The sequence below is a fragment of the Dermacentor silvarum genome, chromosome 8, assembly GCF_013339745.2.
Source record: "Dermacentor silvarum isolate Dsil-2018 chromosome 8, BIME_Dsil_1.4, whole genome shotgun sequence".
NCBI lineage: Eukaryota > Metazoa > Arthropoda > Arachnida > Ixodida > Ixodidae > Dermacentor > Dermacentor silvarum.
In genome coordinates this window covers 91,088,950-91,305,489 of record NC_051161.1, presented here as the reverse complement: position 1 = coordinate 91,305,489, position 216,540 = coordinate 91,088,950, and the positions used below count along the sequence as shown (strand labels likewise).

Here is a 216,540-nt window from a genome sequence, read left to right as displayed (position 1 = left end):
GCCGCACTAGCCGCACTAGAGTGACCTAGAATAGGGGAGAGTGTCCAAAGCGCCGCGCGAATGCATGGGAGGAGCGAGGACCTTTTTGTGTGAACTCCCGCGCCGCGGCGCTGCTGCACCGGACCCGTGGGCTTTCTCCGCTGCGGAAGCCGCGCCAAGGCGGCGGGCGTCTGCTACGAGGCTGATATTTTGGTTGCTATTAGCCAACATCGCGATAATTTGCGATATATTAAGTACCACGTCACCGCAAGGTAATACCGCAGTGACTCACCGCACAGAGAACGCGTTTGCCGGCTGTGAATATGGATATTTTGTCTATTTCCTTCTAGCTCGCTTGGTCCGCGCTTACGCGGCTGTTTGAGTAACGCATTCCGCGCGCTTACTTCATTTAGTTATGCGTGCAATGAGCAACGTGAACGTGCTGCAGAAGAAAATAAGCTGGAGACCGCGATAATAACCAAGAGAACGTAGCAGATATGGCTAACTCATGCTAACGCTTTTAGACCCTATCGTTTCCTTTCTTTTATTTCATGCATTCGATTTGCTTTACAAGACTGCATACCGCGCTCTGTAGTTTCTTTATTAAGGCGAAATCCTTAACTGGCCTCTTGGGAAGCGGAATGTGTCTGTTGGCCGATGCCACGGTACCATGCAAAAATAACTACGGCACTGCACACAATGTACCCCGAACGGTTCCCAAGCCCGGACTGCCCCCTGTGTGGCGGTTATGCGGACTTCGAGCATGTCCTGTGGGGCTGCGCCTCTGCCGGTCCCCCTTTCACCCAAGAGGAAATGATGACGCTTATTAAGGCCCAAGATCAGACCTCCCAAATCCTGGCAGTCTAGAGGGCCCGCGAGAAGGCCGTCAGGTTTGACCTGATGGTCCCCGAGTGGGCCTAGCCAGGTGACGTCAGTTTACTCGCGTCTATCGTGGACCAAATAAAGTTCACTCACTCACTCACTCACTCACTCACTCACTCACTCACTCACTCACTCACTCACTCACTACAAACCGCGTAACTCTCGCGGCTCGTTCACTTGGTATATATATACCAAAGTATAGTGTGGAAAGGCACAAATGTGTGACTAAGATGACTGATGGGTCGTGGCATTAGTAACTTGACATACTTGCACTCACGTCACGATAACAATATGACGTGTGGTCATATGACGACGGCCAGAAATCCCTCTGGTGCTGTGGGTGTGACGATAAAAACGTGTTGAATGCCAATCTCGATCTCAACGTGTCGAACTTACCCATGTACGTATCACGAAGAACTGAGAGCACAGGTGATAATAGCATATGATAAATTCCGGCGTTTTTCATCCAGAAATCAGAATATGGCTGAGACGCCGTATTGGAGGACTCCGGTAATTTCGACCGCCTAGGGTTCTTTAACGGGCACCTATAATATCTATGTACACGGGTGTTTTATGCATTTCGCTTCCATCGAAATGTAAGCCGCCATGGCCGGGAATCGAACCCGCGTCCTCGAGCCTAGCAGTACAATCTACCAAAGCTACTAAGCTACCACGGCGTGTAGGTAAAGGGTACGCGAGAAATATACGCGGCAAAAAAAAACAAGACAAACCAAAATAAATGAAAAGCTAACAGTGCAACATTGTGTACGTATGCCTCATTTCATAATTACTAGCGAACGTCAGAAAACGAACGTGATGCATTACGGATGTGCAACTCGTTTTTCGCCTTCTTGTGTTGCAAGAGCGCAAACACTAAGTGAATTTTAACATGAAAGTAACTTTAGGAATACTTATTGCCGCTCGCTGGTTCGTGCACAGCAAATATACTTACTGATCAATAACTACGTACTTGTAGTTACGTAATGAAAGAGGCAACAAATCACCAGAACATAAACTTTTCAGTTCTTGCTGTTATTGAAGGTAACTATTTTAGGGATATTTAGAATCAATAGCGATATTTGTAATGCATCAAAGACAGTAATTTTCAAGACGACTTTTCACTTAATATAATGCGAGCACAAACATCGTCACGCGCCATGAATGATTGTTAGTTTACGTAAAAAATCACACGTTACGCATTAACTATGATATAATGAGAAGTTACATGTTCGTAATTTCAGAGAGGATTCACGGATTATTAAAACAAGGCTATTGCAGTAACAACTTTTACATAACAAATTAGTAAATGGCTAGGCCAGTAGTAGCTATCTATTCATTTCAATGTAGAAAAAAAATATTTGTTTAGCTATACTGGCTGGATCGAATGGCTTTTCTTTCGAATGTCTGAATTTGAAAAAAGCTTTGATCACGGTGAACCTTAAGGTACATCATGCGCGAAGTTTGTATTGAAGAGAGAGCGTACAGCAAGAATTGTTTGTGTACGCAATCTCTGAACCGAAACAAGCCAACAATATTGTGCCGTTAGGGCCGTCTTTGCTCTTTCTCTTGCTTTCCTTACACCTTGCCACTCTGTTCTGTTCATAATAAAATGTTGTCGTGGCTAAAAAAATATTCGAATAAATACATATGCATATAGCTGTAAACCAATACTGACCGTGAGCGAAAAGTGCGTAATGGTGAGTGAAGCGGTCACTGCATGCGCGTATTTCACTTGACTACGCGAGTAATTTGCTTTTTTAGTTACTCTTATTCTTGCAAGCATGGTGATATTGCCCGCGTACCGATGCGAATAACGTTTCTTTTTTTTACGTTCTTTCCTTGCGCGGGCTCATTTAGCGCGTTTCTACGCACTCACAGTTACCGTAATACCGTTCCCGAACTCTAACACCGGAGCTAGGCCGCGCTGATGAGTTTGATCCGTTAGTTTTTGCATTATCTTGCTGCCCAAGCAAGAAGAAACGCTTAAAGATGGGTAAGCTCCATGCAGCACCACACTGCGGAAGTTAAATAGAGTTTAAGTCATTTGCGTGGAAAATGAACGCAAAAAACTACAGCGCGAAGCAGACGACCCACACTTCCCGTGCGCTTCGCGAGCGCGAAAAGCCCACGGGTCCGGAGCAGCAGCGGCGCGGCGCGGCAGTTCACACAAAAAGGCCCTCGCCGGAGCCGGCGCTTTGGACACTCTCCCATATTCTAGGTCACTCTAGCCGCACGCTCATACTTGCTGTGTGTGCAGCGTTTCACTCGCCGCAGTTGCAGACTAAGCGATCGTAAAGGCTCAACGCATTTAAACATTAAAAAATAGTGTACTCATTCTATTTTCAAATAATAAAAAGAAGATTTTATTATGTGACTAGTTTCCACGTTGTTTTTATTTAGCGATGCAGGCTTGAATGCTTCGTGAGCAGGGGGCGACCTTCGGCGTCGCTGCGACGGAAATCGCGATGTCACAGACGCATGTGAAAGCTCTCAGCGAAAATCGCTCTGCGACGTGCGCGGCAGAAAGATTTTTTTCGCCCCAATCGCGCCATGTGAAATAGCCTTGTTGCGTATGGCGCGGCCGCGCGGTACCTTTCTTGATCGCGATCTGCGATGGGGACAGAGTGCGCAGAGTGCTGATAGCTTCGTGTGCGCTGTGTTTTCGCCGCTTAGTTCGCGTTGAAGCGGGAGGCAGCACGAAGGTCAATTCGCTCGCTGCTGCTGCTGCGCTTCTTCACTTCAGAGTTGTGACAGCGAGTCTCCGCGGTGATCGAGTGAGATGTGTTCATGTTTGCTTGTGCGCGCGTGACACCATGCTAGTTAATTTAGTTAGTGAGCAAATGTTTACACGTTTATACGGCCGGTAAAGCAACTATCCTTACTTCGCATAGCTGTCTATTAATTTGGTATAGTAATCGATGCTTCGCCTTTCGTGCGAGACTGCGACTTCTTATTTACGACCGTGTCTGTTTGCGTTAATATAAGAAGTACAGCAAATAAAAAAAAAAATTGTGGACATCCCACGCTCTGTGGCAATCGACGTTAAGCGAAGCATTTTGCAGGCAGTTGGCTATGCAGCAATGTTTGGGGTTCCGCAAAGCGTTACCAGGTTGACCAATGCGTTTGCGTCAATCCAGTATTTGTGTGTGACACGAGTACAGCGAACTACAATTAACACGAGTGCATGTGTGTTACGACAGCAGCAAGACGACGGTAACAACGATTGCATGATTTCTACGAACGATCGAATTGATGGAAACGAGCGGCATAGAGGTGCAAGATGACCAAAAAATGCAGAACCTAAATTATCACATTGACGGCACCACGTGGTATCACTTAGAGGACACAAACGGGTGACTTGATGGCGATACTGTAGCGCAACTATACTAGTGTCCTTTAATAGCCATTCGGACAAGTGGCGCCGAGCAGCTGCTCGTCTTGGCCGAGTCGTGATGACGCTGCCATAGCGGAATTCCATGCAGCGTTTTACTCGGACACTGTAAGCAGCAGGAAAGAGCGCGCCTCTATGCAGCCTGGTAAGGATGACAAGGGTCGTGAAAGTTCGGTACGAGCTAGGGGAGGAACGAGGAGGCGGCGCGTTAATTTCCGGCAGTCGGAAATAATCGCCTGTGGGAAACTTGCTTTTCTAACGCTTTTATAGAACGGATATGCAACCACCATCCGGTGTTCTGCTGCCGAGATGCCTGGATCTTCTTACGCGTGCCACCTGGCTCGAGCGCGGATGACACAGAAGAATCAGAGGCGAGAGTAGGATTACGAAGCTGGAATGATGCAACGACCATCACGGCATCGCGAACACAAGCATATAGAGCTCGAGCGCTGCAGCTTCAAGCTGAACAAGTGGCACCTACTGCGAGGCGGAGCTACTATAGTCGTTGCCGAGCGCGAGCATGTGCAGGCGAAAGCATGGCACCTCGAAAGAACGACACAGGATCACGGTTAGAAAAGACTGGAATTGTGTACTGTTGCGTATACGGCTGCCACAACAGCTACAGAAACGCCGCCATCATTATCATCAGCAGCAGCCGCCTATATTTATGTCCACTGCAGGACGAAGGCCTCGCCCTGCGCCCTCCATGCAATTACCCCTGTCTTGTGCTAGCTGATTCCAACTTGCACGTGCAAATTTCCTAAATCACCCCACCTAATTTTCTGCCGTCCTCTACTGTGCTTCCCTTCTCTTGATATCCATTTTGTAACTCTAATGGTCCACCGGTTATCCACCCTACGCATTACATATGGCCACCCAGCTGCATTTTTTTCTCTTAATGTCAATTAGAATATCGGCTATCCCCGTTTGCTCTCCGATCCACACCGCTCTCTTCCCGTCTCTTAACGTTAGGCCTAACATTTTTCGTTCCATCGCTCTTTGTGCGGTCTTTAACTTGTTCTCGAGCTTCTTTGTTAACCTCCAAGTTTCTGCACCGGTAGAATGCTATGATTGTACACTTTTATTTTTAACGACATTGGTAAGCCACCAGTCAGGATTTGGCGATGCCTGCCGTAGGAACTCCAAGCCAATTTTATTCTCCTGTAAATTTCCTTCTCATGATCAGGGTCCCTTACGAGCAATTGACCTAGATAAACGTACTCCTTTACCGACTCTAGAGGCTGACTAGCGATCCGGAATTCTTGTTCTCTTGCCAGGCTATTGAACATTGTTTGTCTTCTGCATACTATTCTTCAACCCCACTCTTACACTTTCTCGGTTCAAGTCCTCAACCATTTACTGTAATTCATCCCCGTTGTTGCTGAATAGGACGTCATCTTCAAACCGAAGGTTGCCGAGACATACGCCATTGATCCTCACTCCTAAGCCTTCCCAGTCTTAAGAGCTTGAATACTTTTTCTAAGCATGCAGTGAATAGCATTGGAGAGATTGTCTCCTTGCCTGACCCATTTCTTGATAGGTAACTTTCTACTTTTCTTGTGGAGAACCAATGTAGCTGTGGAATCTTTGTAGATATTTGACAAAATATTCACGTATGCGTCCTGTACTCCTTGATAACGTAATGCCCCTGTGACAACTGGTATCTGTACAGTGTACTGAATCAAATGCCTTTTCGTAATCTATGAAAGCCATACAGAGAGGTTTATTGTAGTCCGCCGGTAAGCTCCCAAAGATAAATTTTTATGGATTTCCTGGGAAGTCTTACGAGAAGGGGCGACGAGAGCGCATAGATCCGGATGCCGTGCGACGGGCGAGGTACACAAAGGCGCTGTTCAGTTTTTTGTTTTTTTTTTTTATTGGAAATTTGCTCATGGAGGTCATTAACTTAGTCTTTCTTAGCCCCGAAGCAGGCCTGTGGCAGCCTGTGAAGAACCCAACTAATACCAAACTGTGAAGGGCCGCGGCGTGTTTACATCATCCTTGGCATCCAGCTTTACATGTGCAGCTCGCTCCCACAATGTGCCTTATGCGTGAAGACAACTGAGTAATAAAAACCAAACGATGAGATAGAGCGAACGAAATAACGATGGCTTTGCTTACCTGAAGCCGTGCGTCACAGTCGACGCTTTTTATTTGCACATCATATCTGCCCACAACGTCGGAGGGGTCCGCTGCACTCATAATTTGTTTTCTAACGCCGTAAGCATGATTGCTGGCGTTAAAGATCACTGCTGCGGAGCAAATTACTGCTTCGTTTGAAATACTGCACCACGTTTTCAATTCTTCAAAATCCACAAAATAAAACGCACTGCTGGTTTCGCACGGCCACTGCTCCCGTAGGCCGGCGTTGCACGCGGCAGAAACAGGGAGAGCACCTGCAGCAAGTCGCGACGTGTTTACGCGCGCGGCGCCCCCCCCCCCCCCTTCCTTTCTCGCCATAGAGTTAACATAACCAACTCTAGAGGAAAAGCTCTCCATAGAGCCCATGTATTGAAATCGGGAATCACAAGGGCTCTGCCATGTTGCTACCCTATGCAGGCGCGCAGGCGCAGACGACGAGATGCGATTCAGACGAGGCGCTCAGTATGGTAGCGCCATCCAGGGGTTTATCCATAATTTCGATTTTTTTTTTTTAGGGGGGGGGGGGGCGGTGTTACCAGAAAGCAAGGAGGTGTGGATACGAAGCAGTGTTGTACGGAACGGCGTTGCTGGAACTAGTTCCTTTTAAGAGGAACGGAGGGGCGCCACTGTTCCGTTAAGGGAAGGTGGAACTGTAACGGTAACTCGTTAGGTTTACGAAGGAACGGCAGAGGGAACGGCGTTCCTTCTGTAAACGTTCGACGGCATTGAACATATGCACGCAGCACATCATGTAGGGCGGATGGGCGACCACGTGAGGCGCAAAGAACTACCGCTTGCCTGTCACGGGACTATGGTGCATTTTTTTTTTTTCGCAAGTTCTTCGTTATATATTTTTTCATGACTAGGTTTCAAGATTGTCACGGGACGCTCCCTCCTGTAGTTTTGCATGCTTTCCATGCCAGCATGTTCTAGCGCAGCAGCGCCACCATGCCACCTCTCGAGCCCTATAGTCATCGGCCCAAATTAGTAGATAACTTGGCCCACTGGGTTGGCATAAGTTCTTGTCATGGTAATTAATGTCATGTCGTGCATGCATACCATGAATTTCTTGTCATGCATGCCATGAAATTCATGAGAATCATGTCATGGCTTTACATGCAGACCATGGCATTTATGCCAATCATTTCACGACATACATAGCATTAATGTCATACATGCACGGCATGCATATCCATAACATATACAGTTAAAGAAATGCATGTCATTTAATACATTATTATCATTTTATTATTGACAGTCATGTCACGACATGCATGGCATGCTATTCATGTCGTGATTGCCATTCATGTCCGTTCCATTTTCAAAAAGTTAATATCAGGATATTCACGGCATGAATGAAATGACATGCATCACATGAATGACATGAGGTGATGGCGTCGTGGTCATTTCTTTAACTGGATATGTATTAGGATATGTGTGGTGAGACATGGCGTGCATGACAAGAATGACTTGGTCATGCATGTCTTGTCATCAATGTCATGTCATGCAATTAATGGCATTCATGTCATGGCACGCATGTCATTCATGTGATGACATACGTCATTCATGTGATGCATGCATGTCATTAATATCCAGATATATCTCCAGTTAAAGAAACGACCACGACAGCATTGTCATTAAACATTTGTCAAGACACAATGCCATGACATGCACTTGTATGTCTTGTCATTCATGTCATGACATGAAATCCGTGTCAATCATGCCATTCCATGTCATGAATGTCATCCAAGTCAGGTCATGCATACATTTCATTAATATCCTGACATACAGTATATTGAATTAAAGAAACGACCACAAAGGCATCGTCATTTATGTCATGGCATGCATGCCATGACAAATATGTCATATCATTCATGATATGTATGTATGCATGTCATGCTGCCCCATGCCTATTCTGATATGGATCCAGTTGAAGAAACGACCACGACGACATCGCAACGTAGGAGGCTAGTAGATAGACATTTACACTGAAAACACTTGAAGTTCACGAGGAATGCTTTGCATTAAAATAAAACCAATTCTTAATTTATCATGTTTCTGCTGCAGTGTAGTGGTCATCTGCAGCATTCGCGGATGTGCAAATGGTAACGTCGATTCTAGCACAAATGCTTCTGGTGTGGCTTCTGGGCGATGATGCAGTTGACAGCACTGTAGTGAAGAATATTATCGCTACTTGAAGAAGCAGAGTGCGTTTCTCATGCAGGGGAAGAAGACGATTCAGAAGCTTGAGGCTTGCACCATTTTTTGCCATTGTCGGTTCGCTTACTGCGATTGTGTCTGTTTATAAAGAGTGCCGATCCCAAACGCCCCATTGTAGCATGATTAATATATAAAATATATCCTGATAACAGTGCTTTGACCGATGCTAAAAGCATCTCCAACTGTCCGTCTGCGCAGCCTGCAACAGGAATTCAACGGCTTGAAAAGTGTGTAAAAAACGTTAAAGTCTCGTATTTGTTTGCGAGCACTACTAGCTTGAATTCCTCAGTAACTGCTCCTTATTATGACAGTGTATAGGCCCTTCATCAATATCACCTACTCCTGTCTTCATGCTTATTTGCACTATCCTACATGCTACATCAAAAGGAAAGCATATGAGAGAGGTAATTCAACCCTCTGTTGTAAGCTTGTTTCCACAAGAAGCTCACATACACATTTCCAAATGTGCTACAAAGCTGTGAACAAAGATTCATTAAAGCAAGTTAGTCTGGACAGCCATTATTGGAGTTTTGTGAAGCAAAAAATGTCCTTGGACACTACAGCCACAAAAAAAAGTGTCAAAAGTGCAAGAGCAGTGAAGCACTCACCGACAACAGCTGTTAGTAACCTTTACTCCAAGAAATATACCAATGAAGATAAATGGCTCAAAATGATAAACATCAGCATGTTTAATGCCATTCACAGTCACTGATACAGAGTCTCTGGCACCAGGCCACAGTCTTCAGCATCATACATGACATCTTGCTGCAAACAGCTTGTTTTAAAACATCACCTAAACCTAGCAGAGACTGAAGAGCTACTTCTTCTTTTTGATAAACTTGAGGTACCGCTGGCTGTCAAAGTTGTCCTCCAACTCTTCTTGGATGACAACAACCTCTGGAGGTTTCCGCTTGACAAGTACAAGCTGCTGCTCCTCTGGTGTCAACTCTTCAAACTTCAGCGGCAACTGCCCACAAGAGGAACACAGGCAATAGCAGCATTCAAATGGACAATGTTTGGGAAAGTTATCAGAGCTCACACGGTTCCTCACTGCTTGTACATACATGGCAATATGTATGAAGTACATGAACAGGTGAGGCATAAGCAAGTATAATCTGAAACATAATATACCTTAAAACACTGTTATAAGCAATGGCTTTTTGGGTTAGGACGAGAAATTGTAGCAACATAAAACCATACAAAAAGAAGGCAACAGGGCAGAACTTGTTACAAGTTAGCCAACCGACAATTTGTCACAAAGAAAACATTATATAATGTTTCATGGTTTCTTATATGTATCATACCTCAAGGTGCATGAACATAATACATAACCCATAACACTATAATAGTAAATACCTACAGTAACAGGTGACAAAGCCAGAAAATTTTTAATATCTTGCCATATGCCTCATGCCTTTCAGAGTATGAACAAGTACACATGCCATAATGCTATACTGCACAAAGAAAAAAGGCAAACTGCGCAGCCATTCATGCAGTGTGAATAATGCTTACCAGCTGCACACTAAATTTTTATTTGCAATGTCACAAGATATTATGCATTCAATGCTTTAGAGGTCTGCGACAATCTGAAACAGGGTACTCTAGAATGCAGGCAGGCAAGACTTCAAAATCAACTCAAATAAGTGAATAAATAAATAATACAGAATTATGGTCTGCCGCTGTCGATCAGCAGAGTGCGTTTTTCCTTCATTAACCCCTTTGTTTCCATACCATTGTGAAGTGCTAATATGAGCACAAGCATGCCTTATGAAAATTGACAATGACTGCCTGTGGTATGTATTGGGATTTAGTACCCTCCTGGAACATTCTACTGGCATCTTCCTAGAATGCTAATTCTGCATCAGGAACCATGTTCATTTGCAAAAAAAATATTGTTTCTGTGACATATGCTACCATCCTCAAAGATGCTACTGCCATCCATTAATGAAATAGAGATGTTAAAATTCATGAAATGGTGCAGCATCTTATGTTCAATCTGCAATCTCACCTAGTAACCTTATGATCAGGGTTCAGTGTTCTTGTTGTTTCTTTTCCAAAAGTTTTGCATACCTATTGTTATTAATTCCACCAAAAATTATTTAAATTTTTCTCATTGAATACGCTTCTTCAGATGAACTTTAACTTGCATTTATCGGAGCATTAATTTTCTTGCAATGAGTTTAGCGTTTTCATTTTTCAGTAAGTATCTCACTCACTAATTTTGTTGATGCTGAAATGTGCTGTTGACTGAAGTTTTATCCAATACACAATACAAATTTTTCTAAGAAGTACTGTAGCAAAGGCACAATGCAATACAGTGATATGACTATGCAAGAAATAATCAAGAGTGAGTGAGTGCATTCCATTTCGAACACAAATAGAATGAGACTTCATCTCTAACATTATGCGGGCTACAGAGCTACAACAAATACAGAAAAAAAAAGCAAGCTGAATAGGCAGATAAGACCCTGCGTTAGAATCGGAGAACTTCCCCTGTCAATTTACCGCGGTGGCCGCAGCATGAAAACTGAGAGGGCTCTGCCCAGGGCTTCCCTGACCCCTCTGCATACCCTCCTTTCCACTTTTTGTTCCTGTCGCGGCTGAAGGCAAAACAGACACAAATGAGACTACTTGGGTAGCAGGCTGACATGTGACTTTGCCAGGTTCCTTGCATCAGAGGCCTGCAGCTGCGTGCCGATTGCCATATTAGCTTTCTCACAAAATAAGGCACTCTGATAAATTTGCTTCCACTGATCCTTTTCGGTGAAAACTAAATCCTGGAAAGAAAATGCAGTGCACCACTTCCTTTATTTTATTTTATTTAAAGTTTAAACCGATAACTCTAAACCCTGCTTATGATCAAACTTTACAATCTAAAATAACAATAATTTATGAGATTGTACATCCCAATTGGTTGTTTTGATAGATATTACTACAACCCACCCACATTGCTAAATTCTCCAGGTGTCCTGGAGTAGAACATTCATTTACATTTTTCAGAAATGAGAGCAGTACGTGGCAAAAGCGAGCACTCCCACTGCTTATTCAAAGCTAGTGTTATCAATGATTTAGTTTTAGTTGAAACAAGCTAGGTTTTGTTATCATTATCATCAGCCTATATTAATGTCCACTGCAGGATGAAGGCCTCTCCCTGCGTAGGAGTCATGAGGGAGGTAGTGGCGAAATACTGCACCAGGGAGGCCAATTTCTGTTTTGGTGAGGGAGTGACTTTGTTGAAGCTTAGTGGGCCTTCCTAATTTGGTTGCACCTCGACTAGTATAGCCCCCCTAGCTCGCAGCGATTTTTTTTTTTCCGGTGTCAGGCGCCACTCCATGCCTGAAAATTTAGTGGACTAGAGGAGGATTCGAACTTACGACCTTCAGATTAGAGGCCGGGTGTTCCACCTCTGCTCCACGCGCCACCACTTTTTTGATATACTAAACTACAATCTTTGAATGAACACAGTCGAACCTCGTTATAAAGAAGTCTCATCAAACACAAGAATACCTTCATCATATTCAGTACATATTATAAGCATATATTTGTGAGATGCCATATCAAAGAGAAACATTTTATATTTGCTTTGTTGTAATGTTCGTTATATTAAGGTTCGATTGTAGTCTGCTTGTTTTCTGCTACTTCTGCACAACTTGCACCACTTATTCGGGACGGTTTTGAGAGCTTACCACTTCTTGGCCCTGTGTTCATTTGATCTCCCTGGTCACAGTGTCAAGAATGGAATATCTCACTGCTTTAAGAAGGTGGAATGTCACACAAAGATTGTGTAAATTTTCAACAGAAACAGAGTCTGAACGGTCTACACCAGTGGCTGCTCTTCAGTGGAAATGTGGTTTCACACACGAGCCAGCACAGGATACGGTGGGACATAGTGTGCTGTTGCCCTTCTGTTCACAACAGCCTGCTCACACGATCACCTATCAGACAGAGCCCAAAGATAATTGCAAGCAAAATGATTCTCTAAAGCAGAGTAAAGGCAGCAAGCAGCAGTTCACTGCATTAAATGTGGCATCAGCAGGACATGATGTTAAGCCAAATGGCAAGGATGTGTAGATTTACCTTGATAAGGCTGCGGGGCTCATGGTAGCGCACATTGATAGTTGAACCATCTGGCTGCACAAGCACTGTTGGGTAGTGCCGCACATAAGTTGCCCGCTTCACACGGCTCACAAATGCTGTGTTGCTGGCTTCACGGACACCAACACGGACAGGCATGATTGCTAATAATGTCCTGCACAGGTTCCACCCCCAAGAAAAGAATTTCAGTGCACCATTAAAAGTGAGGCATTGCTTAACTTCCTAAGTGTACACACAAGCAAATATGACACTATCGTCCTATATAAAAAGATACAAGTGCCCCATCCTATGTGATCATATATGGGAACATCAGCTCTTTATATAGACCCTTTTCATTGCGCTCCCATGGGTGCTGCCATGTTTGATCATGTGGTGACGATTCCATTGCTTGCATCAGCCGGCCTCTGCTGCGTGACAGTGCCCGACGCCAGTGCCAGCATTTGTCGCCGACAATGACTGTGAACGGCACGAAGCTTTGGCCAAAGCTTCACAAGACATGCAAATGTCACATACTCATCCTTCCAAGCTTATTTCACCTTGTACAAATGCTACAAGCACTGCTGTACGGTGCGTCTACTAGAATGCAGCTTGAATACTAGTTACACGCACTTTCAGCCGCTGTATTAAATCAGAATTACTGTCACTCATTGATCTTTTTCCTTAGTGCCAATGGCTTCTAAACTACAGGTTGTCATGTCTTGGGTTCAGTAACATAGTTTGGTACAATGTCATTACATTATTTATTTTCCAAGTAATCACCCATAAAGTGTCAAATGCGCTAGATTTCTTTATGCCGTGCTTAAAAATCCATATTTGGAAGTTCTGTAGCAGCTTACAGAGAAAACATATCATTCGTCACTCATTTACGTTGTGGCTCGTGACGAAACGTTCAGCTTCAAATATTCTTAGGCAACGTGGTATGTAAACTACTTATTGGTCAACATACTCTCCAATGAGTGCACTCTTATCTAATACATGGTTGTGAGTTCTAGCAAGTTTCAGTGAATGAGGCCAGATGTTAGCAGAAGAAACATGGAAGACAGAAAAATGTTATTTACAAGTGTGAGCCAGTGTCTACTAAATTTGCGATGTTATCAGGTCATCATATTTTTCTGATAACTATGCCACTGATAAAAAATAATAGCAAAATTAATCCACTAGACCAACACCTTGGTTGGAGTTAGATGACAGTTCAACATTTTATCCTGGAGTTACGGCACAAAGAAACCAGGACAAGAAAACCTGGGCGGACAGTAGCTACAGTCAAGCAGAGTTAGCAGAACACCATTAACAAGTGGTACACCTTTCTTAGAATACGTCTCCATTCTGAGCACAAGAAACTGCGAGCTGACCAGCTTTTAGTACAAAGATCCATGTGAGAATGGCAAAGTTGTCAATCAACTAATCAATTACGTGTACAACACATTTACATTTAGCGCATTTTACAAAATGTGGGCTTTAGTGTCTTAATACTACATACTGGGTTATGAGAGAGGTGGTCGCGACCATCTCGATCCCATGTACTTTATTTAACGTGCACCTAAATTTGAGTACACAAGCGTTTATTCATTTCATCCTTATTGTAATGCGCCCGCCCCGACCAGGAATTGAACCACCATGAAGGCAGGTTTCAAGGCCAAAATGACTAAGTGCGGTGCAAGCACCATCTGTTTGTACTGAGCTATCTCGCCGAAGAAAAGGGCCTATAGGAACCCCACATGCCAATATGGAATTATTGTATACGGGAGTCATGGGGCATATGTGCTTTTTCAACAGCATGACAGCAGAATTCAATAATCACGAAAAACACACTGTACTTTTGTGTGCCCTCTTCTGCTTATGAGCATGTTAATGCAAGTCATGGCTAGAAAAAAAGCTATACTAAAATTATAACAACATGCTGCAATTCCTGAGCCTGTGGTGAATATTATATGGGAAAGATAACTTCACCAGTTAACCAGCAAGGCTTCACACATCAGCCTGGCAAGAATTACCAGCACCACTTGTTGCACCAGTTAGCAAACCACATACTATTTCAGTTTACCTCCCTACCGTCGTCCCTCTCTCACTTTGCCAACACATGTAGCCAAGAAAGACACATGCCTAGTGCTGCTACTGCTTTCACTGCCACATGGTATGGTGGATTCCATAAATTAAAGTGCCAGATTATTATACACAATGGTAATTCATTCACTGATTCAGTAGGCATCATCCCATAAAGAAGGCATCACCAGCAACAAGGCTGCTGACTATTGTGCACACAAAAAGGTCTAGTACACAGTGGAAGAGCGTATGTTGGTCACATGTAAAATCGGCAAATTGTGTCGAAATTTAAGTTCCTGTGTCTTTGGTCAATCCAGTGAGGCCGGCTGAAGGCACTCAAACACATCCATTCTGAATTCTGTTAGTGAAAACACAGCATTGTCCTCTGCCCAGCTGCACAACTGCAGCCATTGTTCATTTCGATTGCATGAATAATGCTTCATGGCATAGAGAATTCATCTGTTGATTATTTGATGTCATTATGCACAAGAGAGATACATGGTACAATGCATGTGCTAGAGAGGACCTCATTCTGCTAGCCTGGCTCCCTTTTCCTATGATAACTAAGCGCTGTGAGAAAAAAAAAAAAGCATCACCACCAGAAATCAATGGTGCATGAACCAGGAATCAAGTTTTTTAAATAATTCATTGTTCGTACAGGTTTCAGAGATAAAAATTCAAGGTTATTCAAGGTCCTGTCAAAGCTTTTTTTCAAGGGTGCAGAGCGGCATCCCATGTAGCAATTTTTTACTATAACAATGTTTTCAAATCAATGCAGATAGCTTTATCGCACTAAAGATACAAAAACTATACTGTAAATGTCCAGCCTTGACCACTTCAAGTTCGTAACTAGGCGCAAAGAGAGCAGTGCAAACACGGGAGGGGAACCAGCACCAAGCGTCGCCCCACTGGGGTTTTTCCAGTTCAGCGCAAGTCATTGTGTGAAGCAGAATGCGTGTACACTCGTGCAGGCTTAAAATTTATATATATATATATACATATACATAGATTTATATTGCCGCATCTCTTCTATGTCGACGACAAAGGCAATGATGGGAGCTTTAGTAGACTTCGTCTTGTGCGTCGGCGTAGCGGAGATTAGAAGACGAAGATTACATCTCTACGCTTGACTACTAAAACAAGCGGTTTGTGTAATACGTGTCCTCGTCTCCTATTTTCATTGCACCGTATAAAGCAAGAGATTACATTGCTTCTACAATGGGAAGTTTGACGGATCCATGCTGATGTGTTATAGAAAGCAGTTAACATAATTGACCTTAGACTGTATTACTCAAGAAATTAAAGCGTAAAAAAATTACAGGAATTTCATTAAATGTACTTTACAATTTTAAGGGTTTCAAGGACCTGAGCAAACCCTGAAAATTACGGAGCTTGCATACCAACCAACTCATGGAACTTGAGAAACATTGTAGCGAGGGGCTCTGGCCTGATTTCGATCACCTATGTTCCTTTAACATGCACCCAGAGAAATACACTAGTGTTCTTGTGTCACTCTGACATCACTGGAATGTGGCTGCCTCATTAAACCTCTGACCTCATCTTCAGTGGCGGGAAAGACACCACAGCCACTGATGCACTGCGGCAGGTGAATTGCATGCATGTGCCAGCTGAGCACACCATAACGTGGTAAACTATTGCTGGTATCAAGTAGTCAAACGAACATTTATCAGTAAATGCAGAGCAATCTGGCGAGAGTTTGTACTAACCTCAGTGAGGCTGGAATGTACCACTGGAATGTACCACAACACGAAATCTCCCGGGTGCCCCTGTTCACCAAACTGTGGCAAGTGCTCTCTATTCCAGAATCTTTCTCAAGTAGAATAAGTCTCTGGAGATTTCGGGTTGTCCTTGCACTCTTTATCACGGGTCTCAGTGACACCTGAAAACCCTGCAAACTGTCCAATGTGTTCTGCACCAGCATCTACAGCTGAGTGTGTTGTGGCTTTGGCCAGGAATGAGATCTACACGTGAGAAAATTCCAAGAGCTAGCTACAAACTGATGAAACAAAAAAGACAGTGATATAGATTGGCCCATGGATAAGATATTTAAGCCACTGTCTCAATTATTACATGAAGAGGACCTCCACACTGTCATTTCAATAACCGTATGAACCATAGGGTAGGCTGTTCAAACTAGAGAAGAAAAAAATAATAATGATTTGATTGATTAATGGATTTTCTGGCGCAAGGGCCAGTTGTGGCCACAGAGCGCCAACAAAAAAATAATGGCCAATTCCAATGAAATTTCACATGAAGCACACAGGCTTTAACACCAGAAGGTCTGTTTTACATGCCATACAGCTTGAGAAACAAGAGTCAGCCTGGCAATTAACTCAATCCCACTTGTCTTCCAATCAGTGTAAAAGTGGTACAATTTTTCTAAATACAGGTAAAATGTCGCATATTCTTAATGGAATATGTTATGCAGTACTTAGGCAAGCGAAGCGAGACACCACTGCTTTCTGTTTGGTTGCTCTGGGCGGAACTTGGCGGCGCTCAACATTTCGTAGTGAATAAACACGTGCAACGTGCTAATTAAGACTACACGCGCCTCTGCTTTGACGTCATGCTCAAGCAGGGCTCCGTGCCCTTATCAGGGCCTAGCAGTGCTACTGTTGTCCTACAGAATAAAAGAGCCACTCCACATACTTAAAAAGAAGGAAACAAAAACGTAGCGGGCAACTAACACAAAAATCTCGCTATCTTTGCGAACAGCTATCGGCCCTTGCTCACTGATGCTGAACTGCTAAGACACTCGCTTGGCAACCTCAAAACGCGTGGTAGATACCGGATTAAGCGGCAGCATTTATGCCAGTGACGTTACCTAGCTACCAATGTTCAGATAAACGTGCATGCTAAAGAACGTGATCCGGAATGAAGATTCTGCATGCAACGTAAATATTCATGCGTTGACATTGGCGACTTGCTATGACGCTTGTGTGCCTGCGTAAGGCGACATGAACCTTCCTGGGGTAAGAACATCGCATTTGCTGTTTCGGCAGTGTAAAATATGGGTGATAAAAAGTAGGCCGCACGTAGTCATCTCAAACGGTAGCAGACACTCGGCAAAAGCAGTCTTCCGCCGCTACCTTACCGCAGCATGGTTCCCAATGCAGAGAACACGAATGCGGCGGAGATGCAATCTTTAGCAGTTCAAGGTCGGCAGTGTAGGCAGGTGCAAAGCAAACCATATACACGTGATCGCTCGTCCTTAGAAACTCGCTCACACCGTACCACGCACCGCACACATGCCGTACACAAACGAAAGCCGAAAACGCAGCCGGAAGTAGTGACCGTTGCATGTTCCGCTTGAGTTGATGATGATGGTGGTGGTGATGAAGCAGGCAGAACCAGAATCGAAACTGCGCTACCGTAATGCAACGACGGAACGCTGCGATCTCGGAGGTTATGCAGATAATCTCGGAGATACTTTGTACATGCAAAGTTTTATTTATTGCAACCATTTCTTCCTCCTTTCTCTTTCTGTCGATGCTACGTGCGATAGAAATGGGGACTTGACATAAGAGAATTTTTTTTTTCCTTCACGCTTGGAATTGAAAGAAATAAAAAAAAAAGTCGCAGTTTCACCCGAAAGGCGATCGCATCGATTGCGATAGCAAAATAGCATACAGCTATACGAAGTAAGGATAGTAGCTTTATCACTCGTAAACATTCGCTTACTAACTAAATTAACAATTGTGGTGTAGCGCGTGCACAGGCAAACAACACGTCTCACGCGCGATGTCCGAGCGAAACGACCTTCGTGCTGCCTCTGGCTTGAACGCGAAGTATGCGGGGAGAACAGTAATGTGGAAAGTTGGGCGAGTGTGGTGATTGATCATAAATTCATAATACCTTATTGGTGAAGCAGCGCACTGACAAGACAAAGCGGAGAGACACAAGAATACACGACAGTCAATACACACGCACGAAGCTATGAGCCCCCGGCGCACCCAGACTACAGCGTACTAGAACACTGTACCCAGACTGTACTCATCGCAGATCGCTTTCAAGATAGGGCCCGTGCGTCCACGCCATACGCAGCAGCAGCCGGAGTAGAACGGACTTCATAAGGAACATATCACGGCGACGGCGGAAATGCGCCTGGAGTGTTAAATACTATATATATATATATATATACGAAGAAAGCTTTTGGTTAATTAAACATATAATTTGCTGTACTCCTACCTCAGGGTTCATGAGAAAGACTACGGTGTCCATCTCGACACCAAACTGTCTTATCGGCCGAAGTCTTTGAACATCCTATATTGTCGCTTAGGTATTAGTGTCATGAGCATATCTGAGTCGATGATCCCAGTACTTGCAGCGGGGAGCATATATTGTCATTCAAAAGCTTGCACTTGCCCTTTCCTTAAACCTCTTAAAATCCCCACCCCTTTATGCGTATACATTCGTGCTGATACACACTTTTGAATGCAATTATCATTGGTGGGATTTCTTTCTATGTCTACAATAAATGAGTTGGTCCAGCAGAGGCAAAGCAGTGAAATCTTATCATGACGATGATGATCGAATTCTCTTTTGAAACGAGTCAGTGACATGTCACCACCACGGCCGCTGCATTGAAAAAAAAAAAAAAAAAAAGAAGGTGCGGCCTGCCGCGTCGGGCGCGCTGCTGTGGGAGCGAACGTGACGGCCGTAGTTGCATTGTCGGCCGCTCCCTAAAGTCCCTAAAAAAACTATTTTTTAGGGACTTTACAGTAGCCGAACGGCGCTAGCTGACGGGGTTGGAACGCGTCGGATTGCACGCGCGACGGTGTTCCAAGCGCGTTCCTGACGCATTTGCTATGCCGATGCTAGACAACAGCCCCCGGCGGATCACACCGTTTTCGATGCACGCGGCAGGCCGCACCTTTTTTTTTTTTTTTTTTTTTTAATCCAGCGGCCGTGTCACCACACTCCTAAATACAATTTATATTCATATGCAACTGTAAAGTGCATAAATATGTTTCAATTTCCAATTGTTACTGTCATAATGTTCACGATTATGCACCAAACTATGGACAAGTACCAACATTTAATCACTCTGACATCTTCTATCTTATGCACCCACCAATATTCAAAACGACTCGTAAGTTTACTAGGCCTAAATATTTACCCTCTCATTACTTTCTGTACATTCCATGCATGCCTTCATGGAAACTGACCACATTTTTGTATAGTTTGTTGCGGCTTTCTAACAAAATGTGTGTAATTGTCTCCCTTGTTTTTTTTTTTTTTATGCTACACACGGGCCATCTTAGGTGCTGTGTGCAAAGTTGTGTACATAAAAATAGTGCATAAAAAGCTAAATAACTAATCAAAATAATGATATTTAGAACCTGTGCTGCAAGTATGAATAATATATGGGTAAAGGGGTTTAGTAACGTGAGTTGGAAGGGATACAGCAGGGTGAATGCTCGTGTTTGCACCATGCCGTCATGCAACGTGTTCATTTTTTTTTTCATTTTCTTTTCACAATGTTTTACATCAGGCATACTTAATTTTCAAGTGGCTGGGTAGTGCTTTCCAAGTATGCTTGACATTGTCATATCTTACGCTCCTGTAAAGATTTCTTACATGGAGTCCATATTCTATATAAGCTTGAGAAAACTCACTGAAGATCGAACCAAAAATTCCTCATTCTTTCTGCCACTGTACACTCTTAATGAATCGAAGGATGCACGAAATGCAGCCAAACTGAATTTTCAATGACCAGGAATGATTGGCACCTGAAGGGGTTAGGCAGACCTCCTTGAATAACTTTGCGTTCTTAGAGCGTCGTTTCTTCAATAACTCAAGGGGCAGTGCCAAGGAAAGCACTACCCCTCGAGTTATTAAAAAAAAAATTCCTTGCTGATATTTCTCCCTATGTTATAGTTTTATATTTTTGTCTTATTTTCCATCTCTAACCACTGCTCACACTCCACCATTATGCCTTCTTTTTTTTTTTTGTCTCACTGTCCTTACTGTGGCCTGTATACCTACTACTATTCGGTTTTCTAGTTCATTGAAGGGTAGCAAACCGGACGTGTGTCTGGTTAACCTCCCTGCCATTCCTTTCTTTTATTTCTCTCTCTCTCTCTTCTAGTCCTTTTCCACCACTGAGAATCTACATTTTGTATATACAGTCGAACCCGTATGTATCAAATCTGAAGGAGATAAAAAAATTCCATATAAGGTAATTAAATATATAAAAAACAAATTTTATACAAAAAATTTCAAGATTTTACTGCTGTTTCGTTATACACAATAATTCGCTATATGTGGGTTCGATATATCCGGGTTCGACTGTATACAAAACACCTTTGCTCTCCACATGTTTCAGGCTTTTCTCACAAGATATTTTCCTTTGTGCTTTTCTATAACCTAGAATGATGCCTAACCCATGTCTCCTGGTAACAATTCATTTGTAATTTTTCCATGGACTCCTAGTGCTAATCTACCTACTGTTTTTCGGAGAGCAGAGAGAAAACAACTTTATTTGACCAGCTTTACAAAAGAGCGGGAGGGGGTCGATGACGCTCCTGCCCCCGTCACCAAGGAGACGGCCGAGATATCTTGTATCTCGGCGGCTCTCTCAGCCCTCAGCCCATTGGCGCACCGACGGGAGGGGGGGGGGGAAGGGGTTGTAACCCCCCCCCCTGAGACCGACTTTTGTTTAACCCATTTTCTTTCCTTGCGCATTTGAGTACTGCAACTAAGATGCAAGACGTGCAATCGTCTGCACACTCACAAAAAGTGCATTTTTTTTACAATTTCCAGTGAGGAAATCGAAATTAGTGCTGTTTAGATGGTATTGGCAAACTGTCAACCCCCTCACCCCCCCTAGCAGAGATCCTGGGCGCGCTACTGTCTCAGCCAGTCGGGTCTTTTTGGAAATATGGAAATATGCTTCAAGCTCCTACTGTATTTCTGGCCTTAAACACAGCACGGCATTTTTGAATGTGAGCCCTAGTAACGTTACCTCTTTCCACGGTCCTCTGACTACTTCCTACTTGCTATACCTCCATAATGCCATATGCTTCGTTAGCTGCATTTCCCCTGCCTCTTGCTTAAAGTGCATCTACGTGGGTACCCATGTACATTGTTCCCTCATTTATGTATTCTCCCAGATATTTTAGGTAATCGGTAATCCTGTATAGAGACACCCTGATCTGCATTACAATTAAAAACCACGAGACCCGATTTTGTACACGAAGTGTGTATCCCAGATCCCGCGTAGGGATAAAGCTTTCGCCACTCTGCTTATCAGTGTCGTAGCTGTCCGGTCTCGCTAATTTTGACTAGTTTTGTACACTCAACTATAGCCTCAAACCACACGAAACATGTCAGACCACACGCACGCTTGCCAGCGTGCGCTCGCGTGCGCTCGCTCCTGCATGCTCCTGGTTAGACGCCTTGGCAGACTTCGCTTTGTATTGAGCCTTTGATAGCGCTTCAAAACGCGCAGGTTGGATGTGGCTACTATCCGTCGGTCAAGCTGGTGCAGGCCAAAACAGTCCGCACGATGTAGCACGGCCAAACTGAAGCATATGGGCGCGAGCGCACACTCAAGCCCTGTAGTGCACAAAACAAATGCAGCGAATATGCACGACAGTTGCATGTAGCTGCAGTCTACTACGAAGCGTAGATACTGCGCCAACTGCGGCCACCACAGGGTGCCGCTTCGAGTCCTCTGGCTGAGCGCACTGCAGCTCACTGAGGACAACCCTGTTTGGGGCGTCGTAGGCGCCAAATCAGAAGTAGTGGAGTCATGGTGAGATTCTGCACGCCATGGTGACGTTCAGTAGGCAGAGCGTTGTGGGCAGACCCTGCTCCGCCGTAGCCTTCCCAGTCCAAGTCACTGAAGACGGAGCGGAAGCACCGCGTAGGGGACGCTTGATTGCCAATAATTCCGCTACTGCTGAACGAATTGAAGTACTTTTTGCGGCAATATTACAGTGTAGACCGCTTATAACGTAAGTCGCCGGAGTCGCGAATATCCGCACTATAAGCGGTACCGCACTATAGCCAAAGCAACAATTTTCAAGGCCCGCACATATGCAAAACATGTGCACAGAGCCGCCACGCATATGCGACAGTCGAGGAATGCGGCTAGAACGTTTGCATTCAATGTACAGTCGAATCTCGTTAATTCGAACCCAATCACGCGGCGGCGCCTCCGACCGGCATTGCTCCGGCACCGCCATAGAGTAAAAGCTTAGGAGAGACCCCTCAATGTCGCGCGCGAACGAAAAAAAAAAAAAAAAAACGCGGCGGAAATTTCACCCTTTCTCAAATGGCAAGGTCGCCGATTCTGCGTTGCGCCGGAACATGCGTGTACGTGCCGACGTCTCAGCCACGCTACCGTAGCCACGTGTAGAAAATGGCAGTGAACCCTTCTTTCTCCTTTATGCTTCCTTGCACGCTGCGGCCACGGCGCAGAGGGAAGCAGCGGCGCTGTCCCAGGCCGGCCATCGAAACTGCCCACGCCGGCAAACGCCCGCTTCCCGATAACGGCAGAAAACGAAACTTCGGCGAGCTGGCGCCGGGCCGGCTGGAGCGGCGGCGCGTGCACGGCGGCGGGCGCGCACGGTGACAGTCGAAAGTGAGGGAGCTGCGAGGGAGGGCGAGGGGAGCCACCGAAGCGGCGGAGTTGCCGAGGCGAAATCCGTTTCCCTGCCGCCCTCCTCCCTCACATTCCACGGTCTCCGCGTGCGCCCTTCGCCGCGATGTGCCGGCGCCGCCCGCTCCCTGAAGTTTCGTTTACTGCCGTTATCGTGAAGCGAGCGTTGGCAGTTTCGTGGCCCTCGCTCGCTATGCGCACCGCGAGATTTCACGACTTGCACTCAAGATTTCAGCCTCACTGGCTGTTCGTTCGCACCACGTGCCCTTTCCTCCACTTCGTCTCTCTTTCTTCCTCGAGCGCTCCTTGGGGCGCCCGTTTGAGGGAAGCGTTCGCCGTCTTCGCTGACTTCCGTACTCCCAGGCAGCCGCACTGTAACAGGTATTTCGTTTCCCGCAACTGCACTATAAGCGATACGTGTATACATGGAGTGCTATGGGAAAATTAACGGGAGTCTGAAAAGACCGCACTATAAGCGGTTACGTTATAAGTGGTCTATACTGTATTTCTGAAATAAGTCTACTTTAACTTCAAATGCATTTCTCGACTTTGATAAAAAGTGCTTCAGGGCCCCTTTAAAGGTGACCTGAATCACTTTTTGAACATAATAAAAGAATATCGCAGATCTGTTTGTTTTCTTTCTTTCTGGGGTTTTACGTGCCAAAACCAGTTCTGATTATGAGGCACGCCATAGTGGAGGGCTCCGGATTAATTTTGAACCACCTGGCGTGCACTACAACGCAAGAACAAGGGCGTTTTCTGTAGAAGAGGCTCCTGTGAACATGTGAGCCAACTATTAAACTGGGGATGCATTCTGGGATGATCACTTTCGGCGATACTATATCACGTGTGATGTAGTGCTCAACCAGCCAATCAGCTCATTCGGTTCTGCTCAACTAGCCAATAAGTGCATACTGAAAGTGATACTATTATGGAAAGTGTACAGTCCGAGAACACGTCCTTGTTGTAATGCAATTCATTAGAAGCTCTTCTCCATTTGTCCTTGAAAACAGTTTTGATGGCTCACCATTAGACTGTGTTGATAAATATAAATATCTTGGCATAATCCTCACCAATAATTTGTCTTGGTCTGAGCATATTGCTGTTGTTACTAACAGAGCATTACAAAGATCAGGTATCTGTGTAGCACATTAATATCAGTGCCTAAGGATACCAAGTAACTGCACTACAAGTCACTGATACGGCCCGTTCTTGAATATGTTGCTGCTGTTTGGTGCCTGTACAAGCAGTCTGATATTAACAAAATTGAATCATTACTGTATTTTCCGGTCTAAAGGTCGCACCTGTGTATAAGACGCACCTGTTCGTTCGGTAAGCGATTAAAAAAAATTATAGTGACGTGTCACTGCGTGAACGCGGGTCACGCGCAAGCGTATGTGTGCCATATATTTCCACTCCAGGCGCATTTCTGTCGTCCTGGTTGCCGCGATGCTCCGTGTAAAGTCCAAGGGTGATAACATCGTCCCCACGCGCCGTATGCTGTATGTGCGAGTGAAAGCGTCCGACGGTGAGCGGAATCGCGCACAAGGGAGAAAAGCGGGAAGGCAGCGCGGAAGGGAGGGGGGGGGGGGCTTGTACTCTGGTACGTAGCAACTGCGTAGTTTGCGCAGCGGCGAGCGCCGTATCTTGAAAGCGATCTGCAGATGCGACGAATTCGGGGTCGGCCGACTCGCGGCGCTTGCATTGCTGCTCCGTCCTTCTCGCACGGCGCTCGGGCACTCGATCACGAGAAGAACGTACCCGCGCGCACAGAACCCGTAGCAATTAAGTTAACCAGCGCACTTCGCGTGGCCATAACATCGAATCCAATTTTGACGGCAGTTTTTCCGAAAAAAAAAGAAAACGTACATAAGTCTCACTGTTTTATAAGACGCACCGACGAAAAATTCAGAAAAAAAAGCGCGTCTTATACACCGGAAAGTACGGTACAAAATAAAGCTGAAAGATTTATTTGCCACTGCTACGACCGTGTTTTTTCACCTTCCTCAACGTTGTCTTCACTAGGCCTCATGCCCCTGTTTCCTGGTGTGCTGTTGAATCATTAAAGTTCTTAGTTGGTCTTGTCGTCCGTCTAACACAAAATACGTGACACCTGCTAGGCCATCTCGGACAAGTGATTTCCATAAGCTTAATTTTATGTCTATCATTGTACATACTAATTAACTACTTAACGTACCCCTTGTGAGCCATTAATCATTGGAATTCTTAATCAGGTGACATGCGTTCATTGCCACTGGACCAGTTTTTAGACACGATCAACCATAATTAGTTGCCCATTTTATTGGTTTGTATTCAGTTTCAGTTCATTATTCATACAAGATACATAGTTGGTTGTTAGTAGTATACAGGCGAGGGTCCCTGTATACATTGATCATGTGAACAACATAATTCATGTTGTTAAATGTTATCAATTCATCCGTGTTCAACTCCTGCAATTTGTTTATATTGTGTTTTCTTCATGCATGTACATGTGTTCCACTCCTGCTATAGCCTCAAACAGGGCTGCAGTATATTGTAAATTAAAAAAAAATATTATTGCACTGCAGGCAGCAGGGAGCTCATAATCTCGTGTTAAAAGCAGTGGAAAATCACTTGCTCTCGCCTTCACAATGTTATCATCTCAAGCAGCGAAGCCCACCAACAGCTATTGGCTGATTTCGTGATCGCGATAACATTCTCAGTAATACCATTATGGCTACTTTTGAGGCAAATAAATGAAAAGAATATATATGGCTCTGATATCGAAAAGTCGGAAAAAGCATTTCAGCTTTGCACTGCTGGTCTGCACACGCCAGTTGCGCATAGCTGCGTGGCCTCCACGATAGCAGTGGCGTGCGGCCCAGAGTAGATGCTACAGCTACCACGTGGTGTCGTGACGAGCCTTTGTACCACCTACCCTGTGTAGCTTCCAGTGTGCCAGTGGAGACGGGAGATGAAGCTGCTCGTCAGTGCGATAACTACGTCTACCTCGACTTACACATTTGAAACATTTTTGCAGCATGAAATTTATGAGGCGACGTCTTTTTAATAGTGAGGCCATTCTACGATTACGTAGTTAGAAAAAAGTTTCAGGGCCCCTCTAAGCCTTGCAATGAAATATGAGCTATATTCTTTCTGTATATTTCCTTTATCAGTTCTGCAATGCCTTCATTCACACCCTCATCCCTCGGAGTATTCGCCAAAAGCTTTCTATTCACATTGTCGTAAGCACCACTTATATCGAAGAGAGCATATATAGTATAATGGTCTAGTGTCAGCCTTTACTATTTCTATACACTGTGGTAGCACAAACAGGTTATCATCTAATTGCCTTCCCTCTCTAAAGCCGCTCTGTAGTTCTAATATCCTCTTACATTCTACCCATGTCTCAAGCTCACACTTTATCTCCTGGATTGTAATCCTATATGCTATTGACATAATAGTAAAGGGTCCGTACGATCTAATGTTATCTTTATCTCCTTTGGCTTTGCAGATCAAATTCGTTCTGCTCTGGCACCAGCTATCTGGAATTTGTTTAGTAGTAGTTATGCTATGGTCCAGTGCCTTTAGCAAAGCTTCCTTTCTTTCTTTTCCCAGTTCGATTATTCTAATAGTAATTTCATCTAGTCCTTTCACTGTGTGCCAAGGGACCTTGTCCTTGGTATTTTGCCAATCTAGGTTGCACAAATCCCTAATTTTGTCAGTGTTCTTTTCTGGAAGTAAGTCCAGAGGCTCCGAATCTTGCTCATCTGTGCTGATGTATTTTCTATAGTTTCTTTTTTTCAGTGATAGAGTAATGGCACCATCTGGTGGCGGAGAATGATAGTATGCCGATGAGTTGCATCATGCACACACATGCACACACGAGAGAGAGAGAGAGATTTTACGGCCAGGTTTACCATGCAATCCACAGTAACATTCGCAGTGCCAGTGCCCCTCACCAGGCCCCATTGGAAATTTTGGCTATACACTGCAAGTTGGAAAGTGTCGTTCAGGGAGCGTGCTGCTCCAAGAAATTTTGAAAAAGGTTTATTATTACAGTGGAGGCAGAAGCAAATAATCATGTTGCGAGACGATCTAGTTATCCGATTACCCTCTCGGCCACTGCCTTGGCCTGCGTCTGCAAGCAATATTCCTTATATGCCTTCTAGTTTCCATATCGGAGCCGTTGTGATGTCTGCATCACAGCGCGCAGGCTTTCACCTTCATCCTTTTTCGTGTATGCTAAAGTGACTGACTTTTTTCGCTTCATTCTTGACCACAAATTCTTTGAACACCGCTGGTATAGCGATTGGTTTCCATTACGCTGAGAAAGATGCCGCCGAAGTGTGTGATGTAGAAACCACCTATCTGCATGCTGCAGGCGCTGTGTGTGACGCTGAGGTGACTACCTCATGATGTCTCTACTGGCGGTCAGAGTCGCTCCTATGATCAACATTTCTCTAGTTCTATCTAGGTGGTGCTGCGGACATGAACATCACTGCATGATCTATGCATTGTGCTTGTCCATTTGTAATCGCCAAACCTGATGAAGGGTCTGTTACTGTCCCCAGCGTGTGTCCTCTCACTCTTACTTTTCGAAAAAAAAACTTTTGCAATTTGCAGCATGGCACACAAGACCAAAAACAATTTAAAAAATACATAAAAAAAATCATGCAGCCCTGCATGATGCAATCAAGTGTAGCATTGTTTTGATGCTGAAGTGCAAACTAACCTAAAAAAAAAAAAACATACACCAACGAATGTCTACTACTTCGTGTTAGCTTGGCTTTTCATTGGTAGTGGCCGGAGATGACAGACGTGAGTAGCCTTCATGTATAGAATGTATAGCATGAGAAACAAAATATGCCGATGTTCATGTTCCCTTACAGTAGCAGCACCTCCAGATGTGCGCCCAAGAGATGGGGAACACAGTCGTGCTACACTAAGCTTGATGTGGCATGCAGTGGTGCTCTTGATTGATTACTGAAGTGGGGCGCAACTTATTCTTCATAGTCTGTGGCTGACATCCATTATGATTTCAGCAATAGCCAAGTAACCACTTTTACCAATAGAGGAGGCTTAATTGTTAAGAGGAAGCTTCAGCTTGGGACCAACACCAATGCCGCCTATTCAAATAGTACATGCAAAATGCTGAAACACTTTTAAGTAACTCCTAGACCAATTCGACTGAAATTTGTTGTATTTGAAAGCGAAAGTTAAATTCTAGTGACGGTTAAAAGCGGATTTTTTATTTAGGGCCTGGAATTTTAGAAATATTGTCCAAAATTGGCATGCTTAAAAAAAAGCATGAAGTTAACAAATGCATAACTCTGCTCCAAAAACAGATATCGCTGTTCTGTAAACTGCATCTGTTATAGCATCTAAAGTGGACAAATTAAATATATCAATTTACAGCTTATGTAAATGTGTTACAGAGTTTAAGAGTCTTTTTTCAAAAGTTTTAGTCATATAATAATGTTTTCATAGTGGTGTATGTCAATTTTGTCTGCTTTAGATGTACACCGGAGCCCGCATTCTCCGAAGAGTCTTCCTCCACCCGAGAAAGGCTACAAGGAAATATTATTAGGTACAGTTTACAGATTTGTGGTATCTATTTTCATTGCCGAGTTACAGAGATGTGAAAGCGATAGTTTCATTTCCTGAAATTTCTTATAATTTTCAACAATTTTTTAAAAAATTGACAGCCTAAATCAAAGTTCCGCTGCCAACAATCACTAGACTTTAACCTTTTCTTTCAAACGCAACAACCCTCAATAAATTTGGGGTAGTGATTGCCGAGAAAAACGATTTCTCGGTACCCATGTATTAGACAGGAGCCCCCAAGCTAAAGCTTCCTCTCAAGTTGGAAACGGAGACACAAAAGCGGAAAAGATTGATGGCAGAAACCATCTACAATGATTATCTAAGTTGATGTGAAGCATTTCTGAATACTATGAAGACGCAAATGTAATGTGTAAGATTGCTATTCATTTGTGCTATTTTCTTCTTTCTTTTCTTCTTCTGCGGCAGGTCGTGGTAGCTTGCGAGGCCCCATGTTGTACGATGCTGCGAGCTCTACTGCGCCACTACAGTGTAAAGCGAGCGACACGACGCTATGTCACCCTGACTGCATTCTTTCTGGTACGAGAAACTGGTACGAGAAATCGCGACGAGACGCTACAGAACGAGTGAACTGCTACCCGATGGAGCCTTTTCAGGAATGACGTTAGCACAATTTAAACGATGCTATGTCAGCGTGCCTGTACTTTTTATATGAAACCACGACGAGACACTATGTTACCCCGACTGCAGTTGCTACATCTTCGTTCGCTACACACAGCCCCGACACTAAGTACGCGTGCCTGAACATTTTACGAGAAACCGCTACAAGAGGCTACATCAATGCAACTGCACTTTTATCTCTTTTTACGTGCAACTCCTGCATATGATTCAAATTTATTCATACGTTCAAGGCCTGCACACGTTTCCTAATGGTTAAGGTGCTTGGCTGTTGAGCACGGGCTACCTAGGGAGGTTTGATGCGCGCCACTGCCAAATTGATGTATTTAGATTAAAATTTTTTTACACTGTTCTAGTAGAGGCCAGGGGCGTGATCTTGTACGCGTTCCAAAATGGAACGGAGGCGTTCCGTGACAACATCATGACAACATCCAACAAAAACATGCCTACAGTGGCTGCAACTATTGCATTTTAGATGTTTGCTGCGAATGGCACGAAGGTGAAAATGAACCATAGCACAGAAACTGCTGCTGTCGATTAACTGATAATAGTAGTAATAAAGTAACAATAATTATAGTAAAAATTACGAGGGGTCCCTTATGCTACAACTAAGACAACTTCAAGGCAAAAGCCCAAGCCCCGCTAACTCAATGGCAGGTCCTTATTTCAGCTAACTCGGACCGTGACTTGGCACTTTTTTTTTTTACTGAGTCATCGTCCCTCTGACCCCATATTTTTCAGTCATTTTGCAAGTCATCCTTTATTCACCAACTTGGACTGTGACTCGGCACTTTTTTTGCCGATTCATAATCACTCTGAAACCTCAATTTAGTCATTTCTGCAAGTCACCTTCCTATGATTCACCAAACTCAAACCGTGACTCAGCACTTTTTTTTATGAGTCACTCACTTAGACCCTGAAAGCTCATATTTTTGCAAGTCACTCCCCACTCCATAACCCCTTAATTCACACTTGATTCACCCTATCACTGCTTGGTTCACCTTCATTCACTCTATCATCTCGGTTTTACTTCCATCACACTCTATTACTCCAATTTCCATCACTCCCCGATTCACCTTCATAAACTCTCATTTACTCGTTATCTTAGTTCACTCTATCTCATCATTACCTTTCGTTTGACTCCTACCACCCAACTGAACCCCTTTAAATCACCATCGATTCACTCTTAATTCACCTCTCTGTATACCCAATTATCAATCCAGTTCACTTGCTTAATCATTCTTCCACCCTTAATCACAATTTTGTGTGCATTATCGCCTCTTTTCCTAAGAGGACCATTTCGTGCTGACGACACGGTTTTGAAACAGCCTTGAAACGGAGACCTCACCATGAGACATACCGGGTGCGCAAGGTATTTGAGAACACCATTCCTTATCGCCATAGACACCAGCAGGCTCATCATATCTATCTAGGCGTGCGGTTTCTTGTTGGTTGACCCCTTATCATTCAGACTGCACAGTTTCTTCAAAGATGGAAGCGTACAGGCTGGTGCAGGAAATAAAACGCCATTCAGTCCTCGTCGCCCTGGCTGCACACCACACTGACTTGGAAATTGCCACCTTTCTGAACATAGCGAAGTCGTTCATTTACAAGGTGTGGACAGAAATGATGTGTTGTGACGGTGACGTGGCATCTGTGGCGAAAAGGAAAAAGTAGAGTCAGTGGTCAGACGTTGTCAGAACCTCTGATTTTATCTAGCGGCTGCAACTTATCGTGAGTGATGACCCATGGAAGTCAATGTGGGCCATTGCAAAGGAGCTCCAAGTAGCAGAGTCGACTGTCAGGCTCGCTGTGCACGAGGACTTTGAGGTACCATTCCTATGTCTTGAGGAGGGGGCAATTCATGTCTGATAAAACTCGGGAGAATCATCTGCTCCGGTCCAAGCGCTTGCTAAGCAAGCTGAAGAGACTTGAGGCGCATGGAATGCTCCGATTTTTTTCAGATGAAAAAAACTTTGACCAAGGCCAAAATGTTAACCACAGTAACGACAGCTGGCTATGCGCAAGCGCTGATGAGGGGCCTACAGTGATGCACACAACATTTCCGGCGTCTGTGATGGTATTAGCCGTCAGCAACGAGGGTGACGTCATGGCACCACATTTTTTTGCAGAAGGACTCCGCGTTAATGCTGCGGCGTACGTGGAGGTGCTTGCCACCGTTCAAAAACCCTGGATAGAGTCCGTTTCATAAGGAAGACCTTATGTCTTTCAGCAAGATTCGGCTCCCCCCACACCGCCTGCATCACTCAGGAGTGGCTGGCTGACAACTTCTACGACCACGTAACTCCCAACATGTGGCCTCCAGTACTCGAGATTTAAATTCGCGCAACTGCTATCTCTCGGGCGTCGTTGAGAGAGAGAGAGAGGCTAACTAACAGCCATGTAAAACAAAACACTCGCTGAATACTGCCATTGCCGACTCAATGGCCAACATCTCTAAGGACCATCTGATCCGTGGATGCAGCGGTTTCCAAAGCCGAATTGTATCGGTTATGACTGCGGATGGCGGATTCATTGAGTAATTGTGGAAATAAACCTTAAGAGAAGTATTTCCCAAAGTTTTATGAAAATATGTCTATTTTTGCTGGAGGTATTCTCCTCCGCCTGAAGCCAAGATTGTGTTCTCAAATACCTCAAACAACCGGTATGGCTTTCGCCTTAAAATAATCAGTACTCTGCCAATTGTGCTAATGGAACAGAACTAAAGCTTGTGAAATCACAATTTATTGAGACAAATCCATGTACTATGCATCATTCCCATGGTATCTGAACAAGTGTTAAGGCTTCTGCATTTCAGAAACACAGAAGCCTTCAATGACCACGGCACGAGAATTCCCAGTAGTAATTTTTGTAGTTTACTCTATGGTGCTGGCAGGGCAGCTGCGGATGCACTCTTACTTGTTGAAACCCAGTTTATTCTATCAATTAAGAAAGAAAAGTCAGTAGGCACTCATGTTTCCTGTGGCCTGGTTAGTGTTTTCTTCACGTTATGTGCAGCACACATCTAAGATACAGCACTCGCAGCAAGCTTCATTAATCTCACAACTGAAACAAATCGCACAAAAATGTGAGTAGCCATTTTATTCATAGAGAGATGGCGCTAGTTTTTATACAGTCTACACAACATTTCACAGAAGCAAACGACAGTTCTGCATTTCAGAGTTCAACTATGAATGAAAGCGCCAAGGTTTCCAAAACACCAAAACACCCATGTTGAAAGAAAATGGAAGTATTCTAGATTTTCATAATGATACACTTCCAGGTAGGTATACGGAACCACTGCTAAGTTTGTTGCAATCACACCCCAACTGAAGTGCTGCAGTGCGTCCCTTAGGCCAGCAAGATGGAAGAGTGGTGGCCATTTTGACAGGAAGCGATACAGAGATGCACATTTTTCTCTTCAAATCTCTGTATGCAGTGCAACCAGCTAATCAATAAAAGATGATCGAACATTCTCGACACGACACGGAATTGCTTCCTACCAAGACACGAGACAGGAAATGCTGTTTCAATTGCCTCAAAAATGCAGCATGAAGCCAACTACCCCAAATTGTTATGTAAATAAAATAATCGAATAAGTTAAAAGCACTAACGAAGACAGGAAGACAAGAACACAAACAAGCGTTGTACACAAACAAGCGTTGTGTTTCTTGTCGTCCCGTCTGCGCTTTTAACTTATTAGACTATGGAATACCAACTAGCCCAAACTGCCACTCTTCCAATGTAAATAAAGCTGGAATATCATATTGGGAAAGACAATGTGCAATATGTATTAACATACATAGCTTACTCTGTGTACAAAAAGAAGAAAAACAGGCTAGGTCTTAGGTTCATGACCAACACCACCAGTGTTTGACGACAGATGTCATTTCACATTCCCTACACTAAAGGATTCGCGATAGTGGAACTCGCATAACAGCAATGATTTGAGACCTTTGGCCACAAACATATATATTAAGATCCAAATGCATCTGTTATAAAGACTACGAGAAATTCTCACTCGTTCAGCTAGAAAACTATGTGAACAACCTAATTAGTCGGCCAAGATAAAAGCCTTTTCAGCCGGGAAATCTAGTTGGCAGAAGAGAGATGTCGATTCACGAGGATATGATTATGAAAGCCAACTTGGCCATGCGGCTTGACACCATGATGTCAATACAGCCTTCAAACACTTTCAGCTTACTCATAAGAAAACACAACTGTAAACAGACATTACCTGTGCCACATTACAATGCATATAAAAAAGCGTTTATGAACAAGATGAGGTGCTTCACTACCGGAAAATGTACATATTTCTTTTCATCACAAGTGTGTCCCTATAGCTAGCTTGAAACTTTGCAAATGCCACGACAGAAGTTTAGTATTTACACAACGTCCATAGCAAAACTACAATAGTATACAGCATGAAAAACCATAGCCATTCAATTATTCCAAATGAACATCTGCTACACTGTATTTCATGCTTGGTAAGCAGCGCCACGGAAATTATCATTAATTGCACTCCGCAGTCTCGTGTTCTGAATAACTTCCCCATATTATAAATATAACATATTGCCACGTATGAGAAAAAGAAGTGACGCTGTTGCGTGCAGATCATGCGTTATTTGTATACGTTTTTGCTTCTAGTATGTGATGCACTTTATTTTGGTTGCGAATGCAGGCAGAGTGCTTTGGAAACCGCCAAGAGCATGGTAGTACACACATCACTCCGCTTGTTTCGTGGTGAATAGCTTGTGACATGCAATTTCGACTATGTAATAATTTCTCCATATACCACAACTAAAACTCATGAAGCATATTGTATGCCAAACTACGTAACACATTTCTACTGCTTGCTGTCATGACGGGTACACCATTTTTTGATCGCAAATGAAGGAGCGCGAAATGCAACTTCAGCCTCCAGTGTTGCCTGCATACCTGCCAAATTCGAAGAAACTAAATCCGGGAGATTTTTCAACCGGGGTGAGGGGGGGGTCAGTCGGTTACACAACCCACACCCCCCCAACGTCTATTTTTCCAAGTACTGACAGGAGAACTTCATTACAATTTTATTCACAGATATACAAATGACCACATGTACATCAAGGTCTCCCTGTTGCAAGCATTTCGTTGCTAATTTTGCCCTCAAAAATTCTTTAAAATCTAATTAATTTCTCAGGTCTTACGTCCCACAACCAACGTCTGATTAGGAGGCACGCCGTAGTGGGGAACTCCAGATTTCGAACAGCTGGGGTTCTTTAACATGCACCCAATAGATGGCACACGGGCATTGTTGCATTTCGCCCCAACTAAATGCGGCCGCAGCGGCAGAGATTTGATCTCGCATACTCGTGCTTAGCAAAGCCACTAAGCAACCACGGCGGGTGTTCAAAAATTCTTCAGAGAATGTTTGATTGTAAGAAATTCCATTTCTTTCACGTTTTGCGAGGACGAGATTCCTCGTTTTTTTCTTGAAGTTAAATTGCCGCTCGCACTCGGCATTGCACTGTGGTATCAACAAAATACCCAGCGTCACTTCGGCCGAGCACCCCATTAAAAATACTTGAAGATACTTTTTGCGCTAGCGCTCCTTGCTTTTAAAACCATGACTGACCGTAGGCCTACGCAATGCCAGAGTGGCTGACGCCAAGGAGAACGATGGAGAGTCGAGTGTTGCTAGTTGTGGAACATGGCATTCACTCGCTAGCTTAATGAGACAAGGGCCACTAGGGCACTCAACAACCATGTCAGCGTAAGGAGCGGCTCCGCGGTTAACGAAATAGCGCACATATAGGGTTTCCCTACTGGATTAGATTGGGCTGAATTATTTTTGCCAATGTGGCCTGACAAAGCGCTGGAAGCGCATAGAAACGGGACACAAGTGCCATTTCCGGAAGATTTTGCTGTCAACCGTACAACTGGGAGAAATAGTCCAAATCCGGGAGTCTCCCGGGTAATCCGGGAGACTTGGCAGGTATGTGCCTGCTATGCATGAAATCACATATCACACGATGACCATGATGGTTGTAATCTATCACACCAGCTGCCTTCAGAGCCTCTACCCTGACAAGCCCATTTGCGAGACTTGTATGGTAAGACTCGCAAGACTCGAACATGGTGTGGTAACTTCCCCAGGCACTAGATGATGTGAGGAACGTGCAAGCTCAAAATGCTGTTCAAGGGACACCCCCTGTCCTTCATAGTCTCTACTAAAGTGAAGCTTGCTCCGTGAACCCTCCTGGGCTTTCCTGACCTTGGCTGCTGGATGCTGCTGCTGTCTTACCAAAAAGCTCGCACTCAAAAGCTCAGAAAAAAAAAAGAAAGAAAAAAGAATGACATGCCCGAAGGTAGGATCTTACCTCAGTCCTCGGCACAAGCAGCAGCACGATGCTCTAACCATAGGCCACAATCGCATGTATACTTCTGTCAAGCCAATGCCAACTATAGCTTTTGGGGATGACTGCCACGTGTGTAACACCGCGCAGTATGGGTGCGCAAGAGCACAGGTGCGGGCACCAGCTCCCTTTAAGCCAAAGACGCAGGAACGAAATGGGCACATTTATAGCATTTGATTAACCGGTTTACATAGATTCCAAGATGTGCATTGGATCTGAAAAATTTTTTTAAACAGCGTTTGCCATTTTCCATGCCAGAGCTGACAAAAACACAGTAAACAAACGGCCACTTGCAGTTGGCGCATCAGCACAGAAAGCGATATGAGCACACCATACGAGAAAGTTGAAGTGCAGTGTGACAACAAACCATTAAGTGCAAGTGTCAACTTCACCAGTCAACAAGATGTTACAGCTCCTGGTCTGCCAAGAATTACACATGGAGAGCAAGAGTCTCACCAAATGGCATATCATTTTTATCCGACTTGCCATTTCACTGCCTTCAGGCAACACTGCAGAGTGAAACAACTAAACTTTACCGTGATATTAAGTGGGCTTCTTTTACGAAAACGAAGATGGCTAATCACTAATGGACAAACTTATTCTGGTAATAAAGCTTTAAAACGGTCTTTCACGAGCCACGAGCTTCACAGCGATGTACAAGCACTTTGAAACGACCAGTCGAACAAGCCTCCAGTTGGCGAGGTGCAACCATTGACTCTTTGCAGCTCTGTTGTGTATAAACTTATAATAAATGTTGTAGGAGCAAACTTACAAAGCACTGCCCTGTCTTACACAGGACATTTTGCAGCTTCATTAAAAATGTGTTGCAGGACCTCTTTAAAACAATGCTTCAAAAAGTACAGAGAAAAAAATCACCAGAAGCCAACGAATGTCGCTGTGGCTTCACAATCTGTTTGGTGGAGTTGAAACCTGTCACAAGACGTGAGACTGTCTTGGATCAGCTAATGCTGTTACTCTTTTGCCAATGTTTTCACATGGTTGCAACACAAGTCAAGCACATGTAAAAGGCACATGTAAAAGGCACATGGAAAGCGTATACTGGGTGTTTCATGCAACTTGAACCAAGTTTTCTAAAACACGCAGCACGTCTTAGGAAATTGTGACAAACGACCAGTGTTGCCATTTTATTTTGTCGCTATATTTAGTGACCTGTCTGTTTAGTCTTGTCGGAAAAATTGCTAACATTTTAGCGACTTCAAAGCTAAGAGAGCCGATTCGAAAATGGCCTTCTAAAGCCCACTATTATTCAAAAGCTGCATGTCAGCGGTCGAAAATGGCTGCCCAATGCATGGGCTTTGCGACTATCAATGAAGGAATTGTTGCCTTCACAGTGGGCTCACAAAATGCATGCTTTTTATTATATATATATTTTCATTCTTTACGAAACCGATCTAAAAAAATCTAAACGCTGGGTGTTCTGCACTTTCACTACATACGTTCAATTAGGGGACATTTGCAAGAGTAGCCGTAACTAAATTTACCTACCTATCCCAATTGCAATTTTAAGGCGAGATTCAGATAGCAGCAAGTGAACAATAAGACATTAACTGTCAAAAGGCAAAGACTGTTTCACGCGAGTCTGAACACATTGCTTCCTTTTCTTATGGCTTTTGGACTAATTAGTACTGGGAAGAGCTTTCAAATAGATCAAGGGGTAGTAGTGTAGTATTTGAACTGCATAAAGGTCACGTAATTTTCATTGCCGTGTTAACATTCGACCAAGTGTGTGCCGCAGAATTCAGCTTTCATTGCAGGAGTACCGAGAACTAGAAAATTTGCAGGGATAATGTGGGACCATCTGCTTTGCATGCTAGGAAGATCGGATTAATCGTGTTATTTTGAATTCTGCTGAATTTGCAAACTCACAACCTGAAGTTAAACGCTGAAATTCAGTTGTCATTAATTAATTAATTATGGGGTTTTTACGTGCTAAAGCCACGATCTGATGAGGCACGCCATAGTGGGGGACTCTGGAAATTTGGACCACCTGGGGTTCTTTAACGTGCACCCAAATCTAAGTAAACGGGTGTTTTCGCATTTCGCCCCCATCGAAATGCGGCCGCCGTGGCCGGGATTCGATCCCGCGTTCAGTTGTCATTGTCTGTTGCGTAAAACAGTAAAATAAATGCCCACTAAACAATGCTGGCCAATTCACTGTTTGTTCCTCACCTGCATAGACCCCATAGACAAACGCGAGATATTTAGGTAAATAATTTATGTCATGTTAGCTCATAATTTATTCTCCAAAATGCCTATGTTACCTAAGATTAACTCAGAAGTTGTAGCAACACTTTGTGGCAACCTTGCAGCATACTTTAGCAGAAATTTAGAGACTTTTCTTGTCTCACTTCAGCAACACACTTAAAAAATTAACGCAGAAACTCCTCTGGGAGTTGTCTAAGTATTCGTAAGCATTGTGCCACTTGCTCATCTCCACGCAGCCCGGTGTCATTATCAGTGTTACGACACTGGATCCGGCCAGTACAAACGACAATGCTGCGGCGACACGAACTGGTGCAGACAACGGTGCAAAGTGCATTGGTAACGCAAGCAAAGTGCTGCAGGTGGCGGCGCCAGGTGTGCTGATGACGTTCCGATCATCATAAGCCGTTATCGCTCTTTAGCGCCTATCTTGTACACCCGTGTCGAACCATTATGAACCGTGATCGAAGGACTCCAGTGGCCCCGATAAAACGTACTCTGGCATGGTTGTACTGAGCATATCTTGAAAGCGATCTGCAAAGTGGACAGAGTGTGCTGACTGCTGATAGCTCTGTACGCTGTGTTTTTGCCGCTTCACGCTGGTGAGACACGCAGGCCCATATCTTGAAAGCGACAATCTTACAGGAAGGACAGATGGACAGTTTTCTCGTTAGGCAAGCATAGAAATGCCTACGCATTCAAAATTATAGCAACACTGCAAATGGCCCATTGTTCTTGTCTCGAGTTACTCTATTTTTTAAAATGCACTTTATCAGATTAGGCTCATGATTGCCGTTAAGAACGAAGCATGTGTGCCCGTAATAAAAACATCAGATGAGCATCTCCACGTCTTCACATCGACAATGCCGACACAGCTGCCTGGCTTATGCTGTATGCCAAGGAATACGACTTGTTTTAAAAAAAGCTTTTTTTTGGCTAACACGCACGCTCCCCTTCACCTCCCTCTTCTCGTAACTGGGTTTGTTGTGTCCATCAGTCTGTCCATCCTTTTATTACAGTGCCCCCACAATGTCACCTCTCCATCCTCGGTTTCACTCTCACCATACAACAGAAAAAACTCTCTACTGCTGCCACTGAACTCGTGCCCCAGCGAAGATGTGAAATTCGGAGTTATGTTCCAAGTTACAAAGCACAGAGTGGTGGCATTTGTGTATGTATTTCGGAGGTCACGGAGGTCACAGCAGGTAAGACTGCAGGCAACGATGATGACAATGTGTGCATTGCAAAGAAGCTTTCTTGAGAATGTGGCGGTGCCCACTGTGAAAACTTGTCTGTCGCATTAGGTCAGTTCAGATCAGAAAGGAACGTTGAAGTCTGCAGATTTGCAATATATATATTTTTTAATCTCTGGTTCAAGTTACACAAAGCACTCAGTAGTGTTTATATGCATGTTGCACAACTGCTGCAAAAATACAATGTCACAAAAGCATCCCACAAGAAACGAACGGAAATGTTTTTATTTCGATACATCAGTGCTGCAACTATCAGCATGTGAAGGCGTCTGTACTATGGATACAACGTGATGACTAAACCAGCATTGCTTGCCTGCAAGCATGCCGCGTTGCAAACACAAAAAACTGACAGCGCAGCACAAACAGAAAAAGAAAAGTCAATGCAGAGACTTGTTCGTTCCGCAATAGTTCACGCCGTGCGGAGAATGAATACTTCAACAGAAGGACATAGTTTACTAATACAATGACTCCTGCGCAGACAGACCCAGTAATCAACCAACATGAGTAAAAACTTACTGTGTAATGGAACACTTATCAGTTAGCCTCTCACTGTCCATGCGACACACTAGAAAATGTGCTAGCTGCCTTTTAAGTGCCTTCGCAAGGATTTATATTGAATGAGAATCTGTGCACCACTTGTACCGAGGTCACGTCTCACAGTTCAAAGGAAACACAGATATGAAAAAGAAAACGAACAGCAAATTTTTTTTCCCCTACAGCCATGAGGCTCTAGGAAAGTAGTGAGCACCTCCTTAATTCTATGCATTAAGAGAAAACCTAAGAAACAGCCAACAATTGTGATAATCCTAAGAAATAAATAGATCGAGAGTACAATGGAAAAAGAACAAAAAAGGTTCCGTTCATCTTTGCCAATTTTCCAAAGGCTTTGTAAATATAGACATTTCGTTCAAGAACAACATTTCCCTCATTGCTTAGCAAAATAGACCTATGAACAGTACTTGGTAAAATAAAAACAACCTTAAACTTACGCTCATTTCCATTTCTTGCCACAGCCTGCATTCTGGCTGTGACAGCGTCCCGCTTTCCAACTCGCTCAGATTGTTCGCCATGCTTCATACCTAAACCAATCTATGCCATAATTGTCATCAATACATATCCCAGACCTACAACTTAAAATATATAATAGAACTGAGAAAAAAAAAATGCGTTTGCTGCCGTGTAGTTCAATATCTCTTTGCGACGCTTGAATACAGTTGGAAGGCCAATAAATCACCCTGTAAACAAAAGCGAGGGTAGGGGCAGCAGCTTCAACAGTGCCAACATGGCTCATGGCCACAATGCTTGCAACATCACACATGCAAATCATGTCTGGAAAATCAAACGTGACATCATACGGACCTGAGATTTCAGTCACCGTTACACATTAAGCAGTTCCATGGAATAATGCCAATGCTGTTTTACTGCTAACAAATAAAGAATTCTTGAGACAATATCTTGGCAATCTTGAAGCGATTAAGTCTCTCTTTTGAGTGCACTTTTCTTTAAAAGCATGAGGTGGGCATTGTGACATGTCCACGTGATGTATCAGGTATAATTATCCAAACTTGACAGACATGCGTGTTCACGCATGAGGCCCAGGCCACGTTTAAAACAAATTTTTGTTGAACACAAGCCCTGCCTTTTTATATACCGAGGATTAAGCATTGGTTTGAGTCGCAAAATGCTGACCATATATGCTGGGTGTTTCTATCAAACACCTCAATCCTCACACTGATCGTGTCATATCTTGTGATGGGTGCAACCTGGGCACGCAGTGCATAAGTGAAGTAACACGATCACCATCAAATTTCACTGCAGTCCAACAGAACTCCTTGCAAAAATGCTAAATCGGCTTCTTGTCCATAGCCTCACTGTTCAAAAGGATGGTAACAGAGGTTCTGGAAATGCAAGTAAGTACAAAGCGTACATCTCACATGTGCTCGCAAGTGCGCACTGCACGCAGAAATGTATGCATCCAGCAAAGATAACCGTTGCGTTAATCAATAACCGTCGTTTTAAAAAATGCACTTCCTGCCGATTCTCTGACTATAATGAGGAATTCCATGGGTTGATTTAGAGCAGGTCGTGTCAATTTAAACAGTCCATCATCTACTCCCATCCATGGGAGAGTAAAATGCTGCTCCAAGTTATTCAGTGCAATTAGCCATGAGGCACTGCAAGAAAGCTACTTCAGCTAACTTTTCGCAGTGAATTAACATAAGAGAGCACAGCTTGACTTGGCAAGCCCTGTGCCAGTTTTTGGCATTCACTTGCAAAATTTACAACAGGCCCACCGCACAAGATCCTGCCACAACCACAGACGTCTCACTGGTCAACTGCACTTCAGGCAACCACAACAAGGGTGGGGAATGTCGCAGAGGAGGTGCGGTCTTTTTCTTTTACTTGGATGTCTGTCGGCACTGTTCCCTGCAGCTCACTACCTCGGCCACTCGGCGAGCTGCGAGTTCTCCTACTGAGCATGTCGTAGCAGGTGTTTCAAGACCTGCTGCTCAGACGAAAGGCAACGATGCAGAAGTTAGAAAGTGGAGAAATTGTTTGCAGTATTTGTTGCCGGTGCTAATGCAGTTGCAATGCATTGGTCAACCAAAGTGCCTAATGGCCCAGACAATATTTTAGGTCTTACAAGCTGAATTTGTGCAAAAGGATATTGGCCAAAGTTTTTGCTCAACACAGGCAAGGGTCATCCTCAATTTCTCTGCTGCCACTTTAAACCCTGTAGGCCCGCTGCGTGCTTACTGTACAATTCACCAGCATAGGTTGCCTTACTACCATTGTCATGATTAAGTCTTACAGGATTAAGCAGTGCAGATTATACCCTCTACTGAGAACAAGTTCCTGTAGACAAGTAGAAAGGAAGGAAATTACGTGAACTTCTAAGCATTTCCTAATTATGTAACAACGGTCGTTGCCTCTCCTAAATTACACCTTGCTGAAGCCACCGTTGTAGCGACACATCTCATGCCCATTTCTTCTTTTGACATCTATTTCAAGAGAAGAACGTCCGCACAGTGCCGCGGATGGAAGCGCGACAGACGGGGCAGTCCGAGAGGGCGGAGGCGCAGGCGGGGCACGCCACCAGGTGGCCGCACGGCAGGAACACGACGCCTACCTCGGCATCGAGACACACCTTGCAGAGACGCTGGTCCTTGAGTCGCAGGTTCTCCAGAGCCAGCTCGGAAGGCTCCGACCCCTCTGTCCGGCCCTCCGGTGACGAGTTCTTCGCTCCTGAGATGAGAATTCACAAAATTTCAATCGTACAAAATCTAAAGCCTGCTTGAGGTGCATTCACGCCAACAACATCAAGCGCCCGTGTAAATTGATATCACAATAATACATCCTACTGACCTACTGGTACAACGCCCTCTGAGCAAATCTTAGGATAGAGTACCGTATAGTGCGGAATATAGGTCGAGGTTTTTTCCAAAAAATATTACTAAAAAGTCACCCCTCGACTTATATATCGGTCCTTGGCACAATCGCAATTGTCGTCTGGCAACATGTGGGAGCCGCGGACCTTTTGGCATCCGCATCGTTATCGCCTCCATCTTGACTGACACTGTTCGACCGACGCCATCTTCTCTTTTCGGTCTTTGATCTATGGTGCAGCTATCATTTCGCGACCACCTACAGAATGAGTACTGGTACTCAGCGTCAGTTCATCGCGGCGTTCAAAATGAAAGTAATTGAATATGCCGAAGCTAACGGAAACATGTCTGCGCAGCGGCACTTCGGTGTTTCCGAAAAAAGCGTACGATACTGGCGGACGCAAAAAGGCAAGTTATCTACGTGCAACACTCGGAAGACTTCACTTCGCGGGCGCCGCGCGGTGCACCCTGAACATGAAGATAAGGTGGCAGATTTCGTCCGCGCGCATCGCGCCAGATCCTTGCCAGTGACTTCGGAACTGATACGCATCAAAGCGATCGAGCTTGCCCGTGAATCGGGCCTAACGCGAGAGCAGTTCAAGGACTCCATCTACTGGATTCGCCGCTTCATGCGACGCAAAGGATTCGCACTTCGCCGGCGCACATCTATCTGTCAGAAGCTGCAGGAGGCATACAAGGACAAGCTGGTCGAATTCCAGCGCTATGTCATCCGTCTCCGGCAGCAGCATTGCTACATGCTTGGACAGATGGGCAACGCCGATGAAACGCCGGTGTGGTTCAACATGCCGTCGTCCACCACAGTGTGCGAACGTGGCGCGAAGGAAGTGAAACTTCTTTTGACGGGGAACGAACATTCGTGCTTCACAGTGATGCTTGCCTGCACTGCTGACGGCAGAAAGCTGCCTCCCTTTTTAATCTTCAAGAGGAAGACGTTACTGAAAGAGGCATTCCTGCGCGACGTTGTCGTTCGTGTGAACGAAAAGGGATATATGGACGAGGCCCTCATGGTCAACTGGATACAAACGGTGTGGAATCGGCGGCCCGGTGCACTCCTGCGGTGTCAGAGCATGCTCGTTTTGGATGCGTTTTGCGGGCACTTGACCGCAGGTGTGAAGCAGGCGCTCCACGACGGGAGGACGGAGCTCGCCGTCATTCCGGGAGGCATGACCTCAACGCTTCAGCCGCTCGACGTCGTGCTCAATAAGCCCTTTGAAGACCGGGTTAGTGAATTCTATAACCAGTGGATGGCCGGCGACAACCCAAAGACCCCAACCGGCTGGCTGCGCAGGCGATCCTCGCCACTGTGGCCACATGGGTGTTGCAGGCTTGGCGCTCGCTGCCCAACGATATGGTTGGTGAGGGCATTCAAAAAATGCTGCATCAGCAACTCTTTGGACGGCACCGAGGATGACATGTTGTGGGACGCAGCTAGTGACAAGCAGTCGTCTTCAGACGAGAGTGAAGACAGCTCCAACGAATGAGCAGTGACGGTACACGCTGACGGTACCATGAATAAAACGGAAGTTTTGTGCCTAATAATTTGCATGTCGACTTTTTTGCTTCAAGGTAAGGGAGTCGACCTATATTCCGCACTATACGGTAGTTTGGCCTTCGTTTGCTCCAGTAAAGCTGAATGCACATGACGAGAACGATCATCGGTTCAGTCTGCGGATGAGAACAAGGTGGCTCAGTGGCACCGAATCATGTCGCACAAAAGGAAGCCGCTGACGTGTTGCTTGCGGCACTATTTGCTGCAGCTCAGCCACGTCACGCTTGTCTGTAGACTGATCTGGCAATTCGTCCCGTCGTGCGAATATACAGCTTAGGGGGGACACGGGGATCAGACCGCAAAAATCGTGAGAAAAATCGATTTTAAAAAACCACGTGTTTCGGTATCTGCAACGCCTAATCCACGATGAATCAAAATGGTTTGTCTCAAAACGCACTAAAAGTGCCCGAAAAAAATTAATTTGTCAGTGCGCAGGGCGAGAAAACAGCTTTAAATCGCGCCACATCACCGCAATTCATGGAGACATATCTCGTATTTCCCACCACCGAGTGCCGCCATCTTGGTATCGTTCGAAAGCTCAAAGTTTCGCCGTTCTTAATTCGTCCGTCGTCGCCATCTTGTAACAAACGCTTTAACTCAAAAGAAGCGCGGGTCTGCGATAGGTAGTCACACGGGCCCTCCGATGAAAGCGGGCCTCCGATTGGCTGCCGTGCTGAAAGGCGTCTCTCCATTGGTTGCTGCTGTGGCAGGGGCAAGACGGCAACCACAGTTGTCTGCTTCGTAAACCCCGCCGGCGTCTTCACTTGACACGCAGAATTCGGATTACTGAGAGCTCCCAGGTTAGTGATGGATCGCCACTCGTTGGAGAAGAAATTTTGGACGAAGCACGCCTTCGGAATACGGAAGCGCAAGCCTCCTACGGCGATTAGCGGGAGAAGCAGAGGAGCACCCGACTGAACGTGCCGCGCTACCTTGCACCATGGATTAGTGCCGCGCTGTCTTGCACCGTGTGACTTCAGCAGCGAAACCGACAATCGCCCTGTCTCATCGGCACCGATAACACAGTAGACGGAAGACGCGCCAACGGAGGCTCCCCCGCCTCGGCGTACCGCCGCGCGAATCAGCCGAGATCATATCTCGGTCGACATAGCTCGCTGCGACTACGCAAAATGGCGCAAACGCAAAGAACGCAGCCCGAAGCACAGCAGCCACTCCGTCCGATGGGCGGCCGTTAAAGGAGGAAAAGCACAAAAGCAACAAAAGCGCCACGGCTTCGCTTCAAACTCTTCGCGCCCAGTCGCGGCCTCTGCGCTGTCCGGCGTCGCGTCCGCGCCTCTGTGCCAAAAGAGAAAGGGAGAAAGCGTGTGACTGTGCGCCGTTCTCTTTCGTGGCCGTCGGTGGGGCGGCGTTTATTCGTATCAACCAACGCGGGTCGAAAATCGATTCGTAACAACCGTACTCTAGCACGTTGCAAAGTAATGGGGCTCGGCCGGGACTACGGAAAAATTCGTATCATCTGAAAATTCGTATTAGCCGTGATCGTATTATCGAGATTCCACTGTATTCACAAGCAGGCGCTGGTAAATACAAATGATGCTGCCGTATATGAACAATGCTGACATGCCTGTGTTTCTTTTCTTGAGACTCACGAAAACAGACCGCCCCTCGTTGGCAATGGAACAAAAGATTACAGCAAGTTTCTGACTTGTTTGGTTTTTCTGACGAGCGCACAACCATAGAGTTCTTGTGTGTGCCCACATACACAGTTAGATTACGCTAAGGAGATGTGCACCGGTTGCTCTTCTGCAATTGAGTCGAGCAGAGAGTGCATCGATGCGGACTACTGGCCAAGTACCGAATCCGAATATATTCTAGTGTATCTACTGTTTCTATAAGTATTTATGCTAGCCCATCAGTATTCATGAATAAACAATGTATTTTTACCTACAGGAAATAATTTTTGGCACTTTACAGTCCCTAAAAAAATTGCGGCACTTTTTTTTAGCCCGGTCATTTAATATAATCATCTCCAATAACAAAAAAAATTTACCCTGGGTTGTCTCATTTGGTAAAAAAATTGAATTGGTTAATAAATTGAATGTTATTCCACCAAGTTAATTATCACAAGTTTTGAAAGCACTTTACTAGAATGATTTAGTGTTCTTCTATGGTGTTCTCCTCTCAGTGGCTGACTTGTTTACAGTAGTAAAGCTCTCAGTACAATAAGTAGTCATGAAATAGAAACAAAGAATGTCAAATGTGACATATTCCCACACCAAAATCATGTACGAATTCAAGCTTTGTAGATCAAGTGACTATGTTTGTACTGCAGTTTCCCGTCATCACTATAAGGTTTGGCAAGCCAGCAGAATTTTTGTGAGGGCAAGGATTGCTATATGCCATGATGCTGCGCCATCAGTGTTGTGTAGTTTATTATGGGTGACTGAGCTAGACATTACAAATATGGGCTCGACAAGCAGTCACTTGCCACTGCTTGTCGATGACCATGGCATCTACTCCTTACGGGGACACTTAACAGAAACACTCAAAAACTTGAAATTGATAAAAGTACTCTTTCAAAAATCTGTTTTCGTTAATTTCTCGGTCAGAGGTTGATTGCTAGAAGAGCAAAATAGGCCAAAACTACCCTTTTTTGAATTCTGCACCTAAACCTCAGCGTCACCGTGGCCAGAATCGAAATCATGACCCCTAGCTCAGCAGTGCAAAGCCACAGCCACTAAGCTACCGCGGTGGGTAGTACTGTAGTTCCAACACCTAATTCTAGTAAAATATACAATTTACCTACTCGAAGAAATAATCAAGTAAGTTGCTGCATCTCGGTGTATTAGGAAAATATCAGTGACTCACTGGAAACTACGCTTTCCAGCTGAGGGTTGGTAGCCAGCTTGGTGATCGTGAGGTCATTTGCAGCCGATGGCTGCGCAGTCTGGTCAGCAGACGCCCTGCACAATTCAATAAAGCTGTGTGAAACACACAACTCTAAACAAGCACAAAACTTCGTCTCATGTATTCTGTTAAGTGTACACTCATGAGCAAAAGTATACGGACAAGGGATAAAACTCATTTTCTCCTCCGTCTGTGAATGCAAATTGAAAGTGAAGACTGCAGTTCAAACTTGGCATTACGAATTTTCTAGTGCACTCGTCAGTTTCCGTTTATGCGTGTTAATTACGAAAAAATTCTACTTTTTTGGCGACATTGTGGTCCGTATACTTTAGCTCATGGGTGTACCTACAAAGGCAAGTGCATTTTATTGCCCACAGCAATAAACGTTGTTGAGTTGGCTCGCTTGTTGCCTTATTCGCCGGAACCCTACGTAGCTGCGATTATACGCGCTACGGGTTGGGGAAGACCCCACAGTACTAATCTACTATTGAAATCGATGCTTTGCCTTTCGGGAGAAACTGCGACATTTTTTCCTTCCGCTTTCTGCCTCAGCGATCATATAAGCCTTCTCCTCGAAATAGAGAAATTTACGCTTCTTTGTTGGCGACGCCATTTAGATCGGACACACATGCCACAGAAAATGGTAGAGATTGTGGTGATCTCATGCAGTCTTGCACAGGTACGTGATGACTACGCATGGCTATGGATTTCAGTGGCTTAAACCAGTACTTTGAATTTGATTTTTTTCACGAAAACCTCATTCAAGCGGACATACGATCGTCACAGCTTTGGAAGGGCCTTCTAATTCGATTACTCGGCAGTTCCAATTTCAATTCAGTCTCAGTTTCATTCTCGAAAAGTTCGTTAAAGCGGAAATACGGAATAAAACGCCTCTGTTATGAAGACATTTTTTTGTATTACTTTCTATGGGCAGCTGACGGGGAATCTGAAAATATTCTTTGAGGTGGAAATTTTGTAGCGACGTTCGCTGTAGGGGGATTCGACTGTAAAATAATTAAAGCTGTCAGACAGCCACAAAAGACAGACAAATAGCATCAACAGAAGAACAATGGGCTGCTGACAATTGCCACGATCACAAAGGACAACCGGTGCACAGCAAAAGCGGCTCAGCAACAGTGACACATTGGTGCCATCTATCTAATCTGATAAACTCTGGAAGCAAGGCGGTTTGCACCCACGCTCAAGTGGCTTTTTCGAGTGCATGAGCAAGCGCAGCTATTTTGTCTGCTCCACTCTCGTGATAACAATCCAGAGCACCATTGACGTCCCCGAGTGTTGCATGGATATGCTCATTTCCATAGCCTCATCTTCCCAACGTAGGTGCTCGACAGGCTGATATGACACGTGATAACTTACATGTGCTTCATACCCAAGTGACTTTTATGCTGATGCTAACTCCTTATTTCAGTGTGCATTACAGCACGTTGCATTCTTGCAAGACAAAAGTAAACTTCTGTTGATCTGTGGGATGTGAAACACACCTGCCCATCCATCTATAGCAATCACACTTCCGCTATCAGTGGTTGACAATTAAACAACAGACTTCTGCTAGTGCCTGAATGTTCTCGAAAAGGCAATGCTTTAACTGTGCCATGTGGTCCACAAATAATGCACATAATACATCATAATGATGGTGGGACAACACGACAGTGCACGTTTATACAGTATAGACCACTTATAACGTAACCGCTTATAGTGCAGGACCGGATATAGTGCGGTATTTTCAGACTCCCGTTAATTTTCCCATAGCACTCCATGTATACAAGTATTGTTTATAGTGCATTTGCGGGAAACAAAATACCGGTTACAGTGCGGCTGCCTGGGAGTACGGAAGTCAGCGGAGACGGCGAACACTCCCCTCAAACGGGCGCCCCAAGGAGTGCTTGAAGAAGAGAGAGACGAAGTGGAGGAGAAGGGCACGTGGTGCGCACGAACAGCCAGTGAGGCTGAAACCATAATCTTGAGTGCGAGTTGTGAAATATCACGGCGTGCATAGCGAGTGAGGGCCACACAAACTGCCAACGCCGGCCAACGCTCGCTTCATGATAACGGCAGTAAACGAAACTTCAGGGAGCGGGCGGGGCCGGCACGGCACGGCGAAGGGCGCACGCGGAGATCGTGAAATGTGAGGGAGGAGGGCGGCAGGGAAGCGGATTTCGCCTCCACAACTCCGCCGCTTCGGTGGCTTCCCTCGCCCTCCCTCGTGGCTCCCTCACTTTCGACTCTCACCGTGCACGCCCGCCGCCGTGCAAGATCCGCCGCTCCAGCCGGCCCAGCGCCAGCTCCCCGAAGTTTCGTTTTCTGCCGTTATCGGGAAGCGGGCGTTTGCCAGTGTGGGCAGTTTCGTTGGCCGGCCTGGGTACACTGGACAGCGTCGCTCCTTCCCTCGGCGCCGTAGCCGCAGCGTGCAACGTCAACACGTGACTAGAAAGTAGAGGAAGCATAAAGGAGAAAGAAGGGTTCACTGCCATTTTCTACGCGTGGCTACGGTAGTGTGGCTGAGACGTCGGCACGTACACGCATGTTCCGGCGCAACGCAGAATCGGCGACCTTGCCATTTGAGAGGGTGAAATTTCCGCCGTGTTTTTTCTTTTTTTGTTCGCGCGCGACTTTGAGGGGTCTCTGCTAAGCTTTTACTCTATGGCGGTGCCGGAGCAATACCGGTCGGAGGTGCCGCCGCATGATTTGGTTCGAATTAACGAGATTCGACTGTACATTGAATGCAAACGTTCTAGATGCATTCCTCGACTGTCGCATACGCGTGGCGGCTCGGTGCACATGTTTTGCATATGTGCGGGCCTTGAAAAATTGTTGCTTTGGTTATAGTGCGGTACCGCTTTTAGTGCGGATATTTGCGACTCCGGCAACTTACGTTATAAGCGGTCTACACTGTATCAGTATTAAGTTCCCTGTGTATGGACTACAGACAAAACCCTTGAAAGGATTCTGGGGTACTACCTCTAGAATAGGTCATTATGTATGTGTAAGAAACATTGATTAATTTCCTGCATTCCATTTTTGCCTGACAAATGGTGGCTATTATGATCTTAAAACAGACTGAATTCCAAAGGCAAAGCACATAACAAGTGCATACGAAGTCATTAGGTGACCGATGTCGACATCTAGCCCATCTCATCTTTCCAACAAACTGCACACACTTCTACAGATGTAGTGCTGTGCAAATATTCGAATAGTAGTTTCGAATATTACGCTATTCAATATTCTTCTTCTTTCTGGGGTTTTACGTGCCAAAACCAGTTCCGATTATGAGGCACGCCGTAGTGGAAGGGCTCTGGATTACTTTTGACCACCTGGGGTTCTTTAATGTGCACTACAACGCAAGCACACGGGCGTTTTTGCATTTCGCCTCCATCCAAATGCGGCCGCCGCGGCCGGGATTCGATCCCGCGATCTCGTGCTCAGCAGCGCAACGCCTTAGCTGACTAAGCCACCACGGCGGGTGTTCATTCAATATTCGCTTCGACAGCAGTTGTAATATTCATAGTTTTCGAAGTGTTGGCAAACGGTCACGAGTTTCTTTACTGTCTAATAATCAGATCCGCTGGCAGCCGTAGCCTCCACCACGGCAACGCTAGGCCTAGCTACTTCAACATTCGCTACCAAGTTTCTTGCTGTTCAGGTGCCGTGTTTTTCACCGAAACAGTTCGCTGCTGTTGGCGAACTGAAATGGCGCCAACTCCACCTTTGTGATCCTCGCCAATGGCTTCGTATCTCGGAAAGCACAGCACGTTATGTAATGCCATTTCCCGAAATTCAGCTTCGCCTCAATACAGCAATGTTACGCAGTGAAGCATACCAAGAATGGAAAGGGGCAATTGTCACGGGACATGGTATATATTCTGTAATAATACATGCGTGCACCTGCCGTCTCCCATCAGAGTATGAGCACCGAAACGCCTAATAAGTGTACTGGCAGGCCTTTAAAGCTATTTCAGACGTGCCTGTGGTGATTTGAGCCTTTGGGAGCAGTAGCGTTTTTGGACTGTCCAATTTTTCGGACATTTTCAGCAGCTCCTAGGCAGTCCGAAAAATCGGACGTTAACTGTATATCAATTGTCATTTTATCAACCTTGTTTAACAACGGGCAAAAGAAACTGAGCAACAAGCGGCTCCAGATATGCCGGCATCATCTCTGCCAATCTTGGCACCCTGGTTGCCAGCACTCTTTCTTTTCACCATCACTGTGTCCTAGTTAGAAAAACCAGTTCTGGACCTTAAAAATTTTCTCATTACCTTCATAATTGCTCAAAAACTTTTATTAGCAAGAAAACTCCCATAAACAGCCCCATTTCAAAACATTTAAACTACAATATTTCGAAAGAAAGCGATAAGATGAGTGAATGACACTAACATTCTCAAATGTATTCCAATAAATAAGTCATACTTAAAACAATTGTGGTCTCATTCTCACAAATTAGTTCACTTAATCATTGCACGTATCCAATAATTATCTTGCATGTCACTTTGCAACCAAGAAACGGCAACTATTCGATACATATTTGATTCGAAAATATTTGACCAACATCACTATTCGCTTTGAATTCGCTTCGAACTCAGAATTCACTATTCGCACAACCCTATACAGATGTATAATTTCACTAAGCTTTAGTTGAGTGGGTATACCACACTGCGAAAAATTACCCTTGGCACCTATCTACCCCAAATTTACCTTGGTAAGGCAAGCAGCTCGCCAAGAACTTGAAGAAGTTCGTCGCGGCTCGCGAAACCCCGGCCCTGGCTGCGCATGTGCTTCAGCAACGCAGCACGCAGTGTCTCTGCAGGGACCCCTTGTGACAGGTAGAACTGCACATCCTCCGACCGCATGAGTGCCGCCAGTTCAGTTGCCATTCCTTCATCGGCACCTCCAGACTGCCCTTGCGCGCTTGTTGATGCGCTAGCCGCAACCTGCCATTGGAAAAAGAGAGAAAAGTTTCAGGTAACAATACAAGCTCTACCAAGGGCAGGCCAACACAAATGGACTATAAGCAGGACTCAAACATTCAAGCTCCCCCAAGTAATTTCCCTGCTTGCAGAGCCATGTCATGACGATTCCTGAGCAAAGATGCCGGAAGGGAGGTGACTAATGAACTGTGACGATTGGAGCAATCACCCCAAGAAAAATGAGAAGAGCAGATGGAGCAGGTGGCCATACATAGACGGACAAGATTAAAGCATTGAATGATTGTGCTTCTGAAAAAATAGAAATATATATAAAATAATAATGACAAAAGAAGGATGATCCTTGGGAAGCTTGTGCATCGCCATGACAAGACAAAGTTTGACATGCAATAGGGACTGTGGACCAGGATCCAACACCCAATGCTACCCGTCTCCGGGACGGCAGGCGTAATGGTTGACATCAGCAGCCACCTCAAAGCCCCCGCCCGCTGAACTGTCACCAGATTGTCACCTCCAGTTCTGCATTGATGCCATGTTACATCTGCCGTTTATTGTGGTGCCATTGCTCGACGTCCTTGTTCTATGTTCTCTTCAACAGCATGAAACTAGGAGTATTTAAACTGATTGCTGTGGCAAACGATCACACTAATCCACGATTCGACCATATAGATGCTCATATCAGCTCGCTTATGCCTAGCTTTACGAATGTGGTAATTAAGTTTTGTGTTGCCTGCTGAATGTAAACTAACTTTCTTGAGTTTCATCTCACTGCACAGTGCACTCGCAAAAGCAACATCCTGTATTTCTTTACAATAAGAAATAGCAGCTCGCTAGAGTGTTTGAGGTAGCATCACCATCAAAATAGGCTGATGATGATGATGATGATGATGATGAGTAACTACAAAAGGTGTGCAGCCCAGAGCACACTCTTGCCTCAAACTTTGCTTCCAACCAACTTCTGATGCAGTTAACAATAAAAGCAGTTCTTACAATACCAATACAGCAGACTTACATTAATTGGACTCGGGTTAAACCGATCCCAGCCGACAGTCCCGGTCGGCACCTATGTATTACAAGAGTCCAAACCTCTGTTATTTCGATTCTGAAATTGGCCTTTACTACATAATTCAAACTTTTAACAGGTCAGCATGCACACGCCTGACCCTTATGGTGACCCGAATAGCGGCACGTTTAGTGGCAGTGTGTCTCAATGGAGCTTAGGAGACAGTGACTACAAGTCAGAAATCTCCCGTCGAAAACTCCCAACGGCCTACCTTAGGAAGCATAACGGTAGCTCACAATGTCCGATTACGGGTATTCACCACGTGGATATATATATATATATTTTTTATCGGGAACATTGGGCCAAAAATTGCCTGCACGGTGCTATCGAAGACGATATCAAAACCACCTTCGCAGCAAACGTATGTTGTACTGCATAACACTGATGTATTGCGGTGAAGCCAACTTCAGGAAACAGTCTGCCGCTATGCAACACACACTGGACCCTTGACCCATCTTTTTTTGCTAAAAAATTGGGTGTGCATTGTATTTCTACTTTGTTTAGCAGCTTTAATGTCATTTCTACGCTTGTTTTCTAATTTGGACACATAGAACGTGGGCGGGCATTTTATTCAGGGGCATATTAGAATTGGGAGGCTACTGCCAAATGAATCAGTGGTGCGTTTGAGTTTTTTTCTGTATCTTGTTTAATTTGACCCGCAGATTAATTCGATCAATTTCATTGGTCCCGTCAGGATCGAATTAACAGAAGTCGACTGTACACACGCTGTGCCCTCAAAAGTGCACCACTTGAGCTTTGCTGCACAACCTCATTCCTCTACCCCCTGGCTCCTGAACAACAAAAGCCACCAACAGCTCCAATATTGCAACTCCTTCAGAAGTGGCCAGTGCACACAGAAGTGCCCTTTCACCTAAGCAAATGACACCTGCAGATGCATTGCTACGACTGGCCTACACTCAGTCTCTTCAGCCAGCGCTTTGTAGAGAAGCAGAACAACTGAAGCAAAAGTTTCATGTCAACCATTAGGCCTTAATATGTGCTGAACACATGGTGGGCCAAGTGTTAAGCTTTAATTGCCTGTACACAGTTGCAGTTATGGCACAGTTAATGTATTGGCTACTAGCCCCAGTTCACTATTCTAAATGTAGGTCACATATATTCCCATGGCAGAGGCAGTGCAGGGCAAGCACAGGAAGAAAAGTCTGCGAGGCTACAGGCTTCACAAAACAGATGGGAAGACGAGAGACAGCTGACACAAGCACTAACTTCCAACTCTGTGTCATCTGTTTAGCACTGCCTGTAGCAACTAGCCCTACTACAGTGTTTGCTACAGGAAAAAGTGTGGTCGTCTCACTAACTTCCAACTCTCTGTCGTCTGTTTAGCACTGCCTGTAGCAACAAGCCCTACCACAGTGTTTGCTACAGGAAAAAGTGTGGTCGTCTCACCGCGCTGAGGTGCGACTGATGTCGCTGGAGGCAGTCCTCCACGTACGCCTCGCCCTTGGACAGCAGCACAAACTGGCAGCGGGGAAACCAGCGGGCGTGTTCCTCCCAGGGGTCGTCCGTCGCATCCCAATTGCAGAGGCCACCATCACAGTGGAAGCACTTGGTGTAGTCCTGAAGACCTGCGGGCAGAAGCAAGGCGAAAAGTCAGCCATCACTTCCAAGTCAAGCCAAGAATGTCACCCCAGAGTGGCCAGTAGAAGCAAGTGTAAGTTGTGGTCCGCTCACTGCTGGATGAAGGGTTCTCCCAGCAAACTCCACTAACTCCCATCTTGGCATCTGGTAATTCCGTCTTACGTAAGCATACCTGCTGATAGCGCAATAATGTACACAAGACTAAAGATGCACGTATACATATAGAATGCTGTGCATGCGCACCTCCTTTTGTGTTGTGTAGATTTCTGCGCTATCTACAAGCAAGTATGTTATGCCAACTTGCCCAATCTTCAACATTAGCAAGTTATGGCAGCAAACTTCCTCGTCTGATTATCTGTCATTCATCTCCACTCGTCTTCAATCATTACATTCAGTCTCTACCGCACCTGGACCCGCAGTGGTGGCTTAGTGGCTATGGTGTTGCGCTGCTAAGCACGAGGTCGTGGGATAAAATCCCAGCCTCGGCAGCCTCATTCCAATGGGCGCAAGATGCAAGAACGCCCACGTCCCCGTGCATCGGGGGCACGTTAAAGATCGCCTGGTGGTCAAAATTAACCCGGAGCCACCCACTGCATGCCTCAATTATATCGGGGCTTTGGCATGTAAAACCCCAGAATCTAATCTTGTTCTACCGCACCTGACCAAATTCCCTCTTCCTACTCTTGATACTATGAGTTTTTGGAGTTTGATTCTAGAACTTTCCAAGAAAGCCTACTGCACCAATGCAAGAGAATGTGCTGTGTCAAGAATACAGCACTAAAGTGCACAAATAGGAGGTTCATGATCCCCATTGAAATTGCTACAAAAAGGAACTTTAATGATCAATGTAACACCAGCATGACTATCAAATTGCAAACAATATCAGCAATCTATATTCTAGTGTACGAACCTGAATGCAAACTGTCCAGAGACTTGGAAAAATAAGTTTTATTTCATGCTTACCAATGTAAAAAAATCCAGCTGACACCAATTCCAGAGGCTGCTTGGGGCACGTGGCGGGCCACTTTTCGAAAGTCCGCAGCCGGGCATCGGGTGATGCTTGTGATGGATGCTTTGGCCCGACGTGTACAGACACGCCAAGGCCAGACAGCGCTGATGGAGGAGTATCTCCTTTCAACTGCACTCCCTGGGAACTACCAAGACAACCCCAGTGGTCTGTGAGCACATGTGAACTGTATGTGCCACATGCAAGCTTGCACGCTTACTTTCCCCTCACATAAATTATGCTAGACAGAATAAACAGCTGCGGGGCCAAATTTCATAACATTATTTTCATTTTTCATTCCTCTTGCTCTACATCAATGGCTGGCATGAAGCAAGTTTTTCGTTATCACCACTATCAGCTACTCACTGAGACGGGTGATAAGAAAAGGATAGAATTAAAGGGGAAAAAAACAAACAAAAATATGGCCCCTGCTCTTTATAGGCAGATTTAATAAGCTTCATAAGCAGACTATTTACTTGTTGGCCCGAGCTAATCTGGCCATGCTGACTTTAAAATGTAATAAATCTTGCTGTGGCTTTAGTAATAAATTGGCTGTTAGCCTTTAGCAATGCGAGTACGCTGCAGTTCGATACTAGCATTACAGTTAATTCACTCGACGTGTGGTGGCTGGCAACCACTCTTCATCGCTTGCCACATGGCAGCACGTGCCACAGAAGTTGCCAAGTGCAGCAGGAACAAGGGTTCATGTTCCTGTGGTGCTTGAGGGCAAAGTATGAAAACTGACTAAACATTTAGGAAATGTTGGGTGCATCAACCATATGCTACTGGAACAGTTGCCCCAGAAGGATCAGCGCTAGTGAGCAGCTGAGCTTGACCTGCTCATAAAGTCTGCCCCATAACTGACAAAAGAGGCTTGCAGTGTGATCCACACGCACCGATTCCCAATGAGCAGCTGCTCGCACTCAGGTGCGGAGCGTGCCCGTTGCCATGACATATGACCGCACTCGTCCTGGCCAGCCAGGTCTGGGTTCAGAAGGAATGGGCAACACGGGAAGTGGCGGACATGTTCTTGCAGGGGGTCGTCCCCTGGCTCCCAGTTGTGCACTGTGCCTTTGCAGAAGGCGCACCGCACCTGCAAGAAAAACAACAAAACTTGTGTACCATGTGTTTAGGAACTACAGTATGATGCTAACTGTGCGTCTTTGAGAAGGCAAATGGGCTTAACCCCAAAGCACATCGAACATACATAAGCTGCGACTTTATTGCAGTGTCAGCATGTTATGTTTTGCGTGAATGACACCTTGTCATGTTCAAGCAAAATGCATTCCATGTGGTTTCCTGCTTCAAGCAGCAACAGTACCCGACCCATTCTGGCTGTAATTTGTGTAATGGGCATGAATGCCTTGTAGCTATCATCTGTGGTGTGCCCATTATTGCTGTAACTTCAGCATAGGTATTCTGCACTGTAAGACAGCCACGCTGTTGCAGAGGCAAAATTGTAGCTGGAATGTATTGCACTCCTGCTTCAGTGCTCCCCCCCCCCCCCCATCCACAGAAAACAGTTTCCTCAACTAGAAGCTACACAAGCAGTGTGACATGCATTGTAGCGACATGTGGCATAAGAGCAGCAGTACGATCAGCAACACAGTCACTGGCAACATTCCTTTTTAAGGATGAAGTGACAAAGTCAAGCTATATAAAATAGTTGTCAGCATTAACAAAGCAAAATGCACATTCTATTAAGAGTTGGTTATTCAAGTGGACTTTTCTGCTGTGAAAAAATTTAATGGAACCATATAAGCACATGGCTGTTATGTAAAGCACATATCCGACTGCCAGAAACTAAACACAGCATCATGAAAATAAGCGTATACATTGAATGACATCACTCTCTGTCAATAATATTAAGCTACGACACTGAAGCAACACATTAATCAAGCAAACGAACACGCACCTTATCTTGTTCGTGAAGATAGTAAAAGCCCGCCTGAGCAAGCGTCCGTGCTGGCAGAAAGTCCAGCGGCCAGTCAGAGAAGGTATTGAACCGCTCTTCCTCCGACGCCTGAAGCCGGCGAAGCTGCAAGTCGTTTTCTACAGCAATCCTCGGAACAGTCTCACAAGCTCCGCTACGAACCAACGGCGCACTGCCAACGCGCGGAAACGGGGGCATCACACTGTCAACATGCATTGGTTGCTCTACACGCCTTGTACCACCAGACGAAGCACCAGCTGTGGAAGAAGCGGGGCTTGCTGCCACCGGAACACGCGGGCTTGGAAGGGAGCGTACAAACGCACAGTTCGGTCGCACCGTGCGGTGTCTATCCACTACTGAGTCTGCAATTTTCCAGTCTGAAACCTCGAGTCCACACTTGAAGCATTGTGTGAGATGCCTGGGAGAACTTATACACACAAAGCCACCCTGCAAAGAGAGAAAGAAATAAATGAATAAATAAAGGAGAGAGGAGATTTAGTACACTTAACCCCCTGATGTGCACAAGGGCCAAAATGAAGGCATCATGAGTGCATACTTATTCCAAATGAAGAGCCAAAATAAAGAAGCTCACTTTCATGGATCACCAATTACAAATAAACAGTATGTGTCCTTTTCTATTAAAGTCATCACGCCCACATTAGCAGCTACCTATGTGAAGTGGCAGTTAATGGCAAATACAAAAAAAAAAAAAAAAAAGTTTCGTGATTGCTTCCTTGCACAGTTTTTTTTCTGCGCCTCAAAAAATATAAGATTCAACCAGCCAATTCACACCTTATTAGGGGTGAGAACACATTCTGTTTCATGGATTAAAAGTGAAATCACATGTTTTGCTCACATGTTAAAGCAACTCTTGTGATCCATTGATTAAACCTGCAATCTAGTGTCAAAGAAATGCTCTTCACCCAAACAGCCAAGAGTAGCCGCTCTGAAGGCACAAGCAATATCCACCCCAAAGCCCGCCTCCACCCCAATTATACATTTGTGCCATTTTTTAACGTTCAAATAAGAAAAGCACTACTTTTCACTTTCAGAGACAGACATGCTCACCTGAGCCAGCTTCTTGGCAGATACCGGGGCATCTGGGGGCCACCCACGAAAAGTGGCAAGCCTGTCTTCTTCTCGGCTATAGTCAAGGGTGACGGCCATCTTGGGGAACTTGGCCACCACGGGCCCATCCGTAACCGTCGTCTGCTCAAGAGCCGAAAAGGCGGGCGGCCCCCGCTGCGCCAACTCTGTGCGCACCATCGTAGGCGCCTGCAGGCAGACAGACAATAGTGCACCTTGTAGCCACTGCCTTAGCCACCACACTGTACCAACAATGCTAACACACCTAAGTATAGGTGGCAGAGGTTTTTAACAAACACAGATCTTAAGACAGAATGAAAAAAGACAGACAGTTTTCCATGTCTCATTATATGATAATCGGCGCTTTTTTTTTATTCACTAGTGCTTTTTCAGTCAGTCTTTTCATTCATACCTTAACCAGTTCTTTGTTTCTCTCTTATAAGCAAAGTATCTCAAAGTGAAGTGTAATTATATTGTTTGTTTAGTTGCAAATTGCTCCTGACACCTTGTATATTTTTAAATTGCTTTTTATTATGTGTTCTGTTCATGCTATTGTAGATATTACAAGTGCTACTAATTGTATAATTGTTCATCTCAGCGATAAGTTGTATCATTTGTACACAATTCTTTCATCCTTCCGTCAGCTGACTACCGTTCCTTATGACATCTCTGCAAGCTTCTTTCAATCCACCTTAGCAGCCAAGTGAAACTTATCTTTTTGATAAGGCATGTGCACTTGCCCACCTTAAAATGTTCATTACTCAAGATGTTGACTGTCTATTAAACAAATATGCCGACTTTGTTGTGTAGGAACTCTGAACAGGCACACCTATTTTGTAGTTGCAACTAGAGCAGTCTGCACCACAGGCCCACAGAAATATTTATAAAATTCATTCATGCAGTATTCACATAGTGTCAGCTAAAATTCCTGTTGCTGTTACCCATTCAGGGTTCACACAGGTTTAAGAGACAAAAATTCAATGGTATTCAAGACTTTCAAGGCCCTGTCAAAGCTACTTCAATGGTGCAGAGCGGCATACCCCATGAAGCAATTTATTACTATTACAACATTTCCAAAACATAGAGATAGCTTTATCGCACTAGAGATACAAAAAATATATCACAAATGTCCAGCCTTGATGTTCCTAATTTCATCATCATCCTACATTTATGTCCATTGCAGGACGAAGGCCTCTCCCTAATTAAGCGTGAACAAAGCAGTGTCAACACGCGAGGGTAACCTGCACCAAGCGCTGGTGTCTTTCGCTTTCACCCACTGTGCGATTTTACAGTTCTGCACAAGTCGTCATGCGAAGTGGATTGTGTGCGCAACCGCACCTGCCTAAAATTTATGTGTGTGTATATATATATATATATATATATATATATATATATATATATATATATGATGAGAATGACCATGTGAAATAGTGGGGCGCTGAAATAGTGGCGCGATCACGTGGTTGTTTTGTACCTTCGCAGGCTTTCTTTAAAGGCAATTACAAGAAGTTCCATCAATGGTACTTAGTTGCAAACACTTCAGTTGTTCATTTTTAAAATATGATCTACAACTTTCTATTGGCACTTTCTTGGTGAAGCGAATATTTAAAAGTTAGGCAATTAGTTTATACTAATTAATGGACTTTGCAAAACGAAAAAAAAAAAAAAAATACCGCAGACTAAGACATGCGATCCTCAACACCACCGAGTTGGTTTGAGCCTCCTAGCACGCTCCGTCGTTTTTAAAACATTGGCTACTTTTAGCTGGGACACCCTGTATATATACGATATAAAACAATGGTATACCATTGTTTCGAGCATAGGATGTTTGCCAGCACTATGCTGATCCGCCATAGAAAGCAGTTAACTTATTAGTAGACTGTATTACTGAAAAAATTCAAGGGTTTCAAAGGACAAACAAAAAAAAAATATTCCAGGACTTTCAAGCACCTTGAAAACACTTTTCAATTTCAAGGGTTTCAAGGACATGTGTGAATCCTGCATTCGTTATGTGGAGTGGAACATGGTACTCTGCCTAGGTTCGCAAAATCAATCAAGCGGATCTGAAAAATCGGACAGAAATTGGTCGGCAACTGTACCTGTGTTCTTTAAAAACCAATTTCGCCCTAAACTGAACGCAAGTAAAAGAAATCGTAACTGGAGTCATTACAACGGTAAAGAAGCTCTAAAAATCTGGCAAATTACAAAAAATCGTAGAAGTTGACAGTTATAACCTCATAAAGTTCTGCCTCCTTTCCAACAAAGCAACATCTTGGTCATGACCGTAGCTGCCAAAATCATGGTCTACGAGTGAATATGAAATGTTTCTGGACAGCGAAGAGGACAAGAAAAGAATGCACTAGGACGGGACGAAGTGAGTAGACAGACAAGGCGCTGAAAAAAAAAAAAAAAGGACAAGACAGCGCCTTGTCTGCCTACTCACTTCGTCCCGTCCTAGCGCTGTTTGTTCCCGTCCTAATGATGTACCAACCAGTCCAGACCAGCATACTCCTAAAGAATGCACGTTTAAGCATGTTGGTCTTTTACATTGTTCCTGTCTATGTTTGTATGCTAAAAGGCTAAATGGACAAAGAAGGATTCAAGCGCCCCTACTAAGCATAGTTTTGCCACTTGATCACCTATTCTATCAGTGTGTTCAGCATCTAGCACATTTCTTGACCCCAGCAAACCTCACCTTTGGCCATCAGATAGGTGAATATAGGTTCTAATGCTGAATGAACAAGGGCCACTTTCCCCCCGCCTTGGCAAACCACAATTACCAAAACCAAAACTGCAGATGACTCGTGGGTGTTTCCTTCTCCTCTGGGGCTGCTAGTTAATCAGCTGCAACAATGGTAATGACTGACGCACGCTGGAAACTTCGACAACAGATTAGATTAGGATAACGCCTTCTTTGTGAACGTGACAAGAGACTTGTGCAACGGTGTCAGACGAGCCAACAACAGCAGTTGCGGTTGGCAAGTGAAACTGCCGGTTTGAGTCCAATTGGTTTGAGTCAATTGGTCAGGCATGTGTAGTTAACTTACAGCCGTACAATGAGTGACAAGCGGGAATTTCAGTTAAAACCAGACACATCAGGTGAAAAAGAAAAGAAAGAAAGAAAAACGGCCCCCTCAAGTTCAGTATAGAAGCCGGCTGTTATTATGGAGTACTCAAATGAAGCACAGGTCTCGAAGTGCACTTTAAAGCAGAAGTTCAAAATACAAGACAAAAAGACCAGACAAAAAAAAAAAAAAAAAAAAAACCACCAGATCACCAGTGAAGCAGGAGTCAGATCTTTACAACTACTGGGCAGTACTATCAAAGGGTGCAGTTGACTGACCTCCCATTAGCATGTAGCACAAGGTAAAAAATAACAATAATGTGATTCAATGTAAAGACCACAAGAGTCATTTTCAACCTATGAAACGCTCAGCACGTGTGTAGAGATATCGTGCTACAAATGTGAAGCTTTTTCACAGAGGTGAAATAGACATAGTATGTATGAATCAGAGAGCGGCAAGCAAGGCTTTCTCTCAGCGTTATATAACATATAACTAAAGCTGAAGAAACTCCTAATGAAGGATGTCTGTAGCCAAAGTTCGACAATTGCTTCAGCAATCACCTGGAATCCCAAATGGCAAGTGTCATTAGACAAGGCTCTCAATAGCTGGGGCAGCCCGGTAGCGTGTACTTTTTTTTTTCTCTCCTTCTCAGGGGCATTCCAACTGTCAAGACTTTTTATCAGGGCACAGTAATCATTAAGCTATCAATATCCAGTCATCAAAAAAAAGGTGCAAACAGCTGCACTGGCGTCGCTTCCAAATACGGTGATGTGGTACTACACGCAGCCCTGTGATGCCCCAACACAGTTATATATAAGCAGTTGCTTCACAGAATCCAAAGAGGATGAAAGACATAAAAAGATGACTCAAAGTGTTAGAATACAGGCCAAGCTGAATAGACAGCTGCGGCTGAAATCAGGGCACCGATGGCATGAATGTTAAGTGAACCCTAATAGAATGAAGGAACTGGAGGGATCGTTCAGAGTGGGCCAAGGAGAAGGGACAACAAGGGCTGAAATGGAAGTGCCAAAATGTATGTGTGGCTAAGAAAGAGTGAGTTGTACTAAAGACAAAATTCTGGAATGACTACACAGAATGGTGGGAGTATGAACTATATGGATTTCTTACCTACCTAAAGGGGGAAAGTGGCACTGAGGTGCTGTGACATGCAATTACAATGCCCGGTAATGGGGGAGAGGGGGCTTAGAATTGGCATCTTTCTTGAGGAGCCTGGAACACCTTGAAGGCACGTCTAGTGAAGCACCATCCTGCCGAATGCCACAAGCAAAAATGCAGTACTGTCCAGTAACAACTGATCACAGCTATAGGCTGCATCTACTACATCACACATTGAACGCACATAAAACCAGCCTGCATAGAATGGCGTTGGCCATAATGATCCAAGTCTCTCTATCTCCCCCAACTTTCTTAATGCTGTCAAAGGGCCGGACCACAAATTTTTTATGGCACCCGTAATTTTTAGTGCGACGAAACGCTTACTGTCCGAGTGTCTAATCATACAGTAGCAAAGTGAGAAACACAGTGGAACATTTTTTATCAGAATTTTCCAATCTGCATAGAGGATGTAGTTGCATTCAAGAAACATGCTGGAAACAGTGATTGGTGAGCGCGATAGCGATTACACGCCGGCACCGGTGGGAAGCGCACGACAAATATGGCTCTAGCAGCAAGAAAATAATATTTTGCTTATCAAGCCGATGTTCCTGTGGTTCATGTTTTATGAAGCATTGAATTATTTTTACAACAACAGATGGTGTCCGAATCGCACTAAATAATCTAGAAAGTCGTGCTTTTGCTGGCTGCATGCGCCAGGCATATTTTCTTTAGCCAAGACAAGCTAAGTTGTAGGATATGCCAGTAAAGCTATTATTGTAGTGCTGGCACCCATTTCCAGCACAATTTGTCGATGGCATTTTGTACCTCAGAGAAGCATTGAACTTTGGGTACTAGCATGCCACGATGCAATGACCCGCTCTGCTGCTCCACTCGTTAGTGTACACTTTTTTTCTTAGTAATACGCATAGAATACAGCGCAAAAGCCTAATAATATATGAACTGCAATTTCAAGCAATAAGTATGCTGTACTCAATAACAGCCGACTTGCATAATCTCAGACTAGGTACATCCAAAGTACCAAGACTTCACACCCAGGCTGCGCCACTTACTGGTTTGTTTAGATTTTCTTTACAATTTATAATTCCTACTTAAATCGCGAACAGCGTGCTGGATTTTATCGCTATAGATCACGGTTATTTCATTTCAATCAACGTCTCAACACATTCTGGCCAGTCGTCAGTCCCTTTAAGTGCACTGCCTCACCTAAACTGATTGCTTGAACTAGCCTCGGGAGCAAAAAGACAGAAGCTCCCCGGCTTGCACTTTGCTAGTCACCTTTTTGTTCAGTTTCTAATGTGTGGCATACAGGAAGAACAGCGCACATGTTATTGTAAGCTTTGCTCGCAGAAAATGCAACCTGAGCAGCTGCTCAAGAACTGTGGGCTTTTAGATAAGCACTGAGCGAAGAACGGCAATTTGTAAAATGTCACTCATCAACATATGAACGTCTCAAAAGTTAAATAATTTCACAAATGAAGTGTGAGAATGATCTGTCTACTCAAATGAAGTGAATGTCTAGCAAGTGAGACATGTCACTTGCTGGCACAAGCCTTTCTTCATCGCAAGCAAGCAATGAAAGCAGTCCACTCCAAGGGGATAAGTGGCTGCACTTTGTTGAGTGTGCAGCCGTCAAGGGCATTCATATCTTCATAGCAACTTACAGAAGAGATACCAGAGAACAGCCGATATGCAGGTAGCATGAGCAAGAACGTTTACAACATGCATGGACTCGATCAAGGAACAAATGCATGAATGAATGAAGCATGCAATAAAGATGCCATGGGGTACAGGAGAAACAATCCCAAAAGGAAGCAAAACAAGCTGACACCACTTTTTTTTTTTTTCTCTCTTATTCTGCTAGAAGTTACAAATGCATATTGCGGCTGGTAACTTGAACAATGAAATGTTCCAATGAAATTATAACTCACCACTGGTATATTCAAAATAAACTTTTTACACAATCTAAAATGAAAATGTAGAAACAAACTGCTATAAAGAAACCATGCAAGCTGAGAATTATCGCAATACCTGAATGCTGTCCGGGCTCCTAACAGATGCCTTTAAGCACTATCATATCCAGATGGCTGTTGTAACTGGGACGCCCCTCTGACGAGTGCACTCAGATAAACACATTCCCCGTCTGCTGGTCGCCACAACATATTTTGTGCTATGGTTGCTCGGCTCTTGCACTTCCCTTTGCAACAGCAACGTGGAAAGCAACATTATACCTTGGAGAAGGAATGGTAACTTCCCCTCATAGCTGCATTTTGCCAGCAGCCTGCAGGCTTTACTATCAATAACTACAGTTGTTATTCCTCACACTGGCAATGTTATATATTATAAGACTTATTCAATAGCTGTACATAACAAAAAATCAGAACAAATCTGCAATGCAAGCAGTAGTACTACACTGGTAAATGCACTTGCACGACTCGAAGACACCCATCGCATGTTCAGGTGAATTTAAAGATTTTGTACAAAATCCACAAGACCTTGCTTGATCAAGTAATGCATTGACAGCTACGCACTACCACGCAACTACCGAGTATTCCCTATTAAATACACGGCAGTTGCCGGTAAACAAGTGAATACAGTAAACTAGTAACTGCCACACTAGCTACCGTAAGTAGTATTTTCTTTTGTGACAAGTGAAATTACCCCCCCCCCCCCCCCGGCCCATTTTACAGCTGCACTCTCGAAATAAGGTACCTGCCATCAATTGCGAACAGTAGCGTAAAGTTGAGAAGCTTGTCATCGTGACCAGAAGTGTGGAGATAGCGCGGCCACAGGGAGAAAGGAAGTCCGCAAACGCTCCTGCTGGTGCAATGGTTTCTTATCAGCAGTGCCAACTGAGCCTATCGTTTCCAGTGGCCTACTGCCGCCTGAACGAATATGGTGATATTGGTACGAACTAGTGGAATAGATAGAGCATGATCTCGCATTAAATCACTCAATTTCCTCTGTGGCACCACTCATGTGCCTACCTAGCTGCAAAATTCTCAGAATGTTGAATGGCCCGATTTTAATTTTAAGTAGATGATTTTACACTGTCCATTACAAATATTTGTAGCAGGGCAGAATTCTGTTCACTATACAGGTGAAGAATATGAACTGACTGTCAATATATATTTTATTCACTGGACTAGAAATAAAGAGTACATGGATTTGCCAGCAGTCAACGTGACATCAAACGATTTTTTTATAAACACAGCGGAAATGTTTCGAAACACAAACATGTAAACAAACAAAAGACAAACAAGTCACGTGATCAGCTGCATAGTTCTGGTTTCACCTTTTGGTTTCGTTTCTGAAAACTGTTATTTTAGGGGGGCTGGAAATTTTAGCCACATTTACAGCGAAGCTGTATACCTCTACTAGCCAAGGAAATTTTTGTGTCGGCGTAAGCAAAAAACGCCAGGCTAAAAGTTGAATACAAACAGCATATCTCCTTTGAAATCAGGCACACAGCATACAGCTCCAGCACTCGTTTTCAAAAGAAAAACCACAAAACAAGCATCAAAACCACTAACAATGGAAACACCCTCCACGCGTTCCGGTAAAGATTAGGTTTGCAGCTGCCTCGAAAGGGGCTGAGGTGATTCAAAACCCTCGTGAAACCAGCATCTCTGGTTTCACTCTTTGTAGAGCCACATGTGTGAATTATTTCAAGTGACGCCAGAATGGGTAATCGTTCTGGGTGTCGTTTACAGCGTTCCTTCTCCCGCATGTGTTTCCCGGTAAAGATTATGGTTGCGTAAGCTACTCGGAGTGGAAAAGTACCCAACAGCATAGAAATCACGTAGTGACGTCACCACGATCCAGCAACTCAGTCGGTTCATTCCAGGCTACCATGGGTAGACCACGGAAAGTAAAGACGCCAGAACAGCAGCGTGAATATACAGTTGTGAAGTAATAAAGGGTGTGGTTAAATACATTACACTTGTCTCTAGTTTCACCCTTTGTAGAGCCACGTGTGTGAATTTAAGTGACGTCACAATGGGTAAGCGTTGCGGGTGTCATTTACAGCTTCGCTGTCCAACCACCTTCACAGCGTGGATTGGAGCCAGTTTATTCAGGTGCTCAAAAAAGAAACAATTTCTTTTCTCCCAGGATATTCCAGTTTTTGCACTCACACCGCCTGTTACAGAATATCATCACATTGAGATAGTTCTCTCGACACAAAGTCTCTTCTCTGATAAGCACAACAAGCCCCAAGTTCATGTCTCTGACACATGCAATGCACTCTTGTAATCTGTCCCTGATGGAGCCAAGGAAGAAGCCCGACTTGATACCGAGCCACAGTAGCGCACCCAGGATTTTTGCCAGGGGGGGGGGGTTGACAGTTTGCCAATACCATCTAAACACCACTAATTTCGATTTCTTCACGGGAAATTGTCAAAAAATGCGCTTTTTGCGAGTGTGCAGACGATTGCACGTCTTACATCTTAGTTGCAGTACTCAAATGCGCAAGGAAAGAAAAGGGCTTAAACAAAAGGGGGGGTTAAGGCGGCCTCAGGGGGGGGGGGGGGCTACAACCCCCCCCCCCCCCCCCCCGTCGGTGCGCCACTGCCGAGCCATACAATAAAGAATGAAGCGATCGGCAAGATGACTCGATGTGTGGGCCCATTTTGATGCAAAGATGGAGTCATTGACAAATGTTTCTTTGACATTTTTTAAATATTCGAATATTTAAGGTTTCTGGCTTTGCAATTATTTGTTTGATTTCTTGAATTGAATTCTGCAATGATTTTCCTTGTCTTTCAATTTTTCTCACCCTCGACTTTCCTGCTACCACTCGCTACAACATAATAAATACGTAATTACCCGAATCAAAAGAAAATCAGCAGAATATATGATGCCGATTTCGTTGCTCAAAAGGAAATCGCCAATCCTTAAGAGGAATCTTTAGCTTAGGCCCAACTCCAATGCCAATACAGGTAAAACAAAGAAATGCTTTTCCGAGATAACCTCTGGACAGATTTTGATTAAATTTGTTGCATTTGAGACAGAAAGTTAAATTAAAGTGATTGTAGGAAGCAGAATTTTGACTTTAGGGCCTGAATGTCTTCATAAATATTGCCGAAAATTGGTAAGTTAAAATAGAAGCACATTGTTAAATTCGTAGCTCTCCGCCAAGAACAGATACGATATTGCAGTTCTGTAAACTGCATCCGTTAAATCTTCCAAACGGGACATATTTCGTATATTAATTCACAGCTTACGTGGATTCATTACAACGTTCACTGGAGTTTTGCAAAAGTAACTAACAAATTAGTAATATATTTCACAGGGATGTGCAATATATGAATTTAGTCCACTTTAGATGTATTAATAAATGCAGTTTTAGAGATGTGATATCGTTTTTCATTCCTGAGTTAGAGCTGTAAACTTGGTAGTTAATCTTTTTTTAATTTTCAACAATATTTGTTAAAAAATTGATGGCCTAAATAAAAAATTAGTTTACAACAGTCACACGATTATAACGTTCCTTTTTTTTTTTAAATGTAACGAATGTCATGAAATTCAGTGCAGTGGTTTCCAAGAAAACCAATATCTCCTTTCCGAGGTATTTAGATATGAGGCCCCGAGCTAAAGCTTCTTAAACATTTCCAGAAAATTTTTCTTTGGTTGAGCTCACCTATAGAAATATGTCAAAAATTATGTCATCAGAAGCTGAAGCTGTCTCTCAGATTATAAAATTAGGTTGTCGCCTACTTTGATTGCTCTTCTATTCAAAAGTAATAAAATTCAAGTTCACAAAAGAAATACACAGGTGCAACTATGAAACAAATATCAGAATCAGAAATTCAAAGTTTGAGCATTGTGTGAAATGTAATGGGGCATGTTGCATAACATGACCTTCCTCTTTGAACATTTCCCCCATGGTGTCCAATATTCTTGACAAAACTTTAGCTGGGCATACTTCCCCACTCCACTCAGTGCTTTGTGCCTCGCTTCAATTGAAATTCCACTGGGAAATGACCGACAGGGATGACAGTACCATGGATTGAGATGGTTTCAGCTTTAAAAACACATCACCAGTCGCAAGCTCTTTTGAAGCAGTACACTTTCCTTCTTGGACTCCGGCCTCAAGAGGCACTGACAGAACACAATAAAGGATGCCTTGCGTTACATTGCTTGGCGTTCAGGGACCAATCTGAGTGGTTTTGCTGAAATGAAGGTTCTTAGTTGAAACTTGTGTTGCATACATGTGCCGAAACAGTTTCTTTGCCAGTGTCACTCAGCCATCTGCCTCTCACCCTACATCCTTTAACTGCATCGCAATTTTTACCCACAGGTCATTTGTAGGCGCACCTCATTGTAGCCATCGTCCACAGGAGAGTGATTACAGAGATGACGATTGAAGCAACTAATTATCATACAAGTTGAGGCTTCACCATCACTTCGAAAGTACTCGGCACGCTTTGTCATGTGGGAGATTTCATGAAGAATCAAGAGCGAACACACAGGCTCCACTGCGAGTTGACGCTTTCCGACCCACTCGAACAAAGTCGTTAGTTCTTAAAGCGGAGCTTTCATTGGCTCCTCCCCGAAGTTTGGCATTCGTCGTCGTTTCCTCGCCCCAAATATATTTGTGATATATAACTCGGGCCACTGGGTTTGTGCAGTTTCCCTGCAGGATATACTTGTGATATATATATATATATATATATATATACACAATACTTTGGCCGCTGGATATCTTCTGGGTGCTATCTTGCTCTACAAGGTACACCATAATGGCTGAGGGACACATTGATCGCTGAAACCTGCAGTGCGTCTCTTGTCGTAATGTGCCGTTTCGTCTTGCTGGCTCATGAAAGCTTCCTGTACATCCGATTCCCACAGCGAGTGGGTTCTGCATAACGTTTTCATCAAGACTCCTCTGCAGTAAACAAGCAGTCTGAACTGGTTGGATTTCTAAACTAGTTGAGGATTGCAGAAGATATCATAATATGTGGTTTCTTAAATAAAAATAAATGTTTCAACTGCCTGCCAACAAGTAGGCACTTCAGTAATAGAGCTTTTTGAAAGTCCTGCATATAATAATTCTTCTGCACCATCTACCAGTGTGGTGCATTGCCTTCCAGTATAATACAGCACCTTCCAATAACAATAAATTTGCCAACGTCAGCTGACACAAGAAAGGAGTAATCGTGAGATCGCTGGGAAATGCCTTTGTTGTAAACACAGGGACATAAAAGAGGCTGACAATGACGCTGAAATTTGCCAAACTTCCAGACCAACCGTAAGCAAAGACCCTGTCCTCCTTGGTGGCTCAGTCCCCATGTCCCATACGAAGTCTGCCCCGCTAATTTACACAACCGTTATATTGGTGACAGACGCCAAGTTGGTTCAGAGCCTGCCAAACTCTCTTATCAGTCAACAAGCACGAGACGGTTCATCTTTCCCAGCCGTAAACAGATGCAGACTAGGTGTTTTCGCTAAGGGAGGGCAGCCTGCCAACTCTACAGCCACAGACAATGGTTGCTGCAACCCTGCTCTTTGGACGTTCCACATACACAGCTCGCCATTACACGTGTGTCGGGCGAGATGCCATGGGGATGGTCAAGTGAAATGGCAGCATAGAAGGATCCACGGCATCACATATTTTTATTCATATACCAACACCAGTGAACCACCAGCCTTCGGATAGATTTCAAGTATTCACAGGTTGTATAGCTAGTCAGCTTTCTTTCTTTTTTTTTTAATATGCTAGTAAGCTGACTTTTCCATAACAGAAGCAGCTTACTGTCAAGACTGTGTGCAACATTCTATTCACTGTCTTTTCAGTAATGAAAGCAGCCTATGGTCAAAGCGCTCAGTGTGTGACATTCTATGCAAACTTTTTCCTTCTTCCGTTCACCAGAAATAAAACTGATGCCTGGCAGCTCTGCACCTAGCAAATTGGACATGCTTTTCTGCAGAAATTTCTCAAGACACAAATCTTGCAAAAACGGTGACCTCAGTATGACCACCTCAGTCTGGCCAAGACCACAAGTTTTCACAAAATGATTCTGGACATTTCATCTGAAAGCATCTAAAATGTGAAAAATACAGTGTAGAATGCTCAGAACATTGCACTGTATGCTAGTACATTTTTTTCAATGTGCCTGTTTGCCGTATTTTGTGTGTGGGTCACTCACAGTGCCTTGCTTTATGCATTCCACGAAGTTAGTAGGCAAAATTTTTTTCTTGTTAACTAAGCACATCTATACTATATTACTAAATGAAAAAAAAAAGTATTACCATCTGTAAGCCAAATGTCCCATGAAAGCGTTGCATTACACTGTGACATGCGAGCTGCCAGAATAACCTAACTACCTTATCTTTTTGATAAGTTGCCGACCTCACTTCGGGGCCATAAACCAGATATGAAAGCCCAATCTGTTGATGTAAACTAATGCACACCGAGATGGGTAGAGCATTTATCTAATAGTAAGCACTCTTCCACTGTCGCACCTTTGCAGAATCTTGAAATACGAGGCGTGTTCAAAAAGAAACCGAACTTTTGAAATAGAGCGCCAACCGGCAGAGGGAGCGTGCTGCGGCTACTGAGCGCATGTAGCGGCAGGTTTAGACAAAAAACTGCCATTTGCCGCGTTTCACTCTGACCGTTAGTTGGCGAGCTACAGCCGTTGAAGTGAGCACATGACCAAGCTGTTCTTTGGATTGGCGCCAAAGTGACAACGAAGGAATTGGGAAGAACAGCGGTTGTGTGTGTGAAGTTCTGCTACAAACTTGGAAAAACTTTCACAGAGACATTTCAGTTGCTTAACCAAGCATACGGGGAGGACTGTATGAGTCGCACGCAGTGCTATGATTGGTTCAAGCGTTTTGAAGACAGAAGAATGTCGGTCGGTGACGATCCCAAGCCTGGACGACCTTCAACATCCACAGATGATGACCACATAGAGAGAATTCGAACTGTGATTGGTGGAAATCGTCGTTTGACTGTTCAAGAAGTCACTGACAAAATGGGTATCAGCGTAGGATCATGTCCCGAAATTTTGAGCGACGAACTTGGGAAGCGCCGTGTCAGTGCAAAATTCGTGCCGTGTTTGTTGACTGATGAACAGAAGCAGACCCGTGTTGAAATCAGCCAGGAACTGCTCGCCGCTGCCAATGACGATGAAAACTTTCTTAAGAACATCATAACAGGCGATGAGACATGGGTTTATGGCTATGATGTTGAAACGAAAGTGCAGTCATATCGCAGTGGGTGGCCAAAGGTTTCCCTCGTCAAAAAAAAAAAAAAAAAACACGTATGAGTCAGGTCAAAAATGAAGGTGATGTTGGTTGTGTTTGACTGCAAAGGCATTGTCCATCAGGAATTTGTGCCACATTGTCAGATGGTAAACAAAGAAGTTTACCAGGGAATCCTAGCATGTTTCAAAGATTCTGTGCGCAGTAAGAGGCCTGAATTGTGGGAAAATCAGGCTTGAATGTTGCATCATGACAATGCCCCAGCTCGCGCGTCGCTCCTTGTGTGCAGCTACTTAGCGAACACCACACTCCTGTTGTGCCCCATCCACCATATTCTCTGGGCCTAGCCCCAGCAGACTTTTTTCTATTCCCTAAGCTGAAAACCACCTTGAAAGGACGTTGTTTCCAAACCCTAGAGGAGATCCAGGACAATACGAGAGAGACGTGCGCACCGTTCCAGAAAGTGCGCTCCAGGAGGCTTTCCAAAAATGGAAGAAAAGATTGGAAGAGTGCATCGCCAGTAGAGGGGACTACTTTGAAGGGGACAGCACTTAAAGTTTCGTTTCTTTTTGAACACACCTTGTATGAAGTACTTTTTCCCATGCACAGCAATTCCTTATTGACATGTGTACTTGCTTATCTTATTCGGGTGACCGCCCTTTCACGAGTTAACAAATGTTATCGCTCAGCGCAGGGTGCGCCTGCATGCATCGCAAGTTTCTCGAATGCTATCGATGGTTCTATCCGCTGTCGTCGCAGAAACTTGTGTAATCTGATTGTATGCGCAAAGTGAATTATGTAGTACTTTCTGGAAGAGACGTGGGCACCAGCGATTACTCTGGAACCTTCGATGACTCATGATGACCCACTGATCAGATTTTCGCCGATCACCGACTGTGTTCACCGCTACCATTGCGCTTTGAGTGTAGCCTGTTTTTCTGGGCTCAGGTTCGCCCAATAAAGAGTTCGTTTTGTCATTCATAGTTTTGCTAGTGTGTTCTTGAGTGTCACTGCCATGTGACACTATCATGTCATTTGCTTATAGTACAAATGTTTCATGACCTGCAAACATAGCAGCCTTTTACGTATGCTAAAAATTAACTACTTTTTGTGTAGACGTCAACTACTTTTGTGAATGATCTATGAATTTGCAAAAACAATATTGCTTCAGCAAACAATACAGAGTTATCTCAAGAAATTTAATGACAACAAATTTAACTAGCATGAACTAATGCTAAAAAAAATCAAGAAATAACAGTAATTAAGAAGTCGCGCGTCTGGCTTGCACAAGTAACTGTTGGCCCTATTGTGTGTTCCCCGAGATGCCATTTCTGCTGTTACTGCTAGTATGCAGATTTTCCCTGCACATGGGAGCCAGTCTAATAAAATGGTAATGGAAGAATAACCCTGATCTCTGTATACAATATATTAAAAGTTCATAATTCAGCATTATTCCCACGCCTTTTAATGCTTAAGGCTGATTCACACTAGGCCGACACGGCACCGATTTTGGTCTGCCGACTGTGGCAACAGCATTTTCCGTCCTGTAAACTGCTCGCATCATCAGTCGGCAGACCAAAATCGTTCTCGTGTTGGCGTAGTGTGAATCAGCCTTTACAGGTGCGCACACACAAAAGCTAAGAATTTTTCACAAGCATTAGACTTGCTTTACAGCAGCAACTGTTACTGTTAGTTTCTCCAGTCTTTCCAGCATCTCTTGCAGCACTCAACATCTTTATCACTATCATGCTTCCCAGGAGAAGCCATCAGAGAAAAACTTTTCCCCACACAAGATTTGATGCCTGGTCGATGATGAATGTGCTGCTATGAAGGACAAAGTGATATTGAAGTCACCACCGTCATTATCATCAGTTGTTTGGCCATCTATTGATGTTTTGGGTGGCACTCAAGAGCTTCCCCTTAGGAGTATCAACAATTCTTTTTCACTCTATTTTTAAGCAACGCACGTAACCTCCCCGACTGACAACTACGGCAGCTGTTTGCAGACTGCGACACTGCTATCGAGTTTGCCCCCAAAATGGCCGTGGTGGCTATTTCTAGCTCTTTTGTCTGACAGCAAAGTGTCTGACAAAGGGACGGAAAAACACCCTGGAACACTGTAGTCAAATAAAAACTCGGGAAACAACACTAAGTAGGTGCTGCCAAGAACAAGTCCTTCATGTAACACCAGTGCACTTGTGAGTGATTTGAATGTCCAGGTGCATCACTATCATGTGCATCAGGCAGGGTAAGGTTTTTATCAAGGCTCTGCCAGTCAATGCGCAATCCGTCAATTGCTCCGAATTCTACTTAATGTCAGTTTTTCTTTATCCCCTTATCTGCCTCAAAGGGCTAGCCCAGAATGTTTAGCAAATATAGATACAATAGGCCACATCTGATAAAGAAGTATGATGTTTCTTTTCTCACAAGTTTCTAAACGGGATAGTGAGATGAAATGTTTCTACTTTTCGTTTCTTTGTGCGGACTGATGTTGCAGCATAGCAGACGACCGGGCGAGTCAAAGCGAGTGCCTGAACATCGCAATGTTCAGCTCCCAAGTGACCACCTCCTGCTTTACGATGTCACGACACACTTCCTGGGAAACCAAACCAAAACTAGCTTGTGGAAAAGCTAACATAGCATATCTTAAGTAATTTTAGGTTGCTGCTCTGAGGTTTGCCAGTATTTCTTCTAAGGGTAGAAATTGGGCCATGTTGATAAGACATACTGCAAAATCAGCGACCCATCTGGTACCATCAGGCAATGATGCAACAAACGGCACAAAACTAGATATGTGGCCTTTACAGAAAGCATGGTATATCAAATCGCCCTCTCCTGTGGCAAAAAGAATGCAGAAACTTCACTGGAATTGTCTAGGTATGCGTAAGCCTACCCCCAAATTTCAAGCTAGCCTACCCCCAAATTTATATTAGCCCCCCCCCCCCCCCCCAAATTTAAGACCCCCAAATTTAAGTTGGCCCACCCTACTATAAGCTTCCCCACCTATTTTCTAAGGAGCCCTATGTAACCCTAAGAATATTTTCAAAAAATTTTTTTTGTTTAAATTGTTCCTTATCACTTAAAAGCTACCAATAATCTACATTTACACGATTATAACGATTAAATGTCATAACTTTTGCAAATTACACATTTATGTGCAGATACAAGGCATTACACTTTCTGCGTGCTTACGCATTAAACTACTATGAAGGGCAGACAGGTCGTTGCCTAAACGAAGGTCTCGGAGACCATAATATATGGTCGAGATGGTTGGCTAGCAAAGCAAGGCAGCATGTGTCCGTGTCGTTCGTTCTTTCAGAGTTGCGCTGTTCTGACAAGAAATAAAGACGCTTTAACTAATAGTTTAATCTGCAAAAACTGATAATCTCCGTTCTCCGTGCCGTGAGCATCAAATCCATATCTCTGTCAGAAAAAGAGTTATCCGTTTTAAAAGATCACTAGTTTGCGCATGGCTTCTAAGCCACTTGATTGTCACTTGTATATATATATATATATATATATATATATACTTGCGCCCTGTTTCAAATAAATCGTTTGTTGAAGTTAGCGCACGCGGTATACCCTCCACCTGTCCCCGTGTTTTGTGCTTCCCATGCAGTATTTCTTATAGGGCTTCAAAGTCTAGGACCTTCATTTTACACAAAAATTAAAAGTAGAGAATAACACATCAATAGTCCTCTAACAGCATTTAAAGCTGCAACATAGGCTCCTCACTGCCTCAAATGATGTCCAAGGCAGTAGCGACGTATTGGCAACTTTTCAACATCAACTTAAAAGTCCTGCATTCTTTCAGCTTGGCCATAAAGAACACATTGAAGACAATGCTGTGCTAAGTCATTGAAAGCATAACAAAGAAAGCACCACATGGGCTTTGTTGTGACCTCTAGGCATTAATGCAGAATAGCTTTACAGTGGAGACTTTCTTTTAAGTAAACTAAGCTCTAGAATTTCTACAAGTTTCCAGCAGTAGCCTTATGCTCCTTCTGCAAGGGAAAAGCATCCCGATGGATGCGTGTAAAAGCAGCTAGGGATGACTGCTCACCATCCAGACAGAGGGCTCTGCTTTTTCATTAGTCAGCATAGCTCAAACTTAGGCAAATGAAAATGGCCATCTCCTTTCACAAACCGATTGCATTTTGTTGCTTTTTCTTATCAGGTTTTTGCCACAAGTAGTTCACCAAAGAAAAAAAATTTACTTCCCCCTGCTCCACACATTCATCGTTTCACTGTTGCAGCAGAGCATGTGTACAGCTTAAAAAAAAAAGAAAAACTTACAGGAGGCTTAGCTAATTAATAGAAGGTCGCAAGCCCTGTGCAGCATCATAAATGACTCATGCATATAAGAATCAGCCCATGAAGATTTACCATATTTCGAAGTGCGAAGAGATGACGACAGGCTCATGCCAATGACTCAACATCACATTTACACCCCCCAGCAAGCATACGGAAACATACGAGGAATAGAGCTATGAATGCTTGAAATGTAACTGCTTAATATATCTCAATAAGGCACCTCTAATAACTTGTTTAAAAAATAAAAGCCTGCCCTCTTTTCTTTGCTCAAACATGATGCTGCCTATACGATCATAAAACCACAATGTTAGGCAACCTAATAAAATTCAAGAGTTTGAGATTCACATTTTACACTCAACAGATGCAGTTGTACGCCATCCGCAGCTCCGACACTACACATGCTTTTAGCAGGAAACTTCCACTCTAGTCTCCATGACGGAGAGCTGATTACAACTGAGATGCCGACAAGAGCAAACTATGCCTGCAAACAAGATGTCAGATTATCTAAGCCTGGTATCAAAGGAAAGCGGCACACTGCGTCTACAGCCTCTCACTGATATGTTATCGTATGTGTACACATCTGCACGACAGAACTTTTTTGCCGGAATGCTCCAATAATGATCATTGACAACCTGGTGCTATTTCCTGGTTAGAATCACAAGCACTATCACTGGCACAACCATTAAGGCGTAGGTAAGCAAAGAACCCATTTTTCATACTATCTCTCATGGCATAGGAAGCCATGCATTTCTCAGGCAAATAAATATGGAACTTACGGGAAATAAGCGTCGCTGCAAGAACAAGTCTATTCCAGACTTTCCTACCAACATCGTTATGAGCCAAGAGCTGCTATTTCCTTATGGCAGAAAAAAAAAAAAAAAGAATAGCAACCACTACACAAGGAAATGATGCAGGGGCAGTCATGAGTGAAATAGCAAGTTCTGTAGGAAATATTTTTAATGACTGGCTTGTGGTCTGTTTAGTCTATGAAATGCACAGACATACCGAATTGTTCTTTTAACTATGGACATGGAAATACCTTACTGCCGGTTTAGCACAATTATGAAACGTCACAGACCAGTCAGGTCGAAACAAGTTCGGAAGGTGAGCAACTTCGCGTACGAATATGTATACGTAAATTTGGCAACATACTTTTGTACTAATAGGGCGCCGCTATTTACAGGCAACCTGACAATAAATGGAGTGCTAATTAAATACACGCGGCAACGCTGCTTATCGGCTGTCAGAATAGAGGGAGCCCGCATTTCCAACCGGAAGTCCACAACTAATCTCCGAGACATGGTCTTATACCATGCTCCGTGATAAAGGCAGTGAGCATCAACGACCGACAGACATCCTGTATCCGCCCTGTCAAAACGGGTTCTGCTCCAGTCAGCGCCTCATTCACCGCGCCCTATTTATTCCACTGACTCCGCACTTCGGTAAGTTCCAAGCGGCACGCGGGCACCTGTGAACTTTCACTTCAGCATAGATCAAGCGGCACCATGTAAATACAAATTAAAACAAAAATAAAGCAGCTAGCTATGAAGTGCAAAGACTCGCAGCGCCCGCGTACAACACATCGGGAACATCCGTTTTCGAAGCCAGACAGCCCCTTCGGCCGTCTTTAACAAAATAATGAAACGAGGCCGTAGCCTAAACAATCGTCAAAAATTTCTTGCTTGAGCAGCTTGTGGGAACGCCCACTTAAGAGAGTATTCCACCGCTACTCACGGGGCTGCTTCGACATTTTGAATCGCCGAGAAAGGTCGACTCGCGGTGTCACTACTGTCGATAACTACACAGGAAAACGCGCCCAGCAGCTTCGGATTCAGCCTTCGGTCTGTATGTTGTTGTCGGTCTGTATGCTAGCGAGTGTATTCCGACTACAGAAAATTGTAACACCTACAGCAACGTCCAAAAAGAGGTCAGAACACATACACGCTGAACGCATGGAAATCAACCCGCTAATGCTTGCCTGTAGACCTAAACTATTAAAAACATGCGCTACAGATGTTTTATTTTTTAAAGGAAAATGATGCACTGCGCACCAGTAGTACAAAACTAGCGGAATACAGGCGCGGAATGGCCGCCAGAAAGCAGCCCCGTGAAACCCTTAAAACTTGCTTACCATTGAAAACATCAACAGCCTCGATGTGCGACAGTCGGGACGCCGAAAGAAGCAGTGAATGACTATCGGAGAATTTCATTCTACAACCGCGTCACTGATAATACACCACTGGCCGTAGGCTTATCCATCGTATCCGCCTTCTGCGTGACGTTAGCCGACCGTGTCCAAACCAGCCCGCGACGTTGGACTGCACCGACACCCAACTTGGCAAACGTAACGCAACCACTTTGGGACAAGGCGTACTCCTAGGCGTCTCTCTTGGTTTCACAACTGTGTGGGCTCTAGGAAAAACACTGCGCACACGTCCAACATGGCGTCCGCCTTAACGACGACGCAGCGCGTCGTTAAGCGCGTCCTTGCGCAACAAAAGGCCAACCGCGACCTTGGAAGCTAACAACTACGCAGACCACGCATTAGTAACCTCGCCGTTCATAAGCGTGCAACACAAGGTCAAGCCGTGGTCACGGAACACGCTGCAGAGCATATCGAAGGTTCGGCTCTTTTTGGTGTCATCGAGGACACACGGTAGTTGGCGCAGCCAGCAGCATGGGAAAGCCAGAGCAGCAAGCGCGCATATGTGACCGGCACCGCGACAGCCGCAACAAACAAACAAGAAGCAACATTGTCGGGACGGTTGTAAAGCTCACCTCAAGTATACCGCGCCTTCAGTTAAGTGGCAGCCTGACGATGGATTGATGGATTTCACGAGTAATACAGTAATTCGAATTCCTACACGGCCACCGCAGCCATTCCTGAAATGGGAGAGAAGGTAGGCGGGCGAAGGAAAAAGGGGCAAGAGCGCGGCCGTTTGAGAAGGCGCTTGCGTGGCTCGGCAGAAAGCGGAACGCCCGTTTCCTGCGGCCGTAGCGGCGCTGATAGCGTACGGGCATAGGACGCTATGGCTTTGGGAGGCTATGGTACGGGCGGTAGCAGACGCACGCGTCACATGATGCGTCTACAGAGCGCTTGCATACTACTTGAGCAACAAAGGGGGTTTATGCCGCTCAGTAGTTCGCGACTGTGAAGTTTCTTTGCACACACACTGGGCTGAAGAAGGACGAACTAGCAGCTAAAATAAACCACAGAGCGCAACGAGCCGCTCGTTCGGCACCTTTCCACAGTTTTCTCGTAGCGTCTGGTGTGACTTCCTTGAGTGGTTATTTGATCTAGTCGCGTAGACGCAAAAGACACCGCCACAACGCGAGATGTTGCACTTCACTACTCCTCTTGCTTGGAGGGTGTGCCTACCCAGCCCACAGTATTGGGTGCTGCCGGTACGTGCGCACAATGCAACTCACTGCTATGTCTGATCACTGGTCTGATGTGAATTTCTTTCGCTATGCCTGTAGTGTTTGTAGCTCCTAGTTTGTGCTACCCCTCGACGCTATTTTTTGCACAGCCTCTTTGCGTCTCTCATTTGCCTCCTCCCTCACAAAACGAAACAGTTTCGGCGAATTTGTCCTGTCTTGGCTTCATAATTGATTTAGTTTTGGATTTCGGAATCCAAATAGCCGGCGAGAGCCAACGCAGGCCGTTAGCCGTTACCAGAGCGGCTGATCGTGCATCGAAAGTGGAAGCCTCTGCTGTGGTGTAATGTAACGCGTAATGACGCTTCTGCGTTAGTTAAGGAGGTGGTGTAACGCGTACCGGCGGGACCCCCGAAATCGGATGCATAAGCAGCCGGACGAAAGCCGGCAACTAGCAGCGCGGGCCATCGACGACACGCGATCGCAACTCGCTGTCGGTGGCGCGACGGCGTTCCGTCACCGCCTCCTCGAAGATGCAGTGTCCGCTGGATCCGCGGCTAGCAGAAAGCGCTCTTCCAACGCTGTGACCCTGCCCTGGGATGCATGGCCGTGCCCAGAATGAACTGCAAACCGATCGTCACGTGTAAGCATCCACAAGTTCCGCGAGCGCGGACGTGCTCTTGTATCAAAGCTCGGCACCGCGGGCCGCGGTTGCCCCAAGACGGAAACCGGTTTCATAACGGTTCGCGGACTCATATGGTCAGCCGGTGGCAGCTGGAACACGCATGTCCGCTAAACTGGAGCGATAAAACGAGTGATATAGGCTGATATCAGCTGTTCCGTAAGCCACCGCGACGCGTACGACCGTCCTCTGATTCTTGTCTCCGTTACAACGTCGCGGTGATAGGCCGACCAGCTCGGCATGCGGAAATGCAGAGTTTGGGTCGCAGCTTGCCCCGCCGACCATCTCTCGTAGCAAGACAGTAAATGGAACCGTGCTAAGAATCATTCGCAAACCATTTTCTGCCATATAAGGAACACCTGTGTGTGTGTGTCGTTAACTCTGCAGGTCCTAGTTATCTGTGAACAGCATGCCTGCGAAGGGCCAAACTCCTAGCATACTTTTCCCACTTTCGGGAACATTCTCTTACTCAACCTTCAATTGATAGATCTGGGCCAAGACAGTCTCAATTCTATTTGCATGAGTAACCTTCCTTCCTTGCTGGCTTGTGTTGTGTAGGCAAGCTAGGTGACAAACACCATACAGGTACACAAGGACACAGTGCAGGTGTTTATTTCCTGCGGCTCGTAATGACCAGCGTTCTCAAGTCGACACATTTTCATTCATGAAATTAATATGCCATAATAGTGACTTCGATAAATGTAAGTGAATGTTGCATCATCTTTCAAGTAGTTAGCGAATAACACTGTGTGAGTTCACTAACTGCTCTTTATGTAATTGATGCACCATACAGAAAAGGCACCAAATGTATGAGCAAAGAAAAATGTAGTGATAGGCTTGAGTTCCTGGACCTGACACCATTCCCATCTCTTTCTTTGGTCCTGGATGGTGTCGTGACATCTCTTTAAAGCCAATTCAGCATCATAGACATGTGCAAGCTTCACCAATGCTTTAGATGCCCTTGCTTCATTGAAGACCACCAGTCATAAGTTTACGATGGACTCGGCCACAGTGTAATTCACCTAAATGAAAATAATTTTTTTCGTTAAATGATGCTTAAATACACTTGAACTTCTTGTCTTATTCTCGTTGGATTTAAAATTTTTTGGCTAGAATCATAGATTAAGGTGATTTTAATGTTAGGCAAGCTGAAGTGAAATGAAATCATGAAAGAACAAACTATGCCATATATTAGCGTTACCGCATTTTCTTTTTTTTGTGTGTAACGGTGTCATATTGATTCACAGAAGCTGCGTTTGGGACTGGCTCGAGCAAAGCAGCCATTTTCCAAAAATTTCAACACCACAGTTTGTTATGCATGAAAGATAATATGCTGGTCCTTATTGTCCTGTTTACATTTTGTTCCGACCTGCCTTTACATTTTCAAATTGCTCATATGAGACCTTAGTCAGCCAGTCTTGTTGGGATGCAAACATTTTGTGTTAATTTCGTGTGAGTATCATAAAAAAATTAACTGAAAGGAACTTTCTTGCTGCTGTGGTTAAAGATTCTGAAAGAGAGTGTAAACTTGAATTTATAACTCTGAGAAAGTGTACAGCCAACATACTACTCATGCGCATCATTTGGCTGCACAACTCTAATTTGATGCATGCTTGACAAGGAACATCGATCACTTGAACTGTCCAGGGTTTTCTGACTGATGGAATCTAATATCCTAAAGCTGCACTTGGCTCTGAGCTATGCCATAGCGGAAGGCTTCAGATAAATTTTGAATTACCAGTGGTTCATTAACGTGCCCCTAAATTTTAAGTGCAAGACCATTCTTGCATTTCACTTGTGTCAGAATGCAGCTGATAATCAGACCCGCCTATACCTCTTGCTCAGCAGCAAAACCATTACTACTGAGCTACCACTACAGGTCAGATGTCCTTTGAGGCTAAGTAGTCTCGGGTAAAGTTCATACGCAGTGTTAGAGGGACGTTTAAGTCGCATGCTAAATCAGGCTGCGCTGGTAGGTTACTCATTTTTGGTCCTGTGAATCCTCTGTGTTTTTTACCGAGCAAGAATAATAAAAATTGAGCCACGACAATGCAAGACGGCATGTAGGCAGCAGACTGCCATGTAATAGTTCCGTGGACATGGTTTGCTTAACCAGTGTGCGTTAACAGCTCTCCATGGGCTCAGGCCAACCTCAGTGCCCTTACCCAACCCAAACTAAGGCACAGGCTCTTCGTACCACTCAGCCCTCCCTTTGTCTGCGGCTTATGGCCAGGTCCAGACCAAGGTACCTTCATACAGGACAGGCTGGTCACATGCAGAAACCTGTTTTTGTTGCAATTGTTTGCGGCAAGCTGCAGCAGTTGTTCACTATGAGGGACACAGTGTATTTTACTGTGCTCAACCTGGAACATTAGAAACTGTGGTGCGAGAGTTAGTAGGCGCTGTCTGCCTGGCAGACAAAAGAGCTCGGCTTGGTGTATGTGCAGTGTCACTAACACTCTTCTCTGGGTACGCCATGCTCTCTTTACCATGTGCAAGCTATTTGTGTGTGTTATTCATAAAATTCTTTTTTTTTTTTGTGTAGTACCTCTAACATAACTGGAAGATTTTTGTTGCACCAAAATCATTCAGTGATATCATTCAGTGATTCAGTGACTCTTGCACCCTGTATTCAATAGTCTCATCTCAAATTTGTACTACAATTTTTCCTGGTAGAAAAAGAAAAGGCTCAGTTTTCAAGTTGAATTTTTCCAACTTTTTTTAATTCAGTTAAATTTCTACTTTATTAATCAACCGGTAATCAGGCAAAGCTTATTGCTGCAATGGAACTGCTTTTGGAATCTGATTGTGGCATCATGAACCATGTTTTACTCTTGTGCTTCTTTATTGGCATGCCAAACTTCTAGTTTTCATTAAAATGACCCATTTGCTTTCTCAAAAGTGCAAACAAACGATTTAGTTTGATTAGCATTTCTCTTGAGTGTCCATTTAATCGAATAACAGTGATTTAGGCGGAAAAGATGCAGGAGGTGACATTCAACTGACTGCCACATGCACAATGTGACGCATGTTAGCAAGGCAGCCACCCAGTTAGTGAAAGAACACTTGTGTGCAGCTCTCTGTGGCATCCAAACAAAACAGTGATTAACAGTGACCGTACAAGGAATGTCGACCACTGTTAAAACCGTTAAGTCTCCATCTTTCTTTGTACCTCTGTCTTGAGCATTCTGTTGAGGTCAGGTAAGAGCAAGTGAGGTGTAGGGGACAAAGTATACCAGGGACTCTCAGCATTTTTATGCAGCTGAAGGTCGTCTTATGCAAAGGAGTGTTGCGACTCTAACAAGGATAAACAAACTCATTGACATAGCTGTTATGCACAAGTACTCGTAGGATAACCAGAGATTCTCGATAATATCATTTCATCACAGTTTTCATATGTAATTACCTTAAATAATGTCATTGAGATGACTCACTTAATTCAGATTAAATTTACATGTGTCTGTCTGGAAGGCGTATGTAGCAGTGACTAGGTTAAGATTAACAACATTTTTTTTGTTAGTCACAACCATGTGAAGAAACCAGATTTTTGATATTCAATAGACTTTCTGTGAAGAAGTCAACAGAAAGCTGCAGCTCAAGAGGTCTTGTTTGCAAGGGAATAGAACTTTTTTTTTTTTTGTAGTTTTGGGTCTCTGGCTTGAACTTCTGTAGTTCATAACTCCCTTCCATTCTTTTTTTTCTTGGTTCATGATTGCATTCTAGGACACCCACTTGTTATTGTGGTGCCGATGTTATTTCCTGTTTTTCTCGAATTGCTCTTTTCTCATCCTGTTTGTCTGCCTGAACACAAAATGAGACAAAAGGGCATCTCGAAACAGCTGCTGTACAGTGCCGGCCTATGCATTGAGCGCAGTTGTTTTTTGCAGGTGTGCATTTGCAGCTCGTGTCCTCTGATTGCTTGAGGCCGGGAAGTCAATTACACTTCTCTAGAAAACAGTGTATGACAACTGTGGGGAGGTCGTTTGGAGAGCTATTTCAGTGAAAGTTGTCCGATTCAGCTTAACCTGCCGCGATGGCTCACTGGCTTTTTTTAACTTTCCACTGCCACTGGGTTATGAGGGAAACTGCAGTGTCCCTCATAACCCACTGTGCAGTATATTTATTTATTTATTTATTTATTTATTTATTTACCCAGTTATTGAATTTTTACGTGTACATTTGGAGGAGGCAGGAAAAAAAGCCTGCAAATAGCTTGACGGGCCCCTACCCCCCAGACAGCAAGTAACAGCCAAACTTCTGTAAACACAGTAAAAATCTGCATAAGTTATTGCCAATATAGTAACTAACTCAATGGAAAAGTGCAAAGAAAAAAGAAAATGTCCTTTGCACATATTGCGCATTTGACAAAGCAAACAGTGGTCATACATAACAATAATCCACCAACACATACAAATAGGTTAAAGAAAAATAGTGTGGTTGCTCACAGACCAAAGCAACCAAAAGAAAAGAAAAGAGATAAAAAAAATAACCTTGCACTCGGCCGCGCAACGCTTGAAACAGGGAAGCTGGGCGACCATAGCCCAGCATTTTCCGGAAGTGTGCGCGAACTTTTCATCTTCTTAATCATGATGATGATAATTTCTTTTCGCGCGTCTCGGATTTAGAGCCGTCGCTGCGCATTGCATAGCGCAGCTTGCAACACCGATACTGCGTTCCAGGAGACCCGCTCCGTGAATGCGTCTCTCTCTCTCTCGCTCTCATAGTGCGCAAACCCTCTTCACCTCGTAGAGCACGGGCGTATGAACGCGTCAGCTGTGGACGAAGACGACGAGGCTCGAACGCAATATATGGTTCGCATAAATGCATCTTCTGCAAGCGTGGCTGTATAGCCTAGTGGTTACGACGTTCGCTTTGACACCGGGGGTACGCGGGTTCGAATCCCACCTCGGCATGAAAGTTTATTTTATTTTCTTTCTTGGTAGTTTCTTGATACGCACCACAAATTACAGCTGGCTTAAACAGCTTCGCTGTTAAAATCTTTAAAACCGCTCTCTAGAAAGAGGTACGCAAAAGCAACTAACCAATTCATATATTAAAAATAGTCCTTTTTTAACCAGTTCATTTCAACCTGCCGCGGTGGCTTAGCAGCTATGGTGTTGCGTTGCTAAGCACAAGGTTGTGGGATCAAATGCCAGCTGCCAGTCGCATTTCGATGGTCGCAAGAACACTTGTGTCCGAAAACATCCGTGTCCCGTGCATTGGGGGCACGTTAAAGATCCCCTGGTGGTCAAAATTAAACCGGAGTACCCCACTATGGCGTGCCTCATAATCAAATCTTGGTTTTGGCACCTAAAACCCCTGAATTCATTCATTCAGTTCATTTCTATAAAAAAAAAAACGGAAATAAAAAACTTCTTTACAGTTTTATTGGCAAAAGAAAGGCTTGAACATTACTTGCTTCGGCAAACCTATTATGTTGTGAGCACACAGTAAAGACAAAAAGAAGAAAGGGATGTGTGTTAATGAAAAAACAGGATGTTGGGGGGGAGGGCTCCTGATGTGTCTGATTAAAAAAAGCAGGAACTGTAGAGCATATTACAATGCAGCAGATAGCAAAACAGTGAATAACATGTGTTTTCTGCAGGATAACATTGAGCGTATTGTTTCGTGTAATACAAAGCATCCGCTAATTCAGAAGGCACATTCCATGACTCCGACCTCACTGCGATGCCACAGACAGAAGCTTTTGCTGTGGGCGTTAGTACCTCACATTCCTATTAAACAGGTTTTAATTAGTGGAATTAATGACAGGAACCTGTGACCTGTGGAGCTGGGGTATGCCAACAGTAAGCGTTACAACTATTAGAATGGTATTAGTAGCACATAAGGTGACATCAGCCAGTCGTCGGCAACAAGTGGGCTGGTGAAACGCAGTTTGGATTCTTTTCACTTCTTTTCAGTTTTTATGGGTCCGAAGGAGAAACGTAACATAAAATGACATTTCAGCTTCTTAACAAAAAGATTTAAGGGGGACGACGCACCTGATTTCTTAACATGAGAAATGTATCATGCCTGCAATTACAGCAATCAGAAAGATGTAAAACCAGCAAAGTTCACCTTCACAGCATGGAAATTTATTTACATGCAATGTCAGTCGTCATCGCTTTCAAGCACTTCATGGTGTGGGCGATGATAGGTTATTTAATGCCTAGATTAACCGCACTGTTCGTTTGCCATGCGTGGGAGCGTGACTTTGTTGCCGTTAGCTTAGCATGCAAAATAACATTTAACTTTTGAATGAGCGTTTGTAATCATACTGAAAGCAGCTTGACGTTGTTGACTGCCTATGCGAAAACTTGTTCTGTCACCGTCTTGTGATCGAGGAGATGGCGCTGGCTCTGACAGGAGACTGTTTCCAATGCCAAAAACATGGTCTTGTATGTGATTGCACAATGTGGGAAATTTTATTGCCAGTTTCCTCTTGAAAATTGTGTGCATTAGAAACAGGTAAGTATGGGTAATAATTCACTGTGAGTTGCAGTTTGTGATTGAAAATGTTCCTAGGGGAGGCCAAAAATAGGCAATCTTGGTGGCAGGCAATGTGTATTCGACACATTCACTGTCTCCTGGCGCTGCCAAGACTGATGTTGCAGCCACGGGGTTCACGATTGGGGTCACTATTTGGGTATCATGCCCAAGTAGTGCTGACCAATCAAGTTCGGTGAGGGCCAGTTTCAGAATCAAAATAACAAAAGTTTTGGCCCATAGACATGTATGGGCTCCAGCTGCGATCCTTGGTGGGGATCAAATTAAATGAAAAATCTAATTATCCGGAGTTTCTATAATGAAAGCCATTGTATAAATGCTGTAGTAAATAGAATGTTTATGTTTCCTGTTCCCCAGCCTAAATGAACATGAATGGGACTTTGGGACTACTTGCAGGAGTGATGTAATGTGTGAGTGGTTTGCTATGGTAGCTTTCCCTTCATTGCCACAGCAAGTTGTGAGTGAGTGTAAAAACTTATTAACAATGCTCATATGCATTCAAGCAAACCACACTGTTGAGCTCATGCATCAAATACAGTGAAAGCAAATGTATTTGCTGTTCCAAGGAAATTACAGGCCAGCAGAGCAATGTTGGCATATAGTTACGAGGTCTCTCATATGCGGCGATCAAACAGGCTGTCAAAAACAGGCTTTATCTCACACTTTGCAGGCAAGGTTCTGTGGGGCCTCAGGCAAAGATTCTATAGTGCAACTCCTGGAGTAAAAAGCCTGGTGTATAAGATACTGCGACAACAAATTCTTGAATATGATAAGATAGTATATACTACTAATCCTCATAAATTGGACAGAGTTCAATGACTGCTTCCAGATTCATATCTAATAAGTATCAGTGCCTGCACTCTCCTACTGAACTCTGCAGTTGTGCAAACCTTCCCGCTTTAGAATTAAGGACTAAGTTTGACCATTAAAATTTTTTATTTCTGAAAGTTCATAACTATATTAAAATAAATTTATCTGATTTCCGTGTAATTTCACCAGCTCAATGCTTCAGACACAGGCACAGTTTATTCATGCAGTCCAAAGTTACACGGAATGATACGTTGAAATATAGCTTTTTCCAAGGGCGATTAAAGAATGAAATGAATAATCAGTTGTCATATTTTCCTCCGTCAGTGCTTTTACTGCTGGTTTAGAGACTCTTATCTTCTCTGATATGAATGCGTCTTAGCATGTATTTGTTTCTGATGCGCATAAAACAAGTGTATTTTGTCTTTATTCACCAAGTGTCACTTTTTATAGATGCTACTGCCATTGCTACTGCATTGTGGTTTTTTTGTTCAACATGTAGCAAGCTTTTGTATCTTTTTTTTGTATTCTTTTTCCACTCCGGTAAAGGCCCTTTTTTGGGCTGACAGTATAAATAAACAAACAAATGAAGTTGAGGCTCACCCTGGCAGCCACTTCATACCGGATCAGAGCACATGGTCAACATATATCCTTGTGATAAAGTTATCATGACCACAGTCTGCAAGAATGTGTGTGATGGTTTACTCACATGGACATTGTTTTCAGACGGCAGTTTTGCTGCACTGAGCTGACGCTTATTATCTAATCACGTTTGTTGGGATGTACTGTTTATTCACCCGGCATGCTTCCATTGTCCACCCCTGTGAGACACTGCTGTTGAGGGACACACCTCAACCTGATTGGCCATGAAAATTTCTCTGGTTAAATGTAGTTGACTGCTTGCAGTCATAAACTTTTATCCAATTTGAAGTCGTTCCAGTCAGAAACTGTCTTGTGGCCATTGGACATTGTGCACAAATATCTTTCACGTGTGTACAAGCATGCAAGAAATTATTTGATTTTGCATTACCTTTAGGGTTCCAATTTCCATTAGTGAAACTTCACCATATTGTTGTCACTCTTGAAGAATTTACCAATGCTGAGGCATCTCTTACCTAACCCCTCAAAACTATGAAAAGCCACAAGGCGCACTCCATCTTCATTGACTGCAAACAGCGCTTAGGTGTGACTGATATTGGGTTGGTGTTCTCGTTTGCATACCTACGGTCATGTGGGATTGTGCGCTTCTTTGCCTCATACGCAAAACATTTGACAGCCTCCGCGTTCTTGCACTGGTAGATGCTCATTTGTCTCATGCATCTCATCATCTTCACAACCACTGAGGCTTGCAGTGTGTGTGTTGGGACGAAAAACGTTTTTGAGTTTATTGGAATTGCCTCGTGCCATAGTGTATTAGAATGGTCCTTTGAATAATTTGTTGATATGTGCGATCTACGTGCTTTCATTTTACAATCATAACGTTAGTGTTAAATTTTTTAAAATTTATTGTTTGTTACTTCTAACACCTTGCATCGAAGTAATTCTGTAGAACCATTGTAGAGTACCATGTAAGATTTTTTCAGTTCATTTGTGATGTATAGCGTTTTGATTGCTTTCTTTAGTACTGAGAACTTGCAATTACATAGTCTTCAATTTCTTGATTGCATGGAAAATGATTCTGCATAACCAATGTATCTTTTGTACTTTTTGCTTTTGCTTGTGTTGACGGGGCTGTACGTGCCCACTTCTGGAGTATTACAATTTCTCCATTATACTCTCCGTCTTCCGCTTTTCCTTTATAACCTCCTTAGAACAATATTCCTTTAGGGCACTGCAATATGTCTGAAAGAAAACAAATATGGGGTGCTACTGCTTAGTCAAAATGGCGTTCAGTTGCCAAGACGGTCATTGCACAATTCCACAAAGTTCTTGTCACTTGGCTTAACTATGTGTAAAGACATTGACAAAATGTTTGTCACAATTTTACGAAGATGTCGCATGCTGTGCATGTTCTGCTTTAGCACAGCAGCAAACAATTTACTGTACACTGAAACCATGCCATTTGCAAAATCCCTTGAATTTTAATTTATTCTAATTTTGTAACCATGTCAACTAATGTGTATGTTTTTTAAGGCCCACTTCTTTCTGTAATGTCTTCGGGCCCTGAAATTAAATAAATGAAAAGAAGTGAACTTAAGATTGAAAAAAAAAATTATAAAGTGAATGACACAGAAAACTGCATAATTCACATTCTCTGGCATCAGTAATTACATACTAGCCAGCACAGCAGTTGTGCTCGTCATTCTATTTACCAGCACCATGCATGAGTAACCATTTTTTTCGTTTCGGTCTTGTGAACATTTCCTGTTGCGAGTTCTGTGTTTGTAGATCATTTGGTCCTTGTACCCACACTATGCTTTTTGTTATTGTTCTTAGCCATTGCGTAAGCAAACAGTGAGCACACCACAACCCTGCTGATTGTGCTGCTGATAGGATGCACATGCAAAGTATTCCAGGCAGGGTACATGGTCGCATTTTCCCCCCACATCTTCTGTCCTATATCTCGGTTCGTGTAGCTTTTGTGCTGGTTCTTCTGCGCGGGTCACTATGACTATGCAGAAAAGCTGCAGGAACCATTTGTGCAACCATTGCTCTTTGTCTGGTTTAAGCTTGTATTAAAAGCTGACTGGCAAAGAAATTTTGGCCCATGTAATAATCCTAGTTCTAGATAGCATAGATATAGAGCTGCCTGTGTGCAAAATTTTGTTTGAAATTTAAGTCACTGCATTGCAAAAAACTTGCAAAAAATCAAATTTTTGGTACTGAAACTGAAAAAAAAAAGTAGTTATTACTGCTTGTTTAAAATGACGGATAACCTGAAACATTAAGAAACAGCACGGCACCTCGGCAAAACCTCCGAGGTTAGCTGACACCCACGATGGGCTGTAGATCTTCAGAGGCTATGGACTGTAATTTGGCGTAACATCTACTCATGACCATGTTTCTGTATCGTCTGCTTAGATACTATTTATCGACTGTTAAGGAGAGAATTACACAATTATCAGCCCTGCTGCTTTGCCAGGATTGCCTCAGTAGTATATACTATTGTTCTAAAGGCAGCGCACTTGTTGAGACTTGGATGAATTCTAAATCTCTCAACCAGTATTTTTCCACAGGTCAATAAGTGCACTGCCTTTAAAACAACAATGGCTAACCAACTAGCAACTCACCAATACCCCCTCAGTGAGTGGGGGCGCTGGCTGACACTCCCAGGGTTAATTCTAGTTGTAAAAACATAAATACCCCAGAAAGTGGATGGGAGAACGGCTCCGCGGTAGCTCAATGGTAAGAGCATCGCACGCCTAATGCGAAGACGTGGGTTCGTTCCCCACCTGCGTTGTTTTTTCATCCATTTTTATTTCCATTAATTTATCATTTCTTTAATTCAATTAGTAAGTACAAGTAATTTCCCCTATGTTGTCCTTGGTGTCATTGTTTGTTGGCTCCTTATGATGTATATAAAATGAGTTATACGAAACCGTTAAAAATCGCACGGTGATTGATAGCATATTTCTGATCATCGAGCTGGATTGCTCAAAGAGGCAGACATTACTTGCACAAGAAATTAAAATGCACAGTTTATTAGCAAAATTTTACTATTCATCTTTCTAATTAATTGCTATAGGGCACATTTTGTAGTTATGAATTGAAGCCAGCAAGTTCCCAAGGCACATACACTCAAAACAAATTTTGAAACTAGCACCACTTTAGAGATAAGTTCCATCAAAATTGTTGTAAAATGCACTGTTGTTCCACTCAGTTTTTTCACAAAGTGGCTTTTATGCATTTCTAGACAAAAATTTCGGGAATACCAATGCACTCTTTGCAACGCACATAGCAACGTACACTTTCGAACGCATGCCTCAAAACTGGTGTCAACCTCAGAGTTTGTTCCACGTGAATATGCCTTGCGAGCTCACCAGCTGTAATCTTTAATTGCAATATTTGTTGTAAGGATAATTAGCTAAATTTAATTTCTGAATTTTTGCTAATTGGTCAATTAAGCATTTTGATCTTTATGCAAGTAATGTCTGCCTCTTCGAGCAATCCAGCTCAGTGATTCGCATTTTTGCTATCTGCCACAGGCAATTCTAAAGAAATCTGTATAACTTGTTTTAAAACACACATATATATGAAGTTGAGGTTTTGACGGAAGCCCGTCTGGTCGAGAGGCATCATGAAGAAGTGTAAAAAGAAGGACACCGACTACGGAAGAATATGAGGAGAAGACTGAGTGGTCGGTGTCCTTCTTTTTACCCTTCTTCACACATATATATATGTGCAAATTTAATGGCACTGCAAATGTTGGTAAGTTCCAAAGAATATAAAGCCTAGGTAAAGTTCTTTAATCCTGGCCTAGTATGATGACACTTTGAGTTAGTCACTGATTGCATTTTTTTGTTTGTATGTTCATTTTTATGGGCTGAGGCATTCACGCTGGTCTTTCCCTCCATGCTGTTCTCAGATGCAGGTGACAAGCAAGTGTTCAAAGCCCTTGAGCCCCTGCTTCTGGAAGGGTTGCCGCAGGAGCCTGTTGAGTGGACTCGGTACGTTATGCAGCATGTCTAGCAGCCTGGAAAACACAGAAAACTTGAAATTGTCCGGAAATTTTTCATTCAATTTAATTAACTTTACTGCATTTTCCAGCAACATGAGTGGGTGAGAAAAAAAGAAAAATTGTGCAGAAAGCATCGGTGATGATTGTCAGTGTCACCAGAGTGCGCGAGCAAATGAACAAACGGACAAACGAACATTTTCCTTGTAGAGTCCGACCAACCACGAAAACGTGCAAAAGAGGCAAAGAAAGCTATTCGCTTTGAATAGACGCTAAAGGTAATTGTGGAACCACCGTGGACTATTAGAATACCATTCCAGAAACCTCGAAGCACTTGTTTCATGCAAATAAAGGACTTTGATTAAGAGAAAATTTTGTTGAAAGGGTCCGCATGCCTCTAGTGAAATTCAAATCGCCCACCCGCAACTGGGGAGTCGTGACATTGAAGACGCCATCACCGCCCTATTCTGCCGTCGGTGAGTAAAACAGCCCCTGCCAGCGCTACAGTTTCTTGTGCAGAACACAAAAGCACGGCTAGAAACCGAGCCAAGACAGAGCCAACAATGCGAAAGAGAAAGGGAAAGCGCATGCCGAATCATAAACATTATTTTTGGTGCTTGTCGCAATGGGTCTTGTTCTCTGCTATTAGCAGTCTGTGTAAGTTTTGTGAGCCTGCAAACAAAAGCAGCACAGCACTACACGATAATGAAACTACTGAAACGCAAAAGTGCGGGTGGCGCAGAGTCGAGCGAAAACTAAACCTCTCAACCAGTTAACAAAGTTTTAGTTTTCAAATTGAACTAATTATCTTACGACACATACTGCAGTAAGAAATTGCAGCCGGTGAGCTCGCAAGGCATATTCACATTCAACAAACTTTGAGGTTGACACCAATTTTTAGGTATGCGTTCGAAAGTGTGCATTGCTATGTGCGTTGCAAAGAGTGCATTGGTATTTCAGAAATTTTTCTCCAGAAATGCATAAAGAGGCAATTTGTTAAAAAAACTGAGTGGAACAACAGTGCATTTTACTACAAGTTTGATGGCACTTATCTCTAAACTTGTGCTAGTTTCAAAATTTTTTTCATCTGTATCTGCCTTGAGAACTTACTGGCTATTTTTTCTAAGAATTGAATAGAAGTAGAGAAGTAGCATTTTCTTCCATCTTGTAATGCAATATCTTTTTATTCTGAGTGATTGAGTACTAGGGACAGAATTATGAGGAGGAGTCACTAGGTCATCGGGCCAGTACTTGAATGTCCTTGTGGAGTCTCAGATCGTGATCTGCATTTACCTCAATCTCTCGATTACTAAAGCTTTGTTCTTGATAATATTGACACCTTAGATGTTCTTGAGTATTAATCAATCACTTTAGCTTAACGCCTTTAGTGTCCCTTTAAAAGAAAGCTGCCTTATGGACAGCTTGACGGACTGTCCTTTTGTGTGCATGTTTAACTTTATTGCTTGGAAAACTTAATGTGCTTGGAAAAAATCTCACAGTTGTCAGTGGAACTGTCAAAAAATGAACCTTGTCAGTGAGAGCAACCAAGTGAAACTCACAATAAACAAAATTGTGTGCTAGCTTTTGCTCAAAGCTCTGTTACAGCCATAAAATTTTTCTAGCAAATTACATTTCTACGACAAATGTGCAGTGCTCTGACAGAAAGCTAGTCTGAAGGCACTGGCCGGGCTTGCATAGCCTTGTCTTTTTTCTTGTTCTTTCTTCATAGCTACTAATTCACAATTCATTTTTCTGTTGCAACTGAATGAAGAATACATCCTAATGTATGCCACTCATATAGTGCCCTGGAAGGTTCACTCAGATAGATAGGAGAGACTTATAAGTAATTTGCTAGACTGTCTAATTTTGTGTTTGCTTCTTCTCATCATAGAAAGCTACTAGTCATCATGGAAATCAGCTTATCGTCATAGAAATGGCCAAAGAGTGTTATTGATACATAATTCTTACCTAGAAGCCAGCATTGACATCCATACCTTAACACCATTGGAGCTTATCTGTCTTGCGAAAACTATCATTTAAAACACCATGGTACAGTGAAATTACGTGTATTCACAGTTTAACAAAGTGTAAATACTCCATTTAACGATGTAACCCATTGTTTTTTGTTTTTCTTTTCTGAAAGTGTTCTTTGCCACCGGGTCCGCCAACATGTAAAGGGGGCCAGCGACCACTCAAGCTGCCAACAAGCAGCTTTTACGTTGGCCCCCTTCCATTTGCTTGTAAATGGGGCCAAATAAAATGAAATGAAATGAAACGTCTAGTTCATTCGAAGGGCAACACCGTCCTATATTCACTAAAATCAAGTGGAATCATGGAAAAGCTTTATATTCAAAGTTAAAGTATACAGGGGCAACTGTCACACTTTCTAGTTTTGGCATCTAGCGACATCATTGTGGCTGGAACTCGCAGCATGCCATTGATGGCTTGAAGGAGTACTGAAACATATTTTTGAAGCTGTAAGAACTGCATTACTTGCTTCTTGCAGGTAAAAGGATGGTGGCAAAAGGATGGAACTTAGCAAGTGCAAAGGTTGAAAAACGGTCATAAGACATTTTAATCTGATACTAAAGTTGGTCTTGAAATGCTGGACTTGGCATCATTGACGTAATCGTGACATTATGGCACAAAGCAAGATTTTCTGACATCACGTAGCAGTGAGTGAGGCTTAGTATGATGACATTGTCTTGAAAAAAAGTTGTAAGCAACAATGCTGCGCATATTTTTTTCTGACTGCACTCATGTATTATCTGCAGTAATTGCAGCTATAGAGCAAGCCAATGTATCATTACATAATAGCAAAACTATTAGTAGCAAACCAAAACAAAGTAGCAATACCGAAACTGTATAAACAAGTATTATAGCAAATTATCCAGCGTGCTCTGATGCATGTGAGTATCTCTTGTAGGGTTTAGAGGATTTGGACTTTCATTTAATGCGAAAAAGAAGAGAGAGAAGTTGAAAATGTCATCTCATTATTCCTTTAAGGTAAAGGCTTTAGGTGTATAGAAAACCTTGGATAAAAGGAGTTGGCGTCGAAAACCAGAGGAAATACTTTTGTGACTGAGCTTGACGATGCAGGTCCTATGGGCGGGGCCCGAAGACGGTGCGGGTGGAGTGTCGCTTTGTTGAGTACGATGTGGCCCAGCTGTCTCGAGAGAAAGATGGCCGCCTGCTCGATCAGGCACACCTGCATGTGTACTGCACTGACTGCAACGTAAGCACAACTCTGAGCATCCAAATGTTGACACGTACATTGCTGTCCTAATGGTGGTTCAGTAGCATGGCGTAAAGGGACACTTTGGATTTACATGGCAGGCTCGAAAGTATCATGTGACAGGGTGCTGACCCCCGGCTGCAGACGCATATACACAGCCGGCAGATGGACGAAAAAAAGAGAGAGAGAGGAGCTAGGAGGAGAGGGGGTGATGTCACGGGAACTTGCCCTTGGGCCTCCCGATTTCAGAAGCTCTTTACTATCAGCGCTGATGACCGCAAGGAGCGGTACCAAGTGACGTGATGCGCATTCCTTGCTTTTGTCTGTCGCACAGATTGGCCTTAATGAGCTTATGATAATCTATAGAAACTGCCTGCCATAAAGGTAGAAAAATTCGCCAGTTTTAGGTAGAAAACTTGAAAGCAATACTTTATAATCAATAGAAGATTGCCGTTAAGCACAGTATGGCTCACTGTTAAACTGAAAAACCCTATTGGTATTTAGGACAACTTCGCCATTGTTTCAGCTTCAGAAGGAAAAAAGTAATTAGTAATTCTGTGTGACAGACTTTCTGTCTGGAAAAATATTTTTCCAGACCTTCGTATGTGCACTGAGTTTCTATCAGTGCTGGCATACTAATTTGGTAGAGTAGGTGTACATCTCAATTCATAGGTACCTAAGTTACTGATAGCTAGCAAGATTCTTGTCAGGTAATGGGATGAGCCTTCTGAGCATGTACATCAGTATATTTCCTGCACAGAATTTGAAAGCGTAAAAGTTATATTTTCTTATATTCAATTGGATATTGGGCTTTGTTTTTTTTTATTCAATTTGGTATTTGATTCGAAATCAACTATTTGGCATTTGCACACCCCTACTTATGAGTCTTGACCTGATTTAGGAACTTCCGTTTGGTATATCGCAAGATTGGAACATACAGTTAGGAGAGATGAAAACTGAATGCTGTACTAAAAGAGTACAAGTGTGAAAACTTGTTATGGCTTTTTATTTCTTTCTGTACCATACACAAACACTTATGCTCTTTGTGCAAGCTGCAAATACACAATAAATAACTTAATAATAGTACTCATTTCTTTGTGAGTTAGTTCCAATTCATGACTGTCAGAGTTATGCAAGTCATAGCAGTATGTCACATGATAGGTTTGGGATCATGATAGGTTTGCAAACACAATGGCAGGGACAAAAGTGGCCGATGATATGTGCATGAGTGTAAAGAATGTGTGCCTTGAGGCTTAGAGAACATTTAAAATTATGGTACTTAGACGTTTTTCAATTTCTCTTGATTGAGTGTTCCGCACTTTCCAGTTTTGGAACAAATGTGGCCTCAGTTTATGTGATCACTCCTATGTGAGCTTCTGGGAGCATGTAGTGTCATGCTGGGGAGCTTGTGGAGTAACTGAGACTAGTTAATGGAAGAAGACTGAAAAATAAAGAAAGGTTAGGAACATGATAAGTGAATTTATATATCCAACTGTCTGAACTAAACTTAAAATGAGAAACTTCTGTTTTTAAGCTGCTGCAGTGTTATATGCAGTTTAGAAAAACACGGGGCACGCACAAGCATGCACAATACTGTGTGTCCAGTCACTTTGCCCATGCTCTTTAGGGTGTCTGAATACTTTTAACCTGTCTTGCCAGCAAAGCAGAACCTCTCTGTACGTGTCCAAAGGTCAGCCATCCTCCTGTCCCCTTTTTCCAGGACCTGGAGGCATACCGGTCTCGGGTGCGCGATGAAATTATCGAGTGGATGTCTCAGCTCAAGGAGGCCGGCATCTATGACTGGATGCTGGTCGCCGTGGAGCCGACAGATGCGCGGCGTGCCAACAAGGCCAAGCTCCTATCACGCGCGACTGTCTTCGACCGCATGCGTGCGGACTTCCCCAGCAAGACGTTCGACCGGTTTGTAGACTTTCAACAGTTTGTTTGGCTGGGGCACATCCTGAACACTTTTAAACAGTGGTTTATGAGATGGGGCCATTTCAGGAGTGGTATCGTTTGCTGAAATGGAAGTTTGCTCTCCTTTAAGACCTGAACCTGAATCACCTAGGAATCTAGTGCAGACTTAATTATGCTATCTCAAAGCCCATCGCGCAGACAAGGAGGCAATGTTGTCAAGTGATTGCTTTTAGTGATTACTTTCAATTCCATATGACTTAACATCTGCTGCGTTTTCTCAAAGTTGGAGAAGGTCAGTCACAAATTCCGACCTCTTGGTGGTGTAGGGAGAAAATTGACCCACAGGAACTTGTTGTGGTGCACAACTGCAAGAACGCTTTAAGTAAATTGCAGGGGAGAGGCGAAAATGTTTCAGAACGGTCTGAAGGTCTGCTCCACTACGATGCATGCCCACGAGGCCATGTCTGTACAAGCACAGCTGTCCTGGCAGTCACACTTTTGAATCTTAGGGTCAGCGCATTGCAGCCCTGTTGCAACCTTCTAGCATAGTGCAATGAGTGATCTAACTGTAATCCACGTTTGAAGGAATGTTCACACCAGCAGCCTGTTTAGCAGGCATCACAATAGCTATAGTTCATCTTATCACCAGGGGTGGAAGTGCTGCGCCATTTGCGCCAGGCTGTGCCAAACCACTTTTCCTACGCCATCCTACTCCAAAATGCATTATTGCGCTGAAATTGCACCAAACGTTGCCTCCATGTCCGACATGCCCGATAATTCAGATGGCTTCGCAGCACCACCATATACCCCATAGTGTCAATGTATAAGACCATCTCAAATTTCGGACGAAAGAACCCTTCGCCGTCCGATTTTCCGGACTTTATGCTGTGACCGCAAATCCGAAACGACATTAATCAAAGCCACCACCGTCACTGCCATTTTGATTATCTCGCCGCCTCAAACAGGAGCTCTCGCACGCAGATCCACTGGCAGCCATAGCCACCCCCGCAGCAACGCTATAGGCCTAGCTGCTTCGACATTCGCTATTAAGCTTCTTGCCGTTTGGTGCTGTGTTTTTCATTGAAATAATTTGCCGCTGTCAGCAGTGGCACCGACTGCACCTTTGTTATCCTCGCGATTGGCTTCGAAGCTCAGAAAGCACAACGCGTTGCATAATGCCGGTTCTTCAAAGTCAGCTTCGCCTCAATACAGCAGTGTTACGCGGTGAAGCATACGCGAAGTATTGCGGTGAAGCATAACAAGAGTGGCAAGGGGGCAGTTGTCACTGGACAAAGTATGTACTTTTCCTCAATTACACACGCTTGCACCCGCCATCTCTTGTCACAGTACGAGCACGGATATGCCTCATAAGTGTACTGGCAAGTGTTGAAAGCTTTTTTGGACGTGCCTGTGGCGATTTGTGCCCTTAGCAGCAGTAAAAGGCACAGCATTCATTGTTTCGGACTGCCCGATTTTTCGGACAATTTCGCGGGCTCTAGGGAGTCTGAAAAATCGGACGTTGGCTGTATTGCTTTCCGCCTTTTTGTTGTGATGTTGTGTTGTGAGCTGTGATGTTTTAAATGTGGGTGCACTTTTGTGCCACAATGATCGTGGGACTCAGTAGCCAGCTGTGTTTGCTCATATCTTATGTTTGCATTTTAATTTATTGGCTACTTATATAGTGCCTTGTACCTGAAAGTACAATTTTCAACTTGCAATATTTGTGTAGGTAATCAGATGCGTTATATTTCACTCAGAGACATATTTGTCTTGTTTAGAGAATAAGTTTGCAGTGAGACTTGTTCTTTAGACTGACGCATAGCTGTCGTATAAAGTATGACAGACAAACCAGTGTGGACACAGTGCTAGTGTTGTGTGGCAGTGTTCTTTTTTTTTTCCCAGTTATTTGTTAATAAGGTACAAACTAGCTTTACATCCCATGAGATTTACTTAGGCTGTTTTTAGAGCTGCTTTTTACTTGTTTGTACTTGCTCAAGTGCAATTACTGGGTTTTGCTATGTATTTCATGCCTCTTATGCTTATATATAGATAGATTTTTATTGCTATTGTGTTGTGCTTTTGTCCTGATTGTTGGCAAGAAGAGCATAGAATGTTCCACAGAAATTTCACCTTGGCATGTAAAGTTTCCTCTCTTAGCGTTTGTATTCGTTGAAAGCAAAGGTTTGCTAACTTAAACGATCTTAAGATGGTGACCTGCTCCAAAACTCACGTTCTCTGCTACAAAACTACAAATTTGTTGCTCTGATGCTGCTCCAAAGCTGCTCCAAAATGGTCAGTTTGGTGCTCCCAGCCCTGCTCCAAAACATTGTAACCTGCTTCCACCCCTGTGTCATTGTAATATTGTTAATATATATTTTATTCTGAGTTATCAAAAGTTCATCCTTGTGTTATTTTCTTTGGTATGTTATATTTGTGTTAATATGGAATTTGTGTGTGCTAGTGCTTCTGCTCGGCCCTTGGCTGAAATCACCGTATGCGACATCAGGTTTTATTATAACAGTAATGGTGTACTTTCTTATCTTTAGAATTCGAGGAAGTTATCCTCACCTGATAGTCATTCAGTGTGCTACAGTAAAAGCTAATTCATTTAGATCTCACGGGACCAAAACCGATTGTCGAATTATTGAGGGTATCAAGAAAACAATAAACAAATGCTTACTATGTCAACACGCTTTATTTACTGAATGAATGAGCAAATCCTGTTTCTATTCTGCACAGAAGCAGTGGGGAAACTGCAATTCTTGTCATCTCGTGACTGATTGACTCTCACAGCGGCGAAGGCCTCGCGACTTTCTTTCGCAACGTGGCTGCACCTTCATCTGAGACACGCTTTTCCTTTCGCTCACATAACCTGGTTATCTTATTGCGATAGAAATTATATGGACACTCCAAGCAGATTTCTGCCGTCGTCGCCGTCGTCATGAGATTTCGTATAAAGTCCAACGGCGATGAAATCGTCGCCACGCGGCGTATGCTATATGTGCGAGTGAAAGCGTGCGAGGGACGCGCGCTTTCACAGGAAGTGAATGCACGGCGGAGATGAAACGCGACTTCTTCCGTCACGCGAAAGGCCGTGTGGGGATGGGAGGGAGGGAGGGGAGGCGACGTTTGGCTGCGGCACCAAATGCGTGTTTATATAAAAACGTTGTGAGACGAGAAGGTGGTAAAGACTTCCGACACTGCTCGACGAGTGTCTCGTTCTGATCTCGTTGAAAACCTCCAAGCTGCCGCCAGAGGTACCGACAACAGTCACCAACGCTGCGCGCGTTCGGTGCGAACGCGGGCAAAACCCTGACAGCTTCGACAACAGTTCTGCGCGTTGCTGGTGCTGCTACATCTCCAAGTTTATACAACTGATAAAACTACTGTCCTTACTCCGTATAGCTCTCTACTAATTTACTATTGCAATTGATGCTTCGCCTTTCAGGTGAAACTGTGACATTTTATTTTTTTTGCTAGTGAGCTGGTTGCCAACAGATCATCTGTACATTGCTATGTATCCAGTGCTCTTCATCCTCAACAGCTTTGCACCGACTCAAATAGAAACTGTTTGCCGCAATGGCTGCAGACGAAACCGTGGCCGTTATCGGCGGGGTCATGAACGGCGACCTTGCAGGTCTGAAGGCATGTGGCCGACGCATGCACCAAGTCAAAGCAAAACTATCGTTTGGTGCAACTGCGGACGAAACCGTGGTCGCTGTCAACGTGATAATGGATGGCGACTACACAGTTTTAAAGGCACGCCACCGACTTAAGTCCACTTAAAGGCATGCCGGGCCGAATTAGCAAGTTTTTACTGCATAATTTATCAGCTCACTATAATTCAATATTTATAAATGAGTTTCCAGTTAATTATATCAAGGAAATTAGGTTTGCTGAAATGTTTTCAAGCCAGTTAATTTAAACAAGTTATTCTCGTTAATTCAGAAGGTTTTGGCTTTTAAGGCAAAGCAGGCATGAAGGTAATTCATTTAGTAGTCAAAACATGGCAATGTTTGATATTGAGGATCCTGTGATATTCAGCCACCAACATGGTTGTTCTGTCCTCTCTGCCTTGAAACTCAGTGTTGGCAATTAGCCAGTTGGTCAGTCTTGCACAGATGTCCACAATTATTTCTGGAGCACTTGAGTGGTGTGCTGTGATGCAAACGAAACGGAACAATTATTTTGCATTGCTGCTCGGTTTGAGAGACCATACTAATGGGCATCAGCAATTACATGGAGATGGGAGCGACATAATATTCAGACATGTACCTTGAACTTCATGGCTCTGTGATTAATATGTTTCCTTTGCTGCAATGCAGTGATGAGCAATCTAGACAGAATTTCGGTCGTTTGTACAGCTGTTTGTGTAATAACCTGTAGCTCTCGTATGATAGCAGAACATAGTAAAAATTTCAGTTAATTCAAACAAAACTCTATGGTACTTGGAGTTTCAACCAAGACGTGTCTACTGCACTTTTAGTGGTGATTCACTGAACATGCCTTCTCGTTCCTTGTCAGCTTGTCCTCTTCACGCTGTAACCATTCAATGGACTGCACCTGGCTCCCTTGCAGGTGCGTGCAGGTGTGCACAGACTCAAGCGGGTCGGTTGGGGTGGCCACGCTGCTGGGGCGCCTGCGGCAGCTTTTGTTGCATGCCACGGGGCGCCACCTGGGCCGTTACGAGGAGCTGATACGGACTCAGCGGGAGAGGCGAACTGCACCCCACTGGTCTTTCCTGCACTTCTTTTTCCTGCAGGTATGCAACAAGGGGGACTAACAATTAGGGTACAGACTTGTTGGGACATGTTGCGATGGTTGGACATGATTTTGTAAATCGACACTTAAGAGTAGAAAGATTTTGAACTGCTGAAGTAGTATTTTAAAACAAGATCTTCATTAATTTGATAGAAAAAGGTTTATACTAGGGGTGTGCGAATATTAGATTTCTAATTGAATGGAGAGCGTGGGAATAACTCGATTTGTGAATTGAATATATAATATTCGATTTCTCGAATATTCGATTTTTTTCAATATCGGTACCTTCGGTGCATAACCTGGCTGTAGTTAGTGCCTTGACGTGCGCAGCATTCCCACAGCGCGCAACCTTTATTGGTACAAGGTTCGACCAGGTCGACTGGACTGATTGAAATGGTTAACGCTACACGAACAGAGGGAACAACAAAGGCAAGCGCGTGTGGAAAGCATGGAAGCATGTGTGAAAATTGGGCTGATTAGCCACCGGAAGGCAACACTGATCGCATCGAATATGTGAGTTCAGTGTATACGCATGCAGATTCACGCAGTTCGGAGCTTTCTACCCACATGTGAGCACACAGATGAACTTGGTATGTGTGCTCGCGGTAGTTGCCTACTGGTCGACCGCGGACCCGAACACTGCTGGAATGGCCATCAATCTGCCGTATATGTGATCTTGCAACCGATCACTGATGAGCCACTCCTAGGAGCATATTAGCGAAAAGCTTTCCACAACTGTTTGCAGCCTGTTATCACATCAGCTGGCAGCGAATTTTCATCATAGCCACACCACTGACCACACTGTGTAGCTCATTAGCCATCCTAATCGGAGCTGTGTCGTCGGGTGTCGGCGGCTAAAGTTGCGGTTTCATACCGAATGCCACAGATCTATTCACAGGGGTCGTATGACCGTTGCATGTTCACGGCCGCCATCTTTGCGAAATACTGTATGGTGGCCCCTTGCTCCGAACGCCGTTCATAGGTGCACAACAGTCTCTCTTCGTAGCTTCGAGTGACCCTTCACAAAACTAGTTTTGGATTTACATGTCAGGCTCGAAAGTATGTGACAGCGCGCTGACCCCCGGATGCAGACGTATTTGCACTGATGGACACAGACAAAAAGGGGGGGGGGGGGGTACTTCGCGTGAACTTGCCTAGGCTTCTTGATTTGGGAACTCTTTACCGTCGGCCTGTGTGGTGTCGATGACCACATGGAGTGGTGGCAAGTCACATGACGCTTATTCCCTGCTTTTGTCTGTTGTGCAAATGGGTCTTAATGAGCTGACGATAACCCATGGAAACCACCTGCCCTAAAGATGGAAAAACCTTCCTGTTTTCTGGCAGGAAACTGGAAAGCAAAGCTTTCTAAGCAATAGAAGATGGTCAATAATCACAGTATGGCCCACTATTAAACTGAAAACCTCATTGGTATTTAGGACAACATTATTTCTTCAGCTTCAGAGGGAGAAAAGTACTTGATTCTATTCGACAGACATTATATCCATAAAAAATATTTTCCACACTTTTGCATATGAACCGAGTTAATATGAATGGTGGCATACTACAGTCGAGCATAACAATATTCAAGTGATTTAGTGTGGAAGCTTGGGCGTGTTGAGGATTCATTGGAAAAAACACAGCGCAAAAAAGGCAGGGACACGAGAGAGCGACACACACACAGCGCTAACTGTTGCAAGTCAGCGTTGTGTGCGTGTCGCTCTCTCATGTCCCTGTCTTTTTTGCGCTGTGTTTTTTCCAATATTCAAGTGCTACGAAAATTCTATTGTTATAACCGATAATTGTTATAACCGGGTTGCATGAAAACAATCAAAATACTCTATTTATATGATTATAAGGCGCGTTTTCCCCCCAGAATTTTTAGCCTCGAAGTCACCCCTCGCCTTATACGCGAGCCTGTAAGTGTGGCTTCACGGCTGCGCGCGCCGTAGTGCCGTGAAGCCACACTGTAAGGAGAAATTTGCACTGCCGTGAAGCCACACGTAAATGCAAAATTCGCATGTAATTCGCACTCGGCGTGTTGAAGCTCCCTTTCCCCCTATTTCAAGGTCGCCATTTTGCATTTTGGTTGTGTTAGTAGTTCAGTATTTCAGGCGATCCCCACCGAGTCTCGATAATCCATCGGCTTCTCTGTGTCGCCTGATATTCTTGCGCATACTCAATTTTTTTTTTCTTGGGTACCCCCAATTGCACCCATGCCTTATAATCTTGACCACCTTACATATTCGAATAAATACGGTAGGGGCATGGCAGAGCTGCCCTTCCCCACCACCTTCCTCCATCCAGCTGCTGATTGTTGATTCGTTTAACTTTTTAACTCTGTTTCCTGCTCACTCTGATCGCGTGTAACAAGCCGTGGCTGTCGGCATTCAAGAATGGCACTGCTATAACAACTGCAAAGCGGGGTCACTGGCTCCAAGTGACATGCGAGCTCCGCCGAGGAATAGTTTTGGTGACCTTAAAAGGAGCCTTTTAAAATATGTGAGAAGGTTGCCGCGGCAGCCTCTCAGCTTGAGAAATCCAGAAGAAACGCTGAGGCGAGATCATCACAAGCATCTCACCACGTACTTCTCACTGGCTTGCACAAGAAAACTCCATGTCCGTGAGCTTTGCTTGCTTTACGCAAAGCTTGCCGACATACTTCTCTCGCGAAGGTTCCTTGCGAAAATGAAGCCCCGGAGTGACTGAATCATCTGCAGAGTGTCTTGCGAGAACAGTGTTGAGGCAGCCTGCCCTACCACGTCATCGCTGCTGTCATCGCCATCACTGTTGCCTTGTCGGTTAGAGGCACTTCGTTTCCAAATCTATAGCATTAGCAGTGCGCTTTCTTTTCATCGGCAACATCGCGCATTGCCGTTTATCAGCGGGCGGATCAGCCACCTTCCGTTTCGGTGGCGAGTCAAATGAGGCTGAGAAACCACCTGGCCCGGAACGACTTCGACGCAACCAACAAGGACGAGCACGAGCGCCTTCGCCCATCAGCAGAACTGCACAGAATAAAGGGCCAATGTCCAGTCTGCGCTATCAGCCTTATCAGCGCATCAAGTAATAGACAGCGCCAGAATATACACGGGACCAAACGACGAGTAACGAGACAGACACAGGGCGCACTAACCTGGTAAGGACGTGTTTTTGGGCTAGTTGGTTCTTCATCATCAAGTAATTACTTCTAGTCTATTACTTGATCTTGATCTTCTAGTCTATTACTTGATGATGAAGAACCAACTAGCCCAAAAACACGTCCTTATCAGCGCAGTTGGCGCGGTCCATTCGTGTTTCGGAGGGTGGCTCAGTGTAGAGCTATGGGCGCAGACCATTTTGGAAGGGTGGAAGGGCGATGGGAGAGAGGTGCGCGAGGCTGGCGATGCGGAGGAGGATGGAAAACAGCGCGCGGCAGCATGCAGGGGCTCGAATTTCTTTTTTTCTTTTCAAGGATATTGCATTCCATTCCCTTTCGGCACGGACACCCAGTAGCCAGACTTCATCATTATAACCGATAATGCGGCATGGGGGCATTGTAGTAAGCGGGTTTTTTTACCATAGAAAACATACAAAAGTATACTGTGCAGCCACTTCTCATTGCTATAACCATATAGTGTTAAAACCGGTATCGTTATAAGTGGGTTCGACTGTATACATCTCGATTCCTGGGTACCTAAGTTACTGATAGCTAGCAAGGTTCTTGTTACATAATGTGAGTAGCCTCCTGAGCACATGCAGCACTGTTTTTTTTGCACAAAATTTGTAAGCATAAATGTTTGTGTTAAGTTCTTTATGTTTAATATCCAATTCAATACTTGGCTTTCTTTCTTATTGATTTGATTAAATATTCGATTCGAAATCTACTATTCAGTATTTGCACACCTTTATTGCTAGGTTGGCTGTTGGTTTCTTTGGGATGCAATGTAGCCAGGTATGGCACTACTGTGCTAATCGCTCCAAAGTGCTATCTTTGTGACTTGTTGCGCCAAGCTGTGCCAGAACTGCAAAATCGTCTCACATTTCACCCATGCTGCTCCATAACACGAAGCATGGTGACTAAGGGTCATTGGTTGACTGCATCTAGCAATTATATATGAGGCAGAGGCAATTTTCATAGAGATGGTACCAATTCTGTCCTGCATTTACATTATTTTCTTTGTTATAAAAGCTTTGCTCTTGGTAGGTATCACAGCTTCGTGCAGCAATCTATCACTTTAGCTTGGCCTAGCATGTGCACTTAGTGTCTCATTAAAACAAACTAGTTTGTTTAATTTATTTTTCATAAGCAGGCAGCGGTCCGTTCTTTTTGAAGTTAATTTGAGTAGCTTTGCTTTTAAAAGAACTCTAAAGCGAATTTCAGTTTCACTTCATGTTTGAAGTGTTTGTTTACATTGATCTGCTATTTGATAGGAGCCTAAAGCGATGTGGTGAATATTTCAAAAGCCCTCTTGAGAGTACTCGCTTAGCAGCTGCTTTTATTTGCAACCTCTATTTCATATGGGTCATTTTTACAGACCTTCTTAAACCCTTTACAAGATGCAGACAAGTTGTGCTTGGGAAAGCAAGTTGTACTAGTGTATCAAGTCCTTTTGTTGAAGCACTGGCTCAAGGCTGAGGCTTCCCTTGTTCGCCCATTGTTAATCAATTCATTGTGCTGTACGTGTTGCCTAGGAGTCCTTGGCAATCTGAACTCGCCACTGTACTTTTCTCGTTTCGTTTGCACCAAACGACAAGCTTTCTTTTCAGTGTAGTTCTGCATATCCATGTTCGGCTGTCTGTTGAGGCTGGGATAAGGCTTGAGGGTAAGAAAATGTTCATGATATTGTCGCAGTAGCAGTTATTTATTTGTTGCAGTATGGAACAAATCGATCACACCAGGTATAAGCTTCTCATGTTGCTGTAGCGCCCCACTCGTCTACACCTCCTGTCCTGTGGTTCTTTTCTAGGAGGAGCTGGCGTTTGTGCTAGAGGCATTGGGACTGTATGATGAAGCCCTGGTGCAGTATGACGAGCTTGATGCCCTGTTTACCCAGGTGGTCATCAATTCGGCCAGTGGAGGTCAGTGCCTTTCTTTTTTATTCTTTAGCTCGTCTCTTGTGGCAATAGACAAATGCAGGCCAGCTTTGAATTATTGGTCGTGCAGACTAGCCAAACAGTAGGTGATGCAACTGAGGGCAATGGAAAAAAAAAGAATGAAAAAAGCATGGGTGTGATAAAGAATGAAAAGGTTGGAATGGCCACTGGTAAATCCCAGGCATGATGGAAAACCAATAACATTCTTTGATTAAAACACCAGGTGGAAGCTTATTACAGTAGAACCCCGCTGTTACGTTTTTCACTGGACCGTAAAAGAAAACCCGTAAGAGCCGGGAAACGCAAGAGCCGGGAAACGGGAAAAATTGAGAAATGGGAGTAGTGTTGAACTGCACACAATATTATTTTAATTCTTACATGTGAAAAAAAGTAGTTTCGCCCGACAGCCGAAATATCGATTGCAATAAGCTATACAAAGTAAGAATAGTTTTATCGTCCGTATAAACTTGTAAACATTCGCTTATTAACTAATTAACAAGCATGGTGTCAGCGCCCACAGGAAAACATGAACACATCACACTCGATGAGCGCTGTCAAACGCTGGCGTGAGGAATTTAAGCACTGCTGCAGAAGCGAGTGAAGTGACCTTCATGCTGTAGTCTATCGCTTCAATGCAAACTGAGCGCTGAGAACACACAGCACGCACAAAGCTACGAGCCGCCGATGCACCTACACTGCGTAGACCATGCCCCCACGCAGATCGCTTTCAAGACACGGCCCGCGCGACTGCGCCGCTGCGCAGTATGATGCCAGAGCATAACGCTGCCCGCTATCCCTCTCCCCTCGCTCTCTCACCGGTGCCTCGAGCGCAACGGGAGAAGGCACCCTTCCTCCCTGCTTTTCTTTCTCTCGCACACGAGACGCGCTCGTCGGCTTCCCTCACACGCTTTCACTCGCACGTACAGCATACGGCGTGTGGCGACAGCGTTATCGCTCTTGGACTTTATACGGAACATCTATGAGCCAAAACCAATTTTAGGGCCGCAACGCGTCATAGACACCATCTTTAGATAGCAAATGCGGATCTCAAGGGCCATACTTTTGCTGGCGGAGACCAAAAATATGTAATAAGTGTCGCCCCTGGCACTTTGAGCGGCCAATGCCATCGTCAAGCAACCAAGCCAAGCGACATGAAAAGTCAAAATGGGCGCTCGGGCCGGCGCGGTGTGGCAGTTCGCAACGTATGATGCGGGAACGGTCCCACAGTTGCGACGTAACAGCGTGGTTACCAATGCATTGGGTTCTATGGGAGCTGTGCCGGGACCGGCCGAAAACGGCGTAACAGCCGGGAAAACTCAGCACCCGGGAACGTAACAGCGGGGTTCTACTGTATTAGGCGCCCTTATGTTTTATGTGTTGTTGTGCTTCCCATGTGTTTGGATTCCTCATTGCCGCCCATGATGGAATAACTCATCTGATAAAATTAATTCTGTTGCACCAAAAGTAGCTTGTTGCAGAGCAACCAAGCCGGCAACCCGGAATTGGGGTGCAAATCCCACTGCCAATTGGGTCGTGCCCTCTCCCGTGCCGCAGAGATGCCCGAATGGCTGTGCCAGCTTGCGCAACTGGGCTGCGAGGCCTGGGGAGGGCTTCGGCTCGGCCTGGACCCTGCACACAGCCCTGAACGCCAGCTGCTGCTACGCAGTAAGGGTTCCTTGCTGCAGCTGCGCAACTACCTCTTCTCCCGGCAGTGTGCCCTACTCCGCCTGCAGGTACTGGTTGCCGCTGTGCCTTGTGTAGCTAGCACGCGCAGTCTGCCCAAACTCGTTGCCTCTTCTCATCATATTTCACCCCCAATTCCGAACCTCCTCACATGTAGACTAGCCAGCATGACAGTATCTAGCTAACATTCCTGCCTCTTCTTTTGCTGCTCTGTCATAATGCTGTAGCATTTATTATTTTGCGTAAGTGTTACTTGGTGTTTGTACTGGTTTGTTTCGTCTTGTCTGAAGCCTCTTGCGTGTCATATGTGTGACCATATAGAAAGGGAAGCGATAATAAAAGTGTGGAAACGACGCAACGCTTTTCATCGAAATCTCGGAAGGAACAGTTTACATTCACTGACTGCATGCTAGATGATGCTACATTATTGCTCCGCAGCAGACATAGAGGCTTCACCAAAGTGCATAATATCTGTACATTGCCAGTGAAACTTCGTCAACGTGTACATGAAGTGGTCATTGATGAGCAGGATTGTTTATCTTAGTGTCACTGTGTGCTAGAGAGACCTGAATGTTCTACTGCAAATCCTTTCAATCGCAGTTTGATGGGAGGAGCCTTTAGTTTTTGTGCTCATTGTGTGGCTTTTGTCATACACTGATAGAGAACATGGTATGATTCTCATGGGCGCAAGATTCTGTTGGGCTCTCAATAATACAAACTCAGATCCAATTGAAAATTTTCATTAAAATGAATAAAATTGAGAATTGTCTGTTCCTCTTTGTTTTCAATGTATTTTGAGCCAGCTAAATTGGTTCATTGGTTTATTCTGTTACTTTTGGCTTAACAGAGGAGAGGAATGCTGCCTAAATGGCTGATGAGAGCAGATTCATTAGTAATGAGTAGTCAAAACATGTCTGATGCTGTTTTGACTAGAAGCATGCAGTTTTAAGAGGTAAAGTGTATGCATGTGTTGCTTCTCATTCTGTAGCTCGCACACCCATGTTGCGCGTGAGGCACAGGTCTTCTTTGCTGCGGCGAGCTGCGTTTTACTTTTTTACTGTTTCTGTATAAGGATGATATCCATTGTAATATGCTTACTTTAGTACTTATGTCATGTGGCTTTGCGTGCATTCTTATTTCCAGAATCGGGCATCCGAGATGGCATCACGTACACTCTCGTTCCTACACAACACTGTCCACGAGCTGGCCATTCTGGAGGTGAGGCTTTCTTTGTGGGCATGCTACATTGAGGATAGTACAGTTACGAACAGCTTTGTAATGCAATGTTATCTCAGATCCTATGGTCCATAAACTTTTGATGTTGGCTGTACATGGCATTCACCTATATCAGCATCGGTTTCGGTCATATACAAACAGTGATCTACTTCCCTGAAAATAACTTGCGGTGTACTTACACTATTCTTGTTGCTGTGTGATTGCAAACGGATTTGACATGCTCCAGTCTCTGCTGTACAGTCACACACCAATAATTGAAACAGCGGAATATCAGACATGCTCGATTATTCGGACAGCTTTGCAACCCCGCCACTTGCCCTATAGACTTAATGCATAAGGACGACTGAAATTTCGGACATCGTACAGCACTCCATTCAATAATTTGGACTCAGCCTACATGACTGTGAGCTACCTAACTGGGCCCCCTAGCCAAGCAGAAAGAGCGATATTTTTTTATACGTTGTGGGCATGGTCATTGTCCATGTTTCTAGCACCTTCTTGAAACCGAAACTAGCGAAGCCTAGTTGATCCAGTAGTCACCAGCCACGCCTAAAGCACGAGGCAAGCCAAGTCAAGTGCTGAATAAGCAAAGTTATAGGGCCTAGAATATAGCTCAGTTCTAAAGGCTGCATCTGCAGTTTGTCATGCGAGTTCCACGCATCTGGCGTTTGTTTATTTATGTTTTAAATAGCGACACGGTCGGTGGGGCATCTTCTTTGCTTGCTATTGTGAATTTTTGTTGGTCATTATCACCCAGCAGCTTCAAACGGTGCCATGTCCACCCTCGAAGTTTGTACTGATGAGGGCAGTGATTAAGTGTGGGAAGGGTCAGACAATGACTGTCGCAGAGAAACCCACTATCATACGGCTATCACAGTGGTGTGTGGTCAATTTGTGTTATGGTTACCAGGGGATGTAGATGCACTGACCGTACTTTCATGTACCTGTAGCAACAGCATGAAAGTGGCCGAAATACAGACTGACCAGGTTGCAGGCAAGTGTATGTACGTGCTGCAACACGTTGACCAGCTTTTTCAGCCACTTGGGAAATTAAGTCACTTTATTTCCTGGTAAAGTGGACATTTCAGACACACGATTATTTGGACTTTTTCGGCAGTTCCCGTTGAGTCCGAATAGTCAGTCGGTGGCTGTATATGCAGCCTGTCATCAGTAAATCAAAAATGTGTGCCAAATCACCTCTTGCCCTGTCACTGCTCCTAGGTGACTACACCGCCAGGGGCAGTGGCTTGCTGGGTGTTCAGCAGCTGCCTGGAGGTGCTGTCTGCGTGCGAGGGTGATGGGCCAGCGGAAGAAGTGGTGCCTGCCAATGCTACACCGCCTCCGTCGCGGCGGGGGGAGAAACAGCAACAGCCACAGCAGCAACCACAGCAACAACCACAGCAGCAGCAGTCCACGATGGTGAATGGTGCGGCATACTCCCTGCACACTGTGGGGCTTTGGTCTTATGCCAGGGAAAAGGTGGGTACTGCACTCTGTGATGCTTACTGTTTTAGTCATCGACAGGGGTTGATCACGGCGTGTCTTTTGCTGGAACTGACTTTTCGACATGGGAAGTAGTCTTCAGGAGGGTGGGCAGCTGGTCTAGCTGGTATATATTCATGGTGTTGAACCGCCTGCTCTGTCTCAATCTCAGTGTGTGTCTTTGTCCTTCAATACCATGGTGTAGTCTTCGCCAAGGCACGAATGACAAAGTTAAATATACACTAAAGAGGAAAAATATTTGTGCTGTATTAGTAAATTATCCCTACAACAAAGCAAAAAGAAGTCACTTGTACAGTGAGAAAAGGCTCGGTAAGCCAGGAAAGGTGCAAGAACACAAGATGGATGGTGATGCTTCCATGAAGTTCCTGCATTATGCCCAGTGTGACATCATAGATTTTGACGTCTGCTGAGGCCTAAGTAAGGTTTTATTGGTAAAGATGGACCACATTTTATTCTAAAACAGTTTAAGACTGAACTTGACAAGTTTCAAAAATTTTCACTGAGCCACAACAGTCCAAATACAGAAAGATACATTGAAATTCTCTAGAAATTCAGAAAATGAAAATTTGAACTTCGTTTTCTCATCTAATAAGCAACCTATTATGATGAACTAACAAGAATAAGAGTTTTGAAAAATTGCTTTATCAGTTTAAACTTATTTAGGTATTTTTCTTCAATGGCCCCTAAAGTCCCCTTTTCAAAATGTTAGCTCCAGGCTGTGGCTTCCCTTGTTCAGCCACTGTCGATTCCTGTGAGCCTCTTTCTCTTGTGAACTCCTACTGTTTCAGGGTTTACGAGGTGTTTTAGAGGAGTGATTGGAATGCATTAAATTTAGTGCACACCTAACGTGAATCACGTACTGGTGTTAATATGTAGTGTGTGTAGTAATATGGGCAGCTTTATGGGTGTATATGCCTAAGAAGGCAACGAGCTCCAGTGTTTACCGCATCTTTCCACGTATAACCTACCACCGCATATAACCCACACCCCAATCACAACACCCCCCACCCCCGAAAAAAAGTTTATAAGTCGCGGAAATTACCACATACAACAACGCTCACATTTTGGCAAAAACAGTCTACATTCGCGGATGCACGACCCATCCACGTCGTATCTTCCGCCAGCAACTCTTTTCCCCCTTCCCTCTTTGGCAATACTGATAATCTTCAGCCTCTGCTGTGCTGTAAAGGACGGCTGTTGAGTGTAGCTTATTGTGATCCAAGTTCTACTTCACCGGTAATGTGTGCACTGTCGCTGTCGGCGCGTGCACTTCGCTAACTATTAAATGCAAAATGGCAACCCATAGAGAGGAGGAGAATGGGCGACCATGAAGGAGTGGAGAAGGGTGCTTCAACACGCAGGGTTTGGGAAAGGCTGGGGTTCCATAGGATACGGTAACGGAACTTTCAGTGGTTGAAAACCTTGCCTTTAGAAGTGGCAGTGCATAGTGCACTGCTGTCAAGCCACTCCTCAAGGCGAAATCCACATATAACTCGCACCCCGACTTTAATATTAAATATTTTGAATATTTGGTGAGCTACTGTATTAGCAAAAATATGGTAGCTTGTTTAAAGAGAGTCCCACGGACACCCTACCATTTCAGGGCTCTTGAGATGTTACTGGGAGGTTACCGGCGTGCGTTAAAGTTAAGGCACACTTCAAGCAAGAGTATATACTGAAGTTAATGTATAGCATGGAGCCATATGAGTGCCTTTGTGGGTGAAGTGCTGCCGAGCCCGAAAGATGTCAACCAGTACAAGTGTTTAGCTTACTTACAAAATGAGTTCCAAATGAGTGCCATGTTCTCCAAATTCTCATCACCTTGTAAGTGTTGTGTCATTGTGGCATCCTGGCTAACGTACTCTGCCACCAGTCCAGGTGAGGTTAGCTGCTTCTCTCACGAGCTCTTTTTGTCGTCTTCAGCTCAAGCAGTTGGGTGAGCTGTGTGGCCTGATGCCCGGCAGGGAGTCCACATCCGAGCACCTGCTCATGGTGATTGCACTTCTTTCGGGCATGCAGTCGTCGGCAGCCGGTGAGTGTCAGGCATTTCACCTTCTCTCAGCCTTCCCTCTGCCATTTCGTCTTGCTGTGAGTCATGGGATAACCACCATTTTGAGTGTTTTAGGAGCGAAGCTCCTTATAGCGGCACCCGTTCCGTCCCCGTCGTAGTAGTAGTAGTGTGTAACCAGTCTGAGAAAAATAAGAAAAAAAATTCCGAAGTTGTGTCCGTAGCGCGGAATCGAACCAGGGACCCCTCGCCTCCGAGCGCGCGGCGTTAGCCCACTACGCCATGAAGCGCACATAGACACACGCACCACGATGGCAATAAATACCCAACATTAACGAAAGGCCGCGTTTCTAGCGCGTTTCTAACGCGTTTGTGCTAGCGCGTTACGGCCCGTGTAAGAAGCTGGTGTAAGACGCTGTGGCCTCTCCGCCTTACCTTCAACGCGTTTCGAACGCGCTGCCCAAGGCGGTGGCAAGTCAAGTTCAAGTCGAGGAGCGTTTATGAATACGGGGGGTATACTCTCTCAGCAGTCATGTGATGGCGTCGGCAAACGCCGTGCACGTTCCGGCATGTGTAAATGGCTGCGTAAGACGCTGTGGCCGCTCCCCCTTACTAGAGAGTACTGCACGTTTCTAACGCGTTTGTGCTAGCGTCCCCTTAAGCGGGAGATCCGATGATTCCCTCCGGAGCTTCGCCCACTCATCATCATTCACCCCGTGGATATGCTGTGTTTTTTTTTTTTTGTTCAGTGGAACGAATATATGCATAAGTGATTATAATGGTGATGCTACCACTGCACCAATTGTGCCAAATTGTGCCGAGAGGGGAACCCTACTACATCCTGCTACATTTCAGCAAAATATGAGAAATCTGCACCCACCCTGTGTTGAAAGGTTCGCTCGGGCTTAAAGAATGGAACTAAGACCTCAAGTGCCATTTCTCTGCTAGAGCACTGCACGGGCCTGATTTTTCGGCCCGAGCCCGGCCCGGGCCCGCTTTACGAGGCCCAAGCCCAGCCCGGGCCTGTAATACAAAGCCCGGGCCTGGCCCGGGCCCGTGGTTCCAAGCCCGGGGCCAACCCGGGCCCGTGTTACTAAGCCCAGGCCCGACCCGGGCCCGGGCGTTCGTTACTAGGCTTAGCTAGGGCCCGCATGTGCATGACCAGGCCTGGCCTGTAAGAAAAAAATTCTTTTTTTACTTACAGATTGTACCGTATCTGTCAGCCTCACCTTCTCAAGGTTTAATCAGCTGCAGTATATAAGCAATAAAAAACCGAAATCTTTGTTTCTCTCACGGGAACATCAGTGATATGGCCCATTGCCTGTGCTGCTATTTTTCTGCTGGTGCGCTTGCACTTACCTTGATTTGTACGATATGGTTCTATGATATCATTTAGCATGCAGATATATACAGGGTGTTTCATTTTAGCTGAACCAAATTTTTAAAGATTGCCTGCGGCAGATAGCACAATTATAATCCTTGATCAAAACTACTCGATGAGGTGGCCATTACTTCCATGAGATATAAAAATGCCTAATTGAAGAATTAACATAATTACGCTAATTAACTTTTTAATACATTATTTTACGGCACATCTTTCAATCTACGAATTATTGCCGCCGAGTTCGCAAGGCGTATCCACATGGAACGAATTCTCAGGACTAAACCAGTTTCGAGATAATCATTTTCAAGGTGTCCGACTAAATCATCAAATTAAATCAATTTTTTCTCCAGTTTACATGCTGGACGGTCATTTTGGACTAAAAGCTACATATGTAGCTTGACGTGACCCAAAAGACCAGGCAAGGCAATAGTACAGCAAACAGTGTGTGCACATGCACAATAATTCACATATATTTCCAGCTATCACTGGAATTCCTCATAGATGAAATAGCTATAAACGGAAAGACAAAGAATATTTCCATCACGGTGAGTTAACAGAATTGGAAGAAGTTTTAACAGAATGCATTTTAAACAACACTACAATAGCAATACTAGCTATACAAAACAACGCAACACCAGCTTTACATCATAGCATGAGACTGAATTTTACAAGATTAACATTTGCTAAGAAAACGAAACAGGGTTTACCTTATATACTCAGAACCAGACACAAAGGCAGAATAATAATCACATCATATACATTACAGGCGACTGAAGTATGTATGAGCTGAATTCTTTCTTACTGAAATTATCGACATTTTTGTATTTGTTCAAAGTGAATGGTAGGTTATGTATTAACGACTGATGCTTATATAGAGTGTTCTGAAGTATGGAATTGACCATATCTCAGGATTTCTTGTGTTTGCAATAATGTGACTACGTTCTAAGGAGGCTAATTTTTTTATGTAGTTCCAAGCTAATTCTGACATGGATAGCCTAATGGATGGTCAAAATGCCTAATTGAATATTTAACATAATTACGTGAATTAACTTTTTAATTATTTATTTTACGGCACATCTTTCAATCTACGAATTATAGCCGCCGAGTTCGCAAGGCGTATCCACTTGGAATGAATTCTCAGGACTGCACCAGTTTCGAGATATTAATTTTCAAAGTGTCCGATGAAATGCATGGGCGTTCCAGTTAACTTTTTGAGGAAAACGCTGTTTTATGCATTGAAGCACAAAATTAACTGGCCTTAGTGCTAAAATAATGCAATAGTATCGACACCGGTAATAGTGCAATCGCTAAAGCGGTACCATGGAAATGGTTTGAGGAGTGGTTCTTTGTATAATTTATTTTTCCTTACGCAGAAACAATGTTCGTTTTTGCGGAAAAGAAAAAAATTAGCGTAGCTTCCACTGGGCGGCGCAATGCTAGACAGCGGAGCTGATGGGCACCTAGCTAGTCCTGGCTTTTGGGCTAGGCTAAGCACTGCAAAGTCATCCCCAGCATTTCCCGTAATTTATTTATTATTGATTGATTATCGATTAGCTATTGATTGGCTATCGATTGTCTATCGCAAGATATTGGCCACGTATTTGGGCTAGGCTAAGCACTGCCAAGTTATCTGAATTTATTGATTATTGATCGATTATCGATTAGCTATTGATTGGCTGTTGATTGGCTATCGTAAGGTATTGGCCACGTATTTGGGCTAGGCTAAGCATTACCAAGTCATCCCCAGCATTTTCGGGAATTTAATAATTATTGATCAATTATCGACTAGCTATTGATTGGCTATCAATTACCTATCGATGACTAAGTTTAAGTAGTCTCCACCATTCTTAGCTAGACTTATCCAGGCTCAGCTTCGCTAGTTCACAGGTGTATGTACCATTGCGCTTGGACCCTTTCTGCATTGCTGCCAGGATTGGCCCACATTTTTGGATTCAGCAGACACATTAAAAATGCCCGGCTGAAACACCTCCGCTGTTAAAAATGAGAACTTCATCTGTTTTACTATCTTCTTTGTTAAGATTTACAGTCATCTGATAAGATATACATTCAAGAGAGTGGTGTGGATCAGATAACAAACGGGGATAACCAATATTCAGTTGACATTAAGCGGAAAAAATGGAGCTGGGAAGGCTATGTAATGCGTAGGATGGATAACTAACGGAGCATTAGAGCTACAGAATGGATTCCAAGAGAAGGGAAGCGCTGTCGAGGACGGCAGAAAACTAGGTGGGGTGATGAAGTTACGAAATTCGCAGGCGCAAATTGGAATCGGCTAGTGCACAACAGGGTTAATTGGAGATCACAGGGAGAGGCCTTTGTCCTGCAGTGGACATAAATATGGGCTGATGATGATGATGACAGTCATCTTGCAAGTGCCACTTCGGCTTGGCACAGAATGCATTGAACCATGCAATGCATAACGGTCGCGTGTGCTCGAAGGCCTACTTAGGCCCTTCAATGAAAGGGACCGAGTCTGGCGCGGGCCCGTGGCTTCAAGCCCGAGTCTGGCCCGGGCCCGTGGCTTCAAGCTGAGTCCAACCTGGGCCCGCTGCCTCAAGCCCGAGCCCGCCGACAAACGCTTCAGACAGTCTGGCCCAGGCTTTCGGGTCGGCGTGGGCCCCTGCAGTGCTCTATTCTCCGCACCGTCGAAAGTGGCATGGCGTGGACCAATGGCTACGTTAGCTCCACGGCGGACCGAGCCGAGCCCCTCCAGTTAAGCCTAGATGGTGCCGGTGTTTCTTCCATGGCCTTGTTTATTTGCGATACCTTCCTCCCCACCGTGTGCGGCTTGGGTTGCTTAAACAATGAAGCAGCATCGATTTTCAGGCGGCAGCAAGTGATTGCGCTGAGGCAATTTTATGGCTAATGCTGTACGGCCACTGGATACTGATGAAGTGGCACTCGTTAGGCCTAGCTACGTCGTACGGCCGTGACAAAAATTAGCTGCCAGCAAACGTGGTGGTGAGCTACTTTAAAGTATACATTTATAGCAAAAGATTGTGCTGAATGTTCTGAAAACGCCTCCGAAATTTGCATGCAGCCTATCCAAGTGCTCCTGTGCTTTCCTAAGCGACTGATGTGCTTTTTAAGCACATCTTAGGACGCCACTGCTTCGTTGCAGTCCATAGTAAGAACTACGATGAAGGGGGTGTGTCATTTTTAGTGTTTGGATTGAGGTTATGAACCAGGCGACCACTTACTGTTTTTACATGGCTTGCCCGCTGTAAAAGTTGTTTGTAAAAATAGTTTACAATTTCTTTCATAAATCTGCTCCGGAAGTACACTTTACTATTTACTACTCCAAAATGCATTTTTGGCTGCTCCGAAAGCTGCTGCGAAATGCCATGTGCCAGTAGCATTACTGTTATTACTCACAGCATAGAATTCTGCGAAGTTCATTAACTTATAGCTCATTTTCTTCTCTGCAGAGCAATTGAACTCTTTTAAAAGTCTTATTGCAAATGAGCAGCAACATTGTGCTACTGTGTATCAACAGGTACAATCTGGGTAACGAAAGCTTTCTTATAATGTGTGTATTAGCAAAAGCATGTTCACCATGGCCTGGGAAATGCTAGGAAATAACTATTAAAAGCGCTAGTTGTCTTTGACTATGTTGTAACTGTGGTCAAATCTGACCTACCTCAAGAAGACTTGTGGAAAATATGAAAAATATTGTAGCGAAACTTCTTTGTGGCAAAATTGGCAAAAAGAAAACAAAAAACGATGGCAGACCGAACACGAGATCACATGTACAACATTTAGTTGCAGATGCCAGCGTTGACGCTTTATTTTCTACGTGAGCTCTTTTTGTTTTTTCTGAAAACCGCATTACAGCAGCACCGTGACACGAGTCGCTGCTTGATAGCTGGGACGCTGCGCATGTTGGTAAATTTAGGACATTGAACACTTGAAGAATGAGTGCCATGCGTGGTTCACTTCACACATCTTGTGCATTACCTTTGCCTCAAGACATGGTTGCTTTAAAGACCTTTGTTATGCTGTCATATTCTTTCAACCTTTCACAAGTGACCGTGATTGCCATAAACATAGACCCAAATGGGTAGTCGTTTGGCAATTGAGAGTCTCATGCACAAACCCTTGCCTTATCAGTGGCTTGTTCCATGGTGCACGCTGGACATGACAATTGAAGAAGTACACTACAGATCATGTTAAAGGTGGAAGTACTGTATTTTGGCCAGCTTATGAGAAAGGTGCCAGTGGGAGCCAAGCCCTGCCAGTGGTCAGCTTGACTTGTTTCACCAGCTGAGAGCTGAGTGATACGTTTTGGTGTGAAAGCTCAATGTGCTATGGCTGCACTAGGTGTGTGGTGTAGCAGAACTGAAATTGGGTGGTCTTGGCATCAGTGCGACACCCACATCTGGTTCAATGAAATTGTGCTTGCGTACGTATTAGGCTTCTCACAGCTACTACAAAACTGTGTTGCGCCCTATACTGGGATAAAAATCTGGGCTTGCGATTGTGGTGCTTACGTTTGATACTGTTTTCACGAAGCCCTGAGGAGAAGATTCCAACACTTGTTTGGTTGTTCAGTATATACAGTATAGACCACTTGTAACGTAACCGCTTATAGTGCAGGACTGGATATAGTACGGTCTTTTCAGACTCCCGTTAATTTTCCCATAGCACTCTGTGTATACACGTATCGCTTATAGTGCAGTTGCAGGAAACGAAATACCAGTTACAGTGCGGCTGCCTGGGAGTACGGAAGTCAGCGGAGACGGTGAACGCTCCCCTCAAACGGGCGCCCCAAGGAGTGCTTGAGGAAGAGAGACGAAGTGGAGGAGAAGGGCACGTGGTGCGAACAAACAGCCAGTGAGGCTGAAACCAGAATCTTGAGTGCGAGTTGTGAAATATCACGGCGTGCATAGCGAGCGAGGGCCACGAAACTGCCAAAGCCGGCCTAGCTCGCTTCTCGATAACGGCAGTAAACGAAACTTCAGGGAGCGGGCGGCGCCGGCACGGCACGGGGAAGAGCGCACGCAGAGACTGTGGAATGTGAGGGAGGAGGGCGGCAGGGAAGCGAATTTCGCCTCGGCAACTCCGCCGCTTCAGTGGCTCCCCTCGCCCTCCCTCGTACCTCCCTCACTTTCGACTGTCACCGTGCGCGCCCGCCGCCGTGCAGGCGCCGCCGCTACAGCCGGCCCGGCGCCAGCTCTCCGAAGTTTCGTTTTCTGCCGTTATCGGGAAGCGGGTGTTGGCCAGCCTGGGACGGCGCTGCTGCTTCCCTCTGCGCCGTAGCCGCAGCGTGCAAGGTCAACACGTGACTATAAAGTAGAGGAAGCATAAAGGAGAAAGAAGGGTTCACTGCCATTTTCTACGCTTGGCTACGGTAGCGCGGCTGAGACCTCGGCACGCAAACGCATGTTCCGGCACAACGCAGAATCGGCGACCTTGCCATTTGAGAGAGGGTGAAATTTCTGCCGCGCTTTTTCTTTTTTTTTTGTTCGCGTGCGACATTGAGGGGTCTCTCCTAAGCTTTTACTCTATGGCGGTGCCGGAGCAATGCCGGTCGGAGGCGCCGCCGCGTGATTTGGTTCGAATTACCGAGATTCGACTGTAAATTGAATGCAAACGTTCTAGCCGCATTCCTCGACTGTCGCATACATGTGGCGGCTTGGTGCACATGTTTTGCATATGTGCGCGCCTTGAAAATTGTTGCTTTGGTTATAGTGCGGCACCGCTTATAGTCCAGATATTCGCGATTCCGGCGACTTACGTTATAAGCGGTCTACACTGTAATGGGAAAATTATGTAGTACCTTAAAAACTGCAGTAAAATAGATCTATGGCCCAAATTTCTGCTGTCAGAGGTTTTTTATTTTGTTAATTTCACTGGGGGTAGGGGTGTTGCTGAAGGGTAATTGAAAACTCTTTCTAGCAGCAATTTTGTTGCAACAAAAACAGACTGCAACACCATTGGAGCCACTAGATTTTTATACTCAATAACGTTCAAGTGGGAAACATCAGCATGATAGTGTAGCTTCTGAAAAAGAAGCTTTGTGGTAGAGAAATGCTGCTGATTAAAAAAAAAATCATTTTGTCCAAGTATTAAAACGTGTATCCTCTTTTGACTCTTAGGTTTCAACTTTCGTCCACCAGTATATTGCTCATAGTGGCATGCAGTTCTTTTCTGCTTGATAAGTGGTATTTCCACATTATCAGGGTGCATTTCTCGAAAAATGTGTGTTTAAGCTAGCTTGAAATCTGTGAAACATGGTGTACAGACTCATGATTCATATTTTCAGAAACATTTAGCCAAACCATTAAAACATCTTTAGTGTCTCTTTGACAGCACACACAAAAAAATGAACACTGATAAGGTCATTTTGTGTGCTAGCTTTAATAAATTCTGCGCTCACCAGGGCACATAAGTGACACAGTGAAAGCAGTTTAGTGTATGCTAAAATGCAAGCTTGTTTTGTCAGTAAATGAAGCAGTAAATGAAGAGATGCAAGGCATCTAATCATGAAAGGCTGTGTAATTACAGACAACTGGTACAACCATGCCTGATTAACTTGCCCTGTTTCCATAAAACTGAGTCAGTTCAGGTTCAGCAAAGAACAAATACTGTAGAATCTCATTGATATAATCATGCCTGATATGAATTTTGGGATGATACGAATTTTTCAGAAGTCCCGGCCCAACTCCTTACAATGTGGTAAATTTCGAATGTGTTGAACTGCCTTTTGTGCCGCGGCGGATGATACAAACAATCGAGCCACTGCACGATCCCCGGCGGAGCTGGCAAGGACGCCCTAGCGCACCGGTAGTGCCAGGCCAGCAGAGCGGCCACGATGATGCACCGGTTGCATTTCTGGTGCCAAGGCAACTTACTTCGTTCCGCCATGACACCACATCCACACATCCCCCCCCCCCTCCCTCAAAAAAAAAAAAAGTATTCGCTTTGTGCAGTATCATGCACCCTGTCGGCCATTTCAAACACCTTGTAACTTTATCACGAGCTGGTAATCACAAGCGACCCAGTCTTGCCGCATCAGCAAGATCGACAGGATTCACGTCCTTGAGTAGCCTTATCTATTGTTCGGCGCACAATATATCGGCAAACAAATTCCTTTATCTTGTGCAAATCATGTCCCTATCACCATCAGACAGCAGCTAGCATGCAGCAACAAAAGAAACTCGAGATAACCAGGCAGATCTCGAAATGTTGGCCTTGGACAACGCAAAGTGCGCAGCTGACGTTCACGAAACAAGCACACCAGAGATTCAAATTCGCATCAGCCAATTGGAGCACTCCCAGCGCGCCACGTGACTGCATTGACAAATCGTGACGCTAGTTTTTTTCTTATCACACACGCGTTTGTTGCTTTTATTTCTGCATGGAGAAATACGGCGCTGCGGCTATCAGAATGTTCCATCTCCTTTTTATGACGATACCAAGATGGCGGCGCTGCGTCAACCAAAAGCCACTCTCGCACAATCAGCAGTGCGATAGCACTTCCCTAAGCCATATTTTCTTCCTGATTTCAAAGACAACGCACTGAAAAAGTGCAATTTTCTCAACTTCTGTTCCGTATTTCTTCCAAATATTTCGCCATAAGATAAAGAAAAGTCTTCAGATTGCGATAAAATATACACATTAACATATCGTAAATTTCTAGCGAGTTGGCCATTTCATTGCCGATTTCCATATTTTTACATTTTTGCGTGATATGAATATCAGACGATACAAATTTTTTCGCTGTCCCTAGTGATTCGATAATTGAAATTTCGCTATATCTTGTGTTTGCACATACTGTGCACCTACAAAGTTGAGCCTCATTTATCAGGAAAGATGTGATTTGGTATCACGTTGCACCACAACATAGTGTAGCATTTAGGAATGACTGGACAAACATAACAATATTTGGACAAACATAACAATTTTGTTTTTGTCTTAGCGCTGATGTGTAAGGTTGTCTATTTAAAGATTTTAGCACTGCTGTATATATGGTTATTCTAACTTGCACATTTTATACGAGCTAATGTTCAAGTTAATTTTATCTTCTTTTTCTGAGGAGCTTAATGGATGAAGCAGCCTTTATGTAGTGGCAGGTTATGTGCATGAAAACATGTTTTTTTGGGACATCCTACTTAACAGAAACAATGAACAAGTGGACTGCAATAACAGGGCATCTTTACGCAATGCTTTTACTTAGTCATTGAGTCTAAGTCATATTGGTTATGTAATTTGAGGATAGGTGCCATTCATTGCACTGACATTCTAAACAGTGATCCACGTTGTGAACTTCATTTTGTTCCGGTTCTTTCTTTCTATGCACAGAGGCTGACAGCCAGTCTCCACACAGCCAGCTGAGGGAGGCACTCTCTTCCAAGGAATCCTTTCTCAAACACTACCTGGTGGGTAGCTCCTCAGAAATCTTAGGTCATTAGCCTGAAATTTGCTCAGTGTAGCAGGCAGGCAGTGAATATCCTCAAAAAGAAAACCTGAAATCCATGCACATGTCAGTGCTTACAAAGTCATTAACAGTGAATACAGTCACTCAACGAATTTTTAGACACCAACGGGGCTGTAAAAATGTCAGAAAAATCGAGCAGTCAGATAAAAAACGAAATTGAAGAAAAAAAGATTAATTATTTATTGCAATGCTAGCAGCAGGAAAAATTCATTGGCAGACTTTTGCTCAGTGTTTTGCTGTAGTGAATATGCCCCTAAAATATTGTGATGGTTGATCCTGTGAAGGCGTTTTGCATTCATCCATCTGGCAAACCAATGTGTGGCGCACATTGTTGCAATTTTACAGGCGACCTTGGCCTTATGCCACTGACAGTTAATGCTGTTTGTGTTCTGCACACATTTACTTCGAAGCTTTCTGGCTACATGCGAGTTTACTCTTTTCCCATCCAGTAAGTATGCAGAAGGTAGGCAAACTTGCAGTGGGTGTTGGTTGGTCATCCTCAAAGCCTGCCACTCCTAATATGGCCGTTAGTCAAAACCTTGCATGTAATCTTATTCCTGATAACCAATGAGCTGTTCATGAAAATGTATTAGCAGCAAGCTTCCCACAGTAGCTGGCTGCCGGCCACTACCTAAAGCCAGACCGTTAGGCCTCACAAGTGCTGCTTTGTCGGGCGTTAGCAACTGAAGTTACAGTTAGTTGCAGAGTCGACACTTTATCTATTCGTAGTGGTTGCACAGCACTTGTAAAGCTGAAAAACCACTGTGCCAATGAAAGTAAGGGTATACAGGGAGCAACCTGAATTGCACCAACTTTGTTCACGGTTGCCATATATGTGGCCTCGGGCAGTCTGACCATGTTTGAAAAATCGATTGAGACAGCAAACTGCGTCTAGAACTTTGTTCGCCATTATAAATTAGTTTAATGGTGAAGGTGAGGGTGCTGCATAATCCGCATAATGGAGCAGGTTCGAAAAATCAACTGTCTGTAAAATTGGTCTTTGACCACTTGTTTTAGTCCCTCCAAACCTCAGCAGTCTTGTGCAGGCCGGTGCAAAACCTACCTAATCCTGCTTAGTCATGTAAGTAAACAGTAACTAGTGTAAATAAGCAGGAAAAAGAGCCATTCTGGCTAAATTCTTGTGCATTTGGAAAGAATAGCTGTTATAGCCCTCCATGACAGCCGCAGCATTAAAGAAAAGGGATTTTCAAACAGGAAGCAGGTCCAGAAAAATGTAAATGAAGTTCATGCAGATGTAAAAAGAAAAATTCTAGTGAGCAGAGGATGTGAGAGACTTTGCAGGGGCTTCTCTTGATGCCATCTCAGCAGTCAATGCCACTGGAGATGCAGTAAGTTTTCACTAATATTTATCAATATCTCGTTTCATGTTTTGTTTGCAATGTTTACAGTAAAGTGGCGGTCATGGAAGTTTGCTGTCACATGACAACTGACATTATTTCTCATGCCATGAGCAGCACCGCATGATAGGTGTGCAGTGACATTATTAGGGCTGAAGATGATGACCTTTTAAACTACTCGATGGTGTCTGTATCTCAGAACACTGCAGAAGCCAGACTCGTAACCATAAAGTGTTCTCACACAAGACCAATGCCAAATTTGTGTATATCAACCTATAGCCCACTTTAAGGATGTTATTAGTACAAATGGCAGCTGATGATTACCTATTACCCTATCTTCGCAAATATAAGGCAAAAATTTGGCATCAAGCAGCTTTTAATGACACGTTTGGAGCAAACTTCCTTTTTGTCGTGCTGATTGTCCACAACAGATAATTCTCGCTACCTGCACTCTTTAGTGACCATTCATTGTCGCATGGTGTGGGGCGGCTCCACTGGCTTTACCTACGATTTCTGCCTCTTGACTTTCTCACACTGCACTGTATTTAGAATGTGCCACCAGGTGGCGACACTCTTTCATATCACAGTAGCAGTAGAACAGGGCGTCAGGTTGCTCTTCCACAGTGAATTTAGCTGCGATTCCCCCACAATTCAGCCAAGTTTCTTCCGGTGCCACGGTTCAAGATGTCATCAACACAGCATTGCCACAGTTCTGTCAAGCGTCTTCCACTGCCGTGGAGCGCCTCGCCCACACTGAATCATTACTAAGTTGCCATGTATATATGCAAAAGAAGCTGAATTGCCTGTGTGTCATCACTACAACTAGATCTAGCTCACGCACACAAATACCCAAGAAAGTGGATGGGGAAATGGTGCCGCGGTAGCTTAATTGGTAAAAAAGCCGGCAGATCCCTCGCCCTGTAGGAATCGATGTTATGCGAAGCAGTGCGCGGGGAGCCTACCAAGTTAACTAAACGACCATGAGAGCACCAAGACGTAGGCGGCTCTCTCATGACCTACATGACATGCATGTCATTCATATCATGAGTCCTCGGGAGTCTCTTTAGCTGCGCCTAAGAGACATTAAGGCGAAAGCCTTAGGCATGCTCATGACTATGATTTCTAGCATCATCCTTTAGTGTTTCATTCACTTACTACCCATGTCAGAGCCCATTTCAGTGTTTTTGAGTGTTAATCTTTTTTCGCTGAGTCATTGTCATTTTTGATGAGTCATGCTCATGACTATGGCTTCTACCACCATCCTTTAGTGTTTCCTTCACTTAGTATCCACGTCCAAACCCATCTCAGTGGTTTTTGAGTATTAATCTTTTTTCCTGAGTCATTGTCATTTTTGCTGAGTCAAGCTCATGACTATGACTTCTAGCATCATCCTTTAGTGTTTCATTCACTTACTACCCATGTCAGAGCCCAAAGAGAAAACTTACGTCGCGTGCCTCCGTTGCGATTGGCGGAACCGAAACCGCGTGTGTTGCCACAGAGAGCGAGAATCTTTTTTCGCTGAGTCATTGTCATTTTTGATAAACAAGAGTCATGCGCCAATCATGACTATGAAATCAACTTCTACCACCAAGACGTCGACGAGAGAAACTCACGTACCCGCCTCCGTTGCGATCACGCGGTGGCTGTTGCTGCAGAGAGCGAGAATCCTCGTGAGCGACGGTAAAACAAGCTAAGCGCGCCAGTAAGGTGAAATAACTTCCGCTGCCCCTTCAAGAGCACAAAGAGAAAAATCGTGCTTCGGATCACGCGGCGAAACCGAAACCGCGGCCGCAGTCTGCGCGACGCATGCGCTGAAACTAGGAATTCGTTCTGTTTATCTCTGCAAGAAGGTAGCACAAATGCAAAAACCTAAAAGCACCGGTGAGCATGCATTGTCATTATGGCGCGAAATTTCAAACGGAGGATCGCCCAGGTGGTCAAAATTAATCCGGAGCCCTCCACTACGGCGTGCCTCATAATCGGAACGGGGTTTGGCTCGTAAAACCCCAGAAAAAAAAATCTACCACCATCCATTAGTGTTTCCTTCACTTAGTACCCACGTCCGAACCCATCTCGGTGGTTTTTGAGTGTTAATCTTTTTTTGCTTAGTCATTGCTATTTTTGCTGATTCATGCTCATGACTATGACTTCTACCATCATCCTTTAGTGTTTCCTTCACTTAGTACCCACGTCAGAACCCATTTCAGTGGTTTCTGAGTGTTGATCTTTTTTTGCTGAGTCATTGCCATTTTTCCTGTGTCATGCTCATGACTATGCCTGCTACCATCATCATTTAGTGTTTCCTTCTCTTAGTACCCACGTCCAAATCCACTTCAGTGGTTTTTGAGCGTTATTTTCTTTTGTTGAGTCATTGTCATTTTTGCTGAGTCATGCTCATGACTATGACTTCTGGTATCATCCTTTAGTGTTTTCTTCACTTAGTACCCACGTCTGAACCTATGTCAGTGGTTTTTGAGTGTTAATGTTTTTTCGCTGGGTCATTGTGATTTTAGGCGGCTGTTTTATGACCTACATGACACACATGTCATGACATTCATGTCATGACCTATCATTTATGTTGGTCATACATTGTTGTCATACTATGCCAATTTTGGTACCTACCAAGTTAATGAAATGACCATGAGAGCACTAAGACGTAGGGAGCTGTTTCATAACCTACATGACACACGTGCAGTGCTCCCACTCCTGCGCCAAATGCTCCAAATTGCGTCATACAATATTTCCTGCGCCATCCTGATAAAAATGCATGATTTTGCACCGAAGTGCTCCAAAATTAATGACTGAGCATTACGTGTGCGGAAGCAGTGGCCCGCAGACGTGCATAGTACGCATTATTAAAGCGGCTTCATAAGTCAAACTTCACGTTATCTATACGTCGGTGACCGATAATTCGGGCTAGATGGGGACCGCCTGAAAGTCCAAATAATTGGGAGTCGGAAATATTCAAATTCGCCAGAACAGAACTGAATTTATTCCGCCAGTGGCTAAAAAATACCTTATTCTCGGTTGACCACTTTTGGGGATACGTTCACTTTCGCGGGATTTCACGGCACTAGCGTCAGCGTCGGCATACTTGGTAGTGTCCCAAGAACGCTATCATCCATTGATGTGTCCAGTGCTAGTCGCGCGAAATGTTGCGAAAGTGAAAGTATCCTGGAAAGGGATCGTCCAAAAATAAAGCCGACGTTTGTCAACGCTGTTCTGCGCGCACGTACGCTTGCCTACGATCTGGTCAGTTCGTATCTCTATCATTGTTATGCTGTCGCTACAAATAGACGAAAGTACAATTAATGCATGCACCGAATCTTCAAACTTTGGCAACAAGACCGCGATTTTGTAGCGATGCCTTTTCCACTGCCACTTGCACTTCGTCAGTGGTATAAGAGCGGCGCTCCGCCTGCGTTATATGGTATCAGCCGGCAGTGAACGGCGGGTGATAAGGGTGGCATATAGTATCGAGCGGACTGCATCGCTACAAAATCGCCGCGCAGGAGTCGACCGCGCTATCATAACCGAATGACAGCGTCTTTTTTTTTTTTGAGACAGGACAGTCATTGTCCTCGTCGGCGGTGACATCGAGGGTGTAGTCGGCACCGCTTAAACAACTTAAGTCGCCGTGACCGTGTTGCTAGTTAACACGTCAATGAATAAACGCTGGACGCGCGGAGCCAAAGCCTCCCGAATGCACTCCCGCATGGCTTGCCGGAGTTCGCTTGCCTGACGGTTGCGTGCGGTCGCTGCTGGATTAACTAGGCCTCTCTAGTTTTGGTTTCCAGGAGGTGTCGGCAACATGGCCGGCCACCATGCTGCGGCAATGCCAGCGACATATCAACGCCAAAATATTGCTATTTCCGCTCAACTCGGCGGTCAAATTAGCATGCAGTCGTGCAGGTGGAGTCCGAATTTTATAGGATGGCGTACCTAAAGGTGTCCGATATTTCGGTCGTATTTCCACTTTAAATTTATGGGCTAGTCATGGTGCCTCAAAGTAGTCCGAATAATCGAGCTTGTTTGAATTGCTGGTGTCGAAATAATCCGTCGACGCCAGTTGTGAATCGGCCAGTTGCTGAACAGATAGAGGCTTCAGCTTTATGAGGAAAAACAGACCGTTGAAAAGTACCTGGTGTCGTCTGAAGCAATGACTGAGCGTTACGAGGGGCTCATTAAGGCTAGCCTGGCTCAGAAAAGCATTGATGACATTGAGTCTGGCCAGGTGTTTCTGACTGATAATAGAGCCTTGCTGAAAACATAACAAAGTGTCAGCTGTCAAGAACAAATCATACGATGTAAAAGGAAACAGCTTCACTCAACCTGAAATAAACTAATTACAGCACGCTGTGTGAACAGGTTTGCTGTCTTCATTTAAATTAAAGGAAACTCATGTATTCAGAGGCAGAGCAACATTGTTTTACAGCAAGCAAATACTTTCTGGAATAACGCCTGTCAATGTTAAGTGTTTGAAATAGCTTAGGACGTGTCCAGCATGTGGCATTTATTAGCTCCAAAGTGCTCCGAAATCTGTATCTGGATGCTCCAAACTGCTCCAAAATTAAGATTTTGCTGTTCCCAAAATTGCTCCAAACCTCAGTTCGTGAGTGGCACCACTGCACACGTCATGGCAATTCTTCACCAAATGTTTCGGGAAGCTACCAACTACCGGAAAGTGGCTAGCATTAGATTCAGAACAATGTAGGACTTTCTTTCCCCTTTTCACCCTTGAATACGTGGCAAGCTCACCCACCAGACAGACAACTGAGCTACGAAAGAAAGCAAGCCTGGAAATTTAATTGTGAATGTGGGTTTGTGTGCGCAGTAGGGCATGAATGTATGTGAGGAAGTGAGGGAGGTATGATTGTGTGGTGGCCTGAAGGCCTGATCCATTATTACTATGTCACACTATTCGTGTCCTCATAAATGTGCTGACGCAGCTGCCCAGGTGTGCATGTATGCGGTATGGCGACCTTGTTAAACCGTTTTTGTGATGGCCGATCTATAACCACAATGCGTGCCTGTGGAAACAGATCCATGTGTGTGTGTGGCTGAATCACTGTAGCACATTGTGTATCATGCTACAATAAAAGTTCTGTTTTAAGTTTAACCCTATGGCTATATTTAGTGTAACAATGGTAACATTTCTTTTTCTTCTCTTTTCTTTCTGGGAGGGGGAGGGGGGATGTTGTCAAGTTTTTTTTTTTTGGAACATTGGTTCAGATATGGTATTCTGAAAAAAATAACTAGCTGAAATTCTCCAGCATTTTCTCACCCTTCCTTCCAGTCCGCCACATCCTTGCATTTCTGTCAGGGCCAAATTAATAGAAGTTGAATATATATTAATAAAGGTGTGTGTATGTGTGTCTCACTTTAACATGATAGGCTTTCTCTGCTCTAGCGAAGAACCAGGTGCCACGATACAGTATGAATGCAATATTTTTGTGCGCTAGTGCATCGTTTGGGCTTCAAGTGCCACATTTTCCTTTTACTTTCTTCTCCCCCCCTTTTTTTTTTCTCTGGTGTGGATCTTTAGCTTACTGTCAGATTTTAAACTTTTTTTTTCTTGTGGCTGTCTGTCCACTGTGATGAAAAAGAAAAAACATCTTCTGACTTCATTTAGTATGCTGTGCAGCTTGTGTCTTGAATGTAGTAATTACAGTCAAACCTCGTTACAACGAAACGTGATATAACGAAATAATGAATATAATGAAGCAAGTGAAATTCCTCTTCAAATTCTCGTAGATATTCACACTGCAGTACATGCAAAATGAATATAACGAAGTAATAGATATAACACAGCAATTTTCGTTGCACCTTCAACTTCGTTATAACGAGGTTTTACTGTAGTAGTGTTTCACTTTCAGCATGATTCAGGAATACGGTTCTTCAATTGCTGCTTAGCTGCGTGTTTTCATATTTGTTCCTTTTGCCTGCGCAGGATCTGTCGGAGCACACCATGATCATGTTCAAGCACACAGGGCGGCTACGGTCGGCCAGGCTTGTAGGCAGAGATCTGGCCGAGCTGTACATGTGAGTGAAAACCATGAATTTGGCTACTTGAGTCGCTTGATTAACGTACACAATAAGATATTGCAGAAAAATGACATGTGAGCAGTCCCACGCAGCTGTGCCATTGATGAAGCATAGTGAAGCACAATGTGTGGGGCATTCCACTGATGTGGGCTCTGCTTGTCACTTTGGGGCATGGTCTTACTCAAATTAACTCTTTCGTTACCGCACCTAAGGAATCGATCAGTTTGATTGACAGTTCTTGTACGCGTTGTTAAACACTTCCATTGGAATTCGTCTACGAGCAACATCATTGCACCATCTGAAATGACGACTGAACTTTAACTGTTTGTCAGATTTGACAATTTTTGGCAGATTGTGTTGTCTGGAAACTGGAGGTATCGTCGAAACTAGCCTCCACTGCTCCTAGCACTTCTCCAATAAAAAGATGCAAAATTTGTGGTGTGATCAACACGGCAACATTGTTTTTAAATGACAGCAGCATTGAAGATACAGACGCTTCTCTCGTGTTGTCAATTTTTTGGTTCAACATATAGTCTGTTTTAACGACATCTCAAACAACGCCAGATAGCTCATGAGTGGGTGTTATTTTGATAATTGTGTTCGGCTAATATGAAGGGCAACATTATTTTCCCCGCGTTGGAGTTGCTTTTATCCATCAGCGCTTGACAGCGTGTGTACAAATTATTACGAGCAATGCTTTCCGTCATGTGGCGTTGATTTCAGATCGACCTTCAACTGACCTTCGATGAAGGCTTCACTTACTGTCTAATCTCTTACATTTTGAACACCGCCTGTTAAGTGCTTTGATTCGTTACTGTACAATATTGTGCAACACTCCATGTTACTATAAAGCACTGTACAAGAACTGAACAAAGAATGTGCAGGCTGCAGCACCATTTGAACGCAGACTAGGCCACCGTGCTTGCACAGAAAATCTAACCGAATGCAATAATCAAGTATGAGGAGGCTTCTGCATGCTCCCTGACCTGACAACCATTGCTTCGAGAGCCTAAATAAACCAGTAAAAAACTCAAAATAACCATTGCATTAACGTTTAACATTAACATTAACGTTAATTAATATTGCAACAGGTGCCTGCTGCAATCAGTAAAAAGAAATGCTCCCTGCACAATAGGAACTTCGCCATTATCACATTTGTGAAGCTACTGCTTTCCTGCATAACATGGGCATTGCTATAGCTAGTATCAATACCAACAAATCAGCATAATTATTCTGCATGATCTGACTTGCAAAAGTTGGGAACTAGGAACCAGGTGCATATTTTGTATATTTCAAATCAGTGTTGTACGGAACGGCGTTCCAAGGAACAGCGTTCCTGGAACTAGTTCCTTTTGGGAGGAACGGAGGAACGTCACCGTTCCGTCAAGGGTCGGTGGAACTGTAACACTAACTCGTTAGGTTTACGAAGGAACGGCAGAGGGAATGGCGTTCCTTTTGTAAACGTTCCACGGCATTGAACACACGCATGCACGTACGCAGCACATCATGCAGGGCGGATGGGCGACCGCATGAGGCGCAAAGAACTACCTGTCACATGACTATGGGACATTTTTTCGTGAATTCTCCGTTACATTTTTTTATGGCCAGACTTCAAGATTATCACGGGACGCTCCTTCCTGTAGTTTCTTTCCTCCAAGCCAGCATGCCGGCCTGCCGCAGAGGAACCATGACGTCAGGATCACAGCACTACTCGAGGGAATTCGCGGCGGGTGGAAAATTTCCAGTCCTCACGGGCCCCCAAACCCTTCCAGCCGAGGCACAGGATGAGCTGTCGTGGTACTCGCTGGTACAATTTGACTACCCGCTGTTGCAGATGAAGAACTTCGAGGGATGGACCCAACTTTTCCTCAAGTAGAACACGGCAGTACCCTCAAGCGCTTCGATGCAACGGCTCTTAAACATTGCCAATGAAGTGCTGAAAAAAAAAATGGTTTCGTCTGTCGGACACCAACATCGAGATGCAATTCTTGCTGAGTTCAAACAAGGGACTTTACTAAGTTGCGAATATGTATTCTGGGCATTTTTTTCTATCGCGCTCATACAGCAATAGTGAATCAGCATTCATTAAATGCCTATGTATTGTTCATTTCGATGCGGTTTCTTGTGCAAGAAATTTAATTATATTGGTAGATGTGAGTAACTTTCTATTTGGACATCTGAAGCGCAGTATCCTGACTGTGCATTTGAAGACGAAAGGGGAAAGTACCACATGTGTTGCACTTGTAATAGACGAGCGCCAAAGTTGCAGTTGGACATGTCTGGAGTATGTCCGGTGCTCCCTGGAAAAGTTCGCCTAGGAGCGTTTCCTTTGATTCTTTTTCTCTCCAGATAATCTGCTGCTGGCGATGTTCGTACATTCATATAATGTGCATAGTTTGATGTGAGTTTTAAATTGCTCACTTTATTTTGCCTCAGGATTATCCGACACTAGATTTTAATTAAAAAATCAAATGTAACGTTAATGTAACTACATGTTCCAAAGTTGGAAGTGTAACAGGAACGCGTTGCTTTCGCATGAAAGGAACTTGTAACGGGAACTCGTTTCAATATTTCCTGTTTTAGAGGAACGTGTACAACACTGTTTCAAATTACTTATAATAAAAATGTCAAAGTCTTACTTTCATTCGGGTTCCTTGTGGTGCTTCTTTGAAGTTTCTCATAAGTATTTTAAAAAATTCAAATATTCTCAAAACAATGCCAGCAATTACCACCCTCGTGGTACATTGAGCAAGCGGTGCTACATGCTGCGCACTCGCGGTGCGCAGTAGCAAACCAGACAACGGCGTGGTGACCTTGTGGAGCTTACGACAAAGCTTTTCGTCCATGACGAAAACTGCAGCCCCAGTATCAACAAGCGCAATTGGGGCGGTTCCTTCGACCAAAACGTCCAGTAAATTGCATGGCGACTGTGCAGGTCTTGTAGAAGTCGCGAAGTTGGCAGTTCGTGCCTGCAGAACTGCAGCAACTAGTTTCCATCGCTAATTGATTGGCGATGATGTAAGGGGTAAAGTTAGCGACGACGTGGTGACGGAGAACGATGGTTGCCGAAAGGACGTCGAGGAGACGGCGAATACTCTGGGTCGGGATGCATGGAATGCCCGGTAGCATCGTGAGGATAGCCATAACCAGGCGTTTCGACAGCAGGGTTAGCAGGTGGCATGCGACGATGGCAGAAGCACGCGACATGGCCGGCGAAACCGCAAGCGAAACATATGGGTCGGTTGTCGTGTGTGCGCCAAGGGTTCTGAACTTGGCTTCGAGGCGGAATAGGAGGCGACGTGGGAGTTGGCACTGGTTGAGGTCGCACGGTCGCAGGAAACGCGAATGTCTGGCGGCGCAGGTCGCGCTGCGACTGCGGCATAGGTTAGAGGTGCAGCCATGGGAGGACAGGGTTGAGCCAAAGGTAGCGATTCGGCAAGTTCCTCGCGAATGGCTCTCCTAATGGGAGCAGCCAGAGATGTGTCAGGCTGTAGAGGTCGATCGCTGAGAGGCAGCATAGAGAGTTGGCGTGCCACCTCCTCATGAATAAAATCCTTAATCTGAACGGAGAGTGAGGACTCGGGCGTGGAGTTGGAGGGAAGCGTGAGGCCCGAGAGAAAGTGGCCAGGTGCAACAGCGCTGCGCGCAAGGACCCTTTGTCGACGCAGCTCATCGAAGCTCTGGCAAAGAGTGACGACAGCTGCGACAGATGAAGGGTTTCACACGAGAAGCATTTGAAATGCGTCGTCCTCGATGCCCTTGAGGATGTGCTTAACCTTGTCCTCTTCACTCATGGTGGAATCGACGTGGGCGCAAATATCCATGACATACTCTATGTAGCTGGTGTACGTCTCGCTGGGCTGTTGAGTGCGCTGGCGTAGACGCTGTTCAGCGCGAAGCTTTCGCAAGGCCGGACGGCCGAAGACTTCTGCGAATGCTTTCTTGAAAGCGGACCAGGTTTGGAGTTCCCGCTCATGGTTGTGGAACCAGAGGCTCGCAACGTCAGCAAGATAGAAGATGACGGTACGTAACTTCGTGGGGTCATCCCACTTGTTGTGTTCACTGACGCGCTCATAGGTAGAGAGCCAATCTTCCACGTCAGTCTCACCGGCTCCGCTAAAGACAGAAGGGTCCCACTGCCGCTGGACGGCGCCGCAGATGATGGGAGCGGCGGTAGCTGCAGGCTGATTGTCGGTAGGCTCAAGCATGGTAGAGGCTGAAGCAGTCGGCAACGTTCGGCTGCGAAGTTCCAGGGTGAGGTCGGAAATTGCAGCACTTCCACCAAATGTAGTATGACGATTTATTAGACGACAATGACATCTCACACAATCGAGATAGTCCACACGCTGATCGTGTGCACAGCGACAGATGCAAGAGCGCTTCTTTTTCCTCTTCTTCACTACAGTTGGAGCAATTATTACTGTTATACATCCATTAAAAGCACCAGTAATCGAGCTATAATTTTATGTACAGTTAAACCTGCTTATAACGAACCTCCATATAACGAATTCCTAGATATAACGAAGTTTTTCTATTCCCCGCCGTTACTCCATAGAAGCACATGTGTTTGAGACCCCCTCGAAATAATTAATTTTCCCCACCGACAACCTAGAGATTTCACCCCAAATTTTGTCATTTTTGCGCGAGCAGCAACCGGAAGCACCTTCTCCACCATGACGGAATGCGAAGCGGGGGCGTCCCGCTTGGCGTGCTCGAATTCATAGCGACTGCGAGGCAGGCCTTCATCCCTTGCTGCCGTGGGCGTGACCTTTCCCCCTCTCTTCATTCAAAATCAGTTTTCTTTTCTTTTTTTTACTATAGTTTTCTTTGTGTATCCTTTATTTTTCCAATTCTGCATTTATATCAGTATTTAAAATCCACATTTTAAAAATATTCATATTTAATTCACGTATCAAATTTCACTCTTTGAACTCCCCTAGTATAATGGGATATAGTCTTCACAGTAGTGTAAACAGGATTTGTTTCTGAAAATATTGCCTTAGAAATTATGACATTCTGTGGCCATCTGCCGAAGCCGAGCCTTTGTTTCGCTCATGACAGTGTGTACTCTGAGGTATCTTCATTACAACATTGGGATTAGTGAATGTTGAAGTTGAAGTTTATTTTACCGCATAAGTACACTGATGTACATAAGCGGTGGGGATGGCGGAATAAAAGCTGCATACCGGCAGCTTGACTAGTCCCATCTCCCCATTAATGTCTCTTGCAAGAGCAAATTTTTAAAATGTTGGTGTTATAGAAGGCAGGCAGTGTAAGGCCAGACAGAGACAGCTTACTTTTGGGTTTTAGATTCCGCTTGTTAAAAGGGTTTTGTGCAGTTGATTTGTTAAATTTGTCGCTAAAGAGGTCAAGCACCCCCTGCAACAGCGTCACAGGAGAAAATGAGTGGCGAGCGTTACCTGTGAGGATTAGCCTGCAGAGTTACTGCTTTACAGGGAATGAATACTAGTACATAAGGGGCTACAAACAAAGCTTATGTGCGCATTACATTTTGTTTCTTACTGCACCATGGGATTCATTTAATCAGTGCATTTTCAGTGTACTGGTGGACACACCGATTCAACTACCTCTGTTAACTAGTACTGATAAAGAAAAAAAGCTATTGGTATTTCAGTTTGGCTACAGTACTAGTTTTCTAGCATTTTGTGATGTCGTAAGCAAGTACCAATGAAATATAGTGCTGGTACAATGTCAATAAGACCCGCAGAAAGAGCAGATGTTGACTTGTTTGCTGACTTATTTGCATCCCTTTTTTTTCTGCATTTCTCGTTGTCCTAGGTTGTATTCACCCAATGCGTGCTACCTGCTATGTAAAAACATAAGTAAAAATTTAAACATAAAAGTCTTAATGGAACTAAATAAATAAAAGACAGCCCCTGGGTTGTCCTTTAATAATATTCTTATTTATTTATTTATATTTGTTTGATAAAGGTTTTTGTCTCTCGTTCTCTCTCTTTGATAGCTAGGCCAATTATCCATTCTAATGTCATTAGTAACATCTTACATCACCAAATTTGATAGCTTGATAGCTGGGCAAGTTGGTATGGTGTCATACCTAGTGGCGTAAAAGACCTGATAAGAAAGTGGACAGACCAAACCGCAGCCCTGCGTTTGTCTATGTTTTCGTCCGATCTTTCACATCGGAAAATGTGATACTTGCTCCACAAAGTGAGCTAAGCTCATGGTTAGCTCTGTTGGTTCAGTGACTGCCTTGGAAAAGCGATGGTGACAGGCTCGATTCCCGGTCCAAGATGAATTTTTATTCACCCGCGAACTTGGTTTCTGAGGAACTCACGAATTTCTTCTGCAGCTTTCTGCTACATTCAGATGGATGCCAACTTTCTTCCTCCACCGTCTGGATTTATGCAGAAATGTTCGGTCTCTCCTGTGTTGCACTCACATTTATTTATTCTCGCTCTTTGCTGTCACCATCTTGTCGTGTTTCAAAAATGATTCACAGCGAGCAACAGCTCGTAGTGATCCTTATTCTCCTTCGTTACTTTTCAGTACTATGAATAGAATCTCAAGCATTCGTAAACACTGCTCTGTAGACTGAAGACGAGCGTCTTCTTTGTTACTCATGAATCTGTGCAGGCAACTGGGTGAGCCACAGAAGGCGGTGCCCTTCCTCGTGGAGCTGGTGCGGAGCCAGGCGGACGAGGGTGGCACCGGTTGGCGGCCATTGGGCAGCGGCGCCTGCTCGACTGCTACGCTCAGACGTGCGAGTGGGGGCGTTACCTGCGCGCAGCGCTCGCCTTGGCCGCCTGTCCCGCGCTGCCCCTTGACGAACGTCTCCAGCTGTTCGAAGAGGTTCAGCCGTGCATGCAGAACCTGCGTGAGATGGGTGCGTCGTGCCATTTGGTGCCATGTTGCTGCTTCTGTAGTTAAAAAGAAAATTATGAAGGGTTACGAAACCTGAACATTGGTGCCACCATTAACAGTTGTAGCTATTGACCACTTGGGGTTTTTGCAAAGGCTTGTTTGTATGTCTTATCGATATGACTTGTTGCTGTGGTTACCTTGTTGTTACATAACATCATGCGTAGCTCAAGGCGAGGCAGGAAAACAGCTGCCTTTGTAATAGAGCGCATTGGTGAGCTAGTGTACTCTTGGAGAGATACAACGAATCTTGGCATGAAGGACTGATTCCTTGTGAGTGGAAAGTCAGCCGCCTAATACCTTTACTAAGAGCTCTAAATCTCCATTAGACTTGGCATCGTACCGTCCCATCGCTCTTGCCAGTTGCGTTGGGAAACTAATGGAAAGGATGGTGTTGACGCGTCTTGAATGGTATTTGGAATACAATGAGGTATATCCCAATGCAACGGCGGGCTTCCGGCGCGGTCGGTCATCGGTCGATAACGTGCTTGATTTGGTAACATCTATACAACACCAAAAGAGCATGAAACGTTTAACGGTGGCGATGTTTCTTGATGTGAAAGGCACATATGATAACGTAGCGCACCAAGCAATCCTCGATGCTTTGATCGATGTGGGCATTGGTGGCCGTGCACTGCGCTGGATTCACAGCTATTTGGAGGATAGATCCTTCTTCGTACTTACAGAAGATGGAATGACATCCCACCATGTCACCAGCAAAGGTGTGCCACAAGGCGGAGTGTTAAGCCCCACGCTCTTCAACGTAGCACTGCTAGGCCTTGTTGGATCATTGCCAAGTACGGTTCATATATCCATCTATGCAGATGATATCTGCATCTGGGTGGCCGGCGTAACTCGTCCGCAGATATGAGCGAGACTGCAGAAGGCGGTCACACAAACGTCGTCCTATCTGCGTATGAAAGGCCTAGAATTATCCTCCGAAAAGTGCCGATTAGTCGCATTTACGCGCAAAACAATGACTCCATATGTTATACGCATAAATGGACAAGTAATTGCTTACGAAACAAAACACCGTTTTCTTGGAGTCATCATCGATCGTGATTTGTCTTGGACGCCACATATTTCATATATGAAAAAGAGGTTGACTGCAATAGCACATGTATTCAAATTTGTCGGCGGAAAGTCTTGGGGTGCATCTGTGCAATCGATGCTACAGCTGTACCATGCATTATTTATGGGCTTCCTTAGATACAGCCTACCCGTGCTGGGAAGCACCAGTAAAACGAACCTTCGAACACTCCAGAGTATGCAAGCCCAAGTTCTACGGACGTGCCTCGGCCTCCCTAAGTGTGCATCCACAGTGGCCACAATCGCCATAGCACGTGACCACCCTGTATCAACGTACTTTGCAGTCGACGCTCTAAGAGTGCACATTCGACATGTCGCAAGGACGCCCTTTCACCATCTTGCTTGCCTGCCAACAACTAGGCCGCATACGAGTTTTAGCCGTCTCCTGACTATACACGGAGCATCGCTACGATCGAATTACGTCCCTGCAGCATGGCCTTCGTTACCACTGTGGTCTCTGCATTCACCTCGAATATGCCTCACCATTCCAGGCATAAATAAGAACACACAAATGCCGTCAGCAGCATTGAAGCAGGCAGCATTATTGCTACTACATGAGGTCCACGGTGACCGCTTACATGTTTACACAGATGGGTTGGTCATGCACTCCAGTTCAGCAGCTGCAGTATTTGTCCCAGCAAAATCTACAGTAATAAAATTCCGGACATCGCACTTGACATCGACGACGACTGTCGAACTTACAGCTCTGTGTGCAGCAATGAAATTTATCGAACAGGAACCGCCCCAGAAATGGTCTATCTTCTGCGATTCCAAGGCCACCCTCCAGAGTTTCCTCTCTGCACTACGCCGTGGACCCCACGAACGACTTGTCGCAGACACACGCGAAATTTACCATCAGGCAGTTGACAAAGGACATGACGTTTTCTTTCAATGGCTGCCAAGTCACTGTGGTATCTTTGGAAACGAGCAAGTGGACGCAGCCGCTCGATCTTCACATACCAGTACCGATTGCGTCGCTATCCCTATGTCCAGAACAGACGCAGCAAGAAAGCTCCGTGCGCTTCCTCGCGAGCTTACGTTAGCCCACTGGAATTCAACGGACTTTAAAAACCAGCGCCTCTGTTCCCTGGATCCTAATCTGAAGCTCCGCCTTCCACATGGCTTACCACGACGGGAGGTAACTCTCATTTGTCGCCTAAGACTTGGAGTAGCTTTCACCAACGCGTACTCCTACCTGATGGGAATGGCCACAAGTCCAGATTGTGAAACTTGCGGGTGCAAAGAGACTATAGCACATCTTCTGTGTGATTGTCGTCGTTTTAGTGCACAAAGGAAAGTCCTCAGAACCACGCTCGACAAGATAGACAGCCGTCCCCTTATGGAAGCCAGAATTCTTGGTCCCTGGTCTCAGCCGACGTCGGAACGAACTGCTTCAAAAGCGCTAGTACGCTTTTTAAAAGAAACAGGACTTCATGAAAAACTATAGAATTGTGCGCGGACAGATGTGTTTTTTTTTTTCTTTTTTGTTTTTTTTTCTTCTTTTTAATTTTCTCTTGTTTTCTAATCTTTTCTGCCCTTACCCCATCCCCCCGTGCAGAGTAGCCAACCAGACACTTAATCTGGTTAACCTCTCTGCCTTTCGCCTCTTATTTTCCTTCCTTCCTTCCTTAGTGGTACATGACTTCGGAAGCAGACAGTGCTAAGAATGGGACTAAACAGAAAGACACAAGGCGGAGTGCCGACTACCAAATGAATGTTTATTTTGTGCAAGGCTACTTTTAAACCTTAGAAAATGAGGAAAAGATATTATTCCTTACCTCATGCTGCCCTCGACAAAGTTGTAGCAGAAACTGTCGAAAGTTATGGATCTGATTGCTTTCAATATGCCATTGGCACCAGCACAGACAGATTTCTGAACCTACTTCGTTGCTGCCTCAGCAGCCGCAATGGGACCTTATTTGTTCAAAACGAAGGCGTATGCATTGGGTCTTTCTTGGGTCCTGTTGTCAGCGTCCTGCTTCTGGCATGCTATGACCACATCTTGGAGGTGGATGATCGGTATGGGTGGCACAATCAAATTATTTCGGTATGTCGACGACTACATTGTTATTCTTCGCTCGACACAAGACGCCATCCCTGCTAAACTTTGCAACATTTTTAGTAGGTGTGTGTGAGTACCGAATAGTAGATTTCAAATCGAATGTCGAAGTGAATTGAATCAAGAAAAAAATGAAGAATATGGAACCCAATATCGATATCCAAAAATTTAATAGAAAATTTTATGCTTACAAATTTTGTGCAAAAAAAAAAAAAAAACATGGTGCTCTGCATGCTCATGAGTCTAGTCACATCACGTTACAAGATGTTGCTAGCTATCAATAACTTAGTACCTAGGAATTGAGATGTATAGTGTGGTCTACTCTTATTGAAGGGAACACCAAATTAGCATGCCAGTACTGAAAACTCAGTTTGTACACAAAGGTCTAGAAAATATTTCGTATCGATAAAATGTCTGTCGAATAGAATCAAGTGCTTTTTTCTCTCTGAAGCTGACGAAAGTTTGGCTTTCTAGTTTTCTTCCAGAAAACAGAAGGATTTTTCTGTTTTTATGGCAGGTAGCTTCTGTGGGTTATCGTCAGCTCGTTGAGGCCAATCTGCATGACAGACAAAAGCGGGGACCGTGCATCACACGAATAAGCACCGCTGTGCGCAATCATCAGCGATGCATGGGTTGACCGTGATCGGCGCCAGTGGTAAACTTCTCACTTTTGGATTGGGCATTTTTGCTGCCAGTCTTAGGCGCACAAATTGGAGGCGCACGGCAAGTTCGTGCAACCCCACCAATGTGGTGGGGTTTTGCTGGGATTTTGCTTCTCTCTTCCTTCCGTCCACGTGCATCTGTCATGCGTGTAAATGCGTCTGCAGCCAGGCATTCGTAACATGACATTTTCAAGTGCTCCATGTAAATCCAAAGCTAGTATTGTGACGGGTAGTTAGGAACGAGGGGTCACCGTACGGTGTTTCTCAAATATGCCAGCTGTGAACATCGATCATCCTGTGCACTCACTTTCGTTGGTGAGGTGGTTTGTCGGCTTTTTGAGTGTCATGCAACAGTTGTGAATAGATTTGCGTTTATTGGTATGAAACCGTAACATTAGTCGCCGACATGCCGAAACCTCTGAGAAAGATCCGAATGACGTGAATCTGCGTATGTGAACACCCCACTCTTGTATCCGATACAATCTGCATGCCAATCTGGTGGCTCATTAACCCAATCTTTGCACATGCTTACATGCTTTTCATATGAGCTGCTTTTGTTGTTCTCCATGTTCACGTCGCTTTAATAGTTTCGAACGATCCCGTCGACCTGGATGAGCCTTGTATCAATAGAGGTTCTGCTCGTCAGGGCACTGATCATGGCTGGGTCTTTCACCAAATATACCGAATATTAGAAAAAGAAAATGTCGCAGTTTCACCTGAAAGGTGAAGCATCAATTGCGATAGCAAATTAGTAGAGAGCTATACGGAGTAAGGATAGTAGTTTTATCAGCTGTATAAACTTGGACATGTAGCAGCACCAGAAACACGCAGATCTGTTGTCGACGTCGGCGGCGATTTGCCCGCGTTCGCACCGAACGCGCGCAGCGTTGGTGACCGTTGCCGGTGCCTCTGGTGGCAGCTGGAGGTCTTCGACGAGATCAGAACGGGACACTCGTCGAGCAGCGTCAGAAATCTTTACCACCTTCTCGCCTCACAACGTTTTTATATAAGTACACATTTGGTGCCGCAGCTAAATGTCACCTCCCCTCCCTCCCTCCCGTCGTCCCCCCACGGCATTTCGCGCGACGGAAGAAGTCGCGTTTGCTCTCCGCCGTGCGTTTGCTCCCCGTCAAAGCATGTGTCCCTCGCGCACTTTCACTCGCACATACAGCATACGGTGCGCGGCGACAATTTCATCGCCGTTGGACAGCGACGACGCTGACGGTAGAAATCCGCTTGGAGTGTCTATATAATTGCTATTGCAATAAAATCTAATAGTAGATATTCAATTCGTGAATCAAACGATTCAAACATTCACTATTTGTTTCGAAATTTAATATTCGAGTATTTGCACACTCCTTATTTTGAAGCTTTTTGGGCTTCGTCAGTGGGCTTACGCTGACCAAGGAACTTCCATAAAAAGGACAACTCCACTTTCTAGACCTTGTTTTGACCCTTCAGGCACGTCACTTGTGCTGCAAGTATGAACCTTGATCGCAGAAGGGCCTTAAAAGAGAACAGCTTTTAGAGCAAGGCTCTAAAAGGCAAAAGAGGGATCACTTTTGATACATAGATATGGCTTGAATTATCGAACACAAAGCCCAGCTTTGTGGCAAATGCAATATTAAATTGAAGGAAATATGCTTACAGTAGAGTTATTTATTATTGTTTCTGTTTTGCAGCTTTTACAAGCGCTGAATCAAAAGAATTAGGAGATCAGAGAAGCTCAGCATTTTGATTAGTTTCAAATATGTGAAACCATAGAATGAAGCCAGAGAAATCATAGGGGGAATTAATTGTCACGTCAAACTCACGTCTTTCGCATTATTCGTGCGGTGCTTTACCAGTCGAGTTACCACAGCGGCCATCCTCTCACCCACTTTTTGCGTGCTTAAGAAACCTTCACGCAGGTAGCTGAAGCTCCTATGAAGGTCATGGCACAGCTTACAGATATGCGCATGAACACATAGCTGAAAAAAACACTGAACAACTCTGCTTAAGTAAAATGTGTCGCTCATATTGGGCCATGCTGACAGAAGTGCCGTAAGGGCATGGATATAGCACAGGGATAGACTTTTTAAGGTCTCAAAAATCATCATCGTCGAGATGTTTATGCAGCATGTTCACCTGCAGTACGAAAGCCTCTCTTTGTGATTTCCAATTGCACTGGTAAAAATATAAGCTTGTTATTACTACAACCCAGCCTGACACTGTGTATGGCAACCCCAGCCATCACTTATAAATCATTCATTTCTTTGTCTAATTGCCCAGTTAATGAACTTGTGGCGACGAGCGACCACGTAGATTGGTAAAGTCTCAGGACTCTCGCAGGGGAGGAAAAACCGACACCCGATCTCTTAGCGTAGCATTTTTTAAATCTGTCTCAGAATGCTGGCCTGTGCCGGTGCATGCCAGCTGCTCGTCCCCCGTGTTGACGCGAGCGTGTCATAATCCTCATGCGACGCCGATGCTGCTGCCGCTACAAACTAATTGCTGTAGTGCTAATGGCACAACTACAGTTAAACCTCAATATAACGAAGTTGTTAGAATTGGCACTTTACTTCGTTATATTGAAATTTCTCTACATTGAAGTGCGACCTTGCATTGAAAGAAGTGCAGTCACCGACCGATCTTGCTTACACAGAAGGGGCTGTAAAAAATGTCCAAATAATCTAGCAGTAAAAAAAAAAAAATTTTTTTTTTTGAAGTTGACAGAAGGCAACCATGCAAGTCATGGTTTGATGCTGTGTTGACCAAGGTCGCTTCACAGAGGCCATGAGGCAGTTGGAAAGCCCCCAAAAAAGCTGGTTCAGTAAACTGTGGTGCTTGGTGTAAGCGAAGCTTTCACATCCATTCCATGCCTTCATCCACTTCATGCCTTGCCTAAACAACTTTCTTTGTCACTGAGAGTTGGGCAGCACCGAGTGCTATGTTCACCTCAGCCAAACACTGTTATTTTATTTTTTATTTAAAAAAGTCCTTACAGGCCTCATGAGAGAGGCATTGGGTACGGGGGGCATCACAAAAAAAAAAGGCAAACAGCATGCATATTTGGTACATAATATACATGCACAATTAATTGGCATAATAATGAATGATTTCCTGCGTACACTGGATGATTACACAAAAATAACAAAAGGTACAGTTCGCATAAGAATAGGCAATTCAGTCTTGTATACTTAAGAATACAAAAATAGCAACTACAACAAAAAATAACAATGGACCCATAAACGGAAGGGTTACATCAGTATTGCATTAAAAAATATATTGGGCTGGTGACGTTTTAATCAGAGAAAAAAAAAGAAACATAGTATTACAAGAAAAAGAGCAAAGTGATCCCATAAACAAAAAAGCTAACAGAAGGCATACCACCCCCCCTCCGTTCACGCAGTCCTATCAACATGTCATCAAGGTACCTCGAATGACAAGAAACCATTGCTTTAAATTGAATAGAATTAGGACGACAACCTCAATGATAAGAACTTTGTTTACATCTGCCGCATTTGTTGCTTTACAACATCGCTTGCGCACATCATGTTCGAAAAACTGAGCAAGATTCAGTGTGGCATCTGTAATTTCTGTTGCCTTTATGCATTTGTACTATGGAGTAGGTAGCAGTGGCACGAGTTAAATCCGAGTGAGACCTGACTCAGCATCCTAAATTTTGGTCAGCTACTTATATCCAAAACTTGTTGCTCGGGCAGTGCACTCATTGAGAACACTTCTATTCGCGGTAAATGTAGTCTTTTAATTTCACTATTTCAATCAATTTTAGGGGGACTTGTCTTCATAGAGTCATGAATAGCTTCTTTCTACTTCAAGATAGGGGAGAGCGAGCCCTGTGGTATCCCAAAATGAGTGATAACATCCTTTTTCTTCTTGCTGATTGAGATTGCTTGCAAGATACTAGTTGCGTTTAGTACCGCAACTTGTGTTGTCAGGGGCTACCAGCAGAAAGCATTAGCCACAACAAAAACACATCATGTGCTGATGCCTAACGTGTACCAGCATGCTCGTTTTCAGTCATTGTTATTGACATTTTTTTTAACAGAACTTTTTCAAAGCTTGCCATATTTGTGTCAAGAGGCTCCTCATCATTAGGAGCTTCAAAGAACTTGTAGGGACTGTAAATGACGCTGTGAAGGAATCATGGCTTAGACTTCAGGGAATTTGTTATAGACCACAATGCATTAAGACCTTTTATGCACCATTATTTGCAGGAGACGGGCCTGTGGCGCTGCCCATGGAGGGCCTGGTGTCGCTAGAAGCAGATGAGGCTAGTGGCGCTCTCCCGCCGCCTGCATCAACAGTACCTCGATGGGCAGAGGGCAGTGAGGTCGAGCTGCCGTTAACCCTGACAAGCCAATTACCCGCTACCCTTAAAGGATGCACCCTGACCCTACACCTGCATCGGCTAGAGGCACCCCCATCTGTCACCAACACACCATCTGTAAGAAGTCACAGAGTCTCAGCCATCTTGCACAGCTCTTCAGCTTTGTGGTTATAAACATGCATGCCCACCAACTTTCGTCAAGCTTTATTAATTTTTTTTTTCCCTGACTAGTCAAAGGGTCATTAAGGTTGCCACCTTTAGTGCAAGAAAAAAAAAATATTGGCAAACACGATGGGAAAGCTGACAAGTGCACATCAGTACTTGAAACATCATCGTGTGAAATGTCACATTTATTCTGGATTTGTGGGTTGTTTGTAATAGCTATTTGTAGCAGTTAATTTGAAGCCTAGAGACTAACTTGGGCCTCTAGGAGTTATGACTGAAGCAAATTCTGAACCATTATGAAATGGTTTGTAACCAGTATGGAATTTTATATAACGAGCGCTGATTCAAAGAAATAAATGAAAAGTGGTCTGGTTGTGCTTTATTTGACTGGGTGGTATACTGCTACAATTAAACAGGACACAGGAGTCAGTGCAATATCTCATTATAATTATATATGTCATAGCATATTTTATGGGAGATAGCCTGTTTATGCCTTTTCCTTTTTCACACACCTTAGAACTGTGCATGTCTGCTTAACTCGCTAGAGAGTTTTAGATTTTGCATACACAAACGGCCTTGGGTACCCATAGGGAACTTTGTGCACCCAAAGCGCCAAGCCCTCCTTACATTCTTTTATACCCCGTTTGCTTTCTTTTGCATACTTTCCTGCATTCTTTTGTAAACCTGGCGTTTTTTATCCCTGAACTTTGGGTGCACAAAATCTAAAATTCCCTACTGTCTCAAGTGACGCCAGCGGGCACTAAGAGTAAACAGTGGTTATGCAGTAAACAACAGATGCACCATCGTCATGTAACACATGCACACAAAATAGGAGCAGGAGTGATATTTTGGTGTCACTTCTTACTCAGTATTACTTGGACGCAAAATAAATTCTTGAAGAAGTTTGTTGATACTTGGAGAAGCCGTCAGAGTGCATAAACAGATACAAGAAACAGAAGGCAGGATAGCACTGGCACTACACACACAACTGATTTATTACAGTCTCAAGAAGGGGTGGATAATAGATACAAAATAATGCACATGCGTACAAATTCATCACAGCAAAGAGCGTGAATCAAGAAACCAAATGTTGCTCCCAAATAGAGATAACAGAAATATTTCTGACACGCTTCATGGCTCGTTTTCTTATATGAAAGGCCCCCAGAAGTTCATGTGCAGTGGTTTCTTTGCTTCTGCCGAGAATCTCATTCTGCAAGCCCTGTAATGTGCCGGCAGATGCTTGTTCCCTTTCTTCAAATTTTTTTTGTTCTTTATTCTTCTGTTCTTTGTGTCCATTTTATTTGTGCTACGATGGCTTCCCCAAGTGAATGGACAGCCATTTCTTTGTGGTTATGTACAATACTGCCTGTATCCTTGACTATTCGTGCTGATCCTGCAAACTGTTGTCCCTCGCCTCAAGCAGAAGCACCGTGGCCGGTGGAGTTGGCTAGCCTCGAGCGGTCGCCCTGGCGGGTGGAGCCCTCGCATGGCTGTGCTGCTACCTCGTGCGGCAACAAGCCCTGCTGCAGGCCGAGGGAGTTCCGGCCACCACAATGCAGGATCAGTGGGACTGGTGTGCTCCAATCTGCCCACCGTGCCACCCGCAGCACCATGCCTCACAAATGCCAGTGGAAGCAGCGACACTGTCGAGTTTCAGATCCAGGGCATTGACCTGGTGCCGGGACTCAATCGGTTCACCTTCCACCACAAGGTGGGGAGTTCCTGTAGAATGTGGCACAGACAGATTCCCAATCCGTAATTTTTTGGAATGTTTTCGCATTTCCATGGCGTAATTTTATCTGCAGCAGTGGTTCATTTAGGTAATAGGTTTCAGCTTAGAGCACTACAAACACGAATGGAAAGCGTTCGATTCCTTTGGTCATGTGCACTTTTGTTGGTTTAGCCAATCAGCACACACTGAAAATGATGTCCCCGAAAGTGATCAGTCTTGAATGTGGCCCCTGTGACCTCAAAGGGGCCCTGAACCACTTTTTATTGAAGTCGTGAAACGCATTTGAAGAATAGACTATTTCAGAAATACTTTGCCGCAAAAAGTACTTCAATGCATTCAGCAGAAGCGGAGCTATTTGCAATCAAACATCTCCCACGCAGCGCTTCCGCTTCTTCTTCAGTGACTTGCACTGCGAAGGCTACGGCGGAGTGGGCGAGCCCACAGTGCTCTGCCTACTGAACATCACTGTGGTGCAGAGTTCAAATTTGATTTCGGATGTTCATGTAGATGCCACTATTTCCGATTTTGGCGCCTACGATGTGTCAAACGTGGTTGTCCTCAGGGAGCCGCACTTTCCTCAGCCAGCGGACTCGTTGCGGCACCCCACAGCGGCCACGGTATCTATGCTGCTTAGCACACCGCAGCTACATGCAACTGTAGTGCGTATGCCCAGCATTTGCTTTGTGCACAACAGGACTTGACGGCGCACAGCGCTCATATGCTCCAGTCTGGCTTTGCTATGTGGTGCGGACTGGCTTTGTCCTGCACCAGCTTGACTAACGAGTAAAGTAGCCACATCCAACTTGTGCATTTTTAAGCTCTATCATTAACTCAATACGAAGCGAAGTCTGCCAAGGCATCTAGCCAGCAGCGGCCAGGAGTGAGAGCGCGATGATAAGCATGCATGTGGTCTGACCTTAAGTTTCGCGTAGTTCAAGGCTAGTTGAGTGTTCAAGCTAGTCGGAATTAGCGAGTCCCGACGGTTACGACACTGTTAAACAGGGTGGTAATTCCTGCGTTGGCAGCTACGGCCGAGTGTGAGCAGATGATAGTCTGCTTCTTCCGGAAGTATGTAATTATTATCGAAATTCGAAAGCAGATTTTCGCTTACTTCAGCCTGTTTATTGAACTGTGCCATTTAATATACACAGTAGCAGTAGGAAGAAGTGCACTGATCCAAACATCCTTCTTGATTGATGTCGGCTATTGGCCAATAGCAGCCACATATGGGAATCTGCTATATTACAAAATAAAGCGTCCAGAAAAGAGTGAATAGCAGGCTTCTGTGAAACGAGAGCATTTGAGAGAAAGTTGACTTCGTGCTTTGCTTGTGAGCTTCATGCACCACACACAAATGCGAAATTTAGCTGAGATGTTCACAGCAGCTAATGCTATTACAGGGTGCGCACAGGTCCTTGAAATCCTTGAAAACCCTTGAATTTGAAAGTTCCGTTTTCAAGGCCTTGAAAGTCCTGGAATTTCTTTTGCGTCCTTGAAAACCCTTGAATTCTTGGGGTTTTCACGGGGTCCGACAGTGCGACTCACATTATATGACGGTTGGGGGTGATCCCGGCAAACTTCATTGCTTTCCGCAACGCCGGGACCGCGAAGTCAAACTTCCTGCTCGAGGAAGAAGCGAGCGCGTGTCCGTCGCGCACTTTTTTATTTTTTTCCCTCTGGCGTACTTCGGGGTTGGCCAAAAGCCATAAGTTGCTGGCCACAATGAGGCTAGAGCGTCTCGACCTCCTCGGGAAAAATACAAATTGTGCCATCATGCTTATTTGTAACGAAAAAGCAGTTACATGAATCTTAACAGTTGAATTTGGTAGTATGTCACTTTTTTTTTTTTTGGGGGGGGGGGGGGGGGGTTCGCATTGGGCTGGATTTATTGACAACCCACTAAAAACAGGTACAGCCTCATAGCCTGAGCGTTCTCTGTTGGCCACATTGTGCTTTGTTTATCTGCGTGGGCGCTCCGGTGTCTTCGATGCTTTGTTTGCTTTTTCTCCCGTTTCCTTTGGGTTGCACCGGATACATTAGACCCCCACCGCGCGAAATTTTGAGGAGCCTTAGCAGGCTGAATGAGTTTTTTCATGACCTCCTGAGCTTCAATCCCTCCTACAAAGAGCTGTGGAAAGCAGTCAGGCTGTTGCTTGTTTTGAGCCATGGGCAAGCAACTGTCGAACGGGGGTTCAGCGTCAACCGCCAGATCTCCGTAGAGAATCTGAAAGGTTTGTCGTAGATTTCACAGCGTATCGTATGTGACGCAGTGGACAGGGCAGGTGGAATTTTGAATGTTTTTATAACAAAAGAACTCGGAAGAGCTGTGTCCGTAGCGAGGCAGCATTACGGTGCACACTTGGAATCGGAAAAGAAACGGTACCAGGAAAACTCAAAGCAGACAAAAAGGCGCACAATCATGGAAGAAGTTGAAGGGTTGCAGACGAAGAAAAAGAAGCTTGAGGCAGTCGTTGCCGATTTAGCGGCCTTTGCAGACGGATATGCAGAAAAAAAGGCTGAGAGAACCGGTGACATCTCGCACGTGGTGAAATCAAACAGCTTGAGAAAGACCGCAAAAGCGAAAGCTGAAGAACTCGGCAGCATTAAGACGCAAATAGAAAAGTAACTGAAAGACCTGCCCTGAGCTTCAGAATTTCATCCAGTCGAATGAAACTGTACGTGTACTAAGTCAAATAACTTTCCTTTGTTCTGTCCAATAAAATGTAACGCGTGTGAACTACGGTATTAAATATTAAAATTTTTTGAAAGGTCCTTGAAAAGTCCTTGAATTTTTTTCTTGGAAACCTGTACGAACCCTGTATTAGCGAACTGTGTCCTTTCACTAAGCCGGAGGGGTGGTCAGGACCCCTTTACCGTACACCATTTATAGGTAGTTGTAATCACTAACTTCACTGTCACTGACGTGGGTTGGTGAATGAAAGCATTCTAACTTTATGAAAAATGAAGGGAAATGGTATCTGACCTTTATGCATGTAACAGAATAGTAGGACAGATGACAGCGCATTGCACAAGTGCGTCAGACTTCATCATGCCTAACAATGAAGAATTGTTCACGTTAAGTTCTCAGCACGTGTAAAGGATACTAAAGGGGAACACTAAGTAATTTTAGACTGGCAGATTTCTGTATTGGAGCTCTGTCTCGCCTTTGTTCAGTGAAGGAGGATGTAACCAAGAAAATAGGAGCCAAACCTCTCATCTTCAACATTGTGCTCTGTGATGTCACAGAATTTGCTCTATTTTCATGCATTTGAGTAGTACTCCCCTTTTTTTTTAATGGAAAAGCCAGAAGACGTTGCCAGGCTGAGTTTACATTCATTCACGAATGCAATGTTATAGACAGTTAAATACTACAGTAAAACCTCGTTAATTTGGATTTCACGGGACCGAAAAAAATGTCCGAATTAAGCGAATGCGAATGTTGAATTATTGAGAGTATCAAGCAAAACAATAAACAAATGCTTATTATGTCAACAAGCTTTTATTTTATTTATTGAATGAATCAGCATATCCTGTTTCAAGTTTGCACAAGAGCACTGTGGAAGCTGCAGTTTTTGTCGTCTCGCAACTGATTAGCACTTGCAGCAGCAACAACCTCGCAACTTCCTTCGCAACGCTGCCACGATGTGCGTTTTCGCCCGAAACGTGCTTTTCACTACCACACGCACTTGCAATTATTGTTGCGCCATTGAGCTGATCGCAAGCAGATCGTCCGTTCATCGTGATGTATCCGGTGCCCTTACTCCACGACAGCTTCCAGCATGTTTGTGACATTGCACGCTTAGCCGTTGCGCCGAGTCAAAACAAACCAACTTTTTGCTGCATCCGCTACGGACGAAACCACGGTCGCTATTGACGCGATCACGGACAGCGACCACACAGCTCTGAAGGCTCGTGGCCAACCCGATGTTAAGTGCGGTGGTTAATGCAACAATAAAGGCTATAAAGGTACAAGTAGGCACAAAGCATTGCGGCACTCCTGTCTTTTATGTACCATTTCCGCTGATGACTATGGCGATGCGGACTCCGCTGTTATTTTTTGTTGGACACTGGAGCCGTTTTTGCTCTTTGGATCGCATATTGCAGCGCTCGCCGAGCTCCGAGAGTTGTACGAATTAACCATTAACCATTAAATTTGGTCATGTTGGTCATGGGTGTGTTGGTTAGCACGAGGTCAAGGGTTTGATTCCCAGCCATGGTGGCCACATTGCATTGGAAGCAGGATGTAAAGACGCCTGTGTAATGCTTATTTATTTAGGTGCACATTAATTAACTTTGAATGGTCAAAATTAACCACCTGAGCACCTCTCATTACTCCCGTGTTGCTTCGCGATGTTAAAACCACATCACTGAGTCATTTAGTTCACTTTGGGCTGCAGGCTGGCTTGACTGAGTGTTCACTCCTCACAAAGGTGACCCAAATGACACTTTGTAGTTGTGGTCTATCAATATGCCATAAGGTAACACATTTTCCTTTAGTCCTGGTAGCTCAGTAGGTGCGGCGTTCTGCTGCTGAGTACAAGGTTGCGGGTTCGATACCTGGCTGCAGTGGCTGCATTTCGACGTGCAAGAAAACGCTCAGGTACTTAAATTTAGGTGCACGTTAAAGAACGCCAGGTCGTCGAAATTCAGCCGAAGCCTCCCAACTACAGCGTCCCTCATAGTGCGTGTGTTGCTTTGGGACATTAAAGGGACACTAAAGGGATAGACAAGTTCAGCTGCAATATTAAGTTACTCTTGCACAGTACCAAAAAAAAGCCATTCTTACCGTGAGAAAAGACTTTGCAGCCCAGGAAGGACGCAACAATGACAGACGGGTGGCAATGTTGCCTTGAAGCTCCCACACCAGCTCTCCGTGACGTCGTGGATTTTGATGTCTGTTCGTGCCTAGTCAATTTTTTTATCAATAAAGATGGACTACTATGTATTCTAAAAGACCCAAATGCTGGACTTGGGCAAGTTTTGAGAATGTTTACTGCGCTACGACGGCCCAAATTCGAAAAAGAAGATATAGTAGACGTCTGTTAATTCGATCTTCCAGTTCATTCGATCCCGGCCGGTCGTCCTGGCCGCATTTCTGTAGGCCCAAACTTTCATTGTTTCGATCTTAAAATTTGCCTTCGCTGCATAATTAGAACTTGACAAGTCAGTACGCCTGTGCCTGACCCCTGTGTTGATCCTAATAGCAACCCCTTTCTCGGCAGAGCTCAGGGCAGTGAATGCATTGAACTCCCATCGAAAATGCTGATTTTCAGCCTGCCCTAAGAAGATTTTTAAGCAGTAACCATAACTCACAATGTTTCATTGCGGTACTTACCTGATTTTAATGCGTGCCTTTTTTTGAGGGGGGAGAGAGAGAGAGAGAAAATTAGGCCGATAATTGCTTGCTCGGTGCAGTCGGATACGGCATTTGTATGCTTTACCGTATAACAAGGATACATTGCAACTAAGCTGACTTTTTTGTGTAGCGAAGCTGACTTTAGGTAATGGGCTGCCATTGTGCAAAACATTATAGTACCCTTGCTCATTTTTCTTGCTAAAAAATCGGGCGTGTGTTAGAATTCTACTTAGTTTAGGAACCTGCGTGTAATTTCTTCGTTAGTTTTCTACTGTGGACACATAGAAAGTGGGCACATGTTTGATTCGGGGGTGTGTTAGACTCGGGCAAATACTGCCTAATGAATCGGGGGTGTGTCTTGGCATGTTTAATTCAACCTGCCGGATAATTCAATCAATTAACATCAGGGTCGAATTGACGGAAGTCTACTGTAGTACTTTGAAATCTGCGACGTCACACTGGGGCTTCACTGCTAAATTCAAAAAGGGAAACTTCGACCTTAATTTTTTCTCACAGTGGTCAACCCGGTACTGGGATAATCGAACTAAATAGAGTTTTGAAAGAATACTCAATCAGTCTAAGCTGCATTTGGCGTTTCTCTTTAAATCCCGCAGTTTGATTTCTTTCCTGTAGTGTCCTCTCTGACAACAGTGTTGCCTCCCTGCAGGTATCCCAGGTGGGCTACTATGTGGGTCGGCAGCTGGACCTACGCTGGGAGCAGCTGAGCCTGGCACAGCTCACACTTGGTGGGGGTCTCACGAGCAGGGGAGCAAGACTCTCAATGGCCCGGCCACCCGCCTTCACCGTCTACTATGACAGCCCCAAAGTGGCATTGCACTTTCCACAGGGTGAGATTGACAGGGCCGAGAATGCTGCAGTCACTATGCGGATGGCTCGAGTTCACATTTTACCTCTACTATGTGTATGTGTTCCTGTACTCACAAAGCACCCTCAGAACTACATTTTGGCGACTTTATGCCAGGCTGGCTACTTTTGTGGCTTGCTAGCCAAGAGAATTTCGGCTCCTCTGCTGCTTGGCTACTCTTGAAATTAATGCCAGATATCATACCAGGACCATAAAATTCCGGTAGCAGTTGAGTTTTGCACAGACATTCCTTGCCCTGTATCAATAGCATGAAGTAAGCACAGTTGAGGACGGCAGAAAACTAGGTGGGGTGATGAAGTTAGGAAATTAGGAAACCTAGCGCAGACTGCAGGGGGAGGACTTCGTCCTGCAGTGGACATAGATATAGGCTGATGATGATGATAATGAAATGTAATATCAGGCTATCGTTCAAAAGCGGCTTTAATATGGCATGGAGTGTTGTGGTGTGTGGGTTTCTTTGGTTATCACTCAGCCACAGCTTGGCTACTTTTTCACCTGTGGCCGAGGTAACGAATTTTTGGTTACTTCAGTGAATTTCATGGCTACTTTTTCAGTTTTGTACATGACAGTTCTGATCCACATTGCCACACAGCTTCTCATGCTAACTTGCCCACTCTTGAGGTTATTCTCGTACTGCCTTCTCACTTTCTTTTCATTCTCAGCTATTGTTTAGTTTTTATTTTTGCATGGTTACCTTATTGAATAAAATAAGGCCAGCTTTAACTGTGTTTGCTGCACATTTATCATCCCCCATAATTTTTGATGCTCTGCTTCCCAGTAGTTCTGCTCTTAGTATTGATGATTGTGTCGGCTCTAATGTTTGCCATTTTTGAGTGGCGTAAATTACTATACTATTTGTAAAACAATACTTATTTCAGTGTGGCGATAAAGGATTGAAAAATAAACCATGTATGCTCTACATGTAGAAATATTTCTTGTCACCTTTCTTTAAATGAAAAGAATATTCAATAATCTCTTCCTGAAAATTTTAAATCTGGAATGAAAGGAAGTGACCTTCAAATGGTACAAATTCAAACTTTTTGGCTTCCCAAAGAGTGATGCTACTGAAAATGTTTGATGCAAGGACGTTCATAAGTCATCAATAGCCAAAGAGCGTCCACGTCTGCTGCTCAGGCTACTGTGTACGTTTCTGGGTACTAGTATGGGATAGTGCCACTAAAACCAGCCATGCATTTCAAACGATAGGTTTGTTTATCTACTTGTATACTTCTTCTATTGCGTTGTGTATATTTGTCCTGGTATAGAGTTCTATGTTGGACTGTATCTTATTCACCTTCAGGTTATTCATGCAGAAGCCTGTGATTTGGTTTCTAGGAGTTTGAAATAATGCTGACTGAACTTATGAATTTTCGTGCTTATTGAATGCTCAAGCAGTCATGAGTACTGCAAAACCTTACTATGTAGAGAAGTTGAGGGGTGAGCCGAGATTACTTTGTTACATCTGTTACTTAGTTGTAGTCTTCGTTATAAGCCACTGTATATTGTGCGTATCACAGTAAACTTCAGTTGAAAGTTATGCTTGCTCGTGTTTGCCTGTCATCATCTGCAATGCGTTGCACTGTACATCTCTTACACAGCGATCAGTAAGTCTTCATTATAAATGAAGAAGTGGTTCATGATATCCATTTATAGGAACTTTTGCTTTGTTAGAGGGCCCCTGAACCACTTTTTATCTAAGTGGAGAAAGGCACTTGAAGTGAAAGTAGGCTATTTCAGAAATACCTTGCCGCAAAAAGTACTTAAATCCATTCAGCAGAAGCGGAGTTATTGGCAATCAAACGCGCCTTCCGCTGCGCTGCCGTTCTTTCTTCAACGCCTTGCACTGCGAAGGTTACGCTGAGGTGGGGCGTAGCCACTGCCTTCGAAATGTCACCAGTGGCGCGCAGTTCAAATTTTATTTTGGATGTTAACGTAAACGTCACGACTTTCGATTTTGGTGCCTACGACGCACTAAACGTAAGCCAAACACGGTTGTCCTCAGCGAGCCACCGTATGCTTAGCCGGTGGACTCGTGGCGGCAACCCGCAGCGGCCGCAGTGTAGCTGACTGCAGCGACCAATAGCAGCCGCGTATTAGAAAGTGCTTTATTAATAGAGTGAAGAGCATGGCGTCTGTTGAAACGAAGTGAAACGAGAGTGTTTGATAGAAAGGTGACTTCAGCGCTCCACTTGTGAGCTCCAAGCACCATGTAGGGCAGCAAAACTTGGCTGAGATGTTCACAGTAGGGTATGCTACCTGCAGACCTATGTTATTTCACCAAGCCTGAGGGGTGGTTCAGGGCCTCTTTAAAGCAACATCTTAAATGCATAAGTTTCCCTGACAATTTCAAGTGGAAATACAGTTAAACCTGCTTATAACGAACCTCCATATAACGAATTCATGGATATAACTAAGTTTTTCTATTCCCCGCCATTACTCCATAGAAGCACATGTATTTGAGACCTCTACGTAACGAAGTGGCAGCGGGAGACCCCCTCGAAATAACGAATTTTCCCTGCCGACAACCTAGAGATTTCGCCCCAAATTTTGTCATTCTTGCGCGAGCAGCAACCGGAAGCACCTTCTCCGCCGCGATGGAATGTGAAGCGGCGGCGGCGCGCTTGGCCCGCTAAAATTCACGGCGACTGAGAGGTGAGAGAGAGTGCACGTGTGCGTGCGCGCATGCGTGCGTGCGACCGTTCACGAGGCGGGCCTGCATCCCTCGACCTGGCGATCTTGCCGCGGTGGGCGTAACCTTTCCCCCTCCATTCATTCAAACCTGATCCCGCCGCTTGCTGCAGCTGGCCTAGCCCGCCAAGCCGACACTCTCCTGTTCCAGTTGATGTTGCCGAAGGGAAAAAAAAATTTTTTTTTGCAACGCGCTGGCAGCGCCACTCTTTGGTTACTGCGCAAGTCTCTGCGCTTCACCTCACTAACCTGACACTAGGTGACACTATACGACGCTACGATGCCATCGTGTCGCTCGCTCTTCGTTTCCGACGCCTCGCGCTTGTGCGAAACGACATGCCTCCATGCATCCAGTGCCTGGTGTGATACTCCAAGGATGAGTGCTTCGACGAAAACGGAAAATGGGTGCGCGTTAGAATCGAGTAAATACTACGGTAAGCGTTTCTTTTTCGAATTTTCGTGCCGAACCTGCATATAACGAAATCCTCTTTATGACGAAGTTTTTCGGGAATTTGTCAATTTCGTTATATCCAGGTTTAACTGTACGATTACTTAGTTATATTCATTAGTTCATTGCAGCCCGTTTCATTATAGCAAGGTTTCACTTTAGTGCAGTTGGGTCTGCGCCTGCCACTTTGTTCGCATATTTCCTGCACAATGTTTTTGCGCATCACATCTCAACCATTTCCGTCTAGTCCTGAAGCCTGTACTTGTCACTCAGATGAGCTTGATGTGGTCTGTGCTCCCGACACTCGTGCAGGTGAGCTTCTGGCGGGGGTGCGGCAGAGGCTAGAGGTGGTGCTGACATGTGGCAGCATTCCGCTCACTGCCAGAGCACCAGCTTCACCTCAAGGCCTCCAAGGGGCTACTGATCAGGGTATGCGTTGTGTGTCCCTCCCTTGCTGTCCTCAACACTACCTGAAATGTTGAAAGCATGAGTGGCCATGGTGTTCTGCTAACGAGGTGTATTTCCGTTTTGTCGAGGGTGCAGATGTGCGAGAGGTACGCCGTGTTTGCCCGACCATTGTTCACATGCTGTACTTGCGCGAGAAAAGTCTTGGGACTGCGCCTAGGAGCTACGGAGGAGGACACGCTTTTCTCCATCTGTCCTTATCTGAGCTGCACTACACGACCGCAGATAAATACTCCGGAAGAAGGCTTCTCTCCACTCATGCTTTGTGGAGTAGTGGTCACAGCACTGCACTTGTAATTAGGAGGTCCGTAGTTTGAATCATGGGTCCAACGTGGTCTTTTTTTTTTTTTTTCTTCTTTTCCTTTTTTTTCAATCATCTGCATTGTTATACGCTTCATCCCTTTACTGTCTGCAGTAGTTGTTCTTTACCTATGCTTCACCACCAGGCCTGACATTGAGGGTTCCTGCCAAGGGGAGTGAAGCTACCCGATGCGACACGCAGCGAGGGCCTAGGTGGATGCCACTTTAGCGGCCGCAGACCAATGAATAACAAATCTGCAGAACACGTTGTTACTATAGATTTGTTCTTTTGTATGCTTCCTGATTACGGACTCTGAATCGGTCGCTGTGATCTTGTTTGGACGGAAGTTATGCGCCAGTTCTCACTTAGTGCACATTGCCATCGGGTGGGGATGAACGGAACAAAGTGTGTCTTCCGCCGTAGTACCTAGGTGCAGTCCTCCAATTTTTCTCTCGCAACTCACACATGCACACAAGTGTCGGGCAAAAGAGGCACAGCTCTCACATCTCTGCGCCCTTTACAAAAGGGAAATATGTGCCAGTGAGCACGGGGATGTTGGTCTCTCGTCTCTGTTGCTTTGAGATGTAAATCTAATCCCCATTCATGTCAATTAGAAAGTGCATATGATGCTAAAACAAAGATAGCAATGCCATCAATGAAAATCAATATAGCAACAGATTTATGGTGCTTTCTTTTTTTTTCTAGCTGAGCTGTGATGGCATTCAGTCTTTTATTTCATGTCACTTTATCCCCATCCTAACCAAAAACGAAAGAGCTTAACGCTTTCTTTTTTGGATTTACCATTCTCTTAAGGGCTTCCTTAAGAGGCCACTTAATAAGCTCCTCATTGCCTTTCTTTCTTTTTTTTTTTTGCATTGGCATTGAACATAATTGTACAGTTGTACAGTTAACCTTGATAGAACGACCTTAGATAAAACAAATAATCGGACATAACAAAGTTTAGGTTATTGAGTATAATATGTTTCAAGCTGACATCAGTGTGTAACAAATGATATATGATTATAACAATACAGAAGGACCTAATTGATATGATCCCATTTCATACGATTTCCCGTTCGCGATCCAGAACACAAAAAATGACACAATATGGTTATGCTTCTTTTCTTTACCGGTTGATACATTGCTGGAAAACACGGATATTTCAGCACTAATATTCAGTACATCGTCAAACTGCAATCATGTGACACGTTTTTCTTCAACTATATTTCATGTAAACAAGAAAATGCGCGATCGGGAGCAGTAGCCACCCACCAGAGCTGTTTTCACGAGTACTCGCCCGCCCATGTCGCTTAAAAACATCGGTGCGCACTCAGTTTCCTAATCCGGTACCAGCAAATCTCCTTCTGGGCTGTCGCATGCCAAATGCAAAGCAATCACCACCAACCCTATTGTGATAAGCATCTTCACCTATCTGTGTCACAGCGTGCGTAGCGTAGTGCCGTTGGAAGCCTACTGCACGCTTTTATAATAGGTGATAGCGCCAACACACTGCCGTTCCCTGGTGCAGGTGGCGCAAAGTAAGCATCTTGTTACACTGTGGCGGCATGGTATTGTGGCATCAGCCACCTCCTCGGTTTTGTTTCGGTTTTCCCATCGCGTCTTGAAACACTAAACAATAGAAAAATGGTAATATGTGTCTCGGACCACATGGGCCACACCAGCTGTGTGCACGTTGGTGTCTCGAGCTCTTAGCAATTCGTGCAATGCTTAGCATTATGTATATAGATGTCATCTACATCTATACATTAGTATATACATCTATACATAGTAGTATAGATTCTATACATACATTAGTATGTTTTTCTAACATTTTTTTCCAAAACGTATGAACGAGGTTCTACTGTATCAGATATAACGGAAGTATTTCTATATTAGATGCAACTTCATTACAACAAGGTTTGATTGTATATGCGTAAATGTGCACACAGTTAAAGCAGCATATGCGCCGTACTTAAGTGATGAAACGTCTGCTGCCTGCAGCCCAGCCACAGAATGACGGACTCCAAAGCTGAAGAGACGAGCTCCGAGTGTCCACAGCCTCCGTTGTCTCCAGTGTCTCCACCTTTCTCTGACGAGTGCCGTGTGCCAGTTGGAGAGCCCGGTCTGGCAGCATCATCAACAGAAGGGCGCACCTTCTCTCTGGTGCTTCAAGCACCGCTGGCACCCTCATCCTTGCCTGCGACACACCATGTGGCGCTAGCAGTGGAAGACTCTGATGGTGTTGCTCTTCTGGGGTCATCGCAGACAGTGGCGCTCCACTTTTCTGGCACCCTTTGCCTGCACCCACCGGCTGCAGACTTTTGACCAGCGGTGAGTTAACTGCATGATGCAGTCGTCATTGACACATCTTAGCTGACCCTGCTGGTACTGTAATTTCATTAATCTATCTTTGCCGCCATTGCCGCTGTTTGGTTTCAAGTAGCGTTGTTGCTACGTGAAGACTGGTTAGAGTAACTATTCGATGTCAATTTGACAATAGGCTACACAATATTGAGGCCATTGAGATTGCCCACGTTTGCGAGAACGCTGTGGAGATTCCGCAATATCATAGCTTTGTAAAGTTCGTGTAAGAGCACTGCCGAAACTTGGCTGATGTCGTTGCGTTTCCTGGTGTACCTCAAGGGCCATGAATTAGTTTGCTGCTCGGATCAGACCGAACGTGGAAGCTATTGAAGATGGAAGTTCATAGGGACAAGGACAGAAGAGAGCTTATAACGATGGACACGGTACTATGATGGACTTTGCGAGGACCCGTAAGCACACTGTTTCCACTTCACCACTGCTCAGAAGCAAATGTCTATGTCCATGGGACTGATCATATCGTGACCCAAGATGTGTAAAGTAATCCTACCGCTGCAGAACTTCAACAGATTACTACTAGTCAGAACATGAGGTTAATGACTACACCCCACATCCATTTTCTGCCTGAGGATGACGCAGTATCGCATCCTGTACAAACACAGCTGCATAAAGTGATAGCAGTGACTGATGACCACAGAAAAAAAAATCAAAGGCATTGAAACCACCATGAGCATTAAAACTAGAGGTGTGTGAATACCAAATAGTAGATTTCGAATAAAATATTGAATATCAGAAAATGTTACACAGACTTTTATGCTTCCAAATTCTGTGCAAAAAACACAGCGCCACACATTCTCAGAAGAATAATTGTATTACTTAACAAGAATCTTGATAGCTATCAGAAACTTAGGTATCTATGAATTGAGATGTATAGTATGCTCTACTTTTATTAAAGAGAACACCAAATTATTATGCCAGCACTCACAACAACTTAGTTCGTATACGAAGGTCTGGAAAATATTTTTTATTGATGGAATGGTGCGTCAAATAGAATTATGTGCTTCTTCCCTCTGAACATGAAGAAATAGCGAAGTTGTCCTAAATGTTCTGGATACTAATGGAGTTTTCAATTTAGTAGTGGGCCATACTTGCTTAATGGCAATCTTCTATTGCTTAGGAAGTTTTGCTTCTCAGTAGTGTTGTGCGAATATTCGAATTTTCAAATAGTAGTTTCGAATATTACACTATTCGATATTCGCTTCGAGAGCAGTTGTAATATTTGTGCTTTTCGATGTGTTGGCAAACAGTCGCGAGTTTGTTTTCTGTCTAATAATCAGATCCACTGGCAGCCGTAGCCACCACCACGGCAATGCTAGGCCTAGCTACTTCGACGTTCGCTACCAAGTTTCTTGCTGTTCGGTGCCGTGTTTTTAATTTAAACAGCTCGCCGCTGTTGGCGAACTGAAATGGCGCCGACTCCGACTTTGTGATCCTCGCCAATGGCTTCGAAGCTCGGAAAGCACGGCGCGTTGTGTAATACTAGTTTCCGAAAGTCAGCTTCGCCTTAGTACAGTTGTGTTACACGGTGAAGCATACCAAGAGTGGGAAGGGGCAATTGTCACGGGACACGGTATGTATTCACCCAGCCGTTTCATATCTCAGTACGAGCACCAATACGCCTAATAAGTGTTCTGGCAGGACTTTAAAGCTATTTCGGACATGCCTGTGGCGATTTGAGCCTTCGGGAGCAGTAAAATGCATGCATTTATGTTTTCGGACTGCCCAATTTTTCGGACGTTTTCGCGGCTCCTAGGGAGTCCGAAAAATCGGACGTTGACTATATTAATTGTAGTAATTTCATCAACTCTGTTTAACAATGGGTAAAAAAACCGAGCAACGAGCTCCAGAAATGCAGGTATGCACCGGCGTCATCTTTGCCAATCTTGGCGCCCTGGTTATCAGCACTCTTTTCTCACCACCGCCACATCCGACACTAAGTTAGAAAAGCCATTTTCGGACCTTTAAAAATTTCTAATAACCTTCATAATTGCTCAGAAACTTATTTGCGAGAAAACTTATAAACAACATTTCAGAACATTTAAGCTATAATAATGCGAGAAAGTGATGAGTAAATGACATCAACATTCTCAAATGTATTCCATTAAATAAGTCATACTTGAATTAATTGTGGTCTCATTCTCACAAATTAGTCCACTTAATCATTGCACGTATCCAATAATTATCTTGCATGCCACTTTGTGGCCAAGATTTTTGAACAGCAACTATTCGACATTTGATTCGAAAATACAGTATAGACCACTTATAACGTAACCGCTTATAGTGCAGGACCGGATATAGTGCGGTCTTTTCAGACTCCCGTTAATTTTCCCATAGCACTCCATGTATACACGTATCGCTTATAGTGCAGTTGTGGGAAACGAAATACCGGTTACAGTGCGGCTGCCTGGGAGTACGGAAGTCAGCGGAGACGGCGAACGCTCCCCTCAAACGGGCGCCCCAAGGAGTGCTCGAGGAAGAAAGAGAGACGAAGTGGAGGAGAAGGGCACGTGGTGCGAACGAACAGCCAGTGAGGCTGAAACCAGAATCTTGAGTGCGAGTTGTGAAATATCACGGCGCACAGCCACGAAACTGCCAACGTCGGCCAACGCTCGCTTCACGATAACAGCAGTAAATAAAACTTCAGGGAGCGGGCGGCGCCAGCACTTCACGGCGAAGGGCGCACGCGGAGATCGTGGAATGTGAGGAAGGAGGGCAGCAGCTAAGCGGATTTCGCCTCGGCACCTCCGCCGCTTCGGTGGCTCCCCTCGCCCTTCCTTGTAGCTCCCTCACTTTCGACTGTCACCGTGCGCGCCCGCCACTCTGGCGCCGCCGCTCCAGCCGGCCCGGAGCCAGCTCCCCGAAGTTTTATTTTATTTTATTCAATACTGCCGGCCGCCTTTTGGTAGCCAAGGCAGGAGTGGGTACATGTGTTAACAAGCTCTTGGTCCATCAGGAGAGCAACAAGAATGGCAATTACAACAGAGAAGAGAGAAAAAAAAGAACGCACAGGCACCCAGCAAAATTTTTGCGCGGCAAATCAGGAATAAACAAAGCAAGACATAGACGCGTTACATTCAAATCCGAGGATAAAGCACCAGAAGCATACCAGTTATAGATAAAACTGAGCACACAAAACTTACTGATTAGAACTGATTGCAGAAAAAAATGCATCAGGTGGTGTTAAGGTGGCCACGTCGTAAGGCAACTTGTTCCAGTCTGCTATCGTTCTTGGAAAGAAGGACAGCTTGTATGCTTTGGTTCTGCATTGTGGCATTACAATAGTTTTATCGTGTTTGTGCCGAGTTTGTCGTGTTGTGTTGTACTGCATATAAGTATTGAATTCTATTTTGGTACGATTATTGATGATGGCAAATAACATGTTCAAACGGTACATTTTTCGACGGGATTCCAAGGTGGGAAGACCGGAGCGATTAAGTAAATCAGATATCGATACCTGTCTTCCGTAGGCATGGTATATAAATCGCAGTGCCTTTTTCTGAACCCCCTCAATACTTTTTATATCCGTTTTAGTGTGCGGATCCCAGACCACATCAGCATATTCCAGTAAGGGACGCACGAGTGAAGTGTAAATTACCAGCTTTGTTTTAGTGGTTGCATGTTTTAACTGGTGTCTTATCAGCCATAGTCTTTTGGATGCTACTGAAACCATATTTTTAATGTGGGGGCTCCAACTGAGATTCGCGCTGAACGTTATGCCAAGATACTTAAATTGCTCCACTGGTTCGAGAGAAGCGTTATTAATTGTGTAAGAATACTTCAATGGAACTTTTTTTCGGGTTAAGGTCATTTGTTTGCACTTCGTGACATTTAATGACATCGTCCAGTTTTGGCACCAATTACTAACGGCACATAAATAGTTATTTAGAATAGTCTGGTCACCTTCAGCAAGAATTGTATGGTAAACTACGCAGTCATCTGCAAAAAACCGGGCATGCACAGGGGAGTCAAGCTTGTGGTCATTTAAATATATAAGAAAAAGAAGTGGCCCAAGGACTGAGCCCTGTGGAACTCCTGAAAATACTGGAGCGATGGGTGAACTTGAAGTGGATATCTGGACGTACTGTTGCCGGTGTGGGCAGTTTCGTTGGCCGGCCTGCAGTGGGACAGCGTCGCTTCTTCCCTCTGTGCCATAGCCGCAGCGTGCAAGGTCAACACGTGGCTAGAAAGTAGAGAAAGTAAAAAGGAGAAAGAAGGGTCCACTGCCATTTTCTACGTGTGGCTACGGTAGCGTGGCTAAGACGTCGGCACGTACACGTATGTTCCGGCGCATCGCAGAATTGGCGACCTTGCCATTTGAGAGAGGGTGAAATTTCGGCTGCGTTTTTTTTTTCCTTTTTTTGTTTTGATTTGTTCGCACGCGAAATTGTGGGGCCTCTCCTAAGCATTTACTCCATGGCGGTGCCGGAGCAATGCCGGTCAGAGGCGCCGCTGCGTGATTTGAAATTGAATGCAAACGTTCTAGCCGCAATTCCTCGACTGTCGCGCTCGGTGCACATGTTTCGCATATGTGCGGGCCTTGAATAATTGTTGCTTGGTTATAGTGCTGCGCTAGCGTATTCCAACTTGCGCCTGCGAATTTTCTAACCTCATCATCCCACCTGACTTTCTGCCGTCCTCGACTGCGCTTCCCTTCTCTTGGTATCCATTCTGTAACCCTAATGGTCCACCGGTTATCCATCCTACGCATTACATGGCCTGCCCAGCTCCATTTCTTCCGCTTAATGTCAACTAGAATATCGTCTACCCCCGTTTGTTCTCTGATCCACACCGCTCTCTTCCTGTCTCTTAACGTTACTCCTAAGATTTTTCGTTCCATTGCTCTTTGTGCGGTCCTTAACTTGTTCTCGAGCTTCTTTGTTAACCTCCAAGTTTCTGCCCCGTATGTTAGCACCGGTAGAATGCAATGATTGTACACTTTTCTTTTCAACGACAGTGGTAAGCTCCCAGTCAGGATTTGGCAATGCCTGCCGTATGCACTCCAACCTAATTTTATTCTTCTGTAAATTTCTTTCTCATGATCAGGGTCCCCTGTGAGTAATTGACCTAGATAAACATATTCCTTTACAGATTCTAGAGTCTGACTGGCGATCCTGAATTCTTGTTCCCTTGCCAGGCTATTGAACATTATTTTTGTCTTCTGCATATTCATCTTCAACCCAATTCTTGCACTTTCTCGATGAAGGTCCTCAATCATTTGTTGTAATTCCTCTCCATTGTTGCTCAATAGGACAATGTCATCTGCAAACCGAAGATTGCTGAGATATTCGGACTCCGGCGACTTACGTTATAAGCGGTCCTACACTGTATCAATAACTTAGTACCTAGGAATTGATGATGTATAGAGTGGTCTACTCTAATTGAAGCCGCATTCCTTAACTGTCGCATGCGCGGGGCGGCTCAGTGCACATGTTTCGCATATGTGCGGGCCTTGAAAATTGTTGCTTTGGTTATAGTGCGGTATCGCTTATAGTGCGGTTATTCGCGACTCCGCCGACTTACGTTATAAGCGGTCTACACTGTATTTGGCCAAAATCACTATTTGCTTCGAACTCGCTTCGAACTCAAAATCCACTATTCACACAACCTTACTTCTCAGTTTTCTTCGAGAAAACAGGAGGGCTTTTCCATCTTTATGGCAGGTGGTTTCTGTGGGTAATCGTCAGGCCAATCTGTGCAACAGACAAAGGTAGGGAATGTGTGTCACGGGAGTCGGCACCGCTCCGCGCGGTTATCGGGGCTGCACGGGTCGACCGCGGCCGGCAGCCGGGGGTCAGCGTGCTGTCACATGATATTTTCGAGCCCGCCATCCTACGCTAGTCCTGTGATGGGTCACTCGAAGCTACGAAAAGAAACCGTTGTGCGCCTACGAACGACAATCGTAACAAGGGCACACCGTACAGTATTTAACAAAGATGGTGGCCGTGAACAATAGTCATCCCGTGCACTCGCTTTCGTTGGCGAGGCGGTTTGTCGGCTTTCTGAGGGTCGTGCAACTGCTGCAATCTGCGTTGATTCGGTTTGAAACAGTAACTATAGTCGCCGACACCCGACTATGTGTCTCCGATTAGGCCTAACTGACTAGACTGTGGCCAATGGTGTGGCCGTGATGAAAATTTACCACCGGTCAGTGTAATAACGGGCCACAAACTGTTGCGGAAAGCTTGTCGCTAATATTTTCCTGCGAGTGGCTTATCAGTGACCGGTCGCGAGATCACTTGTTGACGGCCTTTGAAGTGGCATTCGGCTCCGCGGTCGACCAGCCGGCAACTACCGCGAGCGCGCGTGCCAAGTTCGTCTGTTTTTTGTCCACTTTCATTTCCCTTTTCTTCATTATTTTCTACACTCCAATTTCAACTACACCTAATTTCCCGATGCTTTCCCTGTTTTTCGTCCACTTTCATTTCCCTTTTCTTCATTATTTTCTACACTCCAATTTCAACTACACCTAATTTCCCCGATGCTTTCCTTGGCTTCGTTGTCTGTTGGCTTTATGTGGTTATGACTACTAAAATCGAGCCCCTCGGTTCTCATTCTTCTTTCGTATTTCATTACGAGGGTCTCGAATCTGGCAGCCTTGATGTCATTAGGTAGCATGCGAGGGTTTATTAGCCACGTGCCTGCTCTCCCAAGATCATGTGTATCGTGACGCCATCGGGCTAAAAAGGATGTTCCACATCCGCCCACCATGGTTCTGAGTGGCGCTGGCTAACACTCCTAGGGCTAAAGTGGCAATGCACAGCGGACTGACTTGAAGTTTACATCGGCAACACGGGACACGCAGAGGTGGCAGCGCTTCTAGATTATCGCGACATAGAGCGCCCTAACCAGTATTAGTGCACCTTCCATGGTGCACTTACTTTATGGTGAGGTCTTCACCCAAGTTGCAATCGAACGAAACTTGTTTGTGTAATGCCATTGTATTTGATTTAGCGGGCACAGTGCACAAGAGAGCACTTTAAAATCTTATATAGAGTATGTCACTATTGTAACCTTCGCCAGCTCCCGCCCTAAATGAGTGACTTGGCAGTGTCTGTCGCAGTAGTACCCATGCTAGACGATGGTGTCGTTCACGGCAATAGTGGACATTGAAACACAAGCATTTGTTTATGTATAGAAAAAAGCTCGTGGTAGTGAATGGGTTATAATTTTGAGTTATCGCAGTAGCTTCGGTGCATTCAGCACATTTTAAGCTGTGGTGTTATGGGCATCACATCCCTGACAACGCTCAATACATGTGTGTGTGCTGCAGGAAGTACCTCCAGGTGAACCTGCAGGGCCTGACATCGCAGCCTTTCACAGTGGGGAATGCCACCCTGCTGGCACTGGACAACGAGCCTGTCTACCTCAAACCCCTCCACTCAACCTCACAGCTGCTGGTCAGTGATCAGTTAGTGATAGCACATTTAAAGCTATGCTCTGTTGCTGCTACAAAATACAAGCTATTGCTTAAATAGGTGGTGCCCGCACACCACGCCCCACAGTGACGGCCCCTCGGAGTATACAGTCGCCGACCAATAATTCGGACATGCTTGATTATTCGGACAGCTCCGTGGCACTACCACTGGCATTATAGACTTAATCTATGAAGACAACCAAAATTTCAGACACCTTATAGCACGTCTTGCGATAAGGCCAGTGAGTCGGGCAGAAATAGCAATACAGTAAAACGTTGTTATAGCAAAGTTGGAAGGGGGAGCCATAATTACAGTCAACGACCGATTTTCTGGGCGCCCGGTTTTTAGACATGCCCGATAATTCAGACGCCTTTGCGGCACCGTCACATACTCCACAGTGTCAATGTATGAAAACGTCTAAAATTTCGGACGCAGAAAACCTTCGCTGTCCGATTTTCTGGACTTTTTGCCATACGGTCATGGCAAAAAGGTCCGAAGTGGCATTAATCTGAAACAACTGCCACCTCCATTTCGATTATATAGTCACCTCGAACTGGCGCTGACACAGATGCGCTGGCAGCCGTAGCCACCGTCGCGGCAATGCTAGGCCTAGCTGTTTCGACATTTGCTACCAAGCTTCTTGCTATTTGGTGCCATGTTCTTCATTGAAACAATTCGCCGCTGTTAGCAATGGCGCCAAGTTCGCCTTTATAATCTTCGCCAATGGCTTTGAAGCTTGGAAAGCAAAACACGTGGCATAATGCCGGTTCCCGATAGTCAGCTTTGCCTCAATACAGTAGTGTTATACGCTGAAGCATACACGAAGTATTGCAGTGAAACATATTAAGAGTGGGAAGGGGCAATTGTCACGGGACACAATATGTACTGTGGTATGTATTTCTTATTTATACACGCATGCACCAGCCATCTCCTATCACAGTACGAGTACCGATAGGCCTAATAAGTGTACTGGCAGGCCTTTAGAGCTATTTCAGGTGTGCCTGTGGCAATCTTGAGCCATTGGGGGCAGTAAAAGGCATGCATTAATTTTTTTCGGGCATTTTCTCAGCCCCTAGGGAGTCTGAAAAATCGGACGTTGACTGTACTTTTTTATATTGATTACTTCGCTATATTCATTATTGCATCTACTGCAATGGGGATTTCAAGGGCGAATTTCACTTACTTCGTTATACCCTGTTTTGTTATAACTAGGTGTGATGGTAATTTAATTTTGATATGTTGCTGGCGCCTCCTCGAAACAAACTAGCGAAGCCTAGGCAACACTTTTTTTTTGTAGCAGTCGCCGACCGTGCCCTAACTGCAGGACAAAACCAAGCCACTATGTTGTAAAGGCTGTGTTTATGATTTGCACAATTTGCCTTGCGAGTTCTATTCCACTGTTATCATCTACCATTTGTGACTGGCTGATCCCACTGATAACACAAGACCACAGATGCTGACCACTGACAGAGTGGAAAAATGCATGAAAAGAAATAGCATAAAAGACATCGCTTGGAAATCGCAGCCACAAACTATCTAGGACAAAGGCAAGCGTATGTGCACGGAACAATGCGTTGACGAACTTGGGCCATAATCTTGGACGATCTCTTTGAAAGATACTTCCACTGTCACGACATTCTGTGGGACTAGCACCAGAGGCATCAACGGGCAGCAGCGTTTCTGCATTGTGATAAAATAGCATGCTTGGCACTGTGCCAAGAATGAGTAGACACCAATGTGTCTTGTGCTAGTCACGTGAACTTGAAGGTATTCCTGAAAGTGACGATTCAGGAATATGGCACACCTTTTTTTTTTTTTTTTGGCCATTTGTGGAATAAAGAATAAAGTCGCTTATTTTTGGCAAATCCAGTATTTCGGACTCTCAGTTATTCGGTCTCTTTGGCAGTCTTCATCGAGTCCGAATTATCGGTCGGCAAAAGTATCAAAAGGAAGGGAAAATATAGAAAGGACTGCATTGACAACACTGATTGCTCATGGCAGTAAGACAGGTCAGACATTGATATTCTTAAAGCACCTAGCAACTTCATAACATTTTGGCGAAGGTTTGTGCATGCACAAGGTTTGCATGACCTCTGAGGTTGTGGCGTTCTTCTGCTGCAACAGCATGTTGCGCCATGATCTTGAAGGCTGTGCTTTTGGTGCACTGCAATGTTGCTGCTCGTCCTCAGGCAAACTGAATTCACTGCACTTAATATGAAGTGCATGGAAAAATCCAAGTTTGTTCTACTGAACAAAATACAGAGCATCAAAGGCATGGATAGCCAAAAGTTAACTACAGAACCATTATTGGTACCAGAGACACAGAGGGCTGGCATGGGTGATGAAATATGTTGAATGTTTTAGCACCACCTATAAGAGGGCCAGATGTTAATGCCTCTTATTGCTAGCATACTGGCTCACCCATGCTGAAACTTTGTGTAAAATGGCATTTCATGGTGCACTTTGTTCAATATCATGTTTAGCTGCAGTACTTGCCCGCTTTGTCCAGACTAAGTTCGAGGTGCATCTCGTCTGCAGCGTTTCTAGACCTAGAAAATAATTTTCTTTGTCAAAGAAACAGTGCTACTATCTGTAACTGGTATATGGCAAAACAGGCCATATGTCGTGTTTTACTGCAACAGTGATAGGTGGCACACCACCACTTGGTTGGTGATAAAATTAACATTTCCTTTCTGGCATCGCTGTAGGTGACGTGTTCTCTTAAATTTCTCTGACATAACAGGCAAGTACAGCATCCAAGTGCTCTGGTAAACAAAACACACTGTTAAATATAGCGCCTCCGTGTGAAATTTCATTGCAAACAACTGAGTGGTTTTACCAGAAGAACCAGTTATGTCTCTCTTATTTATGCATTGTGCTGTAGGTGATACTGAAAGCTAACTGCAGATGAGTGGCATTACTGCACTTGCTATTGGTTACTTATGAATGCTTTTTACTCGAAGGTAGTGTAGAGTCTCTTTGTGCTGAACATGAAGCAGTACTATAAATCTGTTTGGACCCGCCGTGGTTGCTCAGTGGCTATGGTGTTGGGCTGCTGAGCACGAGCTCGCAGGATCGAATCCCGGCCATGGCGGCCGCATTTCGATGGGGGCGAAATGCGAAAACGCCCGTGTACTTAGATTTAGGTGCACATTAAAGAACCCCAGGTGGTCCAAATTTCTGGAGTTCCCCACTACGGCGTGCCTCATAATCAGATCGTGGTTTTGGCACGTAAAACCCCATAATTTAAATTTAATAATAATAATTTAAATCTGTTTGGTTCATCAGAAGTTTGCTAGTTTAATGAGAGAAATGCCCTGAGACTGTATTTTCTGTTCCGCTTCCCCGATTTTGTTCATTTCTTATCACTTGTGACAGGAAAGGTGCGAGTTTGAATCCCACGAATGCCGTAGAATTCTGTTGCTTTTCTACACTTCCCCATCCCTTATTCTCCCCAAATCTGAGTCTAAATTCCAACCGTGCAGTGAAATATACATTTGGATGAGCTGGTACGAATTTATTAAAAGTCTGCCAACCAAGAAAAAGTTGAGAAGATGACATGTGCAGCTGTGTGTGTACAGCATTACAAGGCATTACAGGCTTACACAAGCATTACAGAGGAGGAAACATCCACTTACATTAAAACATATTTTGGTTCTGAGCACGAGGCCATGAATACCATTGCCAGCCATAGCACTGCATCTCTTGGGGAGCTCAATCAATCTGTAACACTCCCAGCACAGTATCTCTCCTTGCATGCTTGGTTTTTTGGAAATTGGAAAATTGAGGTATCAACCAGGGCTATTCACCTCATTGGCAGAGCACAAAGTGAGTGCATTAATTACTCTGCCTAGGTTTTTCCATTGATAGTGTGAAAGAGAGAGAGCACGCTGTTTGTCTTTATATTCAGAGAGTGAGTCCCGCGCAAACGGCGTGCTTCCTTTGGGAGCTGCTCAACGCCGAGGGCCAGCCGCTGCGCCTCTCCTTCTCAGTGCTCTATGTGCACGGCACGGGCGAGGATCGGGTCGAAAACAGCTTCAACCACACCTTCCGCATCGAGGATTACCAGGTGTGTGTGTGTGTGTGTGTGAATGGCTCTTGAAGTGACCCTGAAAGCAAGCTTTGAATCAACATACTTATAACATGCCATACACGTGCTGTAGTGGCTGAGTGGCTATGGAAACCTGCTGCAGAAGACTAGGTCACAGGTTTGATTCCTGGCTGCCATGACCGCATTCCTACGGAGGCAGATTGCAAAAACTCTCATGTATCTTGCTTTGCATGTAAGGAAAGCCAAGCTTACAAAAGTCATTCGGAGCCCACCACTGTGACGTATCTCGTAATCCGTGTGCTGTTCAGACACTAAGTTCCACCAAACTTGTCATAAATCTAGAATGTCAAATCACTCTCCTAGAAACCTTACAATATTTGTTTCATGCCAAAAGATGACTTAGCTGAAGAGGAAATTGTGAATAGAAGCGCTGCACTAATCTTCCTGTATTTCAAGCCCCTTGCGGCGAAAGGGGCCCAATATATACTAGCTGTGCTGCCAGTCTTAAAGTTGTGCTTTGCTGGTCACTAATGCTTACTATGAATTAAATGCCTGCTCAAAGAGGGCACCGCATTCGCCCAAATAACACCAACAGAGCAATATGAAGTAGTTATTCGCTGAATTCTTCAGTAGGAAAAACTTGTAAATTGGGCCAAATTACATTTTCTTTAAATCTTGGAAGTGCAGCATGATTAATTTTCCAATTATTTGAGCGAAAGCTCTACTATGCCATGTCTCGCAAGGTCATTCATCATGTCGCAATGACCTTGAGCTGCCGGAGCTGTCGGAGCGCAAGTGTGGCTGTCGAAGCACAAGTGTGGCAGGTGTGTCGTCACGTCACGTGATCCGCTGCACAGAAAGGTCGCAGCTGCGCTCACTCGGAGCCTCGCCGTGCGGTACCACGGGACTAGGCAAGGGTTTAACGGCTGCTTCGCCGGCACTTGGTCGCTCAGCCTCGCCAAGGATGGGGCGCCGGCTGGGCCGTCCATGCGTGCGCTTCAGCACAAGCGACAGGCTGAATCCAATCATCCAGTAGATATAGCTAGACGGCAGACTGCGAAACCAGCAAAGGCAAAGTTGGCTGCTGAAACACCGGAGCAAAGGGAGGCCAGATTAGCACGTTATAGAGAAGCTTACCAAGCGCGGAAGTGTGCATTAATGAAACACTGTGTGCATAGTCTTTCTAAAACCAAGCCAAACAGGCCTTTCGCTCGGGATAACTGGGTTTACAAGAGTTAAACCTCAGCCAATTTTTTTTAGTAGTTGAATGTAGGTAAATGAATTATAAACCGGGCTTGTTACTTCATGGGAACTGGTATTGCATTTTCTCAGTGGCAGCACCAGTCCTGTCTTATGTTTACGAGTTCTTTGTGACACCTTGGAGAACTAATCTGTAACTTTAGCTTGACATAATGCTTGCCTTTATACTCCGTGTTACCAACTCCATGTAGTGCAGCGAAAACTGGCAGTTAGTGTCAGCCAACCAGAAGAAATGAGCCATAAGAACGACTTCTGTATTGTTTGTCTGTGATTGCCCACTGCATGATGCTAAGTGAGTGGAAGCTCTGGATTATAGTGGTACGCAATGGGCGAGCCTCGCTTCGTTCTCAGGAACATGCAGCCTTCTCTCGTTAGTGATCGGCTGACATTATCCCTAGCTTTTGCTGCATTGCGCAGATTTGGCAAGACGGAGTGTAATGGTCCTTTTGCATATATTTATGTTTCTCCTCTCCAGAAGCAGGTATTATGAATGGCAAGATATTTCTCTTAAATGCATGGCCAACCTTATGCATGCTGGATGTCCTGATTTACAATACAGGAGGGATTTAGCTTTGCAAACTGATTATTGCCACTGTCACTGTGCCACTGTGCTAATACACTTCTCCAATGGCGACACCTTGTGAAGCAATATTGAATTATATTAAGGCTGAACTACTGCTGTAAGTTGAGTCTGGGCCCTGCCATCCTTGCGCAGAAGTTTTGTTATCAACGTAATCTTTATATGGTAGGTTTTCTTTATGTTCTGGCAGCAGCACTCACAGGTAGGAACAGAGCGTTTTCGTTAGGTTCATTAAACGCAACCACAGGATGTTTTCACTTGTACTATTGCTCCCTGCTACGTTTCGGTGTGATGGTATTACTACAGCAAAGCATGTATGGTCTTTGAACTCTTGCTAGCAACGGCATATATCAAGTACATACTATACGTAGTACTATACCGTACTTTGTCAGCTAGGAAGTGCAAGATGAAACTTGGTAGCAACTACAGGAGCACTCCATTCTGCACTACTTGTCAATGCAGCTTTAGTGGCTGTGGTGTTCTGCTGTTTAGCACATGGTTGCAGGTTTAAATCCTTGCCACTGCTGCTGTATTCGAATCGGGACAGATAGCAAAAATGCTCAGTTTATGTACCGAGATTTCTGCTCCCATTAAAGGGGGCCTGAACAAACCCTCAGGCTTGGTGAAAAAATGCAGTCCGTGGATGCAAACATCTCAGCCAAATTTTGCAGCCGTGCGCGATGCATCGAGCTCAGAAGCGGAACGCGAAATCACCTTTTTGTCAAACAAACATAAGCCTTCTTGTGTATGTATTTCATCACATAGCATAGATTTTGTCATATAGCATATTCCCATAAATGGCTACTATTGGACAATAACTGGCATCAATCAAGAAGGGTGTTAAGATCAGTGTGCTTCTTCCTACTGTTACTGCGTGTATTTTTGCTGCAGTTTAATAAATGGGCTGAAGTAAGGGAAAATCTGCTTTCAAATTTCTATAAGAATTACGCACTTCCGGAGTAGCTGACTATCATCTGCTCACGCTTGGCCGCGGTCTATATCTTTCACCTATATCTTTTTCCACTGTGCACTAATCTTCAAAGGAAACCCAATAAGGGTTTCTAATCAGCATCGTCAGTGCCTATGTGTTCCGTTTCTACTCTCCGTTTCTTGTGCTGCTTGCCATATGATGTCATAATACCAACAAGACTGGGGAAAACTATTTAATTTGCTTTTTCATTTGCTTATTTAAACCATGCAGCACAAAATGAGGTGGCTCTGTGGCTAAAGTTGACACTACCAGTCACCTGACTGGGCCCTCAAAGCCATGTTGTAGTACAGTCAAACCTCGATATAACAAATTTGTACTTGCAGCGAAAAACTTTGTTATATTCAGAATTTCGTTATATGGAGGTTTCGTTAATTCAATGGAACTAAGATGGGGAAATAAAAATAGTTTGTTACATCACGAATTTCGTTAAATCGAGGTTCGTTATATCAAGGTTTGACTGTACATGATTGTCTTACTTTCGTTGCCACCCACCCCCCTCTCTTCCCTCAGACATTATACACAGTGCGTGTGCGAGTGGAGCCGCAGTCTGGAGCTGAGTTCTGCCGGACAGACTGTGCATGTAGCCTGCACGTGCAAATCAGTCAGCTGCAGACAACAGCGCCATCCGCACTCATGTATGAGCTCGTTCCAGACGCGACTGCCTGGGCCGTGCTTGGACGCACTGCAGGTGAGTACCTGTGTTCTTCCATTGCAATGTGGACTGGCGAGGTTCGAAGCAGATGAGTTTTTGTTAGTGCGACCGTGCCACTTTTGCCGCTGCAGGATCACATTCAGGGCATGAAAAAGAAGGCCTTCGTAAGTACTTAAGGAGTTGTTTCTTTTTCGACACTAGGCTATGCTGTAATGTGCTCTTGCATTCGCAGATGCTTTAAGTTCCGAGAGTGGCCTTTGGTTTTCTTTCTAATGGGTGTTCACTTGAAGTTTCAAAAGAAATCGTAATGCTGTGATTCTTAACTCTGTTTCATACTTAGCAGGCAATGCTACAAATACTAAAGAGACTTCCACCACTGCTCGTATATGCGACCAAAAAAAAAAAGAGTGCACCATATACTAAAGCAAGACATAGGTATGTATTGCGTAATTCGATGTAACATTAGGTCGCATCCTTTATGTTGCAAAACACGATGTAATTTTTACATGGAAGCTCCACAGATGCGAGACAATTTGCCGTCGAACAAGTCAAGTGTCACAATTCTGCTACTAGTGACCACAGTGTACAGGTTGTGCTCACAACCAAAACGTAGTACTATGTCGCATATGGGAAGCACAACCATGCACAAATTATATGCGAGTTGTAGTTGTAATATACTAGTACTAAGGAAGTACATGTATTTTGTAGAAACCATTGCACATCAAAAACAACTGCACTGTGAAATGTGAGAAGTGAGACTTCTATGACTGCACTATGCCTGCGTGGCTTCCACAGTATTGCCTGCTAAGTATGAAACAGAGTAGAGTAAAGCCTAATGGTGCAACCTGCTGGGTTGGGATTCAGTGACTTGAAAAACGTGGCTGATTTGCAGAAGCAGCTGGCGAGTTCATTGATGGTGCACATTTTGTCCTGTGTAAATGCTTTATCCTGCCTACAAAAAACCAAAAGTGTGCTGAAACTGTTGCATTTAGTTCCTTGCTTGAAACCTTTAGTATGTATACACTGCAGTTCAGCCTAACTGTGATCAGGATTAGCTACTTGGTTCTCTACAGTTTCTCGTCAGATTTTCCATGCTGACAGTGTGTTGCTAGACAAAACAATTACTGCAACTTCGACCCTCAAAGTGCAGCGTGGCAAACTCTGTTGTAATGTTACATAATGCTTAAGCCTGCAGCTGCATTTGCCAAGTTTGGCAAGCACTATGGAAATTGTCTTGCCTTCTTGTCTATGTGCAGGGGTGTTGCAGCTGAGCCCTGAGCAGCGTGAGCAGACTGTCACGTTGGAAGTGAAGCCACTGCAGGTCGGGTTCCTGCCCGTGCCCACAGTGAGGCTGTCACGCTACATCCCGTCCTCGTCGTCTGGGGGAACACCCTCCAAGAGCCTCAGTAAGTTGGTGGAGCATTGGAATCACTGTTTTGGCCTCTTGTAAGGTCAGGGACATAGGTTTGCAGGCTGTAGGTGCAGTGCTTAGCTTTTGAAATGATTTGTTCGTAGGGATCGTTGATGTGATTACTACCTTGCTGTTGTGGTTACCTTATATGTAGCTCAAAGCTGATTTCAAATCTTTCTATTTATGTCGGTTCTATCCATTCCACTCCATTCTATTCCTTTCTTATCATTCACAATTGGCCATTCATAATCACAATGTAGGCAGATCACCGCTCAAGCCATTGATGAAGCGTGAACAGGAATAACATTGCTATAGAATCGTTACATGGTCCCTGCCTTGTGTTGTTAGTGTGTCCTTCAGTTCCTTGTAGTACCAACTTGCAACGCTGGTTCAGGGTAACTGCACATTAGACTGCCTTTCCACGTCTCCTCTCTTTCTTTTGTGCAGGTTCTGAAGGCAGCAGTGCACAGGGTACTGCCAAGCTGGAGCCATTCCTGCCTGGCCAAATCTACAATTGGAGCCGAGCCACGCAAGTGCATGTGCTGGCGCCTTCGGCCAGCAGCTGCGAGCCGCCCGGCTGACAAGACGCAGCGCCGCGTGTGCATCAGAAAGGCCTCACGAGAGTGGGACAGCCCTCACCACACCCTCAGCGCTGGCCTCGCCTGTAATATTCGCTACTCCCCACCCCCTCCTCCCTTCTGGCCCATTGTACAAAGAGAGAGCGAGAGAAAAGAAAAAAGGACTGGCTACTCCCCTGTTAGGAGCTTCACAGGGACGTTTTCTCCATCTGTTGTCATCATACTTCCTGTCCTCTTAGGATGGCCTTGTCGTAATTTCGCGTTCCACGGGCCAGTCTTTGCGCCTACTGTCCTGCCTGCAGTGCACCCCCCTGCAATGACTGGCTGATGTGCGAGAGACTGATGAAAGAAAGGAAAGAAGCCTGAAAGATATTGTGGTGATATTTTTCCCACACTTCTTGTAAGTGCCGTGCTTGTTCGTGTAGTCCACTTGTGTTAAATATCCCTTTCCTGCAGCAGGCCTCCTTCAAAAAAAAAAAAAAAATAGGAAGAACTTTCTCCTCTCCTGTTGTAATGTATCAGTGACATTCCCGATGCCCTCCTTGGTGTTTCATAAGTTGTGCCCAACTGTCTTTCCTTTGGCCTACTTTGTATGTATTATGGCATGCAGGCCTTCCTTTTTCCTCCCAACTCAGTCAGGTCCTGCTTTAGGCTGTTGTACAAAGTTGAAGACAAAGTCATTGCTTCTTCCTCTAGGAAACGTGTTACGCCGTCGTGATGACAGGCATCACAAAACTCCTAGCCTCCTGTATTAAGGCCTCCTCTCGTCTCCGTCCGAAGAGGCCTCAAGGGCTGTACATGTTCCCCAAGCAACGAGGCACGTCGCGGGTGCTTTGTGTTTTGTTTTGCGCACGCCAGGGTTGTTGCGTGACGCTGTTCAGAGACGTGTGTATTGCTCTAGGAAACAAAAGAAGAATAAATAGGCGACATTGTAATTTCATGCTACCGCACTCTATTTTCCTGGGACTTCATTTAGACAAATGCAAGTCATCTTCATGTTTTGTGCCCAACTTGGTAAGTTCTTCCCATCTTGAATGGCAAAGTACGTACGGTAGTAGAACTTCGTTCGTACGTTTTGTAAAAAACTCTAGAAAGAATGTACTAACCGGGAAAACGTACGATCCGAAGTAACGAATATTCGCCAGACTAAACTGAAGTTTGCATCCACGTAATGCGAAGCGTTGCGTGAATCATTGCGGCATGAGACGCCGACGCGCGTCGAGCTCGAGGGCTCGAGCGACCTGAGATGTGCGTTGTCGTTTTAAGACAGCAATGAGAAACCGAAATGAAACCAAGCTGGTGCGCAGCACCGGAATACGATGCCGCCAGAATGAAACATGATGCTCGTGTTTCGCTCTAGTGAGCGTTTGGGCTATCGCCTTTTAAAAGCGTGCTGTACGCTTCCAACGGCACTACGCCACACGCGCTGCGAAACAGATAATGGAAGATGCTTATTGCATTGGGATGGCGGCAATAGTTGTGAATGGCGACGTGGACGACCTGCGAGGATATTTGCTGGTACCACAACAGGAAACCGAGTGCGAGGCGGCATTCTCGCGTGACACGAGTGGGCGAGTACTGCGGGGAAGCTGCTCTTGCGGGCGCCTACTGCTTTCGATCGCGTGTGCCTCGCACTTTTTCCTGTATATTTAGGATCTAGCGGCCGGAAAACGTATCATACGATCGCAGTTTGGCGACATATACTGAACGTCACTGTGGAACGATTGTGTTTCCTGGGAACGTATTAACAGGTAGAAAAGCGTATTTTTTGTGGGCCATTTTTTCACGTTCATCACGAGGCACTGGGAGATCGTACGAAACGAGCTCATATCAGCGAACTTATACTGTAGGTACACAGCACAGGCCAGCAAGACAGCAAATGTGGTGATGTTCTAAGACCAAGGAGTATGAAAGGGCTGCAGCATGAAAACGCGACAATTCAAGTGCCCCGATTATTCGATGCAAACCACTTTGAAGAGCAGCACTCGCCGCTATTGCTATTTTAAGTCCCGCCATCTGGCGTACTGCACCATAGCAAAATGTTGGCAGCATGTGTGCACTTTTGCTGCTGACACGTATATGTCACACAAATATGACATGAAAAAAGAGCGTGACGGAACATTGGACACTACTGCCACCTAGAAATTTCCAGCAACGGCGAACTACAGTGGCTAGGTATCAGAACTTTGCCGCAGCCATCGCACGTGTGAAGTATAACTCAGAGGCCAGATTCTCAGTCAATCATTTTCGGGAATACTTTAACCTTTGTTGGACCCCAATGCTGCGATGTCTCGCGCGATACGGTGGACGTACAGCATGCTGTCAATGGAAGCAACAGTCGGAGCATTGGCATGCTGAGCATGATGATTCCGCCTAGTTTCAGAGTGCATTTGATGCTCCTGGTACGAGTACTTTTAATCCTTCTTAAGCGCTTTATTATTCTGAGCAAAAGCGACTATTTTGCTTTTTTTTATGGCATATTTTCAAACTTTCCCTTTTTCAAAACCCTTCGAGAGCATTTTCAACCATTCTTCAACCAGTCACAGAAAAGAAACAACCGATTACAATTACTTTTTTCAAGAATGTAATTGAATATACATATATGGGTACCTTTAATGCCCCACGAAAGTAACTGAGCAAGTAAAAAGAGTAAACGATAACTTTAACATTACTTTTCTCCCTACTTTTATTACCGTTGCACAAATGCACTAGAAGAACAAGCTGGCCTGGCCCTTTCAATGCGTCCTCTGCAGCCCTTCACAGATTGTTTATCTTCACTAAGAATTGTTTGTCGACGTTTTATTAGGTAATATTCCTTCGTTTTCTTGTGAGGACATCTGCAGTGACACTGAAAGCTCGCCCAAAGTGAGCGCTGGAGAGAAGGACTGTGTAGTAACGTACGAAAACCTTGCTCAAAAGATTGTGGTTCCTCAATGCCGCAATACATTTTCATCAGGCTAGGAGGAAAGGGCGCGCGGCGAACCTTTCCTTCTCTTCAGCTTGTGCGAGCCGGCGCGGCAGTGCTTGAATGTGTTGCTGTCACGTGCTGGCGAACGATTTGGAGATGCTTTAGCTCGTTTTCCGTGGAATGTCCGTGATGTCAGTTCATACAACGTCGTCGAACAACCACGGTGTAGCATTTATAGTCGGATACAAAGTGAAGCCCCGCCCATGCCCTCATAACCGCCAGCCACTGTTCCTCCGTGAGGCTGCAAATAGTTCATACTTAAAACTTTCCCTGTTACCTAAACAAGGCGGTAACCACAGAAATAAAATTATAATCGCGTAATTTTATAGCTTTTCACTCGTCTATTATAGTGGAACGTACAAGTACAGTTGTATCAAGTACGACGCCATTTTGAAAAAGTCGCATGACGACGACTTTGTTTGCTTCTGTGATTGGCTGGTGGAGTGACACAATCCGACGTGGTCTGTGTGCCTTTGTTGCCAACCGCTGTTTTTTTAAGTTGTATCCTACCATAGGTGCAACGGTAATTGCAGTGTGCAGAAATGTCTCTTGGCTGCTCAAACATGTGATGGGCATCATCAGGCATGGTGTGCGTACGCGCTGTGAACTACTTTCGCTGTATCGATTTTCATTCAACGACGAGCAGCGGCGTCCTTGCCATGCCAACTTCTGTACGTCTTGCAGAGTAGTTTCGTACGTAGAAGACACCACATCATATTAAATAGACCACGCGAACGCGAGAACAACCCCAGAAACTGCCGCTGAGCGTTTGCTATGGCATAACACGGAGCACTCGCCCAAGCCAACATACCAACTGCCCACGGCTGCTAGATGCAAGCGCACATGTATGCACTTGTATCCAGCGGCCGTGGACTGCCCATAGATGGGGTCATTGCCTACGCAATATGGAGGCACCCATGAAAAAAATGTATGAAGCACAGCGCTTCAATGTTAATGACGCTAGAGAAGGCGCTCCCAACATGGTCAGTGAAAAATTTAGAAATTGTGTTAGGTGATCATGAACGTCCGAAGTAGCCATAGAAGCGCCGTTTTTATTTGATTGCCAACATCTGGCGGACCTCTCGGCGCCCATCACTCGTTAGCCATTTAGACTTGAATCACTAACTGTAACGGACAGCAACAAATGTTCACGTTCCTTGAAAAAGTGGCCAAATTTGTAACCAAATTTGTAATGTAATTCATTATGATGCCGTGCACACATTATTGCAATAGCAATTATATGAACACTCCAGGCGCATTTTTGCCGCCGCCATAATGTTCCGCATAAAGTCCAATGGCGATATCATCGTCGCTGCGTGTCGCATGCTGTATGTGTGAGTGAAAGCATGCGCAAGGGAGGAAAGCTGGGAGGAAGTGCGGAGTCTTCTGTCGGGCGCAAGGCGCCAGGGCGAGGGGAATGAGGGGGTGTTCTACTCAGGCGGCTGCTGCATATTGTGTGGCCGCGCGGGCCCTACTTTGAAAGCGATCTTCCGTCACGCGCAAGGCACTGAATGGAGGTGAGAGAGGGAGAGGGGCAGTCTACTTCGGCGGCTGCTGAGTATGGCGCGGCCGCGCAGCCCTCATCTTGGAAGTAATCTGCGATGTGCACTGTGTTTTCGCCGCTTAGTTGGCAGTGAAGCAAGAGGCAGCACGAAGGTCAATTTGCTCGCTGCTGCTGCCGCGCTTCCTCACTACAGCGCTTTGACAGCGAGTTTCCGCAGTTGTTGTTGTTGACCTGAGTGGTTGTGGCGCATACCCACCGTGGGGGATTGGCCATGAATCGGGTGGTTATATTCGGTGTATAAAAACAAGTGAATTAACGATTAGAACACTGGAGCCATCGAGTGAGATGTGATTATGTCTGCTTGTGCGCAGGTGACACCGTGCTTGTTAATTTAGTTAGTAAGCGAATGTTTACAAGTATATACGGCCGATAAAACTACTATCTTTACTTCGTATAGCTGTATACTAATTTGCTATTTCAATCGATGCTTCGCCGAAACTGCAACATTTTTATTCAGCCCTAGAAATACTGTTCTTGTGTTACAATCAGAAATATATCAGGATATCCATTACATGAATGAAATGACATGCATGTCATAACGTGATTGTCATGAATGACATAAATGACATGAGGTGATGGCGTCGTGGTCATTTCTTTAAGTGGATATGTATCGCGATATGTGTGACGATACGAGACATGCGTGCATGCCATTACAAAAATGACATGGAATGACATGCTCATACATGTCTTGTCATGAATGTTATGTCATGCAATTCATGGCATTCATGTCATGAGATACATGCCATTCATGTAATGACATTTATGTCATGTCACTCATGACAGGTCATGCACGCAGTCATGATAATATCCAGATATATATCGAGTTAAACGACCATGACAACATCATGTCATTCATACCATTTACATCATGTCATAAATGCCATGACAAGCATGTGATGTCATTGATGTCAGGGCATGACATGAGCTTGTATGTCTTGTCATTCATGTCATTATGCACATGTCATGAAATTCATGCCATTCATGTCAATCCATGTCATTTATGTAATGCATGGATTTAATTCATATCCTGATATATATTGAGTTAAAGAAATGACTATGACAGCATCGTGCTATTCATATCATTTATGTCATGACATACATGCCATGGCAAATATGTAATTTCATCAATCTCATGACATGTCATTCATGTTATGTATACATCCATGTCATGCCGCACCATGCCTATGCTGATATATGTCCAGTTGAAGAAACGACCACGATGGCATCATGACGTCGGAGGCTAGATAGACACACACACACTAAATGCCTGTAGTTCGCAAAGAATGCTTCGCGCTAAAATAAGTGTATATGAGTCACATAATATTAAACCGATAGAAACGTGCCCGAGTTGTATGGCCAGAAACTTCGTTCCATATCAGAGAAGTCATAGACTGCGCTAAGCGAAGAATTGAGTAGCAGCATTTACCGCCTATAAAAGCAACACATACGCGCTTCCAGGAGAGAGGGAGATAAACTTATTATAAGAGAAAAGCTCAGACATCAAAATTTCAAGGGAAGTGTGCAAATGTGCAAGCCTGCCATGTTCAGGAAAGAGATAATTGTAGGAAAGAGGTAATTTAGCTATGTAAATTTGAACCCTATTGTGCCCGCGAAATTCAATTGCTCAAAGCTGCGTCACCTGTCAGAGGATGTTTCGTCAAAAATGTAACTGGTCACATGTAATTGATAACTAAAAAGTAATTGAATTACAATAAGCGTTACTGAGTAAACAAAATAATTGTTACCTTACAAAATTATTAAAAATGTAATTGATTAAAAGTGATCATTACATGTAATTCATTACGTACAAGTCTGATCCAATGTCAATTTTTGTAATGAGGCATAGAAAAAAGTGTAAAAGTTGAATGCATTGCGAAATGCATATTGCTGGCATTACTGCATTCGGTAAGGGACCTTTTGCATCAGTTATATATATTGTTACCATTCGTTGCACCGTAGGGCAGCTATGTACAATGCGATGACGAAGGCCACCACAAGAGCTATAGAATTGCTACAAAATATGATCCATGACCGTGCTGTGCAAGTGCGATCAATTGGAAGCTTTACGGCACCACGTGAGCCCTTCATTACGTGCGGCTAACTTGATGAGAATGGGCCCATGCCATTTCTAGCTAGCCAACCCAGATGCTTAATATCCATACTCCATATTTGCTACTACCAGCAAAGCACATACACGAAATCTGCAGAGCGGTAGTTCAGTTTACAAAGCGACAGTTAGGTTTGCTTTTGGACATTTTTGCTAGTGCAGAAGGGGATCAAGTGAACAATCGAAACGGCTTTATCGAGTGAGGTAAAAAGGCGTAAGGAAGTAATGAAAATGTTTAGCCATATTATAAAAGATACAGGTGTGATGTATTTCTGCCCGCTAAAATTTTACAGCAGAAACTATGAAAAAGCTCGAAATATTTATTTTGTGCTTCAAGCATCCAGCAAATAACTTGGAACCGTACGGCAATAAAATTTTTAAGAAATTCTTTTTAAAGTGTTTAGTATCACTAAATTAATAAACACCCACGGGAACAAGGCAGTGCAAGGGGGAGCGGGGCGACCTCTCGAAGCCATTTAAGAATGGTGCCAAAGCCGCGCACCTTGGTATTTAGAAAGGCGCTGCTTACATATGCATGTTGCCTTTGCTAGTTTGGATAGTGTGTTTGCTTGTTTTGTAGAATGATGTGGCTTCATAATCAAAATACATCCACTTTATGAAGGGTTTCTTGGTTGTCACTGGAAATCTTTATAGTGCGTGGGCTGCTGTATAGTGATTGCTTTGTTGACATTTGCCCAGTTTTACTCGCATATTAACGCGATAACGTTAAGGGCTCCGTGCCCCAGAAAATTCGGTGTCGGCGTCCGCCGTCCTGTTTCGTCAGAAAAAAAAAAAAAAAATCATCCCGAACCACAACCACGCAGGCCCTCCGCGTGGCGCAGAGGCGTTACTGAACTAATTGAATTTCTCGAAGTAAAATGCGTAGCAAAATTCGTAAAGTCCCATTTACACACAACCTATACAGACATGATGGCGTCGGATTGTAATTTGAATATACGAGAAAATAATTTGGGTATACGAGAAAACATAATTCTGTTACAGGGCGGAAACTCAAACACAAACCCCCTTTTCCCTTGCTTACGGGTGTATGAACCATTGATGAGTCGCTGCTTGTAGCCTCTGCCTTCGGGGGTATGAGCCATTGCTCTGTCCTGCACTACCGCTGAGATCGGCCCACCATTAATTGTTTTTTTATCGGGCTGATGCCTAATTTGTCTAGAATGTCGGCATCTTAAGTAGGTTTCCGGAGGGCCCCCGTGTCGCAGAACATCCGGTGTCGGTGTCGGCGTCAACTGCGCCCGAACGCTGTGGCGTTCCACTCGTAAAGGCGAAGCTTAATCCAAGTTTCGGCGGCGGCGGTGGTGGTGGTGTCACGCTGTAAGGTGGGCCGATCCTGGTGATAGTGCAGAAATGGTCCAAGCTCAAGAGCACATACCCCTGTGGGCTCGGGGACCTGTAACGCGCCCTTGAACTACCCTTGTCACGCGTGGGACCCATAGAGATGAAGTCACCAGCCCTTCTTTTGTCGAGAAAATGGGGGTAAGCGAAGCTTGCATCGTCCGATTCTAGCGTGAGGGCTTCCGAAACGGTCGCGGGATCAAATCCCGGCCACGGCGGCCGCATTTCGATGGGGGCGAAATGCGAAAACACCCGTGTACTTAGATTTAGGTGCACGTTAAAGAACCCAGGTGGTCTAAATTTCCGGCGTGCCTCATAATCAGATCGTGGTTTTGGCACGTAAAACCCCATAATTTAAAAAGCAAAGTGAAGCACTGCTCTGAAGCACTGCACTGTTCTGCCGTTGGACTGCTAGCTGCCTTAGCGACTACGCGCGGTACACAGCTGCTTTCGGTCGCCGGGGGCTGCAGGCATCACTTTAATTTTGTGTGCGCGTGTTCGCGGCGTATTTTTCTAATCCACACATTGATTCCAGAGTTTAAAAACACCCCTTACAGAAGCTTCCAGTATAAGGTTTACCCTTCAAAGCATACTGACTAGCTTGTTTGGTACCCAAATACGGAAAAGACACCAGGTTAGCTTTTTCAGGCAAATGAGAGCTGCGAAATAGTGTCCTTCACAAAGCAATAGTGAAAAGGTATTTTTCACGTGACTGTATAATACGGAAAAGCAACCTGATGATATGCCTGCCATTAGAGCCACAGAATATATGTTTTTATGTCTGCAATTATTCCTGCCTAGCTAGACTTCTGGACGTGCACTTTGATGCACGCAATGCACATTTGCCTGTCTTTCTTGATTTCAACGAGCAAGGAAACTACACAAGCAAACGAATTAGCGGGAATACAGAAGTAAAGTACTGCGCTTGCAGATACGATGATTAACTTGTACTACAGATGTGGACCGAAAATAAAATGAAATGGAATACCGGTTCTGATTACTGGCTCGCTCCAGCAGGTCCTGCTTCTATGCCTGCCAACTTCTCCATCTTCTATATATTGTGGATAGAGCAAACATGCATTTTCGGATTGTGGCTTGATTGGTGTTTACTGATCCCTATGGGTGCAGTACCAACAGTCGGGCCGCATCGTATCATATACCTAGTATCCCAGTAAGTAGCATATACCCAGCATTCCTCGCCATCGACCAATACAACCATAGATCACCAGTCATAAATTTACTGACGTGAGGACCATAAGGTCTACTCGTTTTTTTTTCTTTCCAAAATCTTGAAGGATCAGAATCCGCACGTGGGGTCCCAGGCACTTATTGTTGTATGTGGACGAATTGCTGGACATGTTCGTCTTTGTGTACCGTTATTAAGAGCTTATTTCAAATATGGCTTTATTTCTTATTTCAAGAAAATACTAGCGAGAATGCGGCAAGCATAAATATGTCATTTACCAATCGCAGCAAGAATGACCGTACTTCTGTAATGTGTCAAACATTTTTCAGCGCCGCGAATGCCGCTTTAAAACTGATGACGGCGTATATTTGTAGACAGGAAATGTTCGCTCAGGGAAAGTGGTTCTGGGAAATCATTCCACCGAATAACGCAAAATGAACTTTTCTTAATGGGTTTGGTGCTAGGCAAAAAAAAAAAAAAAGAAAAAAGAAAGAAAAAAAAACTATTCGGAGCGAACGTTCACAGTTCAGTAATAAGGCGATGATATCTAAAATCATACCTTCGTGCAGAAAAAAAAAAAAAAAGAAGAGACGACGCTGGCGATGAAGAAAGTACATTTTCCAAGCTGACCCCCAAAACAATGCCAAATTCCTGGAAATGGTTCGAACGCGATGAAACGATTCGGCATTCCGAGTTTGCCAAATGTTCGTGTTCAGTTGCGATATGTGCACGGTTAGGAGGCATCAAAGCGCAACTATAAACCGCAAACGTAACTTGTAATAATTTAATCCATGCCTGCGTTACTTGTAATATACACGTTTCAAAAATGACCCTAAAGTACCAGGCGTAACAAAGGAAAAGTGATAGGAAACAACAAAGCTTGCATCAGTCACGCTGCATACACGCGATGCATTCGTCGGCAGCCACTTGTCACGCTTGGTCTTCACCGTCCACAGGAGTCTTCTTTTACGATTCCTTGAGAAAGAAAACACCTTCCAGCCATTCCTAGAGTGGTTCGTGCACTGTGGCATGCAATATCCAGGCATCTTAAGAACCTATCGCGACGGATCATAAGAGCGAGAAGACGGCCGGCGCAGCTTGCACGTTTAACCGGAAGCGCGGCGAGGGCCCAAACATGGCGGACGCTGCGACGACGGCGAGGCGAGGCGGCATTGACCCCTTCAAAGAATGGCAGCACTCTAGCGGGGGCGCTAGAGTGAGAGTCTCAGCTAGGTAACGCACATCTTCCAGAAGTGCTTGGATTTAATGTGGAAGGAGCATCAACCCCGTCAGCATGCCGAGATAAGCAATATAGGTTTAGAGCACGGCGTTTAGAGTATTGGCGGCGCGCGCACTGCTTCGCTATGCGTTTACTGCAACATTCATAAGAATGGTCTTCGTGCCACCGTCTCGTAGCACGCTTCAACGCTGTTCCGAGTTCGTCTCCTGCGTACCCGATGAGTGGCTTTACCGCATAGCGTTGGAACAAAATGGCGGTAGTATGCACAACTATGCTCCCTTTGGGTACTACTTTAAGAGCATGTACAGGGACACTAACCCATGCACGAACGTTGAGCGTTCGATGTATCATGCCACTGTAAATAAATGTCGCAGTTTCTATCACCCGAAAGGCGAAGCATCTATTGCGATAGCAAATTAGTAGAGAGCTATACGAAGTGAGGGTAGTAGTTTTATCAGCTGTATAAACTTGGACATGCAGCAGCACCAGCAACGCGCATAACTGTTGTCGGCGCCGTCGGCGTGTTGCCCGCGTTCGCACTAGGGTGCCTCGATGCCCAGCGACGCCGGCGGCGCTGGCATCGAGGCACCCTAGTTCGCACCGAACGCGCGCGGCGCTGGTGACTGTTGCCGGTGCCTCTGGGGGCGGCTCGGAGTTTTTGGACGAGATCAGAACGGGACACTCGTCGAGCAGCGTCGGAAGTAGCTTTACCACCTTCTTGGTTGCAACGTTTTTATATAATTACGCATTTGGTGCCGCAGCTAAGCGTCGCCTTCCCTCCCTCCCTCCCGTCCCCCCACGGCTTTTCGCGCGACGGAAGAAGTCGCGTTTGCTCTTTCTCTCTCTCTCTCTCTCTCTCTCTCTCTATATATATATATATATATATATATATATATATATATATATATATATATATATATATATATATATGGTGATTGTAAAAGAGAAAAGAGACGCTTAATTGACCCTTTTCGCGGCGATACCGTGGGCGCTGCCATGTTTGATCATGTGGTGAGGCGTCCATTGCTTGTCTCAACTGCCTCCGTTGCCTCCTTGTTTACAATGGAAGTGTATGACGCCGGCGCGGCTTAGAAAACCTCAGTTTTCGGAGATATCGTTGACGGTGACTAGGTGGACGACACGCAGCTTTGATCACAGCTTCAGAGAACATGCAAAAGCGCTTTCGGAGCTGATTAAGCTATGTCCAAACGGCGCTTGTTCTATATATGGTGCTTGTTCTAAAAGCGGGACTAAATATGTATTCCAAGCTATCCAAGCTTTCCGATTATGAATTCAGTCAGGATTAGTGTGTTTTGCTCTTTGTTCTTTATTCGGCAAATATTTTGAAGCAGTGGCTAGTCAGTTTCTGACTCCGTGAAGTTCCTCGGTGCGGGCACTATCTGATTATTTTCTGTCTATTCGCTCGCGGGTGTGCTCAGTTCCGATAGATTTGTTCTTGCTGCGCACAAGGCTTGAAACGTAGTTGTTTTGTACATTGTAATACCTTGTAGCAAATATATATTACAGCTAGTCCCTCGCTTACTCTTGTGGACCGTCACGAAATATTCAGCTTCGACCATTCGTGTGCCATAGGTGTAGTCCGTCATTTATTGTGCGTATACAGTGCGCATATATTCAAGTGTGCGTCCATTCACTTATTCTTGATACGTGAACGATAGAGTTGGCGTAAGTTTTCCTGCCTTTGGGACAGATGTGTATAGATAACGCGCGCGAAACTTACTATGACAGGAAGTGGCGCTACTCTCTTTGTCATTGTTTAATTAATTATGGGGTTTTACGTGCCAAAACCACCATCTGATTATGAGGCACGCCGTAGTGGGGGACTCCGGAAATTTGGACCACCTGGGGTTCTTTAACGTGCACCTAAATCTAAGTACACGGGTGTTTTCGCATTTCTCCCCCATCGAAATGCGGCCGCCGTGGCCGGGATTCGATCCCGCGACCTCGTGCTCAGCAGCCCAACACCATAGCCACTGAGCAACCACGGCGGGTTTGTTAAACGAGTGGTACTCACTCTTGCCGAAGTTCTGGGGATGAAGCCCTTTCTTTGAAGGTTAGCGATACAAGGCTGGCGTATGAGCAAATTTCTGTATCCTCGAGGTAAGCCGTACATCACGAGGTGCCGGCAACACGTTCGGACAGTTGCAGAAGCGGTCAGCGAACTTGGTCACACAGATTCATTCTATTCCTTAATATTCTAGTCACTATTTTTGCAGCCAACTATTGCACACGTCTTCAATCCACATGATTCAATCTAGCATGATTGGAGCGCAGTCGTGTTAGCGAAAACTCAATTGCATTTCCGACAGCTGATCGCACAGAAGCAAGGTAGAAGCGTTAATGGTTTCGTATTCGTGCGCGGTCGCTGAGGAGAGATATGGCGCGCCGCCGTGAGCGCCATCTCGTTTCTCTAAAAAAAAAAAACTGCTCCGCGAAAAGGGTCAGTTCTGCAGCCCTTCAGTTAGCACGGCGCAGAACGCGCGTTTGCTCTCCGCCGTGCGTTCGCTCCCCGTGAAAGCGCGCATCCCTCGCGCGCTTTCACTCGCACATACTCGCGCGCGGCGACGATTTCATCGCCGTTGACGTCATACGGAACCTCACGGCGACGCCGACGGCAGAAATCCGCTTTGAGTGTCCATATCGCAATAATAAATGCGCCGGTCAGCGCTTTGGACACCCGGCGGCGTTTTTCCGGGTTAACTGTGTGCTCTATAAATCTACATACAAATGCGGAAAGCAGCGCTCCGTGCACAACATCTTAAAGGGAGTATGCGAAACGCTTCCCTGAGAAGCGCTAAAACACCTAAAACAGCAAGCAGCACGTATCAAATCAATGGTTAGAGCTACCCTTGTACATTATGTTGCAGCGCGATGGGTTGGGCTGAGTGCTGGCTCTCGTGGTGGTTGGCCGAATGCGAACGCCAATTCATGGCTCTTAAATTCTTCGGAATCGTAGCTGTCTCTGTTTGACAGCTCCTAAGTGCTGGTACAGCTGACGTTGTCACCCGAAGACATTGTGCCAATGGTCCGGCGCGGTCACGAATCAGCTGAGCGTCTGCTATTCACTGCTTTTGTTCGCCGCGCTAGCGGGACCGGCATGCCTTGCGCGCCTTCCTCGCTGGTGTGCTGCTCGTGACGTCACACGAAGATGTTCTCTCAGCTGCTCGGTCAGGTTTCGGATTCGTTGTCGCGCTTACTTGCTTATTTATAATTATTTTCAAATTTGCGCAGCAATTATACTATCACACGCGTGACAGGTGGCTCTCGGGAACCTAAAGAATGTTATTACCTTGAACATAGTAAAAAAAAATCGTCGGAGTTGTCCTTTAATGAATTAGGAGAAAGGATAGCTTCATTTGTTTTTTTTTTGATGTGAGCCAAACTTCTAACTTGGCGCATATTGCTAATTTAAGTTCCAATTTACACGTTTTCATTTCCTCTCTTGCTTTTTCATCTTGTGTGCTGATGCTTCTTTCCTGTGTCTACAAGAATTTTCATACATGGCCTACGAGAGCAAACTTTTGTGGGCAGCCAGTGCTCTCCTATACTAAGGAAACTTTTCCCGGGCAGCCTAGCTGGCCTGCTATGGTTGCAGCAGTGATCATCTTCACTGTGCATTTGTGGCCACCTTTGCTGCTATTTGTCTTTAAATGTTAATTACCCATTCTCATGTTTTCTAATTTATTATGCAATAAAGTTTAACTACGTCACATAGTGTAAAATAGATGCCATGCTGCATTTTAGCCTGCATTCATGCGTTGTGCACTGCACTGCACGAAGAGCAGTGCAGTGCACAGCGTATGGTAGTATACCGTGTGTAGCAAAAAAAAAAAAAAAAAAAAAACACATAACAGCATATTATGATTTATTTTTTAGTTTCAGTATCATCACATATGCCATGAGATTCACAAATGGGTGGTATGCCGAAGAGCTGGTGATTGTTTTTGTGTGATGCAATGCAGGCATAGGTCGATGTTTTACGAGGGGCACCCGCAAAATAACTTACAATTCACATTGAAATGAGGCACGGACATCAGAAAATATGTTTATATTGGCGTATATTGTGAAGCACAGAATATTTCTCTAGATGTAAAAAAGTGGGGGCAGCTTCACACTAGTGTTGCGAAGTCTGAGCAAACAGCGAAGCTGGCGGCTCTTCCCTAGCTTTAACTTGGCTTTTTCCTAGCTTTAACTCTTCCCTAGCTCTTCCGGCTCTTCCCTAGCTTTAACTTTGTTTTAACTGGCTTTTAGCTGGAGCAGTTGGCGCCCCTCGGCTTTGGTCATGGCCGCCATTAGCTTTAACTTGGTTCTTGGCCTGACGCCAACAGCGCAGCTGTGGTCATCGAAGCGACTATAGCCTTCCTTCAAGCCACTGGACTCCATGCACGGCTCTAGCATGACCTCAACGTGATGGACATCTACATACGCACCTCCTAATCTTATCATCATCATTCATCGCTCGTTTTATCCCCTCCCTCCTTCCCCAGTGTGGAGTAGCAGGCCAGAGCAAACTAACGCTCAAGCCGACCTCTCTGCCTTTCTTCAAATAAACCTCTCTCTCTCTCTCTCTCTCTGGTTCCCTCTCGAGCGTCGTCGTCTTCCTCCACAGCTGGCACGTTGGCGCCCCTCGGCGTTGGCACCCCTGCCGCTCATCATTCCAGCGTACTGGTGTTTATTATAAATAAGGAATTCTGCAGCCCATGAGGGAGCACGGCGCAGCGTCGTAGGGGAGAGGGGGAGTAGGAGGTAAAGAGGAAAGAAAAGAGAGATAGTTCAGGGGGCTCGTACGCACATGGGTAGGCAGCAGAGGCGGCAGGGACCGGCAAGGGCAGCTACGCTCAGCGGTATGCCGCTATCCCACTCGTCTCCACGAACTCCACAAGGCTGTGTAGTGCGGGGAGATGGGAGCGGGATGGGAAGAGCATGTTGGTGAGCGAGTCAGCAGGAAGTCCTTGCAGTCTATAGACTCGGATGACCTTCGAACGTTCCTGTGGGCCGGACAGGCACAGAGGAGGTGTTCGAGTGTCTCGGGGTTGCCGCATCGTCGGCACGAGGGGGAGGCGCTTCGGCCTTTGGCATGAAGCCTGGCTGCTGTCCATATGCAGCCAGTCCGGAGTCGCAGCAGGGTGGCCCTGTCTCGCCTGGTGAGGCCAGACTCGGGGAGCAGCTTGGGTCCCTTTGTCATTTGCCACCCTCGGGTCGGGGTGGATCGCCAGTAGAAGCTGCTTCAGTCGTGGCCTCGAGTAGTCTGAAGCCGCCACTGCTCGAGTGAATGTGACTCCTGGGTGGTGGGCAGCTTTGGCAAGGGTGTCCGCCTCCTCGTTACCAGCTATGCCCACATGGGAGGGCAGCCAGGGAAAGGAGACGGACACTTCGCAGGAGGCGAGCGCCAAGAACCTCGCAACCAAGAGCGACCCCGTCAGTCCAACTCGATTGCAATTGGAAAGAGACTGTAGCGCCGGTTTACTGTCGCATAGCCCAGCGACCGGCTGTGCAGGTGGGTCCTCAGCCAGGAGGTCAGCAGCCAGGTGAAGCCCCGCCAGTTCCGCCGCTGTCGAACTCGGTGGGAACGGGAGACGGCATTGCCTGCTGATGGCTCTGGCAGGGATGACGCACGCCGCTGCTGCTGACTCATCCGGCATCACAGATCCGTCGGTGAACACCTGCAGCCGACCCTCCAGTTGCTCCTGGAGTTTGCAGGATGCTGCCTGCTGCAGAGCGGCCACAGGTGTCCGGCGCTTTGTAGCCCCATCGAGGGAGAGGTGGACCTCTGGTGGCCGGTGGTGTGGTGGTGGTGAGGCAACCGCCACTGGTGGGTGAGTCACCATCTGCTCGTAGAGAAGGCAGAGCCCTCCCATCCGTGAAGATGGTAGGCTACGAAGCCGTTCTAGGAGGGCCCTGCCATCAGTTGTCCGGTGTAGCCGGTCCAGGTGTCCCAGCGCTCGCTCGAGCATTCGGAGAGAGAGAGGCCACTCGTTGGCCTCGGCGAGTGTTGCTGATGCTGGGGAATACTTGGGGAGCCCCAGGGTGGCCCTCGCTGCACCCCTGTGCAGTCCCTCCAGTTGGCGTTTCCTGGCTGGAGACAGGTTCACCAATGGGAGGGCGTAGAGGAGAGCAGATGTTGCTGCGGCCTGGTTGAGCGGCAGTGCCCACTTCGTGGTGCATCCACGACCATGCTGCTGAAGCTTGCTGATAGCCCTCTGGACTCGGCGCGCTTTGGTCATGGCCGCCTTGGCAGCTGGAATCCGGTGGTCAATGGTGAGCCCCAGGTACGTGACCGCCGGCTTCTATGGTAGTGCTTTGGCACCAACCTTCATTTCAGCGTAGAATTTCACTTCTCTTAAGTAGTGGGACACGTAGACCTGCTGCCGACGCCGACCGCGTTTCCCCGCGTTCGCGCCGAACGCGCCCGGTGTCCTTCACTGTAGCCGATGCCTCTGGCGGCGGCTCGGCAGGTAAAATCACGAGGCAAAGTGTGTCTCCGCACCTCGGCGACGCGGAGATGACTCTTTTCGCGGCGATCCCGTAGGCGCTGCCATGTTTGATCACGTGGTGACGCATCCATTGCTTGCCTCAGCTGCCTCCCTTGCAATGGATGTGCATGACGCCCGGCGCGGCTCAGGAAACCCCTGTTTCGGGATATATCGTAGACGCTGACTGGGTGGTCGACACGAAGCTTTGGCAACAGTTTAAGAGGACATGTAAAAGCGCTTTCGAAGCTCATTAAGCTTTGTCCAAACGGTGGGAGCAGCGTATATGGTGCTTGTTCTAAAAACGAGGCTAAAAAATCTATTTCAAGCTGTCCAAGCTTTCCGCTTAGGAATTGAATCAGGATCAGTGTGCTTTGCGCTTCGTTCTTTATTTGGCAAATACTTAGAAGCAGTGGCTTGTCACGTTTCTGATTCAGTGAAGTTCGTCGGGCGGTCACTATCTGATTATTTTCTGCCTAATCGCTCGCGGCTGTGCTCAGTTGCAATATATTTGTTCTTGCTGTACACAAGGCTTGGAATGCAGCTGTTCTGTTCTTTGTAATAGCTTGTAGCAAATATGTAGTATCGCTAGTAACTCGTTTACTCCTGTGAACCGTCACGAAATATTCAGCTTCGACCATTCGTGTGCTGTCGGTGTAGTAAAAGAAATGATGGGGTTTTACGTGCCTAAACCATGATGAGGCATGCCGTAGTGGACTCTGGAAAATTTGGAACACATGGGGTTCTTTAACGTGCACCTAAATCTAAGAACCTAACCTAACCTAAATCTAACAACACTCGCCGTGTTTCCTCCCCCATCGAAATGCGGCGAAATGCAGCCCAACGCCATAGCCACTAATTAAGCAACCACGGCGAGTATGTGGGTGTAGCAGTCGCTGTTACCCATGCTTTGGCGCATTGATTCAAGTGTGCGCCCATTCACATATTATTTATACATTGGCGATAGAGCGTGCGTAAGTTGGCGTGCGAGTTGGTATAGATGGGTGTAAATAACGTGCGCGAAACTTACTATGCCAGGAAGCGGCGCTACTCCCTTTGTCATTGTTTAAAAATTAAAAAAAATTAAATTAAATTATGGGGTTTTACGTGCCAAAACCAGTTCTGATTATGAGGCACGCCGTAGTGGGGGACTCCAGAAATTTGGACCACCTGGGGTTCTTTAACGTGCACCTAAATCTAAGTACACGGGTGTTTTCGCATTTCGCCCCCATCGGAATGCGGCCGCCGTGGCCGGGATTCGATCCCGCTTTGTCATTGTTTAACGAGCAGTGCCTACTCTTGCCGACGTTCTGGGGCTGTTGTCTTTGGAAGTTAGCGATACAACGCTGACATGAATTTTTGTGAAAAGTGAATTTTTACAGCGAAAGTTGTATATGGCTAGGCGAAACGAAAAACCGTTCGTCACATGTTTCGATAAACGTCTCCATTGGCTGCGCCGTCAGTTACGTCGTTCTCTACGTCGCACCCAGGCGCGCACGCCATTGGCAGCACCGTTAGTGACGTCGTTAGTGAACGCGTTCCCGCCATTGCCACGTTGACGCTGCTCTGCCCGCAACGCCTCCTCATCGGCTCGCCAGTTGTCGCATGCGTTCGATATCTCGAGTTAGCGCATAGGAGGCTGTGGTTAGCTCGTCGTCGTGGTTAGCAGGATCCACCCGCCATTGGCGCTTGCGTTCCACCAGAAACACAAACATGTAACCAAGAATTGAGAAATGCTTCAATACAGCGTCGGGATTAACCCACGGCTAAACACCGGGGCCGCACGTTTCAGCTTCACTGGTTAACCATCTGTACGGAGTGCTTGGGCGGTGTTTTTTTTTTTTATCCACGAGAAAGTCGTACACTGAGAAGGGCCGGCAACAGAGGCTGTCCGTATATAGCAATTAACTGTCCGTGAACTGGACACACATAATTATTTATTTCCTTAATATGCCAGTCACTTTTTTTGCAGCGAACTACTGCAGACGTCTTCAATCCACCACTCCACATTTTGCAGCATGAATGGAGCACAGTGCGTGAGCGAAAACCCTGTTGCATTTCCGACAACTGATCGCACGGAAACAGGGCAGAAACGGTAATAGCGGTAATAAGAGGCGTTTGCCTCATAACGTCGTTGGCCCGGATATTGTGCCATTATCTAAACGCACCACACCAAGCGGGCCCTTCTCCTTCAGATATGCATAAGGTTGCCGTTTACGCTCAAGGTTGGACATGTCTTTTCCTCCCAGAGCCTGCCCTGCCAAAGCTGCGAATGACTCGGGCTGGAATTTTGCCCCGGGAGATTATGTGTGCGTGCGAAATTACGGCGCCGGCGATAAGTGGTCCCCGGGCACTGTGGTAGCTACTTCCGGCGCTCGCCTCCTGGATATTAAGACTGCGGACAGGCTTGTCCGTCACCACTTGGATCAAGTTCGTAAACGAAGCACACATGAGACCCCAGCAGCCGTACACCTGTCGAGGCGTCCTACACCAGGTTCCCTGCTAATAAAGGAACCAAGGGCGGCTGACACATCCGAGAGAATACCAGAAGCGCAACCCCAGGAGCTACGTCGCTTGACGCGATCAAAGAAACCTGTTGTGCGTTTTGGCTACTAAGGATGATGTAATGTTGTAACCCATTAACTTGACGACCAAGCTATTCCCTCTAGTGCGCATGTGCGCAGTCGTTCTTTTGATTTCTATCACACTTTCCCTCTCCCCTTGACTTTTTTTTTATATTCACGAGTGTGAATAAACCTGGTGTCTTCTGCAGGGTATGACTGTCTCGTTTACTACTGGAGCGGCGTTGCCAGCGCCCGTAAGCATCGTAACACTTTCGTATTCATGCGCTTTCGCTGAGGCAACGTATGGCGCGCCGCCGAAAGCGTCATCTAGGATTCTCAAGAACAAACTGCTCCGCGAAAAGGGTCAATATACTCTGGAGTGACGTCATTGCCTAGCTTCGCCCCGCGCTGCTGGGGGGAGAAGCTATAGGCAGAGCTACGGCGGAAGAACGAGCGGCGCTGCTACAGTGTACTAGAATATTCTAGTTCTCTATAGCACTGCTGCAGGTGGTTAGGCAAGCCGTCGCGAGGTGGCGCTGTGGCCGGGGCGGCGGTGGCGGCGAGGAGGTGGCGCTCTGTTGCTAGGCGACGCCAGTGACGTCATCGCCAAGCGGAGGAGTTTCTCTGCGTGCACCACCGAACTACCTCCAGCTTAAACAGCTTCGCTGTTAATAATCGATTTTTTATTAGGGAGTCATTGTAGCACAGCATTGTGTTTTGTATTTTGGTGTCGTGCTTATCTGCCACATCCAAACCAGGACGTCGTTGCTGTATAAACCACAGCATCACTGACAATGTTTCCCAGCTAGAAACTATTTCAATTCTCAGGAGACCCCGCAGAGCAACATTTTGTCAACATTTATGTGCTTCAGGCAGAGGTGACATCCTTGTTCGAGTCAATACATGCATATCAGCATAACATCGGTATACAAAACAGATCTTTTTTTATTTCAAGTATAATTGTTAGAGGCATATTCCATTGATTGGTCTAAGCAAAATGCGCTAGCTTACCTGTCAGGCCCCACCACTCGTACAATGCTACAGCTACTTCCTAATGAGACGATCGTTCACATCTGGAAGAACCACCCAGATGTGCACCATCATTTGCCAATATAAACTTTTTTTTTCTGATGCCCACGCCTCATTTAATAATAAATTATAACTGTGGACACTCCTCGTGTTACTGTAAACGCTGCAAAAAAAAAAAAAGTCCTCAATTTTTTGGCATGGTGTCCATTAGTGAACTTTTAATGTAACGTTAGCAGGGCTTACTGAAGTACCCCTAGACGTCCATGGCTAAAAAATGTATTAATCAAGACAGCTACTCGAATTTTGAATTAGCCGTCAAAGACATCTTTTACACATCAATTACTGCATCTGTGTTTCATGAGCATATTTTTTGTAGCTTCTTGCTGTCAAGGACAAAACCAGGAAATTAGGTAACGGAAAAAAGAAACCAACGCCAACTTTGCATCAACTCGTTATCCACCCAAGCCATAATTGCTCAGTGTTGTAATCACGCTACATTTTCGTAAGAAGTGGAGGAGGAAATATGAAAAGCTGTGCAGGATCATCACCATCATCCTCATCATCATCAGAAGAAGAAGATCTCTTCGAATGCGATGCCTGCGTCGAAGGAAGGTCGGCCTTCCATTTCAGCACCGCCAGCGTCAGCACCGAAGAAGACCGTCGTGCTATCCGACCGGTACGAAGAAAAGCCTCCCTTCGGAACGGGCGCCTTCCAGTTCCACATCATAATGACGCTGTCCCTCGCGGCGGGCACCTTCGCGCTACACTCGAACAGCTTCAAGCTGACGGCGACTGTCATGGACCACTGGTGCAGGCGGCCGGCCCTCTTCGAGAACCTCAGCGTGGCCGAATGGAAAGAGCTCGCCATCCCCGTGGACGAGCGTGGAAAGCACAGTCACTGCACCGTTCGCGACCCGCCTGGCGCCGGGAGCGCGGCTCGCATCGTGCGCTGCACGTCGTGGGAGTTCGATCTTAGCGCGCACGGCAACAACATCGTGAGCCAGTGGAACCTGGTGTGCGATCAGCGCTGGCTGATCGCAGTCGCGTGGCTCGTACACTCGGCCGCCTGCATGGCCTCACTGCCCTTGGCGGGCGCGTTGGGAGACTGCATCGGTCGCCGGATCATCGTGTTCATCACCGTGCCGGTGGTGCTCATAGCGGGCGTCGCGAGCAGCATCCCCAACACCTTTCACTCGTTCGTGGCCGTGCGCTCCATCTTGTCGGCGGCCATCAGCGCCCTGGTGCCGCCGCTGGTCGCTCTCGTGTACGAAGTGACGCCCATGCAGAAGATGCCGGCGTACAGCGTGGCGAGCGCAGCGCTGCTGGTGGTCGCGTCGCCTGTCGCGCTGTTCGTCACGCGTTTCTTCAAGGCCGGCTGGGCAGCGGTGCAGCTCGTGCTGATGGCGCCCGCGTGCCTCCTGGTCGCCATATACTACACCGTGGACGAGTCGCCGGCCTGGCTGATGGAGATCGGCGACCCGAAGGAAGCCGAGCGAGTCGTGTTGCGCGCGGCCGCCTTGAATCACGTGCCTCTGGACGCGAGAGACGACTTGCTCGGGCAGTACGAGCAGTGGATCATCGGCCAGCATCCTCGGGAAAGAGCCGAATACCGCGGTGCGTGCAGCGACAGATACAGGGCGCGCACTACTCTGCTGGCGTGCATGTGGACGGCTCTGGGCTACTCGTATGGCACGTGCGTATCGAGCGACGTCGTCCACGCCAGCGACATCGCCAACTTGCTGAGTCACCTCCTGTCTGGCGTCGCTTGCGTCCTGGCCGTCCCTAGTGTGCTTCGATATGGCTTCAGGCGCGTCGTGCTCGTCTCGGCGTTCGCGTTCAGCGGGATGTCGGCGCTCCTGTTGGCTACCGATGGAGGCGACGAGGAATCGTTGCTTCGCGACGCTCTCCTGCTCAACTTGCGCGTGGCGGGCAACGTGGCCTTCACGTTCTTCTTCGCCCTGGCCATCAGGTCGTATCCAGTCGTGGCGCACTGCAGGGCCGTCGGCACAGGCCTCGCCTGTTTCCTCCTCGGCAGAGTCATGGGCAATATAGGCCTTTCCTTGATCAGCGGGCTGAGCACCGACCTGCAGCTCTCCGTGACGGCCGTGCTGATGGCGACCTTTGCAGTCGGCGTAGAGTTCCTGCCGAGTGAAGTGGACTGGAGGAGCCAGGCCTGCTCGAGTGCTCACAGCAGGTCCAGCGTTCAATCCGCCGGCGAGCTGAGGCGCACCCTGTTCGACTCCCTGGTGCCACTGCCCAAGGAGCCTGTCAAGTGGCGCAGCGCCCAGTCACGCTCGAGGAGCCTATCCTTGCCAGAACAGTACTCCTTGCGCCTAGGAGAAACGTCGAGGTCAATCAGTGGCGAATAGACGACGCATCGGCTACTATCCCGACTGTGCTGTCCTCTAGCATGTTTTTTATTGCTTACTTTATTTGCCTTAAATGTTCAATATAATGCGTTGAAACATGCCGTTTCATGTTGTTCAAAATGTTTTGTTTGCCCTATGAGGAAAACTGGCGATTTTACCAGATTTATTGATTTATTGTTGCTGTCGAGCTAACATCAAGCTCCAAGTTATTTGCTTTTAAGGCTGTATTGTGGGGGACTGCGTGCTGCAAACCAAGTTCCCGGCATGTATATGGCGGAGTTCACACATTTCAATACGCGAGTTCGGTTACGTTTTATTGTAGTGTGACATACAGACGATGCACGCCTTTTAGCACTTCGCATCCTTTCTAGATGAAATTGAGAAGCGAATGCAGCGAGGGCACAAGCAGTATTACTTGTCTTGACTTCGTTTTTGACCTTGTTGCTTCAGGAACAGTGAAAGATCTCTCTGCATCTAATTTCAACACAGTACACTGCATTTAACGCGTCACTTTCTTTTTTTTTTCTTTTCGTATTGACCCTTTTAGCGGAGCAGTTTGTTTTCGAGAAACGAGATGGCGCTCACGGCGGCGCGCCATACCTCCCCTCAGCGATCGCGAACGATTACGAAACCATTACCGCTCCTACCTTGCTTCTGTGCGATGAGCTGTCGGAAATGCAACTGAGTTTTCGCTAACACACTGTGCTCCAATCATGCTAGATTGAATCGTGTGGATTGAAGAAGTGTGCAGTAGTTGGCAGCAAAAATAGTGACTGGTATGTCAAGGAATAGAATGAATATGTGTGGCCAAGTTCGCGGACCGCTGCTGCAACTGTCCGAACGTGTTACCGGCACTTCGTGATGTACGGCTTTCCTCGAGGATACAGAAATTTGCTCATCCGCCAGCCTTGTATCGCTAACCTTCAAAGAAAGGGCTTCATCCCCAGAACTTCGGCAAGAGTGAGTACCATTCGTTAAACAATGACAGTGGGAGTAGCGCCGCTTCCTGTCTTAGTAATTACTGTTTCGGGCACGTTATCTATACACATCTGTCCCAAATGGCAGGAAAACTTACGCCCACTCTATCGCCGACGTATCGAGAATGAGTGAATGGGAGCACACTTGACTATATGCGCACTGTATACGCACAATATATGACGGACTACAGCGATGCCGCACGAATGGTCGAAGCTGAATATTTCGTGACGGTCCACAAGAGTAAGCGAGTTACTAGCTGTAATATATATTTGCTACAATGTATTACAATGTACAAAACAGCTACGTTTCAAGTCTTGTGCGCAGCAAGAACAAATCTATCGGAATTAAACACACCCGCGAGCGATTAGGCAGAAAATAATCAGATAGTGGCCCCACCGAGGAACCTCACTGAGTCAAAAACTGACAAGCCACTGCTTCAAAATATTTGCCGAATAAAGAACAAAGAGTAAAACACACTAATCCTGACTGAATTCATAATGGGAAAGCTTGGATAGCTTGGAATACATATTTAGCCCCGCTTTTAGAACAAGCACCATATACGCTGCTTGCGCCGTTTGGACATAGCTTAATCAGCTCCGAAAGCGCTTTTGCATGTTCTCTGAAGCTGTGATTAAAGCTTCGTGTCGTCCACCTAGTCACCGCCTACGATATCTCCGAAAACAGAGGTTTTCTAAGCCGCGCAGGCGTCATACACTTCCATTGTAAACAAGGAGGCAACGGAGGCAGTTGAGGCAACCAATGGACGCGTCACCACGTGATCAAACATGGCAGCGCCCACGGGAACGCCGCGAAAAGGGTGAATAGCTGACCATGAACTTACGTGGCAACCATTGTTTAGAGCGGTCAAAAAAGTATCGTTCGCTGTGATTGAGCTTCGAAGTACGACGCTGATGTCGGTTGTGGTCTGTCAGCGTATAACGCAGAATCGGTTTTACATCTGAAGTTTGGTCTAACGCAGAGAGAGAGAGAGAGAGAGAGAGAGAGAGAGAAATAACTTTATTTTGCCCAAAATGTGGTTAGAGGAAGGGTTAATGACTAAGAAGCCTCCCCTCTTTAGACGGTGGCTGGCAGCCCCTGGGTTGCGGCGGCGTCTTCAGCCCTTTGGCCTAGTCTTGCATTGAAAATCCGGGTCCGAGCTGCGCAGCACGGTCTCCCATTGCTCCTGATATGTTATTATTAAAGTTGGTTGTTGTGTTTCTGACTTGTTATTGTTATTGTATTGTTCCTTTGGGCATGCACAGATTATGTGTTGAAGGTCTGCTCTGTTGGTACAGAGCTTACATATGTCTGTGTATACGCCTGGGTAGGCTGGGGAATGTGTTGATTTGTATTAGCCGCCAAGCCACCGATTGCCACTTGTTTAACGGACAATGTGCTGCTGGGTATCTGTAACAGACTATCTGGTATATGCCGGGTAGTCTGTAATGATCTGTGATTTTTTATAGGACACCAGCCTATCTGTGCCCGACCGGTGGATTGCGAATGCGTCCATGTTGGTGTTGGTGACGTCGTATCGGTCTGCGAAACCTCGAGCCGCGTTATGCGCATTGCGTTGCCTGGCAGGCCAGAGTGGGCCCGTGCCCAGATGATCTGTATTCCCCTGACCCGGTCTTCGTGGAAACCAGCCCGGAGGATTTCTTGCGCCTTTGGCGAGATGCGTCCTTTAGCGTAAGTTAATATACCGGTCTTGGAATCAGTTACAGTTATATTACATTTGGAAGAAGTCATTGCTAGTGCAATGGCTACCTCATCTCCTACCTCTGGCGTGGTTGTTAGGACTGTGCCTGACGCACTTGCATCTCCTTCATTATTGACTACTGCCTAGCCATGGCGTCTTCTTGTTCGTAGTCGGCCGCGTCTACCAAGAGCACGTCTTTATAATTTTCAAACCTTTTTCCTAATGCTTTGGCGCTTTCTTTTCTTCGTTCGTCGTTGTGCGAAAGATGCATGTGTTTGGGTAATGGAGGGATATATAGATGTCTCCTAATATCCGCTGGTATATCTGTTTTGATATGCCATTTCTGGTTCTATAGTTGATGCGCAGTGATTCTAGAATATGTCTTCCGGTTTGGCTTTTAGAGAGCCTCTCCATCTATGCAGTTGTGTGAGCTTCTATCAATTCTTCCAGGTGTTATGGAGTCCCAGTGCCTCGAAACGTTCGTTCGAAGTGGAGACCGGGATACCCAGAGCTTGCTTGTAGGCCTGAATTAGTTTGATCAAGTTATTTTCTTTCACACCGTGGTGTTTATTTGCTATGCGCGAAATAAGACGCCTCGTTGGATATGTACTGTTTTCTAACTGTCTGATGGTTTCAATATTGTAGCTGTTGTTCTGAATCCGCATACCGAGGATCTTTATACTTGTAACTAGCGGTATTTGTCGTCCTTGGTTTGCAAAGAGGGACTTCTGTTTTCTTTTTCCCTCGTGATGTTGGCTGGTATAGCAACATCACGTCTGCTGGAGCACGTCTGCGGACAGCATCCCAGACCTCTCGGCCCAACGTATGCTTCCACCGCATCAATCGCCTTTTGCAGTGTGTCATGAATATGGCCACCACTGCCTCCCGTTATCCATAGCGTAATATCATCGGCGTATAGACTATGATTTAGATCTTCAATGCAATTAAGTATTTCTGGGAGGCCTATCATGGCGACATTCAAGAGTAAATGCGAGAAAACAGAGCCTTGCGGCGTACCTCTGCTTCCCATCTCTAGTTCGTCCGACTTGTTAAGATTGCTCTTCTGTCGGATAGAAAGGCTTTGATATATTCGTAGGTCTTACGCCCAACTCGCAATTTTTCCAGGTTCTTCAACATTGCTTCGTGTTTCACATTGTCGAAGGCTTTGGTTAGATCTATAGTCCCAGTAAGATCCTGGTGTCCATTCGGGAGCAGCCGTTTCTGTCTATTATTCGATGTTTAATTCTCAGCATTATGTCTTGCGTCGTTAACTTCGGGCGCAAGCCCACCATTGTGTGTGGAAAGGCTTCTCTGTTCTCCATGTATCTGTTCAATCTGTCGTGGACCACGTGTTCCACCAGTTTCCCAATGTACGAGGTCAGCGGGATTGGTCTGAGGTTTTCAAGCTGTAGATTTTTGCCTGGCTTCGGGATCAATACGATTTTCGCCGTTTTCCACTGTTTTGGGATTTTATATTCTTTCCAAACAGATGGTCATGTATTTTGTGAGAGCTTCAGAGATCGCACGAAAGGTTGGATCCTCTATTCAACATGTTCAATATTTCACCTCGGCCTAATGATAACTTCAAATTCGGGCAAGCATTAGCGGAGGTGATGAGACGGACATCATACGTTGCGACGAATTTGTAAACAGCGATAAAAAATGGTAGGAAATATGGCAACTCTCCCGGTTTAGTGCGCGTGTCCAAGTCGTCTTGTGTATCAAAAGAATGTATATATAGCGCCGTAAATTCCTCATTAATAGTGGAAGGTGGAGAAAATTGTTGCTTTTCTTTTGTTTTAAGGATGGTACAGTACAGCCCCCGTGAATGGGCATATTCATGTTCTTCGATGATGACGTCCTTAAAACATGGCTCGTACACACTCTGAGGGATTGGCCAAGAATTCATTGAGCTCCTGAACTTTTACATACTGTTTCTAGAAACTACAATTACTCTGCAAGTTAGTAATCAAAACAGACTTCGATTGTAGTTTCGTCATCTTCCTCTAACACATGAAATCGATAAAGTGTCTCAAACGTTTTAATTAAGAGGCCACGGCGGTCGATTCGCGCTACCGCGAATCTCCTATACTGTCTTGCCTTCTTCACCTTCGTCGTTATTCGGTCTTAGCTATGTGCCTGGATCACTGCAAAGGGTTAACTGATACAGGTATGTAGGTACGCGTTCTTAGTGGGAAGCGTAATGTCATGCTCATCAGTTTTACATAAGCCGTAAAGCTAACGACCGGGTAGTTCAAAATAAAATAAAAACGAAGAAATGTAGAACTAAAAATTGGAGGAGAAGTTGGTTAGAATCAAGAGATATATTGGAGAGAATGATTTCATTCAAATGAATCATTTATCCATCTTTCTCTCTGTCGCTATTGAAATGAAAGAGTGCAAGAAAACATCAAAATTAAACAAATAAAACTTAATTTGATGGAAATAATGAAAAAAAAACCTTAAAGGTTTCAATTTAGGGTTTAAATCGCGTTGAGCCGACTAGAATATCCTTGATGGCAGCGCAAACCTTCTCGTAGCGGTTCCTGAGTCGAAGCAGCCAAGAATAGTGAATTTGGAACAGTTAAAAATCTAATCCAAGGTCGAGCTGCGTTTCTAACGTTCCTACTTTGTTGAAGCTACATAGTCTTCATTTTGCCTCCTTATCCTATTCTCATCGTTGGTTGGTCTGCCCCAAGTGATATGGCTCAACCCACAATGGAGGACGGACCATCGGACTGTAGTAGAAAAAAAATTTAGATAAAGTTTGTAAATTGAAGGGATAATAGTCGCATACAATAGTGAAAAATCTTTGTGTCTCTCTCTCCTATACTGTCTTGCCTTCTTCACCTTCGTCGTGATTCGGTCTTAGCTATGTGCCTGGATCACTACAAAGGGTTAACGGATACAAATATGAAGTGAATAATATTGCACGCCTTATATTTTAGACCTTACACGTGACACCCCCTGCCACGAAGGTTTCTCGACAAATGATGCACAGGTAATGAGGAAAGCGACTGCTGTTTTCACATGTAGGTCGCATGCACTTGCATGACGCAAAAAAAAAAAAAAAAAATGTTGCTTACGTGTATCATTGCCTATATTAACAGCGGAGTCGAGTCCGCTCTGGCATGTGGCATAGATAAGGGCACAGCCGGGAAACCTTTAAGGCTTTCGGCACTGGTGGGTGGCTGAGGCGAGACCATGGTTGCTGGGGACAAACTCGGAATTTGAGATGGCTCGACTTTGGCTTCGAACGCCGCTGCTTTGCCCTGGTCATAGCGGTCCTGTCGCACCCCTATAATCTCCTAATTCTGTCACACGTCTCGCGCTTTGCCGTGTACACTTGTCTGTCGCATTATGGAATGAGAGTAGCGCGACGACCAAGAAAGAAGGCACCACGAAAGCTAGCGATGTCTTCTTTCTTCCTTCGTTCCTAGCTGCGCTACCCTGTTTCCGTAACGAATCCGTATTAACTTGCCCGAATGTCGATCCGTCTGTACCCGCTCGTTTTATTGAGCTCCTTCTAAACCATACTTTCCCACCACCTCTCTCACCGGTGTCCCAGGCGCTCCTGCTTTAGTACGATGCGTGAATGTGAAAGAGAGGTATAATGAGGAAGTGTGGGGAGGCCGCTGCATAATCTCGACGAGACAGAGGGTTATTTAGAATACATGTATAAAGTGCATGTGTCCTGTCTGTGTACTTTGTCCGAGTTGGCGCTGTTCGACCGCTTCTATTTTTATCACCAGGAAACACATTCCCGAACTTTGAAGGAGCACGTGTAACGTCTGAAAATGTACAGTTTCTGCATTTGGTACTCATTTAGATGTTCACAACTTCCAGGAAACATTGCGAAGTGCCTGCACTGAGCTTTCTTTCGAAGCGGCTCGCGTTTCGTAAATAAAGATGCACTTTTGTGCTTGTGCCAACTGCAAGTGTTCCGGAATGTCGCGCCTATTACAGTGGATCCGCTTGGAGTTCGTGAAAGCGAAGCGCGTTGCAAAGTTCATGTCGTCTGGCTAAGCCAATCTCAAAATAATAAAACGAAAGACGATTAAGTATATACCGGCGTGACACTTGTGGGGGAAATCGCGCACAGAAATCGCACACCAGATTTGCACTCTGCAATACTTCAGCTTTAACAAAAATCAAGTTGTACATTTATTTTCGTTGGCAAAGCACATTGCAGCGTCTTTTATTGTCATTTATTCATTTATTTATTTATGTCATGTTTATTTATTTATGACCTTCAAAGTCATGTGGCACTAAAGAGGGGAGTGGTTACAAAACAACAAGGAAAAGAGAACGATTACAGCAATAAATTAGTGTTTGACATTAAAAAGGCTCATAACTATACAATATGCAATAACTCTACAATATTAGCTGTGATCAGTCAGCAAGTACAAGAAAAAAAATACAGAAGCGTAAGTGGTAAGCGCTTGTAACGCGAAACTTCGCCTAGTTATGCAGTGCTATTTAAAGTTTGACGAAAGAGTTGGTTGTCATTGATAGTTACGATTTCCTCGGGAAGGTGGTTCCAATATAAGGTTGTACGGAAAAAAAATTGGTAAAATGATTGAGAGTTACAAGATGCGATGCCAGCTTCATGATGGTGGTCGTCACGATGGCAGAAATACTGCAGGTCAGAGGTCACGAAGTGTGGAATTATGCTACAATTTGCTAAATAGACTCAGAAGGGATAATTTAGGATGCGACGCATATGTGTGTGTGTGTGTGTGTGTGTGTGTGTGTGTGTGTGTGTGTGTGTGTGTGTGTGTGTGTGTGTGTGTGTGTGTGTGTGTGTGTGTGTGTGTGTGTGTGTGTGTGTGTGTGTGTGTGTGTGTGTGTGTGTGTGTGTGTGTGTGCGTGTGTGTGTGACGTGTGTGAACGGGGAGTTGGTAAGAAAATTTCAGGGGTTGGGGAAGGGGGTTTCAACACCCCCAAACCCCCATTCTGCCTACGTGACTGTGTCTCTCATAGCCCGTATACGTACGTGTAAACCGTCAAACTACAATATTCAACACTTTAACGAAGTGTATCACGTATACAGACGGCACAGTGCTGTGCCCTTTTGACACTTATGTCAATGTCTTCTCGTACAATAAAGCCTTTTCAAGTGAACGAATGTTGATAGTCGGCTACTTCGTTGTCTGTGTTGCCACGTTCTGCTTTTTTTTTTTTTTGCGCTGTTATTACACTGTTAATCTTCAGAGGCTCAAAGTATGACCGGCCGCGATAGCCTATAGTAGACAGTCACGCAGGGCCTTCGTACGTGGTTAGGAGCTTCATTACATTTAAAAGATATTGCCACAAGGCATGTCACTGCCACGCAACATAATAATATCAAAAATGAAGACGACCGCCACTAAACGCTCTTCGTATAGTTGACGAGAGCACAACTGCGAACAGTCTGGTGTCCTTCGTTAATGGTCGTGTGTCTCTTCGCGCCTGTCTCTCTCTTAACAAGCGGTGCACCGACAAGCTCATCCATCAGGAAGCTCCCAAGTGGATAGAAATTAACGACAGTCCCCATATCCGTCACATGTACGTATATGTAGAAATGTTGCTCCTAATTGCTTGCCAAGAGCACGCTCGCAGCTTGCGTGTTTTGCTAGCTTCCCTAATAGAAAGCGCTAATATTTGACATTTCAAGTACATATAAGTTATTTACGTTCATTCACTGCATTCGCAAGTGATGCGAGGTCTTGATATTTATTATATTCGAGTGTGCGCTTTTGACCCAGGAGACGGAATGAAATATTTTTGGAGCTATTAGATGCATAGAAATAATGACCCTCCACAAGCCGCTTCAGTTGTAAGGCTGGCGGTGTTTAGCCTTCCAAAACAACACAGGAGTTTTCGGGGACGCCTCAGAGAGGCTGAATTGATCCGAATATGTGATTTTCACGCGCCCTTATAAAGAGTCCATAAGCAAGTTTTCTGATGCGGCTGCAAGGTTTTCATTAACGTTTAAACTGTAACGAAGAAGAAGCTCCGGTTAGCCCGGCGCATCTCTAGCGTATGAAATGTAACGAAGAAGTGCCGGTCAGTCAGGCGCATCACCAGCGCTTTACGCATGGGGCCGGTTCTGACTGCTCGCAGGGTTCTGACTACCGCGCCGAGTTCGACCTCTCACTGCTTGCGTATCCTGTCAATAAACACCTTCACATTGGGTGGAGAGTGCTGGGTACGACTCCATCAACGCTGAAACTTCGAAGCCGAACCCTTCAATCATCTCGGCCTATGCCGGACGATCCAGCCCAGCCATCTCAAACCATGCTTCATTGACCGGCACTTCTTCGTTACATTTCATACGCTGGAGTTGCGCCGGGCTAACCCAAGTTGGGAATCAGCTAGCGCAAAACAGGGGTAATTGGCGGTGGCAGGGAGAGGCCTTCGTCCTGCAGTGGACATAAACATAGGCTGATGATGATGATGATGGCAAGCTAAGTAAGGGAAATCGGACCAATCGCAGAGGCAATCGCTACACTCCACATCGGGTTATCTACTTTCATTATGCTGGCTCGGCCCCCTGCACTTGAGCGCGCTCCTCGCCTCTTGTCGGCCAGTTAGATAAAAAAGACTGTGCAATGTAGGGAATGCTATTCGCTTTGAAAGCAAAAAATAAAATAAAATAAAATAAAAATGAAAACTGACCACCTATATAAGAGGAGTGTGTTTGAATGGGCGTTTCAAACAAGGCTGCGGGTTACCGCCCGATGCTTGCGTCAGCGGTTGCGTAAATTTGACGTCAGGAGATAGGAATAAAAACAGATTGGAATAGTTTTACGTTATAGGGCTCCAGGTTTCATTTTAGTAAGAAGTGGAGGAGGATATACGAAAAGCATTGCACGTTCATCAACATTATCATCATCATCAGAAGAAGGAGATCCCTTCAAATGCGATGCCTGAGGCAACAGCAAAAAAAAAAAAATCACTTTTCGGCCCAGTTCTTCCAGTTCTGCCAGTGACAGCACACATCACAGTGGCTAGATTTCAAATGCATTCAATTGCGAAAGCCTGATCAAACCCAGTTCTTAATGGTTTTCTAGATTATAAGCACCTGGCATTTCCCTGGCGTAGCGAAATCATGTAACACAAATATACTTGAGGTCTCTCTCACCAAATTACGTTGCCGCATTCCCTCCCTGAATTTCTACTCACCCAGGTCGGGTTTAGTTCCCTCCCCTCTCCACTCGTTTTGTAATGAAGTCAGAATACATCACTTTCTTCTATCTTGTCGCCGATTTACTGCGGCAAGAAAAATATTATTCGAAATATCTTTTCGCAGACTTGGCCTGGACTACCTGTTATTCTTTCGTTTGGGGCCTCCACTTTGGGATTCACCCAGAGGGATGCTTGCTTCGCAGTGCAAAAAGTTCTTACAAAATCCAACTGAATGCCCTGACAGTGACAGTGACAAAAACTTTTATTGGTCCTGAGAAACTGGCCAGGCGGAGCCGAAGGCTCCCTCAGGTCAAGTCGGTGGCTCCGCCCACGACGGCACCGGGAGGCGAAATCCCGTTGCGATGTCGTGGGTCCTCTGGACTGCCTGGAGTTGGATGTGGTGGTGGTCGCTTCTTAGGAACTCCTCCCACTGTTCCTTTGTGGCACGTATAGAGTTTGATATGGCTGGGCACAGCCAGAGCATGTGATCGAAAAAGCATGAGTCGGCTCCGCATTTTGGGCACGACTGCGGGAAGTGTGGGTCTATCCTGCTAAGGGACCGCGGAGTGGGGTACGTGCGCGTTTGTAACATTCTGAGCGTGATAGCTTGTGGTTTATTTAGTTTTGGGTGAGGAAGAGGGAACCACCTCCTTTCCAAGCGGTAGTGTGAGACGATTTCGTGAAAGGTGCACAATGGGTCTTTCTGGATGCAAGCCTCGTTACGAGGAGGGCCGTTGACGGCTGCGCGGGTCGTGAAATCGGGCACCAGCCGGTGAGCGCGTTCGTTGGGGTTGCAGCCGTGCGGTTGGATCGAGTCTCCCAGGTGGGCCGGAAACCATGAAATGTGGAAATATGCTTCCGTACCAATTTGACCGAAATTAGTGAGCTTGTTGATCGCAATTCTATTCGCCCGTTTCGATACGCGCGCCGCCGAAAAGGACCTAACGGCTGTACGGGAATCCGAGAAGACAAAGAGGGGAGAATGTGCGCTGTGTATGGCCAAGGTGATAGCCGCCTCCTCCTCTTCGTAAGCAGAATTGGTGCGCACAGAGGCCGCACTCACCAGATTGCCTTTCGCATCCACTACCGATAGGGCGGACGCGTCTTCACTGTCGTATCTAGTGGCGTCTACGAATAGAGCGTGTAGTCCCTGTCGAGTGATCTGTTTGAGGATTGCCTGAGCTCTCGCCCTGCTAAATTATTTTTCCTTCTTGTGTACTTTTAAATTAATTATTATTAATTAAATCTGAGCTTACTGATTTTATTTTAACCGATAGTTCTACGTTATACAGCGCTAATACCATAGATATTCTGAATTTTATGCTCAAATTAAACTGGAATATTCCATCTTTTTGGCCAATCCCCCGCAGTGGGTAGGAGGCACATACGAGATAGGGAACAGAATCATTATCAACAACAGCAAAAACAACAGCGATGCCTGTGTCGAAGGAAGGTCGGCCTTCCATTTCAGCACCGCCAGCGTCAGCACCGAAGAAGACCGTCGTGCTATCCGACCGGTACGAAGAAAAGCTTCCCTTCGGAACGGGCGCCTTCCAGTTCCACATCATAATGACGCTGTCCCTCGCGGCGGGCACCTTCGCGCTACACTCGGAACAGCTTCAAGCTGACGGCCACTGTCATGGACCACTGGTGCAGGCGGCCGGCCCTCTTCGAGAACCTCAGCGTGGCCGAATGGAAAGAGCTCGCCATCCCCGCGGACGAGCGTGGAAAGCACAGCCACTGCACCGTTCGCGACCCGCCTGGCGCCGGGAGCGCGGCTCGCATCGTGCGCTGCACGTCGTGGGAGTTCGATCTTAGCGCGCACGGCAACAACATCGTGAGCCAGTGGAACCTGGTGTGCGACCGGCGCTGGCTGATCGCAGTCGCGTGGCTCGTACACTCGGCCTCCTGCATGGCCGCACTGCCCTTGGCGGGTGCGTTGGGCGACTGCATCGGTCGCCGGATCGTCGTGTTCATCACCGTGCCGGTGGTGCTCATAGCGGGCGTCGCGAGCAGCATCCCCAACACCTTCCACTCGTTCGTGGCCGCGCGCTCCATCTTGTCGGCCGCCATCAGCGCCCTGGTGCCGCCGCTGGTCGCTCTCGTGTACGAAGTGACGCCCATGCAGAAGATGCCGGCGTACAGCGCGGCGAGTGCAGCGCTGCTGGTGGTCGCACGACTAACAAGATGGTCGCACGATGGCGGGCATCACGACTAACCCGCTGGACCTACATATCTAAATCCGTACTAAATCATACTATTGCGTGTACTACTGCGTCAATGCGTCACACTGTGGGAGCTATCAGTCACCAATCACTTATTTAAAACTCACTTTAACGCGACGTATATTTCGGTCTCTTCACTCACTGACCTTTCAGGTGTGCTCTGCTTTCGCGCACCTTCCAATGTGCGATTGTTTCAGAAGGAGAAATTAATACGTGCGGATGTAGATGTATGGCCTAGATGTTAGTGGTACGTACCCCAATCTGGGGGAACGTGCCGAGTCCGTAATTGCCGCCTGCGGAATCTTCCTCTTCTCTAACTGTGAAGTGCTCCGCGACGCTTCGCTTGTATTTAACGGGAGCGGTGTTTCTGTTCCCGTTACTAATGCTGTGTTTCACGTCTTTCCGCTTTGGCTTGGCTTGCTTCTCAATCCGGCATGCTGCATCGCCGCAAGCGGTGAGGTGGGGAAGGACCGTCGATTTTAACGCGTTTAGCCCCAGAAAAATCCACCGCCGCGCATGAGGTATCGGAAATTTCTGACACGTTCAGCCTTGTCCCGTTTGATGCTCGATATGTGCTCATAGAACGCTTCGCTTCATATCCGCTCTGAGCTGTGCAAAAACTTAAAATGAGAGGCTTCACGGGAAGTAAATGGCCGAGCGCGCTCTTGCGAGCAGAGGCCAACACAGAAATGTGCTCCAGCGAGGACCTCGAATTTGGTAGTCCTCATAAATCATGATGGTTGCATATACCAAGGGTTATTGGCCAGCGGCCTGCTCCCGTACTACGTGACGCCTGGCGATTGAAAGAACGTTCCACATCCGCCGTCTTGACCGGGAGTGGCACTGCTCAACTCACTGGGCTAATCTTGTAAGCGTATATATATATAAAGAATGCGGACGGGAGGATGGCCACCATGGTAGCTGGAGTGCCAAAGCACTGCACGTGTAACGCGGAAGATTCGACTCGCACCTGCGGCAAGCTAGGTTTTCGTTCGCAATATTTTTTTACCTTATTTTTATTTTTCAGTTGAGCATAATTGATTTCCCCTATGCTACCTCTGCCTTCATTGTCGGTTTCTTGGTACGGTTCGGACTAACAAGCAATCCAGCCCTTCCTTATCCTCTAATTCTTCTCACCCATAAATTCTAGACCTTTCATATTGACGCTAAACGAGCGCTCCTCTATAAGTATTATGAAATCCTTCATTTTCGCGCACCCTCTTTCTAGTGAAATTAGTGATTGGGAAGTGTCGCAAAGGTCAAGGGCACGCGAGATTTTGAGGGAAAAGATATGGTCACTTGGCTGGAGAGTAAAACTTTATTTGGCCGGTTTGTTCTGCTGGCTGTAACCATAAAACGTGGAGCGTTTGATTTACCTGGCTGTGCTAGGCTTGCGCTATATGCCGCTCTTCTCAAATGCTGTACGCCTGAATCTCCGGCCTCGCATGCAGAGAGGGTGTGCCATACTTCGATGAGCCAGGCGGTGTGCAGATAATTCATCAGTGAGGCTGCTAGAGGCACTTCGCAATATTTACACTGATTCAGTCGCGTCGAACTTATGTCAGCGCACCAATTCAGCAATGTTAAAAAAATATGCGCAAATAAACCTTGGTGACCTAAGTGAGCCGTATGGCACAGTCCCAAGATCACGAAGTTTCGTAGCCGCGAATATGCCCGAAGTTGTCAATTCACGAACAACTATATAGAATAGCAAAATTATAAGGTCTTACAGTAGGTATATTGATTTCGTTGACGTGAGAAAGGTCACGCAACGAGCCAGAACGTCGACGTACTTGTCAGTCTGTCGTTCCTCGTGGCAGTTAGGCTTGCGCAAGTGTATCTTCGTTTTACTTGCACTTTTATTGTTATCATTTTCTCCTTCGTTTTGTCCTCTTTCACGTTTGCTTGGCCGCGCGACCGTTGAGGTGGCCACCGGAAGGTAGGACATTTATGAAGCCCACGGCCTTTCCTTCTGTCTAAACGACAAAACAAAAATAACAACACAACTTACGCCTGTAAACGTATCATATATTTTTTTAATATACCTCAATGACCAGCTGCGGCCTTTTATATGCCAAGGTGGTCGCATCATGTGAAGCAGCGAAGGCCGAATCTTTCAAAAGCAAATGTATTTTTAAATATCTACGCACGTATTTATCTATATGTCATATAAAAAAACTCGTCCTAATGGTTTTGATGAGCACGTGTCAAGCCAATTAAAATGGGATAATTCTGCATGCTGCAGCTGCTCTCAATGTCCGCAGCTGGAGCGCTCCTTCCTGGAAGCTTTCTGTTATTCGCTGGTAAACTGTGCGCAGTGCTTGCATTTGACTTCCTTGTACAGAGATTGCGGAATTTTTGTACGTAGACAACGCACTTGCATGTACGTTCCGAGCGTAGCATTAGTAAATGTCATGCTAATTGTGACGTGTTCGCTTAGACTTCCTGAAAGCAAATTGGGCTACCACCTGTTTGCAGTTGAACATGCCAGTAAAAAAAAAAAAATGAGTGCGAACAAGCGAAAAGTTGCTGTGTTTGACGTGCGGAGACATCGTACGCATAACGGAAATAACCAATGAGGCGTTTGTGCGATGTAGAGTATACGTGTCACAAGTGACGACAAGAGTCAATACAACATGAGCGTTCTCATGACAAAATGCGTTTACGGAAAGGTGGCATCATGTGTAGCATATTGTCACGGGCGAAACAACAGAGCTAGCAAGAAGTCCCCGTCTTTACTGGAACCAGACCAAAAAGAAGAACGTTCTCTTCTTCTTCTTTCAATCCCCAAGCGAGTACGTGCCACAGCAGATGGCTCATATGTGACGGCATGTGGCATTACCCCCTCTCCTAAAGAAGCATCGTCTCGATGCTGTAAATGAGGGTAAAAAATATATAAAAAATGAGGGTGACAATATAAATGAAAGAAATGTGTCGTAACGCGAAAGAACAATCTGGTTCTGGGAAAGAAGGAAGAAAAGGAAACAAAAAAACACAGAACACCACGAAAACGAACAAAACAACAAAAAAGAACGCGTAAGTAGCAATATAGTATGTCACTCGACGGTCTAGTCACGGCCGAAAATATGGTTTCAGTCTTGAACATGAACCACTTCAGTTTGAGGAAGCCGACGGAAGTTTCTTGGGTGCTTCTGGGAGAACCTCGTAGGTAACGTCACTGAGTCGCCGTACAATCTTGTAGGGCCGAAGTAGCGACGCAGCAACTTTTCTGAACCGGCCCCGCTGTCGGATGGGGGTCCACACCCACACTTCATCGCCAGGATTGTAGGCAACCTCGCGGTGGCGAAGGTTGTAGCGCCGTGCGTCTGCGGTTTGGCGACACTGAATACGGCATCGCGCGAGTTGACGGGCCCTCCTCGGCGCGCTGAGCGAACATGGCCGCATCCGTGTGAAACATCCCTAGTTGTCGTGAAGGAGCATGGCGTCGAGCATCGTGGTGACCTCTCGACCGTGCACTAAGCGGAAAGGTGTGAAGCCTGTACTTTCTTGAATTGCGGTATTGTACGCAAAAGTGACGTAAGGAAGGATATCGTCCCAGTTCTTGTGGTCAATGGCCACATACATTGACAGCATATCCGCGATTGTCTTGTTCAGGCGTTCAGTCAGTCCATTTGTTTGGGGGTGATAAGCCGTCGTTTTGCGATGTGCAGTGCCACTTAGCCTCAAGACTTCCTGTAACATCTCGGCGGTGAAAGCTGTCCCACGTCGGGTAATGACGACCGCCGGCGCTCCGTGACGGAGGACAATGCTGTGCACGAAAAAATGGGCGATGTCTGCTGCGGTAGCTTTTGGGAGTGCCTTTGTTTCGCCAGTACGTGTTAGATAATCGGTCGCAACCACACTCCACCGATTGCCGGACGATAA

The 216,540-nt window shown here is 45.2% G+C and overlaps 4 protein-coding genes across 6 annotated transcripts; 2 read left to right on the top strand and 2 right to left on the bottom strand.

Annotated features, from left to right (window-relative positions):
* Window positions 1–9,279: 9,279 nt before the first annotated feature.
* LOC119461568 (39S ribosomal protein L55, mitochondrial) lies at window positions 9,280–18,051 on the bottom strand. The gene is made up of 3 exons (XM_037722917.2): window positions 17,868–18,051; window positions 12,692–12,863; window positions 9,280–9,581 (listed from the first exon to the last, which is right to left on the bottom strand). The coding sequence occupies exons 1-3, from the start codon at window positions 17,873–17,875 to the stop codon at window positions 9,432–9,434; spliced, it is 330 nt and encodes a 109-aa protein (XP_037578845.1). The 5' UTR covers window positions 17,876–18,051; the 3' UTR covers window positions 9,280–9,431.
* A 21,620-nt stretch (window positions 18,052–39,671) lies between these two features.
* LOC119461566 (baculoviral IAP repeat-containing protein 3) lies at window positions 39,672–79,583 on the bottom strand. Of its 3 annotated transcripts, none has more exons than XM_037722912.2 (9): window positions 79,428–79,583; window positions 58,909–59,115; window positions 57,823–58,287; window positions 56,804–57,000; window positions 55,865–56,055; window positions 54,710–54,888; window positions 52,010–52,245; window positions 47,260–47,354; window positions 39,672–42,720 (listed from the first exon to the last, which is right to left on the bottom strand). In XM_037722912.2, exons 2-9 carry the CDS (start codon window positions 59,104–59,106, stop codon window positions 42,482–42,484), a joined length of 1,800 nt encoding a protein of 599 aa, XP_037578840.1. In that variant the 5' UTR covers window positions 59,107–59,115; window positions 79,428–79,583; the 3' UTR covers window positions 39,672–42,481. The 3 variants fall into 3 exon arrangements, with proteins under 3 accessions (XP_037578840.1, XP_037578839.1, XP_049529171.1); XM_037722911.2 differs by lacking the exon at window positions 79,428–79,583 and adding an exon at window positions 78,781–79,351; XM_049673214.1 differs by lacking the exons at window positions 39,672–42,720; window positions 47,260–47,354; window positions 79,428–79,583 and adding exons at window positions 49,530–49,743; window positions 78,781–79,358.
* A 721-nt stretch (window positions 79,584–80,304) lies between these two features.
* LOC119462276 (trafficking protein particle complex subunit 10-like) lies at window positions 80,305–178,646 on the top strand. The gene is given in 26 exon segments (XM_049672915.1): window positions 80,305–80,670; window positions 92,549–92,630; window positions 95,738–95,873; window positions 97,594–97,793; window positions 102,369–102,552; window positions 107,498–107,609; window positions 109,179–109,357; window positions 110,451–110,525; window positions 111,765–112,022; window positions 113,970–114,078; window positions 123,764–123,840; window positions 131,208–131,299; window positions 137,918–137,979; window positions 137,982–138,167; window positions 146,233–146,462; window positions 147,934–148,221; window positions 154,266–154,446; window positions 157,933–158,000; window positions 158,002–158,049; window positions 160,388–160,581; window positions 160,652–160,717; window positions 168,039–168,165; window positions 172,094–172,252; window positions 175,576–175,753; window positions 176,974–177,123; window positions 177,576–178,646. Coding segments are annotated over 26 exon segments (3,615 nt in total). The 5' UTR covers window positions 80,305–80,630; the 3' UTR covers window positions 177,710–178,646.
* A 20,006-nt stretch (window positions 178,647–198,652) lies between these two features.
* On the top strand, window positions 198,653–200,756 carry LOC119462275 (solute carrier family 22 member 7). The gene has a single exon (XM_037723618.2). The coding sequence runs from the start codon at window positions 198,808–198,810 to the stop codon at window positions 200,581–200,583; it is 1,776 nt and encodes a 591-aa protein (XP_037579546.1). The 5' UTR covers window positions 198,653–198,807; the 3' UTR covers window positions 200,584–200,756.
* The last annotated feature ends 15,784 nt before the right edge of the window (window positions 200,757–216,540 follow it).

Coding starts and splice junctions, on each gene's coding strand:
- LOC119461568 (XM_037722917.2), bottom strand. Junction 9,582..12,691: donor AGCCCCGCAGCCTTATCAAG/GTAAATCTACAC, acceptor TCTTGTGGGCAG/TTGCCGCTGAAGTTTGAAGA.
- LOC119461566 (XM_037722911.2), bottom strand. Junction 56,056..56,803: donor CAGCTGCTCATTGGGAATCG/GTGCGTGTGGAT, acceptor TTGTCTTGGTAG/TTCCCAGGGAGTGCAGTTGA. Junction 54,889..55,864: donor AGCTGGATTTTTTTACATTG/GTAAGCATGAAA, acceptor TTCTGCCCGCAG/GTCTTCAGGACTACACCAAG.
- LOC119462275 (XM_037723618.2), top strand. CDS start 198,808: ATGCCTGCGTCGAAGGAAGGTCGGCCTTCCATTTCAGCACCGCCAGCG.